Source organism: Prionailurus bengalensis, chromosome C2 (genome assembly GCF_016509475.1).
Source record: "Prionailurus bengalensis isolate Pbe53 chromosome C2, Fcat_Pben_1.1_paternal_pri, whole genome shotgun sequence".
Lineage (NCBI taxonomy): Eukaryota > Metazoa > Chordata > Mammalia > Carnivora > Felidae > Prionailurus > Prionailurus bengalensis.
Window position 1 is genome coordinate 115,020,935 of NC_057350.1, and position 276,345 is coordinate 115,297,279.

The 276,345-nt window shown below is 38.3% G+C and overlaps 3 protein-coding genes, 1 long non-coding RNA gene and 2 pseudogenes across 12 annotated transcripts in view; 4 read left to right on the forward strand and 2 right to left on the reverse strand.

Moving 5' to 3' along the window:
* The first annotated feature begins 15,266 nt into the window (after positions 1-15,266).
* LOC122492403 lies at positions 15,267-16,234 on the forward strand. Its single transcript, XR_006299610.1, has 2 exons — positions 15,267-15,394; positions 15,733-16,234. It is a non-coding gene; the product is annotated as an uncharacterized LOC122492403 (long non-coding RNA).
* Positions 16,235-68,239: 52,005 nt separating this feature from the next.
* PFN2 (profilin 2) lies at positions 68,240-88,484 on the forward strand. Of its 4 annotated transcripts, none has more exons than XM_043595152.1 (4): positions 68,244-68,728; positions 70,933-71,125; positions 76,146-76,187; positions 86,781-88,484. In XM_043595152.1, the coding sequence occupies exons 1-3, from the start codon at positions 68,597-68,599 to the stop codon at positions 76,172-76,174; spliced, it is 354 nt and encodes a 117-aa protein (XP_043451087.1). In that variant the 5' UTR covers positions 68,244-68,596; the 3' UTR covers positions 76,175-76,187; positions 86,781-88,484. The 4 variants fall into 4 exon arrangements, with proteins under 4 accessions (XP_043451084.1, XP_043451087.1, XP_043451086.1 ...); XM_043595151.1 differs by lacking the exon at positions 86,781-88,484 and adding an exon at positions 78,428-78,752; XM_043595149.1 differs by lacking the exons at positions 76,146-76,187; positions 86,781-88,484 and adding an exon at positions 72,898-74,570 and having other exon boundaries at positions 68,240-68,728.
* On the reverse strand, positions 77,335-243,225 carry RNF13 (ring finger protein 13). 6 transcript variants are annotated; one of them, XM_043595140.1, is made up of 10 exons: positions 242,454-243,225; positions 215,690-215,819; positions 203,017-203,097; positions 174,090-174,215; positions 145,918-146,005; positions 138,821-138,911; positions 128,709-128,814; positions 119,651-119,744; positions 79,041-79,121; positions 77,335-78,751 (listed from the first exon to the last, which is right to left on the reverse strand). In XM_043595140.1, the coding sequence occupies exons 2-10, from the start codon at positions 215,801-215,803 to the stop codon at positions 78,387-78,389; spliced, it is 1,146 nt and encodes a 381-aa protein (XP_043451075.1). In that variant the 5' UTR covers positions 215,804-215,819; positions 242,454-243,225; the 3' UTR covers positions 77,335-78,386. The 6 variants fall into 6 exon arrangements, with proteins under 6 accessions (XP_043451075.1, XP_043451076.1, XP_043451077.1 ...); XM_043595141.1 differs by having other exon boundaries at positions 243,069-243,221; XM_043595142.1 differs by lacking the exon at positions 242,454-243,225 and adding an exon at positions 221,500-221,576.
* LOC122492231 lies at positions 146,721-171,488 on the forward strand (annotated as a pseudogene).
* Positions 217,659-220,271, reverse strand: LOC122491862 (annotated as a pseudogene).
* A 19,678-nt stretch (positions 243,226-262,903) lies between the features above and the next one.
* Positions 262,904-276,345, forward strand: part of ANKUB1 (ankyrin repeat and ubiquitin domain containing 1) — a 35,107-nt gene continuing 21,665 nt past the window's right edge. The window contains exons 1-2 of the mRNA XM_043595153.1: positions 262,904-263,701; positions 271,253-271,396. Coding sequence (XP_043451088.1) covers positions 263,612-263,701; positions 271,253-271,396 — 234 coding nt within the window. The 5' untranslated portion in view covers positions 262,904-263,611. The remainder of the gene's footprint in view (positions 263,702-271,252; positions 271,397-276,345) is intronic.

The following is a 276,345-nucleotide window of genomic DNA, read 5'->3' on the forward strand; positions in this document are numbered from 1 at the left end:
ATGAGTCAACTCTATGATTTGAACAGAATATAGATCGAACGCCATATTACTCTTCCTATGATGACAACATTGGAGTCAAATAGAATTCTTACAGATTGCCTGGTTTGATTGTAAGTGTATTGATCTTCAGGAAAGAGTTACCTATAAAACGTACCAGGCCCCACGAAATAGAACACTTACCTAGGATCATCCTTTGAATTAGTTGTGGCCAAAAGATTAGCTGACCACAGACTGGTCATGATGCATGCATGAGCAGGGGAGGGGCAGAGAGAGAGGGGGACAGAGGATTTCAAGTGGGCTCTGCTGACAGCAGAGAGCCTGATGTGAGGTTGGAGGCTACAAACTGAGAGATAATGAGCTGAAGTCAGACCCTCAACCAACTGAGTCACCCAGGAAACTAGTTTAAATTTTTTATTTTAATTTTTCTGTCCTGTGTCTTCTTGACCTTTTTCTCAAACAACTGAGGAGCATGTATCAAGTCACACAACTGGGTTTAGGAAAACTTTCTATTCTTTTTTATTAAAAAAAAAATTTTTTTTAATGTTTTATTTTGTATTTGAGAGAGAGAGAGACAGAGACAGAGACAGCGACACAGTGCAAGCAGGGGAGGGGCAGAGAGATGGAGACAGAATCCGAAGCAGGCCCCAGGCTCTGAGCCACCAGCACAGAGCCTGACACAGGGCCGAATCCATGAGAAGTGAGGTCATGACCTGAGCTGAAGTCAGATGCTTAACCGACTGAGTCACCCAGGCGCCCCCAAAACGTACTCTTCTGTTCAATAGCATTAACTCACACGGAAAACCATCCTGAATAGTCAAAATGCTCTTTGTAAATCTTCATCCTCTGGAATATTAAAACAACTCTGACTGTATTCTGGTTCCAGTCTCTTCTCTAGGTATTTAATATGCAGTTGGTCCGCCACCAGGGTTAAAGTGCATTTAAGAAATGACAAACTATCCACCATCATCACCAGAGACATAGCTGATTTTTTTTTAATTTTTTTTCAACGTTTTTATTTATTTTTGGGGGGACAGAGAGAGACAGAGCATGAACGGGGGGGTGGGGCAGAGAGAGAGGGAGACACAGAATCGGAAACAGGCTCCAGGCTCCGAGCCATCAGCCCAGAGCCTGACGCGGGGCTCGAACTCCCGGACCGCGAGATCGTGACCTGGCCGAAGTCGGACGCTTAACCGACTGCGCCACCCAGGCGCCCCAGAGACATAGCTGATTTAGGGTCCAAAGAAACTTACAACTAAATGAAATTCCAAGCCATCCAGATCAAGAGGGTTAGCACTCATCATGAGGTCATCCTAGTACAACAGATTTACACTAAAACTATCCTGGTCCAATGAGTAACTCTCCTGCTCTTTTGAAAACTTATTTATTTATTTTGAGAGAGAGGCAGAGGGGCACAGCAGGGAGAGGGGCAGAGAGGGAGAGAGAGAATTCCAAGCAAGCTCTATACTCATAGTGCTCAATCTCATGAACCGTGAGATCATGACCTGAGCTAAAATCAAGAGTTGGATGCTTAACCAACAGAGCCATCCATGCACCCCCTATTATCCTGCTTTTAAAGGCATCTGTTTTTCAAGCCCTTGTAACTTCTTTGGCGAACTATTCCAGAACTTAAAAAACAACAACAAAAACTTCCCAAATTCTTCGTTATTCCTCATCTGAAGCTCTTACATCGCTTTTTGAACTATTCCCAATTCTGCCTAAGTGGTACAGAGTAAGCAGGTGGTCTCTCTCCACACAGTAATATTTTAAAACAAATAACAGTACAATAACATAGTGCTTACTAATCTAGATTCTTTACAGATTACTCATTTAATCTTCACTGCAATCCCGTGAGGGAGCTACTATTGTAAACCCCCTTTACAAATAGGAAAACTGAGATACAAAAGCCACCTGAGGCAGAGCTGGGATTCAAACCCAGGCCACCCGACTCCAGGGTTCACACTTCCAGCCACATCACCATTTTGTCTCTCATAATTAAAATATCTAGTCAGGTTGCTATGCACAGATCTACCTGTTTCTTGGTTTAAGTGGTTCCCAAGAGAACCAGAAACAATTTTTCCCTCTCGCTATTTAATAAATAAATGTATTACATTGTCTTCATCCTCAAAATGAAAGCCCAAGGTCGGTGCTTTGTCTACAAACTTTCAGAAATGGTCTTTGATTTATTCATGCTTTGTCATTAATGGAGAAAAAGACTTGCTGAGCCAAACTCAGCTGGTGTTTCCTACTCACCATCTAATTGTTTCAGAAAGCGTGGTCTCGTCCTGGAGTTACAGCAGGAATTCTGACCATGCACTATGACAGCCAGAGGCCACAAGATGAACTGCGCAGTTAAGGCTGCCAAAGTAGATTGGAGACCCTAGGAGATGTATTGTTTAGGTTCATATGGAAACTTTAGGAGTACTCTGGCTTTTTTCCATCATTATAAGAACTGTTCTAGGCAGAGAGGTGGTAGCTCAAGATGTCTGTCTATCTATCCATCTATCTATCCATCCTACACTACACTATTCTACTCTGTACACACACACACACGTGCACACACACACATGCATAAATGCACGCACACTCACATGTGCATTTTCTTTTCATTTTCTTTATTGGAACCAATGTGATAATTTCCTGCTCACCCTCTTGAGCTTTCATCATAGATAGAAAAGAAAAGCCCACTCCCCTAATTATCTATTTCCCCAGCAAATTTCTAAGCTATATATAGAGAGAATGCACATAATTAAAATATATAAAATATTATACTCTATATCTATCATTTATTTATCTATCTGTCATCTATCTATCTTCTATCTGTAATAGACATGTATTTCAGACCATAAATTTAGTGCTCTAAAATATATAACTTCATTTAGTCTCCTAATAACCAATGTTAGTATGTCTTAAATGGAAACAATCTCAATCAAGAAGGGTTTTTTCCTTCCATCTGTCTAAGTTGCTGAGGAAGAACTGAGTGCTTGTCTGAGTGAGAGTAGGCATCTGATCTGGGTCATTGTCCACCCAATAATGGATACCCATCCAATGAATGAGGCATCCTCATTCTTGCCTGGTCGTTCATTATCAATGCAGGGAGGCTTCAAGACTGCCAAGGTTGAACTCTCTCAGAGGTCATTCCAGGCCCCCCTTGTAGCCCAGGGCACAGATAAGTCTGTGAGGCTCCTGGGACCATGAACCCAGAACTCTATCATATACTCAGGTATTCCAGGGGACCCTGGCTCTGGCGCCTCCCTGGCCTTTGGATGGGTTGCAGGGAGGAGGGATTGTGTAAGAGAGTATATAGATGCTCACCAGATTCTAGGATCTTATTTGGTTTTGTTTTGTTTTGTGTTTTTTGTTTTTTTGTTTTTTTACACTTCTCCTCACCTTCTGCTCAGGGCCTCAGCATGGAGGAGGAAGCGGTGCATGGAAACCCCCTCTCAGGCCACACCAGAGTTCAGTTAACTTCCCTTTGCCTCCCCTCCTGTTCTCTTCTTTTCCTTCTCCCCTCACCTGTGGATCTTTGGGGGAATGATGAGTTGATAGGAAGACTCATTCTTTCTCATTAGTTTTTTTAAATGTTTAATTATTTTTGAGAGAAAGAGAACATGAGTCGGGGGTAGGGGGCAGAGAGAGGGCAGAGGATCTGAAGCAGGCTCTGCACTGACAACAGAGAGCCCAATGTGGGGCTCAAACTCATGAGCCTTGAGATCATGACCTGAGCCACCCTAGTACCCCGCAGTAGGTTTTCTCTATGCCCTGAGCCCTTGCACTTTTGAAAACCAAAAGCCTTTTCTCTGCTATAATTAGTTGAGGCAAAGAGGTTCTGTGCCTAACTGATGCAATGGGGCAAAGGGACACAGAATGTGAGAGACATTGGTCTCTTCATCAGTCACATGTACTCATTTAGGACTATCTAATATATGCCTACTCTATGAATCAACATGTATATATTTAATGCACAAGAATGATACTTATAGGCAAGATTCACCCATGTGTTTTTGGTCCATGGATTATAGTTTTTGTGAAAATTTAACCTATGAATAAATAGTATAGCCAATTACTAAATATTTAAGTCATAAATATGTTCAATTTATGTTTCTAATTTAGGGTTTGGGGGATGTTGAGAGAAATGGGGAACCAGAAAAGAAGAGAGAGAGAGAGAGAGAGAGAGAGAGAGAGAGAGACATAGATTTCTCATCACCCACTGAAGCAAGAACTCCTGACTCCAGCACTCTGTAACAGTTGACTTACTGTAACCCCAGTCATGTCATTTAGCTTAATTGACAGCCTCATTTTCATCATTAATAAGAGTTTAAAATACATGGCAAATATAAGATCACAGATTTCAAATAATGAAGTTGATGGTACTTGAGGTTTAAAATATTATCTGATTCATGAAGACATTTTAGGGCACTGATCAGACAATAAAGAATCCCTAGTCCTTGTACCAGATGCTACAATTTAGTATGTTTTTCTTGGTATGAAATTGCCTTCAAGCTAGACTCAGACACGCTTAGGAAAAAGTCAGATCAAGTAAGATCTTTGTATGCAAATTATATGTACAAGGAATTGTTGAAGGAGAAGCAAATCAGTCTTTGATTGGATTGATCACATTTCTAAAAAAAATTTTTTTTAATGTTTATTTTCGAGAGAGAGAGGGAGAGAGACAAAAGGTGAGCAGGGGAGGGGCAGAGAGTGAGGGAGACACAGAATCTGAAGCAGGCTCCAGGCTCTGAGCTGTCAGCACAGAGCCCAACATGGGGCTTGAACTCATGAACCGTGAGATCATGACTTGAGCTGAAATCAGACATTCAACCGACTGAGCCACCCAGGCAGCCCAGGATTGATCACATCTTTAACTTCTTGCTACTAGTCTAAGGCAAGAATTTAATTTTTATATTTCCTTAAACATACAAAGAGAAATATTTCTCCTATAGGTAAGGAGATCCATTGTGGCAGGTTTTGATTACCTGTGTGGAGGGCACAGCTATTTAGAGAAAAGATAACTCCATTTTTCAGACTAGCCTGAATCTTGAGAGGACAATATTCCTCTTCCAGGTTGTTGGGCATGAGTCTGTTTTTGTTCCTGGATGTGTAAACATATTGTCACTGTAAACCCTGAATGATAAGACTGAGGGAAAACATAGTCTCAGGAATTACCTGGAAAAAAGCCAGGATTACCTGGAAGGGTAATCCTAGGTGGAATCCTAGGGGGACAGGATACCCAACTGAAGTTAAATTTCAAAAAAAAATAGTACATATAAGTCCCAAGTATTGCACAGGACACCCCTACAGGGGTGGGATCACGTGAAGACAGGAAGTGGCTACTAGCTAAGAGCTCAGTGGAAATAATAAGTGCTCATCAACCAAAAGAGTAAACAAGCGGCCACAGAGGCCACTTGACCCCTGGCCTTTCCAGCTTCAGAAAGTAGCTCAGAACCAAATTCCCCCTTAGGAGTCCTAAAAATGCAACCGGCAAACTGAAACAATGGTACTAACATGAGCCTACCTTGGAATTAGCCTGAGCAGCTTCGCACAGCATTCAAGGGAGACCAGAGTGGGGCAGAGAAAGGAACGAGAGCCAGTGCACCCAGGTGGCTGTGTCTGTCATGCCAATCTGTGGCTCGTCTTTAAATTATCTTAGCACACAAAATCTGTGTTCCGGAAGCTCATCTGTTTCTGTGCTTTTGTATTTTCCTTTTTTGGTCTTCTTGTGCTTTCCCCTTATTTGTCAATCAACTTTCTTTTTCAAAATTCTAGCTTTTGTGACTGAATAATTAACATCTATGCCTCTTGTCTTGATTACCCTCATCAATCCATCCTCTGTGGCAATCTGACGACTTTCTGTCTATTTTAAAATCGACTTTATTGAGGTACATTTTGCATATACTTCACCAATTTTATGTGTATGCTTCTGTGTTCTGATAAATGTATACAGTTATATAAACACCACCACAATCAAGATAGAACTTTTCCATAACACCAAAAAGCTCCCTTGTACTTCTTTGTAGGTAATGTCTTCCTTCTATACTTGGACCCTGGCAACCACTGATGTGCTTTCTGTTACTACAGTTCTAGAATTTCATATAAATGGAACCATATTGCATATAATCTTTTGCTTACAGCTTTTTTCACTTAGCATAATGCTCTTAAAATGCATCCATATTGTTGTGTATATCAGTTGTTCATTCCTTTAAACAGATCTTCCAATATTTTGTTAGATTTATACCTAGTGTTTCATGATTTTTTGATGCTAAGGCAAATGTTATTTTTATTTCAATTTCTACTTATTTATAGCATATGGAAATGGAATTTATTTTTTCATGTTGACATTGTATCTTGCAAAGTCGCTAAATTACTTTTCAGTTCAAGCAGCTTTTTCATAGATTCTTTGATATTTTTTATGTGGATAATCATGATACCTAAGAATATGTTTGGTTTTTTTTCTTTCCAATATATATGCATGCTGTTTCTTTTTCTTGCCTTACTACACTAGCTAGGACCTCTAGTACAACACTGAATAGAAGTGATGAGATTGAAGGGTGCCTGGGTGGCTCAGTCAGTTAAGTATCTGACTCTTGATTTTGGCTCAGGTCATGATCTCACAGCTTGTGAGTTCCAGCCCCACATTGGGCTCTGAGCTAACGGTGCAGAGCCTGCTTGGGATTCTCTCTCTCCCTCTCTTTGCCCTTCCCCTGCTCGTTCTCTCTCTCTCTCTCAAAATAAATATTTAAAAATATATATACAGTATATATTATTATTACATAAATATATATAATATATAATTATATAAATATATTATCCTTATTATCCTTTTGTTGTCTGCAGGATCTGTAATGATATCTTCTGTTTCATTCTTGATATTTGTAATTTCTTTCTTCTCTCTTTTTTTTTCATGTCAATCTTGCTAGAAGTTAGTCAATTTTATTGATTTTTTTCAAAGAACTGGTTTTTTTGTTGTTTCAGTGATTTTCTCTACTGTTTTTCCATTTTAAATTTCATTAATTTCTGCTTTTCTTATAAATATTTTCTTCTTTCTGCTTACTTTGGGTTTAATGTACTCTTATTTTTCTAGTTTCTTTTTTTCTTAAATTTTTTTAATTTATTTATTTTTGGGAGAGGAGGGGCAGAGAGAGGGAGACAGAGCCTCCAAAGCAGGCTCCGCACTGTGAGGGCAGAACCAATGTGGGGCTCAAACCCAAGAACCATGAGATCATGACCTGAGCCAAAATCAAGAGTCAGCTGCTTAACAAACTGGGCCACCTAGATGCCCCAAATTTCTTAAAGTGAAAGCTTAGAGACATTACTTCTTTCCTAATATTAGTCTAATTCTATAAAATTTCCTCTAAGCACTACTTTAGCTGATATGCTTTGTTTTCATTTGATTCAAACTATTTTGTAATTTACCTCGTGATTTTCTCTTTGATTGGTGAGGTATTTCACTCTGTACTGTTTAATTTCCAAATACTTAGTGACTTTCAGGATATCTTTCTGGTATTGAGTTTTAGTTTAATTCAGTTATGGACAGAGAACATACTTTGTATGATTTCAATACTTTTGTTAAGGTTTGTTTTATGGCCCAGAATATTATTTATATTAGTGAATATTCCATGTGTACTTGATAAGAAAGTATATTCTGCTGTTGTGTGAAATGCTTTATAAATTAATAAGGTATAATTTGTTGATAGTGTTTCCAGACCTTCCACATATTTTTTAATTTATTTTATTTTTTAATTGAAATATAACTTAATACCGCAAAATTCACTCTCTTCATGTATATAATCCAGTGTTCATTAATACATTCACAAAGCTATACAAAATCACAACTATTTAATTCCAGAATATTTTAATCACCCCAAAGAGACCCCATGCTCCAAATAGTGTCACTTCCCATTTGCCATTTCCCAACCCCTGGCAACCACTAATCTACTTTCTGCCTCTATCATTTTGCCTATTCTGGACATTTATACAAGTGAAATCATACAATATGTGGCCTTTTGTGTCCAGTTTCTTTCACTTAGCATAATTTTTTCAGGTTTCATTCATGTTTAGTATTGGAACTTCATTTTTTGATAGCCCAATAATATTCCACTGTATGATATATAGTCAATCCTAATTATTCAGAGTCTACATTTTTTTAATGTTTATTCATTTCTTTTGAGAGAGAGAGAACTGCGGAGGGGCAGAGAGAGAGGGAGAGGGAGAGAATCCCAAGCTGTTTCCACACTCAGTGTGGAGCCTGATGTGGGACTCGATCCCATAACCCTGGGATCATGACTAGAGCCAAAATCAAGAGTTGGAGGCTTAACCGACTGAGCCACACAGGCGCACCTCAGATTCTACATTTGCTAATTCGCCTACCCACAAAAATTTATTTGTAACCCCAAAACCATAATTCACAGTATTTTTGTGGTCATTTGTCACATGCAAAGAGTAGCAAAACATTGGAGTCACCCTATGCACATGTTTCCAGCTGCAGTCAAACAAGATGATGCTCAGGCTTCTTGATTCAGTTCTCTTAGTACCAACAAGTGTTCTTTTTTGAGTCTATTTAGTGCCATGTTTGGGGGATTTTTTTGTGTGCTTTTTGTTGATGATTTTGCTTTTTTTTCTTCCAAGATTTATTTAAATTCAAGTTAGTTAGCATACAATGTAGTATTGGTTTCAGGAGTAGAATTTAGTGATTCATCACTTACATACGACACCCAGTGCTCATCCCAAGTGCCCTCCTTAATGCTCATCACCCATCTAGCCCATCCCTACACCCACCTTCCCTCCAACAACCCTTAGTTTGTTCTCTACAGTTAAGAGTCTCTTACGGTTTGCCTCCCTGTTTTTATCTTATTTTTTCTTCCCATCCCCCCATGTTCCTCTGTTTTGTTTCTTAAATTCCCCATATGAATAAAATCATATGGTATTTGTCTTTCTTTGGCTGACTTATTTCGCTCAGCATAATAAACTCTGGTTCCATTCACGTTGTCGCAAATGGCAAGATTTCATTCTTTTTGGATGATTTTGCTGTTGAAAATGGTCCCCCAAGATAAATGCTGAAGTATTCCTAAGCACAAGAAGGCTATGTGCTTGATAGAGGATAGAGAAAATGCATTTGTTAGGTTAGCTCTGTTCAGACATGAGCTGTGGTGCTGCTGGTGGTGAGTTCAACGTTAACGAATCTGGTGTCTTTAAACAAATAAGGTGTCTCTAAGCAGAACCGAACATAAAAGAAGATTTGTGAACTGATCAATTGGCAAAAATATTGTGACCAGAGACTCATGAGAACCTACCTCTGTATTCCCTCTAAATGTAACAGTTCAATGTTGGCTAATTTAACGTTCATGGTGACTTTATCAACTGTATTGCATTTTGTGGTAAAACCCAGTCATCAGCTGATGGATATCAGAGTTGTTCTACTTTTTGCCACCATCATGTAACTATAAATATTTATGTACAGGTTTTATGATATTCTTTCTGATTTTCTGTCTACTTGTTCTGTTATTTACCGAGAGAGAGATGCTGAAGATTCCAGCTGTAATTGTGGATTTGTCTCTCTCATTTCAGTTCCATCAGTTTTACTTCATGCATTTTTTTTTTATTTATTTTTGAGACAGGGAGAGACAGAGCATGAACAGGGGAGGGTCAGAGAGAGGGATACGCAGAATCTGAAACAGGCTCCAGGCTCTGAGCGGTCAGCACAGAGCCCGATGCGGGGCTCGAACTCACGGACCGTGAGATCATGACCTGAGCCGAAGTTGGCCGCTTAACCAACTGAGCCACCCAGGCGCCCCACTTCATGCATTTTGAAGCCCTCTGCACATTTAGGATTATTGTAGCTTGGCTTAGTGTTATATAATGTCCCTCTTTACTCCTGATAATATTTCGTGTCTTAACTGGGTGCCAGACACCATGAAGATTACGTGCCGCATTTTGTTATATTCCTTTGAATAGTGTTGGATTTTATTCTGGGGCACACATAAGGTACTAGGAACCATTTGGATCCTTTTGAGCTTTTTTCCCCTGCTCTGTTGAAGTGAGTTCATAGCATTCTTTAGCATATGGCTAATTTAGCTCTACTACTAAGATAATACCATTCTGAGGATTATACTCAGTATAGAAGGTCTTTCTACTCTGGCTTCCTGAAATATAAGCAATTCTAGCTCTAGTAATTGTTCTGCCACTAGTTTCCAGAAGCTCTGATACATGTGTAGATATATAATCGGCCAAACATTTGAGGGCATTCCTCAAATGCTCTCCAGAGCATTCTCTCCTTTCTCTCTCTCCCTCCTTCCCTCTTCTCCCCTCCCTATGTCCCTCTCCTTTCTAGCATAACACTCAGAAAATTCTAGCTGCCTTGACTTGCCCCCAATTCTGATCTCTGTCTCCTCAATTCAGTGAGATTGTTGAACTGTATTGGATTCCTCCTTCCTATGTTGCAGCCTAGAAATACCCTGTAGACAATGAGCTGGGACTGCCACAGGGATCACCTCGTCTCTTTCCCTTCTATTACAGATCGCAATCCTGCACTGCCTGTTGTACATCTGAGAACTGCTGTTTCATGCATTTTGTTTGGTTTTCTAGTGGTTTAAGGCAGGAGGATAAATCTGGTCCTGGTTCCTCCATATTGACCGAAAGCTAAATTCCTGAAAGCCTCGGGTGCTCTTCTTAAGACAAATCTAATCCTGTTGCTCCTCTTCTGAAAACATTTCAATGACTTCCTCGGCAATCACTTTTTAGAAGAGTTAATAAATGAAGGAGGAATGAGACCTGTGGGTGTCTCTAAAGATAGAGGAAGCTAAAACATGTTCTTTAGAGAGCCAGAAATAGTAATAGAGTCTGACAATTAAAGGTGCTAACTCATAAGTGGGGGGAGGTTGGGGAGTATCACAAAGGTAATGGAGTAAATGATGGTCCAGGATCCTAGTGTCTTGGACAGAGAATCCCTCTGCCAGAGGCCACAGGTATGACTAAAACAATATTCCACTCTGGACATTCCAGCTATACAGCTTCATGCGCCTCCCCCTCCCCCCAACCTATACATCCTTCATTCCATGGAATTTGTCCAAGAATATAGAGCATGTAAATCATTTTTACTATGTTGCCAGGTTCTGGAAGTAGCGTGGGGATTTTCTGAAAGAATTAGAGAAATAAACTGAAAACATCTTCTTTTGCTTCCAAGATTGAAAACTGAGAAGACAGAAAGACAGGCAATACTTTATTGAGATGGACCTAATCAGTTGGTGAAAAGTTGCATGGGTGGATGAGGTCTCAACCTGTCTGCTATGGACTAAAGTGTGCTCCCTCCCTAGATTCATAGTTGAAGCCCTAATCACCACTGTGACTATATTTGGAGAAAGAGCTTTTAGGAGGTAATTAAATTAAATGAAGTCATGAGGGTGCAGTCCTAAACCAATAGGATTGGTGACTTTATAAGATGCAATAAGATGAGGAAGAAGAGAGAGATGGACTAAGGAAAGGCTATGTGAACACATAGTTAGGTGGTGGCTGTTGGAAGGCCAGGAAGGGAGGTCTCCCTAGAACATGAGCATGCTGACATTCCAGTCTTGGACTTCCTACCTCCAGAACTATGAGAGAATCACTTTCTGTTGTTTAAGCCACCGAGTCTATGATATTTTGTTATGGAAGCCCAAGCTGACTAAGGCACTGTGGAGGAACCATGTAAGTTCAGGATGGGACCACTTGGGAGGGAACTTATCCTTTGCTTTCTTGGGCTGACAGAGCCACATAAGCCACAATCAGAGAAGGAGAAGGGCTCTCTGCTCTGATTGCTTTTTGCTAAAACTGTTTACTTGCCAGGGAAGGACCATTGTACTTCTAATGTTTTTGACTTTCACTCTGGGTTCCGGGGAGATCTGGGGCTGCCTTGGGTACCTAGAACGGTACTGGCTATGATAAGAAAGATACTGACATTTACTGAGGATTACTACATGATGTGATGTGCCGGACCATAGAGAGCTCATCTTATGTAATCTTAACAGCAACCTTCATTTTACGATTTTATTTTTAAGTAATCTCTACACACAATGTGAGGCTCGAACTCACAGCCCTGAGATCAAGAGTCGCATGCTCTACCAACTGAGCCAGCCAGGTGCCTCAACAGCAATCCTCATTTTATAGCTGAGAAAACTGAGGCTCAGAAAGGTTACATGCATGCCCTCAAGTTGGATCTCTGTGCCATAAAATGAAAGAGATTCTCAGATTTTGTGCTGAGAGTGAATGCCAAGTTAGAAGGCTGACCCCAAACTAAGGGAACATACAGAGTGTGACATGTACTTGTACATGTCATAGTGAATTATGGACAGAAGAATCTTCTTTGGAGAACTTACGTACTGTCACAGTATAAATTTCAAAAAGTTGTACAAATATCGCGTGAACAAATGTCAAATGTTTTATTTAAATCATTAATGAGGAAACTACTAAGACAGTAAAGCTGGTGCAGAGAGCATTGGAATTGGGTACTTACAGGCAATAAAAAAAAAAGAGGTTGCTAGATTAGATACAAAACTGGTTATAAAACCATAATTTTTAAGGTTATCTTTTCTGCCAGACAGAAATCATTTGCATCTCTACTAGACAAAAAAAAAAAAAAATCTACAAGTTAACATGTAATTTCACAAAGTTTGGGACCATTAAACATTAGTGACAAAAGGAGTCAAACGAAGACACATTTTTCTAGACAATTAAATACTCATTGGTAGGTTTGTGAAGCAATGCCCCCGTATGCCATCAAAAGGCTGTGTGGGTCTTATTTCTACCATAGACTTATTGGTCCTGTTTCCACATCTGGGTTGATTATTTTTCTTGGTCTTATTTCTAAGTTTGGGTTGATTGTTTTAAAAAAAAAAAAAAACACAGGAAATCTATTATAAGAGTCAAGCAGTGACAAGGAATGGGTACAGGCTTTCTGAGGCTGGTAGCTTATGTAATATTGGGGTCTCTCTTTTAAAATTTTTTTTTTCAACGTTTATTTATTTTTGGGACAGAGAGAGACAGAGCATGAACGGGGTAGGGGCAGAGAGAGAGGGAGACACAGACTCGGAAACAGGCTCCAGGCTCTGAGCCATCAGCCCAGAGCCTGACGCGGGGCTCGAACTCACGGACCGCGAGATCGTGACCTGGCTGAAGTCGGACGCTTAACCGACTGAGCCACCCAGGCGCTCCGGGGTCTCTCTTTTTAAAAAGAATGCAAAAATATTTTACTTTTTCCAATCTTAAAAATAAATGTGAATATGAGAACACGTGGTTTACATTTCTCCAGGGCCTAGGGAGGGGCTATGCACAAAAAGTTCCTTGAGGTTTAAGCTACATTAATTTCATAGTAAATTGCCTCTGTCTTTGACCATAGCATTATTTTGTGTAAGAATAATAAAGCAGTTGGTATAACAGGTATGTATCGCCAACCCAAATACCTATGATTTCTTTGTGTTACCTAATACCGTGTATCATGTTAAGATCATTTGGTTCACTATTCCAAGTTATTAACACGGACAAATCAGTTGAGTAAGTCCTCTACAGCCTTGCAAATTGTCTTTAAAATTTTATATGACGGGGAGCACCTGGGTGGCTCAGTTGGTGGAGCCTCTGACTCATGATTTCAGCTCAGGTCATGATTTCACAGTTCATGAGTTCGAGCCCCACATCAGGTTCTGTGCTGATGGTAGATCCTGCTTGGGATTCTCTTCTTCCCCACCCCCCTCACCCTGCACCTCCCCTCCTCTCAAAATAAATAAATAACTTAAAAAAAATTTTTTTATACCAGGAAACACACCCAGGCATTGAATTTTCACTGGCCAAGAAGACACAGAGGGCTAGTATTAAAAAAAAAGAAGAAGAAAAGAAAAGAATCATTTGTGTTTAGTCCGCGTGTGACAGAAAACTTTCTAAATGAATGTGTGCTCTCATCAGACTCTCTTCTATCCGCATTCACTACAGAGGCTTCTGCCTTTATCAACTCAATTCCTTCTAAACTCTAAGATCCGCCTTTACCAGAATAGTACTTCTACCTTTTGATGGAGACTTGAGGTTGGGGAGTGAGGGGAAGGAAGAGAGAAGGGAGGTTCAAGGAGAGAATGAGAGGCAAGTATGTATACATGTACTGAGCACTTACTATGTGCCAGGCATCATCCTAAGGGTTCTGCATGTATTACCCTACCTGAAGGGGCACTACTATTTATATATATTATTACTACTTACATTACAAAAGAGGAAACAAAATGATTAAATAACTTTCTCTCAGGTATAGCCAAAGCCCACATGTATATATCCCAAAGCAACGTCATGTTCAAAGAAACACAAAAGATTTTGTATTTTTTTCTTTGTAGGGGAGAACCTTGAGTCAAAACCCAGAGTTTGTATCTCCCTTATTAAAATCCATTGGCCTCTCCTAGTGTCTAATTCCCTATGTATTTGGTTGCAAATGACAAAAATTCAACTCAAACTTTCTCAGGCCAAAAGGGTAACTAGAAGTGTCTGCCTTCAGGTATGGTTGGATCTAGCACCTTTAGTGATGCCATCAGAACTGTTTCTCTCTCTACCTCTTGGCTCTATTTTCTTCTCTGTGATGGCTTTCTTTCACCTGCGCTTTCTCCCAGACTGCTGTGGGAAATTGCCGCCGGCAGCTCCAGCCTCACACAATGCCTAGAACTAGAAACCTCAGAAGTAAAATAGAACCTTCTCTTTCTCTCTCTCCACCCCCCCTCCTTCCCTTCCTCTCTCTCTTGATGTCTACACATCACATCACAGGGAAGACCAGTGCCCTGAAGGATTGACACCTCTGACTGGTCACATAAGGGAGGTGGGGAAGGTCTGAGGAGAGTTTAATCCTTCCAGGACCACACGGAGTGGGAGAAGCATAGTGCCCCAAAGGAAAGGAACATACCATTATAAGACAAAGGGGAAACAGCAATCAGGTAAAATCAACAGACTTCCAATATATCCTGAAAAGCTCTGCTCTCCCTCCCTCTGCTGACCCAGAACTCCCTGTCATTCATGCTATTCAGAAATAATCATCCCACACCCCAACAGCCCTACACCCATCTACCCAGAGCTCTCAATAGATTATATTTCTGCTTTGTTACTCCCCGCTTCCATGGCCTCCTTTTAATTTAGAAGTACATGTCAATCATTTACATTTTAATGTGATTTTTTTTTTTTTGCTAATGCACTGTGTCCTGATAACATCTGGTTGTAAAGCCTAAGCACACAATTAAAGCCTTTATTTCCAGCTTAAATTAATTTTTGTATAGGCAACCAGGGAGGAAGGCTCTCTGCGACACGTGAAAAGTCCAGCTGATGTCCATTTTCCCCTGTGCAAGTCATTAGCACACAGAGCCACCAATGTCAAGTCCTTCGACTGACCACACACCAGATCATCAAGGTAGGAAAACAGAATCTGACTGCAGCCTGTACCCCGAGAATTCCTTCCGCAAGCAGTCATAGGATTTCTTTTAGTCCTGGGACACACTGGCAGCCACTTCTCAAGGGGATTTACTAGGACTCAGAATGATCTTGCCTTCTTTTGTTACCCAAACCAAAGAGTTGGCCCGATCACATTTCATGTGACGTCACCATACCTGAGCAGCCCTCTTAAATATTCTTGCACAATTCTCTTTGTATTTGCTCTCTCAGTTGGAGCAAAAACACTTTATAACCCCTCAACTTAGTGATTTTTGACCACTTAATGCTTCTTCTTCTTCTTTTTTTTTATCTGCAAAGTAAATCTTTTGCAAGGCCTGCTACAGCAACAAAGGAAGGGAGAATTATACTGGCAGGGTGATGGCGCAGCATCCCAGATGCTACAAACAGCGGGAGTAAATGGAACACGACATTTCTTCCCCAGCACTGGGCGGAGGAGGCTATTAGTAAATTGACTAAGAGCTCACACACGCCTGGAGCAGCAGCAGTGAGATCTCCACTGCTGGGCCAACCTTTGGTTTTTAAATACATTCTGCCCACAGGTGGCCCAATGTTTTCTCCAAATTGTTTCTTGTCAACAAATGAGCTCACCCCTCACCCCCTACTTTTCACCCCAAAGCATTGCAAATTCTACCTCTACCCTGTGAGCAAAACAAAAGTGGATTTCCAGTGGAAGAAAATGCATTATATATTCTTTTATTTCTTCTACATTCTCCTGGTTGGATTGGCATTGATTCATGTAGCAAACTTATTCCCTAAGGAAAAGGCTTTACTAATATAGAAATGCTAAACAATACACACATCACCAGAGTTTATTTTCTTCATTCTGTTGGGGGGACTGGCCCCTATGGGCCCGTAATCAATAGGAACTTGCTATTTCCTTGCTGTAAAACACTTGGCTGTAAAAGATTGCCTTCCCTTCCTGTCTTCCCTAGGGCAATGTTTCTCTGCCAACCAATTCCATTGTGGCTGAGGTCCCAAAGACAGCTTAGGTTGTGTTTCCAGGAAAATTCAGGCATGTCCAGGTACCTCTGAAACACTGTGGACAAATAACAGAAGCCCACTTCCAGATCTGTTTTTCACGAAGGTCCAAGAAGCTTACTGAAGGAAACTCTTAAAGAAGGAGAATAGAACTGGCGTGTGCGAATGTGAGCGCAGGAGTGATTAGGAGTGAAGAGCTCACCTTGCCCTCTGGACTGGCCTTCCTGCTGTCCTCCCTCTTAGTTTTCCCCTGTACCCCTTCTCCTTCAGGTCTCTGGCTAGAGCTGGGGATGTTGAAACACAAAAACAAAGGAGAGGTGTTTCACTAAAACCTCTGGAGGAATTTGAGAGACGAAAGGCATATTCCCTTGTGGCCTATGTTTCAGGGTGTAACACGAACAGACAAAAGTGTATTTTCCCCATTTCATGGAGGGCAATCTGGAAGCCCAATATTGTCAACCAGAGCAGCAAAGGGCCAGAGCCACCTGGCACAGCCCAGTCTATCTAAATGAAGAAAGCTAGAAGGATGTCACAGGGAACAAGCTCACAACATGGAGGCAGGTTACGATCATGCCTCACTGAGGCTGCCGTGATCCTGCACTATTTGGTAATAATTTCAGGAGGGAAAGGGGACGGGAAGGATGTGTAGCTAGAGTTGCTGTAATTCTGTGATTAGTGGCTGAGTCAGTAAAAAAACTAACGTTATTAGTATTTCTGTGACTATTTTCCCCCAGGTTTCTTGTAGGGAATTATGAGATTCACAGTTATGGTAAAAATGCATTTGCTCAACTGTCTGTGCTCTCCCCCCTCAATATAATTTTGATTCTAAGTTACTCCGTTTTCTAGTTCCTAAATAAGCTGACATTTACGATCAATCTGGTTTTTCTTTAGTCCTGTAATGTACACCATTTCCAAGAGGTCCCTGGAGGTGTGGAAAGTCGAGGCAGGTCTAGAGATTACAATATTGGTTTCAAATAACAAGTACACTTCCAGCAGGAAAAAGAAAGCAGGCCAAATCTTCAGTCAGACTTCTTCTGGGTGTCCCTTTTTTAAGACTGCAATTTGGACGCCTGCAATTATTTGCATTTTTGTTACTAATTGCTCCTGCCATTGGTGCAACCAACCACTTTTGGGTGCAATTACCCCCTTGTGGGAGCAATTACATAGGAAAACAGTTCTGCACGTGCAGCTAATTGTGACAAAACAAAAGGAGGCTGGGGAGGACAATTTGGCTCCTCAAGTTGTAACTCCAACCTCAAACACGTGCCAGCAACAAAAAGGCGGAACAGAAGGACAGGGTAGTAACACCTACTCGGGGCTGTAGGCTGGAGCAGTCCTTCCTCTGTTTACCATATTTGTAGAAGATTAGATTGTGGACTTATTTAATTAGAAAAGAACAACTCATTTTGGCTACTCATTGGCCTAATGCTGAAGTGGGTTCTAGATACCAAATCAAGCTGGAGTCCTGTAATCACCCAGACTCTCAGAGAATGCCAGATTCTAACGAAATTCATTTTTTTTTTAAAACAAAGAACACTGACACATCCATCCCATTGAATTATAACATACACACAGATCTCCCTCCCCTGTCTCTCCTAAACATGCCAACATAACGGTTTCAGCCTTAGGATGGGGAATGATGGTTTAGTGAGCTGACACATGAGGTCTGATGTCTGATTGCCACGGGCAGCGGCCCAAGTTGGCACAAATATTAAGGATTTTACACAAACAAGATCTTAGGGTTTCCAGGCAGCCCACGCAACGGACAATCATCATATTGTATCTCATTGCCTGACTCAAATCGGGGAATGATTCATTTCATAAGAAATGAAAAAAAGCTGCGCATCGAGGTCCACCCTCAACCTGCTTCTACTTCAGTCAAAGTCACGCACACGCGCGCATGCGCGCACACCCTACCGCCCCCTTAGCTATTTTCTCAGGGGAAGCAGTTAAGCACAGAGGGTCAGGAGTCTGACTGCCTCATTTCATCCTCTGCAAAATGCAGCCCACAGTAGCCCTGCCTCACAGCGTGGTGACAGTGACTAGAAGAGCCAATAAATGGAAACAGCGCCCAACATGCCATACGTGCTATTTGTATCATCACTGACGATATTTCACTGCAAATATTTATTTCTAAATGTCTCCTCCCTGAATTGGTAAGAAAAATTACCCCAAACTTCAGATGACCCTAGAGGCTTTCGAGTCATCCTCCAGCATCATTTCACACGCAGGCCTAAGGGGATATTAACTTCATTTGACTTGCTACTTTCTATCGATTAGAGGCCAGATTCTGGAAAAGTTAGATGTTAATTTGTAGACGATTGATACAGTGCAAATGATTTTTAGCCAGTAAAGAGGCAAACCGTTTCTCTTAAATCAAAAAATAAACACAAAGGTTAAGGTTTTTAGGTTCCTGTAGGACATGAACCAGTTTTATTCTGAACTTTGCGATTTCTTTCGTTGACTAAATTTATCCGTTTTTCCCATCTTCTTTTAAACCAGTTTTGCCATTTTGCTGATCCCCTTACTAACGAATTAAATAAATCTTTGAGGGGCACCTGCGTGGTTCAGTCGTTAAGCGTCTGACTTCGGCTCAGGTCATGATCTCACGGTTTGTGGGTTCGAGGCCCGCGTTGGGCTCTGTGCTGACAGCTCAGAGCCTGGAGCCTGCTTCGGATTCTGTGTCTCCCTCTCTCTCTGCCCCTCCCTTGCTCTCAATCTGTATCTCTTTCTCAAAAATAAAGATTTTAAATTTTTTTAAATAAATAAATGAATCTTTGACACAGACTCACTGTATATTTTTCTGAGATCATGTTTTTACCTTTTAAAAAAGAATTTTTAATTTTGCCAGAATCCAGGAACTCCTTGCAGCCAGGACTCTATCTCAGTGACCTCCATGCCCCAGTTCTATGTTTCTCCCTCTAATGTGCATCTGAATCAGCTGAGGATTCAGTGGGTCTGGGGAAGAGCCTGAAATGTGGAATTTCTAGCAGATGCTGCTGGCCTCAGGCCTGAGCACAATGCCTGGACTTGGAAAATGCAGATGCTTGGAAAACGTTTGTGGGTAAGCATCCACCTGTGGGGGCGATGCCATGCCTTACTCCTCGGGCCACTTGCCTCAACAGCTGTCCTTTAGTTTCACAACTTAACCACGGTAACACAGAGGATCTCACGTGCATGGGGACACAATTAGTAAAGCTTGCTTATCACAGGGACCCGGTTAGAAGAGAGGGCAATGAGAGTGTGAGGAGAGATGTCAGAGGGTTCACCATTAACAGAACACAATCGGTTAGGATGTTAAGACTAAGCCCCCTGTGATGGTAAGGGACCTTCCTGCCCCTGCAGATGCCCCATCGCAGGACTCTCAGTGAGGGAGCGACATCAGCAGCATCACCCCCACCTCATTCCCCAAAGCCAGGTGGATCCCCTCTTAGGCTTCAGAGAAGTGAACCATGGCTGGCCTCACAAACACCGTGGGGCCTCTGCACCAAGGCAGTGGACTTAGTGTCCCACTCCTGTTGTCTTGGGGCACCCCACCTTCACATGTCTCCATGTATATACAGTTAACATCAGTAGCCTCTCCACTATTAGAAAAAATAATCAGGAGCTTGCGTATGAATCTAGGAGGCATTATGAGTGTCTACCACAGCGATTCTCCACTCTGGCAGCCCATTAGAACTGGAAGGCACCTGGGTGGCTCAGTCCATTAAGCGTCCGACTTTGGCTCAGGTCATGATCTCACGGCTGGTGGATTCGAGCCCCCACTGGGCTCTGTGCTGACAGCTCCGAGCCTGGAGCCTGCTTCGGATTCTGTGTCTCTCCCTCTCTGTCCCTCCCATGCTCGCTCGCTCTCTCCCTCTCTCTCAAAAATAAACACTAAAAAGAAATTAAAAGAACTGGGAGCTTGAGTGAAAACGTATGCCCAGTGTCACCTCCAGAGAGTGTGCTGTAATCAGTCCGGGAGGGGACCTGAGTATCGCACGAGGTCTTTAGGGAAAATGGCCACATCAGCTGCACCGTCCGAAGAAACTGGGACGTTGTTGCTTATCAATTCCTTCCCTCAGGCCAGCAACACATTAGGTTGAAGTGTCTCTAGCCATCTTAGGAGAATTGCAAATTTTCAAAGAAAGTAGCTTTAATTCTTTGTAGTTTATAATGTGACTGTGTTAAAGTTGCTTTTGAGGGAAAATACTAGATTCTAGAAAAGCTCCAGTGTGGGCAACACGTGAGGCCTGGCCGTGAGGGGCGCCTTCCCCAGGCACCTGAAAATATGGGGAATAATGTTTCAACTGAGGCTGAAACTAATAAAATCCACATATAATGGATATGATTAAGCAGCCATGAAATTGTAAGCATGTGACTATGAAGTTTTCTTTGGTATCGTTGGTAAAATACTTATTGAAAAAATAAAATATTTCCAAAATAAAAGAAGTTACTTTGAAAAGAGTGATATGAGGTAAGAACACAAAGTCTCTCATTTCTATGCCCTCTCTCACTCCCCATCCCTGCTTCTTGTCCTTCACCAGGAGCCACACTGCTGGCCTGGAAAGGAATGAAGGAGTATTCAACCTGAAAGTTGGTCCGAGCTAGTACCTCTGTTAATGAGGAAGATGCTTTTGGATAACACCCATTCTTATTCCGAGAAATAGAACTAATGCTATGGAAAGTGTCATTAAGTACCAACAAAAATAATGTCAAACATACGTACCTATTTGGAAAGGCTGGAGAAAAAAAGGAGGAGAAGAACAGAAGAATAGCTAAAATACGGAAGACAAATGTAAACAAGCAGGGACAAATAGTGGCTTGGTACTGTGTGCCAGGTACTGTAGATGTATTATTTTAAACAATTCTCAAATGAGCCCAACGAGGTGGGGGTCATTACTGACATCTCTCGAACAAGGTCTCTTTTCTGTAGCGGCAGCTGAATCAAGATCTTTCCCCACTCAGGCAATTTAGATCATTTCCAGTTTTGGTGTCAGGAAGAGGAGGGCACACTGGGTGCCCGAATGCTGGATGTTCCTGGGGAAGGAGAGGACCAGGGGTACATCATGGAAGTGGAGCCCCAAGAAGCAAGGAAGCTGGGCCCTGAGTGAGCGCAGGAAAAACCGACGAAAGGCCAGGGACACCCACACTGTGTGAGGAAGCAAGAAACAAACGTTTACTCATTCATTCACTTATTCATTCATTCATCCATTCAGAAACCACTTACAGAGATTTGCTATGTGCCAGGCACTATTCTAAAGGCTTTGTAAATATTAGCTCGTTTAATACGACATGACCCTCATTCTACAGATGAGGAAACTGTCACCCAAACAAGTGTGAAGCTACTGATTAGGAGTTTTATTTATGGCGGCAGTGAGGTAACCCTAATGAACGTAGAGTCACTATGTAGATATTTTCTATTCAGACTTAAAGGACTAACTTTGTCAAGAAGTTGACAAAGCCCAGAATAGTGACTTTAAAACATTAGAAGTGAGGTCCAAAAGACATCTCCCATTCTGCTGTGTCTCAGCTCAGAACATTTATGACAAGGATGAGTTCATTCGGATGGTGTGGAGGAGTGTAATGCGTGGACTGCTAATGATCTTTTTGAAGGTATGTACATAGCTTTATTTATGAAATCTCTTGTGAAAGTCACCGTCTTTTCAGCAAAATGAATAAGTTGATCACTGGGATTCTGGTGCCTGCGTGTTCTCATCTGTCGGATGAAAGACAGGGACTGATGAGCTTGGAAGAGTACCTTCCAGAATCAACATTAAGTGTCAACATTCAACGTCCCGCGTGGAGGCCGTCTCAACACAGGAACTTTAATTTAAACTGAGAGCAATTGCTTTTCATAAACAGCTCACAGACTCATGGCCGAATCCGAGCCTCTGATCCCGGCCTCAGCTCAGAGCATGGAGAAGACATGAAGGGTCTGTGTAGGAACGGGAGCGTAGGTACTGATTCCCCCTAAGGTAAAAAGATTGTAAACTAACTTTAAGTTGGCTGTTGTTTAAAGATCACACGTGCTGTATGATTTTACAATAAATAAAGAGAAATAACACAGTGAATAAATATGTGAGCCATTTTCCTTGGCTGCCAGGCTGCAGCACCGCTGTCTCCTATTTCTAAGAGAAAACATATCAGATCAACCGAGACCGTTTGACTTCCTCTCCCTTCCATCATTTCCTGCTGCCTTTTGTTCTCTGCCCTTTTATTCCTCCTCATTAGAGCCTCTGGCTCTCTAATTTTGCAGTTCCATCATTTGACACTGAGTTCACCTTTCCTTTTGACAGGACCCGCTGCTTTCTATTTTCCCTTCCCACTCTGCAAAGATAAAATCTCATTTCTCAATGAAAACCGAGACTCAGATACAAAGTATACTCAGGAATTGGCTGAACTGGCAAAGAAAAAAAGAAAATTATTGAATGAGCCAGATAGGTGACCCTAGCCCAAACCCAGCTTTAAATCTGGCATAACTATTACCTTTTTTCAAATGCAAAACGGAACCAAAATCACTACTTTGTGAAGGTTTTGTGAAACTTAATCGAGCACTGCAGTGGGGCGGGTGAATGGTGATATCTACAATGAGAATCGATGCGAACAAACTGCGCAGTCACCAGACTGAACCTAAACCAAACTGGAACAGACTGGGGTGCAGCTAGAATCTCAAACCCAAGCATAACATTTTAAGGTTCTGCTCCATGTAGGGCTAAAGCAGCAACTACTAGGAATTTTATTAAGTACACTTAGTAGACTCTGAAAATAAACAGCTTTGAGAATTTGGTTTTACCCTTCAGATTAGTGGGCTCTTATTTAGGCTTCAAGCTAAAGTTGGTTGGGTACCCAATCTTCCAATATTTCTCTCCCTCCTCCTCCTCCCCTTCCCTTCTTCTCCCTCTCCCTCTCTATCCCCCCACTCTTTCCTTCAGTCCTTGCCCCTTCCTCTTTGCCTCTCTTCCTCCCAGGTCCTCTCCCTCTCCCCTCTTGCTCTTTTCGACCTTTGACTAGGGGATGTGTGCGGCAGGGATGACCTCCAAGTCTTAGCCTTCTTACAATTACTTCCTCAAGGGAACCAATCCATTTTCATGAATCCGGCTCCTTATCCCTATGATTTCTATCCTTTCCCCGAAATTCCAGGTCTACAGGACACAGTCACATGGATGTTGTTGTAGCTTGTCCCCAAGAAAGTTGCGTCACATCCTTCCCTTGTTGAAAGGCACAGCCTTTCCCTTCACTCCCTTGAATCTGAGGGGCCTGTGACTGCTTTGACTAAGAGAACAGAGTGGATGGAGTGCTGTGAAACTTCTTGGGGTAGGTTTTAAGAAGCCTTACAACTTCTGCCCGAGTCTCCTGGAACTAGTGTTCCTGGAGAAGCCAACCACTGTGAAAGTATACAACTACCCTAAGATCACCATACTGCAAGGAAGCCCATGCCTGCAACAAGGAGAAGCCGTATGGAGAGAGTGATGCCCAACGAGCCCCCAGCCGGCCCAGACATCACAGCCCAAGCACCAGACACATGAATTAAGAAGCCATAACTTCAGCCTTAGCTGCCATCTGACTGCAATCCAGGTGAGAACTACCAGGTGAGCTTATCAAAACCATAGATCTGAGGTGTCTGGGTGGCTCAGTCGGCTAAGCATCTGACTCTAATTTTGCCTCGGGTCCTGATCTCATGGTTAGTGAGTTCGAGCCCTGCATCAGGCTCTATGAGGGGCCTGCTTGGGATCCTCTCTTTTCCTCTCTCTCTGCCCCTTACCTGCTTTCACACATGAAAGTGCTCTGTCTCTCTTTCTCAAAATAAATAAATTAATTTTAAAAACCCCACCCAGAATGGTGAGAGATACTAATAAGTGGTTGCTTTAAGTCCCCAAATCTCAAGGTGGTTTGTCATGCAGTAATAAATAACTGGAAGAGATGTCTAACTTCTATTCAATTGCTGATTCATTCATTTAACAATTGTTGGTTGAACACTTACTATATGAGCAGCAACTTGCTGGATACTAGGAATGGCAATGGATAAGACAGATCCACTTCTTGCTCCCATGGGGCTGATACTCTTTTGGAAAGAGAGATATTGGACAAAAATTGATCCACCACTTCAAACTTCTAACACCTCCTTCCCTGCTTCATGCTCAGCTAGTAACTTTTCACATGTTTCATTGAGATACTAGAACTAATCAGGGAGGAACTGCTTCACCAACCTAGGACATAGACTTTAATCTGGCAGCATCTATGTAGAAATCTCCACCCACCTTCTCTCAGTCTCTAAATGAAATGTCCCCAGAGGCCACCCCCATCCACTTGAGGTCTGGATCCCATTTCCTTCACAATGACTTCTCCATCACTTCAATCAGAAATCAAACAAGCTCCAGATGATCTCGACCAGGCCCTTGACTTGAAATACCATCTTTAGGTTGAGGACCAGGAATCCATATCTCCAGCCTTGATCCCCACTAAGAACCACAAACTGGTATCTGGCCCCCCAACTTAGATATACACTTACATATATTTTTTTTAATGTTTATTTATTTACTTGGAGAGAGAGAGAGAAAGAGAGAGGAGAGAGAGAGAGAGAGAGAAAGAGAGAGAGAGATTGAGAATCCTAAGTAGGCTCAGTGCTATCAGCGCAGATCCTGACATGGGGGTCAATCCCATGAACTGTGAGATCATGACATGAGCCGAAATCAAGAGTCAGATGCTCAACCAACTGACTCCACCCAGGCGCCCTTAAACTTACATACCTTAATAGGTGTCTCCAACTTGACATGACTCAAACAGAACTCTGGAGGCATCACCTGCTGCCCACCCTCTCTCACATTCTTTTCTGTCCCAATAAATGTCTTCTTCACAATTCCCTTCTGAGATACACAAGTTATCCTTGATTCTTTTCTTTGTCTCCCCCACATCCAATCCAGCAGGCAGCCCTGTTGACCCTAATTCCAAGACGCATCCTGAATCCACTCACTCTTTTTCAGCTTCGGCATCTCTGCCCTGGCGCAAGCCACCATCCTCCCTCTCTAGATTGCTCAAGTTATAGCCTCCTGATTTCCACTCTAAGAGTCCTTCGACCATCCACTTTCCTTACACCGTCTAGACTATCTTTTAGAAACATGAATTATATCATGAGACAACTCCTGTTTAATAGCTTCCTCATGGCTTCCATTGCATTTCGAAAGCTAACATCTTTGTCTCCTTTTTTGTTTTTTTTTAAATTCTGTGCCCCTGTTTCCATGATCCGGCCTCTCACGCTTCATTTCACATGACTCTTGCCCTCATCTACCGCGTTCCAGCGATGAGATCTTCCACTCTTGCCACAAGGCGGGCTCATTCCCACTTCAGGGCCTCCGCACCAGCCATCCACCCTGGTCTTGCTTGGTTGACTCTTGCTATTCAGCCTTTGGCTCCAGCGTCTCCTTCTCAGACTTCCCAACCTAGTATGATGCCACTCTATTTTAATTCCTCACATAATACTGCTCACTCTCTGACCTGGTTCCTATTCCTGTACTTTTTACCTTTTCTGTGTTCCATCACCCTGCACCTAGAAAGTAAGCTTCACGTGTGTAAGGGTTTTGTCCTGTTGACTGCAGCCTCCTCAGCAGCCAGAACAGTGCCTGGCCCACAGTAGGTGCTCAGTAAATATTTATTGGCTGGCAGATTGAAACAGTCACTAATATGATGAGAATTATGAAGAAGAGTGCCAGGTGCTATGGGAGCAGATAATGAGCGGACTACCCTCGTTTCAGGGGTATCAGGATCCATTTCCTTGAGAAGGTAGCACTTCAAGCAAAGACCAAAGAATTAAAAAGAGAAAGTCAGAAAAGCTGGGGGTGGGGAGGTATGCAGAATTTCCTGAGGACAGGAAATTCCTGGTTCTCAGGGAAAGAGGTTAAGCAGGTCAGGTCAGGGCCAGACCTTGTGGAAAGAGCAGGCCCTGAGAAGGGCCGTGGTGCCTTCAGGTCTCTCACTTTCATCTTGCCTACACCTTGCTCCCCTTTTTGCCATTTTGAAATCTTCATGAACATGCCTTTCTCAGGGACTCCCTGAGACTCCCATTTTCCCCACAGGGTTGTGAAACCCTGGGGTCACCTCTATTTCCTCTCATTGGGAATATTATCCAATGGATCACCCCTCTCAAATCTCTCATCTGCTCTATGGTCCCCATTCTCACCATCCATGTGGCAGAGAGGAGCCCCTTTTTCACATGGAGACCCTCGGGCCTCTATCTTAGACCCTCTGACAGCATTTTAGAGACCCACTGACTCTCACTTGCCCCAACCCTTCACCACACACACACACACACACACACACACAAATCCTACCAGCCTGTGGCCCCCACACTTAATCTTCCAGGGCAGTGACCTTCATCACAGCAGTTCTCCAACTGAAGACTTGACTCCTTGGTTCCAACAACATCAGCTCTCAACTCCATCACCAGGCTCCATGCCTCCCATTCCAGCTGATTTCCCAGCACCTCTTCTGAAAGATACTGCTCCATAAGGCAATGAACACACCAAAATCCTTCTCCGCCCCCACACGTTCACACGTGCCCCAGAATTACCTCCTCTCTCCTCTCAACAGCCTGAATCCTCCTCCTTCATAAACACCTGCCCATCACTCAGGATGTGGCCATGGCTAAAAGTTCAGAGTCTAGAACCAGATGGCACCGCTCCACCCTCACTGGCAGTGGGTCCATTATCCACTTCACCTCTCCGTGCCTTGTTCTCCTCATCTGCAAAATGAGAGCAAAAAGAGTACCCAAGTCAGAGGGTTCTTGTGAGGATTACAGGAGTTTACATATGTGAAGTACTTAGGACAGTGTCTGGTATACTGAAAGCACTAAAAAGTGTTTACTATTGTTGTTTTTGTTGTTTTCAATCTATCATTTCTGTTCTAAACTCATAAATCATGCAGGGTAGTCCATATCACACACTTAGAGCTTACTTCTATTCCCAATTGTATTTTTCCCTATTGTTTCCCAAGACCCCCCAATGGGATTCTCATTTCCTTGAAGACAGAGGATCAACAAAGGTTGTGTTCTCTGCTGGCAGCCTCAGATGAGCCAGACAGGGTCCTGGCCTGTAACCATCCTTCAGCACCATGGAGTGTAGAAGTATTGGTAACAACGAGGCCCAGGGTGGGATGTTGGGCAAGGGCTATGGAAGCACCAAGGAGGAGCTTTCTGGAAGCAAGGCTTCCCGAGCTGTAGGCTGAAAGAAAAATGAGAATCAGGTGTATAAAGTAGGGGATGGAGGAGACTGTAACAATTCACCCTGACCCACACAAGCTGAGCTATTCTTCCTAAAGTGGCATTCAACAGCAGCACTAGCTCAACATCCAAATAGCACTGGAAAGGATTTTAAAACTCTCCTGAAGTTTTTAAAATGAGTCCAACGCAAGATACACTCCATGAATCAGAGCAAATTATCCTAAAATCCCTCCTGAGCTACCCTTACCCGTCTCCACAGCAGCCACTCGGAAACCCCTCCTGGCTGCTTTCCCTACCTGTTCTCAAACTCTCCTCCCTGTTCTCCTCCAGCCTCACCACTTCCCTTCCACCTGCCCTTCCCACTTCTGCTCAGCCCTTCATTGAATAGGATGAGTTTTGCTTCTGTAGGCCTCCTTCAATTCATCTTTTGTTCTCAGCAGCAACACAAAGCCAGGCTCCAAGGCCTCGTTTGAAAAGAGGGGGAGGCTGCAAATATTTATTATCCTATACTTTTTCTTTAGCCCCGTCACAAATTCCCCCTAGTGAAAGCTTCATGAATGTGCCTCTGAAGACAGGAAGGACATCACACCATCCAGACCACCCTCCACCCACCCCAGCGTTCCACCCCAACACTTCTCTCCTATCAGGTCGAGCCAGATTCCCCTCTGACATCAGTGAGTGGGGGGGGGGAAGGGGGGATGTGAGGCTGTCTCTGAGGACTGGGCCCTAACAGAGAGTTTCTTCTAGAACAATGACTCTGAATTGCACTGTAAGAAATACATTTTACACTGCAGCCAAATGTGCACTGTGCACACACACACACACACACACACACACAACTGTAATAAAAGTTTAGTAAAAGATGACTTAACCTTCACTTTCTATTATATTCTATATATGTCATTTAAAAATGTGAATAATCATTATCTTTTAGGGATATATACCAAAGTATTTACAGATAAGATGATAGAAGTTTTGGAACTGGCTTCAAAATAAATGGGACAGATGAAATGAAATGTAGATGAAACGAGACTATGAGGTGGTGACTGTTGAAACTGGGCAAGAGGCACATGGCAGGACATGATACTATTCTTCCTAATATTCTATATATTCTATATATGTCTTCCATAATAAAAAATTTAAAATAGGGGCACCTGGGGGGCTCAGTTGGTTAAGCGTCCGACTTTGGCTCAGGTCATGATCTCACGGCTTGTGAGTTCCAGCCCCGCATGGGGCTCTGTGATGACAGCTCAGAGCCTGGAGCCTCTTCAGATTCTATGTCTTTCTCGCTCTCTCTCTTCCCCTCCCCCACTCACACTCTGTCTCTTTCTGTCTGTCTCTGTCTCTCAAAAATAAACATTAAAAAAAATTTTTTTTAAATAAAACAAAAGTATTGGTTGTGGCCTACCAAATTGATTTCACAATCCACTAATAGGCCAAGGATTATAGTTTGTAAAATACCTTCTAGAAAGCCTGGGAAATTTGAAACTAGAAGGCAGGAAAGCATGTCAACATCTAGATAAAATCTAATACACACACATCCCAAACAAGGTCTGTTTCTTCTTCCAGAGTTAGAAGGTGGGGTGTTTGCTGAGTTTTGTTTCGCCTCAGGGTACAGGTCCTTATCAGACATGCCTCTTTGCCAGAATGGAAACCTACAAGCAGTTATCTCCACCCACCAAGATTGGGGTCAATTTCTCATGAACTGAGATTTTCTGGACTTCAGAGGGTTTGTGCCTGAGGCCTACAGCAATCCTGTCTATGATCAACCACGATGTCATGTTACAGTGAAACCAAATTAGGGGACATTGTCTGTAACCAAAGCCCTGCAGGGACTCTGAGAAGGCCCTGGGAGGGGTATGAAACATGCTCATCCTTCCTCTACAACCATCTGGCCGCCGCCGAGGGCTCCTCAGGTGCCCCCTGGTATTCTCTGAGGAATCCTGCTCACTGGATCCTTCTATTCCTTTCTAATTCGTTTATTAAAGTGCAAGTTCAGGAGATCCCGGGTGGCTCAGTTGGTTAAGCATCCGACTTCGGCTCGGGTCATGAGCTCATGGTTCATGAGTTTGAGCCCCGCATCAGGCTCTGTGCTGACAGCTCAGAGCCTGGAGCCTGCTTCAGATTCTCTGTCTCACCTCTCTCTCTGTCCCTCCCTGCTCGCTCATGTTCTCTCTCTCTCTCTCTCTCTCAAAAATAAATAAACATTAAGAAAAAATTTTAAGTGCAAGTTCAGACAGCTTTTTGTTTGTGCAAAGTGTAGGATTGTTCAGCACCTCTTGGTCACGAGGCATTCTGAACTAGCTTCAAAGCTCTTCATCACGCTGTGCCAAGTAGATGCTGCAGCCGACCCTTGTGTCTGAAAGCACACGTGGACCATTTCCCTCTTCCCTCTGCTATGCATTTATTAACTCCACATAGAAACCCCACTTTGGTGGCAAAAATCTTTCCATAGCTGAAGCAATTCTGCCACAAAAAAACAGAGGCTTCTAGGGTTTCAGTTCACAATGTTCACCCTGTGGACCCACCCTTCTCCCCGCTGGAAGCATATCATCTTTATAACTCAAGGCTCTCTTTTCCCATCCTATCCACAGTTTCTGCAGGGTTGTTTTTTTTTTTAATATACCAAATAATCTTTACGAGTGGTTTCCAAACCTCTGTCTCTTGAACCACCACGGGAGCCCACTGCTGTTAGTATGTGTATGGATAAAATCTAATACGGCAGGTGGGGGAAATGACCAAAGAGGTGACATAAACAGCCAAGGCAGTCCTGTATGGTGTCTGTTCCAAGCAGACAAAAAGGGAAGTGATGATTACATCCAATCTAGACAGGACAGTGAGCTTCGCCAGAAAAACTGGCAGTTGTGGTTATCAGTGGGTCCCCCTGGAATGCTTTGCAAAATGTGATGTCAAGTTGCCAGGCACTGGGATATAATCTCCATTTTGGACATTACTGCCTTTATGAAGTAAGGCAAGCTTCTGCTTGAGGAAGGGCAGGTTCCATCTACTGCCTATAATGCAGAAAGTGTGGTCCCATGCCCTTTCTCGACCAGATGGCTACATAGGTTGACTATTATCCCTATTCTCCTGGATGACGTTGTCTGGGCAGTAATAGATCGATCTCAGGAGGGCCTGGTTGTGTGGCTTCTGACCATGTACCTGCAGTATCTGTTGACCTGTTAGATCTGCTTTGTGGGGATGGGCACATAACCTCAGCACCATCATTCCTGGAAGCTATCAGCAAAAAAAGTCTAAGCCCAAGTCCTCCAAACCCTGACCAGGTACCTAGAAACGGAGGGTCCCGAGTACACTATTGAACTATTCTGGGATCATTTAAACAACATTGCAGAATGGTACTTTTGGCTTATAAATGTATATATAGACTACCTCCTGGAAGAAATTAGAAGCCATCCCCACTCCCATAAAGTAGACTATAAAAAGGTTGCTGACAGCCTTTGTAATAACTTACATACAAAGATTGGTGACTCCAGTGGTAACCTTCTCCACCGATAGTGGAGAAACGCGATAGTCTACTGTGAACTCCCTCATTTTGTTTCTTGCAACCTCTGCAGAAACCTGTTCCCTCACTTGCCATTGAGTCATCACCACCAGCTCTCTTGGAGATGCCCCCCAGAGCCCTCACTGAGCGTCAGTTCCTCCAGCTGGCTAAGAGAAGAACTGACGCATCCAGGGTGACTCAGGATTAAGACTCCTCACTCCAGTTAAAAACCATAAAAAATCAAAAATCAAAAAAAAAAAAATCACACGTAGGAAGCCATTTCTCTACAAACTGTGATATGACTGCTACTATTGCTCCAAAAACAGACATTAATCTAGCCTTGCTGGGATCATGTCCTATGGCCTTTGGGGATTCTATACTCCAGAGGCAGGGAACAAGGTCTGGTCTAGGACCAGGTCGTAGTATAGCCTCTTGGCTTCAGGAAACCCTGCTGTCCAGGTCTTCCATCACTGCGGTGGACACTTGGTGAAGTGGCATTACCAGCTGACCCCAGGGAGTGAGATGAGCAGCTCTCTGAGCAGTTGGGCCTGGGGACCCTCCGCCTGTGTATGCTACTCACACTGCCCATCCCCCTGATATCTACCTCTGACTTCCTTTCTTTTCTGTAATGGATTCACACTGCAGAAACTGTGTCCATGGAGGCTCAGACACACAGAACAGAACAAAGCAAAAGAAAACAGAGCAAAGCCGATGAGGGAGTCGACCCTCTCAGTCTTAGCGCAATGTCCAGAGGCCCTGTGCAAGTCAGACTCTGTTAGTGCTGCCAGTCCTGGGTCAGACGTTTCCCCAAAACCTGGCTCCACAGTTTCTAAGTGGGTTCCACCCCTTTCCCAGGATTTCGAGGTGCTGCTCCACAGAGAGAGGCTGCTAGACTGAGTCCACGCCATCTACTTCGCTCTGTAAGACCATCAGCAGGCAGTCTTGGTGAGGGTGTCCTTGAAGCTCCATTCGGGGAGATATTCAACTCAGTGTATTGCTGGGACCAAAAGGACAAGGTCCAGAACACCTTCTCCCTGTTTTGCCGGGTTGGGCACTCAGAGTGACTAGAACCAAGGAGTAAAGCTGGGAAGTGTTAAGAGATTGTAACTTACGTTTTCTCCTTTCCCTTTGCAGCCTATGACAGCGAGTTGAGGGCCTACGAGGCAGGGCCACATTATGACTTTTAAAGTTTATTTCATTTTGAGAGAAAGAGAGAGAGAGAACACGAGCAGGGAGGGACAGAGAGGGAGGGAGAGAGAGAGAATCCCAAGCAGGCTCCATGCTGTCAGCACAGAGCCCCATGCAGGGCTCTAACTCAGGTCATGACCTGAGCTGAAAGGAAGAGTCCAACTCTTAACCGACTGAGCCACCCAGGCGCCCCCCCATTATGACTTTTGAGGGCCCTAGGCAGTTTCACCTTCATGGGCCTCTTCCTCCATAAAAAATATTTAAAACTATATTTTCCTGTTGTATTGCTATAAAGGACAAATATGCTAGCATTATGTATTAAAACACTTTCTTCATAGTTCAAAGTTTATAAAAGTCATATTCAGGAGATGGAGGTTTGCAGACAATCCTTCATTGTGTTTCCTTCCATCTTTCCACACTGGCCCTGAGCTTTCTGCTCTCAGGTGTCATTTCTGAAGCTCTAATTCTCTTTGAAGGGTAGGGGAATGTATGTGAAGGGAGGTATCATTTCCCACACACAAATCACCAGAGCACTGTATTAATAAAGGATTACAGTTTCCAATTTTAAAGGAAATTTTATTTAAGCATACTAGCAGAAATACCAAGAATAAATTTTGTCATTTACTACGAACATCATTGCAGATGTACTAGCATTAGTCATGAGAAAAACTATTTAAAAGATGTTTACAAAGCTACCTTCAGAATCTTGGGCTTCATTATCATAATATTTTCCAGCCGTTGATTAATTGAGTATCCAGTCTTATGATTCACTGAGTCACAAATAGAGAGACAGAAGATTGGCAATGGCTCTTAAAATATTTCACATTGGTCATTTTCAGAATTTATCTGAAAATTTATCACAATTTTCTTTGTCAGTGTGGTGCGGATTCAATTTTTCCTACCTTATTCTACAGGTCAGAATTTAAGATGGAATCTTGAAAATTTTCTGTTCTTTTCAAAAGATATCAGGGGTGCCTGGGTGGCTCAGTTGGTTGAGCGTCTGACTTTTGATTTCGGCTCAGATCATGATCTCACAGTTCATGGGTTTGAGCCCTCTGTCCAGCTCTGCACTGACAGGGCGGAGCCTGCTTAGGATTCTCTCTCCCCTCTCTCTCCCTTCCCTGGCTCGTGCTCTCACGCTCTCTCAAAAATAAACATTTAAAGTATATTTTAATTAACATTAACCTAATACAGGTTAGCAGCACACTGAGCAGCAGATTACATGTGTCCTCGAATGAGGATGGAGTATTACAAAATTAGAGAGATTGAGTACTGCTTTTAATTTCGTCAGAACTAAGTTTAGAACTGAATTATCGGTGGGGAAGGGTAACGAATTTTCCCTCCACCCTTCTAGTTTCTCAGCTGAGACCCCTCCCATGGTAAAGAAAGTAACAGGAGAAAAACAAAATTATGTACCCTTGGGAGCATCACAAAGATATGACCCAAAAGCAGCCAGGCACTTGAGGCTTACATACCTCCTAAGCTAAGGAAAGGGATGGGGCCTGGGGCTTCAAAGGGGAAGAAGACAATTCATAGGAAGGTAAAAAGAGCACATGTTCAGTAAACAAAGGTTGCTCTGACTTGCAGCTAAGTCTTTCAGATGAAAAGGTTATCTCTGGTAATAACTCTTTTCCTGGTGCAGACCCCCATTCTAGTTTCTCTTAGGCAGTTATGGGGGAGTTAAGAAGCTTTTCCTGTGTCTGCTGGGTCTTGAATGCCTTCAGCTCAATATAAGCCGCATGCCAAAGTGGCGCATTCTGGTGTGGTTTGGTCTGAACCCCTCATTATCTTAGAGCAGCAGTATGCAAACTACAACCTGTGGGCCAAATCCAGCCTACCACCTGTTTTTGTATGGTCCAGAAAAATGTTTTTCACATTTTTAAATTGTTTAAAAAGAAAAAAAAGACAAAAGAAGAATATTTAGTGACATTTGAAAATTATGTGAAATTCAAATTCCGATGTCCATAAATGGAGTTTAATTAGAACACGACCATGCAAATTCATTTAGATTGTCTATGGCTGCTTTCTTGCTAAAGGGCAGAGTTGAGTATTCTTGACAGAGACCGTCTGTCCCACAAAACCTGAACTTTTTACTCTCCAGTTCTTACAGAAAATGTTTGTTGATCCCTGAGAGCCTAAGAATTCATACACAGCATTAAAGCCACCAAGTTTCTTCTGGTGATCTCCTAGTGGGGGCTTATATAGTAACATTTTGAGATAAGCAACTCTTATCCATGAATAATATCACCAGTTAACCTCTGTTGACCTCTTATGCGCCAGGCTCTGTGCTAGGTGTTTTTGTTTGTATGTTTGTCTTGCCTTGTTTTGCTTTTGTTTTAAACTTTTTTTTTGAAAAATACACTCTTTGGCTTTCTTGAGGGTTTCATGAAACATGAACCATACAGGAGAGTGTCCCAGCCCGGTTCCCACCTTGGGGGGGGGGGGCGGGGGGGCGGTGCCAGCCAACACTCCTGCACTGCGGCTTCTCTGCTCCCCTGCCACCTAGCCTCCCCTCCGGCCACCTGTCCTGCCTGGGCCGGCTGGGCCTCCACTTAGAGGAGGTCATGAAGCTGTTCTCCACGCAGACGACGCCGACGCCACGCCGAGGGCAGTGAGGGCGTCGTGGCAGCGCGCGGCTTTGAGCTCTGGCAGTCTGCGCGCCGGCAGCTAGGGGGCCTGGCCCGTGGAGACGCGGCCTCGGTCCGACACGTCTCGAAGTAGCTGTCGAGGAGCCGGCCCCCTTGGGGTCTGAGCCGTGCCGCACGCTCTTCTGCGGCCAGGTGAGGGGCTGCAGCACACTTCTGCCGTCGACGGAGAAGACGTGGGCCGGGGCTTCAGCCGGCCCTCGGAGCCGGAGGACAAGGCCTCCCAGCTGGGAAAGAGCACCCGGTCCCCGAGGTTAACGATGGGCACGCGTGCGCTCTGGGCGCGGCGAACCAGGCTGCAGAGGGTCCGCAGGTGCCGCCCAGCCCCGCGCCGCGCGCGCGCCCGCCCGCCGGAAGGAAGCGCTGGAAGTCTGCAGGGCGGATGCCTCGCAGGCCACCTGGCTGCGCGCCTTTGGGCTCAACCAGGTGGAGCACCTGATGGCCGTAGGCGTGGGCGGGCCGCCGGTGGGGCACGCTGGCTGGAAGTAAGAGTGCTGGGCCCTAGGGGAGGGTTGGGGGTCCCGCAGGCAGACAGGGCGGGCCGCGATGTCATCTGCTTTCCAGGGCCGCGCGGTGGAGTGGGGGAGCTGCTCCTGGGCCTATGGGTTGCCCTCGTGCAAGGGTGCCATGGTGCTCCGCGGGGGTGCGAGGCGGCCACTGCGTTGTGCGTCCCTCCTGGGAGCGGTGTCCGCGCCTCCAGCAGGACCTTTTGGAACTTGTTTGGGACCCAGACGTATAGCTCTTCCCCGTCGGCCACAAAGATGAGCCAGCCAGCCCTCCGGCTCCTCCGGCACCCTGTCCTGAGTGATCTGGTACTGGTCCAGGTCCTAACCCCTGAAGAGGTGCCTCTGGCTCCGGGGTGCCCAGGAGGCCCAGGGCGGCTTGGGTGGGCAGGAACACTGATAGTCTACCTGTAAGGACCGGGAAAGGAAAGGGGTCCAGGGTCACGGGCCCGAGAAGGCCCCCCGCGCTCCTTGTGACCCATATCAGGGGTCCCAGAGGTCCAGGTGGGCAAGGCTAGCCCCTGAACTCACTCTCTTGGGACTTGTAATCCCAGGATAGCCTGGAGAGCCAGGGTTGGGAAGCAGGCATCCCTGGACTTGCCCTGTTCGCCCTTCTGCCCGGTGTTCTTCGGTCACCCTTCTCCCCCTTTATTTCAGCCCCCACATGCTAGGTGTTTTTATCCATTGTCTCATTTAATCCCCCCACCAACTCAGTGAGGTAGACAATGTCATGGCCTTCAATTTATAAAGTAATATAAGCTCAGGGCAATTAATTTATCTCCAGTCACTCGTAGCAAATCCCCTGACTGGAATTTAATCCCAAGACCATCTAACGCTATCTAACGGGCATCACTGTCACTCACTCTCCAAGGCTTTCTTGGCATTATGGACGTTTGCCACCTCCATCTCTGGCAAACAGACTTGCATGTTTAAGATTGCATCTTTAAAGATGTGCATAAAACTCCTGTGCAAAGTAAGACTTCTTTTTGTGTATCTGAATTTAGACCTTTTTTAACTTCACAAGGGAACTCTGGATTTGGTACACTCACTCTTGGTACGACTGCTTATCTAGCCATAGCCTCTCTCATTGTAGGTATTTGAGTTCTGTCTGCCTCAGCCTTTTTCGGTAGAAAGGGAGTGTCTCTGATCTCTGTATATGGAAGTCTCCTCCACTTTTTAAAAGTCTGCTATATTTTTGTTTCTTTAAATGCAATGACTAGAACAACATATTCCAGGTTCAATAAACTGGCAGGAGGGTGTTTCTTTTCATTTCCTGTGTCTTTCTTAATGATTTTTAGCATTTCATTATTGGTTTGGTTCATTTCCTTGGGGCCACAAAAGCAAAATAGGGCAATGTTTTCAGCTTACTGTGACCTCTCAGTCACATTCCTGGAACAGAACTTTGTTTGCCCAGAGCTAAGGATCCTATTATATTGCTCACATTAGTTTTCCCTGAATAGTTTGAGTATCATTTTCCTGCATAGTTCAAATTTTTTAGTCCTCATTCTAAAGAGAAAGGCACAGTACAAGCTGTGTGTGTACATATGTGTGTGTGTGTGTGTGTGTGTGTATGCATGTGTGCATGTGTGTGCCTATGTGTGCGTCTGCACTGGGAAGGGCTGCCCAGTGAGGCGGACGGCCTACATTCCTTTACAGGGATTGGAGATTCCAAACATCTTCCCAAGAATACCAGATATGTTCTACTCTCTGAATTGGAAGTCAGCAGACTGTTCCCATTAACTATGACTCTAGATCAATCTTTTAACAATTAGGCCTTCACAGAGACAGAAGTATCTATCACCTAAGCAATGTGGACAAAACGATCTTTTTTAAAAATCTCCCTTTTCTTGCAAAGAGCAAAAACATTATTTTGATTTACTCAAAATAATTGTATTATTTTGTATTTACTCCTGTTGTCTTAAATGTATTTTCCATGTATTTCTGCCAGGTTTATAGGTAAATTTTCATGTAAGCATGATTTCAAATCAAATGCCTTAGCTTACTTGCCAATTGATAGCAGGGGCTTGACACTGACACAGCTCCTAAGATTACATTTTTCGGCTCACTGCGGTCATCAGTTTCCCAGGCTGTGTGATTTGAGATAATATCAGTCATCAAGCTGGATGAGAGAGACTGTGTAATTCCTGCACAGCAGTTTCTCTCCAGAATGAAAGAGTCTTTCTGGACATTCATGCAACTTTTTCAAAGTTTGCATAAGTGTTTTTCATCATTCCACTGTGATAGTCATGCTTATACTGTCTAATCTGCTAGCTCCTTATATACTAACTTCTCTCAGGTCCTTTTTGGAAAACCTAACAAAAATTTCCTCAACCCTCACTGTTGAATACATTTCCTATCTTATAGTTGTTTTGTTAATTTTTTTTTTTTTTTTTTTTTTTAGAAAACCAAGGTGAGAAATGCAAGGAATTGAAATCAAGAAAATGCTTTTGTGATAAGCATCCCTAAGTATGTGGTATCCCTGTCAACTGTGCTCGGCATAATTCCTCATCGAAGGTGAGTACCACCCCTGTCCTGAGTCCTCCTAAGTTCCCGATATCTTAGGGCAGCTAGTTAAGAAGACCATTCCTCTTGGGGCGCCTGGGTGGCACAGTCGGTTAAGCGTCCGACTTCAGCCAGGTCACGATCTCGCGGTCCGTGAGTTCGAGCCCCGCGTCGGGCTCTGGGCTGCTGGCTCAGAGCCTGGAGCCTGTTTCGGATTCTGTGTCTCCCTCTCTCTCTGCCCCTCCCCCGTTCATGCTCTGTCTCTCTCTGTCCCAAAAATAAATAAAAAACGTTGAAAAAAAATTTTTAATAAAAAAAAAAATAAAAAAAATAAAAGAAGACCATTCCTCTTATACCCCCATGTAATAAATGTAAATTGTGCAAAACTAATAATTAAGACATCACTTTAGGGTTTATTTTTATAACAATTATAATAAATGAATATAATAAACTCATGTGTGAAGATAAAATGTAAATAGAACATATTTTATTTGCTTATCAAGAGCCCTATAGAGTAGAATTAGTCTTACCTAGCATAAAGATTCTAAAATCAATGTGTAATTTAAAAAAACCCTATAATTTAATCCAGTATACTCCTGAAAATACATTGTATATTCCATAAAGTACATGTAACTTTGCTTCTACAACTCTTTGCAGTGTGTGCAGGGATATACAGAATATAATAAAGAACCAGTGTGCCAAATATGTTTATAGTATTTTAAATCCATGAGAAGATAGTTGGACTGGACTCACAAAATACACATATATGTGAATCCACTATCTCTTATCTCCTCTAAGTAATAATAATAATAATGTTAAAAATGTACACATGGCCACTGGTAGACACTAAAGTCACTGAGATAATCACAGCCCTGCTCAGATCTCCTACCATGTAGGGTCAAACTTAACCAAGGACAAAATGGTGCCAGCTAAGTTCAAAGGTGTAATTTAAGCATATTTCAAATGTCTCAAGATGATACCCAACCCAAACTTTTGGTACCTCTAGTCCATTTATTTTCCTGCTTTCCATATAATTTTCTAAGATTGACCAGACTTCTCAGCCATCTCCACGTCTCATCAGTGATCTGAGACAGGACTAAGCACAGACTTAGAGAAAGCACTTTTTTTGGCATTTCTTCCTAAAAAGCCTCTGCTTCCCAGCCTACGCTTCCATTGGGGGAATATATTCCTGGGCTGGTTCTCTTTTCCTGCCTTTGGGATTAACGCCACCACCTCAGCCTCCCATGTGCTTTGTGAGTAGGGTTTCCCATCCAGCCCCATCCACAATAGATTAACTGATGTGGGAATTATTAACTCGTATTCCTTATTCTTTATTAGGTAAGACAAAAAAGAAAAATTAAAATTAGGCATTTATATTCATCAGTCACACATAAGTCACCTGGTTTATATGACCTAATAGACACAATTAAAACCTAGACATACTGAGGACCAGCCTGCACGTTTCTCAGTTGGTCAGAATTCCACACAAAGGAGCATGCCTTACCTGACTTTTTTAGAACTGATACAATTTTATCAATAAAATGGCATGTATTCAAGACATGGAAGCATCCTAAGTGTCCATAGTTAGATGAATGGATAAAGAAGATATGGTATATATACACCAAGGAATATTGCTCAGCCATAAAAAAGAATGATATCTTGCCATTTGAGACAACATGGATGGCCCTAGAGGGTATTCTAAGTGAAATAAGTCAGACAGAGAAAGATAAACCGTATGACTTCACCTATATGTGTAAGCTAAAAACCAAAACCTATAAAAACAGAAAACAAACTGGTGGTTGCCAGAGGGTGGGGGGGAATAGGCAAAATGGGTGAAGGGGAGTGGGAGGTACAGGCTTCCAGTTATGGTATAAACAAATCATGGGAATAAAAAGCACAGCATAAGGAATATAGTCAATGGAATCGTAATAGCATTGTGTGGTGACAAAAGTTCTTACACTTTGTGGTGTGCATAGTGTAACGTATAGAGTTGTGCAATCGCTTATGTGTACACCTGAAACTAATGTGACATTGTGTGGCAACTCTGCTCCAATAAAAAATGAAATGGCACATATTGGCAACCAGTTTATTCAAACTTGGTGGAGATACTGTGTCACAGAGCCAGCCAGCAACCTCAGAGGAGACTCCAAAACATCTCTTGATGATCAAAGTCTAGGGACGGTGGATCAAGGTGACTGCCAAACCAGGTTCAACCTAAAGCCCACGAGGTGACTGACAACCCAGATTGAAAAGGGGGCTGCCATTCCCAGGTTCAAAACAGGTCCTACAGGAGATGGCCTAAAATGGGACTAAAGCCTGTGAGAACAAAACCAACCAGCCATGTGTGAACCATGAGTCAGGGTAGAGAGGCCCTAAACCTGGCCAAGCTGGAAAAGACAAATGAATGCTTTTAGCCATGTCAAAATGTAATTACCTATACTGAATAAAATTCTCTGGAATTGGACAAATAATAGTATGTGGTCTTAAGCTTTCTGTGCATACAGAATGTGCAGTAAAAAGTCTGTGAGAGTCAAGAAAGGATAACAGGTTATGAATCCCAGGGTTTTACATTTAAGGAAGACCTTTCTGCCACTTTTAAGAACCATAGAATGTTGAGGTGCCTGGGTGGCTCAGTTGGTTAAGCGTCTGACTTCGGCTCAGGTCATAGTCTCATGGTTCATGGGTTCAAGCCCTGTGTCGGGCTCTGTGCTGACAGCTCAGAGCCTGGAGCCTGCTTCAGGTTCTGTATCTCCCTCTCTCTGCCCCTTCCCTGCTTGTGCTTTGTCTCTGTCTGTCAAAAATAAATAAATGTTAAAAAGATAAATAAAAAAAAAAGAATCATAGTATGTTGCTGTCACTTAGAGAAGATACCACCCTGGATGGGAAGCTTTTAACATACTAAGAATTCAGGTAACCAGAGACAATCTTACATTAGGATAGCAGTTTGCAGATAGCCCTTGAAACAAAGGATTTCTATAGTCAACACTGGTACCTCCCTGTTTTATTAAAATGCAGTGTGCATTTGAATACTTGTTAGTATGAAAAAAATTCTTAACCACAAAATACCACAATAAAAAAGATAGAAGATAGTAAAAATACAGCCCTGTGTTTTGTCACGTAGTCACTCTACAAGCAACGTACATAGTTCATGGGATCCAGCTCCACGCGGGGCTCTGTGCCCTGCTTGGGATTCTCTCTCTCTCCCTCTCTGTCCCTCCCCTGTTCACATGTGTGCTCTCTCTCGCTCTCTCTCAAAATAAATAAACTTTAAAATGTATACATTTAAAAAATGTTTGTTTTTATATCCTCATTTAGCTGATTCTCAAGATCAACCTCATTGTTGACAGGGCTATGGTATACAAACAGGAAAATGTCATAAATATGGGACATTTGTATCTAAATATCTAGTCTGACCCATTATGTTCTTTTCTACCATGTTCATCAAAATATACTATCATATGTCGTAATCAGCCCAGTTTTGGAAAGAAAGCTTTTTAAAATCTATTTATTTTATTTATTTATTTAAGTTTATTTATTTATTTTGAGAGAGAGAGTGAGCAGGGGAGGGGCAGAAGGAGAGAAAGAATTCCAAGTAGACTCTGCTCAGCACGGAGCCCAACAAAGCCTCAATCCCACCACAGTGTTCGATCCCACCGTGAGATCATGACCCGAGCCAATATCAAGGTCAGATGCTTGAGGTGCCTGGGTGGCTAAGTCAGGTAAGCCTCTGACTCTTGATTTTGGCTCAGGTCATGAGCTCATGGTTGCGAGATCAAGCCTCATGTAGGGCTCTGCCCTCATGTCAGGCTCTGTGCCGAGAACAAGGAAACTGCTTGGGGTTCTCTGTCTCCCTCTTTCTCTGCACTTCCCCCACTCACACACTCTCTCAATATAAATAAGTAAACATTAAGCAACAACTCCTTTTTTTCCCCTAGTTGAAATCTTAATTTTAAAATATTTAATATTTAACATATTTTACACAATCTGTTGATTGCTGCATAGGGCACTTCGAGGGCAAACTCAGTATCCAGAGCTTAGTATTGTATAACATAAGCAAAATTTGTTTTTTCCTTAAAAGACAATTTGAATTGAAAAAATAACTTGCTACTTTAATATCAGAAATTGACTCAGAGATATGGCTTCTCTGATTTTTGTTTAATGAAATCCTTTCCAGTATTAATATTGCTAATCCCTCTGTCAACAACTTATTTGAATAATGTCTCATTTGTATATTTATTTTTGCATTTTATTTTATTTCATTGTATTATTTTTTTGAGAGAGAGTGTACAAGCAGAGGAGAGGGGCAGAGGGAGAGAGAGAGAATATCTTAAGCATGGGGCTCAGTCCTACCACCCTGAGATCATGACGTGAACTGAAATCAACAGTCAGATGCTCGACCGACTGAGCCACCCAGGTGCCCCTGGATAATGTCTTAATAAGCTGCAATTTGGAGTTCTGGTCCTGGTAATGGCAGACAAGCTTATATCAGACTAATCTTCCTAAGGATAACAATGGTAAACTTTAGACAAAATATAAAGAACTACTATCATGAGGCGCCAAGAGTCCAAACTCTGAAGAAAATAAGGAAGGAGGAGACCCATATTTACACAGCTTTGCCCCTGAAAGCACACCCTAGTACAAACTATGCAAAGTGGCTAGAATTCAAATGGAAATCTGCGATTTTGTTGGTTTGAAATGTCAAAGAATGGAATTCAAAGCTCCTAAAACATGTAGAAATAAAAGGAGGAAATCTCTGAAAGAGAGACAAAGAGGGGGAGCGCTAAATCTGTATATAAGCTCCCCTCACATCCTTTGCTGATTTCTGACCTGTGCATGCATGGGAGAGACTTCAAGGAGCCCAGTGGAAAGTAACAGCTAGATGGCCATAAAGATAAGTAGGTATTTCAGTTGCTGCATAGCTTGGGGAGGCTAAATTTAAAGTTTGGATCTGCAGAATTAAAAGGGCTTGGTAAATACCTCAAACCTTCAATTGAAATTCCTATGAATTTTACAGGAAAAATTACTATGCCTCAGAACTGGGTATTTGCCCTAGGAGTAAAGGCAAAACTGAAACAAAGCAAAACTGAAACAGACCTGCCCTCACAAAGTATAAAACCAAAGTCTACAGAAATTCAGGGTGATGAGTCCATAATTAATTAAACTGACTAGAACAAAAATCAACACTGTTCAGGGGCATCTGAGTAGTTCAGTCAAGTGTCCAACTTGATTTAGGCTCAGGTCACGATCTTAACATTTCATGAGATCAAGCCCCACATCAGGCTGACAGCATGGAGCCTGCTTGGGATTCTCTCTCCATCTCTCTGCCTCTCCCCTACTCATGCACGCGCGCGCTCTCTCTCTCTCTCTCAAAATAAATAAATAAATAATTAAAAAATCAATACTGTTCAGGGGAAGATAATACAATCCAGGGTCTCTACAACATGTAAATTATAATGTCCAATATATAATTTTAAAAACACTAGATAGGTTGTATCATCCTGAGTCTAACCAGAAAACAGAAACCACATAGAGTAATTTAAACAAGAGAAGTTTAATATAAAGAATTATTAAATTATGATAAAAGAGTGATTATTGAAAGATGTAAAGAGAACTCAAAGTTAAAAAAATTAAAAACATCAACATATACAGAGAACTCAAAATGGCACTCTGGGGCTGAGGGAGAGTAATCAAGGAAGAACAAACTTGGAAGGCGCTTCCCTCTCAAGACTAGGGTTCAGACCTCAATGGAGAAGGTGTGGATATAATGCAGTGCGTGACAGAGAAGTTCACTGGTCACTCAATGTAGAGCTGGTCCACATCAGCAGGCAATAGGAAACAGCTTCCCAGTACCTAGGCAAGCGATACTGGCCAGTGTGTCCAGAGGGAGTCAGGGTGTTAGGAGCCTGCTTGCTGGTGGAGTGGTGCAGCCTGGGGTGGGTAATGTGCATGTTTGGGGGGCCCTAGGAAACAATTCTCTGAGGTGCAGGCAAGGCAAGGCAGAGTTAGAGCACCACTGCCACTGCAAGGTCTGAGGCAGGAGGGCAACAGGAACCAGTTCTCTGGGATGTAGGCAAAATGAGGCTGGTAGGCAGTTGCACAAAAGAAATTTGAGTATCCAGTATAAGGCCTGAAATGTGCTATTGTCCACATCAGATGGCCACTGCGTGGTGGTCATTAGGTCTGGGAAAGGACTGCCAGGTTACCAAAAGACTATGTGCTCTGGGCACAGACTCAGAGCAGTGCACCACTGAATGTTCCCGCCCACACACATACTGATGAACTCTGCAACAGAAGCAAGTGAAAATAATGCAGCATGTCAGAACCAGGAAGAGAAGTGTCCTTCCTCCAGCAGTGTTCCTCCAGGCTTCTCCACTAAGCTCCAATAAAGTAATAACAGGCACACTGCAAAGAAATAAGAAAATGTGATCTAAAACTAAAAGGAGAAGTGATCAGTAGAAATCAACTCTGGAATTAAATATTGGAATTAGCAGACAAAGACTCTGCTTCAGCTATTATAAATATGTTCAAGGACTCAAAGGAAAAGGTGTCATAATGATTGAATAGATGGGAAATACCAGCAAAGAAATTGACACAATAAATAAAGAACCAAATGAGAATTCTAGATCTGGAAATGAAATCAGAAATGAAGAAAATACTTAATAGCATTTTGGAAGTAATAGAAAAAAGGGTCAATAAACTTGAAGACAGATTAATAGAAAAAATCAAATCTGAAGAACAGAAAGAAAAAAAAAAGATAGAAAAAAACAAAAAGAGTTTCAGTGACCTATAGAGCAATATCAAGGGATCTAATATATGTGGGATTGGAGGATTAGAAGGAGACCAGATAGAAAATGCGACAGAAAAATATGTATATATTTAAAGAAATAATGGTGAAAAATGTCAACTTGGATATCTAAGAATCTCCGCAAACTTGAAGCAGACAGATACAAGGGAAACTTCATCTAGTAACATCATAATCACACTGCTGAAAACTAAAGATAAAGAGAACATCTTGAAATCAGCAACCGAAAGAAGACATATTGGAGAAAAACAACACAAATGACAGCTTACTTCTGATCAGGAAAAATAATGGAGGCCAGAAGACAATGCAATAACATCTTTAAAGTGCTAGAAGAAAATAAAAACTGTCAACCCAGACACTTTTAGATTAACAAGAGCTGAGAGAATTTGTCATTAACAGCCTCATTCTACGAGAAATACGAAAGGAAGTTTTTCCGGCTGATGTAAGGCAGCATCAAATAGGAGCTTGAATCGATGGGAACAAAGGGCAAACGCTGGAAATAGTAAATATTTGGATAGCTATAAAAGACTACTTATTCTTCCCTTAATTTATTTAAATGACAACTGATTGTGTAAAACAAAAATGTATAACATTGTATTGTGAGGTTATAGTCTACATAAATGTAAAATATGTAATAATATTAGCACAAGGGTTGGAGTGGCATAAATGGAATGTTACTGTTACAAACCCTAATATTTTGAGGGAAGTGTTACAGTATTAACTCTAAATAGATTGTGATAAATTAAGATGCAGATTGTAATCCTTAGAGCAACCAATAAAAAGTTACCAAAGAGATATGTCTTTTTTATTGAAATATAATTAACATACTGTTATATTAGTTTCAGGTATACAACATAATGATTCAACAGTTCTGTGCATTGCTCAGTGCTCCTTGTAAATGTAGTCACCATCTGTCACCAAACAATGTTACAATCTTACAGTTGTGCAATTACAATCTTACTGACTACATTCCCTATGCTGTGTTTTTCATCTTTGTGACTTATTTATTTTGTAACTGCAAGTTTGTGCCTTTTAATCCCCTTTATCTATTTCACCCATCCCCCCACAACCTCCCCTCTGGCAAACACCAGTTTGTTCTCTGCATTTGTCTTTTTTTGTTTGTTTTCTCTTTGTTTGTTCATTAATTTTGTTTCTTGAATTCCATATATGAATAAAATCATATGGTATTTGTCTTTCTCTGTCTGACTAAATTTCACCTAGCATTATACCCTCTAGCTCCATCCATGTTATTGCAAATGGCCAGATCTCATTCATTTATTTTTATTTTTATTTTTTATTTTAGAGGGGGGGGAGAGAGAGAGAGAGAGAGAGAGAGAGAGAGAGAGAGAGAGCACACAATTAGGGGAGAGGGGCAGAGGGAGAGAGAGAGAGAATATTAACATGCTGAGTGTGGAGCCTGCTGCAAGGCTCAATCCCACAATCCTGGGATCCTGAGCAAAAATCAAGAATCAACAGACTGAGGGCCACCCAGGAGCCCCAGATCTCATTTTTCATGGCTGAGTAATATTCCATTATATTTATGTGTGTGTGTGTATGTATATGTGTATACATATATATATATACACATATATACATATACATATATATATAGTACACCCTTATCCATTCATCTATTGACAAAGACATACATCTTAAAAGTAGAGAAATCTAAATGGAATACTCAGTTATATTTGATTAACTTGTATGAAGAGAGAAAAGGAGAAACAGATGATGGGATAAATAGAAAACAAATAGCAAAATGTAGACCTAAATCCAACCATATCAATAAGTACACTGATTGTAGATGGGTTATATGCTCCAATCAAAAGGCATGGAACTATTGGGCTAGATTTTTTTAAAAGCAAGACCCAACTATATGCTTTCTAAAAGAGAGAAGTTAACATCCAATTAATCACTGAATAGATATTTCCTAATTTGTACATCATAAAATTGGAAATATCCCTGGTTTTAACTAAATATGTTTAAGATACTTGGTAGTTTGATTAAATTATTACAGTTTGCTGTAAGAGTCACAATCCACTGAACAGATGGAATTTAGGGATCTCATGAGACAATTTTGTTTCTGCTGCTGCCAATGGATTATTTGTTCATGTAACTTTCTGCTCCCTCTATAACTGTATGCATTAGTATGTCATATTTAAACTTCAGATATGATCTAATATCTAGAACCACATTTTAGGCAGGTAAAATCATTCTAACAGTCTTTAAGGAAGACAGAAATGATCTGTTAACAAACAAATCGAATGATATGAGATCATATTGACTCAATGAGAATCAAATGTTCAATAGCAGCACTTCTTGCCAATTTAGAGAGACAATGGGGAGTGGTCAGAGACTGGGGGTCACAGGGAGTCCACAGACTTTGCTTTGACCTCTGTCTCCTCCTCTTATAAGTAGCTAACTTTTGGGTTGGTCACCTGTTTCCTCCTCTGAAACAGGAGGATGAGGAGGAGCTAGACTGCTTAGGTTCTAATCAAACCACCTCCTTCTAACTAATTTGGGACAAGTTACTTAGCTTTTTTTTATGTTCACTTCCTCATCTGTGCAATGAATATAATAATAGCACCAACCTTATACAGTGTATGAGGATTGAGTGAGTGAATATTTGTAGAGCTCTTAGAACAAATCCTGACACGTAGCAGCATTGTATTAACTGTTCGCTAAAGAAAATATCTTCTTCGTTGAGTTCTTATAACAATTAAGATGAGTTAAATCACTTACCACTATGTCTGACAAATAGTAAGTACTCAGTCAACAATAGTTGTCGTTACTGGAGGTGCTATGGGTGATCATTGCTAAATATTAGGAAATTGTCGGGGCGCCTGGGTGGCTCAGTCGGTTGAGCGTCCGACTTCAGCTCAGGTCACGATCTCACGGTTTGTGAGCTCGAGCCCCGCGTCAGGCTCTGGGCTGATGGCTCAGAGCCTGGAGCCTGCTTCCGATTCTGTGTCTCCCTCTCTCTGCCCCTCCCCCATTCATGCTCTGTCTCTCTCTGTCTCAAAAATAAATAGGGGCGCCTGGGTGGCGCAGTCGGTTAAGCGTCCGACTTCAGCCAGGTCACGATCTCGCGGTCCGTGAGTTCGAGCCCCGTGTCAGGCTCTGGGCTGATGGCTCAGAGCCTGGAGCCTGTTTCTGATTCTGTGTCTCCCTCTCTCTCTGCCCCTCCCCTGCTCATGCTCTGTCTCTCTCTGTCCCAAAAATAAATAAACGTTGAAAAAAAAATTTTTTTTTAAAAATAAATAAATAAACATTAAAAAATAAATAAATAAATATTAGGAAATTGTCTCACTAGTACACTTCCTATAAGGCACTGGAGAGAAGTCCTTGCTAATTAATAATGAGTTGGTGATCTTTAGGCATTTTTTAATAGGCTATACAATCAAGTATAAAAGTGGTGGTAAGAAAAAATTTGCATGCAAAGAGACTCCCTAAGAAATTAAATAAAAATTGGAGGGGTGATAATGCTGATAAAGTTGTAACTGTCAATACTGTTCAATGCTGGTGAAAATGTTAGTGGAAAACTAAAGCTTTAGGAATTGCTGCCTTTGGAGTGGGTATAATTAATGGAGGAGGAAATCAGGCTTTCAAAGATCCTGTTCTACAGACTGGCAGCATTAGCATCCTCTGAGAGCTTGTTAGAAATGCAGAATCTTGGGCCCTACCAGAATCAGAATTAACAAGATCCCCAGTTGATTCTCATGCAAATTAAAATTTGAGAAGCATTGTTGTAGCGTATTTTCACTTTCCATGTTTTTTTCTGGTGTTTAATACACCTTATTAATAATATTGAGATTTGGGTAATACTATGTCTCTTTAGAGTGACACATTTATCTCTGAAGATGCGACTTTAAAATTTGGCTATATGCATAATTTTATTATATCCTCAGAATAAATTTTTTCTAATCAAAAGCCACTTCTAGTTTTATAATGCAAATCAATGTGAAAGAAGCCACCAAGCAGGCTTTAAGAGTACATGTCACTGGCATTTCTCAATTTTATTGCATGAGGGATGCATATATTTTAAAAATCATCCCTGAATCACTAGAGTTCAGAGTTTCATCACTTTTCACAGTTCACCTTTGCTTGCCTGAAGACGAGAAATGGAAGATAAAACAGATCCCTGATTTGTGCTTTTTCTGTTGTCATGAAGTCACAATTCACTGACTTTTAAAATAGAATGTTTCAAGACCAAATATTTTATTTGGATGTATCTGAACAGCTAAAATATTTCTATTGAAACTCTCTGTGAGAAAACATTCTAGATATGAAACATCTGTTTTTTATCATTTCTGTTAAAGACTGTATTTGCACAGGTCAGAGAGGCCCTTGGTGATATTGTGTTATTCTAAGTACAGTATTTCCATGATGTAGTATTCTTCAAGGGTTGGGTAGCAGTAGTCACCCCATAACATGGTTCAAACATTCCCAACATACTTGGGAATATGTATGTCTGCATCTATATAAAACTAGCTTTGTCATTTCCTCCTTGCTACTTGGGGATAGAGGGTAAGGAGTGTGTGGGTGGAGTTTGAACACAGCTATGGAAACACACTGGAGGCTCAATATCAGGGGCAAAGTGCCTGGGAAGAGTCAATGGCGACAGGAGTATTGGCCTCAGTATTTCTCAGGTTGGGGTCATTACCACCAGTGCCCTTTTCATATGATCCCCTGGCCCAGAGTGAATATGACAGGGGGACTTGCCATTGATTTTAGTGTGGGGCTGGGGACCATCATTCACCACCTTTCGCAGAGTGAGGGATCTGAGAGTTATACCCTCTAGTCCAACTTTCCTTGTGCAGGCTACTGGAGCTTGAGATCTCGTGATCAAACCTTTAGGCTTTCAACCTCGGCTACATGGCTACACTATTAGAATCACCCGGGGTGAGGGAAGCTTTAAGTTACTGAAGCCCAAGTCTTACCCTCAGACATTCTGATTTCATTGTGCTGGGGTATGCCCTCGGCATTGAGATGTTTTATTTTATTTTTATTTATTTTTTAATGTCTTTATTTATTTGAGAGAGAGAGAGAGAGAGAGAGAGAGAGAGAGAGAGACTGACAGCAGGGAAGGGGCAGAGAGAGAGGGAGACACAGAATCCAAAGCAGGCTCCAGGCTCTGAGCTGTCAGCACAGAGCCCAATGCAGGGCTCGAACTAGTGAACCAGGAGATCATGACCTGAGCCAAAGTTGGACGCTTAACGACTGAGCCACCCTGGTGCCCCAGCATTGAGATATTTTATTTTTATTTATTTATTTATTTTTTATTTTTTTTCAACGTTTTTTATTTATTTTGGGGACAGAGAGAGACAGAGCATGAACAGGGGAGGGGCAGAGAGAGAGGGAGACACAGAATCGGAAACAGGCTCCAGGCTCCGAGCCATCAGCCCAGAGCCTGACGCGGGGCTCAAACTCACGGACCGCGAGATCGTGACCTGGCTGAAGTCGGTCGCTTAACCGACTGCGCCACCCAGGTGCCCCAACATTGAGATATTTTAAAGCACCCTGCTGACCAATGTGTAGTGAGCAGGTTTCTGTACCACAACCTTAGGGCTCACTGTTCTCTCACCTTCCTCAAGACCCTATTCAGCTCCTCTGCCCAATTTCAGCTCCTCTATTCAGTTCCTTCTCTCTCTCTCCTTAGAATTGCTACTCAGCAGCTTTCCAAGGCTGGGTCCTTCTGCCTGCAGTGAATGACTCCCCAGATTCTTGGGTCTTAGAAATTGTTATGGACTGAATTATGTTCCTCCCAAATCCATATGTTAAAATACCTCAGATTGTGACTGTATTTGGAGACATGGCCTTTAAAGAGATAATTAATGTAAGATGAGTTCATATGGGTGAACCCTGACCCAGTGTGGTGAGTTTATAAGAGGAGATTAGGCCACAGGCGTATACAGAAAACCACATGAAGGCAGAGAGAAGAGTGTCCACTACAAGCCAAGGAGGGAGCCTTCTGAAGAAATCAACACTGTGGACATCGTGATCTCAGACTTCTAGACTCCAGAACTGTAAGGAAGCAAACTTCTGTTGTTTAAGGCACCCAGTCTGTCTACTTATTATGGCAGCCCGAGCTTACGAAGACAGGAATCTTCCTGGAATACAGGATGCTTTGTGAGTCATGGTCCTTCTGTCTCAAGAGGCTGACTCTGCTGGGCATGTGGATTAGTCTTTAATATATGAGAGGGCTTTATGCACAGACAGGAACACCCACAATGATATGAACTTTACTTAATGTTCAACGGATTGAGCGTTTATGCATTAATAGAAAATTTGATTGAATTCCCTTAACTTTAACTGAAACTGCAAATCCAATATGATTGATTCTTTTGAATATTTCAATACCTTAGATAGCAGACAACATACACAAATATAACAAGACTTATTATATTTAACTTTAAACTATTCTATATATCAAATGCCATATGTTGAGTTTATTTCTTCATTAAAGTTGCTTTATACATTCCTAGCATTATGGATGATCTTACTTTGGCAATTCCTGATGTTCAATAATATTAGTTTGATATGTTCTAGGTCACAATTCTCAGACCCCAAAACTCACTGAGGTTCTGGATTTTTTTTTTTTACCATTTCTTGGAGCACAAAATTCAGTTTTTCCCCAACTAATTAAAATCCAACCATTAATTACAATACTGAGCCCCTTTTTCTTACTGCAAAATTTAGTTGTTAGGTTACTTAGACTTTTTTTTTTAATGTTTTATTTTGAGACAGAGAGAGACACAGTATGAGCAGGGGAGGGGCAGAGAGAGAGGGAGACACAGAATCTGAAGCAGGTTCCAGGCTTTGAGCTGTCAGCACAGAGCCTGATGTGGGGCTCAAACCCATGAGCTGTGAGATCATGACCTGAACTGAAGTTGGACTCTCAACCGACTGAGCCACCCAGGCACCCCATGTTACTTGGACTTTTTAAGTCCACTCTCTTTTCTAGATTTAAGTTTGTCACCAAGACTTGGTGTTTGCCTCTGAAAATAATGTATTTTAAGTGTTGGCCAAGACTATATAATGCAATGCCCTATATTGGGATAGACTGATCTGCTCTATTTAGGGTTACAAACAACATCTGTGTCTTTACTGTTGTTTTATTATCATTAGTGGAACCAACAGGATTTCATTCCCTAGGAGTTGAGTCTATGTTCTCAGCAACCCTCTGCAGGATATTTAGGAAACTTAGTACCTTGGAATGTACTGCAAACCCCCTTTATATTTGTCTTTTGTGACTGACCCTGTTTAACTGCTGGGCCCTTTGTCCATCTAATTATTCTACCCATTCTATTAACTCATTAATTAGCAGCTCATACTCCTCCAAGGACCCCACTTGTTTCAAATGACCTTAATAACTGTACTTTGATACTGAAATCATCGCATCAGGACCAATGCCTGAGCTTGGGTCACAAGAAAAGTATCTTCTAACTAGTTAACCTTGGAAACTGCCTTGTTCAAAGGCTTTAACCATCTAGGCCTTCTTCCCATCCTCACTTCAATGTGGGGAGCAGGGAGAAGGGCAGTCTCATCACACATGCTTGGGATCTTTTGTGATCAGCAGATAAACAGAAAGAGACAACATGATTCTCTTCCCCCCCTTAGCTGATTTAGGATCACTCTGGAGAGTCTAAAAGCAAATACAGGTAGTTAGGACTTTATGAGATCAGACCTGAGCTGAGCTGCTATAGGGGCTCACACAACAAAGCATGGCCCAGAGTTGGGAGAAGGCTCCCCTTGCCTATGGTAATGATGAGGATGATGACAGCAATATTGATTTATTGTCTATTATTTACTTGTGCCAGACCCTGGGATCTTATTTTATGTGTGTGTGTGTGTGTGTGTGTGTGTGTGTGTGTGTGTGTATATATATATATATGCACCATATTCTATCTTACTTAATAGTCCTCAAAACAATCTTTTGAGCTAGGTGTTATTTATCTGTATAGTATAAATAAGGACACTGCAGCTTAGTGAGATTAGGTAAATATCCATCAGTTAGTATGGCAGGAATTTTATCTAATTGCTAAAGTTATTTTTTTAATTTAAACTTCATCATTAAAGTAAAATATACAGACTGAAAAGTGTTATAAGTGTACAGATTGATGAATTATTGCAAAGTGAATAACCCATTATAAGTAACCACTGTGGATGAAGGAAATACAATGATCCCAGTATCCCAGAATATCCCCTCTGGATCTCCAGCCCTCCTCCCCAAAGCTTGACCACTACATTGAATTATAATACCATAGATTAATTTTTGTCTATTTTTTCAACTTTATATAATCACATCATATGGTATATATTCTTTTGTGCCTAGCTTCTTTTATTAAACATTATCTTGTGAGATTTTAGCCCTAATGTTGTATGCAGCGATATTTCATTTATTAAGGTTACTGAATAGTATTCCATTGTTTAAATATAACTATTTATTCTACTATTGATGAGCATTTAAACTATTATAACAATGCTACTGTGGAGACTCTTATAAAGGTCTTTTGGTGCAAAATATGTGAACATGCTTTTGTTGGATCTATACCTATGGATGGAATGGATACATTCTAGGGTATTGGCATGTTCAGCTTTAGGACATTTCATATGCATCACATCATATATATATGATATAAACATAACTTATGGATGATATTAACTTTGACCAGCTTCTAAGGTCCTGTCTTGCCAGTTTTCCCTACTGTGAAGTTACTGTTTTTCCCCTTTCCACTCTATTCAGTAAAAGCAAGTCATGAAGTTTAGCCTCTACTCAAGGGGAGAGAATTAAGCTCCACCTCCTAGAGGAAGAAATATGAAAGACTTTGCAGTCTTATGTTAAAACCATAAGAATTAATAAGTTAATAAATATTGGAGGAAAAATAAATATTTGGGGGAAGATACTTTGAGGCTAGGCAAATACCTTGTTTCTTGTAAAGTTTCATCCACTCTTACTAGTATTCACCAGATCTTGCTTACAGTAGTTATTATTGTGGTTCAATTTTCTATTTCCCTCATTCCTTCTACGTTTAGTACTTGAAATTTTTCTATAAGGAAAATCTGTCCCTCCTTACTTATTTATAGCAGTAGGGAGGCAAGAAAGTTTTATTTTAAGGGTTATAATACAACACTGTTATTATTTAATTTTTTGGGCTCAGATTGTTCCATTGGAACCTCTTTCAAAGGGTTCTTGTACTTTTAACATACCCTGTCCTTTTTTTCTTCTTTTTTTAACACCTTCTTCTTAAACAGCTTTATTGAGGGTATAATTTATATGCCATCAAATTTACCTGTTTTAAGATTAATAATTTAATTTAATAAATATTTATTATTTATTTTAATTTTTTTTAATTTTTTTTAATTTAATTTATTTATAATAAATAAAAATTTAATTTAATAAATTAAATTTAAGATTATTTAATTCTAGGAAATTTCATGCCCATCACATCATATCAGAGTATACGTGATATCAATACAATTTTTAGTGTATTTACAGAATTGTGCAACAATTAGGACAAAGTAACCTTTGAATATTTCCATCACCCCAAAATGAAACCTCATGTACATTTGCAGTCATTTCCCACCACTCTCAGCCTAGGCAATCACTAACCCACTTTTTGTCTCCATAGCCTTGTCTTTCCTGGGTACTTCCTTACTTTTTGGCACTGTAAGATGCTCCAGGCTCATATTGTATTTTCCCTGCTCTACCCCTGGAGCCAACCATTTCAAGGAGCACTGGTTCTTTTGTTGTTGTTCGTTTGTTGGAGAAAGGTATTTAGATGCCAAGATCTGGGTGCTAGGTGTACTTGTAGCTGCCTCCGTGTCACTGCTTCCAGCTTCTCTCAGTGGAAAATGGCGGAAATATGTGTGTGAATACTAACTCATGTATACACACATACCTGTATTTACTTCTAACTGTATACATGTTAATGTAAATATAAGTTCATGTAGTACCTGAACTCTAATCCAGTACCATCGGGTCCATTCTAGCCTTTCCCCCTTGCTTATTTGTAATGACTTTCTTTGACAGTGAGAAACCTGGCTCTCATTATCCACAATACATTTTATTACTTATTCAATTTTTATGTATGTGTGTACTGGGTTGATTGGTGTCCTCATAAAGACATGTCCACGTTCTAACCATTGAAGCTATGGATGTAACCTTATCTGAAAAAAGGGTCTTTGCAGATGTAGTTAAGGATCTCAAGTTTTTTACCCTGGATTGTCTGGGTGGGCCTTACATCCAATGACAAGTGTCCTTATGAGAGACACATAGAGGAAAGGCACAAAGAGGAGAAAGCCATGTGAAGACAGAGGCAGAGATTAGAGTGATATAGCCATAAGCCAAGGAACATCTGTAGTCACCAGAAACTTAAAGAGGCAAGGAAGCATTCTCCTGTAAAGACTTCAGTGAGACCATGGCCCTAAGGATACCTTGATTTTGAACTTCAGGTTTCCAGAACAATGAGAGAATAAATTTCTTTCTTTTTTTTTTTTTTTGGTCTAGCTTCTTCTATTCAGCATAATGATTTTGAGATTCATTGTTGGATATATAAAAAAATGTGTTCTCTTTTATTGCTGAATACTATTCCATTATATGGATATATCACAATTTGCTAATCCATATGCCACTGGTGGACATTCAGGGTTTTTTTTTTTTAGTTTTAGCTATTACAAATAAAGTTGCTAAGAACATTTTAATGCAAATCTTTGTGTAGACATACATTTTTTAATTCTCTTGGATAAATACCTAGGAGTAGACTAGCTGGGTCATGTGGTAGGTACATGTTTAACTTTTTAAGAAACTGGGGTGCCTGGGTGGCTCAATCAGTTAAGCATTGGACTTTGGCTCAGGTCATGATCTCTGAGCCCCACCTCAGACTCTCAGCTGTCAGTGCAGAGCCTACTTCAGATCATCTGTCACCATCTCTCTGTGCCCTTCTCCCGTTCATTCTCTTTCTCAAAAATAAACATTTAATAAACACATACATACATACATACATACATACATACATACAATTTTAAGAAACTGCCAACTTGTTTTCCAAAGTGGTTATACTACTTTGCATTTTCATTATCAGTGTATGTGAGTTCCATTTATAAAGAACAGAAGCTTAAAACTTTGATCAAGTCCAAATTATCGTTTTTTTTTCTTTTATGGCTCATGCCTTTTGTGTTCTGAGAATTCTTTGCCTCATTCAAGGTCACAAAGATTTTTTCTCTTTTTTTTTCTGTTAAGTTTTATACTTTTAACTCTTACGTTCATATTTAGGATCCATTTCAAGTTCATTTTTGCAGTGAGTGAGATGTAAGGGTAGAGGTTCATTTTTGCATTTAGATGTTTAATTGTTCCAGAAATATTTGTCGAAAAGACTATCTCCCCCACCCTGCTCCCTGCTCACTTAATCACCTTGACAACTATGTTGAAAAATCGATTGACCATATTTGGTTGGAGCCTTTATTCTGTTCTATTGACCTTTATGTATATCCTTGTGCCAATATCACATACACTGTAGTCTTCATCACTGATAGTAAATATCCTCCAGTTTTGTTCTTCAAGATTATCTTGATTATTCTTAGTCTTTTGCATTTCCATATAAATCTTAGAATCGGTTTATCAATTCTCTCCCTATTCTCACATACACACACTTACCCCTACTTATTAGGTTAAAAAAAAAAACTTTTTTCTTTTGAAGTATGACAAATATACAGAAGTGTACCAATCATAGGTATATACTTTGATGAATTTTCAGAGTTAACATACCAGATCAAGAAACAAGAACAAAACAGCACTCTGGGGCACTCTTCAAATGATCCACCCCAAAAGGAAATACTTTGGTGTCTTTTGCTTAACTTTTTAAGAAGTTCATCCATATTGTTGAAAATAGCTATAGTTTTGTTCATTCTCATTGCTGTGTAATGCTCCACTATGTGAACATAGCATAATTTGTTCATCCATTCCACTGGTAGGCATTTGGGTAGTTTCCAGTTGGGAGCTATTATTATTGTGCTGTGGACATTCTTGTAGTCTTTTGAGGGGAGACGTGTAAGCATTTTCACCTGGATATATACCTAGGAGTGGAATTGTGGGGTCTCAAGGTTTGTAGTTCAGTTTTAGTAGACACTGCAAACAGCGCCAAGAGGTGATTGTACTATTTTACACTCCTAATTGCAATGTTTGTATGGTTCTTACAATCCTTGGTATTTTCTTTCATTTTTTGGCACTCTGATGGGCATGCAGTGGTATTACATTGTGGGGTTTTTTTTAATAAAGGTAAAATACACAGAACATAAAATTTGCCATCTTAACCTTGTTTCAGTGTACAGGTCAGTGGTATTAAATATGTTCACAGTATTGTGCTATAATCACCAACATCCATCCATAAAACTCTTAAAATTTTACAAAACTGAAACTCTGAAACCCATGAAACAGTAACTCCCCATTTCCCCTCCTCCATCCCCAGTCAACCATTTTCCTGCTTTTTGTCTCTATGAATCTGACTACTCTAGGCACCTCATCTAAGTGGAATCATATATTATTTGTCCTTTAGTAACTGGCTTCTTTCACTTAGTGTAATATCCTCAAGGTTCTTCATTTTGCAAGATATGTTAGCATTTCCTTCCTTTTTAAGGCTGAGTAATATTCCATTGTATGTATATATCACAGTTTGTTTATACATTCATTCATCGGTGGACACTTGAGTTACTTCCACATTTTGGTTATTGGGAATGCTGCTATGCAAATGGGTGTACAAATATCAGTTTCAAGTTCATGGTTGTACAAATATCAGCTTTTAATTTGTTGTGGTATATATCCAGAAGTGAAATTCCTGAATCACATGATGATTATATATATATATATTTTTCAGCTTGTTTATTTATTTTGAGAGAAAGAGAGAGCCCATTAGCGTGAGTGGGGGAGGGGCAAGAGAGAGAGAATATGTGCTAACAGCATGGAACCCAACTTGGGGTTCAGTCTCACAAACCATGAGATCATGACCTGAGTCAAAATCAAGAGTCTGATGTTCCACTGACTGAGCCACCCAGGCACCACTCTATTTTTAATTTTTTGGGGAACTACCACACTGCTTTCTCTAATGGGTGCAACATTTTACCTTCCCACCAACAGTGCACAGGGGTTCCAATTTCTCCACCTTGTCACCAATGCTTCTTTTCTGTTTTTGTTTTGTTTTGTTTTATTTTTTTTTTTTAATTTTTTTTTTCAACGTTTATTTATTTTTGGGACAGAGAGAGACAGAGCATGAACGGGGGAGGGACAGAGAGAGAGGGAGACACAGAATCAGAAACAGGCTCCAGGCTCTGAGCCATCAGCCCAGAGCCTGACGCGGGGCTCGAACTCCCGGACCGCGAGATCGTGACCTGGCTGAAGTCGGACGCTTAACCGACTGCACCACCCAGGCGCCCCAGTTTTGTTTTGTTTTATAATAGTGATCCTAATAGGTGTAAAAAGGTGCATTGTGGTTTTATTTGCCTTTTCCTGGTACTAATGAAGTTAAACACCTTCTTCTGCCATTATTTGGCCTTGGGAACCTCTTTTATAAAATGAATATTCAAGTCTTTGCTCATTTTTCTTACAGGTTGTCACTCTTATTCTTATCGGCTTATAATTTATATATTCTGAATGAATACTTTGATAGATATATGCTTAGCAAATACCTTATTCTCTTGGCTACTATTTCTAGTAGGAGGGGAAATCTATAGCTTATGTTTTGTCCATGTATTTGAAAATCAAACCTCGATCCTCCCCATTTTTTAAGATTTAATAGTAATTGAACGTTTTCTATGAAACACCCTTTTATTACTTTCTTATAACTCTAACCTCCACTAATTTTTTCCATCTCTGCCCTTGTAGAGTGCTTACTGTCTAATTTTGTGATCGAATGGCATGTAATCCTACTCTTACTTGTCTCTTACATGTTCTCCATCCAGTCCATATTGCTAACTTCTTCCTTGCCTAGACTTTAAAAGAGAGGGCAGGAACCTTCTTTTATACTCTTAGCATGTACTGATATGTACAACTATAGCAAGAGCTCAGTACTTGTTACATGATTTGAAAAAGATTAATATTACAAGGAATATGTAGTAATCATTAAGAAGAATTGCTAGCAAATAAATTGTTGAAATTAAATACAATTGTGTTAAAGAGATCTTAAAAACAGAGCCACAGAAGTGTTCACTAAATGAGTCTGTCTCTACAACATAAAGGAATAAATAGTATTGGGAGTGTTCCTCTTTAACTGCCCTAGATGTTATTTGGAATTCCAATCATTAACAGTTCTGAATACTACCTTCATTATCAGTCTTGTTTATTTTTTCACCTCTAAAATCACTCATTTTTCACCTAGAGTTGGTATAATTATCCTAGTCTCCATCTTTTTAATGCTTTTGTTCTGCTGTTGGTCTCTTGATGAAAGTTCACCCTTTCATATCATGAGTCTGGGTAAGCCTGAACTGATAATGCAGGTGGTCCCAGAAACAGTTTTCCCTAAAAGTGGAATCTGAGCTTTATTAGAGGAAACAACAACAAAAAAATGTTTAAGCCTCATTTTAATATATTTTTGGAAGACTACTTTAATTAAATTTCATGCTTGCCTTCTGGGACTGAGATCAAGAAAAATTAGATGTGTTATCTCTTTAGGGGTGTTCTGATGGAATGCCTACATTTCTCTCATATAGGAGATAACAAGACAACCAGTGTTTTTACAGGCTTTGGGCCCTTTCCCTTGGAATTCTACAACAAACCTCTCAAATTCAAGTGTAACTTTCTTGGAATGAAATGCTCCAATATGATGCCAGAATCCTCTTTCTGCATCTGGTAAATCAGAGAAAATGAGTCAAAACTCATAGGGAATTCTCTATCAGCTACTGACACATTTAGGAAGGTATATGAAATTCTTAAAACCCCAAGGCACTATTTAATATATTACTACAACAAAACCAGTGGGGCAATTTTCTGTGATATGGCCAATTCAGTCATTATTACAACAGGGATGCAATAAATATAAAACATTTCCCCACATGTTTAACTCATTATGGAAAAACAACAGTGGGTAAGTCAGAATGCTTGGGGACCTGAGATGGAGTACAATAATAGACGGTTCTAGTTAGTACAGGCTTTGGTTGCACTTAACAGAAGCTGATTATAATAGCTTAACCAAATAAGGAGGTTTTTTATCCACTGTAATAGGAGTCTGGGGTAGGCAGTACAAGGCTGATGAAGCCACTTGAGAAACCAGGTCCCTTCTCCCCACCTGCTCTACCATCCCCAGCACAGTCACAAATGGCTGTTTGTCTCCACAATCTGGATAAAGGGGAGGACAGGTTAAGGGCAGAAAGTTGTGTGTATGTGTGTGTGTTATTTTATATATATGTGTGTATATATGTATATAATTATATATGTGATAAAATATGGGGAAATTATATATATTATATATTATGGGGAAATATATATATATATGTGTGTGTGTGTGTGTGTGTGTGTGTGTGTGTGTGTGTGTATCTCAGAGAAAAAAGTAGCTTTCCATGAAATAACTTCTGTTTCAGCTCATTGGCCAGTGAGTTAGATGATCATCCTAGCTGGAAGGGCATTTTGGAGTTTTTTAAGTTAGATTTGTTACACCCACCCCCAAGCAAATTTATGATTCCGTTAGCAAGGAAGAACAGTAAATAGTGGGTAGGCAAACTGGCAGTGTCTAGCACATTGATTAATTGAGTTAAGTGCCATACTTTATATTTTAAATGTTGCTGTTAGACATTTTTCCAAAATGTATTTATCCATTTCCTTTGAAAGTTCTCCAACACACACAGATCATAACTACAATTTTTTTCATTGTTTCTCACCTTACTTGATTATTTACAATAAGAAAGGACAATTCATGATACACCCACTTGATGGACTACTGTAGAGTCAACACAAACAAATGTATGGCAAAAGATTTGCACAAATGCTACACACACAAAAAAGTGTCCAAATGAGTAACAAACATGAAAAACATGCTCACCTTTGTCATGGGGAGTATGCAAATTAAATCCATAATAAATTACTATCACAAACCCAGCAAAATGTTTATACTTAGAAAGGCCAAAGGGAGCAACTGAAACCCTCATACACTGCTGATGCCAGGATAAAATGGTATCTCTTTGCAATGTTATTTGTTAGTATCTACTAAACCCAAACCTATAAACTAGCAATCCCCTTCCTAAGTATATGCTTATCTCTGCTCACCGAAACACATGTACAAACATGTTTATATTCATAATAGCAAAATCCTAAAACTAACAAAATATGCACCAAGAGTAGAATGGATTAATAAATCATGGTAGCGTCACATGATGGAATACTATACAGCAATGAGAATGAGCAAACTACAATTACAGGCAGGCAACACTATGGATGATTTGGACAAACATGTTTAAGCAAAAGAAGCCAGACAAAGCCATGGGAAAGGACCTACTGCGTGAGTCCACTTACATAAAGTTCAAAAATAGCCAAAATTGTCCTATGACTTCTAAGAAGTCAGAAAAGTAGTTAAAATTCTGACAGGAGAGTAGTGACTTAAAACAGGCAAGAAGAGGACCTGTGGGATACTGATCCTATTTCTTGATCTGGATGCTGGTTAACTGGGCAAGTTTACTTTGTGAAAATTCACCAAGGTATATATGATTAGTTAACTTTTCTGTGTGTGTAGTATACTGCAGTAAAAAGAAGAGAAAGTCACAATCGTATACTGCTGTTAGAGTGAAAGTACCCCATCTTTTGTCAGAGGGCAATTCTATCTAACCATGCTTTAGATTCCAGGTCATTTTTTAAAAACTGTTTCAAAGCCTTGAGGTATTTTTTATCTTCCTTCTCTCATATCTGTAACATCTCCTTCTCTACTAGTGCCATCCCATTAGTATTTTTTCATGTTTCAGACTCTCCAATTAAAACAATAACAACCACCACCCTCTCCTCTACCCATATGTTTCCTTTGGCTAATTCTTTATTTTCTTTCACTACCAAAATTATTGACTGAAGGTCTCAGCTCTCTTGCCTTCCATTTTTTCCTTTACTCATTGCAATTTGGTTCGCTTCCCTATAATTCACCTAAATCTATATTTGTCCATTTCTAAAACAGCCTCTCTGTTGCTACTTCAATGAACACCTTTCAATCCTATTCGCCTTTTTAGTATTATTTGCTATTCTGCAACCATTCCTACCATTTGGGAAAGGTCTCTTCCTTGGGCATTTACGACCTAGCTGGCTCCTGATTCCCCACCCAACTTTTCTAGCCACTAATTCTGTTTTCATTATACACTCCTCTTCTTCTATTCATTTTTGAAGTGTTACCCTAAATTCAGAACTACAGAGCTGTACATGTAACTGCCATGCAACATTGTCACTTAGATGTCTCACAAGTACTGAAAAGTCAACTAAGCTTAACATTTTTCTCCCGTTGTTCATCTTGTTAATGTTACTTGTCTCAGTAAACAGCACCAACCAGTACCCAAGCCTGATACTCATAGTTATTGAATAAAACACAGAAGGTGCAAAATTGTGGTTACGACTTCTGCTTCTGGGTATCATGGTGAACTAGATATCATAGGGGAAATCCTCCTGCAAAACAACTCGATGCTGTATCAAAAACATTTTTTGGGGGCGCCTGGGTGGCGCAGTCGGTTAAGCGTCCGACTTCAGCCAGGTCACGATCTCGCGGTCCATGAGTTCGAGCCCCGCGTCGGGCTCTGGGCTGATGGCTCAGAGCCTGGAGCCTGTTTCCGATTCTGTGTCTCCCTCTCTCTCTGCCCCTCCCCCGTTCATGCTCTGTCTCTCTCTGTCCCCAAAATAAATAAAATTGAAAAAAAAATTTAAAAAAAAAAACAAAAAAAAAAAAACCAAAAAACAAAAAACCATTTTTTGATGTTTTGGTAGGCTCTCAGAAATTAGAAGTCTCTTCAGAGACCCCTCTTCCCACCAAATAAAGAGAAATAAATCTTGTGCAGAAACTAGAGCAAGGGTCTACATGCACACTAGAGAGATGGGGTTGATCTGAGTGCAAATGCCCACAGCAGCTGTGTGTGAGGTGAATCAGATACTCCTGCATTTAGGGGACACCATAGAAAGGGTTAAAGTGGCCCCAGGTTGCTACAACTCCTGAGCACATGGCAGCAGATGCAAATCCTCCTTGAAAGAAAGTGTCCTCAATTTAAGCCATCAGAATTCCCACATGTTAAGATCAAGGAAATATGAATTCACAACCTCTAAAATCACCAAAGATACAGGAGGCAAACCACCACAGGTGAGAGAGATAAAAACATACAACTTATTTAGATATTGGGATTGTTAGATACAGAGAGTATAAAATAACTAGGTAAGAGATGTTTAAAGAAATAAAGTGTGGAACCACAAAGATAGGCAAGCAATTAGAGACCATCAGGAATGAGAAAGATCTGGGTAACAATAAAATGGAACTTCTAAAAATGGCAAATAGATTTTTAGAAACAAAAACCTCAGTGTGTAGGGGTTTAACAACAAATGAAACAGAGCTGAAGTGTGAACTGGAGCATGTGGCTGAAGAAATTACCCAGAATGCAGCACAGAGAGAAGATGGAAGAGATGAAAGAAGCTAAGAGATAACAGAGAACAGAAAAGGAACAGGAAACACTCTGAACCCAAAGATGAGAGAGAACTGAGGAAAAGGAATAATTGAAGAGATAATGACCGAGAATTTTCCGGAAGGGATCATGGACATAAGTCTATCTTACCAAGCAGAGTAAAAGAAACTCAGATATAGATACATTATAGTGAACCTGAAGAACAGCAAAAATATTCCAAAAGTAGCCAGAGAAAGAACAGATCATTCATAAAAGTACAACCAGCAATGGTGAAAGCCAGAATGAATGCCATGTTTTGAAAGTGTCAGTCTTGCATTGTAAATCCAATCTATTTTTTAAGAATGAAAGTGATATAAAGGCATTTGGGGATAAACAAAAAGAATTTACCAAGAAACTTCCATTAAAAGAACTTCTAAAGATTTACTTCAGGAAGAAGGATAATAGAATGATGGTCTGAGACATAAGAAGGAATGGTAAGTTAGGATAGCAAATGTATATGTATACAGTTGACCTTGAACAACACAGGGGTTAGGGGCACATACCCCTCATGCAGTAAAAAATTCATATATAACTTTTGACTCCCCCAAAACTTAACTACTAATAGACTACTGTTGACTGGAATCATTACTGATTCAAATCATAAGGAAGAGAGTACTGTACTATAAAAAAAAACCCCATGTATAAGTAGGTCCATGCAGTTCAAACCCACGTGTTCAAGGGTCAACTGTGAATACGTATGAATAAACAAACATCTGTGTAAAATAACAGCCTGAAAAGGAGTGACCAGATTTAAAGCATTCTAAGGCCCTTAGGTTGCCTGGAGGGAGGGTTTAAGATATTATTTAACTTAAAACTTTGTTCTATTAAATATGCATGGTAACACTAGAAGAATTTTGAGGGTAACACTAGAAGAATAGAAATTGAACATATAAATTGAATGAAAAATTAAAATATTGCCTATTAGACAAAAAGCCAAAATCCAGCTATGTAAAGTTTACAAGAGACATCTAAAATTTAAGGACAGGGAAGGGGGGTGGTGGGGTGTGGGTTGAATAGGGAACGGGAGGTTGGGGGGGTGGTGAGGAAAAGAAAGGGGAGGGGACAGGGAAGGGGGAGGGAGAGAGAAAAGACCAGATAAACATTAATAAAAAGAGAGCAGGAACAGTTACCTTAATATTTGACAAAATAAAAAATTAAGACAAAAAGCATTATTGGTGATAAAGAGGGCCACTACTTAATGCAATGGTTAAATGTATCAGAATGAAAATATAACAATTTTAAGTTGTATGTATCCAATTAAATAACCTCAAGCTATTAAAAGCAAAAATTCATAGAATTTCAAGATAAAATGAAGAAATCTAGAATTGTAGGTACTGTGTTCTTTACTATAAAAATCATAAATAGAACAATGAGTGAATATATTCAAAAGAAAACATGTATTGTGGGATTAAGGGTGGTTTTTCTCCATTTTCTAAGTTTTGTTAATTATTTTATAATTATTTTTACAACTAAAACACTTTTTTCAAAAACTAAATATGGATGTGAAAATTTTAGCTAATTGAGGGCTTGGGGTAGGCTTAGATAATTATGGTTTTACTATATTTGGGGAAATTATATAGTTTTAGCCTACACCAATGTTTAACAGGTTAAGTACATTTTAACACAACTTAACTCCTTGTTTGTGCTTTTGGGAAAATGTCAAATAATTTACTCATGGACTTAAAAATCTCAGACACTCCTTGACTGATACATCAAGGGATCTGATTTATTACATAGTTTCTGTTTTCCTAAATAAGAATTTAAACATTTTGGAAAGAATGCATAACTCACTCTTAATTTAAATATGCTACCACTGTTTGTTAATTCTGGATATCTGTATCAACAAGAGCTAAGATTTTTCTCTGCTTCTGCCCAGACATTGCTATTATCACTGTTACCCTGAAAAAAAAAAAAGTAGAGAATGATACAAATTGTTAATTCATTCTTTGTTTTTTAGATTGATACTCCTATGGACTTAACATATTGCTATTCCTAAAACTCAGTGTTCTTCCTATACTTGTATCTTTTGATATAACGTTGTGGTAAGCAACTTATATGAAATTGTAACAGATCGTGGTGTACAAATAGGAAATAAGGCAACATGCTAGGAAGCTGGTTCTAAAGAAAATAGGTACAAAATTATTTTATTATAGTATAGATCTTCCTCAATTTACAGTGGGTTTATATCCTGATAAACTCATGGCAAACTGGAAATATCTTAAATCAGCAATGCATTTAATATACCTAATATACGTATGATCTTACACATGTCATAGCTCAACCTAGCGACCTTAAATGTGCTCAGAACATTTACATTAACCAACAGTTGGGCAAAATCATCTAACACACAGTCTATTTTATAATGAAGTATTGAATACTTCCTGTAATTTATTGAATACTGAAAGTGAAAAACAGAATGGTTGCAAGTGTATCAGTTGTTTTCTCTTGTGATCACGGGACTGACTGGGAGCTGACTGTTGACTGCCCCAGCATCACAAGTATCACACTGTATACTGCTAACATGGGGAAAGATCAAAATTCAAACTCTGAAGTACAGTTTCTGCTAAATGCCTATGGATTACCTGCCACAATACAGTTGAAAACATTAAGTTGAGCCATAATAAGGACTGTCTGTACTTAAAACAGATAGTAAATAGACTCTCTTTGAACATATTATTTAAAAACCTGAACTGTAAAACCTCAGTCTATTACATAAAATAAGTTTTTCATAGATTTTACTGTATGCAGTTCTGGGAAAGTAATAGCACTATGTTGAAAAAGTAAAACAGTAATTTTAAGGTGTAGTAAATTTTTTAAAATATGGAAAAATAACAGAAATTCTAAATTCTTTTTTTAAAGTTTATTCATTTTGAGACAGAGTGTGCATTGCTTGGGAGAGGGATAAAGAGAGCAGGAGAGAGAATCCCAAGCAGGCCCTGCACTGTCAGTGCAGAGCCCGAAGTGGGGCACAACCCCCTAACTGTGAGATCATGACCTGAGCTGAAACCAAGAGTTGGATGCTTAATCAACTAAGACCAACCAGGGACCCCAGAAATTCTAAATTCTTATGAATGTTTTACCCAATAGATGTGTTTGAGAATCTTTTTAGAATCTTTTGAGATTTGAATATCCAGAAAATTCAGTTGGTCTAATCCCTTTCCTGTTTAAAGACAAGAATAAAAGAATAAAAATGGAATGTAGTTATTTCTAACCCCTTGCTATAATATTCTAGAAATGATATCTCAGAAAAAAGCTTCAGAGTAGAATAAATAACTCAATTTCAATATACTTCAAGTTATTTTATTTTCTCACCTTTACTGTTTAAATTTATTGAATTATAACATGCATACTAAGAGCACAAATCACAACTGTACAGCTTGATGAATTCTCACAAAGTGACCAGATCAGTGCTATCAGCACACTGTATCATTAACTTCTGAGGTGATAAATGGCTAAGATTGAAGTATTAAAACCATCAATAACCACCACAAAGAGGCAAAGTAGTAAAGCAGTAAGTGTAACTAAATCAGGTGGGAGCACACCTGCAAAAATAAAACAATTTGGCACACATTTTAGACCACACAGGTATTCTGTATCATCAGAACATGAGAAGATACAGTGGTCTCAAACTGATACGTTCCTGACGTGGGGATTCTCCTACTGTGCTTCTCAACCCCCATCCCCCACCCCTTCCCTTGCGGTAGGGGATTTCAGCAGTAAAAATACAAAACTTAAGAATCAATTAGATTGCTTAGCAACACTTTTGTCTTCTTTCATGAGCTACAGCTGTGTCCACAAATCGTGCCCTTATGCGTTAACCTTAAATTTGAAAATCAACTTTTCAACGTCTTAAATGAGCTTTCTTCTTTGCCTCGATTGGCAGATCGTTTTTGTTCACCTGAAATTAAAATTATTATAAGGCGTCTCCTAATTCCTCGTTCAGTCAAAGCACCCAGAGGTTACTAAAGAGATGAGAGAATCACTGGGACTCTACCTTGTAAACACAACCTATTCTTAGATCTGGGTGCTGCAATTATTTTACCCTTGGATAGCAAAAATATTACCATATTCATCCAGGGAACCCTTTCTTAGAGTTTTTAAATTCTATTTTCAGCGATTTCTTTGACCCACCAATAACTTTCCCAGTTAACCAATAGTTTACATAGGTCGCTACTTGTTCGGAATTTACGAGCAATTTACCCACACGTGATTAGCAGCCTTAAGGGAGTTCTTACTGTCAAAGAATCCACAGAATGTGAGGCCCTGGTACCCCCAAAGCGGCAACAATGAAAGACTGGCAAAGCTCAGAAATGTTCGTGAAAGCCACAAACGGCAGCTCAGATTTCAGGTTGCCGGGGCGCGCCCGCGCGGCTGCCAGTATGGCCAAAGGGCAGGGGGCTCCAAGGAAGAGGATCCTATTGAGGACGCCCGAGACGAGCGTGGGCGACCTTGCCACTGCCACCCCCAACACGAACAGGAGTAAACACTCCACATCCCATCACCAGGGCAACTCCGCAATCCAACACCGAGCTCAAAATTCCGCATCCCCAGCCACCGGACGCAGAAGACAGGCGCACCGTGGCCCAGCAGCGGGAACTGGAGGCGTCCCAGACGCCCCTGTCCCTGAGGTGCCGAACGCGACGGAGGAGCCGCCCTCTCCGCGGGCCTACGGCATCACCGCCAGCGACCCCACAGCATCCCGACCTCACCGCCGCACGTGGCGGCCGTGATTGTCCCGGAGCGGTATCCCTCCGCGCCCCCGCCTCAGCCTCCCCCTCCCTTCCCGGGACCCTTCGAGTCGGGGCGCCGCGGAAGGATCGCACGCACGAGCGCGCGCACGCCCGCCCCACCGTGGCCGCGGAGGACTGAAAGGTGCCGCGGTGAGGAGCAGCGGCCGCGGACACCGTCGTCGCCGGCACTGCCGCTCCGCAGCCTCCCGCCGCTGGTTAGTCGGCCCCGCGGCTGCGGGCGGGCGGGCAGGCAGGCCGGGCGCGCTCCGCGGCTTGTCCCTCACCGTCGTCCCCGCGTCCTCCCTCCGCAGCTCCTCGGGGAGGGGGGCGGTCGGTGCCTGCGCAGAGCCGCCTCCTCCCCGCCCCCGCCCCGCCTCCCCCCGCGCCGCCGCCGCCGCCCGCTGCCGCCGCCGCTGCGCCTGCTGCTCCTCGCCGTCCCCGCTGCAGTGCGAAGGGCTCGAAGATGGCCGGTTGGCAGAGCTACGTGGATAACCTGATGTGCGATGGCTGCTGCCAGGAGGCCGCCATTGTCGGCTACTGCGACGCCAAATACGTCTGGGCAGCCACGGCCGGGGGCGTCTTCCAGAGCATTACGGTGAGGACCGGTGGCGGTCCGGGTTCCCGTTCCCATTCCCGGACCCGAGCGGGGCCGGCCGGCTGTGGGGCCACGGACGGCCGCGCCGGCAGGTGTGGTGGGCGGCCGGCGCCGAGGATGCGGCTGCCGGGCGGGCGGGGAGGCCGAGGCCCGGGGACGCCCCCTCTCCCGGGGCTGCGCTGACCGGCGGGGGCGGCGGCCTGGCCTCCCGGCTCCCGGGCTCCCTGACTGCTTAGGCGCCCCCTGCGTTCCCAGTGCCTGTCCGTGAAGCTGGGGGAGGGGGCGCGCACCGGTTGGGGCGGGGGGGGGGCGGCTTTTTTCCCCTCGTGCGGCTCTCTTTGGTCCCTTGCAAGCCCTGAGGTTTGCTTTGCACGTTCCGGGGTGGAAGCGGGGGCTGGAGATGCGGGGCCGGAGCGCGCGGGGCCCGGGCGGGGGTCCTCCGGCAGCCGGGCTGCCCCTTGCTCCGCGGACAGCGCTCCGCCCGCGCCGCGGGCTGTGGGAGGCGGCGGCTGCCCGGCCCTCGGGATCCTCGCAGCGACTTTGCGTAGGTTTGCCGGTGTCCAGGCCTCTGGGGCTTGAGAGAAATGTACGCCGACAGCGTAGGTGGATTCGTGAATCTCGACTTCAGCTCTGGTTCCATAGGATTTTTTTTTTTTTTAATTCTCCAAGATGGCGAACTGCCATTGATTTCTCTCCTCCTCCTATGGAGATTCATTGATACACCGTTATCCCCAATTACGCAACATAGCTCTAAAAAAAGGGGGGGGGGCTCTATGGGGCTTTCAATAATCTGTGAACGCCGAGGGGACACTTCACTTCTCCAAGTCCCTCCCTCTTTAGTGAAGGTAGTAAAGGAACTAATGCAGATTATGCTTCACAGTGCCTGGTTTTCTTGTGACTTGATGGCTTTGACTTGGTTGCCACATGTTTGGGAAATGTTACTAAACCTCCAGTGCTGCTTTATTTGTGCTTTCCGCACAAGGGTCTTTTTAAAATTGTGACGGTTGTGACAAATACAGGGGTATTCCCTTAATTTCTTAGCTCCACGCTCCCCTCCCCTCAAACGCCAAAATTCAGGCTCCCTATTATAGGTGCTGCTAATTATTCTGTACTACTTAACATGGTTCAAGATCTGGGTAGAACTCCGTCCTTGATGCTAATACTCTAAGGTCTCCTATAACCGCAGTGGACCACAGTTCTCATGGAGAATTGCCATCTGTCTGGTGATCAACTTTTTTTCTGCAGTCCTCTTGTCTTTGTGTGTGAGTTCCCGCTGCCTGGCTGGGAAGATTGCGGGAGTGTGCTTGGAAATGGCTGGGGCCTGCTATGACTCTGCAGTTCTGATGGGGGCGACGCCTTCCTTCTTATTCATGGAATGTTAGCATGCACGTTTTCTCCTTTCCGGTTCTGGTGGCTACCTCAGTTTCTTTCCCAGTCTCCCTCCATTTTCTCTCTCTTTTTTAAAACCATTACCTACTGCAGTGCTACCAGCAAAATCCTCTTTGCATTTGCCCAGCAAGAAAACTGATTACTGAGGTGGGAGGGGAAGGGAAGTTGCAGAGGAAAAGGAGAGTGGTTAGAAAAATAAAGAGGGAAATATGAATTTGTCAATGCGCTGAGGTCCAAGGTTTGAAGTTCATACTATGGGGGGGGGGGGGGGCGGGGAGCGGGGATATTTCAAGTCATTTAAAGCAGAGTAGGAAGGTCTGTTACGCATGGGCATTTTTTCAAGAGGCTTCCAAGCAACTTTTAAGTTTGATGCAGCATAACTGTAATGTGACTGAATATGATTGACAGGCAGTTGTTAAAAGTTTATAGGTGAATTTTTACCATTACATAACTATTTTAGGTACCATCTGACTTTGAAACAGTTTATAAATCTCAAGTTTACAGTTTATCTGGTGTCAGCTGCCAGTTACATAGATTCTCTTTGCATCGACTGGTCTTTAGTTGGTACGCTGTTAACTGTGAAATTTAACTGTTACAAAACATGTAGTCCTATAGGATTAAGTAATTCTTTAGAAAAGACAAACTTGATTTTACATTAGTGAGATGTGAATGTCTTGTAGTATAGTAGTAGTACAACCTTGGCAAAGTTTTTCCACCAAATGGAGGCCTAAAAGGAATTGATTACAATTTCATGTGTTTTTTTTCTTTTTTTTTTCTTTTTTTTTTTTTTCCTTTTTTCCCATTGGCGGGGGCAGCCAGTAGAAATAGATATGATTGTAGGAAAAGACCGGGAAGGTTTCTTTACCAACGGTTTGACTCTTGGCGCAAAGAAGTGCTCAGTGATCAGAGATAGCCTATACGTCGATGGTGACTGCACAATGGACATCCGGACAAAGAGTCAAGGTGGGGAGCCAACATACAACGTTGCTGTCGGCAGAGCTGGTAGAGGTAAGCACAGTACTCTTTTGGTTAAAATTTGCACGCTACAACTTATTAAGCAGTTTTCTTAACATTTTGAATAAAAGTGTTAGTCCATAATGGCTATTAAGGTGGTTTTTGTGAACTGCCCAGCACTGAAGGGAGGCACTCCCTTGCTTTTAGACTTACCTACTCTACAGCAGCTGCATATACAGCTCAGCCTCTGAGATCCTGACTTTAAAATAGAACATTCACATCAACTCTTCAGTTTCAGCTTTAGTAAACTGAAAATCCAAATTTGCCTTTTAAACTGCTTCACATGTCGAATGATAATCTTACGGCACATCCAGATTGTTAAACTGTTCATATTGTTTGGTTACTTCAGTGCTTTTTAGTCTTTCACCTTTGCATCTCTTTCTTTTCTTGCATTTTAATTATTCACTGCTCAGCATAAAAAAGGAAAAATGAACATTTGCTCATGTTTCTATTTGAAACATTGCTGGGGAAGAGCAAAATAATTAGAATGAGGTTTTGTAGTAAGCTGCCTATTTACTAGAATATTTTCAAAGACAGAGCATGTCTGATTTAAATTTGAAAAGTAGGAAATTATATTTCATTTATACACTTAGTCCAGAAGTTCTGGTGCTTCCTGACTGTTTTCAACGTTGCAGAAATTCTTGTTTCACTATGTCTCACTATGTTTTTGGAAAAAACTTCCAAAATTGAGGTTTACTATGACATGTAGTTGATTTACAAATACATTTAAATGTATTAACCTGTGTAAATATTTTGTAAATTAAGAGGGCTGTGTAGCCTCAGATAGAATTGGCACAGCTGATTTTAAAACCAAATCTACCATGTGAATGAACTTGAAGCTACTCTGAGTAGCTATTATTTGCCCCAGTGGTTCTACCAACTCCTTGTGATTATCCTAAAGGTTACTCTTGTTTTCGTGTGAGTTGACACTTAAAGTATCTTTCTGTAGGAAAATTAGATAACTGAAGTAGTAGACAAATCTCTAAACATTAGTTGACTTCAGATAAATACGTTAAAAAGAAGTATTAACCATGTGACATAAAACCAGAATAAGATTTTTATACTCTACAGCACTACTGACATCTAGTGGTAGCAAGTATAAAATCTGACTTCTGCATGTATTTTGGCGATAGACCTCTGAATTGCATCATAGAAGAACCTGTTGTTGGAAATAGTAAACCTGTTCTAGGATTTTCAACTCAAAAGCAAAGCATAATGAGCATATCAGTAAGCACAAGCTTAAGTATTTTTTACTTGGTCTTTTCTGAATGGCTTTGAAAATGCTATTTAAAATTTGGTTTTGGTTTTCCTCTGGAAGTAATAGACACATTGAGTCTCAGTGGTAAGACTTAATGGTTTGTATTTAATGAAGCCTGTTAAAGTTGGGGAGAATTTTGTAAATAATCACCTGAGTTTTGTAAGTTTACATTTTGGGGGCCGTTCTGATAATTTGCCATACTAACTAGAAGTTTTTTGCCCTAAAATAGAATATAAATGATCACACATTTTTTTTTCTTAGTGTAAAAGTATTTTTATAGAGCACTGGAGCTGCACTGATTGGACTTCCAAGATGCAGTTAACAGTGTTTTTAGCGTATTACTAGTTTGAAAGTTATCCTTTTTGGAGACCTAGATGACTTCAGTGCCTGACAGTTCACGGAAAACTAACTTAATGTTAACTTATTAATCGGGGTTCTGTCTGCTAAAACTTATGTGACTCTCTTGATTAACACTTCTTTTGAAACACTTTTCTTCTTTCTCTTTCAGTCTTGGTCTTTGTAATGGGAAAAGAAGGGGTCCATGGAGGCGGATTGAATAAGAAGGCATACTCAATGGCAAAATACTTGAGAGACTCTGGGTTCTAGCTGCTAGGCAGACTGTTAAGTATTAGGGTAAAATTGCTCTTAAACTTTCCTAGCTGTAAGCTTGAGTCTTAATTCTGGAAATTTTATTAGCAATGCAGGGTGATGGGGTATGAACCTGTGTCTCCTTTGTATCCCTCTGTTGGTGGGGAAAGGTGTCTTTCTTTCTGCCCTCCCCCCCCTTAAATAATTCTGTTCACTTTTGTTTTGTTTCCCTGTGTACTCCAGCATTGGTTATAGTCATGGGAAAGGAAGGTGTCCACGGAGGCACACTTAACAAGAAAGCATATGAACTCGCTTTATACCTGAGGAGGTCTGATGTGTAAGCAGCCTCTCCCCATCTACCTAGCAACTGTCTTCATCACCACCCCAATTATGGTCACAGTGCTACCAGACTGTAGATGGTAGCTAATTTTTCTTTACCTATTTTCTAATGTCGCGATTCCTGTTTACCCAATGGATCATTTGTATGTTAACCACTGTATGTAACCAACCCTTATCTGGCAACATAATTGCAGCACAATAATGATTTGCATGATACCTTGAAATTCGGGGGGAGGGGGCATGCCAAGTTGGGCATCACTTTGTCTTAGCAATTAATGGGATATTGATAACTAAAATAAGTTAATATTAAGCAAGGTGCCGGTTGTACAATCTCTAATTTGATCAATGTCTTTTCAGCACTTTGAGCATTTACTTAGCTCATTTAGTCTTTCTTTTGTAGCGCATGGTTGGGAGGAAAAAGTGCATGCATCTTTCCTTCACTCCTCTTTTCCCACCCTTCTCCCTTTGCACATAGGTATTTGGTTTGCTTCCATCTTTTATGCATTGCCTGGTTTATTTAACCAAGTAATATCCCTTTTGTTGATGAGCTATTGAAAGCTGCAGTAGTTTGCTTTTAGTATTGTTGTTGCACTTGAGTAGAGACAGACCTTTTGTCTACAAGCTATATGAAGAGTGCAACTGCAAAACAAGAGCAAAAGGCACTTCCTCCCACGACCTTACAGTAACCATACAGATCGAATCCCCAGGGACATTCCATCATTGCAATAGCTCAGATTTTTGTTTCTTTTTCTTTGCACACCAGCTCTATTCTTTAGTAAAATTGTAAAAGGCTGCCATTATGGACATTAGGTATCCCAACATAACCATCTGGAGTGTGTCCAGTTTGTTCTTCATAGGACCAATTTTTATTTGCAGCTTGAGTTTTTATATGAAGTTGCATTATTGTGGACTTGGCTGTCTTGTGATAAATTTTTTTCATATGTGTTCTGTGCCATACTATTGTTAAAATGAACTGTTGCTATTGTGAGATGGATTTTAACTGACCTATTAAAGGTTTCTTTCGAATGGCACTACTTTAGGGACATTCTAGTATTTGCTTCTATTGTTTGGGCCTTGTGGATAATGTACAGATTTAAAAACAAATCTTGTTGCTGATTTGTCCATTTCTTTCCCTGCACTTTGTTACATCTGGGATACAGTCTAACTCATCTGATTTAATATGCATTTAAAAAAATGCCATAACTATTAAACACCTTGTTTACAGACAGATGAAATAAATTTATTCCAACCAAATATTCTAGACTCCTGTTGTTTATGTAAATTGTTGTCTTATTGTTACAGTTGATTTTTGACACATTGGAATATACAGAATAGGCCAGGCTCTGTTACAAGCATAAAGTCTTAAAATTGAGCTTATGGCCTAAGCATTCCATATCCTGTACTATTTATTAGAGATAAAATGAGTGCCTGGGAATTTCTTCTTAATGGGCTTTTATCTGTTTTTTTTGTTTTGTTTTTAAAGGCTTTTAGCCATCTTTGGGTTTGTGAGAGGAAAATTGACTTGCCTACTAGAAATTAAATATTTTTTTTTCTTGTTGCTGGTCTCTAGATGTGAAATCTAGTGAGCAATAAGGAGCCCAGTGCCAAGAAGGGTTTCTGCATTGTGGATTCTTCTGTGTTGAACTGTCATGTGACTTATTTAGCTTTGAAAGCTCTATTGGCATTGCTGAAGTCAAGCAGCTGGGACTCCCATAAGACAAGACCTTCCTTAGGCAGCATGTAAGATAATTGGGATATTCCTGCAGTGTCTGGCTTTGGAGTGACCTGTGGTCATGTTTAATTTTATAGGTCATAAGGTCCCTGGGATGTATTCAAGTTTTAGCAAATGTTTAATACTGGTTATGAACTGTCAAGCTCAGAGCAGGAATGCTCAAAAGTTGGGGGGTCTAAGGAAAACTGGGGAGCTGGTTGTAATGCAGATTCTGGGCTCTGGAAGTCCCTTTAGAAATAATTGCCAGGTCAGTCTGATTGATTTTAAATGGCCTGTATGCTACCCTTTGAGAAATGGGTTAGGTAATGGGAATTTCTGCGTTACTTAAAATATACTGTTCATAATTAAAAATTCTTTTGATAGTGTTGGGCATTAGTTCTGAATTAGTATATACAGGGAAATAAAAGTATGGAAGATAAGGAGTTTGGGGCTACTTTGGTAGTTGGGCATGTCTTGAAATTGAAAATAAAAAACTTCAATTTCTTCACCTGTTAAGATCCCAGTTATGAACAAAAGATGGGTCAAAAGAAAATTGGGTGGTTGGGTTGTGATGATTTGATATTTTACAGTAATAATATACTATAAAAGTAATAACACTGTAAAGAACTGTTAGGGTAACTATTTAGAAAGCAGTGACCAAAACTGTGAAACCCTTAATGAACCTATAAGTAGGTTGAAGGGATGTGTGTGTTGGTGTTGGCAGGGGAGTAGAAAATGAGAGAGGGCAGCTGTATCGCTAAAATAGTAAATGATGAAACTAGCCATTGGCCCCTACCCACAAAAAACACTTACGAAAATGTATACATGTATCTTTATACTTCTAGGAACTTAGCCTAAGAAAATGGGGCTATACAAATTTGTATACCAGAATGCCCATCACACCAAATTACTTAAAATAACTAAACTTGGAAAACTGCAAGATTTAACTTTCAGAGTGATGGGTTGAATAAATTATTCTATGTCCAGAGAATAAAACAGTCAGTCATTGAATAACATGAGAAAATGCTCACCGATAAATGTTCAATAATGAGGTAATAAACATGTTGCATACAGTGTAAACACATACAGTGTATAATGTATACATGTATTTTACATAGGTATTTCTGAAGGCAAAATATCAAGATAAATTCATCTCTGGGGTAAGTTTCCATGTAACTATACTTTCATACAATCAGAAAAGTTTTAAATTAGGAAAGTATTTTTTAATAGAAATTAGATTTAATTTTATTTAATGTCTTATTTAAGAAGCTATATAGTTCCACCAAGAAGAAATTATGAGAAGTTTCAGTTAATATTAAGAAAACTAGTAACAATCCTAGACAGTTGTTAATTGACACTTTATAATTTTTTTTTTTTTTTGACCACTAAAAGTAACAGTTGGAGATTTTAAAAAGGAGGGCAATTTTTCCTCAGAAAAACTCCCAAGACTTAAGTTTAAAGGAACCAAGTCTTGGATCTGTAGTTTAAGGACTGAAGGGATACATTTAATAGCACATGTTATAGTCACTTTTAACTTTCCCTTTTAAAAACGGTTTTAGGTATATTTTTATTATTTACCTTAAAAATTATAAAATCTATTTTGTATTCATGTGGCAGATACTGAGTGCAGTGTTCTGTCTTCATACCCTAACTTAGGTTCAACGAAATTGTACAAATGACCAAACAGGTTTGGAAAGGTCTGGACTGTGCAAGTACATCAAATTCCAAAGCTCTGCTTCACTACTATAATAAACCGACGTCTCAGGCCTGTGTGTAAAAGGAGGTTGGGGGTGAGATGACCTGGTGTCGGTGGATACCGAATTCAGCCTTTTATTTTCCTATGTGGAAATGACTATTTTTTAAATTATTTTTTCAAAAAGAAGTTCAGAAAGTAAAATTTCCCCAGTTGTGTTACATTTCTTTTAAACTTAATTTTTTTCTCACATTAGACTCCTATACATTGTATCCTTAGTATTTTCTGATACGTTTTGTTGACTAAAAATTTTTCATGTCAATATAGCTTGATCCAGATATTTATTATTTCAAGGCTGTATAGAAGTCTACTGTAAGGATGTACCATAATTACAATAATGTACCATAATGTACACTATTATTGGAATGAATTTTGGCGGCAGTTTTAACTTTTGGGGGGGTGTCCCCAATTGGTTGTGAGCAGTTACCTTGTATAGAATTCTAAGGTGGTGGTTTTATCTGACCTAAATTACCTTAATTATTATGCCTTTGTAGCACTGTGCATATAAATAAGGCTAATGTGGGTAATATTACAGAACAAATATTTGCCATTTCTTAAAGTGGAAAACGTGTTTATTAACATTCAAACTCCCTTCATACAAGGCCATATAAAAATTCTTAGCATTTTGATTATACTTAAGTCTATATTTTCTACATAGTTACAGTGATGTATAATATAATTTAGCTTTTCATAATACATTATTTAAATACATCATTAGTTCTGTTAAACATAAGCAATTATTTTCAAATCCAATACTTGAACAATTTCCTCTGTACATAGTTTAGCAGGGCTAATTAGCATAAGATGCTCTTTGTTAAGAGGTATGATCTGTATTAACAGAGTATTAACAGTTGCTGAAGTTTGGTATTTTTATACAGCATTTTCTTTTTTGATCATAACACAAAACCCTTAAGGATACTGAAATTCAGTAAGTCAAGTCCAGAGACATGTTACTTTAGCTGATGAATCAAATTCATACATAACACTATAGTATTTAAAACCTTGGCGGGGGGGGGGGGGGAACAAACCTATGAAATCTGCACTAGTACAGACCATTCCTGTCAGGATAAGACTACTTGGGAATAGAAAGAAAAAAAGACAGCATTGAGTTTCTTTGTGGCGCTGATAGAAGGAAAAATACTAAATTGTTACCCCTATGAGTGATGGTAATTTGGGAAAATACAAAAACAAATATATTCCAACTCAACAACTCTAGGTAAACTTTATGCAAGTGGAAGTTGCTTATTAGCTCATGCTAGGTGGCCACAGCATTGACCTTGTGTGTAAAACACGAAACATTTGCATACTGTGATCTAGGTCTTAACCGCAAGCTATACGGAGGAATTTTTTTTTTTTTAAATGTTTTGGCTATAGTTCATTCCAAAAGAAGAGTTGATTTGATGGTTGAGTTACGGCACCAGTCTATTACTAGTTATCAGTGAAATGAAGTATACTCCTGCAGATAAATACCAGATCAAAAAAACCTTCAGTAATCTGATAGAATACTAAAAAATAAGTTATTTCTACAGGAATCTCTGAAGGGAGCAAAAAAATTATATACCTAAATAAACATTTATTAGGAAATAACCCAATCACCCTCTGAAGGTCAAACAGTATTTGCTATGTTGTAATCTCGTTCACCATTAGGCTGCAGCTGGACTACAACACTATGTGCATTAATTTCGTTTTCTGCATCACTGCTGTCGGTATCTTCGTTGTCATCCTCTTCATAGTCTGAAGATTCCGTCATGTTCTGATGTGAGCGGGATTCCGACAAGGCCCCAAATGACTGGGTGCTGACAGATGCCAAAGGTCTAAGTAAAGGGGTACGTTCTGACACTTCATTTTCTTCTTGACTGCTGTCTGTGTCAGAGTCTGAGTCGCCTTGAGAAGGAACAACTTTTTGCTTGCAGACTGGACAGGTTTTTTTGGTTTTAGTTAGCCAGGGGTCTACACACTTGCAGTGATAAGCTGTTAAAGCAAAATACACATCTTTTAGATAGTATACTGTGGTTGAGAACATTACATTTTTAATTTCTTGCCATGTTTATTCACGTTCTTCTGATCTATAAGTATCATGTATGGACAAGAGAAGAAAAGTTTGTGAATTTTTATAAATCTACCTCCATCCTTTAATGACACCACTAATTACTAAAAGACTTGGCCTATAGTGTACCAATAACTCTTTTGTCTCCTCCTCGAATACTGAGCCTAAATACAAATTACGTGTAAACTCAAAGCAGCATATAATTATTCATACCATGGGAACAAGGAAGGATTCTGAGCTTGTCGCCATCTTCATATTCATCCAAACAAATGGCACATACATCATATTCATCTCCTATGACAGACAGTAGTAAATAAAATTAATGAAAAGAGGTAGAGAACTTTCAAATTCTTAAAGTGAGGTCTTCCTCAGTTATTTTAAATGTCTTTTGATTGACCTTTTGATTTGTAAATGATACCTTTGTCTTGTTTCCTGTCAGATCAGGGAGCTGCTTTAAGTTCAGGAACCTGAAGTTTTAATTTAAATAATTAACCTTTTACCTAAAATAAGAAATTAAAAATGGATGTCAAGTTTGTTTACCTTAACTTTGGAAAAGATTATTTTTAAAAGAATCATCATTGTAGTAGTGTTTCACAGGACTATTCAAATGCGAGTTTTGAAATACACAAAGACAACAAAATTTTACTCTTTAGATTTCTTAAAGTCTGGGTAATTTTTAAAGTAAAAATGGAAACAGAACATACTCAAGTGTTTTTTTTAATATGTTAGTGGAAAAACATTTGGAATGAGACACTAAGCTTCAAATCTCCTTTCCAAGATTTACTAGCTTTGTGATGCTTGGCAGGTTAGTCTTTGATATCCAGTTCTTTTATCTGTAAAGAGATTCTGTCTACCTTGCAGGTTTGTGAGTGAGCAAAAGGCCAGGCACATAGGTATTCACTAAATGGTGTTTATTAATACTGCTGCCCTTTTAATTTCTTATTTGAAGTTACTACCTTTAGAAATCACGAAGGTTTATTAATAGCTCTTTTTGGAATTCATGTGTACTTGATTTTAAAGAAATTAGCAGTCTTACATACAGCAGCTTTTGAAGTTGAGTCAGTAGTGGCAGTGACCCCTGTGACTGTTTTCAATTCGGTGTTTTCCATTAAGTGTATACGATAGGTACAAACTTAAAAATCTCAGGGAACAAAAGATAGATTCACCTGCCTTCACCTTGGAAGGCAGATCAGAAATAAAGCCATTGTCTGGATAGTCTGGATGAACATGACCCATAAAGGGAATGATCGTTCGATCAATCCCTTTAACATCCTTTAGTCATTTAAAATTGTACATTCAGGAGGAGTCCTAAAAAGAAAGCTTTAATAACACTATTTTTTGTTCAGTGTTTTGAACTTGGTTACCACAGAATCAAGTATCAAATGCATTTTATAACAAATACAAGCTTCTGTGTTAAAACTTTGTGGAATTCGGTGAGACCGATTATATGCATCTCAAACTAGTAAAACTATTAAGCTCAAAGATCAAACTATTAAAAGAGTAAATAAAGGACTCCACTGTATCTGTAATTATACATTTGATCCATTTACATGGAGGATGGTTTTAATAAGCAATTCAGTCATCACTGATTTCTCATATCAAACTTTAAATTTTAGTGCCCATCAAACGGTTCTAGTTACCATTAGAGAAGGTAATCTGGTGGATAAAGGCCTCAGTCTTCTTCAGAGGGATGATTCTGAAGCACATGGCTCCTCAGAGGGACTCTGGGGGATGGAGACCCTGCCGTCCACAGAGGTAACTAGCTCAGTAAGACCCACTTCATTTATCATTCCCTCACTCTTCCCCACTCCCTCACTCTTGCTTCCTGAGGTTATTTCCCCAAGAAATCCCCTGCATCTTACTCCTTGTCTCAGGTTTTGCTCTCAGAAATTCACACCATTACAACAGTTTTAAACATTGGATTTTTAGTACCAATTTTATGTATATTCTGTCTTCGTGTATCTAATATCCTATTACTTTTTGCTGAAGATCTAATAAATTCCTGTTGGATCTTCAGCAAAAAGTAATAGGATATTCTGCTTGTACTTTATTATCATATGTGAGTCCTCAGATATTTCATTTTTAAAAATAAAGACAACAAGGGCAAAAGTTGTGTAACACATGGCCTAAAATCTAAAGGAAACTCTGCTATCTAGAAAAGTATCATTGGAAACATCTATTACAGAAGCTAAACTACAGGGTTAAAAATATCAGAGGTTAAGTTCTGATATTACTAAATTTATTTATAAGGCCATCATTGTATCTGGAAGAATTATTTGTGCCAAACCTACTGATTTTGTAGAATTGTACTGACATTTAATTGACCATCTCCTTGCTATTATAAACTAAGGAATAACTTCCTATAGCCAATACCTCTTATAAATGACTTTTAAGATGTGATTTGTGTTATTTAATTCACTGTGTTACGGAGATGGAACCAATGATTTAGTATTTATTCTGAAGTGAAACACCTCACAATTTGTTTCCTTATAAAATGCCACACATTTTTCAGAAAATGATACAGTTAATATAACTGAACAGGAATGGACTGGTCCAGAGCTGTGCCCCAAGGCTCTAAGCCTCATTTTCTTAAGATAGGGAGGTTATCCTGCATTAGCCAGGTGGGCCCAGCGTAATTACAGAGGTCCATAAAAGTGCAAGAGGGAGGCAGAAAAGTTCACAGTCAGGAGGATGTGACTGGATGAATGGTCAGGGAGATGCTATGTTACTGGCTTTGGAAGATGGAGGGGGAGATTAAGTCACTAAGTTTATGGTACTTTGTTACCACAGCAATAGGAAATTAATACAGGCAGTATTGGAGTTAGCCCTAAATATACGGACTTGATACTTCAGAGTCACTTAGCTTTCCTATTAGTCCTCTGAATTGTTCCAGGAGATGGAATTATAAGAAGATGATGGGTCAAGACTCAGCAGTATAGTTTGTGATGGTGCACCAGACTGGAGCCCAGTGCTCTGTAAAGAACTAACCCCCCTGGCCTTGGACTTGTGATGAAATGGTAAAGCACACGTGAGAATGCTGGGGGTTTTCATCATAAAAATTTTATTTATTAGCTCTGTAACCTAGTGCAAGATACATCTCCATGTTTCAGTATTCTCAAAACAAAAATATTAACATACCTGTGTCTTAGGATTGTGGATTAAAAGAACACAAGAATATTTACATAGTGTTTGGTACAAATCGCCCCCTGATAAAACTGGCTGGATAGGAATACTACTCATGACCTGGTGTACTGGGAGGAGGCTGCTCTCTAATAGCACCGTGTGCTTCTGTCACACCAGATGAGCTGTGTGCCTAAAGAGAGGTATGAGCAGTGGTCATTGAATCTGTTGTATCACATAGGGTAATTATGCAATTTAATGAAATATTCAGCAGTTCTTGAACTGTGAGTATAAAAGACTGGTTTTATTTGACAAGCTAGGGTGACTATTAAGAACCCTTATAATAAAAGCTGTTGCTCCCCCACCCCCTCGCCAGCCAAAATGAGATTATATGAAGTATGGGTGAGAAATGTAAGAGATTGGACAAATTTATGTATTGATAAAAAGAATGAAAGCAGAATCCAATTTTGCCCCATTTTAAAATGTCTGACACTAAAAATGGTAGGAAATGCATCATGTACCATGACAACCTAGAAATCCAATCAGTGGACTCCTACTCAAGACCGTGGCCCAACAGCAAATAACTGTTCAGTGGCTTTATCTGTAACTTAAAGTTAAATTTGAGGCATTTATTTGTATGGTTTATAACTTTAGCAGGTTTTTAAAAAATAACCAATTTGTCCTCGGTACTGGTAGCATAAAAGGGTTTTACAAGTGGTAATAAATGTTTGTTTTGTTACTGTCCGCACCATGCTATAAAATTTTGCTTAGTGTAAACCACTGGTTTTTAACTGGATAGGATTCTTCCCCCAAAGGGACATTTGGTGACATCTGTAGACATTTATGGGAGATGGTGCTGCTGGCATCTAGCAGGCCAGGGATGCTGCTTAAACATCCCACAATGCTCTGGACAGCCCCTCACAGAAAGGCTTATCCCATATAAATGCCAGTAGCACAGAGGTTGAGAAACCCTAATAGAAAGCCTCTCCAGGTTTTGTCAAATGACAGCGACTTTGCTAATTCGTTAGTGGATAGATGTTAAGTTACAGGAGGGATGAGATTCACGTGTGTTATTTGAAACAGTATGGAAACCTTTCTGTCTAGAATGTTTCTGGCATTATTATTACTTGAATAATGTTTTAGAAAAATTGCATGAATGCTCTTTTAAAATCCCATCAGTCTGGAAGTGTTCTATAAATAGACAGAACTTTGCTTTTCCTCCTGTAAATCTGTTCTTCCTTGTTTCTCTCCAAAACCTTGGATCATCAAATACAGCAAAGGCAATGACCCATCAGAATAGGAATCGCATAGACTTAAAGCAGCCATTGCAGTGGCATGAACTGCCGATCAGGCCTGGCATGCCCTGAATGTCTCTTTTCCTTAGAGCCTATATTCAATCTGTCACTAAGTCCTGTAAATTTTTATCTGTAAAACATGTCCTGAATCTGTCCCCTTCTCCATTTCCACAATTACTCTGGGCCAATAGCTTGGATTACTAGAAGAGCCTCTAGTCTACCTCCTGTTCTGCCGCCTGTGGTTTTTCTCCGGTGCAGCCAGCGTGATTTATTTTATTTTATTTAACACATCATGTCAGTTTCATTTAGATGGTTCCCCATCTCACTTAGAATAAAATCTGAGCTCCTTATCATGACCTTCATAAAACTGTATATTATCTGACCCCCATCTCTCCCATCTCCTCTCACACCAGCCTTACCACCCCTTCACACATGCTTCAACCACACTGGCCTTTCATTCGTGAGCAAACTAACACAAAAGTTAAGTGGTGACCTGCATTTAGCCATGTTGTGACAGAAACATTTGGACATAACATTAGATCTAGAAAGAGGAATCCCCATTTCTAGAGATGACTAAAAAATGAGCTAGTTTGAGATTAGCTATAGCACATACAAATTGATGCAAAACTTAATTGTTCAGTTTAATAACAAAATAGACCAAGGCTTAAGTCAACTAGAATATGTTTCCTTAAGTAAACGATACAAGAGTGAACATTTAGGGCTAAACACATACAGGTTTCATGAGAGATAATAACAAAAACATTTTAAATAACTTGCCCAGGGAAGATGTACCATTGGGTTCATGAGCTTCAAAGCAAAAATTACTGTTGTGGTAGAGAAAATACCTTGCCACTTATTCCCTACTTTACCAGTAAAGAAAAAAATGAACGCTCTTTCTAGCAAGTAAACTGAATTTTATCTTCTGTTCTCTTCTCCTCCGTACCAGTTCCCAAGAATTCTGAACAAAAGAACAGGACAAAATATTTTTAAACCCAGATTTGCTTGAGAATTCTTCCTGATTATTTTTAAGCCCTGGACAAAGGAACTAATATTTTTAAGGTTACAGTAAAGGCAGTTAAATGTAGTCATAAAAATTAAGCATGTCTCAGTTGATAGGTTAAAGAAACAAAAAACTATAAAACTGAGTATTGCTCCACTTTTACACATTCTGCTTTAAAATGCCGTATTGCTTTTTTCCAGTCCCTGAAATAATATCCTTTGCTTTTTACACCTATCTTGGAAAATCTCAATGATGAAGCTATAAGGCACAAGTGTCTGGTAACTTAAAGTTTATGTCTTGGGGATCAGGCTCCTTCACATACTGACTGCAGGGGAGACAGCTAGCATGGAGACTGCTTCAAATGTTTAGTAGAAGGATTAAGTGAAAACATAAGGATTTTTCATCTGCTCTGAAACATGGTGTGTAGTAACCAGTCTTTTGGTTATAGACTTGGGAGAAATACATTAACCGAATGGGCCAGGAAACCACAATTTCAATTGAAGAGCTATTTTTGAGGGCAATAATGAGTAGTAAAGAGCCAAAAGGAAGTTGGCTGCTTCAGAAGCAAGAAAACAACTAAAACACTATTATGTGTGTTAGAAATGGCTAACTTGATATTTAAATCACTTAAGTGTTAATCAGCACAAACACTTCTGAAAGAGCTGCCAAGTGAAGGTCAGTGAGAAAGCAAGGTGATCACATCCCTAAAGTATGGTCAACTATGAGAGTAGTGACTAACCTCACAGATACCGCTAGTGCCACAGCCTCAAGTGTGGTTTCTGTGGGTGGGATTCCAGAATATGCCTATGGAAAACTGGCAAATGCCAAATTTGTTTTGTTTGGCAGATATTTCCAAAATATTATAAAATCCCCTACAGTTAGCATTTCTACTACATTCTAAGCCTACAAGAATTCTCAAGACTTGCATGGTTTGGTGCTGTGACTCACTAGAGTGGTGAGTACCCATAGAAGTGTTCTATGTGTTTTCAGTCATCCATAGTTGTATTTACAACTGTGAGAAAATGGCAACGATTGGGATTTTTTTTTTCTTTCTAACATCTATGTGTACTTTGTCAAAACCATTAGCATATGCTAGAACATGCATGACAAATAGTCCTTTTTTTTTCCTCCCCTTTAAATGTCAAGTCTCGTGGTAACCAAAACATTTTAAAGCAAAAATACAACCAGCTCAAACTTAGGGCTACTTTCGGAAAGAAACTTCATGTGTAATATTTACAAAGTTACATATTTTTAAGCTGCTTCATGATTTTGGCAATCTTTTTTTTTTTCATCATAAAGGAAATGTTTAATCACTGAATTTTTATAACACTAATATTTATGATTTTTACTTAAGGTTTTGTTTTTATAATAATTGCCACCAAGTGCTGTGTGCCAGGCACTGTGTTATAAGCATTTAACATACTGATTTCCATATTGATTTAAATCTTCTCCCACCCCACCCCCCCTTATGAAATATAGGTACTGTCAGTCACATTTACACGTGAAGGAGTATATGGAGAGGTTAAGAAACTTGCACAAGGTCACACAGCCAATAAATGGTGATCCAGAATGCCAGCACAGGTCTGTCAGACTAAAAGTCCATCCATGGTCTTAACCATTAGGCCTGTATTGTCTTCTAGCACATCTACTTAGAATTTCACATTTAAATCCCCTTTGATTCACAATGTAAAAAGAGCAAGCATTTAAGAAATACTCTTAACCTGTCACTTAATTAGAAATAAAAATGTTTCCAATTCATAAGCCAGAGCACTTTTTTCCTTCATATTGGCCCATATGGAAAAGGAGCAAAGATAGTTTATTTCTGTCTCCATGGCTTCATATTTTTACAAACCTTTCTAGGATGCTACAAAAGAGCAGCTATATTCTAAAAGTTTAATTGAAGAACACACATTCTTTATGTGTTCTGATGATGAAATGTGATTGTGCATAGTAAGAAAACAAATGACTCCACTGAAGGAAAGAGCAGGACACTGGCAACTTTGTTTCTGGAAATGTGTTCATGAATTACTTCACTAATTAAGGATAAGAATAAAAAGTGCCTTAGAGGCCATAAATCCATATAACAAGTTTAAAATCCAAATTTAAGCATTGGCCAAATTCCATTTTAAGAGATTTTTTTTTTTCTTTTTTAAATGTTTATTTTGAGGGAGGGGGGAGAGACAGAGGGAGAGGGAGAATCCCAAGCAGGCTCCCCAGTGCAGGGTTTGAGCTCACAAACCTTGAGATAAAACTGACTGAGCTACTCAGGTGCCCCCGAGTGATTTTCTTTTTAAACCTAAGTTTCCCTGTCTTCCCTATCTTACTTGGTTTTAACTTGATTGCATTATGCAGGTAAACTGGAGTTATACCCAAGAACTTTCTGGATACAGGAGCAAGTATATTAAAAGATTTGTCATTATCTTGAAGTTAAAAGGCAAAATTAAAGGGACTTGATAATGATAAATATTGTGCCAGACCTCAAGTACTTACATTAAGTACTAAAGGTATTGTTATTCTTTTTTCATTATTCCTTTTCAGGCCCCTAGAAGATCAAGATTTGCAACACCCTTCCAGAGCCAACATCAACAAACTCAAATTATGTATATCCCTAAGTAGTTGCGTGTTCTAATCCAGTAGTTATTTTTCTTTTCCCTCATATAAAAGAAATAAAACAAAAAACTTGAGCAGCTTCAGGCACCCTTGGAGTTAAAGTGGAGGATGCACTGGGCCTACATTACTTTTACATATAGCAGAATTACTTCTAGATACTTTTTTTTTTTTTAACGATTTTTCATTTTTGAGAGATGGAGAGGGACAGAGCATGAATGGGGGAGGGTCAGAAAGAGAGGGAGACAGAATCTTAAGCAGGCTCCAGGCTGTCAGCACAGAGCCTGATGCAGGGCTCGAACCCAGAGACCATGAGATCGTGACCTGTGCTGAAGTTGGACGCTTAACCGACTGAGCCACCCAGGCACCCCACCTCTAGATACTTTTGCCTATCAACTAGATTGGTCTAATATTTAATTACAACCCTCAGTGCAGCAAAAGTGACTTAAAAAAATCATACATTTAATGTCCTTCTAAAAAGTGCATACAGTTATAAGAACAGAAATATAAATAGGTAATTTACCTGCTTATTGTAGAATATGATAAAGTGAGTATTCTCATATACTGCTGGTAGACCTGAAACTTTGGGAAATTAGTTTCATCTCAAAAAAAAAAAAAATTCTTTCTCTTTGACATAGTAAATTAGGAAGGAGGTTAAGTACAGCTGGGGGTGGGGAGAGGACAAGAAAAGAGGAATGGGAAGGATTAAAGTCAGGAGACAACTTATTTTATTTTGAAATGGTAGTAACTGGAGAGTAAAGATAGGGTAGGTAGTATTTACAAGTACAGTGTCAGAAGTCAAGAATTTGCATTGCAGCCCTGATATATAATGTTTACCTGGCTTTGCACCCTCAGGTATTATACGTAATATGTCTGAGTCTCATTTTCCTTATGAATGGTCATGACAGTACTTTCCTTAGTTGGTTGTTCCGAGAACTAAATGATGCAGAGTACATGATTTGCTTGCTTTTATATAATAGGTGTGATACATGCTCGCAAGATCTAAAATAGAAAATTACCAGATTTTTATTGGGTGCAATATGCCCATCCCAAGTCAGTTTAATTCCAGTTAACTCACTTGGTATAAAGGACACTGACTTCTTCAGTTAGAGATTAATGGACTGAAGGTGTAGTTCTAGTAATCAGAGCTACGAGCCAATGATAAAGATCAAGAGTACTATGATACAAACCAACCTACAGGCTCTCAATCCCCTTCAGTCCACCTCAAAGCTACAATGCAGACCTTGAGATCTCTATTCCTGGACATGAAATAATAAAATAGTTCACCTTCAGGTAACTCAAGAATGCACTGATTTCTCAGAAGCCATAGGCATGACAGTAACTCCTACCCAACTTGGAACCTCATTATTTTACTGCTTTGTGGCCATTATGTAAGTAAGTACTCCGTTAGAGGAACAGAGAAATATTTTCTTTTCTGATTTGGTTTTTAAGAGTAAATTCAGAACAGTTTTCCCCTGAAACAGTTCAACACAGAATATTAACTAGCATTAGTTATAGATTCTTAGCTTTGTGAAGAGATGGACTGTCTTTTACTCACCATTATATCCCCAGTGTTCATATAGTGCTTATTACAGACTGGGCTCCCAATAAATACATGCTAAATAACAAATACCACAAAGCCTTTGTTCATTTCATGATGGCTGGTTAAACGGGCAGCATCTGCCTCTCACCTGGTACATCCCATATGAACTCTCCCTGCTTCATTATCAATCCCTAGTCTGTTCTCCATTCACCAGCATAAAGGATCCTTTGCCACAGTACTTTGAGCAGGTCATTCTAATGCTCAAAGCCCACCCAAGTTACAGCATCACATGATACAATCACAAGTCCTTGTCCTGGCATGATCTAGCTCCCCGTCTATCTCTGACTTCCTCTCTAATCACTCTTCCTCCACCCCACCACCATACTGGCCACAAGCTCTTTACTGTTCCCTGAATATGTCACACTGTTGTCTCAAGACCTATGTAGTTCTCTTCCTCTGGCTGCAGTGTTCTCCCTTTCCCTTCCTGTTTATTCTCTGTTCAAAGTGTCCTCACAGAAGTCTTCCCTGTCTTTTCTAAAATAGTATCCCATCTCCTCTCCCATCACTCATTTGTTTTTCTTTATTGCACTTACTGCTATATTACTTTATTTTTTATTTGTTCATTTGCCCCCACTAAGCTCCACAAAGGCTGGATTTTTTTTTTCTTTTTTATTTATTGCAGCTTCCCTAGCACCTAGAAGAGTGCCTGGCACAGAGTAAAAGTACTCAGTAAATATTTATTGAAGGAATATATGAATAACTACCCAAGTTATTCCCAGGAAATCTTGATTTCTGCCTCCAATTGCTCATCAGAAGACCTAATCACATAAATCTAAGTATAAAAGGCTAAATATTTTTATATAATGTACATAAATTCTGTAGATCCTGACTGATGGAGTAAAGTTGGCCTCAGATTTTACTATCCAGGTCCAATGTTGAATATGCCAGCCAGCTCTAAAGACAACAAAAGTACTATAAAGATTATAATGTTTTGCACAGTGGCAATATCTGATCTTGTGGCTACTGATCATCAGATGGTATACAAGAAGGAAGAGCTCACTGTACTAGGAGATACAGGAGAAGGGTTCTTAGAGAGGGACTAGGGTCAGGCCTTCAAGATAATCTGGATTTAGAAAAACTAAGGAAGAAGATACTAATGGGAGAATAACGGTTGAAAAGCGTTTGCAAAGAAGAAATAAACATAGAATCAGTTATGCAAGGTTAGAGATAAAGAGCAGTGGAAAATAAGGTTGGATGAGTGTGGTGGAGACAAATTATGAAAAGCGGTGAATACTAACAGGACTCTGAAATGACTTCTTAGGCCATAGAGATCAATTGAAAGCTTTCAATCAGAGGAATGACTGATGTATGAAATAGCATCTTAACAACTGTTGATCAGTGTGCTGAAGGGACCCAGGCCTGGGATACTGAGCTCAGTGAGCCTAAAGACAGTAAGACTGACTGGATTGTCACTCCCAAGATTCAAGTAACAAACTGATGAAGGGCTTGCATGATACAGTGGTAACAAGAATGGATAGAGATGCTCTGATCCAATAATCATTTTGAAAGAACAACTCATTGAATCTGGGGACTAGGTGTACGTAATAAAAGAGGGGTTAAATCAAAGATGATGTATGTAATTTTAAATGATGGCTGTTTGCTTAACTTTTAAGTGTTTTATTTGGCATTATTAGGATACAACAGGAGCAGGAGAGGGAATGGAAGCAAATTAATAGGCTGGCAATTTCTTTTTTATTTTTTTTAACGTTTATTTTTTGAGACAGAGAGAGACAGAGCATGAACAGGGGAGGGTCAGAGAGAGAGGGAGACACAGAATCTGAAGTGGGCTCCAGGCTCTGAGCTGTCAGCCCAGAGCCTGACGCGGGGCTCCAACTCACGGACGGCAAGATCATGACCTGAGCCGAAGTTGGATGTTTAACCGACTGAGCCACCCAGGCGCCCCGCAATTTCTTTTTTAAATCAAGAATGGGGCACCTGGGTGGCTCAGTCAGTTAAGCGTCTGACTTCGGCTCAGGTCATGATCTCACAGTCTGTGAGTTCAAGCCCCGCGTTGGGCTCTGTGCTGACAGCTCAGAGCCTGGAGCCCACTTCGGATTCTGTGTCTCCCTCTCTCTCTGACCCTCCCCCGTTCATGCTCTGTTTCTGTCTCAAAAATAAGCAAACGTTTAAAAAAAATTTTTTTAATAAACCAAGAATGGATAAGTTAATTCTAAATAATAAAGAAATGGTTAGTGTTTTGTGATTATATTTTATCCTGAAATAATGTGTAACTGTTACTAAAGATTAATTATAGCCTCAACAACATGTGCAGCTTATTTAGACCACAGTGTGTCAGAACGCACTCTCTCTGCAAAGGTAGAGTATCTAGACTTTCTCACTGGATCACACATTTTATTGTAATATAAGAAATGTTGTATTGTGATAGGAAATCTTACTTTCCATGGAAATATATATAAATTACATTTGCCCTACATTAGAAATTCTTTGAAAATGGGAATCACATTTCTGATCCGTAAGTTTTTTAAAATGTCCATTATAATAACAGACATACAAGGACATTTACATGGCAAATATAGAATAAGTGCCTGCTCGACACCATGAATTATATTAAAGCAGAGGTTAAAGGAAGAATAGGGACTTAGAGGTAAACAAAGCAGGGATGTATGGGTGGCACAGGAAGTAGCCCATGTGGCTAGAATGTAAGATGCAAAGAGAATGGGATGAGGTGAGGGGTAAAAGCCAGGCTCAGACCATAAGACCCTTAGGCTTAAAGTAGAAGTTTGACTTTATTCTTACATATAAATGATTCTCAGAATAAACCATGGAGGTTTTCTTGCTGTATATCATTATGGACAGGGAGTTCTGATCTCCCAACACCAAACACAGTAACTGGTCAAATATATGCTGACTAATGCAGAAGGGAAAACAGTTTGGGACATAATTAAGTGTGAAGATTGTATAGGTTATCTAGGCAGAGATGTCTATTAGCTAACTGGAGATACGGGACTGGCCTGGAGCTTAGAAGAAAGGTCTGGGTAGGACATAAAAGCATGGATGTCATCTGAAACAGCTCACTAGGAAGAGGCAAGAACTAAGGAGAAGATAATCCGATATAAAGCCCACAGATCTGTGCCTAGCACACAAAACTCTCAAATGTTTGCTGTTAAGCAGTGAACCAAAAGATAAATGGCAGCAAAGGAGCCTCCTGTTTTACAGAAGAACAAGACTAAAAGTACTGATGACTGACCAGAAGCAGTGCTACCAAGTGCCTACTCAACCCACGACACGCCAGGACCGAGAAACAGGCATATAAGAGAAGTTACTGATGGCAGTGAATTGCACATGTAAAGTCTATGGCAGCATAAAGCAGACAAAGGTTGAGAATCTCTGGACCACAGCATACCTTTTTTACCCCTGGAGGGCAGAAACTGTAACCTAACTTTGTGAAAGTTTCATTGTTTCTTCCTGATTGTGGCCAACATGGAACCAGTTAAACGTGTGTTTAATTACTAAAATGAGTCACACAAGATGACCAGCCTGTGAAAGTTTGCTGACATAATACTATTGGATGGAGAAAAACATCTTTAAAAAAAATTCATAAAAATAAGTCATGGATTAAGAGGCCAAATGCAGCAATATACATGCAAACATTTCCCATAACAGAGTACTAAACAAATGTGCTTTGTATGGTTAGAAAACAATTCTGAGTACTTGAGAGGAATAACCATCTAATAAGACCTAAAGCAGACACTGTCACATAACAACTTCAGATTTCTTTTTCTTCAGAAGTTAAGACATCCTGAATACAGTTAACAAGAGCCTAGACTTGCTTAGTTCTGGTCTACAATAATCTGCACTTGAAAAGTCATGATTTTGTCATTTGTACTTGAAAAGTCATGATTTTCTTTTATCTTAGAGGTACTTAGTGCAGGTATTATCAGAGGTAGGTTAAGTGGTTAGCTCGAGGTCACACATCTAGTCATAAAACCAAGTCTTTTGGTTCCAAATCTTGTATTTCCACCATACCATTTTGCTGACTTCCTAAAAATTAACTGCTGACTTGCACACCGCTATGGGATTCATAAGAACTACTCCCACCCCTCCAGTTATGGCTGTGATACAAATTGCCAAAGTTTATCTGTGGTAGAAGAAAACCCAGGAACCAGCTATAGGAAAGGAAATAACTTGTGACTTCAGCGGAATTTGGGGGCCCTCTATAATTCCTAAAATGGAACAATTCCTGCAGAAAGAAGAGGTAATATAATGAACATTGTTCACTGATTTCTACTGGATTTCTACTAGATCCAGTAAGAATATGTAGTTCCTTTTTTCTTTTTTAATGAGAGAAGTTTTCAAACATGCACAAAATTATAAGACGACTTCATATTACCATCACTGAGTTTCAGCAATTCTCAATATACTATTTTTGTTAGATCCACCTTCTACTTTTTTCCTTAAGATTTTGTTTTTGCTTTTTTGTTGTTTTTTTTTTTTTTTTTTTTTTTTAGAGAAAGAGAAAGCATGAGTGGGATAGAGGGGAAGAAGGAGAGAATCCTAAGCAGGCTCCACGCTCAGTGCAGAGCCTGATGAAGGGCTCAATCCCATGACCCTAGGATCATAACCTGAGCTGAAATCAAGAATTGGACACTCAGCCATCTGAGCCACCCAGCCCTTAAGTATTTTAAAGCAAACATTGAGACATAACATTTTAGCAACACATACTTTAGTATGTATCTCTAAACGATAAGGACATTAAAAAAACAACCACAGTGCTATTATCACATCTAAAAAAATGAACTATTTTCTTAATATCACCCAGTACCCAAGGCATATTCAGTTGCCTCAGTTGCCTCAAAACAGATAATTTTTTACAGATATTTACTCAAACTAGGATCCAAGCAGCATCCAAACATTGCACCTGGTTGGTAACCTGTCTCTTTTAATCTAAAAATACCGTGCCCCAATTGTGTATCTTATTTGTTAAATAAACTCAGTCCTTTGTCCCATAATGTGTCTGCATTCTGGATTTGGGTGATTGCATGGATGGTTGGTTTTCAAGATGGTTCTAGTGCTACATCAATCATTCTATGTTCAGAAATTCTACTGGCTCAGTTGGCACCTTTATGCACCGTATGCTTTTAAGAAAAAAAGCAGTACTACCTTAAGGCACTTTATTACTCTCTGCCAAAAAATAATTGTTAAAAATAATAAAAATCTGATGGCAAAGAATGAACAATAACCTCCTAGAGCTGTGCAGTGTACAACCTGTGCAATTTTATGTTGCAGCCTGGATTTAGAATTCTTGGTAAGATAATCTACCACAAGAAAAAGTGGGTGGGATTTCTTTTTGACAAACTGGCTTACTTCAGTAAGTACTTACTGACTTAAACTTGAAAGGCATAGGGGCACCTGGGTGGCTCAGTTGGTTCAGTGTCCAACTCTTGATTTTGGCTCAGGTCATGATCTTGCAGTTCATGAGTTCAAGCCCCGTGCTGGGTTCTGTGCTAACAGCATGGAGCCTGCTTGGGATTCTCTGTCTCCCTCTCTGCCCCTCCATCACTCATGCTCAAAAATAAACATTTACAAAACAAAAAACTCAGTTTTCAACATTATCATTAGCCTTTGAAAGTGCAGAACCTGACAGTCTTTTCACACTCTCGACTGTGTAGCCCCAAGCATCTGAACCAAGAAATAAAAATCAAGTTTAAGGTTTTTGGCAAACTTTTTAAAAAAATTAATGTGGTTTCCAATTCTATGTTGATATGGAAGCCATTTTTTTTATCTTAACCTTTTCATTCATAATTATGGGAAAGAAGTATGACTTTTTCACAGACAATAACAACTATTAAAATGTGTTTAGTCTGTCACTTCTAAGAGGAAATTAATCCGTTTACTCATTGGTTCTAAATTTCTCCTAATTTGGCTTAAAACAGGATAATCACAGGTATGTTAAGAACAAAGTTTTACACTCTCCAAATGTGGCTGTGCAAATTAGAAACTATTGTCTCTATTGTGTCAGTGGATACAATAGAGGACACATTAGCAAAGGTTTGGAATTCTGGCAGCTGCTGGTAACTATTTTTAGGGTTAGTGTAACTGAATTTAAATGGCTTGTGATTTAACTATAATTTGGGACAAATATTTAGGTTCCTACTAAGTAAGCCTTGCTAGGTATGAATGTTTCATAGAAATTGAAAATAATACAACACACACAAAAAAATATCTTCAAGGTGTAGGCTAATTTTAAAATGAAAGGCCTGTCTAATTTTATGTATTGGGAAGTTACAAAAAGACGAATTAAATCAAAATGTTTTCTAAACTCTCTATTCGGTAAGGAAAACCAGTGTGAGATATTAATTTTATAAGAAACTTGAAATATGACAGTTCCTTGTTGATTTATGTTTACCATTGCATCCTTAATGTTTAGGTACAACAGTGTGCCTAGATAGAGCACAGCAAGGGCCTAGTATATATTTACTGAATGCATGAATAGATATTTAAATTCAGGATTAACTATAGAAGTTACGTAAGAGGAGTATTTTTTAAAAGCATTTTTCAAAAGTCATCTATAAATCAGTAGTGCTATTAACAAATAGGGGCACTGGGGTGGCTCAGTTAGTTGAGTGACTCTTGATTTCAGCTCAGGTCATGATCTCACAGTATGTAGTATCAAGCCCCATGTGAGCATGGAGCCTAGTTGGGATTCTCTCTCCTCTTTCTCTACCCCTCCCCCTGCTCATGTGATCTCTCTCTCTCAAAATAAATATTAGAAATAACAAATAGCTTTCTTGGTACTAGAGCACAAAATGGAAGATTGGTAGATGTGATCAGACCTAAAACTTTATAAGGATACCGGACTGACCTGGAAATGTGTAAAATAACAGCAATTCTCATAGAACTCTTGTAGGATGGTAAACTGGTATAAACCCCTTGGAGTGTGGCACACTCATTAAATTTGATGACATACATATTTTGTGACTTGGCAGTTTCACTTCTAGGTAAATCAATGATCCAGAGAGACACATTTAACCAAGGTGTGAATTTTCCACTCTGTGGGAACCCATATCAGGACAGAAGAACATAAATTGTAATTGATTAATTGCTGGAGGCTCAGTATGGACAAGTTTGAGAGTTGGAAACTCTGGGGTGGGAGGGGGGGGGGTTCTGGTCCAGCATAGAAGGAGCATAGAAGTCATCATTGTTCTAACAAAAAGCTGAGCAAACTGAAAAACCATTCCTTAGATCAGAGAAGTGAACTCATAGGGCAAACTACTGCACCCAAAATTGGAGTTATAGACAGGTAGATACAGAGATCACAACTAATCAGAGCAGAAACTTCCTAAGCAGAGGCTTCCATGGGAACTACTACTGGGGTAGGGAAACCTAAACTGTAATTAATGAGTTGCCAGAGGCTCAGTCTGTACAAGCCAAAGAGTTAAGAATCCAGGGGAACTGGAACATTTTTGTTTTACCTTGTGAAGCTCTACCAGGTTCTCAGAGCAAATACTGGAGAATAATCCCCTTGGACTTCTGATAGGGGAGGGGGAAAAGTAGCCATTCTGAAATATGCCAGAGCATGCTGTTCTTAACAAATCTGCACCCAAGAAAAACTATTTAACCAGACCATAAACTACTGTGGTTTTCATCAGAGTCTAACATGTTAGAAGGCAAATACCCAGTTCCAACCTCTATAGCCATCAGGTCCCACCAAAGGCTGGGAAAAAACTGAGAAGCATTTGTGAAGTTCATAGCCCAAAGCCACAAGCTTTCTAAAAGACTGAGACCATCAAAGGACTAAAGAACACTTCTCATCCCCCCACACCTTATGACTACACCACCAATGACCTATTTCTGTAGTTCCTTTAACTCAGAACATCATGTTCAGCTTTCAACAAAAAATTACAAGGGACGCTAAATGGCAAAAAACCAGTTTGAAGAGACAGAACCAAACTCAGATATGACAAGGATATTGGAACTATCAGACCATGAATTTAAGACAACTAACATGCTAAGGGCTCTAATAAATAAAGCAGGCAACAAGAAAGAACAGATGGATAATGTAAGCAGAAAAATGAGAAGTCTAAGAATTTTTTTAAAATGCTAGTGATCAGGGGCGCCTGGGTGGTGCAGTCGGTTAAACGTCCGACTTCAGCCAGGTCACGATCTCGCGGTCTGTGAGTTTGAGCCCCGCGTCGGGCTCTGGGCTGATGGCTCAGAGCCTGGAGCCTGTTTCCGATTCTGTGTCTCCCTCTCTCTCTGCCCCTCCCCCATTCATGCTCTGTCTCTCTCTGTCCCAAAAATAAATAAAAGAAACGTTGAAAAAAAAAATGCTAGTGATCAAAAAACACTAACAGAAGAATAACTCTTATGGGCTCATCAACAGACTGGACAAAGTTGAAGATAGACTCTGTGAACGATGCATCAATAGAAACCTCCAAAATTGAAAAGCAAAGGAAAAAAAAAAAACAGAACAAAATACCCAAGAACTGTAGGATAACTAAAAGAAAAAAGAAAAGTGTACCATATACACAATGAGAATATCAGAAGTGAGAAAAGCACAGAAACAGTATTTGAAGCAATGACTGAAAATTCTCCCTTATGTTAACATAAGATCCAAAAAGGAAAAAAAGGGGGGGGGGCAGGAATATCAGAGAACATGGAGCAGAATAAATTCTGAAAATACACTACACCTAGACAGGCATATCATATGCAAATTGCAGAAAAATCAAAGATACAAAAAAAGATTTTGAAAGAAGCCAGAGGGGGAAAAACACTACCTATATGGGCACAAAGATAAGAATTACATCTGATTCTCCTTGGAAACCATGTGAACAAAAAGAGTGAAGTGAATGTTTAAAGTCTTGAAGAAAAAAAACCCCACCAACCTAGAACTCTGTACCCTACAAAATTACCCTTCAAAAGCAAAGGAAAAGAATGATGTCAGCAAGATGACAGAAAAGAAAGCCCTAGATCTGCCTTTGGCCATGGAGACACAGACTTAATGACAGACCAAATGTTCCTGTAAAGAATCTAAAAAACAAAAGGTTTCTGTACCCCAGGCATGGGTGAAGCCAACAGCATCAAAAAGCCCAGTAGAAAATGCATGACACTATCCACTCTGTCATACCAAAGCCCCTCTTTCTTGACACATCATGTTTGGGAGGAAACCCCCAATTCCTGTTTTCTACCTGGGGAGGTAGAATGTATGTCCAAAGTCAGAATTTTAGAGGGACTGCCCAAGGGGAGTTTGTCTTGATGGGTCCACGTACCAACAGTCCCCAGGTTGGGGATCTCTGGGAAAAAAAAATCCAATAGGCCCTAGAGTCTGCAGTACTACAGGCACACACTAGGTAGAGCTCCAGTATCACAATTTACTATACCACAAGAAGCTGCAATATTGTAGATGTACAACAGGGGGAGAGCCTGAGTAGAAACCGGCAAACCTCTCCAACCAGGAGATAACGTGCACAAGCCCAGAGAGGGTGCATACCCAGAAAGGGCTTGAGAGGTCTCCATATCTCTAGTCAGGGAGAAAGTCCTCTCTGTTAGAAACCAGACTGCAAAATCTGGGAGAGTTGGTTGATTATTCAAATGCCCAAATCCCAATAACAAATAAGATACACAAAGAAGCAAGGAAACATAACACATTTAAAAGAACAAAGTATATCTCCAGAAACCAAACTTAAAGAAAGAAATCTAAAAATTGCCAAAGAATTAAAAAGTGTTGTTAAAAGGACCTTAAATGAATTAAAAAGAAGAAAGACAACAAAATAAGGAAATTGATACATGAGAAAAATAATATCCACAAAGCAAAACTATGAAAAACCAAACAAATTCTGGAACTGAAGAATACAAAAACTGAATTGAAAATTTCATAGAGGGTTTCAGCAGGAGACTTGACCAAGCAGAAGAATCTGTGAACTTGAAGATGGTCCTTTTGAAATTTCCAAGGTAGAGAACAAAAATAAAAAAGCAATGAAGAAAAATGAAGACAGCCTAAGGAACATCTGGGACATCATCAAACAGAAACCTATCCATTACTGGTATCCTAGAAGGAAGAAAAGAAAGGGGCAGAGAACCTACCTGAAGAACTGGCCAAAATATCCCAAATTTGGGGAGAGAAATAAACTTACAAATTCAATAATCTCAAATAGTTCCAACAAGAAGTCCAGAGAGATGTACTCCAAAACACATCACAATCAAACTATCAAAAATCACAGATAAAGAATTTTGAAGGTAGCAAGAAAAATGTGACTTGTCACAAAGGAACTCCTTTTAAATTATCAGATTTCTCAGAAGAAACCTTGAAGGCTAGAAGGGAGTGGGATAATATATTTGAAGTACTGAATGAAAATAAATGCCAACAAAGAATACTATAGCTAGCAAAAAAGAACTTCTTCCAAAAACAATGGAGAAACTAAAACTTTGCCTGATTAAAAAAAAAAAAAAAAAAGAAAAACAAAACAGGAAACTCATCACCACTAGACCTTCCCTATGAGACATTCTGGAAAAAGTCCTATAAAATGAAATGAGAGGACAACACAAAGCAACACAAAACCAAATGAAACTATAAAATTCCCTGGTATAAGTAATGACAGATAAATATAGAATACTATAATGCAATTGCAGTGAGCAAATCACAAAAATGTAGAGAATATGTTTTTTAAAAGCATAAAAAGTAATTATAAATCAATGTTAATGGATATATGTAATATAAAAATCTGTATAATTAACAAAATGGGAGAAAGCAGATTTGGAGTAGTTTTTATACATAACTGAAGTCACCAGTTTACAACAGACTGTATAACTTTTAAGATGTTTTGTGTAATTGCAATGATAATCACAAATATTATTGATAGAATATACACAAAGGGAAATGAGAAAGAAATCAGAACATGTCATTATACACATAAAAAGCCAACAAAATATAAATGAAGACAGCAAGAGGGAAAGAGACCAAAAAAGCTACAAGACAGACTGGAAATGAATAAAATGACAATAGTAAGTCCTTCCCAATCAGTAAATACTTTAAATGTAAATGGCTTAAATAACACCAATTAAAGACATAGATCAACTGAATGGATTTTTTAAAAATCCAAGGGGTGCCTGGGTGTTTTACTCGGTTGAGCATCCAATTTTTTATTTGGGCTCAGGTCATGATACCAGGGTCACGGGATCAAGCTCCATGTCAGGCTCCATGCTGTGTGTGAAGCGTATTTAAGATTCTCTCTCTCTCTCTCTCTCTCTCTCTCTCTCTCTCTCTCTCTCTCTCTCCCCCTCTCCCTCTCCCCCTCCCTCTCCCTCTCCCCTGCTTGCACACACTCAAATAAATAAATAAAAGATCCAACTATTTGCTGTCTACAAGAGAATAATTTTATATCTAAAGACACATGGTAGAAGTGAAAAGGTCGAAAAAGATATTCTATGCCAATGAGAGCCTCAAGAGAGAAGTGGCCACACTTAAATCTAAGAAAACAGAATTTAAGATAAAAACTGTCATAAGAGCCAAAGACATTATATAATAATAGAGGGTCAATTCACATTATATAATAATAGAGGGTCAATAATAGAGGGAAAACATAGCAGTTACAAACATATATGCTACCTAACATTAGAGTACCAAATATATGAAGCAAACACTGACTAAAGGAAGAAAGAAAAGCATGACAATAGTAGTAAGAAACTTCAATAACCTGACTTTCAGATATGGACAGAACCATCACACAAGTTCAATAAGGAAACAGAGTATGTGAACAACACTATAGGCCAATTATACCAAACAGTTGTAGTACAGAACACTCCAACCAGTAACAGTGGAATATACATTCTCCTCAAGAGCAACTGGAACATTCTCCAAGGTAGACAACATGTTGGGCCACAAAATAAATGTTAACAAATTTCACAAGATTGAAATCAATAGAGTATCTTCTCCAACACAAAGGAATGAAACTAGAAATCAAGAGAAAGAAAACAGGAAAATCCACAAATAGGTAGAAACTCAGCAATGTGCTCTTAAATGAGTCCAAGAATAAATCACAAAGAAAATTTAGAAAATATCTAGAGACAAATGGAAATGAAGACACAGCATACCAAAACTTATGGGATACAGCAAAAGCTGTACTAAGGAAAGTTTATAGCAGTAAACACTTATATTTAAAGAAGGAAGTTCTTAAATCAACAAACTAACATAATATCTCAAGGAACTAGAAAAGTAAGAATAAACTCAAAGTTAGCAGAGGGAAGGAAATAATGAGGATTAGAGCAGAAATAATGAAATAGAGAATAAAAAATGGGGAAAAATCAGCAAAAGTCTTGGTTTACTGAAAAGAGCAACACAATGGACAAACCATCAGTTAGAATAAGAAAGGGAGAAGATTCATGGCTAAAATTATAAATGAAATATGAGACATTACAACTGAAGTCCCCAAAATTAAAAAGATTAAAAGAGACTATTAGGAATAATTATAGGCCAGCAAAGTGGATAACCAAGAAAATATGGATAAACTCCTAGAATTGTACAACCTATCAAGAGTGAATCATGAAGAAATAAAAAAAAATCTTAACAGACCAATAACTAGTGAAGAAATTAAAGCAGTATTCCAAAATCTCCCAACAAAGAACAGCCCAAAACTATATGCCTGTTAAATTCTACCAGACATTTAAAGAACACCAATCCTCAAACTCTTCCAAAGAATCAAAGAGGAGGAACTATTCCCAAACTCATTGTACGAGGCCAGCATTACCCTAGAACCAAAACCAAAGACATAAAATCACAAACCAAATTCTTGAAGAATATTGATGCAAAAACTCTAAAGAAAATATTCTCAAACCAAATTCAACAGAACATTAAAAGGACCATACACTACAACTGAGTGAAATTAATACATGGAAAGCAAGGATGGTTCAACATATGAAAAATCAATATAATACACCATACTAACAAATGAAGGAGAGAAAACATGATCATCTCAATGCAGACAGGAAATTTGAGAAAGTTCAATACACTTCCATGATTTAAAAACAAAAACACAACAGGGGCGCCTGGGTGGCTAAGTCAGTTAAGCGTCCGACTTTGGCTCAAGTCATGATCTCACAGTCCGTGAGTTCGAGCCCTGCATCAGACTGTGCTGACAGCTCAGATCCTGGAGTCTGCTTCAGATTCTGTGTCTCTCCTCCTCTCTCTGCCCCTCCCCCACTTTACAAATAAACATTTAAAAAATAAACATAAACATCAAAAGATTAAAAAACAAAATACAACAAATGGGAATAGGATAAAATCACCCCAACATAATAAATTAAGCCATATATTAAAGACTCACAGCTAACATCATGTGCAGTGGGGAAAGACTGAAACTTTTCCTCTTAAGATCAAGAATAGGTCAAGGATGCCCACTCGTCCCTCCCAAGAGGAATTACACAAGAAAAATGAAGAAAAGGAATACAAATTTGAAAGGAGAAAAAAAAAATTGTTGGCAGATGACTTGATCTTACATGTGGAGAGCCGTAAGTATTTCCAAGAAAAATTGTTAGAATAAGTAAATATGTTCAGCAAACTTACAGGATACAAAATGAAAAGTCAGTTGCATTCCTATACACTAATAATGATCAATCTAAAATGGAAACTAAGAAAATCCCATTTATTATAGCATAAAAAATATACTTAGGAATAAGTTTAGCCAACTAGGTTAAAAATTTGTACACTGAAAACTACAAAACACTTCTAAAAGAAATCAAAGAAGTTACAAATGAATGGGAAGATATCTTGTGCTCATGGATTGGAAGACTTAATATTCTTAAAATATTTACACTACCTAAAGTGATCTATAGATTCAATGCAATGTCCTTCAAAATCCCAATGACACTTTTTGCAGATACAAGGCAAAAAAAGTCCTGAAATTCAAATGGAATCCCAAAGGACACCAAAGAGCTAAAACAATCTCGAAAAAGAACAACAAAGTCGAATGCCTCAGATTCTCTGATTTCAAAATTTAGTACAAAGCCACCGTAATTTTAGGTAATTAAGACAGTGTAGTCCTGGGACAAAGGCAGATACATAAGCCAAAAGAAAAAAGTAAAGCACCCAGAAATAAGCCCTTGCATGTATGGTCACATGATTTTGGGCTAGGGTGCCAAGTCTATACAATGAGGAAAGGATAGTTTCTTCAATAAAAGGTGATGGGAAAACTAAATTTCCACATCTCAAAAGAGTAAAGTTGGACCTATATACAAAAATGAACACAAAATGGACGAGATACGTAAAAGTAAGACCTAAGCTCTTAGAAGAAAACATAGGGAAAAAGCTTTAGGACACCAGATTTGGCTGTGATTTCTTGGATATGACCCCAAAAGCATAGGCAATGAAAGAATAGACAAATGGAAAAAAAAAAAAATTACATCAAATTAAATAACTTGTGTGTCAAAAGAAACACTCAACAAAGTAAAAAGGCAACATACAGAATGGAAGAAAGTAATTGCAAATCCTATATCTGAAAAATTAGTATCCAAAAATATATATATGGAGCTTCTACAAATAACCCAATGAAAACTTAGGTAAAGGACTTGAATAGACATGTCTCCAAAGATGATATAAAAATGGCTAATCAGCACATAAAAAGATACTCAAAAAATGATATAACTAATCATTAGGGAAATGCAAGTCAAAACCATGAGATAGCCCCTTCACACCAATCAGGATGGCTATTATCAAAAGAACAGAAAATAAATGTTAGCAAGAATGTGGAAAAGTTGGAACCCTTATGTATGTATGGTTGGTGGAAATGTAAAATGGCACAGTAATTATAGAAAACAGTACCTAAATTTTACCAAAAAAAAAAAAAATTAAGAATAGAATTATTACATCATCTGGCAATCCCAACTCTGGATATATACCCAAAAGAATTTAGAATAAGGTCTCAAGTTATTTGCACATCCATGTTCACAACTGCATTATTCACAATCACCAAGAGGTGAAAGCAACCCAAATGTCCATCAACAGACACAAGAATAAAGAAAACTTTAGGTATATGCATACCGTGGAATACTATGCAGGCTTTTAAAAAAAAGGGAATTCTGTCATGTGCTATAACATGGATAAACCTAGAGGACACATTAAGCAAAATAGGTAAGTTAACAGAAGGACAAAAAATTATATGATTTTACTCATATGCAGTACCTACAGTATTCAAAACCATACATGGGGCGCCTGGGTGGCGCAGTCGGTTAAGCGTCCGACTTCAGCCAGGTCACGATCTCGCGGTCCGTGAGTTCGAGCCCCGCGTCAGGCTCTGGGCTGACGGCTTGGAGCCTGGAGCCTGTTTCCGATTCTGTGTCTCCCTCTCTCTCTGCCCCTCCCCCGTTCATGCTCTGTCTCTCTCTGTCCCAAAAATGGATAAACGTTGAAAAAAAAAAAATTAAAAAAAAAAAAAAAAACCATACAAATAGAAGGGAGAAAAGTGATCACCAAAAACTGGGAGGACTGGAAAGGTGAAATAAGTGCTTAATGAATATAGTTTCAGTGTTACAAGATTAAAAAGTTCTAGAAAACTAGGGGTGACTGGGTGACTCAGTCAGTTAAGCATCTGACTCTTGATTTCAGCTCAGGTCATGATCTCACAGTTCATGAGTTTGAGGCCTGTGTCGGGCTCTGTGCTGACAGCATGGATCCTGTTTGGGATTCATTCTCATTCTCTCTCTCTCTCTCTCTCTCTCTCTCAAACAAAAAAAGTTCTAGAAATCTACAATACAACAATATAATATGTTTAACACTGCTGAACCGTGTGTTTAAAAATGATTATGAGAGGGGCGCCTGGGTGGCGCAGTCAGTTAAGCGTCCGACTTCAGCCAGGTCACGATCTCGCGGTCCGGGAGTTCGAGCCCCGCGTCGGGCTCTGGGCTGATGGCTTAGAGCCTGGAGCCTGTTTCCGATTCTGTGTCTCCCTCTCTCTCTGCCCCTCCCCCGTTCAAGCTCTGTCTCTCTCTGTCCCAAAAATAAATAAACGTTGAAAAAAAAATTTTTTTTTTTAAATAATAAATAAAAATGATTATGAGCATGAATTTAACGTTAGGTGTTTTTTACCAAAATTAAGAAAAAAAAAAGATTTAAACACACACACAAAAGTGAAGGTAAAATACTTTCTCAGACAAACAAAACGAAGGAACATGTTGCAAGAGAAGTTAAAATAAGTTCTACAGAGAGAAGAAAAAGGATATAGGTCAGAAATGCAAATATACATAAAGAGAGGGGGAGTACTAGAGAAGGAATAAATTAAGGTAAAATACTTTCATTTTTATGATTCTTAATATAACATAACAGTTCCTTCAAAATAATAGTAGCGACAATGTATTCAGTTATGTATGCTTATCTAAATGTTTATATAGGTGTATGTATATATGAAATGAGCAAAAGCAATGATATAAGCCATGGAAGGCGGGGTGAAGAAATTAGGAATATTTTGTTAGACAGTATTTCACTACCAGTATATTGTTACTTGAAAGTTAGTTGTAAATGTATAGTGCAACTGTGGGGAAATCACTAGAATAAAGAAATATAATTAATATACTAAGGTAGGAGAAAAAGTAGAATCATTTAAATGCTCAACTGAAACCACTAAAGGCAGAAAAACAATGGAAGACAAAAATAGGAACAAAGAATGAAGGCAACAATAATAAAAAGTACACTTACAATATGGTAGATGTTAATACAACTAAATCAACAATCGCTTTAAATGTCAATGGTCTAAATACATCAACTAAAAGATTTTCAGAGTAGATCAAAACACAGGGGAGAGCCAACTATATGTTATCTATAAGAGACCCATTTTAAATAAAGGCACAGATTAAAAATAAAGGACAGGGAAAGGGATACCACGCCACTTTAGGTGAATGTTTGTGTCCCTCTAAAATTCTTATGTTGAAGCCTAATACCCAATGTGAGGAAATTTGGAACTTTGGGATGTGATTAAGTCATAAGGGTGGAGCCCTCACAAATGGTATTAGTGACCTTATAAAAGAGACCCTAGAGGCTCCCTTGCTCCTCCTGCCATATGAGGACACAGTGAGAAGACAGTTGTCTACGAATCAGGAAGTAGGCTCTCAACAGACATCCAATCTGCTGGCATCTCAATCTTGGACTTCCTAGGCCCCATAACTATGTGACATAAATGTTTGTTGTTTACCCACTCTGTGGTATTTTTTGTCACAGTAGCCTGAACAGACGAAGATACATGCTAATAACACTAATAAAAGACAGCAGAGTAACTATGTTAATTTCAGATACAGCAGGCTTCAGAGCAAGGAAAGTTATCAAAGATAAAAAGGGGCATTATATGATGATAAGGGGCTCAATACTCCAAGAAGACATAACAATTCTTAATGTGTATGTGCCTAAAACCAGAGCACAAAATACCTAAAGGCAAACACCGATATAAATGCAAGAAGAAATAGATAAATCCACTATTATAGTTGGAGACTTCAACACCTCTCTAATAGCAATGGATAGATCCAGCAAGCAGAAAATTGGTAAGGATATAGTTGAACTCTAAAGCATCATCAATCAACTGAATATAACTGACATATAGAATATTTCATCCAATTAGAAACAGACTATACATTCTTTTCAAGCTCACATGGGACATTCACCAAGACAGACCATATTCTGAGCCATGAAATGCACCTAAAGAAATTTAAAAGAAATCAGACAATGTCTGCTCTCAAACCACAATTTAATTAAACTAGAAATCAGTATCAGAAAGAGGGTTGGAAAATCCCAAAATACCTGGAGAATACAACTCACTTCTAAACAACACATGCATCAAAGGAGAAACTTCAAGAGAAATTTTTAAATATTTCTAACTAAACGAAAATGATAAATACAACATCAAAATTTGTGGAATGCAGTGACAGCAATTCTTAGAGTGACTTATAGCACTGTGTAGGTGTGTGTGTGTGTGTGTGTGTGTGTGTGTGTGTGTGTGTGTAGGAAAAGAAAGATCTAAAATCAGTAAGCTAAGCTTTCACCTTAGGAAACTAGAACAAGAAGAGCAAATTAAATCCAAAGAAAGCACAAGAAAAGGAATAAAAGCCCTATTTTATTTTATTGTAGAAATCAATGAAATTGCAAATAGGAAATCAACGGAGAAAATCAATAAAACAGAAAGCTAGTTCTTTCAAAATATCAGTAAGCCTCTAGCCAAGCTTATTAAAAAAAAAAGAGAGAGAGAGAAACACAAATTACTAATATCAGAGATGAAAAAGGTGTCATCACTATGGATTCAGTGTATAACAAAAGGCTAATGCAGGAATAATGTGAACATTATCTGTGCCCACAAATTTGATGGCAATAAAATGGACCAATTCCTTGAAAGATAAAACCTAACAAAACTCACATAAGGAGAAATAGATGGTCTGAATAAGCTTATATCTGTTTAAAAAAAAAATGAACCAATAACTAATAACACACCAAAACAGAAAACATTAGACCCAGATGGTACATGGGTGAATTCTACCAAACATTTAAAGAAGAGATACCAATTTTTTACAATCTTCCAGAAAACAGAAGCAGAGGGAATACTTCCTAAGTCATTCTATGAAGCCAGCATTGCCCTAATACAAAAACCAAAGACATTACAAGAAAGGAAAACTACTAACATCTCTCATGAACAAAGGCGATAAATTCTCAACAAAATGTTAGTAAATTGAATCCAACAGTGTATTAAAAAAAATATACACCATGACCAAAGTGGGATTCCCAACTGGACCACAGATTCAATGCAATCCCCAATCCCAGCATTTTTTTTTCCTTCTTGGGTATTGACAAACTGATACAGAAGTTTATATGGAAAGGCATAAGGCGAGAAGAGCCAAACCAATAATCCAGAAGAAAGTTGAACAACTGATACTACTATAAGGCTACAATAATCAATACAGTATGGAATTGGTGCAAGAATATAGATAAATGGGACAGACTACACAATTCAGAAACAGACAAATATAGTCAACTACTCTGACAACAGTGCAAGGGAGAAAGGACAGTCTTTTTAACAAATGGTGCCAAAACAACTGGACATGTCAAAAAAATGAATGTTGATGAAAGAGAACCTTCTCAACATGATAAATGGCATTTTTGAAAATCACACAGCTAACACCATTCTCAATAGTGAAAGGTCAAATCTTCCTTCTCAGAAGAGGAACAGACAAGGATGCATATTTTCACCACTGCTATTCAACATTATCATAGAGCATTACTACAAGAAGGCAAAGGAACCCACATTGAAAACTGTATTTACAGAAGACATAGTCCTATATATAGAAAATCCCAAAGAATCCATAAGAAAACTACTAGAGCTATAAATTCAGCAAAGTTGGAGGTTACAAGATTATATAAAAATCAGTTGGGTTTCTATACACCAGCAGTGAACAATCCAAAAAGGAAATTAAGAGATCAATTTCATTTGCAACAGCAGCTGAAAGAATAAAATACCTAGGAAAAAAATTAACAAAGTGGAACACTTGTACACTAAGAATTATAAGATAGTGGTGAAAGAAATTAAAGACAACCTAAATAAAATGGAAAGATGTTCCATGTTCATCAATTGGAAGGCTTAATATTAAGATGGCAATAATACCCTAAGCAATTTATAAATTCAACACAATCCTTATCAAAATTCCAATATCCTTTTTTGTAGATATGGAAAATGTGGTCCTCCAAATGTAATTGCAAGGGATCCTGAATATCTAAAACACTCTAAAAAAGTTGGAGAAGTCACACTTCCCAGTTCAAAATACACTGCAAATCTAAAGTAATCAAAACAGTGCAGTATGCTTAAGGACAGACAAGCAGAACAATGAAAGAGACTTGAGTGTATAGAAATAAACCCATACATGTATGGCCAAGATTTTTGACAAGGGTGAAAGACCATTCAATGAGGAAAAACGAATCTCCTCAACAAATGGTTCAAACTATTGCCTTTTAATGCTCTATGTATGTATGTGCGTGTATATACACATATATATGTAAATAAACTTGGAGCCTCACATTATATATAAAAAGTAACTTAAAACTGATCAAAGACCTAGTGTGAGCTAAGATCATAAAACTCTTAGAACATGCAAGAAAATCTTCATACCATGGATTTGGCTGTATATTTTTAATTATGACAATAAAAGCATGAACAAAAAAAGAATAGAGACATTGGGACATCATAATTAAAAACTTTGTGTTTCAAAGGACATTGACAAGGATATGGAGAAATAAGAACCTTCTGCACGGATGCTCAGGATGTAAAGTGGTGCAGTGGCTGTAGAAGACAGTATGGGTGGTTCCTCAGAAAGTTAAACAGTGATTACCAAATGACGTGGCAATACCACACTTAAGTATGTACTCAAGAGAACTGAATTCAAGAACTCAAACATATACTTTTACAACAGTTTTTCATTGCAGCATTATTCATAAGAGCCAAAAGGTGGAAGCAACCCATGTATCCACTAGCAGATGACTAGATAAACAAAACATGGTAGAAACACACAATAAAATATTCCTCAGGCACTAAAAGGAATGAGGTTCTGGAACCTGGGAGGAAGATCACAGAATAGGAGGACCCTAAGCTCACCTCATCCCATGGATACAACTAGATAACATGTACATCAGTGTAAATAACCCAGCAAAGGACCCAAAGACTGGCAGAACAGACTCTCCACAACTCAATGTAGAGACAAGGCCACTCTGCAGAGAGCAAGAAGGGTTGAAACATTGTCAAGAGCTCATTGGGACTGTCTAGGGGAGGGAGGGAAACCACAGGTACAGAAAGGGGAGAGGACCAGACCCTCACACCAATCACTTGTGGCATGGGGAAACCTGCATGAAAACCAAAGGGGCATAATTTTATGACTTCTTACAACCAGCTGGGCTTAACATCAGGAACTTTAAAAATCAGCAGGCTCAGCTCTGGGAGACCCAGGTGGGTGAGAGGAAACAGAATCCCCACCCTGAAAGAGACAGCACAACGAACAGCCCCACGAAGATACAGCATAGAAGCATTAGTTTGGGGGGGAAAAAAAGCTTGGGGTATACAGGAAGGGGATATGGTTAATAATCTCAGAATGTGTGTTGGAGGCAAAACTTCTCCAGGAACAAAGGAGCTGGCAGGCCCCATTTTCTTCCCCCACCCCCCAGCCTAGACACATGGACACACCTGCAGGAACCAGCAAAGCAGCAACATTTCCTACCTAATTTGCTAACAGTGTGTCCCACCCTTGCATTCTCCTACAGACCTGCCTCCTCCAATATGCCCTTGCCTGGAGCCCATCCATAGTAGTGCTGCAAGCCTGGCCCAACAGGGTCCAGCACCCCTCCAAAGTGACTCCTGCCCCAGGGAGAAGGAAAGATAACCATACACACCATTCCAACTGCACCCCAGCAGTGGGCTGAGGGCTGATATCTGGTCTGACTGCAGGCCCCTCCCACCAATAAAAGCTTCTCAAGGGACAATACAGGGAAAGTGCCCTGCAGTTATATGCTATTACATCTCTAGAAAATGCCTGGTCTGACTCAACTCAAGCCCAAGGTGGCCTCAGACTGTCCCACTAACAACATAGGGACCAAACCATGCCCACAATGGGCAAAGAGAGCCATTGCAGATGTTGGGCCTGAAAGTAAAAGCAACTCAGCCACAATAGTAGGGCAAACACAACACACATGGGAGACACCCCTGAAGCACCAAGTTCTGATGAACAGGGGACACTGCACTGCAGGACATTACAGGACCTCTTCTTCATACAGCCACTACTTTCAAGAGCAGGAGACAGCTGACTTTCCTAACACATAGGAACAGACACAGTTAAACAAAGCGAAGAGGCATAGGAATGTGTCTCAAATGAAAGAACAGGACAAAGTCATAGCAAGAGACCTAACCAAAACAGATAATTAATATGCCTGACAAAGAACTTAAAGTAATGGTCCTAATGATACTCACTGGACTTGAGAAAAAAGTGAAGGACCTCAGTGAGATGCTTAACAAAGACATAGAAAAAATTTAAAAAGAACCAACCACAGGTGAAGAATTCAATAACTGAAATTAAAAATATACTACAAGGAATAAACAGTAGACTAGAGGAAGCAGAAGAATGGATCAGTGACCTGGAGGACAGAGTAATGGAAAGTGATCAGGCTGAAGAGGAGAGACACAAAATAATAACAAAAACTGAAAACAGACTTAGCGAACTCAGTGACACCATCAAGTGTAATAACATCTGCATTATAGGGATCCTACAGGAAAAAAGAGAGAAAAGGGGGAAGAAAACCTATTTGAAGAAATAATAGCTGAAAACTTTCCAAATATGGGGAAGGAAACAGAAATCCAGATCCAAGAATCAAAGAACTGCCCTATAAAATCAACCTAAGGTGGTCCACACCAAGACACACAGTAATTAAAAAATGGCAGGAGCACCTGAGTGGCTCAATTGGTTAAGTGTCCAACTTTAGCTCAGGTCATGATTTTCTGGTTTGTGAGTTCGAGCCCCGTGTCAGGCTCTGTGCTGACAGCTCGGAGCCTGGAGCCTGCTTCAGATTCTGTGTCTCCCTCTCTTTCTGCCCTTCCCCTGCTCACACACTGTCTCTCTCTCAAAAATAAATAAACATGAAAAAAAATGGCAAAAAGTAGTGATAAAGAGAATTTTAAAAGCAGCAAGAGAAAACAATTACATACAAGGGAAACTCAATAAGCCTATCAACTGATATTTCAGCAGAAACTTTGTAGGCCAGAAGGGAGTGGCATGATATATTCAGAGTGCTGGAAAAAAAAAAACAAAAAACAAACCTGCAGCCAAGAATACTCTATACAGCAAAGCTGTATATACTTTATATAGCAAAGCTATTATTCAGAATAGAAGGAGAGATAAAGAGTTTCTCAGATAAACAGAAGTTAAAGGAATTCATCACCACTAAACTAGCCCTACAAGAAAAGTTAAAGGGGACTCTTTGAGTGGAAAGGAAAGTCCATAAGGAGGAGTAAAAAAAGTAGGAAACATAAAAGCAATAAAATTAAGTATTTCTATAAAATTAGTCAAGAGATTCATAAAATAAAAGGATATAAAGTTTGACACACATAACTAAAAGGTGAAAGGAGGAGTAAAGAATGGGCTCAAATTTAAGCAACCATCAACTTAATATAGACTGCTATATGCAAAAGATGTTATATACAAACCTAATGGGAATGACAAATCAAAACCAGGAACAGATATGCAAAAAATAAAGAAAGGAATCCAAGTATATAACTAAAGAAGACCAGCAAACCATGAGAGAAGAGAACAAGGAACAGAAGAACTATAAAAACAACCATAAAACGGTTAACTAAATGGCAATATGTACATACCTATCAATAATTACTTTGAATGTAAATAGACTAAATGCTCCAATCAAAAGACACAGGGTGACGGAATGGATAAAAAGCAAGACCCTGGGAATGCAAGCTGTTGTGGCCACTCTGGAAAACAGTATGGAGGTTTCTCAAAAAACTAAAACTAGAACTACCCTACGACCCAGCAATTGCACTACTAGGCATTTATCCACAGGATACAGGTGTACTGTTTTGAAGGGACACATGCTCCCCCATGTTTATAGCAGCACTATCAACAATAGCCAAAGTATGGAAAGAGCCCAAATGTCCATCAATGGATGAATGGAGAAAGAAGATGTGTATGTGTGTGTGCGTGTGTGCGTGTGTGTGTGTATAGGATATATATAGAATATATATATACACACATACACGTACACACGCACACACACACAATGGAATATTACTTGGCAATCAAAAAGAATGAAATCTTGCCATTTGCAAGTACGTGGATGGAACTGGAGGGTATTATGCTAACCGAAATCAGAGAAAGACAAAATCATATGACTTCACTCATATGAGGACTTTAAGAGACAAAACAGATGAACATAAGGGAAGGGAAGCAAAAATAATATAAAAACAGGGAGGGGGACAAAACAGAAGAGACTCATAAATATGGAAAACAAACTGAGGGTTACAGGAGGGGTTGTGGGAGGGGGGATGGGGTAAATGGGTAAGGGGCACTAAGGAATCTACTCCTGAAATCATTGTTGCACTGCATGCTAACTAATTTGGATGTAAATTTTAAAAAATAAAAAATAAAATTAAAAAAATAATAAATCTTAAAAAAAAAAAAAACAAAAAACAAGACCCATCCACATGTTGTATACAAGAGACTTCAGACCTAAAGACACATGCAACTTGAAAGTGAAAGGATGGAAAAGCATTTAAAATGCAAATGGAAGTGAAAAAAAAGCCAAGGTAGACAAAATAAATTTTAAAACAAAGAGTGTAATAAGAGACAAAGTCACTGTATATAAAGAGTACAATCCGACAAGAAGATACAACAATTGTAAATAGTTATGCATCCAACATGGAAGCACCCAAATACATAAAGCAGCCAGTAACAAACATGAAGGAACTAATCGATTGTAATACCGTAATAGTAGGTGACTTTACACCTCACTTACATGAATGAATAGATCATCCAAACAGAAAATAAATAAGGAAACAGTGGCTCTGAATGATATATTGGACCAGATGTATCTAACAGGTATATTCAGAAAATCCATCCTAAAACATCAGAATACACATTCTTTTCAAGTGCATATGGAAAATTCTCCAGAAGAGATCACATATTAGGCCAAAAACCAAATTTCAACAAATTAAAAAAGACTGAAGTCATACCTTGCATCTTTTCTGACCACAGCAGTGTAAAACTAGAAAGTAACCACAAGAAAATAATCTGGAAAGAGCACCAATACATGGAAGATAAATAACATTTAACTAAACAATGGATAGGTCAACCAAGAATCAAAGAGGAAATTAAAAAAAAAATACATAGCAACAAATGAAAATGAAAACACAGTGTTCCAAAATCTTTGGGATACAGCAAAGCTTTTATAAGAGTAAGTTTATAGCAACATAGGCCTAACTCAAGAAGCATGCAAACATCTCAAATAACCTAACCTTACACCTAAAGGAGCTAGAAAAAGAACAAAGGAAAGAAATAATCAAGATTAGAGCAGAAATAAAATAGAAACTAAAAAAACCAATAGAACAGATCAATGAAACCAGGAGCTGGTTCTTCGAAAAGATTAACAAAATTGATACCCGTTTAGCCAGACTCATGAGAGAGAGATAACTGAAACAAAATCAGAAATGATAGAGGAGAAATAACATTTGATACTACAGAAATCCAAAGGATTATGAGAGAATATTATGAAAAACTGCCTGAAAATTGGACAACCTGGAAGAAATGGATAAATTCCTAGACATACAACCTTCCAAAACTGAATTAGGAAGAAATAGAAAATTTGAACAGAGTGATTGCGAGCAATGCAATTGAATCACTCATCAAAAAACTCCCAACAAGCAAAAGTCCAGGACCAGATGGCTTCACAAGTAAATACTATCAAACATTTTACAGGAGAGTTAATATCTATTCTTGTCAAACTATTCTAAAAAATAGAAGAGGAAGAAAGGCTTCCAAATTCATTCTATGAGGCCAGCATTAACCTGATACCAAAACCAGATTAAGACACCACAAAATAGAAAGCTACAGGCCAGTATTTCTGATGCACATAGATGTAAAAATCCTCAACAAAAATATTAGCAAACCAAATCCAACTATACACTTAAAAAAAAATCACCAAGATCAAGTGGGATTTACTCCTGGGATGTGAGGCTGGTTTAATATTCACAAACCAATCAACTTGATATATAACATCAATAAAAGGATAAAAACCATAAAATCATTTCAGTAGGTACAGAAAAAACATTTGGCAAAATACAACATTCATTCATGATAAAAACCCTCAATAAAGTAGGTTTAAAGGGAACATACATCAACATAATAAAGGCCATATATGAAAAACCAACAGCTAACATCATACTTGGTCAAGAACAGAACAAGGATGTCCATTCTCACCACTTTTATATAGCATAGTACTAGAAGTCCTAGCCATAGCAATCAGACAACAAAAAGAACTAAAAGGCATCCAAATTGGTAAAGAAGAAGTAAAACTTTCACTATTTTCAGATGACAAGATTCTATTATACAGAAAGCCTTGAGGACGCCACCAAAATCTAGAATTGATAAATGAATTCAGTAAGTTTGCAATATACAAAATCACTATACAGAAATCTGTTGCATTTCTATACACTAATAATGAAGCAGCAGAAAGAGAAATTAAAAATATAATCCCTTTTACAATTGTACCAAAAATAAAATACCTGGGAATAAACTTAATCAAGGAGGCGAAAGACTATACTCTGAAAACTATAAAAAGCTTATGAAAGAAATAGACGATGGCACAAAGCAACGGAAAGATATTCTATGCTTATGGATTGGAAGAATAAATATCGTTAAAATGTCCATACTACTCAAAGCAATCTATAGATTTAATGCAATCCCTATCAAAATACCAACAGCACTTTTCATAGAACTTGAACAATCCTAAAATTGGTATGGAACCACAAAAGACCCCAAATAGCCAAGCAGTCTTGAAAAAGAAGAACAAACATGGAGATATCGCAATCCCAAATTTCAAGATATAATACAAAGCTGTAGTAATCAAAACAGTGCAGTACTGGCACAAAAATAGACACACAGATCAACAGACTGGAATAGAAAGAAACCCAGAAATAAAACCTTGGTTATATGGTCAATTAATCTTTGACAAAGAAAGCAAAACTATGCAATGAGAAAAAGTCTCTTCAACAAATTATGCTGGAAAAACTGGACAGCTATATGCAAAAGAATGAAAGTGGACCACTTTCTTACACCATATACAAAAATAAACTCAAAATGGATTAAGGACCTAAATGTAAGACCTGAAACCATAAAAATCCCAGAAGAGAGCACAGACAGTAATTTCTCTGACATCGGCTATAGAAACGTTTTTCTAGATAGGTCTCCTGAGGCAAGGTAAACAAAAGCAAAAATAAACTGTTGGGACTACATCAAAATAAAAAAGCTTCTGCACAACAGCAAAGGAAACAACAAAACTAAAAGGCAACCTAGTGAATGGAAGAAAATATTTGCAAATTAACCCTCATAAAGGGTTAATACCCAAAATATATAAAGAACTTATAAAACTCAATTCCTGCTAAAACAAACAACAACAACAACAAATCCTCAACGTCCAAAAAAAACAAATAATCCAGTTAAAAATGGGCAGGGGCACCTGAGTGGCTCAGTCAGTTAAGCATCTGACTTTGGGTCAGGTCATGATCTCTCAGTCCATGAGTACGAGCCCCACATCAGGGTCTGTGCTGACAGCTCAAACCCTGGAGCTGCTTTGGATTCTGTTTCCTTTTCCCTCTGCTCCTCCCCAACTCGTGCTCGCTCGCTCTCTCTCTCTCTCTCTCTCTCTCTCTCTCTCCCTCTCTCTCTCAAAAATACACATTTAAAAAAAATGTTTAAAAATGGGCAGGAGACATGAACAGGCATTTTTCTAAAAAAGACACAGAGATGGCCAACAGACACATGAACAGATGCTCATCATCACTCAACATTAGAGAAATGCAAATCAAAACAACAAGGAGATAACACGTCACACCTGTAAGAATAGCTAAAATCAAAAACACAAGAAACAACAGGTGTTGATGAGGATGTGGAGAAAAAGGAACACTCTTACACTGTTGTTGGGAATGTAAACTGGTGCAGTCACTCTGGACAATAGTGCGGACGTTCCTCAAAAAGTTAAAAATAGAACTATGACATGATCCAGCAATGACACTACTGGGTATTTCTCCAAAGAGTACAAAAACACTAATTCAAAGGGATACATGCACCCTGTGTTTACAGCAGCATTATTTACAATAGCCAAGATATGGAAGCAGCTCATGTATCAACTGATGAGTGGATAAAGAAGAGGTGGCATGTACATACAATTGAACACTATTCAACCATAAAAGAGAATGAAACCTTGCCATTTGCAATGACATGGATGGAGTATAATGCTAAGCAATATAAGTTAGCCAGGAAAGATGAATACCATATGATTGGCCAGAGAAAAACAAATAACATATAAATACCATATGATTTCACACGTGTGGAATTTATGAAACAAACAGAGAGAGAGACAGAGGCAGAGAGAGAGAGAGAGAGAGAGAGAGGCAGGGAGAGAGAGAGACAGAAAGACAAACCAAGCAACAGACTCTTAACCATAGAGAACAGACTGATGGTTACCAGAGGAGGGGGTGAGGTGATGGGGATTAAGAAGTAAGAAGTGCACTTGTGATGAGCACCAAGTGATTAAAATAAAAACTTAAAAAAAATGCAATTCAAAAACAGGAAAAATTCAATCATATTGTTTTGGAATGAATACATAGGTGGTAAAACTTAATACAAAGACAACGAAATGATTATCATAATGGATGATCTTCCAATGAGAAGGAAAGGATTATAATCTAGAAGGGTACACAGTCGTTTCTGAGGTGCTAATTATGTTCTATTTCTTGCGTGTTATACTTCACACTAAAAAAAAAAACCAAACAGGATAGTAAGGATAAACACCACTCCAGGGGTGCCTGGGTGGTTCTGTTGGTTAAGAGTCCGACTCTTGATTTTGGCTCAGGTCATGGTTTCATGAGTTCGAGCCCCATGTGGAGCTCTGTGCTGACAATGCAGAGCCTGCTTGAGATTCTCCCCATCTCTTGGCCCTTCAGCCACTTGCACTCTCTCTCTCAAAATAAATAAATGAGAAAAACACCATTATGTTGACTGGTTCATAAGAATGAACCTTAAAGTGAGGTTCAGGCTGCCAGGCAATCATAGTTCATTGCCCTGGTCCATCTGCCCACTTACTCTCCCAGAATATTTCATACCTTTCTGCTTTAAACCTCCAGTATCTCCTCTCCCATCATCATCTACAGTCGATGACTGAAAATGGAAGAAAGCTTCCAGACTTACCACCATACATACCCATGTCCCAGGATTTTGCACCCCCATATTTCTACCTTCCCTTAGCTCAACTCTCCATGTTACCATGTAAGGCCAGTCCACCTACTTGTGCACCAGAGCCCATTCCTCCTTGCCTTCTCAAAGACGGTATTACAGCAGTTCTCCCATCTGTCACCTGTTATCATCAATTTCCTTCAGCAAATGTGCTATTTCTTAACCAGACTTCTCCACCAGCTAGCTGCTACCCCATTTCCCTGCTTCTGTTTGTAGTTAAATTTCTTGAAAAAATTGTCTGTAGTTACTGTCTCTGATCCTTTTCCTTCCATTCTCTCCTAAACCCATCACAACCGGTTTTTTGGCCTGTCAAAACTGCTCACCAAAGATAATCAATAACTTCTAAAGGTCAGCTGTCGGCTCTCATCTTACTTACCTATCAGGAGTATTTGACACAGGTTATCACTCCTTGCTCTTTGATGGACTTGCATATCTTCAGTTTCCAGTAAACCACTCTCTTCTGATGTCCCCCTGACATAACTGTTCACTCCTGTTCTGTCTCTACTGCCTATTCCTCTTCTTTCTTACTTAATGTTGGAATGCCCCAGTATGTCTTTGGTATTCTTCTGTCCACCTATACTTATTCTCTTAGTACTGTCACCCAGACTCATGATTTAAATACATCTTTATACAATACTTACAGTTCAGATCCCTCTCAAACTCCAGACTCATTTATAACATCTACTAGACATCCGAAATTCCATATATCCAAAACGAATTTCCTCAATTTTCACTCAGAACTTGCTCCACCATTCATTAACCATCCTTATTTCTGTTTAGGGCAATGCCATTCTTCCTGTTGCTGACACCAAAAATCTGGCATCATCCATGGTTTTTCTCCCCACGTCTAGTCCACTAATAAATCCAGTGTATTCCATCTTCCAGATATATCCAGAATTTAAGATTTCTTTACCTCTTCCACTGCTACCACTTAATCCAACCCACATTCATATCTCACTTGGATTACTGTAATGGCCTTTTATCTGGTCTCTCTGCATATAACCCTTATCCCTCTATACCCTGTTCTTAACATAGCAGCAGAAAGACCCTTTTAATATTTAACTGACATATTACCTTTCCTCTGCTTAAAATCCTATACTCCTCTTATTCTGATGAAAAACAAACTATGCATGCCCAGGACAGTATCAACTTTTTAAACTTTTTTTCTGGGTTTAGGAAACACACGAATAAGCACAAAATGGAGCTTAAAAAAAGTGATCCCCAAAGCCAGTCCTCAAACTACTTCTGGCCTATGAATAACTTCTACTTTAATCCACACTGAATGATGACAGTGCAGTACATTTTTATAAATGTCTCTTATTTATTCCTCTTAACATGTGGTTTTTCCTTTTTTAATTAAATTTTATATTTTTCATAAAATAATGGTTATTATAAACGGAAGGTTTTAAAAACACTTTATTACTTGGAAAATAAAATTTTGGCAGAACTCAATTTTAATGCCTTCACCGTTTCTCCTCTCTATGCATTTTCTCTGCTGAATTAAAAAACAGAACACTTTTACTGGTATATAGAATTGAAGAGTCTGGGGACTACTAGCCAAAAGGATTTAACAAGCATGTACCTGCACTAAAAGCTCACTAAAGCATAAGCAGTAGAAATTACATTGGCTAGATTATTAGACACACACCCCTCCCCAGCTCTGTCAGTACTGGTTGTGTGGCATTAAAGTTTTTTGCCTCTCTGACCCTCTGTTTCCTCAACCATAATGCCCATTAAAGTACCCAGTTCACAGGAATATGAAAATCAAATCAAACAATATATTTAAAATACATTGACATATAATAGCTACATGTGTGTTTAGTTAATGCAACAGTATTAACTATGTGTTTAGTTAATGCAATGTTAATACAGTGGGTGGTATACGGTAGGAGAGAGAGTGGACCCAGTGTCAAGGAGAGTAGACCATCCTAATGCACAGAAGTATTTTATCCACTTAGGTTCAGAAATGCCGGCACACGATGACAAGAAGAAGCATTCTGGTCAAGTTTCACTACTGTTCATAAATTCTCTGCAGACCGTTTGCCCCCCGTCTTGCCTTCACCAGAGTACCCCACAGCAAAAGACCACCTCCCACATCTGCTCACTGTTAACAGAATATTAGGCACAGGGTATGGCAAAGACACAGAAGGTAGTTCTAGAGTAAGGTCAGAATGTATTCTTAAATAAACTAACGGTGATTATTTAGAAAATAAAAATATCCACTTACCTTTCTTGAATTTATGCACGGGGAGTTTCTTAAGTTGATCTTTACGAAGTCTGTTTCTTCTAGCTCTATGTCTATCCTGGACAAATTTTGTGATCTAAAAATAAAAGAAAAAAAAAGAAATCAGATATTAAACATGCAAATAGAAAATGGCTATTAAAATAATAGACATGTTTTAAGTGTCTGGATAGCTCCTGCAAATCAAATTCAGTTTACTTACACCCTAATCGTATTATTAATTGAAGCACTAATTAAAGCACTAATTACACAGGTGATTAGTTACCCCAAAAATTATGCTTTTGAATTTTTATTCGTTGACCCAAATTATCTTTACTTACTTTAACAGAAACATTATAAATAACATAAAACTAGTTTTGTTATGCAAATAGAAATGGTAGACCATAGATTACAAAGATTCCACTGGACCAAGAAGAAGGCAGAGTTGAAATTCCTGTTAATTATAAACTAATAAAATTTTCAAACATACATTTATTAGTCACCACACTCTCAGTTGTAGCAGCAAACTGAATAGAAGTACTACCTAACACCTGTACTATGAATATTCAGAAGTATTCAGATAAAATCTATAAGACACTTCAACTGTAAGTTACTATGCTTGAAAAAATGAAAAGTAGTCCACAGGGGCAGAGCCAAATGCCAAAATTATATCCATGAAAAGAAAATTTTGACCAATTTGGCTATATCAATATGAAGGACTTCTGTCCTCAGAAGACACTATTAAAAAATAAAAGACAAGACACAGACTGAGAGAAAATAGTTGCAAATTGCATATCTGATAAGGAATTGTATCCAGAATTTATAAAGAACTCAAAACACAATAAACAACAACAAAAAAATAAGCAACCCAATAGACAAAATAAAGGGCAAAATATGTGAATAAACACTTCACCACAGAAGATACAACCATGGTAAATAAGCACTGGAAGAGATACTCAATTCAACATAATTAGTTCAAATCACAAATACCACTATATAGAATAGAATGGCTAAAATTAAAAAGACTGACTATATCGAGTGTTGGCAAGGAGGTGGAGTTACTGGCACTGGGATACACTACTGGTACAACCACTCTGGATGCTGATGATTTCTTAAATTTAAACACACAATTACCCTATACTCAATTACCCCACTCATACTTACAGAAATAAAAGTACACGTCTGTATAACAACTTGTACACAAATGTCCATGTCAGCTTTATTTGTAATATCCAAAACCCAGAAACGACCCAAATGCCTATCGATGGGTAAATAGATTAAAAAAACAAAAACAAAAACAAAACCTGTGATATATTCATACAATCAAATACAACTGGGTTAAAAAAAAAAAAAAAAAAGAATAAATATACTCAAAAACTATATTAACCTCAAAATAATTGTTCTGAGAGAAAGAAGGCAGACACAAAAGAGGACATAATATACAATTCCATGTGTAGAAAACTGAAGAAAATACAAACTAATCTATAGTGACCAAAAGCAGACCTGTAGTTGTCTAGGGATCGGGCGAGGAGGGGGAGGTGGGGGAGGATGAGGACATGACCGGTGAGAGGCAGGGATTATCAAGGAGCATGAGGAAATTTTTTGAGCTGACTGATATTTCAATAGTGATTGTGGTAGTGGTTTCACAGGTGTGTGTGTCAAAACTTACCAAACTGTACAATTTAAATATGTGCAGTTTGTCATGTGTTAATTATACCTCAATAAATGCTTTTTAAAAATTCAATAGTAACCACTAGAAGAACACTATAATCTAAGCTTTTAAACCAGTAGGAGAAAGTGGAGTCATCCAAATCTTCAAAGAAGAAGAAACAAACTAAAAGTAAACAATAGAAATTATTCCAAATGTATGTGTAATTGCAAAAATGTAAGTGGATTAAATTTACCAGGTTTTTTTTTTTCTGAAGAGTGTATCATATTGGATAAGGAAAAAAATCCAACTATATGCTATTTACAAGACACAAGATTAAAATTAATGACACATTAATAAAAATATAAAGGTAAAAAATAAAGGAATAAAGATATGCCATGAAAATATTAAGCAAAAGAAAGCTGATGTATCAAGTAAAATAGAATTTAAGACAAAAATCATTAGGAGGTAACATGACAATAAAAAAAAACAACACTTCATCTAAAAAGGACAAAATTATAGGAGAAATACCCAAATTCCAAGTTCAGTAATTTATAGCTAAAGCAGAGAAAAAATTTAAAGACTACAGACCTATGCTGCCTGATATAGTAGCCACTAGGTACATGTAGCTACTGAACACTCAATATATGGCTAGTCTCATTTGAAATTTGCTGTAAAATTATAAAATATACACCAGATTGTAAATACTTAGAAAAAAAAGAATGTAAAACATATTTCATAATTACTTATATTAATTGAATACTGAAATACATTTTAGATTTAGTATTTAATCTCACCTTTTTCTTTTTATCTTTTTTTTTCTCTAAGTTTACTGATTTATTTTGAGAGAGAGAAAGTACACAAGCAGGTGAGGGGCAGAGAGAGAGAAGGGGGGAGAAAGAATCCCAGGCAGGCTCCACACTCAGCACAGAACCCGCCCACATGGGGCTTTATCTCATGACTATGAGATCATGACCTGAGTAGATCTCGAGAGTTGGACCCTCAGTCGACTGAGCAACCACGTGCCCCTCTTTTTATCTTTTTCATTTGACTACCAGAAAATTTTAAATTACAATAAATTTGGCTTCACAGTATTGTTCTATTGCCTAGCACTGTTTTAGAAAACAGAAAAGTACCAAACAAACATAGAGAATTGTGATGACTGCACAAATTCTATGAATATACTAAAAACCACTGAATTAGACACTTTAGGTGTGTCAATTTTATGTTATGTGAATTCTATGTCAAAATGGTTTTTAAAATAAAAAAAATACACAAAACAAATGCGAAAGCTCAAACTAATGTACATATATAGAACTTTGAACTCCACAATTCTTTTCACATATATGGGGAGTGTTCACAAAATATGGCCACAAAGCAGGTCTTTGGAAATAACCAAAGAATCTATAACATACAATGTCTTCTGACCACAATAAAATTGAATTAGAAATCAATAGAAAAAAAGAAGATACAGAAAAATATATATGCTCTTTGGAAATGTAAAACTTTATTAAAATAGTTTACAAGTCTCAGAAGAAATCATAATGGACATTTGAGTTTCTGAGGGGGCCTTAAAATTAGCATGCCTCTTTGCCACCTGGATTCTAAATAACTTGAGAAATAAGATCATGAACTAGCAAATAGATGCAGGTGGAGTACCTAATGCAGTGGAGAAAGATTTAGAACTTTTTACTGAACCACAGAATGAGACTGCCTTACCCAGCCAGGTACAGACAAAACTCCTCTGGAATGGAACAGGCCTTCCCTTCACTCACCCCCAGAATTGCAGAACTAGTCCTGGAGAAGCTGGAAATAGGTTAATCCCAAGAGACAGGTGGAGCTGAGCGACGCATGCGCTAGGTTTATTCTTCCCAAATACACCACACACATAAGATACTTCATCTCCCCTAAGACCAAATGAGTGAGAGGGTAAGGAAGAGCTAGGAATTAGAGTAACTTGAGTTCTCCCTTCACATGAATGGAAACATCAAGAGTGCTAAAGAAATATTCTATATAACAACAAAAAATATTTTTAAATGTAAACCAAATTGAAATAATATTCCTTATCAAATGCTAGGAATTGAGGCTAACATCACTGTTAAACAGAAATTTATAATCTAAATGCATTTAAATCTAAATCTGGAAAGAAAAAAACTAATAAGCATTCAGCTGAACAAGCTAGAAAAAGAAAAGCAATATATCCAAACAAAACAGAAGAAAAATGATGCTAAGAGCAGAAATTCATGAGAGACATAAAACAGTGAAGACTTTAGAATATAATTTGCAGTGGAATCGAAGCTGCTTTACATCGGAGATTTTTAACAATTTTAAGTACAGTGATGGATCTTCAGATCATAGAGCAGTGCCTAATTCATCATAGATGTGAAATGAATATTTGTTTAGTGAAAGGAAAAAGAAAACCGTGAAGGTCTACTTCTTTGAAAGACAAAACAGATAAATTAATAACACTGTGAAAAGGCACGGGCAGATATGAATAAAGAGAACTCATTTCACATACAGTAGAAATTCTTGAAAGAAAGAAAGAAAGAAAGAAAGAAAGAAAGAAAGAAAGAAAGAAAGAAAGAAAGAAAGAAAGAAAGAAATGCTCTTTAAATTGTTATGTGAAGGGTGCCTGAGTGGCTCAGTCAGCTAAGCGTCTGACTTCAGCTCAGGTCATGATCTCATGGTTCGAGCCCCACATTGAGCTCTGCACTGTCAGTGCTTGGGATTCTCTCTCTCCCTCTTTCTCTCTGCCTGTCCCCCCACTTGCACTCTCTCTCTTTCTCTCAAGATAAACTTAAAATATAGTTATGTGAATATATAAATATTAATCACCTGATCCCCCCTATACTTGAAAACAGATAAAATAGACAATTTCTTAGAAATATAATTTCGTATGAAAAAGTAGACAACCATCTGAATGTCCAGGTAACTATGAACACAGTCAGCAGGTCTAGATGATTTTGTAAACAACCTTCACCAAAAAGTAATACATAACCCCAACTTTATCAAAAACTATGTTAGAAAACAGAAAATAAGGGTAATTAGTTTTATGGGGCTAGTTTAATCTAGTCTAGTTATTTATTTGTAACTGATTAGTGGACCCATGCAGTTCAAACCCATGTTACTCGAGGGTCAACTATATGGTAAAATACACATAACGCTAAATTTACTCTGAACCATTTTTAAGTGTATACCTGGGTGGCACTAACTACATTCACATTACTGTGCTACCATCACCACCATCCATCCATAAAACTCTTTTCATCTTGCAAAACTGAAACTCTGTGCCCATTAAACAATAATTCCCCACCTTCCCCCTCTCCACAGGTCCTGGCAACTACCATTCTACTTTGTGTCTCTGAATCTGACTACTCTAGGTATCATATATAAATAGAATCATACACTATTTGTACTTTTGTAACTGTTTCATTTAGCAAGTCTTATTTCATTTAGCTTATTTCATTTATTTCATTTAGCATGTCTTTTTTCAAATTTTTTTTAATGTTTATTTTTGAGAGAGAGAGAGAGAGAGAGTGAGACAGAGAGTGAGCAGGCGGAGGGGCAGAGAGAGAGGGAGACACAGAACCTGAAGCAGGCTTGAGACTCCGAGCTGTAAGCACAGAGCCTGATGTGGGGCTTGAACCCATGAAACATGAGATCATGACCTGAGCCGACGTGGGACGCTTGACTGACTGAGACACCCAGGTACCCCTCATTTAGCATGTCTTTAAGGTTCACCCATACTGTACCTGTGCCAGAACTGCCTTCCTTTCTAAGGCTAACATTCCATTGTATGTCTATACCACATTTTGTTTCTCTATTCATCCATCGATGGACAATTTGGTTGCTTCCACCTTTCAGTATTGCAAATAATGCAGCTATGAACATAAGTGCACAAATATCTGTACAACTGTTTTCAATTCTTTTGGGTATATACCCAAAGTGGAATTGCTGGATATGATAACTCATTGTTTAATTTTTTGAGGAACTGTCATACTGTTTTCTATAGTAGCTGTTCCATGTGCTTATGGGATTGTCTGCTTTTGATGTTAAGATCATTCTAGCTCCATAATTCCAAAGCTTTCCCTTACCTGGACATTCAGAATGCTAATATTTTATTTAGGATTTTTTGCATCTATGTACAAATGTAGAACTGATCCATATTAGAAATCTGAATAATCCAAAATGAAAGACAAAACTTACACATCATAATCAAATAAAGTGTATTCCAAATACAAGATTTTTATAATGTACAAAATAAATTAATGTAATCCACCATAAAAACAGACTAAAAGAGAAAAAAAACCCAATGATCATTACAACAGATAAAAGACATAATTCTGCGCCCATTCATCATTAAATAAGGAAAAAGAAAAGTTTGATTTCTTTATTTCTAAGCCTTATATGGCTTTTTTCTCTTGATTTATCAGAAAATTTGGCATAATGTTAAATAAGAGGTGCAACAACAGGCATCCTTTTTTGTCGTTTCTGACTTTCAAGGAATGTCTTTTTTTTAACGTTTATTTTTAAGAGAGAAAGAGAGAGAGCACAAGAAGGGAGAGACACTCTTTGAGAGAGAGAGAGAGGGAGACACAGAATCCAAAGCAGGCTCCAGGCTCCGACACGTCAGCACAGAGCCCGACAGAGGGCTCGAACCCACGAACTGTGAGATCATGACCTGAGCCGAAGTCGGATGCCCAGAAACCCCTCAAGGGAAATCTTCTAATAAATTAACCATTTAATGATGTTCATTTTTCAGTTTTTAGTTAATAATCTTTATCAGCTTAAGAGTATTTACATCTACTGCTACTCTGCTTACATTTTTTGTATGTTGTTCTTTCTATTATTCCTTGCTCTATACTGAAAGCCCAAGAGAAAGAACAAATTCAAATTACCATAGAATTCAGCAAGTTTGTAGATACAAGATTGATATATAAAAACAATGTCCAGTGTCCAACTTTCGGTTTCTAAATACAACTCTTCAATAAAAGAAACCAGGGCTCCTTGGAGAAACATCTAATTCTAGGGCCGGGGCAAAAAAAAAATGTAAGAAGATCCTGAAGCTTCTTATAGTACCAGATACAAAAGAAGTGCTTAGAAAAACAAAAAGATGGATCAAATCAAAGGGACACATGACCTAGTCTGACAGAGCTCCTCATGGCCAAAGCTCAAAATTTAAACAACATAAATAATGTGGTATTGGATTCTAACCCAAAGAATAAAATAAATATATAGGAGTATGTAACCAATATAAATAAATGATTGAATAAATAAATAAATGCCAAGAAGAGACAAATCTTTCTTACAAAAGAATTCCAAGTAATATAATATACGTGGCAGATACTCTCTCCTACTCCTCACTTCAGATCTTAATGCCTGCCCCTCCCCACCTATAGGATGGGTTACACTCAGTGCCTCACTTCCAAAGTAAGAACAGAATAGAAAAAGAGAAAAATATTAACTGTGCAGTGGAGAAATCTGGCTTAATCAAGGGATGAGTGTTAATACCATTAGTTATGTTATGCAGATATCATGTACCCCCTGGCAGTTCACCTCTCTTTTTGTTTTTTTTTTTAAATTTTTTTTTTGAACGTTTATTTATTTTTGGGACAGAGAGAGACAGAGCATGAACGGGGGAGGGGCAGAGAGAGAGGGAGACACAGAATCGGAAACAGGCTCCAGTCTCTGAGCCATCAGCCCAGAGCCTGACGCGGGGCTCGAACTCACGGACCGCAAGATTGTGACCTGGCTGAAGTCGGACGTTTAACCGACTGCGCCACCCAGGCGCCCCTCACCTCTGTTTTCAAAAACCTACTCCCTACTCCTCAAAAAAACCCATAACCCAGTCTAATCATAAGAAAAACTGCTATCAGATGAGGGACATTCTACAGGATACCTGGCCAACACTCCCCAAGACTAAGGTTATTAGAAACACGGAGAGACTAACTGAGAGACTGTCACAGAACAGAGGAGGCTGGGAAGACATGCTAACTGTGTGGTGCCCTGTTTTGGATCCTGGAACAGAAAGTGAGCATTAAAGGAAAAAATACTGAAATCTATACAAAGTCTAGAGTTTAGTTACTAGTAAGGTACCAAGGTCACTTTCTTAGTGACAAATGAACCACGGTAACATAAAATGTTAACAATGGGAGAAACTAGAAGAGGAATGTACAAGAATATTCTTCTTTGCGATTTTTGTGTAAATCTTAACATTCCAAAATTAAAAGTTTATTTTAAAAAAATCAATAATATTCTTATATCCTAATAATAACCATTTAGAAAATGCAATTTCAAAAGTCAAACAAAAGATATGCAAAATGTTTACAGAAAAAAATGATTAAACTGGTGGATATAAAAGTTCTAAACAAATGAGAAATACCACAGCATCACAGAAAGACTGAACATTTCAAAGATGGCATTTAATCTCTAAGTTAAACTATAATGCCCATATAAATAATAAACTCATTGGACATTAATATAAATATTATTTATTAAAAAATTAAAAAGTGAGTATACTGGGGTTATTTTATGTCATTGCAATTCTCTTTAGTATCTATCTTAATACAGTGGTTTTATCTGCTTCTGCCTTCAATTTGTTTTGATATCACAAACCACGTAGTTTCTAGAAACTTCCGCCTTAAACCGTGAAGGAATGAGAGTGACAAAGGCAAATAATATCTTAATATTATCATGAAAATAATTTTGACCTCACAGACCCATTAAGAGTCCTGGGAGCATACTTTGGTAACCACTGTTTTGGAGAAGTAACGTGTCATTGCCCTTACCCTCAAGCCCTCATACCATTCTTTATTTACATTTTAATATGAAAAATTTCAAAAATGGAGAAGAGTTGAAAGAATTTTATAATACCCATATATCCATTACCTAGATTCTATAACTAACTTTGAACTGCACTTTGTATCACCTATCTACCCAACCATCTATGTACCCATCAATACACCTCTTTTTCTAGTTTGTTTTTTTTTTTACAGTGTACTTCAAAGTAAGTTGCAGACAATCAGTATATGTCCCCCAAAATACTTTAGCATATAAATCATTGCTCAGAGTTTAGTATTTTTTTCCCCTTAGGTAAAATTTATATACAATGAAATGCACAAAATTTAAGTGATATGTATGCAACCTAAACCTCTCTCAAGATACAGAACATGACTTACCCTGAAAAGTTCCCTCATACCCTTGTCAGTAAATCCCTCACCCTTCTCTAGCCCCCCAGAAGCAATCACTGCTCTGATTTTCCCTGCCCCCAGATTATCTTCACCTTTTCCAGACCCAATCATATAAACGGATTCATACGATAGGTACTCGTTTATGGAAGGCTCCTCTCACTCAATACAATGTTTTTAGAATCATCCCTACTATGTTTAAAAATATACTTAGCATTGATTTACCTACCATGAAAATGACGATTAAGATGAGACAGATCCCCACTATGATAAGGAAGGGGATTAGATAGTATTCCAGAGGAAGACTAAATTCTGGAACTAAGACAATGTGGCCCCTACAAGAAAACAAAAAGTAATAATTGAGAAATATTAAGGAGTGCCAAGTTATAATGTTAATTAAAAACAAAGAAAAACATTTTAAAAGGCAATTAGACATTACGATTCAGTCCACTAGACACATTTTCTAAAATATGATTTCTAATAATTTAAGAGATACTTTCTCCATCTTTCAGTTTATTTTCATATTTGCCAAAATAACTTGCCTGTATAATTAAAGAAGCTTTTAGACTGGGTAGAGGAAATCAGCCAATCAATACTTACTGTGTTCATCCCGGAAACATGTTATTTACTGAATTTAGTAACCTGGACAAAATTCTGCATGTTTTACATGCAACATCACATTAAAACAATGGTAGTACCTTGGGTGGTATGTCAACAAAAACCTCCACCCCAACCAAATTACTACTCAGCAGTCCCTCCTATGGTAAAACCCTGAAGCCACTATTAATAAAAATATACTCCCTCTTCTCTCATATATGCTTTCCACGAACTTCTTATACCAGGTACAATGGACACAGCCCCTGTACTCTATGTTCCCCTATGAGATGTGGTATAAAACACTGGCAAAGGAATTTACAGGAGCTGTACCTTCCTCTCTATTCTCCACCTTCTCCATTGCTTGACTGGAAAAAGCTACAAAAATACGTATGTTGTGGGTGGAGGGATGGAGAATGCTACATGCCTTACTCCCTTTTGTCATTAACCATGTTATTACTTTCTGTGGTATTACTATTCCAAAAGTTGACAGGGACTCATAGAATGAAACTATGATCAGAATAGGAATAGTATTTTTGTTGTGTGAGCAAATTTGACACGGCTGCAAAATTCTGCATTGTAAAATACCTTCAGTCTAGGGAAGGGCCTATATAACGGTCAGTAATAGGACTGACTTCCCCGTTGTAGTCCTGTGCTGCCAGTATAGTGCCAGTAACACTACATGGTAATCCGCTGCTGGATGATGTTTTAGGCAGTGAAGCCTGGCACTTCATAACACAAGGGTCCAATGCCACACAAAAAATCTCAATAAAAGGGAAATAAAACCAGGTCAAGTCCTCCCTTCATAGATGTTCAGGACACCATAGTACTTAAGAAAAAAAAACAAAAACATGAAATCAAATTATATCTATCCCCAAGCAATTTTTTTTATTTTTTTTAATTTTTATTAAAAAAAAATTTTTTTTTAACGTTTATTTATTTTTGAGACAGAGAAAGACAGAGCATGAACGGGGGAGGGTCAGAGAGAGGGAGACACAGAATCCTAAACAGGCTCCAGGCTCTGAGCTGTCAGCACAGAGCCCGACGCGGGGCTTGAACTCATGGACCACAAGATCATGACCTGAGCCGAAGTCGGCCGCTTAACCGACTGAGCCACCCAGGCGCCCCCACCCCCCAAGCAATTTTTAAGTTTTAAGGCTATTGTTATATTCAAGCTTCACCAAATACAAAAACAAACAAAAATGATAACACAAGAAGTTTGCCCCCAATAATTGAAATATCTTCTGAAAATATTTACAGATTGCTAAGAATACTAGAATAAAAATAGCTTTTTATTTCAACTACTTTCCAGCAGAATCGGGGATGACAAAAGATTCACATGCATTTTTGTAGCTTTACATAAAACACTAAAATGATCTATCAGTATAAAAAGAGCAAAGCAGCAGACCTGGGCCGCTATATTTGGTACCATCTCTTCCAGCATGGAGCCAGCTCTGCAAATAACGTCTCTATGCTCCCACAAACCTTCTGAAACTGTGTGAGCTAAGGCTGAGATGCAGTCACAGGGGTGCCCTAAGATGTTGATCTGCAATCTCCCTACCCTGCCCCTACCAACTTGCTATAAATTAACACTGTGAGGGAATAGAAGCCATACCTAAATTCATACCCATTCATGCTGCATATCTAAATTCAACCCATTATAGGATCTAAATATCTCAGCAATAGCAAACTTTACATCTTGTACATTGTTTTTTCTTCTTCTCCTGTTACGTTAACAACTTCTTATCTAATAGACTTTATTGAAAACTTCCTATATATGTGTAACCATACAAATGGAATCAATCCCAGAATTTTCTAGTAAGCACCGTGTTAGGATTCACAGACCTGGGTTCTAAATCTAGTGTTCTTCTATATGCCCTATTAATGCTTGCCTGCTGTACCTCAAACCATTTTAGTTTACTGTCAAGATGTACTAGAATTTTTAAAGGGTCTACAAATGATAGAAGGTTTTAAGCATCTTAAAGCAAGATGCTAAATGAATGTTCAAGACGCTGCTTTTTCTTTTTTTTTTTAAATTTTTAAAAAATGTTTTATTTATTTTTGAGAAAGAGACAGACAGAGTGCGAATAAGGGAAGGGCGGAGAGAGGGGTAGACACAGATTCTGAAGCAGGCTCCAGGCTCTGAGCTGTCAGCACAGGGCCCGATGCAGGGCTTGAACCCACGAAAAGTGAGATCACGACCTGAGCTGAAGTTGGATGCTTAACTGACTGAGCCATCCAGGTGCCCCAAGACACTGCTTTTTCTTAACCAAATTGCTGATGGTGGAGGGTGGTAACAGTGATGGTACAGGGCAGGGAACTACAACAATCAGTCCTCTAGCTCTATTTCTATTTCTTCTGTCTAGGCTCTCACAGCTGAGTCTGCAGACTCATCCCTCATGTCCTAATCCCAGATGAATTTGTATTTGAAGGAGATACTTAAACAGCGTTAATAAGTATTTTTACACTGCCTCTACATCCACCCCTAAATATAGTACACTCTATGAGCTCTGCAGCTAAGATTTGAGTCCTAAGCAACCCAGGAAATCATGTGTTATTCTCCTTTGCATGAATTCCCAGGCTAATTTCAAACCAGGTGTCTAGGCCTAAACTTTATAACAATAATACTCTAACTTCCCAATCCCTCTGGGAAATTAAAATGTGATGATGGCTGCACAAGTGTAATACACTAAAATCACTGAATTGTATACTTTAAAATTGGCAAATTTTATAGTGTATAAAATATGACTCAGTAAAGCCATACAGATGTTTGTTTGAAAGAACAAATAAGCAAGAATTCCTATAAAAAACCTGAAAGAGGGGGGTGGGAGTGGGGAAGGGCTAGCCTTTCAGATACCAGTTATTATAAACCCTATAGCAAAAAACAGAGTGGTACTGGTAGGCCAAAGATAAAGAATAGAAAATTCAGTTATGTATGGAAATACAGCAACATTTCAAATGGGGTGAGGGGACACACATTTTCAGGAGTAGTGCTGGAGTAACTGGTCATTTGACAAAAGATATAACTGGTTCCATTCCTCAAGGTTTATATAGGATAAATTACAAATAAGCCAGAGATTTAATGTTAAAAGAGGAATCATAAAGTATAAATGTGGGTCAATTCTTTGACCCAGAAGCAGGGGACATTTTCCTAAGACCAGCAGCCCATTGGAAAAGATTAATATATCTGATTGCATTTAAAAAATAGCATCATAAATGAAATTAAAATTTCAAAGTATTAAAAAACACTTGTAATATATCACAAACAAATGGTTAACATACCTAATAAATAAAGAGCTTCTAAAAACAGAAAAGAAAATTGCCAGCAAGCTACCAGGAAAAATGAGCTAAACAGTTCATAGAAAATGACATGCCAACAGGCCTTATGCCTAAGAAAACATGCTCAGTTTGCTCATGGAAAGAAAATACATACTAAATCTACAACAGGAAACCATTTTTTACCTAACTGGTAAAAATGGAAAAATCTGACAACATTCTTTGTTGGTGAGGCTGTGGGGAAAGAGACATCATATATTGCTGGTACAACCTGGAGCGTGGAGCCTGCTTGGGATATTCATTCATTCCTTCATTCTCTCTCTCTCTCTCTCTCTCTCTCTGCCCCTCCCATGCTCATATTCTCTCTCAAAATAAATAACATTTTAAAAATAAATAAATGAAATTGTTACTTTCAAAGGTAAGGATGGGAACAAGATGGACAGGGTGGATGACACTTTAGAAGCTGACCTTCTCTGAATACACATTGTGTTTTGTTGATTTTGACTTTAAGTTTATACATAATTATAAAAATCACAATGGGAGTAAAAAGCAGTCCCTAAAATCTAAAAGCAACATGAATCAAATAGACCTGTGTTTCCAGTTGCTATAATCAGCACACAGAATTATTTCACAGATTTTAAAACATGGTAATTTGATTTTAGATCCTTATTATGATAGAACTTAAAGAACTTAAACAAAGGCAATAGTGTTGGTATTGTTCTGAGTCTGTGTGTGTGTATTGTGCAATTAAAAAAGAAAATAATTATTTGGTATCTCTGAGCACAGAAAAATAAAATATAGATGTAAGATCAGCAAAATACAGTAAAAACGTACGGTCCGGAACTTAAGTTGGAAACAACAATATGTGCTCATGATTTATTGTATCTTTAAAAACATATTATTCTACCTGAAAGCCGTACCCTGTAAAACAAAAGCCAAAACCAAAAAATAAAAAGCAAAAAGCATATATATTTCTTAGCTGTGTCCACTAAAAAGCCCTAGAAATAATGACAAACCAAGGAGCAATGATCACCCCTCAGTCTCTAAATACCGTATTCAATTAAAAGGAACCAGAGCTTCTTGAAAAAATGACTGGTTCCAAGTCAGGGGGAGGAAAAGAACGAGATGGGCCTGGAACAATTGTTGTGCAGAAAACAAGAAGCAATCCAAAGCCCCAGATTTACATCCAAAGAAATTAGGATTAAACTTCAAGAAGTTTGAAATGGGAAAATGTGAATGAATGTCAATAAAGATCATAACTGCAATGCACTGAAGCATACTAAATGAGTTTTAACTCATGAGTTCATTATGATACTTTGAAGATATATATAAAAGCATCTTTGGAAGATGATAGTGAACCAAGTCATTTAAAAATAGTAAATGAAGGCAAAGAACTGTTTATCCTAGATTTCTTTCTTTTTTAAAAAATTTTATTTTTAAATGTTTATTTATTTTGAGAGACAGAGAGAGCATGCATGGATGCAGGGAGGGGCACAGAGAGAGGGAGAGAGAGAATCCCAAGCAGGTTCTGCACTGTCAGCGGGGCTGGATCCCACAAACTGTGAGATCACAACCTGAGCAAAAATCAAGAGTCAAGACGCTTAACCGAGTGAGCCAGCCAGGCACCTTTATCCTACAGCTTTCTTAAACAGACTGTGTATCAGGGTAATCAAATAATTGATATGAATTAATCAAATAACTTGTATGTAATCAAATAACTTGTATGAAGGTGCATGCTCTCTTCATACAAGTATTTTAGCCAATAAATTAAAAGAAACTTAAGACATAAGAACCACTGCAATGTATGGACATTATTTGGATTCTCTCTCAAACAAATACTTTAAAAAAAAAAAAAGAAGAAGAAGAAAATCTGACAGTTGGGAAAATCTGAAGACTAAAACGTGTTGATATTAATGTTTACCTTTTTTCAAAAAAACAATAATGATAATATATTTTTATTTCTTTCTTTCTTGAGAGGTGGGGGGACAGCATGTGAGTGGGGGAGAGGAACAGAAGGGGGGGGAGGGAGGGAGAGAGAGAGAGAGAGAGAGAGAGAGAGAGAGAGAGAGAGAGAATATATCTTAATCAGGCTCTATGCCCAGCACAGAGCCAGACGCAGGGACTCAATCCCACAACCCTGGGATCATGATCTGAGCTAAAATCAAGAGCTGAATGCTCAACTGAGTGAGCCACTCAGGTGCCCTGATATTTTTATATGTAAAAATATCTTCTAGTGATATATTCTGAGATGTTTACAGTTGAGATGACAAGATGTCTGGAACTTGCTTCAAAAGAATCACGGTGTGGGGAAGAAAGATTGAAGGGGTGGGGTTGGAGGGTGGATAGTCAAAAAAAATTGACCACAGGTTGACAACTTTGAAACTGAACAATCAGATTCATTATACTCATCTCTCCACTTTTAAATACTCTTGGAAGTTTTCATAATAAAAAACAGAATAAATAACAAGTGTTGGCAAGGATATGGAGAAAGGGGAACTCCCATGCACTGCTGGTGGGAATGTAAATTGGTACAATGACTGTGGAAAACAGTATGGAGTTTCCTTGAGGAATTAAAACTAGAGGGATGCCTGAGTGGCTCAGTCGGTTAAGCATCCGACTTCAGCTCAGGTCATGATCTGGCAGTCAGTGAGTTCGGGTCCCGCATGAGGCTCTGTGCTGACAGCTCGGAACCTGGAGCCTGCTTCAGATTCTGTGTCTCCCTCTCTCTGCTCTTCCTCCACTCACGCTCTGTCTCTCTCTCTCAAAGATGAATAAATGTTAAAAAAAAAAAAAAGAAAAATAGAAATGCCATACGATCCAGTGATCCACTACTGGATATTTACCCAAAGAAAACAAAAATACTAATTCAAAAAGAAACATGCACCCCTATGCTTATTGCAGCATTATTTATAATCCCTAAGATACGGAACCAGCCCAAGTGTCCATCAATAGGTGAATGGATAAAAAATATGTGGTATGTATGTGTGTATGTGTACATACACAGAAACACACAAACATACACACACACAATGGAATGTTACTCAACTATTAAAAAAGAATAAAATCTTGCCATGTAACAACATGGATGGACCTAGAGGGTATTATGCTAAGTGGAGTCAGACAAAGAAAGACAAATACCAAAATGTTTCACTTATATGTGGAATCTAAAAAACAAAACAAGCAAAAACACAGATTCTTAAATACAGAAACTGGTGGTTGCCAGAGGGGAGGTATGGAGGGGGATGGGTGAAAGAGGCAAAGGGGATTAAGACGACAAACTCCTAGTTATAAAACAAGTCATGGAGATAAAGTACAGCACAGGGAATATGGTCAATAATACTGTAATAGCACTGGACAGTCACAAATGGGGACTACACTTACCGTGCTGAGCAGTGAGCAATGAACAGAATTATTGAATCACTATGTTGTACCCCTGAAACTATTATAACATTATGTATGTTACACAACATACAACAGTATGTCAACTATGCTTCAATAATAATTCTCTTAAAGTAGAATAAGTTAATGGGTGGGTGGGTAGGCAGGTAGGTGAGCAGGCAGACTGACAGGCCAGCTCACAGATGGATAAGGGAGATGTGTACGTACTTGTTTACAGTCCCTTCTGCACAACTCTGAAACCTAAAAAGTTTTAAAAAATCATGTTGCCTGGGGGTGTCTGAGTGGCCCAGTTAGTTAAGTGTCCAACTCTCTCTGCCCCTCCCTTGCTCATGTTCTTTCTCTCTCAAGATAAATAAATACTTAAAAAAAATCATGTTGGCAATTCATCTGACAGTCAACATGAGCTGAGGTGATAAAATACTCATGCATTCATTGTAGATGTATGTATATAATTTGTTTCATTATGGGAGGCTGCCTCAAACTCTATTTGGAACGGTACTTAACTTCTAAAAATCCCCCACAAGACATCTGTCCCACAAGTTAAGTTAAGGGATTCTGTGGACTTATGATACCATGGAAGGGTCGAAATATTATGTAAATAAAGCATGCTATAAAATACTATGTAGGGGCACCGGGGTGGCTCAGTCAGTTGAGCGTCTGACTTTAGCTCAGGTCATGATCTCACAGCTTGTGGGTTCGAGCCCCACGTCGGGCTCTGTGATGACAGCTCGGAGCCTGGAGCCTGCTTCAGATTCTGTGCCTCCCTCTCGCTCTGCCCTAACCCACTCGCATTCTGTCTCTGTCTCTCCCAAAAAATAAATAAATAAATAAATAAAATATAATAAAAAATTTAAAAAAAATACTATGTATTGTATGTTCTATTTTATAAGCCCATCATCATGTAACAATGTGAGTATTCAAATACAGGAAAAGTTTAACACTTTTTAAACAGTAGCTGCTGTTGTTAGAGAATAGCATCATCGGACTTTCATTTTGATGCTTTATATTTCTGAATTTTTCTATGCTTTACTAGCATGTATATATTACTTTTTAATTTAAAAAGTCATGATTTTATAATTAAAACTAAAAAAGACTTTATAATACATATTAAAGTATACGGAATTTTTCTAAATGAGGAACAATATTGAGGTAAAAGTATTAGTTCTCCCCTCTACTAACTTAACAAACACAGCTGACAAAATAGCATCTTGCATAACTTTTTTTTAAAAGTTACTTATTTTGGGAGAGAGTGAGTGGGGGGAGGGCAAAGAAAGAGGGAGAAAGAGAGAATCCCAAACAGGCTCTGCACTGACAGTGTAGCACTTGAACTGCAGGACTTGAACTCATGAACCATGAGGTCATGACCTGAAACAAAGTCGGACGCTTAACAGACCAAGCCATCCAGGCACGCCTTGTATAACTATTTTTAATACAACATCCAAAATTATGTTCTTGACCTTAAAATAGATGTTCTGAGACTATAATATGTGAACAATATTTTAAATATCAAAACTGCATGGGGAAAATGCCAAAAACAGCAATAGAAAAACTTTCCCTCTTCTTTTTATGTATTTTCTAACTCAAATGTTGGTGGATTTTCCCACCTAAATAATCAGGATTGGATTTTATTTTGCCAGTTTTCTCTTTTGGAAAATGCAGAGAATAAGAGATAATAACAACCTCTAGAGGGTTGCTGTAAAGATTAAATGGATAACAAATGTAAAAGTCTTGCTTTCATGAGTGCTGGCACTTGCTAAGTACTCAATAAACATTACTGCTTTTATTACTAATATTGTTATTATTGTTCTTCGTCAAAAACCTGTTCCTGCCCATTATATGTTCCACAGAAGCAGCTCTGAAGTGCTAACTGCAATGTTTTCTATATTAGATGAAATACCTGTGCCTTAGTTTCAAAAGGTTGTGTTACTGGACATGCAAGCTGATGCAGCCATTCTGGGAAACAGTATGGAGGTTCCTCAAAAAATTAAAAATAGAACCACCCTACAACCCAGCAATTGCACTACTAGGCATTTATCCAAGGGATACAGGTGTGTGGTTTCGAAGGGATACGTGCACCCCAGTGTTTATACCAGCACTATCCACAATAGCCAAAGTATGGAAAGAGCCCAATGTCCATAGACAGATGAATGGAGAAGGAAGATGTGGTATATATATATACAATGGAATATTTCTCAGCAATCAAAAAGAATGAAATCTTGCCATTTGCAATTACGTGGATGGAACTGGAGGGTATTATGCAAAGTGAAATTAGTCAGTCCAAGAAAGACAAAAATCATATGACTTCACTCATATGAGGACTTTAAGAGACAAAACAGATGAACATAAGGGAAGCAAAAGTAATATAAAAACAGGGAGGGGGACAAAACAGAAGAGACTCATAAATATGGAGAACAAGCTGAGGGTTACGGGAGGGGCTGTGGGAGGGGGGATGGGCTAAATGGATCAGGGGCACTAAGGATCTACTCCTGAAATCATTGTTGCACTGTATGCTAACTAATTTGGATGTAAATTTAAAAAAATAAAAAATTAAATTAAAAAAGAATTTGGGAAGGAAAAAAAAAAGGTTGTGTTACCCTCATAATGTGATTTGTGTTAGAAATTCCATACAGAAGGTTTTATTCCAAATGAAACCTTTTAAACTTGAAAACAAACTTTATGCCTTTATAAAAACCAAGTCAATAACACACTGTTTTGGACTGTGTTTATAAAATAGCAAATCTCTTTTTAATAAAATACAAATGTCTAATGATAAATATAAATCACATTGTTTCTAAATACCAATGGTTTGATTAAATGATAAAAGGGAAAGTTTTATCTTTTTAGCAACATGAGTACCTTAGGCTCTCTAGAGTGAGCATATTTTCAATATGTAATAATGCACAGAGAAATTATTATAATAAAGTCTTATAATCATTATGACTTAAGAGAGAACTTAATTTAGCACAATAGAGTTCATTTTAAAACACAACCTTGGTTATAACTAACATAGTTCTACCCTAATATAAAGGAGAATTTTAAGCTACATGATTATTTTTCATATCCATTACTTACCCTTTTTCATATGTGAATTCATCTTTCAGGGAATTAGCTGATGATTCCCCAATAAAGACAGATGGAATGTCAATTTTCTTTAGCACATCAACTGTATAAAATAATAATAAAATTATTCTTAAAAGCCCATACTCAGTGTACAATCAACTTTACTTTCTTCATAATAGCAGCAAACATAACTGGAAACAATTACAATAAATTCAAATTGGTTGATTTTCCTGATTGCAGATTTATACCATCATCAATCTCAGTGGTTGAGAAATACTGTTACATTTGCAATAACAAAAGCTAACATTCTGCATACGTACATTACCTACTACCTCAATAGTCCCATGATGATTGGGGTAATCATTTTTAATATTTCCTTTCAATTTATTCCTCTTTAGACACAATTAACTCTTAGAAAAGGAAGAAAATATTTTAAGTTTTCTTTCCACAAATAACTTAATTCCTAAATGAAAAAGTAAAAAAGCTTTTTTTACATACCCATTCCCAGGAGAGGTATAGGCCAAAAAATGTAAGAAAAGACCACTTTACAAAAGTCTCAAAAATGACACCACACATCTATGACTTTCCAGAGTGAAGGGCTGACAGGAGTTGAGAAAGGGCATAAAATAGGAAAGCTGGGTAAATTTCTACTTCCTCCTAAGCCTGGAGTTCATTGGAAAGCTTTGTTTTGTTTGGTGTCTTAACAAACTGGACTCATACCTATATTGCAAAACCAAAATCAAATGCCAACAGAAGAGAAGTTTGAAAAATTACCCATTACTCAGGAAGATCCTCTTAAAGTTACAATAGAAAAAGAAGTCTTATTTTTAGCTGTGAGTTAATTTAACAAATATGGCTTAGAGAAAGTCCATTTGTTTCCATTACATTTTCACAATAACTTTGTTCTACATTTCCTTTAAAAAAACACACACACATTTGTTATTTATTTTCAAAGGGGGGGGGGGGGAGGACACCAGAAGAAAACCAAAACCAACTATAATCCTTCCCACCTGAAGACAAAGGTTCTATTTGAAGTAATAAACAGTTCTATAAGTTTCAACAAGTACATTTTTCACTCCTAGATTATTGTTTTATGCAAATATAGTCATTCACTCCACACATTCCCATTCTCTCCCTCCCTCTCTCTCTCTCTTTCACATACACATACCCATATAAGCCCCAGGAGGGTAGGAACCTAAATGGTTGATAAAGGAATATTTAATCACTATTTTTATATAAGTGGGATCAATAAAAATTTTATTTTTTTGTATCAATGGGATCATATAATAATGGAAAAAAGTATAAGCTTTTTTTCACTCAATGATACACCTCAGATATCCCGTCATGTCAATAATTATTAGAAGTGATATAACTTCTTTGGGTTATCATATCTAAAGAGATGTAAAAAGTTCCTCCTTTTAGTCAGAAGAAGAGGGGAAATGTATGCAAATATGAATAGCCATCTTGGAGACTTTGCAACATTATTTATCTACAGAAAACAAAACCAAACATATTCTAGTTCACAAAATACTTTTAAAAACACTAAATTTTAATTCTAATCCACAAAACAATCCTGAAGTATACATTGCAGATAGTATTATCATGGTATCATAGACAAATGATAATTTAAATGGCCAGCCCCAACCTCTCCAGATTCATATATCCAATTGCCTGTTCAATATCTCCACTTGATTAGCTAATAGGTGTTTCAAACAATGTTTCTCAAACAGAACTCTCAAAGTCTCTTTCCTTTCAATCAGCTCTACTCCTACCTAGTCCTTTTCATCTGGGTAAACAACATTTGGTATTCACCTAGTTTCTCAGGCTGAGCATTTTGGAATCATTCTTGACTCCTCCCTTTCCTTATTCCTTCTATCAAATCCTATCAACTTCAAAATATATCCATAATTCTATCACCTCTTATCAGTCACTTCTAATACTCCAGATCACCATCACCTCTGGCAACATTCTGACTGGTCTCTTCCTAGGCACTCCTGCCCACCTTTCACCTTCAATCTGTTCTCCAAAGAGACCCAGAGTGATCCTTTTAACATAAAAGATCAGGGGCTGAATGGCTCAGTGTCTGACTTAGGCTTACCTCATGATCTCCGGGCTGGTAGCTGGTGAGCCTGCATCAGGCTCTGTGCTGACAACTCAGTCTGGAGTCTGCTTCAGATTCTGTCTGTGTCTTTCTGTGCCCCTCCCCTGCTCACGCACTGTCTCTGTCTCTGTCTCTCTCCCCTGACTCTCTAATGCAAGTAAACACACATACACACATAAATAATTTTTTAAATTCCTTATAAAGTAAAAGATCACTTCAAACCTCTATTTAAAAGGTACACAGAACAAATTCCGAAGTTCTATAAATACCCCCTCTCTAACCTCATCCTCTGCCACTCTCTCTGCCTTGTTCACTCTACTCCAGCCAAGGTGGCTTTCTGCCACATCTTGAAAACACCAAAGATGCTTTATCTTTGAAGCTTTGCATTTTCTTGCTGTTCCCTTTCCTTGGAACACTGCTTCAGAAATCTGCATGGCTCAGCCTCTCACGGTAGACCTAATTCAAATGTCAAAGCCTCATAGAAGCCTTCTCTGACCACCCTATCTAAAACGGCCACTCTCCTCTAGTCCTTGCCGTGCTACATCCCTTCAGCCTGACAGGATTTTCTTTAAAGCACTTATCACTACTTGACATGCAGCATATCTCTTTGATTTTGTGTTCATTTCCTCTCTCCCACCCTAGAATGTAATAACAGCAGTAATGATAACAGCTGAATAACCATTAAAGGATTATTATTTTGCTATTATATAATTTATAATGAAGATACAATAATATAATTATTAGGTAATAGCTAAGTAACCACTACATGATTGCTAAAAAGCAGGAGTCTTCTAGATAGTTTATACATCTGAATTCATTCAATCTTCAACAACAACCCAATGAGTGAAGTACCGTTATCATTCCCATTTTACAGATCAAAGAAGTGAGGGACAGAGATGTAAAGTAACATACGCAAGATTGCATAGCTAGAAGGCAGTCCAGCTGCAATTCAAACCCTGGCAGGCAGTACCCAGAAGCCACACTGTTAAATGCTGCATTCTGCTACATCAATGAAAGATATGAGAGCAGAGCCTTCAACTGAATTATTCCCTGCTGTAGTCACAGTGCCTAAAACAATACCTGAGGAGTACACTGTCAAAAACGACTTGTTGAAGGAAGACAGCAAGGAAAAGAGGAGAAGAAACAAACTCGGACATATTGATATCTTGCCCTGGTAAAATAATTAGGAATTTGCATAGCCAAGACTCAAACTTGGGGCTCTACCTCCTAACCTAGGCTCTTGCAACTCTGCCATGGCATGGGTTTTCTCATACGCCTGCTTTTATATGATCTTCACTACCTTGTCAGGTCAAATAAGAATTAAAATTATTCACACTTTTACAGAGGAAAGTAAAGGGCTTAAAAGGTTAAGTTAACTTTCCCAAAGGCACAGGCTAGTTCACGTATCAACTAACCCAGAAGAATAAATCCCGCTTCTGTGATTGGGTGTTTTCCCCATCACATTCTGCCTCCTCCTAACAGTGACAAATGTATTGGCTCCACTGAGCGAACCCATCCTATGTTCTAGCTGAAATAAAAACAAATTCTTTGTGTGAAATGTCTGTATCGAGGGGCTTTTAAAACTTCCTTTTGTTTTTAGATACTAGAATGTCTGCTCTTAGGAGAACACGTGCAATATTCTTTGTGGCTACAGACTAAGCCTTTAAAAGGGGGGACAGATACATATCCTCTTTTTTTTTGGTAGCATTTATTTATTTTTGAGAGACAGAGCACAAGTTGGGGAGGGGCAGAAAGAGAGAGGGAGACACGGAATCCGAAGCAGGCTCCAGGCTCTGAACTGTCAGCACAGAACCCGATGTGGGGCTCAAACCCATGAACCACAAGATCGTGACCTGAGCCCAAGCTGGATGCTTAACCACCTGAGCCACCCAGGCGCCCTGATACATGTCCCTTTTAATGAATCCGTGCTTTCCTTTCCTCTACTAAGTAATAGCAAAGATGAAAGTGGTAAAGGTCTTTTTTACAACATTTGTTTTTGGATATATGAAATGTCCAAAACACACATTCCCAAGGATGGAGCAAAATAAATTCAAGCAATAAAGTCAAGAACCAAAATTCTGACCAATCTCTGATATATAATAGCTCAGGTGGAACATTCCCATGGCAACAGCAAGATTACTTGGTTATGTGCTACTTTTAACATTTAGCACATTTTTCCCTAGGAACTGGCATGATTACCACAAAAAAGTTTATGGTAGTACAAAGGGAAAAACAGGTGTTATCAGTTAAGCATCCAACTTCGGCTCAGGTCATGATCTCACAGTTCCTGAGTTGGAGCCCCGAGACGGCCTCTGTGCTGACAGCTCAGAGCCTGGAGCCTGTTTTGGATTCTGTGTCTCCCTCTCTCTCTTTCTCTGCCCCTCCCTGTCTCACAATATCTCTTTCTCAAAAATAAATAAATATTTTTAAAAAATTAATAAAAAAAAAAGAAAACCTGTAAAAAGACTAAATAGTTTACAGATATTAATCTGTTTAACCCAAACAAGACCTTAAGCAGGTCTTCAGGACTCATAAACACTAGGCTCAGGACTTTAGCAAAACACACAAAGAGTAAGTCCCTTGCTCAAAGCTATACAGCTAATACAAATGGAAGCTTCATGATGTGAATTTAAATTCATACCTATTTCTGGAGTATTTATGCTTTACATTTTGCTAGCAAAATACACAGGTAACAAAAGCTACTGACCTGGTTTTTGTTTTTTGTTTTGTTTTGTTTAAGGAGAAGAAAGTTGTGTCAAATCTGCAGTGCCAACAGTTTATTTGGTAAGTAAAATACCTTCACAATTCCTTTAATTCTCAAGCAGTGACTATCAAATGTTTTGTGAAATGCTAGAACCTCTTAAGAGTTCTTCATGCATTATAATGATTTAATCAGCTAGGATATTAAATAATAATTTTAGGGGCGCCTGGGTGGCGCAGTCGGTTAAGCGTCCGACTTCAGCCAGGTCACGATCTCGCGGTCCGTGAGTTCGAGCCCTGCATCAGGCTCTGGGCTGATGGCTCAGAGCCTGGAGCCTGTTTCCGATTCTGTGTCTCCCTCTCTCTCTGCCCCTCCCCCGTTCATGCTCTGTCTCTCTCTGTCCCAAAAATAAATAAACGTTGAAAAAAAAATTTTTAAATAATAATTTTAAATATATATGGAAATACCAAAATATATACCAAGTTTTACTTTTTTTCCTAATGTTTACTTATTTTTGAGACAGAGATTGACAGAGCATTAGTAGTGGAGGCACAGGGAGAGAGGTAGACACAGAATCCGAAGTAGGCTCCAGGCTCTGAGCTATCAGCACAGAGCCCAACGCAAGGCTCAAACTCATGAACCATGAGATCCTAACCTGAGCCGAAGTTGGACGCTCAACTGACTGAGCTACCCACATGCCCCACCAAGTTTTACTTTCTAGAAATTGTAGCTTTTGCCTCAGATTACCAGGGGTAAGAAGGAAGAGGGTTCTACTCAAACAATAACAACAAATACTATCTTAAGCTATAAAAATACTTTTTAGTCAAGGACTCCAAAATACTTCCTATTAAGGATGTAATTATTTAAAGTCTTAAAGATATTCCAACGTAGGATATCAGTCCATAGCTTTATGTTTGCTCTTTGCTCCAAGCTCTTTCATGCATATGAGACTCAATGGCACTTAGTAGCCAGAGGTATTATGGTTATGTGCTAGAAGAAAAACAAAAATAAAATACTTAATCATGAATGTTGGCAGTGTGTTTTGGGTTTTGAACCCAATTTCCAATGTGTATGTGGGGGCTCTTCCCCACACCATCAAACAACTCAACTCAATTCTGACATTATCTACCTGGAGATAGCATCTGATTCCACAGGTTAAAGATTTAGTCTCACAAAAAGCCCCCACCCATTCAGACACCAGTTAAGTCCAGATTATCATCTGTGCTTTTGATCTACCAATTAGAGGTTCCAGTGACAACCCCTCCTTGGGTCTAATGAATTTGTTAGAGTGCCTCATGGAGCCCAGAGAAATTATCTACTTACTAGATAGCAGTTTATTATGAAAGAATGTAATTCAGGAAGAGCCACATGGAAGAAATGCACAGGGCAAGGTTTGTGAGAAGGGTACACTCTTCCAGGCATGGAACTCTCCCCAAATCTCCACATGTTTACCAACCTAGATGCTCTCTGAACCCTGTCGTTTTGGGTTTTATGGAGGCCTCATTACACAGACATGACTGATTAAACCATTGGCCACTGGAGATCTATTCAACCTCCAGTCCCTTGCCTCTCCCCAGAGGTCAGAGAGATGGGACTGAGAGCTCCAATTCTCTCATCAAATGGTTGGTTTTCCAGCCTACCAGGCACCTTCCTTAGGTGGAGTCCAAAAGTCATGTCATTAACATAACAAAAGATAACTTTATCACTCTCACCAAATTAAGTGAAAGCATACAGCTTAAAAATCTCAGATTAAAGCCAGTTATTTGGTTAAAATTGGCTCATTTTCCCTACAAGATAATATTTAGTCGAGAATAAGGGAAAACATTCCTATTTTGAATAAAAAACTATAGGCATGTCACTGTATATTAAGAAACTAATAACCAACTGGTGTAAGAAAGCTCAAGTATGTAGCTTTGAAATTTTGTAAGAATGTAGCAGCTACTTAGTATATCCACTTAATATTGTGAATCTCTAAATAAATCACAAAAATTCTTCTATGGAAGCCTTAACTCAGCATGTTTATCTCTATTTAAAGCTTTGGTTTTCCTTTGGTTTTTGCCAAAATATCAACACATCTTCTACAATGAAACACAAAGGTAAAAGAAAAAGAAACAACTATTTGGAAAAGAACAAGTCAAGTTCACTTCAATATGAATAAAATTGTCCCAACAGGGTTAAGATGAGAGTTACCTTTCTGATAGAAAAGAAATTTGCTTTTTAAACAGAAAATGTGAAGAAAAAAATCTTAAGTTTTAGTTTCAAAAGATCTGTCAAACAGGAGAGAAGAAAAGTGATACCTGTACTTACTGTCGTTGGATCCCATGCTAATGAGGTCATCAGAGTCAACATTGTGAACTATGGCTGCTTTGTATCCTGCTCTCTGTGCATTTAAAACCTGCAGGTCAGAAAAACAATCATGATATGAGGAAGAGAGTGCATTGTCATACAGTCACTCAACTTCAACATAAATTAGCAAGTCTGTACCATGTGTCTAGGACTAGATTATGTATATATGTAAGAATGGATCTCAAATATGTTCTTGAAATAGAACATGTTTTACAATTGATTATCAATGACTTTAGACATCTTCTTGACTTCGTTAATGGCACTAAATGAATGAGAAACAAATAAAAAACAGAGATACAAGCTCAAATGCTAGAAAGATCCAAAGCAATAAACATGTCTAGTGCTAATACGTAGAGACTTGCTATGCTCAGGCTCAAGAGTCATCAGCCCTTGAGCATTGAAATTGACCTCTGCTGCTTACTAGTGGGATAAACTTGGACAAATTATTTTTCCTCATGTGGATTAATCAGAATAATTTTATCCTACCACTGAAAAAAAAAAATCCAACCAATCTTCAGGAGATAAGATTGCCTTGAGGAACCAATATTTTATTCATCTTTACAGCCTCTATAGCACCTACAAAATAGCCTCACAGAATAGGCACTCACTAAACATTACTTGAATGAGTAAATGTATAAAATATACGCTCTAATTAATAGCCCACATTATAACATTACAAACACAAGAGAGGAAATTAGGCAGAGCTCTTTTTTTTAAGCTTATTTATTTATTTTGAGAGAGAGAGAGGGAGGGAGGGCGGGAGAATGCGCACTCGTGAGCAGACGAAGAGCAGAGAGGCAGAGAGAGAATCCCAAGCAGACACCATGCTGTCAGCACAGAGCCTAAAGCAGGGGTTCAATCCCAAGAACCATGAGATCATGACCTGACCTAACTCGAGAGTCTGAGCCATCTTAGTACCCCAAGCAGAGACAGTTTAAGAAACTAATTAAAATAGCATAAATAGTTCACCAACACAGGTAGTACTGCTCTAACATTAGGAATACAGCAAGAAAATTAACCAGCCAACAAAACTGTTACAAGGAATGTTCTGTAGTCCTGCAAGAAAATGTCAATAATAAGAAAGGTTTTTTTTTTTGTTTATGTGTCCATTTTTAAGCAGATTTTGTTACCCAGCTAAAATTGAGAAAATGCTAGCTTTAAAGCTTCTTCCCCATAGATACTGCCGCTGTTTCAAGGGGAAAGAAAAATACTCTTAAGAAAGATTATTAGTTTCTAAATCTTATTTCTTATTTGCTACTTATATATTAATCTATTATTCATTCATTATATTACCATAGCAGGCAAGACTTCATGTAGATTTCACTTAAACAAAAGTAGAGTTGGCTGGGGTTACTATTAGTTTATTTGATGCTTTAATGACCATTTTAACTGTTCCCCAAAAGCTAACCAAGTAACCGAGGAGAAATGTTTCTTGCACACATCCAAGAACAACTGTTCCCAGAGATACAATTTAAGAAATATAAAATTCATATCAAAAGCTGTTCTTTTCTAATAAAAAAACAAGTTTGGCTTTCTTTTTAAAGCCAATTAATGCACACAGTCATTGAAATTACATGTATTAGCTTGTTTCTCTGCAAAATATATATTTGTGAGCAAAGAAACAACATGATAGGACACACAGAAAAGAGGTCTCAGGAGCCATAATAAAGAGTAAAAAAGGGGGCGCCTGGGTGGCTTAGTCGGTTGAGCATCTGACTTCGGTTCAGGTTATGATCTCCCTGTTCATGCATGGGTTTGAGCCCTGCATCGGGTTCTGCACTGGCAGCGTGGAGCCTCCTTGGGATTTTCTCTCTCTCTCTCTCTCTCTCTCTCTCTCTCTCTCTCTCTCTCTCCCCCTCTCTCTCTGCCCCTCCCTCCTCAATAAATAAATAAACATTAAAAAAAATAAAGCTTCTCTGTTAAAAAAAAAAAGAGTAAAAAAAGTTCAACTCAGTAAGTATTTGAGTTCACATAATAAAACTACATTAAGGTACTGTGCGACACAATGCAGAACTCAAAAGGTGAATCAGAAATCATCACTATCTTCAAAGAGATCTCAATACTCACAGATATCCAAACAGGTCAAGTACTTTCTTGCCTCTCTATCTGCTCACACTATTATCTCTGCGAGGAATAAGGTTTTGTCTTCTGAATCAGGCCTTAAAATTCCGTGATCTCCATGAAGCCTGCCTGTTCAATGCCCAATTCTGCATGGTTTTTTTCAAGCACCCACATAATTCCTCCCCGCTTAGAGTATTTATATAAATTTTTTTACATTTTTCTTAAAGATCTTATATAGTGCCTTACATTATATTTACATATACATGTACTATCCCATTTTGAAAAAAAACCCTTCATGGGGTCCTTAAATTTCCCGCAGTTCTCTGTGTGAACTTTTGTGGTAAGAAGGGACAAAGCAATCATCAATTTTACAAAAGGTTTTCTGAATTGTTAAGAACCACCAAAATAAATTATTGGATTTACAACAATCTGCTACATGTATAACTAAATCTAGTCATTAGGTTCTTAAAATTGCATGGAGCAAATGAGGAGAAATGTTTCCTTCACACATTCAAAATGCAATTGTTTCCATAAATACAGTATTATATCAATATCAAAAGCTGTTCTCTGCTAACAAAATAATAAAATTCCTGAAACAGAAAACTTAGAAAACCACTAAAATACAGAGGAATTTTGAACGTACAAGTGTGAATTCCAAAAAATAGAAACATGTTCCCCCAAGGCTTTTGTTATTGTTTTTATTTATCTCTAAAATAAAGTATTAAAATTAAATCAAGAAACATATTACATATGGAACCAACAGACTTATGAATACAAACAAGGAAAATACATCCATGTTTATGAACCTCAAAACTCATGCGTCAGTCAAATTAAATTACATTTTTAACTAAGCAGCAGCTGGTATTTTTAAGAACACAAGGCAAAAATAAAACCTAAATCATTTAGTAAACATGTGCAAAGTTTCACATTCATAAAATGCAACCTCAAACACATGGTGTCAGATGGAGGCAAAGAACTCAAACATTCATGAATAAAAAGCATGCACGGTGAACAAACCTAAATTCCAAGAGACATCAAAACTGAGAATTTCAGTCAAAAGCCTTCTGAATTGTATTGCCAATCTGCCTTTTTAAGAAGACTGATTGATCAGAGCTATTAAGCTGAAATTGTGGTGAATACTGTAAATATTTTACATCCAATCAACAAACTAGCTGCAACTAAATTATGATGGCCAGGTGGCACCTACCCAAGAGTTTTGAAGAAATATGGACTGCTGACTTGTTATTATAAGTAGCCAGTATGTCAGAAGACAGCAGACTGCCAATGGAAGAGCCTTCAATAAGACAGGTTCTAAAAAAGGAACCCTGGAGGGGCCCCTGGGTGGCTCGGTTGGTTAAGCGTCCATCTTTTGATTTCAGTTCAGGTTATGGTCTCACAGCTCATGAGAGTGAGCTGCATGTCAGGCTCTGCACTGACAGCGTGGAACCTGCTAGGAATTCTCTCTCTCCCTCCCTCTCTGCCCCCCAACCCCACTCGCAAAATAAATAAATAAGAGGAACCCTGGAAATGACACAACAGTCCATCTTATTTCCAGACTGGACAAATTCGTAATCCTGACACTAATAAAATAAGCCTTGTAAGAAGAATTGATTGAGCTGTCAAGATTGTAAGTAGAGATCTTTTATGGGACACAAAGGCATGAGAAGTTGGGGGAAACTGTTGATGGAATACACAGAACAAGCTGCAGAGCAAAAGCTATAATGAATAAAGGAAACCTCTATATGCTAGTGCTTTATATATACTATCTCTAATACCTAACACAACTCTACATAGTATTTTGGAAATGAGGAAAAATAGGTAAATGCAACTGCCCTAAGATCACATTTAGGCAGAGCTGAGATGTGAATATACTTTTATCTGATTACACAGAGAAGCATGGGATTTCCAATGATTCAGGAGGAGAAACAGAACAATTAATCTCACTTAACATTTTACAAATGTCTGGGAAGAGGAAGTAAACTGAGAAAGCATCAAGACTCAGACACCATGATTGTAAAATCTTGTGGGCCAAATAAAAAAGTGCTAAAATATTGTAACAGAGTTTGTGGAAACATAGAGGGGAAAAAGGTGTAGGCTGAAACACGTATGGCAGATTTTATGGGACTGTATGACACTTTAATAAAGAGAGAAGATTTGAGCTAACAGTAGAAAAGAGTTGGGGTAAATTTCTCATATGAAAGAAAAGAAAAATAACAGAAGTCAGGATCTAGCAAAGCCTGTTAAAAACAAAACAAAATAAAACACAAAGTTGACATTACTAAACAAAGAAGAATGTCACTGAAAGGAAGAGCAGCAGAGGAGTTAAAATTATAAACTCTTGGAATGAGATTACCAGGCTTCAAATTCTGACTCTGTCATATGCAAGCTGTACAAACTTAGACAACCAAGCACTTAAATAGTGCTTAAACAGCACCTGGCACATATTAAATAAGTGCTGGCTATGATTATTGTCATTGCTATTGATTTTTACTGTTGCTCTAGGAGACTCAGAGGTGAGGAGAGAGAGAAAAAAAGGGGACAGATTGTGTAGTACCTTAAAGACCATTCAGAAAAACAGATAAGGGGTCTACTCTGTCAAGGGTTTACATAAGGCAAGTGAATAAGGGGTTGACATGGCTAAGGCAGTATTTTAGAACAATTTGGTATACGGAGATTGATCTGGAAAGGAAAAACTGAAGACTCAGGGCTGCTATGACAAGGCAGAATAATAGAATGATGGAAATGATATGAAAGAAAATAGAACGATGGCAATGATATGAAAGAATGCTATCTTTTATTCTTCTTCATAAACTAATTTTTGAACCTAGGAAACTTGGGGGATGCACTTAACCAAAAATGGGAAAGCTGAGAAGTGCAGGTTGTTTTCATAAGGACAAAGAAAGGAATGACTCTGAGCACACTAAATCTGAGAGGTAGCAAGGTTTCTATATATAGAATTTTTTCTAGGTAGATAAAACAGATTAAGATGAGATAAAAACTTAAAGATTTTCAACATTAATTCACTCATTCATTCAACAAATATTTGAAATAAATCTACCCACCTGGTGTTAAAAATAATTACCCTATCAAAATAACACCAGCATTCTTCACAAAGCTACAACAAATAATCCTAAAATTTGTATGGAACCAGATAAGACTCTGAATAGCCAGAGCAATCTTGAAAAATAAACCCAAAGCAGGAGGCATCACAATCCCGGACTTCAAGCTGTAATCATCAAGACAGTATGGTACTGGCATAAGAACAGACACTCAGATCAATGGAACAGAATAGAGAACCCAGAAATGGACCCACAAACCTATGGCCAACTAATCTTTGACAAAGCAGGAAGGAATATCCAATGGAATAAAGACAGTCTCTTCAGCAAGTGGTGATGGGAAAACTGGACAGCGATATGCAGAAGAATGAACCTGGACCACTTTCTTAACCGTACACAAAAATAAACTCAAAATGGATGAAAGACCTAAATGTAAGACAGGAAGCCATCAAAATCCTCAAGGAGAAAGCAGGCAAAAACCTCTTTGATCTTGGCCGCAGGAACTTCTTACTCAACACGTCTCTGGAGGCAAGGGAAACAAAAGCAAAAATGAACTACTGGGACCTCATCAAAATAAAAAGCTTCTGCATAGCAAAGGAAACAATCAGCAAAACTAAAAGGCAACCAGCAGAATGGGAGAAGATATTTGCACGACATATCAGATCAAGGGTTAGTAGCCAAAATCTATAAAGAACTTACCAAACTCAACACCCAAAAAACAAATAATCCAGTGAAGAAATGGGCAAAAGGCATGAAAAGACACTTCTCCACAGAAGACATCCAGTTGGCCAACCGACACATGAAAAAATGCTCAACATCACTCATCATCAGGAAAATACAAATCAAAACCACAATGAGATACCACCTCACACCTGTCAGAATGGCTAACATTAACAATTCAGGCAACAACAGATGTTGGCTAGGATGCGGAGAAAGAGGATCTCTTTTGCCCTGCTGGTGGGAATGCAAGCTGGTACAGCCACTCTGGAAAACAGTATGGAGGTTCCTCAAAAAATTAAAACTAGAACTACCCTACGACCCAGCAATTGCACTACTGGGTATTTATCCAAGGGATACAGGTGTGCTGTTCCGAAGGGACATGTGCACCCCAATATTTATAGCAGCACTATCAACAATAGTCAAAGTATAGGAAGAGCCCAAATGTCCATCAATGGATGAATGGATAAAGAACATGTGGTACATATATACAATGGAGTATTACTTAGCAATCAAAAAGAATGAAATCTTGGCATTTGCAACTATGTGGATGGAACTGGAGGGTATTATGCTAAGTGAAATTAGTCAGAGAAAGACAAATATCATATGACTTCATTCATATGAGACAAAACAGATGAACATAAGGGAAGGGAAGCAAAAATAATATAAAAACAGGAAGGGGGACAAAACATAAGAGACTCTTAAATATGGAGAAAAACCAGAGGGTTACTGGAGAGGTTGTGGGAGGGGGATGGGCTAAATGGGTAGGGGGCATTAGGGAAATCTACTCCTAAAATCATTGTTGCACTATATGCTAACTAATTTGGATGTAAATTAAAATAGTAAAATTAAAAAATTAAAAAATTAAATAAACTTGTAATAAAACGTAACCCATTCATAGTTTTACATTTCCTACAGTCTTCAAACCCCTTTAACATCTATACGTGAACTAAGTGTACTTTGTTTTTCCTCTTAGAGGAGATACTACAAAGAAGCAGACCTGTGTATATCTCTAAGCTATATACCTGCAAGAATTGTAAAAATTCAACAGAGCTGACTTTCCTTCATGGGAAAGGATCTTGAAAAGAACTCAATTATTGTATCAGACAGCAGTCCAGATGGTCAAGTAAAATAAGAGACACTTGTAACAACAGTATTTTTTTATCTGCAATGCATTTCAAATAAAAGACTCAAGTCTTTATCTGAATTATAGTATTCTTTTTGCATGAAGAATAATTTGTAACACTTGAACAACAGGGAAAAGGTGAGCTCAAAACCAAGATTACTTCAGAAAGACAGGTAATATTCCATGAACACCATACACTTACCTCATTGTAGCTGCCCAGTGTTTCTGAGAACATCTGCCTTCAAGTGATGGGCAAAAGATATTTGATTCAAAATGGTAGTCAATTTTAAATATATTCTCTAATTTTTGTGATAAAACCTTAAGTTTAGTTGATTATTTCCACATTTTATTCTAAGTGTAAAAAGGTGATTTATTTTAACTAGGAAGCTGAAAGAATGTGCTGAAATATGTCAGAGTGAGTAATTCATTCAGAATAAAAATATGGTTTAGAGGGAAATTTCCGGGATGTTACAATTTTATTTACTAAAACAAGCAAAGTGATAATAGAAATTTTAAAAGATGCAATAAATATAGGGAAAATTCTACTCTCCTGGCTTGGGTATAAATATAAAAAATATATCTATCTCGAGATGCATTGTAAGTGCTTGACTACTAGGAAGAGAATGCCTAAATTTTCTTGAACTTCCATTTAATCATGTGGTACCTTCAGTGACTTTAAAGCATCTTTTATTTTCCTTTGGCTCTCAATTTACTTTCCTGCCCAAGAATGAACTTGAGTTCACATTTTAAATAGATACTTTAAAATATTTCTACATTGATAGTGTTGTCTACAAAAAAAATAATTAACATCATATTTTCTGGCGAAACACTAAATGTCTTCTGAGTAACAGCAGCAAGGGAAAGATATTCACTCACACCACATCTATTCAGCATTGTACTGAAAGTCTGGCCAATGATATAAGGAAGGTGGAGGGCACAGGGCAGAGTGGGGGTGGAGAAGAGAGAAGAAAAGTGATTACAAAGATCACAAAGGAAGGTGCTCTTAATTTGCAAATTGATATAATCAACCTGATGAATTAATAAAAGGCTACAAGAGGAAACAACTGAGTTTAGAATTCTATATCCAGCTTAAACTCTTCCTTCAAAAATAAAGATGAAATTAAGATATTTCCAGATCAACAAAAACAGAGAATTTGTGTCAGTAGACCTACAAGAAATATTTTAAAAACTCCTTCAGGCTGAGATGAATGAAGAGTAGTCAATAATTTGAATCTACAGGGGCACCTGGGTGGCTCAGTTGGTTAAGCATCCGACTTTGGCTCAGGTCATGATCTCACAGCTTGTGAGTTTGAGCCCCGCATCAGGCTCTGTGCTGACAGCTCAGAGCCTGGAGCCTGATTTGGATTCTGTGTCTCCCTCTCTCTCTGTCCCTCCCCTGCTCACATGCTGTCTCTCTCTCAAAAATAAATAAATATTTAAAAAAAAATTTTTTTAATAAAAAAAATAATTTGAATCTACACAAAATAAACAGCATCAGTAAATGTAACTACGTAGGTAATATGAAAGCAGTATAAAGACATTTTTATTTGTAACTCTTTTCTTCTCCTATTTGCTTTAGAAGACAGCTGCTAAGAAAAATAATGTCTTAATGGACTTATATAAAGATACAATTTATATGACAATAATAGTACAATAGCATGATAGAGGAGGTAGGGAATAAAGGTATATTGGACCAAAATTTTTATATACTATTTAAACTTAGTATTAATCTGAACTACATTGTTTTAATTTAAAATGTTAACTGCAATACCAGGACAATCACTATGAAAATAATTTAAAAATATATAGAAGAAACAATAAGGAACTTAATAAGGTATGCTAGAAAATACCCATTTAACACAAAAGAAGGCAGGAATTGAAAAAATAAAAAAGACATGAGTGAGAGAAAACAAATAAAGTGGCAGAGGTAAATCCTATTTTATAAGTAGTTACATTAAAGGTAAACAGACTGAATATTCCAATAAAACACCAGAGAATGACAGAATGGATTAAAAAACATGTTCCATCTATGTGCTTTCTATAAGAAAATCAAACTTTAAACAATTCAAGGACACATATAGGTTGAAAATGAAAGGAAAAAGATATATCGTGCAAACAGTACAAAACTTAAAGATAAAAATTCTTATTAAGACAAAGACATTTTATAATGTTTTCCATCAGGAAGATACAGGCACTATAAAAGTATATGCACCTAAATACAGAGTTCCAAAATATACGAAGCAGAAACAGAGAAAAGTGAAGGGAGAAACACACAATTCAACAATAATAGTTGGAGACGTCAGTGCCCCACTCTTTCTAATGGATAGAAGAACTAGTCAGAAGATAACAAAGAAATGGAAGACTTGAACAAAACTATAAACCAGCTACACCTTACAGACCTCTATAAAACATTCTACTCAACAATAAACATTCTTCTCAAGTGCATATTCTCCAGGGTAGACCAGATGTTAGGCCATTAAATAATCTTCAATAACTTTAAAAGTACTAAAATCATACAAAGTTCTCCAAACACAATGAAGTTAGAAATCAATATTAGATGGAAATTTGAGAAATTCCCAAATATGTCAAAATTAGACAACACAGCCTGAATAACCCATGAGTCAAAAAAGAAATCACCAGGGAAATTGTAAAATACTTTGAGATGATGAAAACAAAACATATCAAAACTTATGCAATGCAGCTAACACTGTGCATTTGACAAAATCAACACACTTTCATGATAAAAACCCTCAATAAATATCAAAACAGTATGGTACTGGCACAAAAATAGACACAGATCAATGGAAAAAAATAGAAAGCCCAGAAATAAACCCCACACTTAGATGGCCAATTAATCTACAACAAAGGAGGCAAGAATATACAATGGGAAAAAGATGGTCTCTTTAACAAATGGTGTTGGGAAAATGGTCAACTACATGCAAAAGAATGAATATGGACTACTTCTTATACCATCCACAAAAATAAACTCAAAATGGATTAAAAATCTAAATGTGAGACCTGAAACCACAGAACTCCTAGAAACAAACATAGGCAGTCATCTCTGACATTGGCCTTAGTGACATTTTCCTAGATATGTCTCCTCAGACAAGGGAAACAAAAGCAAAAATAAACTACTGGGACTACACCAAAATAAAAAGCTTTTGCAGAGTAAAACAAATCATTAACAAAACAAAAAGGCAACCTACTGAGGGGGAGAAGATATTTGCAAATGATTTATCTGGTAAGAGGTTAATATCCAAAATATACAAAGTATACAACTCAACACCAAAATATCTGTTGATGAGGATGTGGAGAAAAAGGAACCCTAGGTTACCACTGGTGGGAATATAAATTAGTGCAGCCACTGTGGAAAGCAGTATAGAGGTTCCTCAAAAATTAAAAATAGAAATACCCCATAACCCAGTAATTCTACTACCGGTATTTACCTAAACAAAACAAAAACACTAATTCAAAAAGATATATGCACCCCCATGTTTACTGCTGCATTATTTACAATACCCAAGACACAGAAGCAACTTAAGCTTCAACTGATAGAAGAATGGATAAAGAAAATGTGGTGGATGTGCGTGCGCGCACACACACACACACACACACACACACACACACACACACACAAGGTAGGATTACTCAGTCATAAAAAAGAATGAGATCTTGCCATCTGTGGGACAATATGGATGGACCTAGAGGTATTATGCTAAGGGAAATAAGTCAGACAAAGGCAAATACCAAAAGATTTCATTTATGTGTGAAATCTAAAAACCAAAACAAAGCAGAAACGGCACAAGTACAGACAGCAAACTGGGGTTGCCAGAGGGGAAGAGGATGAGGGCAAAAAGGGATGAAGGGGAGTGGCTGGTACCAGCTTCCAGTTACGGAAAAAAAAAAGTCACAGGGATGAAAAGTAGAGCATAGGGAATACAGTCGATGGTATTGTAATACCGTTGTATGGTGACAGACGGTAGCTATGCTTGTGGTGAGTATAGTGTAACACATAGAGTTGTTAAATCACCATGTTGTACACCTGAAACTAATGTAACATTATGTGTTAACTACACTTCAATTAAAGAAAATGGAAGAAAAAGGATAATCTTCAACAAATGGTGCTGGAACAATTAAACATCCATATGCAAAAAAAATGAAATAAAAAACAATTTTGATGTATCCCTTGTACCAAATTCAAATGACAACTAAAAATGAACCACTTAGACCTAAATCTAAAACATTAAAACTACAAAATTCCTAGAAGAAAATATAAGGGGAAACCTTTGTGACCTTAGGAAGGCAAATTTTTTTTTTATATATAACACCAAAAGTAGATTCATAAAAAGAGAATTAGGTTTCATCAATATTAAGAATTTCTTCTCTTCAAAAGGCATGTCAGGAAAAAAACAAGCCATAGGCTAGAAGAAAATGTTTGTACTATGCATATCTGATAAAAACAAAAAACTTGATTAACTTTTTAGAATTCATTTTGATGATTATTCTAGTAATGACAGCAAAAGACTAAAGAGACTCTCTACCAAGAAGGCACACTGGTGGCAAATACACATGTGAAAAGTGCTCAGAAAAAAACTGATGAATGCATGAATGAATGAATGAATGAATGAATGAGTGAATGATGGGGTCTGGCTTTCCTGAAGGCATCTGCTACTTGATTAACTGTTTAGAATCCATTTTGATGATTACTCTAGTGATGACAGCAAGTGAAAGAATTCTAGTGCAAACATACATACGAAAGCAAGATAAAAATAAGTTGTAAATATCTCTATCTTAGGACCCTTCTAGTAGGACAAATCACTTTTAAAGTGTTGGCTACATTAGGATAAACACAGTAAAGTAGGGCTGCTTCTTATGGTATTTCTTAATAAAAGATGATGGTATCATGCCAAGTTCATCTGAGTCAAACAATTTGGGGGGGAACCGATTTTATTTGGTCCGTATCCTCAGCTTTCTAAAGATCTGCCCTGATGCAGGGGTGGATTTTAGACTATTCAGTTAAGACTGCAAAAATGACAAATTCCATAAAAAGCTCTTATCTCAATTAGGCCTTTGATAGGTACTCAGGGAGTTCAAGATACTACTACTAGACAAAGAGAGTGCAGATGGACATCCATCAACGACTAACAAGAACATATGTCTCCACCTCACCACCTTGGCTATAGTAAGAGTTCCTGCTTTGTTTCAAGGCTAACAATTTATTTCCTCAGCTCTCCTCATTTGCAGAAAGTATCTAAGAATTAAAAGTTGCTATTATCTTCTTTTCATAAAGACTTTATTAGATGATCTTTGGAGGCCTCCGAGATTTTATGCTTCTCCCTTCATCTCTATTATTTCATATTTTAAATTTTGATTTGCAACCCATCTTATGGCAGAATAAAAATCTTCACCAGTCTCATTCAGACATTTTTTTCCTCTACTTGTTTTTTTACTTTCTCCTGAAGTAGAGTAGAGGCTACTGACCTGTTCCTCAGCCAGTTCCAAAGCATATCAGTTTGTTTTAAACTGTTTAGGGAATTTAAACGGTGGTCAGACCCTTTGTATTTACTCATATGCTCTCAGTATTATCATGAGAGCATACTAAATAAAGTTCCAGGAGATGATCTGGCTACTGAATACAGCTTAGACTACGAGATGATAAAATTACATATACTCAGCGGAAGTTCATTCAGCAAGTTCCACAGCTAGGTAGTACTTGCTAGAGAGTTTGGAGGTGGGGTCCTTACCACTGCTGCTCTTGGGAGAGCAGGTTAAGTCCAAAGTTGCATGGTAAAAGAGGCCATCCTCCAAAGATGGGATCCTTAATGACTACTAGGTATCGAAGTTCAATAATTTAGTGACTTTGGTTCACTAGGAAGGATATAAGTTGTTGCACGACGAATTCTAGCTATTGGTGCACTGCCTATCAAAGCTGTGGACCTTAAAGTAAAGAGCAGGTGTGCACAAATTCCACTGGAAGCATCACCACACTTCATTCAGTTTCACTACAGGGAGGATGATCAGGTTAGGACATATGAATTAAAGGACATATCTTTTTAAGTACAATAAATGGAGAAAAATGTAAAGGAGCTAAATTTGGCTTCTGCTATTGGTAATAAGAAATAAGTTTCTTGGCCACACACATGCTAGCTAACCTTATCTCATGCTCTCACATATAGAAGTTTCCTGGAAGTGAATTCCTAGTTCGCTGATTTGCAGCAATTAGAATTCAGCAGGCCCCACGGGCACTAGTTCACGTAGGATTTCTTCACTGCTGGTACGATGTTCAGCTCCCCTATCAGAAATGTGGAGATAATGCTAGAATCTATGAAACACCAATTCCTACTGTAGCCATTATGCTTAATATATGATAGCTGGAATTAAGTCTCCTGATTTTTTTTGTAAACACTTCAGTGCTGGCATGAGGGCAGGCCTTGAAAAAGTAATGATCTCATCTTTTCATGATATTGTTCATATAAATGATACCACTGAATTAAAAAAAAAAATTGACATAGAAGAACTTCCCCATCCTGATAAAGAACTTCTTGGTAAAAACTTTAATTATCAGAAAACTAAACCTGGTATCATCTAGAAAAACAGAGATCTGATAAAATAAACTGACATTTAGGATATTTTGAATGTAAGATTGTATGTTCCTTAAGGAAAGGAACTACCTTATTTGTATATATTTCAAGCCTAGAAGAAGCTCTCTCACATAAATATTTGTTTAATCAAACTAAATCACAACCAAGGTAAAGGTCTATCCAGCCCTACCCAGCAAGACATACGCCACAAAAATAAAAGTTCCTTATCTCTGTGCTTAAACTTAGTTCCCCTGGAAATATATGCCAAAAATTTTACTTCAGTCATCATGGATAAAAATGTTCCTAAAATATTTTGCATTTTCCCAACTTTCTCAGTAAAAGGTACCCAATATGATTTGACCTTTTCCAGTGACCTGGGGATCATTATGAAATATGCTTTCTCAAACCCCAGCTGGTTTTTCTCCTTAATGTTAAGTGTCAAATGTCACTTCCTCTCTCTCTGTACTCACTAGTAGTAGGCTACTAGTAGCCATTCCAGCCTTTCCCCACCCTTAATTCTTTTCGGTGGTACAGAAACAAAAAGGTAACCCTGATAAGTATTCAATTCTTAAAAAAAATAAAAAATAAATAAATAAATCAAGTACATACAAGTTCCAAGAAAAATTGTCAAGAAAAGCACGTGGTTTTAATGCTGAAACGTTGTGACATATATTATGGTGATGCAAAGGCACGCTTCCTCTCTTATTTAAGGTTATATTTTAAGAGTGTTGACCTTTTGACAAATGGTAAATGTTTAGGCTTGGGGATAAGTTGAATTTATTTGTTTCGTTAGAAAATATTTTTGGTAGGGCTGGTAAAATCTGTGTCCGCATGCAAAGCCATACTTGTTTCAAGTATAGCAGAAAACAGAAGCTACAATCCTTGGGAACTTTAAAAATTAAAGATTTTATGTTACATTCCAGTAGCAGCATTTTATTTTAAACAAAATTTTTAATGTTTTTTTTAATTTTTTAACATAATTTACTTTATTTTTTAATTTTTTTTTTAACATTTACCTATTTTTGAGAGACAGAGAGAGACAGAGCACAAGCAGGGGAGGGGCAGAGAGAGAGGGAGACACAGAAACTGAAGCAGGCTCCAGGCTCTGCTGATAGCACAGAGCCCGACGCGGGGCTTGAGCCCCTTGAACTGTGAGGTCATGACCTGAGCTGAAGTCAGACACTTAACTGACTGAGCCACGCCGGTGCCTCTTTAATATAATTTATTGTCAAGTTAGCTAACTACAGTGTATACAGTGGGCTCTTTGATTCAGGAGTAGATTCCCGTAATTTATCACTTACATACAACACCCAGTGCTCATCCCAATAAGCGCCCTCCTCAATGCCCATCTCCCATTTTCCCTTGCCTTCTACTCCCCATCAACCTTCAGGTTGTTTTCTGTATTTAAGAGTCTCTTATGTTTTTGCCTCCCTCTCTGTAACTATATTTTTCTCCTTCCCTTCCCCCATGGTCTTCTGTTAAGTTACTCAAATTCCATATGTGAGTGAAAACATGTATCAGTCTTTCTCTGACTGACTTATTTCACTTAGCGTAATACCCTCCAGTTCTATCCATGTTGCTGCAAATGGTAGGATTTCATTCTTTTTTCATTGCTTAATAGTATTCCAGCGTGTGTGGGGGGGTACACACCACATCTTCTTTATCCATTCATCAATCGACGGACAGTTGGTCTCTTTCCATAATTTGGCTGTTACTAGCACTGCTATAAACATTGGGGTACCTGTGCCCCTATGAATCAGCACTCTTGTATCCTCTGGATAAATTCCTAATAGTGCTATTGTTGGGTCGTAGGGTAATTGTATTTTTTTTCTTAAATGTTTATTTTTGAGAGAGAGAGCGAGAGAGAGGGAGAAGGGGAGGGAGAGAGAGAGAGAGAGAGAGAGAGAGAGAGAGAGAGAGAGAGGCAGGCAGTGTGAGCGGGGAAGGGACAGAAAGAGAGGGAAACACAGAATCTGAAGCAGGCTCCAGACTCTGAGCTGTCAGCACAGAGCCTGATGTGGGGCTTGAACCCGTGAACCGTGAGATCATGACCCGAGCTGAAACTGGACACTTAACCGACAGCCACCCAGGCACCCCTAGGGTAATTCTATTTTTAATTTTGAGGAACCTCCACACTGTTTTCCAGAGTGGCTGTACCAGTTTGCATTCCCACCAACAGTGCAAGAGGGTTCCCCTTTGTCCACATCCTTGCCAACATCTGTTGTTTCCTGAGTTGTTAATTTTAGCCCCACTGGCAGCATTTTAAAGTCAATCTTTGTTTTGGTACATGCAAAAGCAATTTTTCAATATTGAGGGGAGTAAAAATTGTGGGTAGTAAAATAATTTAGCAGACTTAGGTGAATTTTTTTTTAATAAAAAGAAATTTCATATACCTGAGTATTATAGGCAGTATAGGTGAATACTATTTCATCAAACTTTACTATAGGATATGTGTTGTTTATGTATCAGGGCATAAGCAAAAATAAATTTCTTATTGTGGATTTGGCTGTAATTTCTTATAGTCAAAATTTGAAACTGGGGTGCCTGGGTGGCCCAGTGGGTTAAATGATAGACTCTTGATTTCAGCTCAGGTCATGATCTCATGGTCCTGAGATCCAGGCCCCACCTGCGTAGGGGCTCTGTGCTGAGTGTGATACATGCTTAAGATTCTCTCACCCTCTCCCTCTGCCCCTCCCCAACTCCCTTCATATGCATGTACTCCCTCTCTCAAAATAAAGTTTGAAACCTACTTATTATAATGAGTTCTTCATGTTCTGTACAATATCTGCAACAGAAAAGAAATTTGTGCTTTTCATTACAATATTATTCTGCAACACACCATCACCAAATGAAAGTCATTAGCTCATAGGTCTCTAAATTGTACTGCTTCCAATGAAGTTTTAATATTGTATCTGGGAAATGATTAGTACAATAAATTAAAACTAAAAAGAATCCTTTTTTTCTTAGAGACATTAAGAAAACCCAAAATAAACCATTATGTGCAGCTATTTCTAATGTTGCTACTAATTTAAAGATGCTTTTTCAAAAAAAAAACTTCTAGGGAGGTGCCTGGGTGGCTCAGTCAGTTAAGCATCCAACTCTTGATTTGGGCTCAGGTCATGATCTCACAATCGGTGAGATCGAGCCCTGCACTGGGCTCTGCACTGTCAGTGGAAGCCTACTTGGGATCCTCTCTCCTTCCCTCTCTCTCTGCCCCTCCCCTGCTCTCTCTCACTCTCTCTCAAAATAAATAAATAAAATTAAAAAAAAAACTTTTAGGGGTGCCTGGGTGGCTTAGTTGGTTGAGCGTCCAACTCTTGATTTCAGCTCAAGTTGTGATCTCAAGGTCCATGGGTTTGAGCCCCACATGGGGCTCTGCAGTGGCAGTGTGGAGCCTGCTTGGGAGTCTCTCTCTCTGCCTCTACCCCACTCATGGGCATGTGCTCTCTCTCAAAATAAGTGAATATTTTAAAAATATAATAAAAATAAAATTAAAAATTAAAGATGTTACTTTGTAACAAACTTTACCAGTTAAAATTAACTACATCATTTAAAAGTTGCCTAATAAATTTTCAGAAGTGCAATTTAATAGAGGTATCCCATAAGTTTATGGATAACTATTCTCTAGTTACATATGCATATTAAAATGCATGTTAAAATGAAAAATCTGATCATAATTCATATTTTTTGGATACTGCTGGGATTCATATTCTAATCAAATCTTAATTATTTCTCATCCTAACGAGAAGCTCCCATTCAACCCACCCACCACTGTAAATAAAGCTTGTTAAAAGAACTTTTTGTTTTATAAAAAAAACAACTCTCTGAACTTGCTATCAGCCAACTAGGAATTCCCAAGTAGTGACAGACTTGTACTACAATTGAAATGTAACTGAGGGAACAGTTTTACAGTGAGCATTTTGGTGCTTAGCGCCACCCAGTGGCAGACCTCTGAGTATATGCCCTCCTTTACTGCTTGCTCATTTTGGTGTTCCAGGTATTGTAACAAAAAGCTCAGTACACAGAACTGCATAAAACACAGGGTCTCCTCCCAAGAAGCTGAAGTGAGAAAGTATCCAGGGTTTCTTTAGGCTAGAATCAAGCTAGGGAGAAATAATAATATATAGAAGAAAAAAAAAAGAATCTACAGTAAAGAAAAAAGAAACGCACAGTACTTTGGGGGTTTGGTCTGGCCTTAGCAAAGAACTGTTTTCATCACAAGCTTTTTCAAATACAAAACAGAAAATGAGCAGCTTTAACGAGCAATCACTTTGTGGTACACTTAACATCACTTTATTAAAACATTTGAAATTACTATAAAAAATATTCCAAACAGGAAGCTCCCTCATGAAGATCAGATATCAATATGAGTTAATACGATCAGGAGATGAAATAAAACCTAAAAAACAAAAAATTTACCATGGAGGCTTTAATGAAGTTTGATTAATTAACATTAATTAACATCAGTAAGTAACATTTCTCTCTCAAACTTGAGTAGGGAGTACTCAGATATTCATTATCATAGCACACTATGTATGCATACATACGTTATGAATTCTTTTTCTGTGTATGCTACTTTCAGAACACAAAAAGGTAAAAAGTCAAAACAAAAAAAGAAAACAATTTCTAACACACATCCTCGGTGGTTCTGGAACCTGGCCTCTTCTGACCATGCGGGCTAGACCCAGGGTGTTGGCAATTCTAGCGTAATCTGAAGCAATTCGAGCTTCACTTTATGATCCAACCTCCATGAGTCCTCTAAGGAAAATGTAGAAAATGCAGAAAACGTAGTCTAACTCTGCTTCCAAGTGCCAACTGAAAAAATTCTCTGGAAAACTCGTTTTCTTTTCTTTTAGAATTGCCAACACAAAGCAACAATAACTCAACCATCAGCCTGGTACAAACTACTCTTTCTCTCAACTTAGATGTCTAACACAGGAGAAAAAATTCTCTTCTCTAAAAGGGAAAGAGATGAAGTAAAGAAATTAATGGGAGACATAGAGAATAGAGATAGTTCTAGAAACTCGACCATGACCTTCCTTTTTCATCTAAAGAAGTAAGAAGAAATTAAGAAGCAGAATCTCCTTCTCAAATGATCAAAGCAATGCAGATGAGAATGGAGCAGCACAAGTGGCTCCAGATGAGAATGTAAAAACTTAATTCTACCTATAGAATAAAAATGCCTAGAGATGTTACAGCAGGGAACGATCAATAGTTGAAATAAGATCCAGAACCGTAGCAAGCAATCCCGCCAAGATCAAGTCCCATTCCAACCCCATTTTTTCCCACACGTTATTTTAGGATCACTACACCGTCATGTTGGGAAAAGCTATTCCACAGAAGGCGGTGCTAGGGCTCTGATGACGTTTCACTCTCATTAAGAGGAGTTCATGGATATAATCCATCTTGCTCTCTTCCTCTAGATCCCAGCTTTCCTCCCTATCTAGACAGACTTGTGTATCTGAATAATCTGATTATCTTGATTTGGAAGCAAAAGAATGTGTGGGGAAGAGATTTGTAAATAAAGTAATGGGCATTACATGTTTCATTAGGTTAGGGTAAAGTAAATGTAATTTGCTATTTTTCAGTTTTCTTTCACTGAATATTACTTCCCTGGTAAAAGAAGAATATTTTATTGTTTTAATATTGTGTAAATGTTATAAAGGAAATATAAATGTATATAAAGGAAACTAATTATTAAAATGCAGATATTTTTATCAATTAAAGGGTAGAGGAAATGAATAATTTAATGAACACACAAAGCTGTTTGAACCATATATAGGTAAAAATGTTTCCATACCCCAAATATCCTTGAAAACATTCCTTTTGTAGAGTCTGTTAAACATGATTCTGAAGTACATTAATAACAAATGCTATAAGTTACTTTGTAGGAAAATAGAAAAGAGTAGGAAAAAATTAAATAATAATATGAAGCAACTTGGAGATAATTTTGTTTAATTTCTACTCAAGGTCATATCTACTCGCTTGGTACTACAGAAATAAAAGTGAAATTGTGGGGGTGCCTGGGTAGCTCAGCCGGTTAAGCATCGGACTTTGGCTCAGGACATGATCTGCCGGTTTGTGAGTTGGAGCCCCGCGTCAGGCTCTGTGCTGACAGCTCGGAGCCTGGAGCCTGCTTCTGATTCTGTCTCCCTCTCTCACTGCCCCTCCCCCACTTGTGCTCTGTCTCTGTCTCTCAGAAATGAATAAACGTTAAATTTTTTTTTTTCTTTTAAGTGAAATTGTGGGAATCCCATGTAATATATCAGCCTGGAGTCCTGAAAAAGGTAATGAAAGGTAAACCTAGAAAGGAAGACTAGGGGATTATTTTATAACAAAATTTCTTCCAAAAAATGGTATGTCTGTTTATTACAAGATCATCCAAATAACCTAAAAATGTTAGTGGTAATTTTTTTTTTAATTTTTCAGAAAACATGGGGATCTCGAGAAAAATGTTTATGGGATAAATGAGTATCTAGATTTAGAAATATTTCCAAGAACATTAAGTGAAGTGAACATGGAGCCAATAGAAGGTTCCAATAATACTGTTTATTCTTTAATCCATTTAAAATATAAGCCCTTAAAGTGTTCTAAATTAGTTCATTCAGCAAATACTACTGAGCATCCACCTAGTGCCATACAATGTAGTAGACACTAAAACTACAGAACCTAAAACATTATCTTTTCCCTCACAAAGATTAAATCTATAAAAGAAACAGTGATTAAATGGGATTAAGTAATATATTGAAGAAGAAGTGATCTATTCAACCTTAGAGAAAATTGGGAAAGGTTTCAGGTTACTTCATATCTTAGAGCTAAAATAAAGTCAGGCTGTCCAGACAGACAAACAGAGAGAAGGTAATCCAGATAAAGGACACGGTAAAAACCAGACAGAAAGGGAGAGACTGCTCAACACATATACGGACTTGTGAACTATTGAAGAGTAAGGTAATAGGGCAGGCAAAGTACAGATGTGACTTGAGAGAAAGGCAGGAGTCAGGTCAAGGGGGTTTGCATGACACCTAAGTTTTATACAAGTCACATTCCAACAGAAGATGAGTACCAACGTATCCTTATCATCTACAACCCTAACGCAACTTGATCCATGTCAGGAAAAAAACCAAAAAAACAAAACATAGAGGGAGTAACTAAGTTCTTTCAGTTTCATGAAAACTGGCCTATATGGCTTTGTAGCTGCATTGTTCAAAAATAATCATTAGTTGGCACAAAAACAGACACATAGACCAATGGAATAGAATAGAAACCCCAGAACTAGACCCACAAACGTATGGCCAACTCATCTTTGACAAAGCAGGAAAGAACATCCAATGGAAAAAAGACAGTCTCTTTAACAAATGGTGCTGGGAGAACTGGACAGCAACATGCAGAAGGTTGAAACTAGACCACTTTCTCACACCATTCACAAAAATAAATTCAAAATGGATAAAATACCTGAATGTGAGACAGGAAACCATCAAAACCCTAGAGGAGAAAGCAGGAAAAGACCTCTCTGACCTCAGCCGTAGCAATCTCTTACTCGACACATCCCCAAAGGCAAGGGAATTAAAAGCAAAAATGAATTACTGGGACCTTATGAAGATAAAAAGCTTCTGCACAGCAAAGGAAACAACCAACAAAACTAAAAGGCAACCAACGGAATGAGAAAAGATATTTGCAAACGACATATCGGACAAAGGGCTAGTATCCAAAATCTATAAAGAGCTCACCAAACTCACACCCGAAAAACAAATAACCCAGTGAAGAAATGGGCAGAAAACATGAATAGACACTTCTCTAAAGAAGACATCCGGATGGCCAACAGGCACATGAAAAGATGTTCAACGTCGCTCTTTATCAGGGAAATACAAATCAAAACCACACTCAGATATCACCTCACGCCAGTCAGAGTGGCCAAAATGAACAAATCAGGAGACTCTAGATGCTGGAGAGGATGTGGAGAAACGGGAACCCTCTTGCACTGTTGGTGGGAATGCAAATTGGTGCAGCCGCTCTGGAAAGCAGTGTGGAGGTTCCTCAGAAAATTAAAAATAGACCTACCCTATGACCCAGCAATAGCACTGCTAGGAATTTATCCAAGGGATACAGGAGTACTGATGCATAGGGGCACTTGTACCCCAATGTTTATAGCAGCACTCTCAACAACAGCCAAATTGTGGAAAGAGCCTAAATGTCCATCAACTGATGAACGGATAAAGAAATTGTGGTTTATATACACAATGGAGTACTACGTGGCAATGAGAAAGAATGAAATATGGCCCTTTGTAGCAACGTGGATGGAACTGGAGAGTGTGATGCTAAGTGAAATAAGCCATACAGAGAAAGACAGATACCATATGGTTTCACTCTTATGTGGATCCTGAGAAACTTAACAGAAACCCATGGGGGAGGGGAAGGAAAAAAAAAAAAGAGGTTAGAGTGGGAGAGAGCCAAAGTATAAGAGACTCTTAAAAACTAAGAACAAACTGAGGGTTGATGGGGGGTGGGAGGGAGGAGAGGGTAGGTGATGAGCATTGAAGGGAGCATCTTTTGGGATGAGCACTGGGTGTTGTATGGAAACTAATTTGACAATAAATTTCATATAATAAAAAAAATTAAATAAAATAACTATTTGAAGAAATTGCTGACTTAGTATTAAAACCACATGATGAAAATATCTAGGACCTCCAGGACAATGAACAGACTTCTGATAACTAATCTTTATTTGGCTATATACACAGAAATTTGTGTCATTCTGAAAATTTCTGTTTTATGTGATTATTTTAATGTTCTTGAAATAACCAGATATTTTTACAAATTAAAAAAAAGTCATATTTTCTTTTTTTTTTTTTTTTTTTAAGTCATATTTTCCACTGGGATGCCAATTCAAGTCTTCTGAGAACTCTCTGCCTCGGGACGTTACAAAGTCATTTTTCTAATTAAACGATTTAATAACGCCTTAATTTATTTACCAGAGCCATCAATGTTTTTTAACTTCAAATACTCAACAAAAAACTAGCATTTCCAAACAATTACATTTTGTCACAGTAAAGAACAGCATTGTACAAAGATAAACAAAATAACATTGTTTTGCTTTTCCTCTAAAGAGCTGTATCTTTCAGAGCATACAGTTTTTGTCAGTGTGAGTAAAAGTGATTGTTTTCAGAATAAGCAGCTGGCGGGTAATCAACCGTTGTTACTAGCACTCTGGATATTTCACATATCCAAATACTAATTCTGAGTACAGGTTTTGCTTCATTTCTTTAGAGCAAGACAAATTTAAAGGCTCGGATGTGCTTCTCTCAACAGAAGACAAAAAATTAAAACAGTGCTCTCTTTAATTTAGAATGTGACAAATAATGTAATTTGCTACCTTCCAAAAATTGTTAACTGCATTTCTGCATTCTTATCGGCTATCTCTGAGTCACAAAGCACTGGGGATCGTTTGTATAGAAAAAAACCTGCCTTTTTTTTTTTAATTGTAGTTTTGTTTTTTTAATTGTAATTTTTTTTAAATTTTTAATTCACTTTATCATTGACTTCTAAGGAAGAAGTAAATCTAGGTTTCTTATAGTACAATACTCATCTTCAAAAAAAATCTGAAGAATTCCAAAACGTAAACCCTAGTGTACCCACAGTACCACGATTACCACCACCACAATTACTAAAAGATCCTGATGAAATTTTACTTCTTCTTTCACTTCTGCTATCTACAAAAGAAAGGGTTCCTCTGAGGAAAGCTTTGTAAGATATAGCTCATTCTCATTTGTCTGTGATAATCTGGGTATCATTTCTGATAAGTGGCGTGACAAAAAATATAACCTTGCAGCTACTATCAATTCCAGCATTCTGTATGGGGCTGAATGAAGCACTTCCACTACTTGGTTCCAGAATGCTACATCAGGAATAAGGAGGTGAGTTATTTTTCTATTTTCTTAAGTCAATGTATTCATACAAAATTGTGGATATATATGAATGAACCCCTATTTTATACAAAGAGCTATTTATTTTCAATTCAGAAAAGTACTAGAACATACATTCTAAGTGATTAGGCTCTATAACATACCTAATAAAAAACGATATATAACCATCAAGTGGGAAGCCTAGAAAATACAGGCAAAGATTTTTGATCAGAAGATTATAGCTAATAGAGCTAATAGCCTATCAACCAATGACCACCCTTAGAAAGGAAATGCTCTTTGGGATCACATTCCAGTTATTTTTCCAGTAAGTGTGATGGCTTTATCCTTATCTATTTAACACTACCTTGACAGGTGATGCATATTTCTTATGAAACTTATATTTTATACATTACATGCTGGCATGACTAAACTGTCCTTTATAAACCATATTAGAAGTTTCACAATCAACTGTCACTGAGTTACTGCATCACAGTGTAACTTATCAGCTAATAATTTAGTTTCTGAAAGGTCAGTGTGATGTTTAGTTTTATGTGTCAACTAGATGGGGCTAAGACTTGCCAGAGAGCTCGTAAAACAGTATTTTGGAGTATGTCTGTGCAGGGGTTTCTGAAAGAGATTAGCGTTTGATTCAGTAGACTAAGTAAAAAAAGATCCACCACTCTTGTCAACGTGTGTGGGCATTATCCAATTTGTTGAGTGCCCAAACAGATGAAAAGGTAAAGGGAAGGCAAATCCTCTCTCTCTTCCTGATATCCACCTTCTCCAGCCCTCAGACATCAGAGCTCTTGGTTCTTGGACCTTTTGATTCCAGGACGTTACACCATTGGCTCCCTTGGTTCTGAGGCCTTGGGACTCACACTGAATTATACCACTGGTTGTCCTAGTTCTCCAGCTTGCAAACAGCAAGCTGTGAAAAACTTCGAGGCCTAATACAGTTAGCATCTTTGACATCTTTATCCTTATTCTGTTTTACACCAATGGTAAAAAGTGTAAAACATCAATGGCTAATTCCTGTTGCTTATTTACTCTGTGCAAGGCACTAACTGATAAGCATTTCACATTGATTATTTCATTTGATCTTCATAACAATCCTATGATGTAGGGAACATTATAATTCCTATTTTACAGATAAAGGAATTGAGGCACACAGAAGTAAAACAGTTGCCCAAGATCACACCACTAATGAGCAATAAAAAATAGCATCCAGGTCAGATGGGCTGGAGACGCTTCTGGAAGTAATAGCACAACGGCTGCCCAAGAAGAATTCCAAGTCCAGTCCAAACTTGAATTGGCTGGTGATGGTGGCAAAGGAAAAATGATGCTCGTGAAACATCATCTGATGGGCGAATGTGAGCAGTACATAGCCACCTTGGGTGTTGAGGTCCATCCCCTCACGTTCCATACCAACAGAGGACCTATTAAGTTCAAGGTATGAGATATGGCTAGTCAGGAGAAATTTGGTAGGCTGAGAGATGGCTATTACATCCAACCTCGGTGTGCCATCACAATGTCTGATGTAACATCAAGGGTTATTTACAAGAATGTGCTTAACTGGCATAGAGGTCTGGTACAAGTATGTGAAAACATCCCCATTGGATTATGTGGCAACAAAGTGGACATTATGGACAGGAAAGTTAAGGCAAAATCTATTGTCTTCCACTGAAAGAAGAACCTTCAGCACTGTGACATTTCTGCCAAAAGGTAACTACAACTTTGAAAAGCCCTTCCTCTGGGTTTCTAGAAAACTAATCAGAGACCCTAACTTGGAGTTTGTCAAACTTCTCTCCCAGGTGAGGATGATGACGTATGAGAAAGTGCAGCTGGACCCCAGCATCGGAAGTCTGGTTTCATAGGCACCTGCCCTGTGACGTCAGTGGTGCAGGGTGTTGCCACTTTATTGTACAGCTGAGCAGAACATATGCTTCATCTCTGGGATGCTGAAGAAAATGAATGGAATGAATGTGGCAGTTTAAAAAACACCTTCATATTTTGAACCTGCATATTTACCTGTCTTGGAATGCAGTTGTTTCCTGAATTTCAAATAAAAGACTGCTGTAGTCACATCACAGTATCCAGTGGTGAAATCTCATTTGTCACTGTCATTCCCATTCCTTTTTGTTTAAAATCAGAATAAAGTTATTTCAAATGAGAAAAAAAAGGTGGGGGGTGTGTTCAAATGTATGCAGTCTGTTTCCAGACTTTAATTAAAATCAATGTGTCTATCCTGTAAACTGAGGTCTCATATTTTTTGTTGTTGTTGTTAAGTTTATTTATTTATTTATTTGGGGAGGGAGAGAGAGAATCCCAAGCTGGTTCCACACTGTGAGCACAGAGCCCAATGTGGGGCTCGGATTCACGAATCTTGAGATCATAACCTGAGCCAAAGTCAGACACACTTAACTGACTGAGTCACCCAGGCACCCCCGAGGCCTCATATTTTTCATAACTAAGACAAGACAGAAACCATTAGGAACAACATGAATAAGGAGTCATTAGCTTTAAATGGCTATAATAAATACTCTGTTGTTTACTTGTGAAGAAAAGATAACAGAGTTAAAAAAAAAAAAAACTTGTACAATAAACTAGGACCTTATTCATTAAAACTATGTCTACATGGTGAGGTATAATGCAAAAATTTTTAACATTTTTCTAAGATGAGAATCAATTTAAACATTTTTACATGTACGTGTTTTTAAAAAATGCATTATACACCTAAGCAGAAGCCTTACCACTACACTACACAGTTTAACAAAACTTTATTGCTCATCCACTATGCACTCCAATACAAACTAGGTAACTATACATGAACTCTAAACATGGTAAGCTCATATAAATGAAATATATATAATAAAAAATAATAATGTGAATAAAGAGTAAGGGAGCTATTTACAAAGTGGAAGAGTGGCACATTGGGCTGGAATGATTCATTCTACCAGAGAGGGCACAAAGAAAAGTAAGCCTTCCAGAAAAGATAACATCCTCAGCTAGCACTTAAACATCATCTTGGCCAGAGATCTTGAACCGAGAAAATAGTATGTATAAATAGGCACAAAGGTGTAGTTAGCATTGTATGACAAGTCAAGAGACTTCAAGGAGGTGGTATGGTTGCAGAATAAAATTCAAGGCAGGAAGCAGGAAGAGAGGAGCTGAAATTCAGCTAATCCTAAAACTCCATTAGCAGCATTCAGACTCATGATGAGGATCTGCTAAAGGGGCAAGAGGACTAATAACCCTACCACATATGCATCCCTGAGTTGTGTTTCTACCATCAAAAATAAACATCCAATGACAGTATTTTCCTAAATTTTGCAGTGAACCACTTCCCATCCCGAACTAAAAATGTTCTTAAAAAAAAAAGTATTATAGTTTCTAGTTAATAAAGACTGGACTGAACCAAAAATTACATAGCATAATAATGCAATAAACCTTAGAATCAGCAAATGTTGGTTTACTTTTAATTTACTGGCAAGAAATTAATGAAATATTATAATAATATTTCCTTTTTGTTGGAACAGTCTGCAATTATTACGATTTAGTTCTGGGTCAAATCTTAAAATGGCTTAAATTCAAACTATTATAAAAAAAAGATATAACTCTGAAGAGAAAGAAATCATTTGACTTCAACTCTAATTTATTTCCCATCTAAAGGCAATTAAGAGTTTCGGTTTGGAACCGATATACAATAGTAACAACACCTATCATTTCCAATGTGCTCTACATTTCCAAACCCTTCTGGAGTTATTGTGTTATTCCTTTAATAAGTTTATTATAGAGGTGTCATTTCTTTCATGAAATGCAAGAAGCAGAGACAAAATTCAGGCACATCAGGAGTCTGTTCCCGCTGAATAAATCATCTAAGATCAAGCTATGTCAAATACATGAAGTAATATCCCATGTCTATTCTCTAAGATACACGCAAGAAACTACATGACACTCAGGTCTGAGGTAGATCAGTAAAAGTAACATCAAGGCTTATTTTATACAGGCCTCAATGTGGCTCTTTTGCCAAGGCCATCCCAAACCAGATTTGTAAAGACAGTATTAAAAGCATTAAAAAACCACACCTTTAGAGCAGCACTGACGATAGTGAGGGATGTCCTATGGCAAACTTTGTTTTACTTATCTGACTTAACCTGCTCCAGGGAGACAAACTGCGTACAGGTGACGGAATCAGCTTGTTACAGAAGAGAAATCCAGATGTCAACATAAATGTAAATATACATGTAATATTGATAATGGAAGAGTAAAGGCATAAAACTGAAGGTTAACGTTTCCATTCCTAGATTAGACCAAGCAAGATTCCACTATTAAACCACAGTTCAAGATTCCCAACTTCTACCTGCAAACTCTTAGAACCAATAACAATCACTTTTATCCTAGTCAATTTTGTTTACAACCTTATTAAAACTGTGAATCGTGAAACCGACGCTGTCTCCCTCTCTGTACTGGCTGTTAAAAGCTTAAAGGTCAATTCTGTAGTAGATGAATGAGACTTAACCTGCTCCTCTCTTGCTTGCCTTCACCAACTTCACCTTCATTTTGCTTTTGTCCTCACTTTTTTTAAGCTGGATGACTTGTGTCAACTCTCTTAAAGCCTTTCTGAAACAAGGGAGAATTTAAGGTAGATAAACTAAAAAAACAGTAACAAAAAAATGAAAAAAGCAAACATTACCTTTACATCAAAATTACAATCAAGTCTTCTAATTAACACGATGAAAGTGCCAGATGAATTATCTTTTAATGGTGGAGGCACTATGGGTTCACAGGCATTCTCTGGTTTTGAATTAATCAAAAAACCCTGTAAAAGAATTGGCAAGAAGTTTTTTCTTTGTTAAACTCTAGAATTCAATACAACTTAACTTCTACAAATATCTTTTAAATATGTTTCATGTATTTTGCATTATGCTAGATGAGTTATCTGGGAGCTGTGACAATTTCTACCCTCCAAATATTCACAATCCAAGGACTTCTAAAGTAGTATTTGATTTCATAAGCATTTAGTTTTTTAAAGTAAGTTCCATTTCTACTATTAAATTTCTCTTTTTGATCACACATAAGCCCATCATCCCAAAGACAACCACTGTTATCATGTTGGTGTATTTTCCAATGATGACTGACATTTCTAAACCAAGTAAATACTTTTTTAAAATTAACTTTTACACTTCTTCCATGTTATCAAGCAATGAAAATGCACAGCATTTCTGGCAATTTTGTTCTATAGAAATACTAGCCTGAGTATATAAAGGTGTATGTAGAAAGATGCTCCATGCTATGCCGTGTTTAATAGTAAAAGCTGGAAATCATGCACGTCAATAAGGTAGCCATTTAAAAACATATATACAATAGAAAAATAATGCAGCCATTAAAAAGAATGAGGTAAATCTACACACACTAAATTGAGAAGGTATCCACAAGATAACTATTAATTTAAAAAGAAAATAGCAAGTTGCTTTCCCAGAAATACAGGATGGTTTGACATCAGAAAATAACATGAAATGTTACATTAACAGATTAGAACATAAAAATCAAATGGCTATCTCAATGGATGTAATAACTGAATAAACACATAAACAGATAACAGAATTCAGTGAATTTATAAAAAAGTAAGCAGTTAAAGCTATGACACAGTTTCTTTAACAATAGTCCAAATGGTATGTGAAGGGCTCACACCAACCACCTATTCCACAGGACATGGCAATTTCTCCGGCCAAAAGTTGCGTGGACTGGCTTGTAAAAGGGAATGTTTTTGCAATTTTTGCAACATTTTGCAAATGTTTCAGGAATAAAATGCAGCATACCTTCATGTATTCATAAAATAGTTTCCCTTCTGGATTCCATAGAGCACTTGGTTTTTACTTTGCAGGGAAATAGAACTGCGGTTATCCTTCTAGCAATGAGTATTTGCTTCAATCATGTTAAATTTACACCCTGCTGCTTTTCTGTGCCTGTCTGCACAAACAGTAACTTCTTGCTTTAATGAAAAATCACATAATGCAATTCTTTTCAAGACACTTAGAACTGCAATTAAACTCAACCCATGTAGTACGAGCAAGGCATATAACTCAATTAAAGTGAAGACAGTATGAACAGTTAAGGCCAAATTTCCGGTGTCTGGTGATGTCAATTCCATCATGATTGCCACCTAGTGGACAGCAATTGAAAGACACATTCCAATTTCAGAGATGTTAAAACAAGGGGTTAATAAAATAAATGCATCTTAGAATCAATGAATTTATGGTATGTACAGATACACACACAAAAAAAAGATCTACAAGTGAAACTAGAAAAGGGTTTTTGTTTTTTATAACTTCTATATTGTTATATCTGTTATGGCAAATGTATTATTTTTAAACATAAGAAAATTTATAAAAATCAAATACACATAAGCCAAAAGCCCAAAAAACAATCTAGTTGCATTAACAGAAAATTGAGTAAAGCCTTAAAAAATAGGTTTTTTCCTTAAATTATTAAACATTATCTTTCCTGTGGACTATGCTAAAAGAATAACTTGCTATTAATTCCTATTCTTCCCTGAGATATGAGTCACTTAAAACTAAACGCAAACTGGGGCGCCTGGGTGGCGCAGTCGGTTAAGCGTCCGACTTCAGCTCAGGTCACGATCTCGCGGTCCGTGAGTTCGAGCCCCGCGTCGGGCTCTGGGCTGATGGCTCGGAGCCTGGAGCCTGTTTCCGATTCTGTGTCTCCCTCTCTCTCTGCCCCGCCCCCGTTCATGCTCTGTCTCTCTCTGTCTCAAAAATAAATAAAACGTTAAAAAAAAAATTAAAAAAAAAAAAAAAAAAACTAAACGCAAACTTAGTTTGTTTCATCCACAAAGTATACAAGGTAGTATAATGGGCTTTGTCAATTGATTTGGCACAACTCTCTAGGCTCTTGAATAAGAATATCAAACAAGGTGTTGCTTTAAGCCAGGTCCACATGCCTAGTGTCACCTCCCTGGGCCAATCTTTTCTTATTAAAAAGATACTTGCGGGGTACCTAGGTGGTTCAGACCGTTAAGCATCCAAGTTCAGCTCAGGTCATGATCTCACAGTTCATGGGTTCAAGCCCTGCATCAGGCTCTGTGCTGACAGCTCATAGCCTGGAGCCTTCTTCGGATTCTGTGTCTTCTCTCCGCCCCTCCCCTGCTTGTGCTCACTCTTTCTCTCTCTGTCTCAAATATAAATAAACGTTAAAATAAAAGGGGAGGGGGCGCCTGGGTGGCTCAGTCAGTTAAGCCTCCAAGTTTGGCTCAGGTCATGATCTCGCGGTCTGTGAGTTCAAGCCCTGCATGAGGCTCTGTGCTGACAGCTCAGAGCCTGGAGCCTAATTCAGAGTCTCTCTGCCCCTCCCCCACTCATGCTCTGTCACTCTCTGTCAAAAATAAACATTAAAAAAAAACCAAAAACTGATGCTTGCTCTGTAATTAAAGATCCTCCTCATTTCTACCTTCTGACAGTGGCACTTTATGCAATATGTAGGATATTCAAGAAAACTACCAGTGCCTACAAGACTTAGGAACTAGATGTCCATCTATTCTCTCTTTGTTGTAATTGCCTGATGTTTAAACAATGCTGGACAAAAATTGTGCATGCAGACTGGCACCTCAGTATCATCAAATGTATAATGCAGTAGGCTCATTACATATAAATATGCTGATTTCTTTTGAAATCTTTTATGACTATACATAAAGCAAAGTGCACCAAATATAATTTTCCAGTTTGATGAATTTTCACTAACCGAACACACACATGTATCAGGAAATAGAACTCCAAAAGTTCCCTTCATCCTCCCTGCCAGTCACTAGTCCTCAAACCCCATTCCTAATGTCACCACATAGTCTTCTAACAGCTTGATTTTTTGCCTAATTTTATACTGGAGATAAACAGAACCATACAGTATAGTAAGTGGTCTTTTAGACTTCTTTCTCTCAATGCTGTACTTGTGAGATTCATCCCTACTGCTGAGCAACCACACTGTTGAGACACTTGGCAGATCTTTCGCTGCCATTTCTATACAATGTTACATTGTGTGACAATGCCAACATCTATTCTACTGCTGATGAGCATTCGGGGAATTTCCAGTTAGGAGCTGTTATAAACATTCCACGGACACTAATACAGGTGCACATCTGTTAAGTATGTACATAAAAGTAGAACCATAGGCTATCAAGCTGGATCAGAGCGTATCAAGCTTTGGTAAATCCTGCCAAGCAGTTTTCCAAAGTAGTTTGGGTTACCACTTTTTAACTAGAATATTCAAAATCATCTAAACATAAAAATTATACCGAATGTAATTTTGCTTGAATGCTTCAGGAGGTATTTAGAATTACAGTATTTCAGGATAAAAATTATGAAAACATCACTTTTGTTGATAAATTATACTGATTAATAAAATCATAGAGAATTTGATAAAGTGGTTTTGTTTAAAAGATTGCATCAGGCTGAAAACAGCCTTAACTTTCCTTCCCTTCAGCTTGCACTGATGTTAGGCTACATAAATAGTAAAATTAAGAAGAGCATATGTAGTTATAATGTCAACAGAAATGTTGAAAGCAAGGCAGAAGTACATCCTTCTCTTTGCAAGAGTAAAAAATAAAAGAAGGAGAAAGTCAGAGAAGGGTGAGTTGTTTTGTTAGTATCTGAAGTTGTAAATTAACTAATTAATTGCAGTAACAGCAAGCAGTTAACATTTGTTGAGCCTTAGCACTCAACACTGTCAGGCACTATGCCCTTTCAGTATTCTAAATCAGTTAATCTATGCAATGACCCAAGGAGGTAGCTACTATTATTATTATTATCCTTATTTTAAAGATGAGGAAACTAAGTCTCAAAAAGGTTAGGTAACTTGCTCAAGGTTACATAGCAGGCATGCAGTCCCAGAAAATTCTCAACCACTAAGCTATACTCCTCCCGTAAAAAGTCAAAACAAACCAGAACAAAACAACCTCGACTAGGTGAAAAACAAAATGGGCAACAAAAAGAAGAATGAACATTTACAAAAATGAACAAGCCAAAATGTTAGTATAAAAGGCAATTAAGGCTGATTCCAAAATCTGATGTAAATACTTTAAACAGCGAAGATGTCAGGGGTGCCTAGGTGGCTCCGTTAGTTGAGCGTCCGACATCGGCTCAGGTCATGATCTCACGGCTCATGGGTTCAAGCCCCACATCAGGTTCTGTGCTGACAGCTCAGAGCCTGAAACCTGCTTCAGATTCTGTGTCTCCCCCTCTCTCTGCCCTTTCCCTACTCAAGCTCTGTCTCTCTCTGTCTCTCAAAGATAAGTAAACACTGAAAAAAATTTTTTTGAAACAATGCAGATGTCAAAGGAAACTGCCATAATTTTGACATTCAAACACAGACCAGAGTTACACCGATCAGACTTTATTAGCTAATGTTTTCCTAATGTGAGTGAGAGAGATGGATTTATTCCTATCAACAACTTTCGACAATGTTCAAAATATCCACTGTTCTTTTCTCTAATTCTATATTAGATCATTCTTCCAAAATTTATCCATAATTTTCACATACAGGATACATTTAATGTCTTTGTCACAAACGGTTAGAGATTATGCTCTTCGTATACAGTAAAATATCCTTTAACCACTCCTCTTATCATATTACTTTAAATTCCTTTAACACTACTCTGAATACAGTGGTCACATTTCATTGTAAATAAGAGGATGGATAAGACTGAGTCCCTACCCAAGTAATTAATATCTGGAAAGAACTAACAGATCCAATAAGAAGAAACAGAATATAAACAACATACAGTATAACTGCATAGAACAGAGAAAGCCATTCTAACTATGGGAGGCAGTAGCAGAAAAAGTGGCATTTGACTTGGTTCTTAAACTTTAATTTGAGGTCAAACACTGAATATACTACTATATGCAGAAGGTATATAGTAGGGTCTTAGTGGAAAAACCAGTGAAATCTTAAAGAAGTCGGTACTTTATTTAATATATTGTAAAAATATTAATTTCTTAGATTTGATAAATGTACCACAGTTATATAAAACGTTAACATTAAAAGAAACTGAGTAAACAGTATATGAGAACTCTCTGTACTATTTTTCTATAATAGTTTTTTTATATAGCCTTTCTATAAGCCTAAATGTATTTTAAAAATTTGTTTTGAATAAATCAAACACATCAACAACAGTAACAACAAGAAAGTAACAACAGGAACTACCACTCTTCAGCCTGTTCTAGACAGTACACTTACAGTGATACACTGTAATTGACGTATTGATGTTTCTGGCAAACAAATCAGTTTTGTCAACAAATTTTTGACATATGTTGCTACTAAGCTATTTTTCTCCTTTTTTCAGCATGTTTCTTTTAAGACTCCAGGGCGAAACGTTAGTATTTTAACCATTCCAAGCTTCATGCCATTTGCAAATTTGATAGCCATACCTTCCATGTCTTTCTGCACATCATTGAGGAAAGCACTGAATAAGACAGAAATTTGAGGGTTATATACTAATTAAAAGTTAATCCCTTAACTGAATTATAAGAAAAGGTTGTTTAAAAACCTCACAAATTAAGTATTACATTTGTAGCATTTTTCAAATCAGTACCTGGATATCTTTCATCTCAAAGTTACATCTCATATACTGTTAGAATCCTCCCCAATAGCTTTTTTTGGTTATATATTTTATCAGTGAGTTAGATTTTAGAGCTTAATATCTGACTAAAAGATGTCACAAAAATAAAATAAGCCCATAAATAACTTAAAAATGCTATCAGCAAATACTATTTAGACCAACTATATAATTTTTCACACATTATTTCTGAAAAAGTTCAAAAGCATTGGTAACAAAATTTGGCTCACGTTAATATTCTAGGACTGTCAAAGCTTAAAAAACAAAAAAAGTCCCAGACTACTATATATGTTTATTAATTGCACTGAGATTAAGAATAAGCAGGGGCGCCTGGGTGGCGCAGTCGGTTAAGTGTCCGACTTCAGCCAGGTCACGATCTCGCGGTCCGGGAGTTCGAGCCCCACGTCAGGCTCTGGGCTGATGGCTCGGAGCCTGGAGCCTGTTTCCGATTCTGTGTCTCCCTCTCTCTCTGACCCTCCCCGTTCATGCTCTGTCTTTCTCTATCCCAAAAATAAATAAACGTTGAAAAAAAAATTAAAAAAAAAAAAGAATAAGGAAAAAAGGCATAAAATTTATACAATGTCAATATGCAATTATAAAATCACCCATCTTGATAATGTACTCCAATAAGAATTTTTGAGTGATTTGTTTAGATTTGATAATTAGCATTCACTAACTACCTAGTAGATGCTAAGATGAACTTCCATTTCCCAGCCATGACAGAATAACAGGGGCTAGTTTTATCCTCTTGCTTTAAATAACTAGCAAATTAAACAAAAGGTGTGAAATATCAACTTTCAAAGAATGGACCACAGCACAAGACAGCAACTGCTGAGAAGAAAGAAATAAGTGCAATGAGCCCTACAAACAGCTCAACTCAGTATCTAGAGATTCTAGGCCTCAGAATAGGGCAGGGGAACCCAACAGTTGAGTGGTCTCAATGAGTTGAGGAAACAGAGCTCAGGGTTTGGAGTGGCAAAGGCAGCTAAAGTTTTGTGAAGCACCATACTGGGAATAAGGGAGCTGCAAAGACAGAGGGCTCCAGATACATGCAGAGATGTCCACTCAAGTCCTTGGATGAGTAGTAATCTGCATATGTGTGGGAGGAAGCTACCAAAACTGAGAAAGAAAGGAGTAAACAGAACAATCCCTGGAGCCCACACAGAGCTGAGAAGAACTGTATTCTTATCAGCTGCAGAGGAAAATCTTCCTAATACAGAGCACCAAATAGAGTCCTCAGAAGACTGTTGCCTCAGAAGTGGGCCAAATTGGCCCTAAACATTTGAAATGAATGAAAATAAAAACAAAGTTTACGAAAATTTGTTGGACACAACTAACATAGTACTTAGAGGGAACTTCAAATATTTGTATTGAGTAAAGGTCTCAAATCAATGGCCTTAACATTCATCTAAAGAAACGAGGAGGAAAAAAAAAAAAAGCAAATGAAACCCAATATAAGAGAAAGAAAGAAACAATAAATAGCCACTTTCCTTACACTGATCCTTTGGTATGTATTACTATAGACAAGTGGACAAACTTAAAGAAGCTGAATAATTTGCCCAGTGATAGAACCATAATTTGAAGCCCAGTAATGCTGACCCCAAAGCCAATGTCCTTCCTATCTTAGCACAGTATTCATTTTCACAGACAGGAGGATTAAACCAGGACTACATTCCAGTTTTCCCTATTCTCAGCCTAGCACTCGAATAATTTTGCCATTGTGCTAATATAATCATCACTTGTACGGCAAAAGTTCACAAGTGCTTATTAAAAGGATTAGCATTCTAAATCACCTTTTTTCTTCTTCTTGTACCTTTCTATTTTCCCACCTATCCCCAAATCTTTCATTGTATTATGTAAAAATTTGATAAGTGGCTTACCAGACAACTGGTTTTTCAAGTTATTTGCTGCTGTTGAAGCTAACTATCATAACTGATGTGAAGTCCTAGAGGATAGCTTTACGCTCACAAAGGCATTATCATCCGTTTTAGAGAAGAAAAAACTTAAGCTTCAAGGAAGACAACACACCTAAGAATCAGCTGCTAACTCATGGTGCTATGAGTCAAACTGATTCAAATAATGTATCCTTTCTTCAAGAACACATTGTCTTTCAAATTTAATATAAACACAAAATGATTTCCGTAAGATTGGTGAGACTAAAGATTATTCTTTAATGCTATTTCTGGTTTTTGTTTGGTTTTGTTTTTTAAGTAGGCTCCACACACAGCACTTGAACTGGGCTTGAACTCACAACCTTCAGATCAAGACCTGAGCTGAGAACAAGAGTCAGATACTTAACAGGCTAAGCCACCCAGGCGCCCCATTTCCATTTTTTAAATTAATTTTTTTTACTTTAATTCCCGTAAAGTTAACATACAGTGTTAGTTTCAGGTGTACGATATAGTGATTCAACAATTCTACACATTACTCAATGCTCATCGTGTTAAGTTAGTCTTCAAAACCCATCATCTATTCCACCCATCCCCCCACCCACCTCCCCTCTGGTAACCCACAGTTCGTTCTCTATAGTTAAGAGTCTGTTCCTTGGTTTGTCTCTCTCTCTCTTTTTTTTTCCTTGATTGTTTTATTTCTTAAATTCCACATGAGGGAAATCAGATGGTATTTGTCTTTCTCTGACTTATTTTGCTTAGCATTATACTGTACGTCATCCATATTGTTGCAAATGGCAAGATTTCAATCTTTTTATGGCTGAATAATATTCCATTGTATATACATACCACATCTTCTTTATCCATTCATCTATGGATGGACACTTCGGTTGCTGCCATAGTTTGGCTACTGTAAATAATGCTACAATAAACATAGGGGGTACATGTATCCTTTTGAATTACTATTTTTATATTTGGGAAGTAAATTACTAGAAGTAATGTGATTACTGGATCATAGTTCTATTTTTATTACTTCTGTTATTATGATAATATTTGTACTAAACAAATATACTTGGAAAGAGAAAAACTCACAACTTAGAATGAATTACAAGGTGTCAAGAAGGAAATTGGAAGCATCCAATACCAAAGATAGTTCTATTTGTATAGAATCAGTCAGTAAAATGTTTACTTTATTTCAATACAGTTATCCTAACATATAATAATTATTTAAGAAAACATTTCTTGCTTTATACAAGGATTCATTTTCAGATTCCATTACAAAGCAAATTCTCTTAGCATGTGCAGTATTATTATATCATTATGCCAAAAGTTACAAGCAAAATATGCTTGCTTTGGGAGAGGAAAGATTAGGGAATAGCGGTCAGGCCAAACCTATATACTGAATAAAAAGAAAGGAAGAATCATGAGCAGTAGTGAGTTCCAGTTATGCTCCCTGTGATGCCAGGTCACTGTTGACAGTTTTGCATCTCTGATCCATACAAAGTACTAAATATGAACAATACTCCTAAATGAGACATATAAAATAAGATGAGCTAGTCATCAAGGTGTGAGGGTGAGCACAAGAGGTTGGTTTATCTCCTATATACTTCCTAGTGTCAGATAGCAAAGTAAATCCTGAAGTTGGGAGTTTTTAATCCTCAAGTGTTTTTTTCCACAGAGCTCCTGAGGGCAAGTAGAAAACAGATGGCAAAAATTACCCTAAAAACAGCAAACATCAGGCTACCAGATTCATAAATATGGCTTTTCATGCTCACTGAAGAACACTGTTGAACCCCTGAGATGGCAAACTGCTCAATATATTTACAGACAGGGGCACCTGGGTGGCTCAGTCGGTTGAGCATCCGACTTCAGCTCAGGTCATGATCTCACGGTTCGTGAGTTCGAGCCCCGTGTCAGGCTCTGGGCTGATGGCTCAGAGCCTGGAGCCTGCTTCCGATTCTGTGTCTCCCTCTCTCTGCCCCTCCCCCATTCATGCTCTGTCTCTCTCTGTCTCAAAAATAAACATTAAAAAAAAAGAAAAAGAAATATATTTACAGACATTTTGGTCATTTCCTACTTCATAATCTATTCCCAACAGGTCAACCTGAAGCATTAATTGTCGTTTTAATTCTTTATTCTACTGATACACCGGTTCACTGAACAAATTTGCTGAATCCCTACTGTAATTCAGGAACTGTCAGAGAGAAAGATTCTGCCTTCAAGAAATTTACATTGTATGCCAGACACCATATTACAACAGAAATGAGCATGATAAAGTACTTGTTGTGAATACCTCTATGGTAACATTCTCCTTCCTGGTTTTACATCGATCAGCTTTTCAATTTTTAAATGCTGAATATAGCTTTTATACCTACTCATATTGGTAAAATTGCTCAGGGCTGAGAAAATACTGCCACAAAATTGCGATAATTTTCAATGCACATACTTCCTTAACATTTGATATAAAAATTGGATAATTACCAAGTATAAGACAAATCATATAAGTAAGTCTCAAAATAGAAAATCCTCTTAATAATCTGGGGCATCTGGGTGGCTCAGTCAGTTAAGTGACCAACTCTTGATTTTGGTTTAGGTCATGATCTCACAAATCCTGAGACTGAGTCCCATGTCAGGCTCTGTGCTGATAGCACGAAGCCTATTTGGGATTGTTTCTTCCTCTCTCTCTGCCCCTCCCCTTGTGTGTGTGTGTGTGTGTGTGTGCGTGGCCACACACACACACACACGTATGCACTTTCTCAAAATAAATAAATAAATAAATAAATAAATAAATAAATAAATCCTCGTAATATTACCTTTCCAAAAGCAGAGGATATAGAAGAATGTTTTTACTATCAAAGAGATTATCTATTTCAAAAGACTAGGAGAATCTGTTCCTTCAAAATAGCTAGGTTAAGCCAAGAATGGTAGTTAGTAGGTTGATGAGAAATTTATGCTGAAGGAGAGCTGAGGTAAGAAAATCCAAAGTTTGTGGCATTTCAGGGGCCCCTGAGTGGCTCAGTCAGTTGAGTGTCTAACTTCAGCTCAGGTCATGATCTCACAGTTCATGGGTTCAAGCTCCACTTCGGGCATGCTGCTGTCAGCACAGAGCCCACTTGAGATCCTCGACCTCCTCTCTCTCTGCCCTGCCCCACTCGTGCTCTCTCAAAAGTAAATAAAAACATTATCAAAAAAGAAACAGTTTGTGGCTTCTGAGCCACAGCTCACTCCCCTGCCACTAGCTCAGTGAGATGGAAGCTCCACTCTGTGGCAAAGGCCACAAGGCTCCTTCTCCCCTCAGCATCCAGTTAAGGACTATGGTACCTCAGAAGGAGGGGAAGATCACCACCATTTCTCACCTCTCCAGCTCCAAATTGCAAAGGTTAAATTCCTGGTGAATGTGGCAGAGTACACAGGGCCAAGAACACTGGGGCCCGGGTCACCTTCCTCCTAACTCACCTGCAGGACAAAGGATCCATGCTGGGAGAGGCAAATAGAGTAGACCAGAGATAACTACCCACAACCAGCACACTGCACATAAAGCAGAGTGTCAATGAAAAATGAAAACATTAATTTTATGCTAGGCAATCATCCGGGAGATACAGCAATATTCGTAATAACGGAATAAGCATAGGAAACCATAAGTGCACAAGCATTTCCTAGACTAGAAAAAAAAACCAGTGAGACTGATGCATTTTGAATGGAGCCAATTCCCTATCAGTGGCTCAGAAAGTTTGCCCACTAAGAGAAGCAGTCTGTAAGAAAAAAGATCTCCAAAGCTCTTCCTAAGGAAACTCACTTTATTTGAAACAGAATGTGGCAAAGTTCATTTAAAAAATAATGAAGAGGTCAAAGAAGAACTAGCAGGGGAAATTAGAAAATGTCTGGAGACAAATGTAAATGAAAACACAACATACCAAAATTTAGGTGATGTAGCAAAAACAGTGTCAGGAAAGAAATTTATAGCTGTAATTACTTACATTGAAAAATAAGAAATACTGCAAATCAACAACCTAACTTTATACCTGAAGAAACAAGAATAAGAAGAACTAAACCCAGGGACACCTGGGTGGCTCGGTCAGTTGAGCTCCGACTTCGGCTCAGGTCATGATCCTGCGGTTCGTGAGTTCAAGCCCCACATCAGGCTTACTGCTGTCAGTGCAGAGCCCACTTCAGATCCTTTCCTCCTCTCTCTGCCCCTCCCCCGCATGCATGCCCTCTTTTTCTCAAAAATAAACATAAAAAAAAAAAAGAACTAAACCCAGAGCTATCAGGAAAAGGGAAATAATTACTAAAGCAGAGTTAAAGTCAGAATTATTTAAAAAAAAAAAGAGAGAGAGAAAATCAGTGACAGCTAGAGTTGATTCTTCAAAAAGTTCAACAAAAATGACAGCTCAAGAGGACTCAAATAATGAAAATCACAAAACAAAGAACATTACTACCTGGGTACCTGGTGGGTAAATTGGTTAAAATCCCAATGATGTTTTTTTGCAGAAATACAAAACTCCACCCTATAATGTATATGGGATCTCAAGAGACCTCTAACAGTCAAAACAATATTGAAAAAGAACAAACTCAGAGCTCTCATACTTCCTGATTTTAAAACTTACTACAGATCTCCAGTAATCAAAACAGTCTGGGGCTGGCATAAACACAGACACATAAACACCAATGAAATAGCAAAGATATCTCAGAAATAAGCCCTCACATATAAGTCAAATCACTTTGACATGGATACCAAGACCACTGAATTGAGAAAAGATGGTTCTGTCAACAAATGGTATTAGGAAAACTGGATATCCACATGCTAAAGAATAAAATTGTACCCTTATCTTATGCTAAATAAAAAATTAATTCAAAATGGATCAACGACCTAAATGTAAGAGCTAATATATAAAACTCTTATATGAAAACATAAGGGAAAAACATCATGACATTGGATTTGACAATGATGTCTTGGACATTAAAAGCATAGGCAACAAAAAATAGATGATTTGGATTTCATCAAAATGAAAAATTTTTGCATTAAAGGGCAAAAGACACGAAAGACAACCCATGGAATGAGGGACAACATTTTTAAATCATACATGTAGTAATGTATTGACATTGAGAATATATAAAGAGCTCCTAGAACTCAATAAAAACAAGTTAACCTGAATTAAGAATACAGGACTTGGACAATCATTTCTCTAAAGAAGATAAACAATGGCCAAAAAGCTCATGAAAAGATCCTCAGCATCTCCACTCATTAGGGAAATGAAAATCAAAACCATACTTCCTATCTGTTAGGATGACTGTAATCAAATAAAATAACAAATATGGACACAAATGTGAAGAAATTGGAACTCTTGTGCACTGCTGTGGGAACTTAAAATGAAGGAGCATGAATTTCCCTCCTCACATGCACGTACAGAATATACAGCTACACGTGGAGCAACCCCGCCCCTCCCGCAAGATATCTAGAAATTAGCTACGTGATGCCTACACATCAAGCAACTAAGAAAATACTAACATAGTTAACAGGAAAGGCTGAGACATACTCTTGCTACAAACCCCATCCTCGGTACAATGCCATACAATCAAGAGGGAACATCTAATTCCCAGCTTCTCTCTGAAAAGCAAAGGGTTGGGACCACACATCTAGCACTCCGATTTTTAAGGCTGCCATCCAAGGGACTGGCCCCCAAATCACCTAGCTCTGAAAGCCAAGAGGGCTTGTGTCCATGAGTCCCACAGGCTGTAGCAAAGAAACAGTTTGTAGCGAATGCAGGTGCACCCAGCATGGCTGTCATCTAGGGCTCAATACAGAAGAAGGAGGCAAAAACACCCATCTCCCAGTCTTTTCCTGGAAAAGGTTTGACTACATAATGTACAAGCTGCTCCCTGAGAATTTAACTTCTAATCAGCACACATCTAGTTACTGACTTCAATCATCCCCAAGGCCTAAAAAGCTGGTGGGCACTTCCATTCTCCTTCTGGCTCACTCCAACAATCAAATCAAGTCTCCAGCTTCTCTCTAGAAGTGTGTCCACATGTCTAGCATCCCACCTCTTATGGCTGCCACATGAGGGACAGGCCATCAAATTGCCTAGCTTTGATAGCCAATAGGGCTTGGCATTCTCAAGTCCCATAGGACCATATTAAACAAAAAAAAAAGCAGTTTTTAACAGGTGTGGAAGCCCTCACTATCTACTACTCCCCCTCAGGGCTCAGTACAGAGGATGCAAGCAAAAATACCCATCCCTGAGGCGCCTGGGTGGCGCAGTCGGTTAAGCGTCCGACTTCAGCCAGGTCACGATCTCGCGGTCCGTGAGTTCCAGCCCCGCGTCAGGCTCTGGGCTGATGGCTCAGAGCCTGGAGCCTGTTTCCGATTCTGTGTCTCCCTCTCTCTCTGCCCCTCGCCCGTTCATGCTCTGTCTCTCTCTGTCCCAAAAATAAATAAACGTTAAAAAAAATTTTTTTTTTAAATACCCATCCCTGTCTTTACCCAGAAGGGCTATGACTACATACTCCACCAGCTGCTGCCTGAGGTACTGGCTTATAATCAGCCTGCATGTGGGAACTGACTGAGATCCTCCCAGAAGCCTGACTGATCTGGTGAGCACATCCCCTCCTGTCTACCTGCAGCTCACTCAAACAAACAAACAAAAAAACAAGCTTCCAGCTTCTCCCTGAAAGGAGCTGGTCCACACATCTAGCACTCCAACTGCTACAGTTGCCACCCAAGTTGACTTCCAAATCACCTAACTCTGAGATCTGATGTGGCTTGGTATTTCATGAGTACCCCAAAACATATAAAACTATGAAATGATTCCACTTGGGAACACAAGCATTTCCAGTGACTACTCCCTCTAGCTCACCACAGAGTAAGCAACCAAAAACCCCTACCTTCTAGTTTCTCCCTGACAGGGGCTAGACTGCATATATAATATCCTGACTTTCTAGCTGTTGCCTCAAAGTTGAGCTTCCAATTAGTATGCATTGGAGAGCCATATTAAAGTAAGGAGATGGTAGGGGCACCTGGGTGGCTCAGTTGGCTAAGTGTCTAACTCTTGATATTGGCTCAGATCATGATCTCACAGTTCATGGGATCAAGCGCTGTGTCGGGCTCTGCTCTGACAGCACAGGGCCTACTTGGGATTCTCTCTCTCTCTCTCTCTCTCTCTCTCTCTCTGCCCCTCCCCTGCTCACACTCACACTTTCTTTCTCTCAAAATAAATAAACTTAAAAAAAATAAAAGAGATGGCACTAGGTGGTAATTCAAATCCACAAGCATAAAGAGAACCAGAATAATAAATGAGGTTAATATAACTACATTATGAATATATACTTATTCTCCTCTCTTTTCTCAGGGTTCATTAGTAAATACAAAATTATATAAATTAATAATTAAAACAAAGTACCAACCAACTACAAATAGAAGGATAGAAGGGAATTTTTCAACTTAATAAAGGACATCTATAAAACTATGTAGCTAACATCATATTTAATGATGAAAGACTATATTCTTTGCCCCTACTGAACAAGATAAGAATGTCCGCTCTTGACACTTCTATGCAAAAAGGTACTAAATAGGATTATTTAGGAATTTCAAGGATTATTTGCCTTGTCCTATTTTAGACATTCATTGCTTTCCTGTCAAAGAAACATTTCAAATTTCAAAATAATGAAAAATGTTCTCCAATTTAAAAAATGTACTGGCAGGTCTAGCCAGGGCAATTAGGGAAAAAAAAAAAAAAAAGGAATGAAGGAAAGGAAGGAAGGAAGGAAGGAAGGAAAAGCACTCAGATTGGAAAGGAATCTGCAGAAGGCATGAGTTTACACAGTTGACCCTTGAACAACATGGGATTGAACTGCACAGGCCACTTACAGATGGATTTTTTTTATATATACTATGGCACTATAAACGGATTTTCCCTTTCTTCTGATTTTCCTAATAATATTTTCTTTTCTCTAACTTTACTGTATATTTTATATATTATTTTATGTATATAAATGTAATACATATATAAAATATGTGTTGACTGTTTATATCATCAGCAAGACTTCTGGTCAACAGTATTAGTAATTAAGTTCTGGGGGAGTCAAAAGTTATACACAGTTTTTTGACCACGTAGGGGTCAGTGCCTCTAAATCCACATTGTTTATAGATTGTATCTAGAAATACAATAGTCAATTGTATATAGAAAATCCTAAGGAATCCACTGAAACACAATTAGCAACAAACAAGTTCAGCAAGGTTGCAGAATACAAAATCAATGTAAAAAATCAACCGTTTCTACACACTTGCAATGAGCCATCTGAAAAGCAAACTAGGAAAACAATACAATTTTTTGATACAACAGTATCAAAAACAAAATATGCAAGAATGAATTTAATAATAGTCGTATAAGACTTGTACACTAAAAGCCATAAACCTTTGTTAAAAGAAATTTAAAAAGACCTAAATAAATGGAAAGACAGTCTAATTTTATAGATAAGAAGACGTAATAGTGTTAAGATGGCAATACTCCCTAAATTAATCTACAATTTTGACTGAATCTATGTCAATATCCTAGATGGATTTTTTTTTTTCCCCAGACATTGACATCCTAAAGTTCAAATGGAAATTCGAGGTATCCAAAATAGCCAAAATAATCTTAAAGACAAAAACAAAGTTGGAAGACCCACACTTCCCAAATTTAAAACTTACTACATAGTTGTAGTAATCCAGACAGTATGGTACTGGCATACAGATACACAGATCAATGGAGTAAGATATAAATTCTAGAAATAAACTTCCATATTTGTGGTTGACTTTTAAAAAAAAAAAAGAAAACAAGGGTGTCATGACAATGTAATCTAGAAAGAATAGCTTTTTAAACAACTGGTGGTGAGAAAACTGGATTATCCACATGCAAAAGAATTATGTTGAACCTCTACCTCACATTAAGTAGAAAAATAAACTCAAAGACCGAAATCTAAAAACTAAGACAAAATAGTCCAGGAAGAAAACATACATAAATCTTCATGACCTTGGATTAGATATCGATTTATTATATAAGATACCAAAAACATAAACAACAGGAGAAACCATAGATAGACTGGACTTAATCAAAATTAAACAGGAGGCATCATCAAAAAAATGAAAAGACAAGCCAGAGAATAGGAAGAAGTACTTACAAATCATACATCTAACAAGGGACTTTTACCCAGAATACATAAAGAAATCTTACAACTCAAAAATAAAAAGGCATAGAACCCAATTTAATTTTTTTTTTAACATTTATTCATTTTTGAGAGACAGAGTGTGATTGAGGGAGGGGCAGACAGAGAGGGAGACACAGAATCCGAAGCAGGCTCCAGGCTCCGAGCTGTCAGCCCAGAGCCCGATGCAGGGCTCGAACTCACACCCCGCGAGATCATGACCTGAGCCGAAATTGGACACTTAACCGAATGAGCCAGAACCCAATTTTAAAATAAGCAAAGGATTTGAATAGACATTTCTTCAAAGGACATATATGACTGGCTAAGAAGCCCATGAAAAGATGCTCAACATCACTAATGATTAGGGAAATGCAAATCACAACCACAATGATAAAGCACTTCACACCCACTAGAAAATCTATAAACTATAGATAGATAGATAGATAGATAGATAGATAGATAGATATTAAAAACAAGTCTTGACAAGGAAATGGCGAACTTGGAAACCACACACACTGCTGGTGAAGCTGAAAATGGTGAACCCACTTTGGAGCAGTCTGGCTGTTCCCTACAAGACTAAACAGAGTTACAATATGACCCAAAAATTCTACTCTTAAGTATATACTCAAGAGAAATGAAAACATAGGTAGACATTAAAACATATACACTGATGTTCACAGCAGCATTATCCATAATAACCAAAAAGCAAAAATGCCCAAATGTCCACTAACTGATGAAGAGATAAACAAAATGTGGTATAACCATACATTGGAATATTAGCTGCCATCAAAAGGAACTAGGTAATGATACATGCTATGATATAGATGAACTTTGAAGACATGCTAAGTGAAAGAAGCCAGAAACAGAAGGCTACATATTATAGATCCCATTTATAAATGAAATGTCAAGAATGGGCAACTCTTTAGAGAGTTTGGAGAAAACAAATTAATAATTGCCTAGGGCTGCAACTGGAGGGGTTCAAGAGAAACAGAGAATGACTGCTAAATGGGTATGGAGTTTCTCTTGGGGGTGAGGAGAATGTTCTAAAATTCATTGTAGTGATAACTGCATAACTCTGAATATACTAAAAGCCACTGAAAGATACACTTCAAATGGGTGAATTGTATGGTATGTGAATTGTATCTCAATAAACTTGTTATTAAAAAAATATGGGGCAGTGGGCTGGCTCAGTCTGAAGAGCATGACTCTTGATTGCAGGGCCATGAGTTTGAGCACCATCATGGGTGTAGAAATTACTTAAAAATAAATTAAGTAAACAAAAATGAACTATTGGGACCTCATCAAGATAAAAAGCTTCTGCACAGCGAAGGAAACAATCAGCAAAACTAAAAGGCAACCAATGGAATGTGAGAAGATACTTGCAAATGACATATCATATAAAGGGTTAGTATCCAAAATCTACAAAGAACTTATCAAACTCAACACCCAAAAAACAAATAATCCAGTGAAGAAATGGGCAAAAGACAGGAATAGACACTTCTCAAAGGAGACATCCAGACGGCCAACCGACACATGAAAAAATGCTCAACATCAGTCATCATCAGGGAAGTACAAATCAAAACCACAATGAGATACCACCTCACACCTGTCAGAATAGCTAACATTAACAACTCAGGCAATCACAGATGTTGATGAGGATGCGGAGAAAGAGGATCTCTTTCGCCTTGCTGATAGGAAGGCAAACTGGTGCAGCCACTCTGGAAAACAGTATGGAGCTTCCTCAAAAAATTAAAACTAGAACTACCCTATGACCCGGCAATTGCACTACTAGGAATTTATCCAAGGGATACAAGTATGCTGTTTCAAAGGGGCACATGCACCCCAATGTTTAGAGCAGCACTATCAACAATAGCCAAAGTATAGGAAGAGCCCAAATGTCCATCGATGGATAAATGGATAAAGAAGATGTGGTGTATATACACATATACACACATGTGTAAACCTGTTTACACATATATGTAGTGTATATACAAGGGAGTATTACTCAGCAATCAAAAAGCATGAAATCTTGTCATTTGCAATTACGTGGATGGAACTTGAGGGTATTATGCTAATCAAAATTAGAGAAAGACAAATATCATATGACTTCACTCATATGAGTAATTTAAGATACAAAACAGATGAACATAAGGGAAAGGAAGCAAAAATAATATGAAAACAGGGAGAGGGACAAAACATAAGAGACTTTTAAATATACAGAACAGAGGGTTGCTGGAGGGGTTGTGGTTGACGGGATGGGCTACATGAGTAAGGGGCATTAAGGAATCTACTTCTGAAATCATTGTTGCACTACATGCTAACTAACTTGAATGTAAATTTAAAAATACATTAATTAATTAAAAAAACTTTTAAAAACTGAGGACATAAAGCTAGTCAATGAACTAGATGGTTTTTAGTAGGACTTAAGGTTGTATCTTAAATATTCCTGTTTTTACTATTAGTGTTGTTTATTAAATTCTTACCAAAAAAAGTAGTATCTGTATTGCCTAAGGTCATCTAGAAACACATGTTTCATGAATGCTCTTGAAGGGGATCACCTCTCTGCACAGGCTCCAGCCCACTGTGACTAGTAAGTACTATTTTTACAGACAACAAGAAAACATGTTTTTATCTTATGGAGATGCTTTTTTGTTTTTCTTTTTCTCTTTGTTTCCTAGATCACATTGGGTAAGTGGAAATATATTCCAAATTCCTATACGATCACCTCTTGATTTTAGAATATTGACTGTTCCAACTAAATATAATTTATCTTGTTAAACATCTGTACCTTTCTCTACATGATCAAAATAAGATTTGATTGCAGACAGAATTTCACTTTTGTAGGTAAATTAACAAGTACCTTCTCCCTAAATTCACTACTTCAAACTAATCTGCAGGCATAATAGCTTACTAATGACCTTGTCATTAAAAGGGGGAGCGGGGGGGGGGGGGGGGGCTGGGGAAGGGCAATAAACCATGGTGTCTAGGACAAAGCTAGGAAATGAGATCAACAATTCCCTTTTCACTCAAATTGATGTTGAAAGAGTTAAATAAAGAGATATTGTAACAGATCTATTTATAATCCTTTGGTTTTTCTATATCAAATCTAATTCCTAAAAATAACATAACTGATAAAAATTTAAAGATTGTTGCCTTGAGTTTTACTTAACACAGAAGTAGTTGTTTGTCAGGATTTTTTATTTTCTGATATCCAAGCTCTATGAAGAAAGGCCATCTGTTATGTGTTTCCCATTCAGCACACTTAAAATGCTTCACTCCATAGACCATATCTTGACATTTTAAAAAACAAAATGACTGTGCCCTCTGGTGGACAAGGCCTTTTAGTAAATATGTTACACACCACACCACCATTATAATCACATCATTGTCATGCTTAAGAAAAAAATCCAGTCACACATTATCACTCCACTCTAAACACCAAACCAACAGAGTAGAAAATCAAAAGCTCAGTCTGTGGTATACTTGTAGGATTTGTTACATCCAACAAGATTGTTGCTCTAAAAACAAAAGGAATTCTAAGTGGACTGAGCTCACGTTGGGAACACATATCCTCTAAAATCACCTCCTAAGCTGACAAATGGTCAACACAAGCCAGTAAGGAATATTTATTCACATTTTATACTCTGTAGTACTTGACAGATCCTCTAAAAACATAAGGGCTTTAAACATGTTAATCACTTACATAACTCTTAACAAAATCTTTAACAGCAAAAGAGTTCAGAAACAAATACAGAAAGTAAATCTGTGAAAACTTAAGAGGCAGCAGAGAAATTCTTTAGTTTTGTGAACAAAAGTGAATCCTGACTAAAAAGAATTCTTTGGTAATGAAGCAAAAAACATATTGTTTTCTGTTTTTGTTTTTTGAAACCAACAGACCTTCAAGCATTCATTACTCATCACATCATTTGCCATTTGCAATTTGTCATAACTCAGTCACAGTTGAGCATAATCTGGTTAACTGAAGTTGAATACAAACTAGTTATCAATCTAATTAAGAGGGCCAGAACTTAAAATTGCTGATGGAAATGGTCAGATCCTAGCTACAGAAATTATTTCAGTATTAAGTATTCAAAGAGAATGACGACTGGCAAAAAGGGATAATGCAGGTAAACATAAAATAGAACAGTACAAAGTAATAAGGGTATTAGTACTAGTAATTAGTTTTTCTGTTAATTTCAAAGACAATGATTACAGATTCATTTATAAAAGAAATGAGAAATATATTGAATGTGGAAAAAATTAATTATTTCACTATGGCAAATTATCATTGAGATAAGAAGTGGAATATTACCAAATTCCCCAGAGTGGTCAGACATTCTTGTATACCAGCAGTATATAAGATTACCTGTTTCTCAAATCCTTGCTGGCCATTGATATTGTTACACTCTTTATTTTCACTAATCTCATGAGTGTGAAATGGCATCTAGTTGTAATATACACAAGGAGGGATTTTTAGAGATATAATAGCAAGAAAAAAAATAGACATTTTATGAATCTACCAATAAAATAATGAAAAAATTGTGGCATATTCATAAAATAAAGTATTACGCAACAGTTAAAATGAATGCAGACAGTATAATACAGATAAATTGCAAATATAGTGTTGGGTGAAAAAAAAATCAAGTTTAAAAGCCAGAGCAGGGGAGCCTGGGTGGCGCAGTCAGTTAAGCGTCCGACTTCAGCCAGGTCACGATCTCGCGCTCTGTGAGTTCGAGTCCCGCGTCAGGCTCTGGGCTGATGGCTCAGAGCCTGGAGCCTGTTTCCGATTCTGTGTCTCCCTCTCTCTCTGCCCCTCCCCCGTTCATGCTCTGTCTCTCTCTATCCCAAAAATAAATAAACGTTGAAAAAAAAATAAAAAAAATAATAAATAAATAAATAAATAAAAGCCAGAGCAAACAAACTTTAAAACCAGGTGCAACAATGTTTATAGATTCATATAGAAGGTGAAAAATGTTTTATAACATAAATGGGAAAGATATAAATTTCAGGATAATGATTATCTGTGAGGAGGAAGATGAGGGAATGAAATTTGAAAGGATAAAAAATGCTTTGGGCGCCTAGATGGCTCAGTCAGTTAAGCATCCGACTCAGTTTTGGCTCAGGTCATATCTCATGGTTCATGAGTTTGAGCCCCGCATAGGGGCTCTGTGCTGACAGTGAGGAACCTGCTTGGGATCCTATCTCTCCCTCTCTCTCTGCCCCTCCCCCACTCATATTCTCTCTCTCTCTCTCTCTCTCTCTCTTTCACTCTCTCTCTCTCTAAGTAAATAAACATTTTTTAAAAATGTTTCAATGGCACTGGTAACATTTTATTGCTTCTTAAAAACGCAAATTATTAACATCTAGGTGGTAGGTATATAGGATGTTCTATTATTCCCCTACTCTATCCTCTGTTTGAAATATTTCATAATTTTGGGGAGCCTGGGTGGCTCAGTTGGTTAAGTGCCGACTTCGGCTCATGCGATGAACTTCCGGTTCGTGGGTTTGAGCCCCGCGTTGGGCTCTGTGCTGACAGCTCAGAGCCTGGAGCCTGCTTCCCATTCTGTGTCTCCCTCTCTCTGTGCCCCTTCCCCGTTCATGCGCTCTCTCTCAAAAATAAATACGTTTAAAAATTTTTTTAAATAAAAGAAATATTTCATAATTTTTAATAAGTGAAAGCAACCTAAACACAATGACAGCCAATGATAGAGGATCGGTTACATTATGGTATAATTCAAGTATTGTAAAAAAAAAAACAAAAAACAAAAAAAAAACTGTGATGACATGAATGCATATATATTTACATGAAAAGATATCCATGATACTGGATATGCCATGATATTGCCAAATTTTAAGAAGACACAAAATAGCATATACAAACACATTTTTAAAATGGAGGAATAAGAGTGTCTATAGGAAATTCACACAGTTATACCCAAGTCTACCACTGCAATCTCTTCGTTGTAGAATTATATGATTTTCATATTCTTCTTTATACATGTCCTATGGTCTCTCAATTTTTATGGTGAGCATATATTGCTTATAATCAGAAAACTATTTTTTCATGGGAAGAAGAATAAAAATTTACTGTTACCATTTCAAATTGAGAACACTAGCAAGGAAATCTAGTGAAAACTACTAAGTGAACAAATAACACAGAAATCCAGTAATGAAAACAGGGAAGTTTGGGGAAGTGTGCTGAGTTAGGAGACCAGACATCTTAGCCTTCTTTGACTTATAAAGTGGTAGGAAACTAAACAGGTCAGTGTGGATGGGCCCAAGGATGACAGAAGAGACTAGGGCCCAAACTGCAGAAGAAAAAGAGCCATGGTCTGATTTGGGGTATTCTACACAAGATGGGAGGGATATGTGTAAACTTTCCATGCTTTTCTTCAGGCTCTCCTCCCCTTTACTCTCTTCCACACTTCTTTTCCAAGTGATAAAGTGTCATGATGAAATAATTCTTCACTATTTTCCACATCTTAATGAGATGCTCTGTTCCCTGATAAAGTTAATAAATGAATGAGCAATCATTACCTCAGAAATTAATAGGAAAAGTTTTATTTTAAAAGCTCAAAATTCACTGAAGAAGTGCTCTTTTTGTACATTTGTGCATTTGAGAAATGTCTTTAGATTTTACAATTCCTATTTTGTGTATAAACTGGTATGGTTTTACTTCTTATTTTAATGTGTCATTTCCTTATTTATCCTTTGAAAAGAGAACTCTGACCTTTGTTTCAGTCTACAAATTGAAGGTGATATTGTGACAGTTAACAAGTTCCTGGGAGCTAGGAAGCCACGTATATTCAGCCTTAGCAAGACTTCTTCATATCACAAAACTAGCCAGTGTTCTGGGAGGGAAAATAGAGTAAGTAGCTATTAAGCATCTTCCCTACAAAGAAAGCAAAGGAGGGATCACAAACAAGGCATCCAAGCAACCACATTTCCTTGCAATGTTTGCATTTTCCTTCACTAGAGAAAAAACAAAATCTCTCTTCTAATCTCAAGCCTTTGTATTAAACAAAATCATTTCTTACAAAAGAATCTCGAAGTTAACCAGTAAATTTTCTAACAGTCTAGTTTGTGGGAAATTAACTAGTGATAACATAGGGTGCCAATTTAAGAATAATTATCAGGAGAAATAAATCATAGGTCATATAAGGAAAACCCTTTATTTTGTACCTTTGTTCCCAATACCAGGAATGATACAGTCAAGGACAAATTTGCATTCCAAGACCTTCATCATCTAGGTCTTCTCCTCATAACACGAAGAACATACACTAAGTACTAGATTATAATACTGTATACAATGATCATAGTATATCTAGCCCAAAAGGTAATTTGCTGAAATTAAGATTTGCCATTGATAGCTATACTCAAAAACTCAGATGCTAGGCTTACTGATTAAGGCTTCCTTAAAGATAAATCTTGTTTTGAATTTTTTAGTAATCGTCATTATCTCCTCTACTTATCAAGTCACTTCTTAAAAGTATAGCAGTAAGAAACCTAGAAAAGTTTGATCCTTCTGAGACTGGCCTTCAATATGTAACTAAATTATTCCAACTGTATTGATAATAAACTGGAGTCTAGCAAGACAGCTTGCTAGCATGACAAATCAATACATAAAACCTTGACTATTCAACAATGCTCTAATAGTTGGTTATTCATATTCAAAAGATAAAAATAGAGGCCTATCTTACAGTACACCACCAAATAATTCTGGGTAAAGACCTCATGAGCATGGAGTGGAGAGCATGGGGAAACTTTATAAATTTTTGGAGTAATAGAAGAAGCCTAATGGGAACTATCAGTAATGAATTCTTAGTGAATGTCTAACTCTGGACAATGACCACGCCATACAGTATTTCATTGCCAGGTCTCCTACAAGATATTTAGATTTAAGGGAACATATTGATGCCATATATCTTCTCCTCAGATCTGAGGCACAGCCACAGGATCTTTAAAAATTTTTTTTAAAAAGTTAAAAAAATTTAAAAAGTACCTGCCAAAACAGCCAATCAAACTCTGTAACTGAAAACACGGAGCTTCCCCCAGGGAAAAATATCAAACCCTTTTTTAAAACTACAATACTAACACACCATATTTTAATCCAAGATTCTCATTTTTACATTAAAACTCAAATTTCTTTGGATTTCTGATTTTTATATACTTGAATATTTTTTTGAATGTCAGAGGGGGATAGAAAAGCCTGTAAACACCATTTGCTTACTATTGACATATATAGCAATGGAATGTAAACATACAATTTCGACTGACATGTGTTACATTGTAAATATCTGATCTCTTATAAATAATAGAATCCAAGAATATCATAAAACCTACAGAATATAGAATATATGCCCACCAAAACTATCCCACCTAAACTCTCTGAGAAAAGTTTAAAAGTAAAATATTTCTCAGCCACATCTCTTAATAACCATATTGTGCTTTTAAATTAACTTGCTTATACTTTTAACACATTTGATTGGTTTTACAGACATTTCACTACAGCGAGCTATCCCCATTTCATCATCATCATGTCCTCCTTGTAAACAATAATAGCCTATTATTTGTGAATTCTGATTCTGAGCAATGTCAAGCCAGCCATGCAAATATAAAAGATGTCCATAATGATCCAACAATTTGTTAGAACATTCTCTCTTTATTGCCACTTCCTGGGCTTGCCCTATATTGTCACAATGCAAAAAGTAGGCAGATATTTAACACTACTCTTTCTTTGACAGTGAATATGCAATTTTGTCAAAGTATCTTTTAAATGTAAACTGAATTTACAATAGCAGAGTAATAGAGGAGCACCAAAAAGACTATGGTTATCAAGAGTTAATGGAACTCTATAAACAAGCTTACTAAGAAGAAAGACTCTTCAGTAAAAGGATCGCCCGACTCCTTAGGCTGAATGAAAGAAAGGATGCCAGCTCATAATCATTGGTAAGCATAGACATGCAAATTACAACAAAATAATACTTTTTGCCCATCAGATTGGAAAGGTTAAAAAGACTGGTAATATCCAGTGTGGAAAAGGGTTTAGAAAAATGGATATTCTCTGGGGCACTTGGGTGGCTCAGTTGGTTAAGCATCCAACTCTTGGTTTTGGCTCAGGTCATGATCTCACAGTTTGTGAGATCAAGGCCCTTAGTCAGGCTCTGAAGCGACAGCGCAAAGCCCTGCTTGGGATTCTCTCTCTCTCTCTCTCTGCCCCTCCTCCTTCCCCGCCTGGCCACCACCACAGGCACACACTCTCTCTCTCTCTCTCAAAATAAATAAATAAACTTTTAAAAAATTGAGTATTCTCATGCAGTGTTAATAGGAATAAATTAGTACAGCCTTTTGGAAACAAAATTTATTTTATCTATGAAAATTTCAGATGAACACACCCAGGGACTCCTCAATTATACTTCTAAACCTCTATCCTAGAGAAATAATTTAATTTTGGATAAGAAACCAAAATATCTGTCCATGGGAAATGGCTAATAAATTATGGTCCTTCATATTACAGAATACCATGCAGTGCTTACTAGGAACATGCTAGATCTATAGGTAAAGCTGTGAAAAGATCTGTTAGACATCAAATGCCAAGCGTGGGGAGGTGGGGGAAATCAAATTTCAGAGTTAACACTGTAGGGGAGATCTGTCATTCATAGTGCCCCAAATTTTCTGAAACCACTTTCTCCACACAATGAATTCTACCTTCCCAAAGTAGACTAAAACAACAAAAATAAAAATAATAACAAACACTATAAACCGTATTACCCAGCATCCATCATCGCTAGTATTTCACTTAAAGTACATGGCTAGTAACTATGTGGCCTACAGGCAAACAGAACAATCAAGGTGTAAGATTTGAGAAAGAGCCTGGCAAAGGATATTTCTTTAGCTTGGGTGGCATGGCAGTGGAGGCAGGATGTTTTGAGGTAAGACCACAGAGGCTCACTGATGGGAGAAAAGGTGATGTGCTTTGGGGGTCAGTGGCGGCATCAATCCTTTATCAAGCCATTTTTACAACGAGCTTCTGTGTTTTGTTCCTGACAATTTGGAAACTGCTTCTCCAGAATATGATACTCTGGACATCTTTAGCTAGAGTTGATTCCATTATAAAAATTAAGAAACCTTTCATATACACAAATGGTCATCACTTAAGAACTTCTTGAGTTCATAAATTTTGAACTAAAAAGCACCACATATTCAGAAAAAGATCTGAAGGTCTGTAAGATCACATAACACCCTGATGTTAACACTGAAGAGGGAAATGGGATTGATATGTATAGATGAGGAAGGGGTGATGGCAGGCTTTTCCTGTTTCCTCAATATACTTCTTTTCTGTTTAAATATTTTTACAGTAAGAAATAGTCCTACAATGCTGGGAGTTTGTTTTAATAACTTAAAATCTTCAAAAAATTAAAAACTAATATGCCCCTCCTAAAGGTGTCTGTCATCCTAAATGACAATAATCGTTTTATAGTACTTAAAAGTGGAATTTTAAGAGAGAACAACCTGAAAACATTCTGTGGTACATATATACACAATTTCATGTATTCTAACTTATATAACATAAAAGCCTCATATTATCTTGTAATGGGGAAGGACTTTCTAACCATAACCCCAGAGGTAGAAGGAAAGCATAGCAATTTTTAACTACATAAACAAAACTACTGAAACCTTAAAGTTAAAAGATGAAGGACAAACGAGAAAAAAATGACCTAAAACACATATAGCAAATAATAGATTAATATTTCCAGTATATAAAGAATTCTTAGAAATCAGTAAGAATAGACATTTTGTTTGTTTGTTTTGAGAGAGAAAGAGAGAAAGGGGGAAGGGGCAGAGAGAGAAAGAGAATCCCAAGCAGGCTCCATAGTGCTGTCAGCACCGTCTGATGCAGGGCTCAATCTCACAACTATGAGATCATGATCTGATCCGAAATCAAGAGTCAGATGCTTAACCAACTGAGCCATCCAGGCGCCCCAGTAAGGATAGACATTTTAGTTTAAAAATGGGCAAAGAGCATTAACAGGGAATTCACTCTTATTCACACGCACGCATTCACACACACACATGCATACATACACCACACACACACACACACACACACACACACACACACAGGGCAAAAGACATTAATATGTTCAATCTCATTAGATTTTTTTGTCAATTAACTAAAATTTGATAATATTTAGTATTGAAGAGGGTATGGGGATAAAACACAGTATCAAACACTATTGGTGGGATTCTAAACTGTCCCAAACTTTCAAAAGGCAATCTGGAATATACAACAAAATTTTAAATGTGTTCCATAACAGAGCAATTCTACATTTGGAAATGTATCTTATGCAAATAAATAGACAAATACAAAAAAATGAAGACATTCACTATAGCACTGTTTATAATAACAAAAACTGGACAACTTAAAAATCCACATGAAAAATTAAACAAATAAATGTTCAAAAATTCATAGTATTTCCTGATAATGCAAAACCTTCCAGCCACTGCAAATAAAAACATAGATCCTTCCCTAATACCATGAAATGATGTTCTAGATAGCAAATTAAGTCAAAAAGCCTGGAAACCAAGTAGCATGTTTCTATCAATGTTAAATACAGATTCATTATATAAGCAAACATTTACACAAATATATACATACACTTATATCTATAAACACACACACCCACCCACACTGGGCATATATCTTAGAAAACAGTTTAGAAATACATACCAAAATGTTAACAGTGGCTAGTTCAGAATGATTAAATTATCCAAAAAAGTGAATAGTCTGAACCCTTTACAATGAATATGTATGGGTTTTATGATAATAGTAAGAATATTTTCATTCTTTAAACAAATAATGAGCAACAAAAATCACCTTACTAAACACCTTGTGCTTTTACCATATATTACTATTTTCTTACCTTTAAACCTTCAGCTGGAAGTCTATAACCAAATCTTGCTGGAAGGTCATCAAATGTCTGAGATGCATTTTCAAAATTATACTAAATATAAAATTAAAAACAAGTTACAACCAAGTTACACATAACACTAAAAACAAAAAGGTTATTTAAGTTGTCATTTCCACAATTTGATCCACTAACGCAGCTTAACACAATTAAATCAATTTTGGAAATATACATTCACTAAAATAGCAAGGAATATATACAATTTACTACATATACAACTGCATAAATTAGATTCTAATTTCACATAATTATTAAACAGCAGCAATTCTGTAACATTAAACCACTTACTACCTCCTGAGTTTTTCCCACAATTTCCTAGCAAGGAATTTTCTTTATTTCTTTTTTTAATGTTTTTTTATTTTTGACAGAGAGAGCAGGAGTGAAGGAGATGCAGAGAGAGAGGAGGACAGAGGATCTGAAGCTGTCTTTCCCCTGACAGCAGAGCCCGATGTGGGGTTTGAACTCACAAACCATGAGATCATGACCTGAGCCAAAGTCAGACACTCAACTGACTGAGCTACCCGGGAGCCCCCACTCCCAGCAAGGAATTTTCTAAACAGATTATTTTCCTGCAAGAGTTCCATCTGACTTTCTCTAAAGGGTCTGATTTAATAGGAGAGATATACAGGATATCTGGCTCTAGCTTACAAAAGATGCCTTTTCCCCAGAGAAAAAAGAAGCACCAAATCATTTTTAAGAAATTATCATTTCGGAGGAGTTAGAATGGCAGAGAAGTATAGGGACCTGGATTTCCCTCATCCCTCAAACACTGCTGTTTTGAGGTCAGAACACTTGGAGCACCCATGAAATCAGCTTGCAAAGGGACACAAAAACCTCCACAGGTGGAGGGAGACAGCTTAGCTGAACTGAGATGCATGTATGTGAATTGGGGGAGATAAAACGGTGGTATAGACACAGAGTGGGGGAAACCCTTCTGTGGAGAGACAAAAGGGAAAGAAAAAGAGGCTGTGGAAGTCCGGTACTGGAAGTCCCTCTCCAGACCACAGACCAGGGAACAAGAAATAGAGAGAGTGCCAGTTTGTACTTCATAAACAGTCTTAGGAGCTGAAGGCTGGAATTTTCAAAAGTGTGGGACTTTCTCTGGACTGGAGCCACTGCCATATGTGGGCACCAGGGGAGGAGGGGAGCCAGCCCCAGGCATGGTAGGATCTCAGGGGGCACTGGGAGAGAACAGTCCCCTTCCTCGAGTACTGTGGGAAGAGGATATGTTGCCCCTCCAAGGACAACAACCCTGCAGGTGCCAGCCAGAGGCCCTTTGTTGACTGGGCAGAGTGGCACTACCCCAGAACCAGGTTTGCACAGAGTGGGATCCTTTAAAACATCTGGTTTTGAATCCTGGCAGAGTGCCTAGGAGACACAGGGGGACTGTGGTGCAGGGCAAGCTGACTGCTGACACTGCTCTGTGAGCATGGCCTGAACAGCGTGGTTTGAGATACACAGTGCAGGGATGAGAGACTGGGGTGTCGGCATTTTTCTCCCCATCACCAACACAGTGGGGCCTCAGAGAACAGGACAGCCACCCCCTGTGAAGGTGGGAGCGCTTACACCAAACCCCGCCCCTCCATGCCAGGCAACAGCTTATCTACTTGAGCAGGACTGACACCGAGTGAACCAGACTGCCTCTCCTCCAGATCAGCACAGCCACCAGTCCCAGGCACCAACAGACAACTGTCCTGCTGTTTTATGTGTTCTGGTCTTCTTTTTCCTCTTTTCTTTCCTTCTCTTCTTTTTTCCCTTCTTTTTCTTTCTACCCTCTTTTTTTTTCCCCCTTTGGAATCAGGCTCATAGTTTCTGATTTGATTTTTGGTCAATTCTTATTATACATATTTCTTTCTTTCATTCTTTCTTCTTTCTCTGTTCTGGTTTTTTGTTGTTGTTGTTGTTGTTGTTTAATCAAGCAGTTTTACTCTACTCTCTTTACATCTTTTCTGTATCTCCTTTATTTTCCTCTCTCTCTGGATTGAGCCTTATAGTTAGTTTCTTTGATTCTCTGACTGGTCTTTTTTTTTTTTTAACCCACCCCTTTCATTTTCCTCTTTGTTTGGGATAAGGTTCACCAACCCCCCCCCCCCACCTTTCCTTTTTTTCAAGGTTACTTCAATGAACAAAGCAAAGCACACCTGGTAGAAGGTCCAAATGATCCACTACTAAGAGCAGTGGGATAGAGCAGCCAAATACACAACAACACAGGGCTACCTGAAGTGCCAGGCCCTGGACAGGGTATGACTTCTTTTTAATATAGTAGTACTTGCAGGTGCAGGTCATACAACAAGCTATCAAAATGTAAAAGACAAAATGACGAACCAGAAGAATTCTCCTCAAAAGAAATTTCAGGAAGAAATGACAGCCAGAGAATTGCTCAAAACAGATATAAACAATATATCTGAACAAGAATTTAGAATAACAGTCATAAGACTAATAGTTAGCTGGGCTTGAAGAAAGCATAGAGGACAGCTTAGAATCTATTGCTGCAGAGATCAAAGACCTAATAGTCATGATGAATTAAGAAATGCTGTAAATGAGATGCAAATAAACTAGATGCAGTAACAACAGGGATGGAAGAAGCAGAGGAAAGAATAGGTGAAAGAGAAGATAAAATTCTAGATAATGATGAAGCTGAAAAAAAGAGGGAAAGGAAATTACTAGACCATGAAGGGAGAATTAGAGCTCTAAGTGATTCAATGAAACAAAATAATATCCTCATCATAGGAGTTCCAGAAAAAGAGAGAGAGAAAGGGGCAGAAGTTTATCTGAACAAATTACAACTGAGAAATTCCCTAATCTGGGAAAGGAAACAGGCATCTAAGTCCAAGAGGCACAGAGAACTTCCTTCAAAATCAACAAAAACATGTCAAACCATGACATAGCAGAGTGAAACTAACAAAATACAAAGAGAATTCTGAAAGCAGCTAGGGACAAACAGGTCTTAACCTACAAGGTAGACACATAAGGGTAGTAGCAGAGATGTCCACTGAAACTTGGCAGGCCAGAAGGGAGTGGCAGGAAATATTCAATGTGCTGAAGAGGAGAAATATGCAGCCAAGAATCCTTTATCCAGCAAAGCTGTCATTCAGAATAGGAGAGATAAAGCCTTTCCCAGACAAACAAAAACTGAAGGAGTTCATGACCACTGAACCAGCCCTGCAGGAAATCCTAAGGGGGACTCTGTGAGTGGAAAGCAGCAAAAACTACAAAGGACCAGAGACATCACCATATGCACAAAACCTATAGATAACACAATGACACTAAATTCATGATAACACAATGACACTAAATTCATATCTTTCAATAATCACTTGAATGTAGATGGAATAAATAAATGACCCAGTCTAAAGACACAGGGTTTCAGAATGGATTAAAAAAACAAAAACAAAAACAAAAAATAAGATTCATCTATATGCTGCCTACAAGACTACAAGAGACTTATTTTACACCTGAGGACACCTGCAGATTGAAAGTGAGGGGATGGAGAACCATCTATCATGCTATTGGATGGTGAAAGAAAGCCAGAGTAGCCATACTTATGTCAAACAAACTACATTTTATGACAAAGACTATAAAAAGAGATGAAGAAGGGCATTATATCATAATTAAGGGATCTATCCATCAAGAAGAGCTAACGATTGTAAACGTTCATACCCACAATGCGAGAGCAACCAAATATATAAATCAATTAATCACAAACATAAATAAGTATATAGATAATAATATCATTATTATAAGGGACTTTAATATTTCACTTACAACAATGGACAGATCATCTAGGCAGAAAATCAATAAGGAAACAACAGCTCTGAATGATACATTGGACCAGATGGACTTAACAGATACATTCAGAATTCTATAACCAAAACAGAATACACATTCTTCTTGAATGCACATGGAACATTCTCCAAAAGAGATCACATACTGGGTCACAAAACAGCCCTCAACAAATAAAAAAAGGACTGAGATCATACCATGCATATTTTCAGATCACAACGCTATGAAACTTGAAATAAACCACAAGAAAAAATTTGGAAAGCTCCCATATATAGGGAGGTTAAAGAACATCCTACTAAAGAATAAATGGGTCAACCAGGAAATTAAAGAAGAAATTTAAAAATATATGGAAGCAAATGAAAATGAAAACACGACAGTCTAAATCCTTTGGGATGCAACAAAGGCAGTCCTAAGAGGAAAATATATTGCAATTCAGGCCTATCTCAAGAAGCAAGAAAGGTCCCAAATACATAACCTAACCTCAAATCTAAAGAAACTAGAAAGCCAACAGCAAAGAAAGCCCAAAGCCAGCAGAAGAAGAGAAATAATAAAGATTAGAGCAGAAATAAACAATATAGAATCAAAAAAAAAAACCAAAAAAAACAAAAAAACAAACCAGGAGAACAGATCAATGAATCTAAGAGCTGGTATTCTGAAAGAATAAACAAAATTGATAAGCCCCTCGCCAGACTTCTCAAAAAGGAGACAGAGGACCAAAACAGATAAAATCATGAATGAAAGAGAAGAGATCACAACGAACACCACAGAAATACAATTATTACAGAATACTACGAAAAATTATATGCCAACAAACTGGACAATCTGGAAGAAATGGACAAATTCCTAGACACCCATACCCTACCAAAACTCAAAAGGGAATAGTAAATTTGAACAGATGCATAACCAGTGAAGAAATTGAATTGCTTATCAAAAATCTCCCAACAAATAAGAGTCCTGGGCCAGATGGCTTCCCAGGGGAATTCTACCAGAAATTTAAAGCAGAGTTAATACATATTCTTCTCAAGCTTTTCCAAAAAATAGAAATGGAAGGAAAGCTTCCAGACACGTTCTATGAAGCCAGCATTACCTTGATTCCCAAACCAGACAAAGACCCCACTAAAAAACAGAATTACAGGCCAATATCCCTGACAAACATAGATGCAAAAATTCTCAACAAGATACTAGCAAATCAAATTCAACACTGTATTAAAAGAATTATTCACCACAATCAAGTGGGATTCATTCCTGGGCTGTGGGGCTCGTTCAGTATTCACATATCAATCCACATGATACATCACATTAATACAAGAAAGGACAAGAACCACATGATCCTGTCAATATATGTAGAAAAAGCATTTGACAAAATACAGCATCCTTCCTTAACAAAAACCCCCAAGAAAGTCAGGATAGAAGGAACATACCTTAACATCATAAAAGCCATATATGAAAGGCCCATAGCTAATATCATCCTCAGTGGGGAAAAACTGAGAGCTACCCCCTTAGATCAAGAACATGACAGGGATGTCCACTCTCACCACTGCTGTTTAACAGTGTTGGAAGTCCCACCTCAGCAATCAGACAGTAAAATGAAATAAAAGGCATCCAAATTGGCAAAGAAGTCAAACTTTTACTCTTCGCAGATGACATGATACTCTACATGGAAAACCCAAGACTCCACCAAAAAAACTGTTAGAACTAATACATGAATTCAGCAAAGTCACAGGATATAAAATCAACATACAGAAATCAATTGTATTTCTATACACCAAGAATGAAACAACAGAAAAAGATATCAAGGAATCGATCCCTTTTACAGTTGCACCAAGAACCATAAAATACCTAGGAATAAACCTAATCAAAGAGGTAAAAGATCTGTAAAAGATCCACATATGTTTTCACTCATATGTGGAATTTGAGAAACTTAACAGAAGACCATAGGGGAAGGGAAGGAAAAGTAAGACACAAACAGAGAGGGAGGCAAACTATAAGAGACTTTTAAATACAGAGAACTAAGGATTGATGGGGGTGGGGGGTGGGGGTTTGGGGGACTGGGAAAATGGGTTTTGGGCATTGAGGAGGGCACTTGTCGGGATGAGCACTGGGTGCTGTACGTAAGTGATGAATCATGGGAATCTACTCCTGAAGCCAAGACTACACTATATGTTAGCTAATTTGACAAAAAAAAAAAAAAAAAAAAATTTGCCTGCCCTTATAGGTATAGATTCCTACGCTACAATATTTATTAGTGCCCTACCACAACAGAGAAAAAACAAAACAAGGTTTCTCTATAATTGTAGAAGATAATAGTAATGATGATTGTTAAATGAGTTTGTTGTATTATTTAAGAATGTTTAATCTGCTATAGAGAAAACCAGAAAAACAAGGAAGATAGATGAAACTAGGCAAAGATAGTAAACAAGTAACTTTTGAAACACAGGCAATGCTTACCTGATGTATTAGAAGTTAAGACAGCTTTCTGTAAACAGTAGGCCAAAAATAGAAAAAAAAAACAAAACCAGAACACATTGTTTTGAATATAGGTAAAAAAGATGGAACAAAGTGAGATTGTTATGTATAGACAGCAAAGAACAGTGCGAAAGGATCAAGCAAAACTTTATTGTGAATTTATTTATTTACTTATTTATTTATTTATTGAGAGAGCGTGCACACACTCGCAAGCAGGCGAGGAGGCAGAGGAAGGGGGGGGAGGGAGAGGGAGACAGGGGGAGAGACAGAGAGAGAGAGAGAGAGAGAGAGAGAGAGAGAGAAGCAGGATCCATGCTCAGAGTGCCGAGGCCAATGCAGGGTTTGATCACACAACTCTGGGATCATAATCTGAGACGAAATCCAGAGTCAGATGCTTAAACTGACTGAGCCACCTAGGCGCCCCAGATCAAGCCAACTTTAAATGTTCACAAAGCATGGATTAGGTCACAAATGTAGACTGAGAGCTTTGCTCAATCAGTCATTGGTGATCCCCATTCTAGCCTAATGTGTCGTCTGCCAGAGACATGCAGAAAAACAGTTCTGTGGGTAAGAACAAGTTATAGCTACGTTCAGATGTAAATATCTCAAGTGTCTTCAATAAAGCAAACAAATTTTGGATCTGAACACCTTCCATCTGTCAATTCCCCTTGCTCACCCTCAACTCAGGTCCTGGTAACCACACCGTCACCAGAGAAAGTTGATGGAGCATAGAGACAGACTGGGTATGCTAATAACAGTTAATACAGGATTTGAGCTGTGTGGTTCTCGCATTTTGCTTGAATCTTATCCTGAGGGGCTTAACGTACCCATCTTCTACCTGTACTTCTCGTTATATGTTTGTAATTAATTCAATAAAATGTGTGATTCAAACATCTGTATTTGGTCACTGAACCTATCCATTACCGCTGGGATAGTCAGCCTGGCAGTATACTTGGAAGCCAACACTGTTTTAGGGTAATTTCCTACTGTAACAAGAATTCATATTTGCAGAGTGCTCTATGGTTCACAAAGCGCTTTACAGTCACAAAGGGCTTTTATATCCATTACCACCATGTATCTTTTAATCTCTTAAGTAAGAAACCTCTCTTCAATTGATTTAAGTGTTGAACTTGAGAAAGTCACTTAACTCTTCCAAGACCAAAGACTCTACTGTAAAATAAAGAAATTGATCTACATCAATATAGATAGACCAAAGAAAAGACACAAATGTGTGCAAGTAGTACTGTTTTGAAAAATGTACTTTTAAATTCAGGAAAGGAAAATCTACAACTGCAGTAAGCTTTTTATCTTATCACTTCCTATTATTAAGGAGTTTCACTCTTTTGGCTAAAATTTCAGAAACAAAATGTCTAGCTTGAGCAACAATACTTGTAACAATGGGACTTGGAGTAAGTTTGGTCACTGAGTGAGATCCGTTTTGAAATTGATTTGACTTTCCTTAACAGCAAAATAAGGATTGTCTCACACTGCTTCTTATACTCACATTGTTTAAAAAGAAAACAATATTTCTATCATGAACAAAACATCTTTAGCACAAAAGTGCTTTACTTTAGTATTGGACTGCTGCTCATGAAATTAAAAAATGCTCACTGTTGGGGTGCCTGGGTGTGGCTCAGTCAGTTAAGTGTCTGACACTTCATTTTGGCTCAGGTCATGATCTTGTGGTTCATGAGATCAAGGCTCTGAGCTAACACTGCAGAGCCTGCTTCAGATTCTCTCTCTCCCTCTTTCTCTGCCCCTCCCCTCCTTGTGTGCATGCATGCGCACTCGCATACTCTCTTTCTCTCTCTCTCCCTCCCTCTCACAATATAAATGAATAAACATTAAAAAAAAAAAAAAAAGAACGCTCACTGTTAAAATTTCTGAAGTAGACAATAAAGTTACTCCTCTCTGGAATTCCATCTCCAGTTACTGCCATATATTAGTTTTAATCCACTTCTTTCAAAAAAATCTTAACCAATTCTTTCCTTCAACAGCAGGCTTAACAGATTTAATTCAATTTAAAAAGTTACAAATGTTGGGGCGCCTGGGTGGCGCAGTCGGTTAAGCGTCCGACTTCAGCCAGGTCACGATCTCGCGGTCCGTGAGTTCGAGCCCCGCGTCGGGCTCTGGGCTGATGGCTCAGAGCCTGGAGCCTGTTTCCGATTCTGTGTCTCCCTCTCTCTCTGACCCTCCCCCGTTCATGCTCTGTCTCTCTCTGTCCCAAAAATAAATAAACATTGAAAAAAAAAAAAATTAAAAAAAAAAAAAAAAGTTACAAATGTTAACAATTATTGAGCATTTAGGAGATCATGTTAAACACCTAACAGGTGTTCATTTACTTAATCCTTAAAAAATCCTTATAAAGTAGGCCACTATTTTACCATCCTCATTTTACAGATTGGCCACAAAATGTTAACAAAAATTTGTTCTAGGGACACCTGGGTGGCTTAGTTGGTTGCGTGTCTGACTCTTGATTTGAGCTGGGGCTATGATCCCAGGGTCATGGGATCAAGCATGCCACTGAGCGTGCAGCCTATTTTAGATTCTTTCTCTCTCTCCCTCTGATTCTCTCTCCCGCTCGTGCTTTCTCTCTCTCTAAAAAAAAATAATATTTAATTTAAACAAAAGAAAAGAAAAGAACTTGCTCTAGTAAATTAGAAGAACCAGGATGCTCACCCAGGCAGTCAGGTCCCAAAGTGCTGGCTCTTAACTCAGTGCTCCACACTGTCTCTCATACAGTCTCATTTCATATGTAAATGGAGACTTAAGAGATATGAAGCTATTTGTCCAAGGTCATGCGACTACAGAGTGGCAGAACTGGATTTCAATTCAGTTTTCAAATCTGTTGCAGGAGCTATATAATCTGATCCATTCAGACCACTAACCACTGGATGCTTCTCTCTTACTCTGCCCACTGACCCTCACAACTACCTACCAAGAAATAAATTCTGACAAATAAATCCCTACAACAGAATCAAAAGGCAGACTGGGAGTAAACCAAAATCGGCTTGTTTGACTCTCTCTGAAACCACATTAAGATAGGTACTACTTTTCAGTAAGATCATGGCACAGCTCAAAGCTAACAAGTCACTTGTAGCCTATATACCTGAGAATAGTCCACATCGATCTGGTTATCTCTAAAGTGTAATGCTTCTGCCAAATCTAAAGCTCCATGTTTCTAGACACAAGCCTACATAATTCATAATGTCACATTTCATTTTGGGTCAAAGAAGAGAGATATGATAAAAGATGATGAAGATGAATTACTAACAGAAATAATAATCATTTAAAGTATCAGGGTGCCTAGGTGGCTCAGTCGATTACGTGTCTGACTCCTGATTTTGGCTCAGGTCATGATATCACGGTTCATGAGATGGAGTCCCACATCAGGCTCTGCCCTGTTAGTGCAGAGCCTGCTTGGGATTCTCTCTCTCTCTCTCTCTCTCTCGCTCTCGCTCTCGCTCTCTCTCTCTCTCTTTCTCCCCCTTCCCCACCCACAGGTGCACACCCACTCTCTCTCAAATAAACTTTAAAAAATCAAGTACCAAGGAATAAATGTTATTAAAAGAAAATATGAAAAAATTAAATCTCCAAGGAAAGTTAGTAATCAGTTCAAACATTTATTGAATTCCTACTACATGTAACTCTCACTCGGCACCAGAAACAAAGTATAGTAAGACACAGTTCTGCCTTCCAGGTACTCACAATCTAGGGGACTTACTGAGTAGTCAGCAACACACTATAGTAGCATCTCCATATTCTCTTAGAACTCTAACCAGCTGGACAAATACTGTTGTCGGGGAATTAACAAATGGTAGAATTCAACCGCCAAAAATAAAATCATCTGAATTTTATCTTTTCAAAAGGAGCATACTAATACCAGCCCAAAATGGACCAATCTGATGTCCAACTTCTTTAAATCTCCGCTCAGATTTCACGATGCTCTTATTCACTTAAAAGGAAAAGCTAACATTTTCTTGCTCTTGACTCATTTCCTTTCGATGCTTGTGTTACTGATCTAGTTCCTCTGCCTTGATATTTAGTTCCTCTTTTTACTAGTTACTGCCTTCACAATCTACTCCCCTCCAGCTATTTCTGCATGGTCAGCCTTCTATCCTTTGGTGTCAGCATAATGACCAGATTTAAGTCCCATTCTGATGGTTCCTTCCCTAGATGATATCAACATACATTCCACATTTACCTGCCTGAAACACACGGAATACTGCTGGCAAGCACTGATTGTTCTATACCTAATACTTTATTTTGTCTCTCCATTAACAAAAAAGCAAACACCTTGGGCCGTCTCATATACTGCTCGAGGAAGTGAGTGAAGGATGAGGAGAATGATTATATAATGAAGATAAAAAAGATAAAGCATTTACTGTGTGTCTGATACTGTTCTAAGTAGTTTACCTTATCTAATCATCATTACAACATACCAGTTTACAAATAAAGAAACAGAAGCACTTACAGTGGCTAAATAATTTGATTAAGATCACACAGCTGGTTAAGTTCCCAGAGCAGTCCACTGAAGCTCCTTTAACCCATCACATAGCTAAACCATAAAATAACAATCCACTTCAGGTAAAAAGGAAAGAAGGAAGTTAAAGGAGTGGCAGATATTACAAAAAAGAGGAAGAGGAGGGGAGAATATAAAAGAAATCAAAGGAGAAAAGCCAGACATGGAGAACTTCATTCCCTATCAGTCCATAAATCTTTACTTCACTTCAAAAGTCATCCCAAGACTATTCCAAGGACTCTGGGGACCAAGTTAGAGGGAAATTTGCATATCAATGGACTCCTAGTCCTTCAGGGTTCCACTTCTACTCCATCTAGACTATTCCAGAAAAATCTAATCAACCAGTTCCTTACTAAAGAGGGTAACAGTGAGAAATCTCATAGGGATTTGAGTTGCTATGCTTCAAAAGTTGGGATATAGAAACCAGTCTGGCTCTCCCAAATTCCACAATGATCCTCAACACTTCCACAAGTACCACAGTATACAGAAACATGGCTGAGCACCACATCAAGCTTCGGTCAGCAACAATTCTGGCCCTTCTGTTTCTAGAGTGACCTAATGTCATTAAGCAAATCACTTGCACCTAGAAATTTAAAATAATAAATCTTTAGCATAGCACCTAGAGTATAGATGTGTAGACACACATATGTACATACACACACAGTTAGTTGTTTTTCTGGCTTCAAAGAAATGAGAAACGGGAAATATATACACTTCCCAGTGCAGAGGACAGTAAAACAACCTAGAAAGAAATACTAAGGTTTTGAAGAGCAATCTTCTTTTCTAAAAACTTTCTATCTACCATCAAAGATCAGATCATTCTGCTTCCCTTCTCATTAATATTAATCTGAGGTTGAAATTTCCTATAAGCATCTTATATAATTTTTAAAAATATCAAGGGGTGCCTGGGTGGCTCAGTCGGTTAAGTAAGTGTCCGACTTTGACTCAGGTCATGAACTCACGGTTCGTAAGTTCGAGCCCTGTGTCGGGCTCTGTGCTGACAGCTCAAAGCCTGGAGGCTGCTTCAGATTGTGTGTCCATCTCTCTCTGTCCTCCCTCGCTCACATTCTCTCTCAAAAATAAACAAACATTTAAAAAAATGCTTTTTAATATTGGGGCACCAGGGTGGCTCGGTTGGTTAAGCATCTGACTTTGGCTCAGGTCATGATTTCATGGTCCTTGAGTTCAAGCCCCGCATCAGGCTCAGTGCTGACAGCTCGGGGCCTGGAGCCTGCTTCAGATACCGTGTCTCTGTCTCTCTCTGCCCCTCCCGACTCAGGCTCTGTCTCTCAAAAATAAATAAACATTAAAAAAAGTGATGTTATCAGGGGCGCCTGGGTGGCTCTGTCGGCTAAGCATCTGACTCTTGATTTTGGCTCAGGTCGATCTCACAGTTTGTGAGTTTCAGCCCCATGCTGGGCTCTGCACTCACACTGTAGAGCCTGCTTGGGATTCTCTCACCCTATCTCAAAAATAAATAAATAAACATTTCATTTTAAAAAATTAAAAAATAATTTAAAAATTAAAAAAATATTGTTATCAAAGTCATTAGAGCTATGCTAATTACCAAGAAAAACAGTAAGATTCTATACAAATACACAACATGTAGATTCATGTGTGCAAGAGCACTCTTGAAAATGCACACAGTCTCAAGAGCAACATTTATCAAGTACTTACTGTATGTGAGATTTTGTTAGATATTAAGCAATAAAAACATGAGTAAAGCCCTCCACTTCCAAGTAAAAACCATGTGTACGTGCCTGTATGGTCATAGGTAAACGTCTTACCATTTAGGACTTCTTAAAAGCTCTTCTTTAAGGGATGTTTTTAAACATGAATAAATCTTACTGTACTTACTGCTAAAATGTCTGCTTCTACAGGTAGTAGGTTTAAGAATGCAAAGAGCTGGACAGTCAAAATGGTATAGACTTGTGTGGCTGACAGCATGAGCATCCCGATGGAGAGCAGCATCTTGCTGTAAAATCACCTGGAAGATAAGCAAATAAGTAACGATGAGCTCTGGTACTTGGTCCCTGAAAACAAATCACTTAATATGTTAATTCCTGATGTCCAAAAAAATCTTACAAGTGTGTTAACATTAACATTAAACATATTTCAAAAGCATAAGAATTTAGACAGATTTGGACATTTAAGTACACACCCAAAGTTAGTCAATAACCACATAACTCATGGTAACTAAGTTCTGTGTTTTAACCACTAAACAAATATCCTTCCATGGTTCTCAGTATGTAGTACGGCTTGTCTACTAATTCAGTTAGGAAGGGAACTAGATTTCAATGAATATAATGACTAAAAAATACCAAAAAATCCCTTTGCTTTACAATTTTTACAATTTTATTTTTTTAATGTCTATTAAAAAAATGTGCAGGAGAGGAACAGAGAAAGAAGGAGAGAGAGAGAATCCCAAGCAGGCTCCACCCTGTAAGCACAGAGCCCAACATGGGACCCAAACCCAGGAACCATGAGACTATGACTGGAGCCAAAACCAAGAGTCAGACACTCAACTGACTGAGCCACCCAGGCACACCTACAATTTTAAAGAATTTTTATAATTCTTTAAATATAACTAATAATTTCACGTCCAAATTAACTTTTTATTCATTCTTGCATATTGCACCCACTTTAGAGTATATAAGAGAAAAACCAGCCATATGTTATAAATATGCTTTGCTCTGTCCCTCCTAACGATGTATGTCCTTTTTCCCTCTACATCCTAATGGCAATAGTGCATCTACCTTTTCCAACTTCACCCAATTTTCTATGAGTCCTTAGCTATCTTGCAGCAAAAAGATACCATTAAAGGACTGAACAATAACCAAGTAGTAAGATTAAAATTCTCTTGGTAGGCCTCAACGGTCAGTATAACATATTTTTTTAAAGGTGAGAACAAAGTTTGCAAAGACAAGGGCCTTTATTTTTATTTTATTTGGGACAGAGAGAGAGAAAGAGAGAGGCAGAGAGACAGAATCTTAAGCAGGCTCCGCACTCAGCACGGAGCCTCATGAGGGACTCAATCCCCTGACCCTGAGATCATGACCTGAGCCGAAACCAAGAATCAGATGCTCAACTGACTGAGCACCCCAGAGACAAGGGCCTTAATAATGAACTATTTCAGTAAATGCCACTAACTCAAGTAATACTAATTTTGATGATTACTGTTGATAAGGCTCTATATCAACAATGTGACTCTTTGACACACACTGAAAGAGAAATGCCTCTGAACAATTTTTGAACTACCTTCTTACAAAACCATTAAGATCAAAGAAGAAATGAAGTTGGAAACATGTCAAATGTATAGATCTGTTCCACAGAGACAAAGTGGATTAGGGATTGCCTGGGGGGCTGCAGGTAGGAGCCAAGGGAACTTGGTGGGCAGCTAGGAATGGGGAATGACTGCCCATGGGTATGGGGTTTCTTTTAGGGGTGAAGAAAATTTTCTAAAATTAGATTATGGTGATTGTTACACAACTCCATAAATATACTAAAAATCACTGTGCTGTTCACTTTATTTTGTGTGTGCTGTTCACTTTAAATGGGTAAATCTTATGGTATGTTAATTATATGTCAATAAAGCTTTTTTAAAAATGTATAGATTTGGGGGTGCTGGGGTGGCTCAGTCGGTTGAGCATCCGACTCTTGATTTTGACTCAGTTCGTGATCCCAGGCTCATGGGATCGGGCCCCAAGTTGGGCTTTGTCCCTATGCTCCTCTCCCCTGCTTGTGTGTTTTCTCTCTCTCTCTCTCTCTCTGTCTCTCTCGCTCTCTCTCAAAAAAAAAAAAAAAAAAAAAAAAAAGGATAGATTTGTTGCTATTAGTTTCTTAGGAAATACATGTTATAATATACCTTTGTGCAGAAAAGAGTTAACATAGCAGGCCTGAGGCTGCTATCATTAGAAAGACCTGCTTGCAGAATCGGCCCTTCTTATTTCAGGAAGGTTCCCATCATTCCCTGATAAGAATGTCTCATTGTGTCTGAGCTCTGCAAATAATGTGGTTATGCTGAAAACACATTTTCTTTCTGATAATCTGAAATTTTGAATGCTAGGTAGAGGGTACTTACAAGCACAGTCCCCAATAGAAACCCTGAGCACTGAATCACTGAACAGTGCCCAATATAAACCCTGGGTACTGAGCATTTCACATGTGTTGTCATAACTTAGTGCTGAGGAATTAAGTATATCCTGCGTGACTCCATCGATAAAGGACTCTTAAAAGCTTATATCTAGTTTTCTCTGGACTTTACCCTACGAAAAATATCTTTAAACATTTGGAAACTAAACAACACAATTCTAAATAATCCATGAACTAAAGAAAAAGTCTCAAGAAAAATGTAAAAAAATGCATTGAACTGAATGAAAATGAAAATACAACATATTAAAGTTCGTGGGACACAGCTGAAGCAGTGCTGAGAGAAAATTTATAGCATTGAATGCATACATTCGTAAAAGAGGAAAGGATTCATTTTGATAATCTAAGCTTCCATCTCAAGAACTTCAGAGAAGAACAAAATATACTCAAAAGAAGCAAAAAGAAATAAATAATAAAGATAAATCCACACTGTAAAGGCGAACTGAAAGTAACACCGATATTCAAGTTGATGTTCAAAAGGTTAACCCTATGCCTAACACAGGTACTCAAGGACTTCAAACCAATGCTCAAGGCACAATAGCCACCGGACTGTTCCTTCTTTTACTCTGGATATGAGACAGCAGGGACAGAGGGGAGGGGGAACATGTACGTGTGTATTTAACAACAGGCAGTGGGTTTGGTTACACTTCTTTTTGCTTTTATTATGTTTTGAAAAATAACACGTTCTGGAGTTTTTATTGTCTCTCTTTACAAAACTAGTCCTTATTGACTGTTGAAAATGTGCAAAAAATTTAAATCACTCATAATCACCGAATTAAGGAATAACTAGCATCCATATTTTGGTGTGTAAACTTCCATTCTTTTAGTGATATGTACATTCAAATATATATTTAGCAAAACTGGGAATATACTATATGTGCACATTGTTTTGTTAACTGTAATCTTTTCACTTCATATATTGTGAATATTTTCCTAATTCGTTAACTGTACTTGAAAAAATTAAAAATTTCAAACCCTGTACCATAGCATCCCCTGCAGAACCAAGCAGCTAGCAGTCCAGGAAACCCTCTGGGGCTTCCACACTTTTCAAACATTTTTTCCAAGATCAAATGACTATTTAAAAAGCAGCCACACTGTATACAAATCAACATTCTCTCCCATTACTCCGTGCATCTGGGACTATAGAAATGTCACTGTTGGGGGGCCTGGGTGGCTCAGTTGGTTAAGCATCCAACTTCGGCTCAGGTCATGATCTCACGGCTCGTGAGTTTAAGCCCGGCATCAGGCTCTGTGCTGACAGTTCAGAGCCTGGAGCCTGCTTCATGTTCTGTGTCTCCCTCTCTCTTTGCCCCTCTCCTGCTCATGCTGTCTCTCTCTGTCTCTCAAAAATAAAAAATAAACATTAAAAAAAAAAGTCCCTTAAAAAAAAAAAGAAAGAAAGAAATGTCACTGTCCCTGCCCCACATCTTCAAATTAACATTCTCAGGTCACAACAATAAGTCTTCCTACAGGGGACCATCCGGAAAAAACAAGCTATTTCCTCAGCTCATATTTCTGTCTTTTTGTAGCATTACCAGCACTCTATCCAAGACGTATATATTGGGGAGTAGGAAGGGGACCCACCAGCTGGCGCACAGTTGTTGACAGCCACAAGATTAAAGACAAGCACAGAGGGATAGGTCAATATACTGGCAAAAAAATCCTGTGACAGCTTGGGAATAACTCTTCATTTCACTCCTGGTGGAAACTGCACTGTCCAATGCATAGGTATTGATGAGGTAGGCCAGTGAGTTACAGAGTAACAAATAAGTGATATCACCTAGGAGACAAGGAAGAAGACCTGCAAAAGTCCTAGGATGCCCTCTTTGCAATAGATGGTTACTATGGAGTCACAAAGTCCATAGTACTTGGATTTTCTGCCAATGAATTGTTCCATAGATCCCAGACTAATCGTGTGGAAGGTGTGACGAGGGTAGCAGCAGAATGAGCCACCATCTTTCGAGTCGTCTCCTTGATAAATTGGCCGAAGGAGGGTGTGACTTCTTTCTGTACATTTACAGGGCCTAAATAGTCAACCTTGTCACACTCCTGGTAACGCTGTAAAATTTTACCATGGACCACAGTTCCAAGGACTCCTGAATAGTCTTGGAGTTAAGCCTGTGAAAAACCTACACTTCCATGGATCTTTGCAATGTGCTGAGCATAACAAAACAGACCAGGAAGCTGACTTACTTGCCAACCAAAAATATTTCATCCTACTATTGGAGGAAGAGGTTCATATCCTACATGAGCAACTGGGACAAGATGGTGAGGCCAGAGCCCAGGAGCACCTGACTGGCCCCCATCCGCCATCATGGTACCTGAGGACATTTTTTTTTTAATTATATTTTCATACACTGGGTTTCCTGAGGACATTTCATACACTGGGTTTCCTGAGGGTAACTGAGGGCATTTTTTTTTAATTGTATTTCATACACTGGGTTTCCACACATGACTTTGTTTATACAAAATGAAAACTACTGGTTTAAAACAATATATAATGACCACATGACATTCCATGTGAATGCACTATAATGGATTTAATGGAATGCACTCTAATGGATCAAACAGAATCTCTACTGTTAGAAAATTTTTTGACTATTATAAACTCTACAATAAATACTCTTGTAGTTAAACTCCATAGGCACACTCTTATTTTTTTTAGATTAAAGTCACAGAAGTGAGTAGTAGTATTATAAGAATACTACTTGTGGTAAGAAATAGGAGATCCAGTATTTGATAGACGTAGGTTTATGTTGCAGCACTGACACATACGAACAGTGTGATTTTGAGACAAAATGATTAAGGTGCTTTATCTGTAAAAGGAGAATTATTTAGGACTTAAAAGGGCAACTCTGTGGAATAAATACAAAAATGCATATAAGGACTTAACAGCAGTGGAATACAGGAGGAAGAGAGTTTTTGGGTGGTGCTGCCAATAGAGAAAACAGGAAATACCAAAGGAGAACTACAGTTAGTGGAGGTGAGCACAATTGGGGCTGTTTTTTTTTTTTTTTTCATTGTTTGTGAAATATTCTGGTGGGCATGTAAACAGAATGCAATATATAGAAGTCAGGTGCTCTACCCAAGGCACAGAGAGATGTAGTATCATCAACAAATATGTGATAGCTAAAGTGATTTTAACGCAAAAGTGAAAATCAAGAAGAGGGCTAAAGAAAACTCTAAAGAGTATATAAATTTAAGGGTCAAGAGAAAGGGAAAACAAAGAAAGAGACTGATTTCACAAAAGTTAAGAAAGAAAAGAATTTTGAAGTGAATGTGGGAGGAAGGAAGGCAATCAACAGAAGTAAATGTTGAAGAAGTGGCAAACAGTCTAAAATTTTCAGAGTCTGTCCAACTAAACATTTTTATTTCCCCATAGTCCAACAGGTCCCCTTGCTCTGATCAACTCACAATTTCAAAAAATGCACTCTGCTGTTACCAGCTCTATATCTTGTGATATATATATCATCTATAACAATCATGTGTTAGCCAGAAATTAAAATACAATCATCTACCTTCAAAGGAAAATTCAGGAGAAAATGATGAATCCTATGATATTATATGCAAATTTTTGTTTAAATATATGCAGTTTCTGTGAAAAAAAGATCCATAGTTATTAACACACATTTTCAAAAAAAAAAAAATCACACACACACAAAAATAATCACAAAAATCTCCAAGAAATCTTCTGGAGAGAAAGGTTAATAAGTTTAAATCCTTCAATACTATCTTGTAGCACCTAAACTACTGGGTTAAGTCAAATTGTATTACTAGACAACATTACTTACTGTAAAAATGACTTCCTAACTGATGAAAAGAATGAAAAGTGGAAAGACTGTTAATTATAAAAGCTTGTCACAAAAACAAAAACGTTCCCCAAGGGGTAATCTCTCTTGAAATCAAGTATGACCCTTAAAGAAACCTGGAAGCTACTCACGGACTGTTACGAAAAGGGGTTCCTTTCCTATAGGAGACTCTCCTATGCTGCTCTGATAGCCACCCACATACGCTTGTCTGTCACAATTCAGTATACTCTTGGTTGAGTATAAAAGCTGTACCTGAATGAACATAAGGCTTCTCAGTTAAGATATATCTTATGCTGATAAGCCATGTTCCCAGCCTGTATCCTTCCACAAAGCTAGTGAAACCTGATGTCAGGTTACACCCATGTAGAGTGTTATTATCAACCAGAACCCCTGACTCATCATGCAGAGTGGGTGTTATACCTTTCTTCCCCATTACAATTCTCATCAGTCTCCGATCTTCGAATTTATTCAATTACTGCAGCCTCTATAACAGAATTCAATAAAGTATTATTTGTTGTGACTCTTATCACTCTCAAATAGAATGCATTCTATTGAGGACATTCTTTTTTCATGATTTTATTTAAATTCTAGTCCATTAACATACAGGATATTAGTTTCAGGAGTAGAATTCAGTGATTCATCACTTACATATAACACCCAGTGCTCATCATAACAAATGCCCTCCTTAATACCCATCATCCATTTAAGCCCATCGTCCACCCACCTCCCTCCATCAACCCTCAGTTGTTCTCTATATTTAAGGATCTCTTATGGTTTGTTTCCCTCTCTCTTCCCCACTCCCATATGTTCATCTGTTTTGTTTCTTAAATTCTATATATGAGTGAAATCATATGGCATTTGTTTTTCTCAGACTTTTTTTGCTTAGCATAATATACTGTAGCTCCATCTACATTGCTGCCAATGGCAAGACTTCATTTCTTTTTGATGGCTGAGTAATATTCCATTGTGTATGTGTATATATATATATATATATATACCACATCTTTTTTTTTTTAATTTTTTTTTCAACGTTTATTTATTTTTGGGACAGAGAGAGACAGAGCATGAATGGAGGAGGGGCAGAGAGAGAGGGAGACACAGAATCGGAAACAGGCTCCAGGCTCTGAGCCATCAGCCCAGAGCCTGACGTGGGGCTCGAACTCACGGACCGCGAGATCGTGACCTGGCTGAAGTCGGACGCTTAACCGACTGCGCCACCCAGGCGCCCCATACCACATCTTCTTTATCCATTCATCAGTCGATGGACATTTGGGTTCTCTCCATAGTTTGGCTATTGTTGATAATGCTGCTATAAACATTAGGGTGCATGTACCCTCTTTGAATCTGTATTTTTATATGCTTGGGTAAATGTCTAGTTCTATTTTTAACTTTTTGAGGAACCTCCATACTGTTCTCCAGAGTGTCTGCACCAGTTTGCATTCGCACCAACAGTTGCAAGAGGTTCCCCTTTCTCCAAAGAGGATGTTTCTTTAGAACGTTTTTGAAAAAGCACACAGAAAAGCCTTCTAATAAAATTGAAGCCACCAATTCAGCCCCTCTGGCCAACCTAATGGTCTAAATTTTAGCAAGCACCTTTAACCTGACTGATTAACTAAACCTTTCTTTGTGGTTTTACAGATCATGCATTGTTTGCTAATAAGACTCAGAACCAAACCCTGTTGTACAACCTCCCCCCTCCCCCGCCACACCTCAGTACACAACCTCTGAGCACTGCAATGATAACATCTGAAAGCTGACACCACTGAGTCTGCACATAATTAAGAATTGCTACAGACCACTATGCTCCCCTTTTACTGATTAACTGCCCTAATGTTCCTTTAAAACTCTTTGGGCCTGGCACAAACCTTGGAGTTTGTTTTTGGACAAGAATCTACCCTCTCCCCAGGTGGCGTTCCTCCTAAATAAAGCTCATATTCCTTTCCTTTTTTCTTTTTCTTTTTTTTGGGCCAAGTTTTAACTTAAATTCCAGCTAATTAATATACACATTACTAATTAACATAAACATTAGTTTCAGGTGTAGAATTTAATGATTCGCCACTTATATACGATACTTGGTGTTCATCACAATCATACTACTTTCCAAACAAAAACAATCTCTTGAGTACTGGCCTTCCAAGCAATGAGCAGCTGAACTTGGGTTTTTTGGTAACAAAATCTTGCTAGTTACAAATATCTACCTCTTTTCCTCCATCCCACCTTCTCTCTCTCTCTTCACTCTCTTTCTCTTTCCGTCTTTCTCCATAATTAACAAAAATAGGAGTACTCACTCTAAGTATTCACTCTAAGTATTCCTAAAATCAGAAGTCTACATTTCTTCAAAGGAAGTATTTAGTAGAGAAAATGCAAAAAAAATCCTTGAAAACTACCAAGCAGGTTTCTTAGAGGTATAGCCATCCTCACAATCTCTGATCATATCGAACTGTGCCTACTACTTGACAGAACTTCACCCATTATTAACAGACATTTTACCTGAAATTAGCTTCCTGACTGTCTAAAGTTTTCCAACTGGCAAATTCTCATTCTACTTTCTGTTCAGTTTATGTCGCCTAAAATGTATTCTTGTCAAAACTATTTTAACCCAATTCTAACAAGACTTCAGAGCTAACTTCAAGCTTACAGGAAATACATAGAACAGAAAAAAAAAAAAAAAAAAGCTCTAAGACAAGGTGGGTGTTATCTGAGAGCACTGCACCAATTCCTGTAAAATTAAATGGAATAAACAAAATAGTGTAGTGAGATGAAATGGGAAAACAGCATGAAATATGAAACATTAAATCCAAAAGCAAAAGTTTCGAGCAAACCAATGATAAAAATACAGTTAAGGAACAAGAGGGGCAATGTGAATGTGCTCTAGATATTAGATACATTTTTTTTTTTTTTAAGTAACTGTTCATTTTCTTGAGTATGATTGGAGTATTGTGGTCAAATGAGAAAGTCCTTATTTTTGGAGATGCATAGTGAAATACTTAGGAACGAAATGTCATGATACCTGTAATTTACTTTAAAATACACAAGTCAAAAAAATTAAACCAGAAGACTAGTGAATGTTAAATCTAGGTGAAGATTATATTGAGATTCATTATACTATTTCTCTGTTTATTATACAAATTGTCAAACACAGAAAAGTTTTTTTAATGTACCGAATAAATCATTTTAACTCTTCAAGGATCTTCTTAGAAGGCCTTCAGCCTTATTTTTAAATGTTGATATAATATACATAAAATTGTTTAAAATGGTAAATTTTGTTCAGTGTTAAGTTCAGGAACGGTAACTACATTTACACTGTTGTATAACCAACATCACCATTCATTTCCAGAACTTTTCATCTCCCCAAACTGAAACTCTGTAACCATTAAACATGAATTTCCCATTCCCCACTCCTGCTATCCCCAGCAACAATTTTACATTCTGCCTCTATAAATTTGACTATCCCACATACCTGATATAAGCAAAATCACTTTTTGTCCATTTTTATCTGGCTTATTTCACTTAGCATAATGTCGTCAAGATTTATCCATGTTGTAGCATATGTCAGAATTTCCTTTTTAAAGGCTAAATAATATCCCATTATATGTATATGCCACATTTTGTGTATCCATTCATCTACTGATGACACTTTGGTTGTTTCCATCTTTTGGCTATTGTGAATAAAGCTGCTACGAACTGGGTGTACAAAAAACTGAGTCCCTGCTTTCACTCATTTGGGGTATATGCCCAGAAGTGGAATTGCTGAGTCATTATGGTAATTCTGTTTAATTTTTTGAGGAACTGCTGTATCGTTTTCCACATCAGCTGCACCATTTTACATTCCTACTTGCAATGCACAGGGTTCCAATTTCTTTGCATCCTCACCAACATTTACTATTTTGTCTGCTTGACAATAGTCATCCTACTGGGTGTAAAGTGATATCTCATTTGGTTTTGATTTTTATTTCCCTAATTATTAGTCATGTTGAGCATCTTTTCATATGCTTATTAGCTATTTGTGTGTCTCCTGGAAGGAATAATTATTTAAGTCCTTTGCCCATTTTTAATCTGGGTGTGGATGTTGTTGTTGAGTTATAAAAGTTCTTTATAGGGGCGCCTGGGTGGCGCAGTCGGTTAAGCGTCCGACTTCAGCCAGGTCACGATCTTGCGGTCCGTGAGTTCGAGCCCCGCGTCAGGCTCTGGGCTGATGGCTCGGAGCCTGGAGCCTGTTTCCGATTCTGTGTCTCCCTCTCTCTCTGCCCCTCCCCCGTTCATGCTCTGTCTCTCTCTGTCCCAAAAATAAATAAACGTTGAAAAAAAAAAAAATTAAAAAAAAAAAAGTTCTTTATATAGTCTGTATTTATTTCCCTTATCAGATATATGGTTGAAAACTGTTTTCTCCCATTCCATGGGTTTTCTTTTCACTCTGTACAGTGTCCTTCAGTGCACAAGTCCAACTCACCTATTTTTTCTTTTGTTGCCTGTGCTTTCAATGTTATATCCAAGATATCACTGCCAAATCCAATGTCATGAAGTTTCTCCCCTATGCTTTCATCTAAGAGTTTTACGTATTAGTTCTACATTTATGTTTTTGATCATTTTGAGTTGTTTTTGTATATAAGATGGGTCCAACTGTATTCTTTTGCAGGAGGATATCCAGTTTTCCCAATACTATTTGTTGAAAGGACTGTCCCCCTCCTCCACTCAAAGGTCTTGACACCCTTGTCAAAATTCACTTAACTATATATGTAAGGATTTATTTCTAGGCTATCATATTCCAGTGGTCTGTATGTTTGTCCTTATGCCAGAACCATACTGCTTTAATCACTGTAGCTTTGTAGTAGATTTTGAAATCAGAAAGTATGAGACTTCCAACTTTGTTTTTTGTCAATATTGACTAGTTGAGTTCCCTTGAGATTCCATATGAATTTTAGGACATGTTTTTTTTTCTACTTCAGTAAAAAATAAAATAAAATAAAAAAATCCATTGGTATTCTAATAGGGATTGCACTAAATCCACAGATCACTTTGAATAGTACTGACATCTTAATAATACTAAGTCTGTCAATCCATGAACATGGGATGTCTATCCATCTATTTATGTCTAATTTCTCTCAGCAATGTTTTGTAGTTTTCAACATATAAGTCTTTTGCAATCTTGGTAAGTTTATTCCTCAGTATTTTATTCTTTCTGACGCTATTGTAAATGGAATTGTTTCATTAATTTCCTTTTGTGATAGTTCACTGATTTTTGCATATTGATTATATATCCTTCAACTTTGCTGAATTTGTTAGTTCTAATAAGGTTTTTTTTGTGGAACCTTTATGGTTTTATACATGTAAAATCATGTTATCTGTAAACAGAGATAATTTCACTTCTTCCTAATTTGGTTGCCTTTTATTTCTCTTTCTTGCCTGATTGCTCGGGCTAGGACTTCCAGCACTCTAATAAGGACTAGAAGTGGTAAAAGCAGGCATCCTGGTCTTATTCCTGATCTTAAAGGAAGAACTTCCATTTTCAGTCTTTTACCACTGCATATGATATTAAGTGTGGGATCTTCATATACAACCTTTACTATGTTGAAGTAATTCCCTTCTTATTCAATGCTTTTTATCATGATTTTTATCAAATGCTTTTTTCTCCATTAAGACGGCCATGTGTTTTTTTCTTTACACTGTTAGTATGATGTATTACTGATTATTTTTCATATGCTGAACCATTCCTGAATTCTAGGAATGCACTTGATCATGGTGTTGTTGAATTTGGTTTGCTAGTACTTTGTTGAGGATTTTGCATTAATACTCATAAGAAATACTGGTCTGTAGTTTTCTTATAGTATCTATCAGTGTCTGGCTTTCATATCAGAATAATGCTGGTCTTACATAATGAGCTAGGAAGTATTCCCTCCTCTTCAACTTTTTGGAAGAGCTTAAGGACTGGTATAATTCTTTTTTAAGATATTTGGTAGACTTCACCAGGGAAGCTATCTGGTCCTGAGCTTTTCTTGCTAGGGAGGTTTTTGATTATTGATTCAACCTCCTTACTAGTCATAAAATCTTTACAGATATTCTATTTCTTCATGACCTAGTCTTGGTAAGTTGTCTGTTCCATTTCAACTAGGTAATCCAATTTCTTGTTCTACAATTATTCACAGTACTCTTTCATACTTCTTTTTATTTCTGTAAAATTGGCAGTAATATGTCCCTCTTTCAGGTTTGATTTTAGTGGAGCCTCCCTTTTTTTTCCTTAAAGCTATCGAAAGGTTTATTAATTCTGTTGATCTTTTCAAAGAACCAACTCTTGATTTTGTTAATTTTCCCTTGGCCTTGTTTTGGAGAACTTGAGCACCCTGGCTGCCACACATAATTATCTGTACAGCTGAAGAGCACAGATGCCAGTTACTCATCTAATGCTGGTCTGGTATTTGCAAAATTTTAAAACTTCCCCAAGCATCACAGTAAATCCTAAGCTCACTTTAAATCTATGACAATACCATACAACTCATCTACACAAAAATACAGACTAAAACTTCATTTTACAAATGGGGCTGCATTTAATGAATGTTTAGGACCAATATTACTTTCAGGAAATTCCTTTCCAAACAATGTTTAATTCTGAAGATAACTCACATCCTGACATCAACTAGTTTAGTGCCAAATAACACTCATGAAACAGCTAATCAGCTCCATAGGAAAGCCTCTGAGTAAGCTCTTATTCTACTGATTCCCAAGAGACATTCCTGAGCATCACTAGCATTCCAAAAATGGACCAAAATACTCCACTGCTAAAATAATGGTAATCTCTTCCTAGTTTGCCAAAAGATTTAAAGGATAGTAATTTCAATTTGGTTTTCTCCATAAATGTATCTTATACTACACTAAGCATCAAAAGCAAGCATTAACAGAAAATACATGTGAACAGCTAGTTAATGACTTTAGTGTAAAATTTATAATAGCCAAATCACATTTCATAAAATAGGTTTTTTAATAAATGTGCTAATGGTCATGTATGTATATTGGATACATGTGGTACTATGTTTCCTCCAAAATAGTGTTCTCAATTCATACAAAAATTGATTATATCAATAACTTCATAGTGTTCCTTAAAAAGCATCATGACTTCCAAGAGTTTTAACAACTGGGAACTACTAATATACTGTAGTTAAAAAAAAAACCCAAAAAACTATGCTGTATGGGAATTTAAGAAATGGTTTAGGAGGTTGTCATGAGCAAAAGTGTTAGAACAGAAAAAACAACAAGGCTTAACTTTTTAAGCAAAAATAAGATACCTAGTAGTTCTTTGCAAAAAAACCGAAGGTTGATCCAAACTGAAAGCAAGCCTCACCTAAGATTTTTAACTATTGCTATCAACCAAAGCAAAATTTTTTTAGATTCCATGAAAATGCTTTACAATTTTATTTTTCCAGCAAATGAAACAAAATGAACACATTTTTAATTTCAAAAGGTTAGCAAATAGCAAAACATCAATTCTTTCCAAACTCAGGGCTTCATACAAACTATTCCCAATGTTTTGTATGTAATCATTTCAACTTTTCTCCCCATAGAAACAATACTGTTTTTATTTTCTTTACATATTACCTGCATGTTTTAAAACTTTTGTAAAGCCTATTTATATATTGTATACCAAACAAAAATCTAGAAGAAAATGCACAGAAATCTTTTTTAAAAATTTTTTTTTCAACGTTTTTTATTTATTTTTGGGACAGAGAGAGACAGAGCATGAACGGGGGAGGGGCAGAGAGAGAGGGAGACACAGAATCGGAAACAGGCTCCAGGCTCTGAGCCATCAGCCCAGAGCCTGACGCGGGGCTCGAACTCACGGACCGCGAGATCGTGACCTGGCTGAAGTCGGACGCTTAACCGACTGCGCCACCCAGGCGCCCCAAAATGCACAGAAATCTTAACAGAAATCCATTACACTTCAAGTTTTCTAAGTGTGCATTACTTTTATGCAAAAAAAAAAAAAAATTTATGAGCAAGCAATAAGGTCTTATAATTCACAAGTCTATTCACAATTTAAAGATCTGAAGTGTGCAATCAAAAGAAGTGTAAAAAAAAAAAAAAAGGCGGATCTTGAGCTGAGAGTTAAGAAATCCAGCTGTCGTTTTCTCTCTGTAAGCACTGCATAATACTCAAAAGGTTCCTTCCCACACTACAGTTCTTATAGTTAGTTGCCATAAAGGTCAACTGTAGCAGCTATTTGGGCTCTGAGGAATGTGCATCAGTTGGCAATAAGTCACGATGAACCACAGATGATATCAACTGTGATGCCATAGATTACCAGCACCCCACTTCCACTGGCAAAGAGCTCAGCACTGTGCTCACACCCAAAGACATGACCAAACCAATACCAAAACTTCAAATTTTTAGGTCTGTCTCCTGGAACCACTCCAGGGATTAAGTCTGTATTAGCAGAAATTCAATTAGGAGACAGAAACTATAAAGTAAATTAAATACAGAATGTTTAACAGAAGTAATTAGTAAACTAAGATGTAGTAAGGGATGGCAAGGAGCGAGAGAGAAGGATTCTATACTTTAAATATATACAGTTTATAGTATGCAATTATAAGTCAATAAAGCAGTTTTTAATTTTTTTAAGAAAATTATTAAACTATGATTTTAGTTTTTCCTGATTTTTTCTTCTGTATTTGGGGCACATGGCTGAGGCAGACCATCACCAGATGTCCTCAACCATATGTACTGCCGACAGACCACGCAGCAAGAACAGGAAAAGGAAAACACAAGTCACAGGAACTAGGAAGGAAAAAACCCTTTCTCTAGTAAATTCCCTCTAGGACCCTGTCTCCTCCAGCATCCTGTCCCCTCTAGGACCCAATAAAGCTTAATATCATGCTCTTTGTAAAGAACTTCTTAGAGTCTGGTCCTTTATCATGGAGCAGGTGAGTTTGGAGTAGAAAGATAACAAATTGATAATTGACATGGTTATCTTTCTATTCATGACAGTATTTAAATAAGGCAGTGCTTCTCTCATTTAACAATAGGAAAAAGAGGAAAATGAATATATGGTCATTAGCCTGTTATTAAGGCACAGACTCTCTTTCCAGTTCTGAAAGAGCACCCACAGTCTCATTGAAGTAGCATTTATTTTTAAAAGCCACACAAATTTCATATTCTATTCTAGGCTATTATCCATGTATGTTTAAAATAATAAGTATTTACAATTACACAACAATTGATTATTATGTTTATAAGTTTCTAGAAGCTGCCCATATTCCTTGGCTGGTAGGCCCCTTTATCCACCTCCAAAACCAACATTGGCAGATACCTTTCACATCACATTATTCTAAACTCCTCTTCTGCTTCCTTCTTCTAAAGACCCTGCCTGGAGAATATAGGATAATCTTCCTACCCCAAATTTCTTACCATATCTGCAAAGTTCCTTTTATCACATGAGGTAACATATTCACAGGTTCCAGGTGTTAGGATGTGGACATCTTTGGGGTCTACGTTCTACCACAGTAATTATCCCATTTCTCATCAAATTTTCAACTTATTCATTTAGATCAGTATGGGATTATACTGATTTCATTCAATGGGTTATAATCTGCCATAGTAATTATTTTTTGATGCTTAATTGTTCCGACTTGGCTCAAACAGCTTGTGTCTTTTTTTTAAATGTTTATTCATTTTTGAGACAGAGAGAGAGAAAGAGAGAGACTGAGCGAGGGAGGGGAAGAAGGGACAGAGGATCCGAAGCAAGCTCAGAGCTGACAGTAGCAAGCCTAATGTGGGGCTCGAACTCACGACCATGAGATCGTGACATGAGCTGAAGTGAGATGCTCAACCGACTGAGCCACCCAGGCTCCCCAGGCTTGTGTCTTTTTTATATGTCTCCATCATTCTTGAGCCCCTCTTTGTTGTCTGACAAGATTTTCAAGTCTCATCTTGTAGTTTTCCTGCCTCAGCCCTAAAACTAAGCCCTTTCTCCAAGGAGAATATCCTTGTTTGTAGGAATTTTACATTAAATATTTAGAGCATCAGGTCAACAACTTACTCCCAAATGACTGAGGAAGACAAAAAAAAAAGGTCGCTATACTGTTCTTACAACTTTTCTGGAACTTTGTGATTACTTCAAAATAAAAAAATCATACATTGTTTTATATTAATCATGCCTTCCGAAGTTCAAAATAAATTATTTGAGGTTTGTGTAAATATTAGTGCAGATGACTGAAAATTTACCAACTACAAAAAATCTGGAATTCACTAGTATAATCAGAAGATCACTTAACATTATGCTGGAAGGACACCTCAAACTTCATATTTAGGATAATCTCACATCATAAAAATAAAAATTATTTAGTGTTCCACTTTCCAACTTCATATTTATCTATATGATCCTATTCATTTGGGAAAAAAGTAAAGGACTATTAAAACCAATAAATGTTACAAAAATCAGTCATGTCTCCACACAGCAGCAATGAATAATTAAAAAATGAAATTAAGAAATAATTCTATTTATAAAAGGTATCCAGAGGAATAAAATACCCAGGAGTAAATTTAATCAAGGAGGTAAAAGACTTGTACACTAAAAACTATAAAACATGGCTGAACAAAATCAAAGGCCTAAATAATGGAAAGATACCCCATGTATTAGAAGACTTAATGTTGTTAAGATGGCGATACTACCAAAAGAAATCCGCAGATTCAGGGGCGCCTGGGTGGCTCAGTCAGTTAAGCATCTGACTCTTGGTTTCAGCTCAGGTCAAGATCTCAGTGTGTAGGGTCGAGTCCCACGTTGGGCTCTGCACTGACAGTGTGCAGCCAGTTTGGGATTCTCTCTCTCCCTCTCACTCTGCCCCTCCTCCCCCTGCACTCTCTCCCTTTCAAAATAACTAAACTTTAAAAAAAAAAATCCACAGATTCAATCCATTCCGTGTCAAAATTCCAATATCCTTTTATTCAGGAATGGAAGTCATTCCTCCAATTCTAACAGAATTACAAGTCCCCAGTAGTCAATATAATTCTGGGAAAAAGAGAACAACGCTAAAGGACTCATACTTCCTGATTTCAAAATCTTACTGTAAAGCTACAGTAACCAAAACGGTGTGGAATGGGCCTGAGGATAGACATGTCAACCAATGGAATTAAGGCCCCAAAACAAACCCATACATCTATGCCCAATTGGTTTTTGACAGAGGTGCCATGACCATTCAAAGGGAAAACAATAGTCCCTTCAACTGTACACCAAACTCAACATATAATATGTGAAAATTAACTCAAAATGGTTCAGTGACCCATGAAATATGAACTAAAATGATAAAGCTCTTATAAGAAAACATAGGAGCAAGTCTTCATGACCTCAGATTCAGCAATGCAATCTTTGCTAGCACATCAAGAGCCAACAGCAAGAAAAAAAATTGGGCTTCATCAAAAGTAAAAACTTTTATGCATCAAAGGACATTATCAGGAAGTGAAAAGACAACCCACAGAATGGGAGAATACTTGTAAATCATATCTTCTAGGGGTCTAGAATCCAGGATATATAAAAACATTTACAACTCAATAATAAAAAGACAAACATCCCAGTTAAAATATGGGTAAAGAACTTGAATAGACATTTCCCCAAAGATATACAAAGGGCCAACACGCACATGAAAAGATGTTCAACGTTATTCGCCATTAGGGAAATGCAAATCAAAACCATAGTGAGGGGCTCCTAGGTGGCTGTCAGTTAAGCGTCTGACTTGGGCTCAGATCATGATCTCACGGTTTTTGAGTTTGAGCCCCACATCGGGCTCTATACTGACGGTTCAGAGACTGGAGCCTGCTTCAGATTCTGTGTCTCCCTCTCTCTCTGCCCCTCCCCTGCTCACAGTCTGTCTCTCAAAAATAAATAAATGTTAAAAAAAAATTATTTTTTAAGCTATAGCAAGATACCACTTCATACCCACAAGGATGGCAACAATATTAATTTATAAATGGAAAAGAACAAATGTTGTGGCAATGTAAAAACTGGAACCCTCATACATTACCAGTGAGTTGTAAAATAGTTCAGCCACTGTGAAAACAGTTTGGTGAGTCCTCAAAAAGCTAAACATAGGACTACCATATGACCCAACAATTCCACTCCTGGCATATACCCAAAAGAAATGAAAACTGGTACTCAAAACAAATCCTTATATATGAATGTTGCCAGCAACAATACTCACAATAGCCAAAGGGTAGAAAGAACTCAAGTGTCCATCAACAGATGAATGGATAAAGTGTGGTATCTACAGGGGCACCTGGGTGGCTCAGTCGGTTAAGCATCTGACTTCAGCTCAGGTCATGATCTCAGGGCTTGTGAGTTCCAGCCCCGCATCAGGCCTTGTGCTCACAGCTCAGAGCCGGAGCCTGCTTTGAATTCTGTGTCTCCGTCTGTCTCTGCCCCTTCCCTGCTCAAGGTCTGTGTCTGTTTCTCTCCCTGAGAAGTAAATGATTTAAAAAAAAAAATTTTTTTTAAAGTGTGGTATATACATACAACAATTACTTAGCTGTAAAAAGGAAAGAAGTAGCGACACCCACACCGGTGTTGCTGTAACAAGGCAGAACCTTGAAAACAGTATGCTAAGTGAAAGGCCCAGACACAAAGGTCACACGTTATATGATTCCATTTCTAGGAGACTTCCATAATAAATAGGAGATATCTATTAAACCTAGCGAAACAGAAAGCATATTTGTGGCTGCCAGGGGTTTGGGGCAGCAGTAAATGGGGAGTAACTGCTTAATGGGTATAGGGTTTCATTTTGGAGTGATAAAAATGTTATGGAACTAGACAGAAGTGGTAGTTGCACAACAATGTAACTGTATGAAATGCCACTCAATCGTGCACTTTAAAATGGTTAGTTTTAGGATATATGAATTCCACCTCAAAAAAATTTTAATTAATGTTTATAATAAATGTTGGACAAATGTGTAAATTACAAGCACAGTTCTTTTTTGAAAGTTGAACATGTAAATTCAAGCACAGTAACTAGGCAGATAAAGTACTCTTCAACATTCAATGAGGTATTTTACATCTAAGCAAAGTAAGAGTTCAATTCCCACTCTCTCTCTCATGACTTGATTTAGAAATATTCATCCAGCTTGTGGTATTTCTCCCTAGAAATTCATTTCCTCTATAAAAGTTTAACTGAATATCTCAATTATTAGAAACTGAGCCTGAACTAGAGCCATATTCATTCAAACTTCAACAAGTTTCTAGCCCTTTAGAGCGGATTCTAAATCAAATTCTTATAACTGACCAGTTCTCTTACTTCAATAAGTAGACTACCCCAAAATTTCAGTTGTCTCTTCAACTTATATTAATGTGGTTATGAACATTTAAATGTCTTAATGTTCAAATATTTCATAGTTCTGATATCCTAAAACCACAAAATTAACATTTGTCCTCAGAGTTAAGACTGATTTCCTCAAGCAGGGCTATATCATTGAAATAACATATCTTTCTTGTGTACAATTCTCTTAAGAGGAATGTAAAGGTAGATATACAAATGCCTAATCATATTACTTCCTGCATAAAATTTGTTAACAGGTTAAACAACTTTCAGAATAAAGTTCAAAACTAAACTGTAGCTTAGCAGAGAAAGTTTTCCATAACGTCTCCAGCTTTGTCCCTTGCCGTTCACTCTTCCTCAGGCTTTCTTCTCTAACCAGATGAACTTTCTCTTCTCACAGCCTCTCATTATGTAATGTGCCTTCTCTATGCCACCACAATGTAGCAAAACTAAATTGTTCATGACTCCCATTATTCTTTAAACTCCTTGAAGTTAGAGATTATAGCCTTTTCTCATTTGTATACTCAGCACCTGGCACAAAATCAAAGGCTGTTAGAAAATTGAAGTACGGAAATACGGATAACTATTAAGATCCATTATTAGAGTCTAAAATACTATGGTTTGTGACCATTCCAGAGGAGTTGGGGAGTGTAGTTCTAAAATACTATGGCTTCTGGGGCATCTGAGTGGCTCAGTTAGTTAAGCGTCTGACTTCGGCTCAGATCATGATCTCAAGGTTTGTGAGTTTAGCCCCACGTCGCACTCTGTGCTGATAGCTCAGAGCCTGGAGTCTGCTTCAGATTCTGGGTCTCCCTCTCTCTCTGCCCCTCCCCCACTCATGCTCTGTCTCTCTCTCTCTCTCTCAAAAATAAATAAACATTAAAAAAAAAATTTTTAATACTATGGCTTCTTTTTCCTACATAATGGCAAAAAGGGAAACTATACATTAGGTTTTGTTTGGCTTCATTTTTTTAAATTATAATGCAGCCTTATTAGTAACTAACATCAAATAGATAACATTAATTTTGTAGACATGTTTTTTAAATATCTACCTCATGAATTCAGAGTATAAATTTAGTCTGACTACCATCCAATGGAAGCTCTTTTATCTGCATTAGTAAAATGAAACATTACTACAATCGACATTTTTTAAGTCTTAAAAGTAGAAATTCTTTGACTAAAAAAGTTCCAACATCATTTTATAAATGAGGAAATGAACTGAGAGGTGCAGTTATATAGTCACTCAACTAATTAGTGGGCAAGTTGGGTCCACCCAGATTCCCTTAATGTTGATGCTTTCAGCTCCAATATAACTTTATTTCCATTTCAACCTCATAGACAAGTAGGCAATGCAATTTACAACATCCTTCATTTTTTCCCAATCATCAATCTAATGAGTACTTGGATCCTTAATACTTACTACATTTAACTGATTCCTTTATCTTTAAGATTTGTTCCCTTTAACATAATTCCTTCTCCCTATCGTGGATGTTTAATGAATACCTACATTTGCTGAGTATAAATACATCAAAGTCATCCCACTGGGAAGACGAGGAAATCGGTAGACACACATGAGTAAGAATAACATAGCCCCTTATTTCAAACTGCTCTACAATATTAGTTACAATCTGGTATCGTACTCTTATTATCTTTTTAAAATTATGACCTTATACATACATAGTATAAGAAAGATCTAATTGGGGTGCCTGGGTGGCTCAGTTGGTGAAGCGTCTGACTTCGGCTCAGGTCATTATGTCACAGTTTGTGAGTTCGAGCCCCAAGTCGGGCTCTGTGCTGACAGCTCAGAGCTGGAGCCTGCTTTGGATTCTGTGTTTCCCTCTCTCTCTCTGCTCTTCCCCTGCTGATGCTCTGTCTCTCTCCTTCAAAAATAAACATTAAAAAAAAGATCTAATTACTTTTCATTAGTAAAATATACATTATTTCTCCCTCTAGAAGATAAGGCCCATGAGAGCCAAAGATTTGTCTCTTTGGCTCACTGATACACTCTGAGTGCCTAGAACAGGGCCTTCCATCAAAAGTACTTAAATATTTGTTGAGTGCATGAATGCTATAAGTATTAGGATCCAAATAGTAGGATGGAAGTACTATTTCCAGTAATGATGTGACAAAACATGTAAACCTTTCCTTACCCTAATGTGTGTGCCTAACCTCCAATTTTTTATTTGATTGGTCAATTACTCAGACCTTATATTAAACAGAACTAAAATTAGTTCACAGATGGATAAACTATACTGTTTAACATCATGCCCTACCCAACTGCATCAAACCCTAGTACATCTGCCAAGAAACCTATAAGCCCTTCTACTACTTAGACCTGAGCCCTTTTTCAAGTATAAAAGGTCTCCAGATGTTTTCCTTCTTTCCTGTAGCAGCTCAGAATTGGGATTATCATTCTCATCATTTTACAGAATGAAAAACTGAAGCCAGAGAATGGTTAGCAGAAAGTTAGATTCGTTCACAGAATCTCTATTCTTCCTACCACATCATGCAGCCTTCTCCTGCTTTCCTTTGAGACTCTTCTCTCACATTCCTGGCTATAAATACAATCTCTCTGGGTCCCCTCTTCTTTGCTGTCCCCATAATAAGCACACAGGCTCTCTGATTGTAAAGGTTTTGCTATTAATAATTCAGGGTAACAAAGACAGGGCAAAAATAACAAATCTGGAGATGTTACAACAATTCAATGCTCAACATGTGTGTGTATAAATGCCTGGTACTATATAAAAATCATAGCATCTTTCCAAGTTCTTACTGTGAGAATCCCAAGCCTCCAAATTTACTGGTTCTCTTCTGAAATAATGAATATGAGCACCGCTAGGTTTCCAAAATTTTCCCTCTCTACTACTTTCCCTCCCTTCCTCCCAGGACACAAAATATATTACAGGGAGAAATAGTGGGTACATCTCTATCAAGTGAGAAATCTGCATTTCTAAGGACCTTCAGGAGTCACATCACTCCTATAAAATTCTGACCCACAGGAGGATGACTGCCTTAGACCATCTCCTCACAGTGTGAAAAATTGGCATTTTCTCTTTTTATGGAATACACAGAGCTCCCAGCTCCCACTGTACATTTCCAAACATTTGAACAACTCCTCAGTATCAAAATTAAAATCCCTATCATAAGTTCTCCTCCTAGGGGCACCTGTGTGGCTCAGTTACGCATCTGACTCTTGATTTCCGCTCAGGTCATGATCTACAGTTTATGAGATTAAGCCCTGCATCAGTAGGGCTCACAATGACAGTGTGCAGCTTGCTTGGGATTCTCTCTCCACCCTTCCCCTGAATGCACGCATGCTCTCTCTCTCAATTAATTGATTAATTAATTAATTCTCCTCCAACATTTGCTTCTACCAGGACTTGTTCTTCATCATAATATCTTTTTTTTTTTTTAATAACATCACTATCTTAGGCCCATACTCAGGTCAGTTTCCAATGTTGATGTCAACATTTCTCAAATCTATACCCTTCATTATAATCCCACCATCACCTTTTCTTGTCTCAACTACTCTAATTAAACTCCAGGTATTCCTACCTCCAGGCTTAAGCTCCTTCACTGTATTTCTGCTCCATTTTCATATCCATAAAGAGGGCTTCTTCTCAACTAAGAATAGTGTACAAAATCTTTATCTGGCATTTAAAGATCTCCATACTTTGCATCGATCTACCTTTACCAGCCTGTACCTTAAACATACAACCTCAGCAAATGTTCTCTGCTTTCCTACCTCTATTTATTTGCTTGGGTAGCATCCTTATGAAGAACTCTTTCCTCTCCCATCCTCCTCCAACTGCTAATAACCTTTCAAATGATCACATCCTCAACATAAAAGGAAAAAGGCTGAGGCACGTATCATTCACTAAACACATTCTGTTCAGTGTTTTACAAATGATCTTAATCCCCACAAAAACATAATGGCTTAAGAGTATATTTTTGAGGAAGGAATTGAGGAAATGGAGGGCCAAAGGAGCTTACCCAATCTAAACAAGCGAGAATCCAAAATAACCTCATAGTATTTTGTATTTTTCAATAAAACATGGCACAAGATGGACAAGCTTGATAGTCAGGATGCCTCGGTTCAAATTCCAGTTGCTCCACTAGCAATCTGTATGAACTCAGCAAGTTATATACTTGTAAGGTCTTTATTTCCCCATCTATAAAAAGGGAATAATTGTACTACTTACCACATCAGTAACAGAATTACATGACATAATGTAAAGTGCTTAGAATTGTTTTTGGCCCATAGTAAAAAAATCAATGTTAACTGATATTAGTGTTGTTATTTTATCTATAGGCTATAATATGTGAACTGACAATACCAATTATATGTTCTTATTGTTCCCAAATCAACTTTTGGGCAAAAACTGTATAAAGCTTGGGCGCCTGGGTGGCTCAGTCGGTTAAGGGTCCGACTTCAGCTCAGGTCATGATATCGCAGTTTGTGAGTTTGAGCCCTGCGTCAGGCTCTGTGCTGACAGCTCAGAGCCTGGAGCCTGTTTCAGATTCTGAGTCCCTCCATCTCTTGGTCCCTCCCCTGCTCATGCTCTGTGTCTCTCAATAGTAAATAAATGTTAAAAAAAAATTTTTTTTTTTAAAGCTGTATACAAGCTTAACAATATATTTTTTTTATTTTTTTTTAATGTTTATTTATTTTTGAGAGAGAGACAGAGAATGAGTGGGGAAGGAGGAAAGACAGAGGGAGACACAGAATCTGAAGCAAGCTCCAGGCTCTGGGCTGTCAGCACAGAGCCCGATGCGAGGCTCGAACTCACGAACAGTGAGATCATGACCTGAGCTGAAGTCAGACTATTACCGACTGAGCCACCCACGTGCCCCAACAATATATTTTATTATTGCTCAATAAATATTTGCATAACACAGGAATTTTTAAACAATGATTAAACTGCCATGCTTTATTAAAAGAGATTCATTTGTCTATTAGTTCTGTTTCCTCTTTTGGAGAAACTAACAATACTTCCTAACTTTCTTCTCTTTTTTAGGCCACATGAAACTACCATATGCAATGCCACATGGTAGTAATATGTCAAATGGCACAAAACCATTATTGAGACTCAAACTTGTCTTCTGCTATATGTTACTAACTCCCAGGTTTTAAAATGTCCAAAATGACACTTTTTATTTACACACCAATCATTTCTAGGTCATAGTAACATGAAGCAAGTATACCATGATATCTGTCCAGGCCATTTCATTTTATACATCTTTATGGCAAGAACTGTAAGGCATAAAATATTTTAATTCAAAGATATACACTTATCATACCCTTAGTCCTACCTTAACTTTGCTAAAATGAGTGCCTGAAAAGCTTCTGATAAGTGTGTTACCCTGGAATGCAGAAAAATATCAAGGAAGGGTGTTGAATGCTATTAACAGTGTAAGCCCCTCCAAAATGCTTGAGAGAAAGAACTTTGAACAAGGATAGATGAGAACTTATTCCAAACCCTTCAATATTAAACCTCACAAACCAAGATTATGTCCATACAATTTACTATTACATATGGTGATACCACGCTGGCTGGCTTCAGATAAAGACAAAGTTAAAAATACACATATTAATAAAACACTTGTCATTCCTGACTTGGAAATAACTGAGCTCCTACCCAATCGTTTCAAAGACGAAACAAGCAAACAAAAACAGACCCCCAAAAACTTTGAAGGTTAACTATGTAACAGACATTTTATTTCAACAAATTCCTACAATTCTTCCCTTACTCACAGGTAAAGTCACAGAATCAGCAAGGAGCAGAGCTGAAAGCTAGACCCAACCATATTTGGGATCCAGTGTTTTCCATAATCCACAATGACATGGTATACATTTGCATCGCTCTCTTCATATACACATATTTTATTAAAAAACTGAAAGAAAAGCTTCAAAAGAATAGTCTTACTCCATAGAATGTCCTCTGATATTTTTTCTCTTTCTAATGTTAATGTCAATGTGCTAAATTGATTCCAAAACCCATTAATAAGTCTCCATGGGCCCCAAACTACAACACTGCACTACAATAAAAAAAAAAAAATTTTTTTTTTAATGTTTACTGGGGGGGGGGGGGGTGCGGTGAATAGGGGAGAGGCATAATGAGAGGGAGACAGAGAATCCGAAGCAGGAGGCTCTGGGATGTCAGCGCAAAAGCCCTATGTGGGGCACGGAACCTACCAACCATGAGATCATGACCTGGGAAGAAGTCAGATGCTCAAGGACTGAGTCACCCAGGCGCCCCTGCACTACACTTTTTACCTCCCGTTTAAAATTCCTTTTAACTGCTACAACAAGTCTAGTTGTGTTTCTCTGAAATGGAACTAATCTTCCCAACCCATTAAAAGCTGTCCTTAAAAAGATAAAACCCTTGAAAGCCCTTTAAATCTTGAATTGATCTATTTCTCTACTACAACCCTTTGGAGGCACACCCATCTTAGTTATTTATATTGTATCAAAAACTGCAGATGTTCTCCTTAGAGAACAACAGATCATTGTTGAAAGGAATGCGTTAGTTTTCACGGTTCCTGCTGCATCACTGAGGAACATTTCACACTCAGGGCAAGTTTGGGGCAACAGAAACGAACCTGAGCAGCTGCCCACGGTGCTGAAACGGAGGATGAAACAATAGTTTTGGAAATTTACTCCTGCCAGATTAGGACAAAATAAAGGAATTCACCAAAAACTAGCAGAGAACACTCAGTGGCTGCCACTTAAGTTGCTTGAATGCTTCTGGGATAGCTTGGCTTTTGTGTCTGCCCACTCCCTCACTGGGACAGAGTTCTTACATCAGTGCAGGTCAACTCCGTAAGTACCCTGGTAGAGCTGCTGGATTTTAAGAGGACTGGGACATGGAATCTGTCCCTAGTAGAGTCGCCTCCCACCTTCAATCTGAGCTTCCAGTCGGGGGTGGAGGAAGGTTACAAAGAAGGGAGGTGACTGCCCTCCTTTTTTCAAAGGCTACATAGTCCCCGCAACTGTAGTCAAGCGATATCGCCCGGGGACTTTGCGGCAGGTGACTGACCAAGAGAAGCCTTCCAAACATCTTCCCAGGCTCCTGCCACCGCAGGATGGGAATGTGAGAAGCCAAACAGATAATGCAACAACTTTATACACAAATTCAAAGGGTGGGGGTGGGGGAGAGCGGGAATCTGCCGTCAGAGGGCAGAGGGTTTTTGTTTTTGTTTTTGTTTTACCTTTTGCAAAAAGCCTATTTCCTCCGCACCCAGCCTGGGGAGGAGCAGCAAAGACCTCAGCAGCCGGGCCGCCACGGAGGGCCGGTGAGGGGGTGTGTTCCCCCCGCCAGGCCCCAAAGGAATCAATCCCCTGCCCGGCCGACGAGAGGCCAGAGAGGCTCTTACCTGGAAGCCTGGCCCCGCAATACAAATAGGCTCGCCCACCGCGTCGCTGCGGGAGAAGTCCCTACCCTGACTTCATGACTGAATATCCGCACCGACCCCCACAGCCGGAATCGAAGTGGGGACGACAACACCAAGGCTAGACGGAAGTCCCGCCTCGCGGGCCTCATTGGCCGGCACGCGAAGACGAAGAAAAACCATTGGGCCACAGAGCTGTTTGCTAAGGCCCTTCCCACTCTCACACAGCGTCTCGCTGCTTGCTCCAGCTGGCAGGGAGAAAAGCCCAGTTCGTGGAGTGGCGTCTTGGCCGCGTGATCGGTCTTCCCGGGAAAGGAAGGGGGGTGGGGGGGTGCTTCTGCAGCGCAGCTGAAGGATCCGCTTTTTGGCAGGGGAAGGGGCAGGCTGGCGGAGGGGATTGGCTGTGAAAGCCTACCACCCACTGTTCGTCCCCAGGCGTGGAGGCTGTGGGGTCAGCAGGGGACCATACGGAGCGGCCAGGGCCAGCCGGCTTGGTCCGCTCTGGCTTTGGGACGAAGCAGCCCGAGACCCAGCTGGCGGGCTGCCCCTGGGCGGGGCTGGCTCTGGCACTGTTAAGTCTCTTCCCTGCACCACACTCACCCGACTGGCTGAAGGGGCGAGGACGAAACCTCATCCCCACTGCATGGAGTCCAGGCTGAGATCCGATGGATGGGATCAAGTCCCACCAACGCCTTAGATAAGAGTCCGGGTCGCGTTGTTAGAGATGCGAGCAGACTGAAGGCTGAAAGCGAGTACCCGGACGCCTGGCTCGGAGCCGTGCTGACGTCAGCACTCCGGGCCTGACACGCGCCATCCCCGGGACTCAGCAAAAGTCAAACCGTGTGATTAAGCCCTAGGTCAGCCTTTTAAAACCCGAGCCTCCTTTTGGCGAGCCAAAAACAAAACAAAACAAAAAAACTCTTCCTACCGCCCTTCTGATTAACCTTCGGACCCGAGTATTCCAATCTTAAACCAAGCTACTTTGAAATTTAAATTACCTGGATTGGAACATCCTCACTGATTAACCAGTTACCAACTAGCTACTTTAAAGAGGCACTGTGCTTACGGCAAAGAATGCCAGGAAACCTAAATTTTGGTCCTGCTTCTGCTTCAAAATAATGTCCCTTTAAAAATCCATTACAGGCTTCTCATTCTTTAACCTCATCTTTTCAACAAAGGAGGGACTAAAGGGGGTTATCACCAAAAGAACCACCTGTAGAACACCACTGATGTAACTTGTAACCTTGATTGCCCTCGGGATACCTGCGTGGCTGGGACAAAAGAATGGGAGGAAAACTTTCCCTACTGTGTATGCCTTTTGAATTTTGAACCTTGTGAATATTATGTACTCAAAATTTAAACACAAAAAATTTTAAAAATAGAATTCAACAACGGCCATCAAAGGTACTTTGCTCTCTTATGTATTATGGGTACATATTCTATACATTCTTTGATTTTCATTAGTTATGAAGACATTCAATACTTAATACACAGATCTACCTCTAAGAAAGTCATAAATAAAGGGGCACGTGGGTGGCTCAGTTGGTTGAATGTCTGACTTTGGCTCAGGTCATGATCTCACTGGTTTGTGGGTTCAGACCACCTGCTGTCAGCACAGAGCCTGGAGCCTGCTTCTGATTCTGTATCTCTCTCTCTGCCCCTCCCCTTCCTGTGCTCTGTCCCTCAGGAATGAATAAACATTAAAAAATATATATTTTATTTTAAAGAAAGTCATAAATAAAAATCGGAATTGGGAAGGAAAGGGGGGGGAACAAACAGAAAATCAGAATTGGAAATATTACATAAAGGCTAGTGTAATAAATGCAAACATAGCCACAATATCTATAAGCATTTTATTAAATTATCTCAAATTGGTTTTATGTTAAATCAGATTTCTTGAACGACATCAAAAAAAAGCAAAAAATAATATTGTCCACATTTTACATGTTAAAAAAAATAGCTTTATTTCTTAAATAAAAGCACCTTTAGTATAGATCATTTTAATCTGACTTTATTCTCCTCTTCAGATCACAACAGGTATAGTTCTTCTAGTTATGAACAAGGTAATGTGCGAGCTGTACTGCATTTATGCAGAATTATGCAGTTATTGTCTGCAGAAGCAATTATTCTCCCCATTGTGCTGACTGAAGATAAATTGGAAGAAAATAGATTGGGAAAACGTACCAATTTGTTTAAAAGTAGGTTAGACGGCAAGATGGATAGATATCTTAGTTACATAGTTTTCAAGAACATGAAGTGTTAATAGGACACATGATACTAATAGTTACTAATTATCTCTGTATATTAAAAAACAAAGGAAAATTAGCTTTTAGGACTTCTTATCTCACAGTTTGTTTGGGTTTTTTTACATCCTCCTAAAAGTAGAAACAGATAGCATGTGAAATTGTAGTATTTCCTACCTCCAAATATTATAAGACTGCAACAACAACTAAAAAGACAAGATACCCAAATGCCTAATTGTCTAAAATGGCTTAGAAGTAGTTCTCTCTAGTGCAAAGAATGCAGGCAGTGTCTTTAAGCGCTGATATCAACTAGAAACGTTAAGATGATTCTCAACCTTATTATATTTAGAGTCAGAAAACAAATGGTAATTTTACAATCAGAATAAAACCTATTTTCATTTTGAAAAGAAAATAAAATTATTACTGTGATAAGGAATGGAATCCATAAAAAATCCATAGGAGTTCATATATGTAGGAGTAGGCACATTTGAAAAAGTACAAAACATAACTAAAACTGTTCTAGGGAGTTTTGGGCCAACATTTAGAAAAGACTCCCAATTCTTTTTTTTTTTAAGATTCCCAAATCTTTACTAGATTCCAAACTAATGAATAAGTTCATCTTGTAAGATATATAGTGAAAAGTTCAGAACACGAAAAGACAAGTATCAGTCAGAAAGGTTTTTCAACAATGCTTATTTTATTTATTTTCAAGGGAATTGAAAAAGGTCAGACCAAAAAAAAAAAAAAGTCTGTTTCAAGTTAAATGCCTTATTGGTGTGTCTGGGTGGCTCAGTAGGTTGGGTGTCCGACTTCAGCTCAGGTCATGATCTCACGGTTCGTGAGTTCGAGCCTCGCGTTGGGCTCTGTGCTGACAGCTCAGAGCCTGGAGCCTGCTTCGGATTCTGTGTCTCCCTCTCTCTCTCTCTCTGCCCTTCTCCCACTCATGCTTTGTCTCTCTCAAAAATAAATAAACATCAAGTTAAATGCCTTATAAATGATCTGGTGGCTGTTTCCCTTGGGGTGAGTTGCCTGCCCCTCTCCCTCCCTCTCTCTCTCTCTCTCTCTCTCTCTCTCTCTCTCTCTCTTTACCTAAGATGAATGACATACAATTTCAACTTTTCCTTTCTTATTTGGGACACTGAGAAGCAGTCTTCCTCTATTTGCTAACAAAGTTATTACAAAATAAGCAAGCAAAAATTTGTGTGACATAAAGTTAATAAAGATGGAAGAACTCAGGAGTGTGCTTTGAGACAGTCATTTTGGGAAACAATTTGGCATTATCTGGAAAGGCTGAAAAAGAACATTTTCTAAGACACAGCAATTCCAACCCAGGGACTATACCCTAAAGAAACACATACACACACACACACACACACACACACACACACACACACAAGAAACAAAATAAATTCACATGCAGGTACGTTGTAGTGAAATTTAAAGAAGATAAAAGAAAAACAGCAGTTCTGAAATAACAACAAAACAACAACAACAACAAAGGAGGGCAGCTGACTTTCTCAATAGCAACAACAACAACAACAAAAACCCTGAAGTCAATGAAATAATATCTTCAAATACTTAAATAAAATAATTACAATCGTCAACCTAGAATTGTATGCTGATTGCATCATTTAAATGTGAGGGCAAAGTAAAGGCATTTTCAGAGGAAAAACAGCATTTACTTCTAAGAGACTTTTATTGATAGAACTTCTAAAGGATGTCTTCAAGAAGTCAAAAACTGAACCGAAAAGAAAATGGCAAGATACAAGAACATATGGAAAGCCAAGAAATTGAGTATAATTTTCAAACCAGTAGGTGTCAAAAGGGAATAAAGCATACGTAATTACTCCACTGGCAGGAAAGATGAGGTGGGAAAGGCGCATATTGTAGGTATTATAAATGGACAATACAACACAAGGCACAAGAAATACATTAATCACCCTCTAAAAGAGGTAAATGGGGAGGCAGGGGAGGCAGCACCTGGGTGACTCAGTTGGCTAAGTGTCTGACTCTTGTTTTCTGCTCAGGTCACAGTCTCGAGATCCGTGGGTTCAAGCCCCTTATCGGGCTCCGCTCTGATGGTGTGGAACCTGCTTGGGAATTCTCTCTCTTTCCCTCTCTCTTTGCCCTTCCCTCTATCGCTCTCTCTGTCTCTCAACATAAATAATAAACTTCAAGAAAAAAATTTTTAAAGAGGTAAATGGGGCAAACTTCTCAGTTAAAAGACAGATTGTCAGCTATATTCTTTTTTAACAAGATATAGTAACTAAAACTTAAAGGACACCAAAGGGTTGATAATAAAAGGAAGGGGAAGATATGCAAAGCCATTAACAAGCAAAAGAAAGTTAATATAGCTGTATTACTGTCAAGAGGCGAAAAAACAGGCCTAAAGTCAAATGCATTATTATCAGGATAAATAGAACTATTTAATAATAAGGACAAAAAGAAAAATTTGCAAAGAAGTTATTACCATTATGAACCAATATGCATCTAGAAACATCTCAAAATGTTCAAAGCAAGAATTGACAAACTTAGAAGGACAGGTTGGCAAATCCATAATCAGAATAGAATTTTATACAGCATTTTAAGTAAATGATGAATATTTAGACAACATGTGAAACATACAGAGAGCCCTATAAATATTCTTTTCAAGCACACATGGGATCTTTTCCCAAATAGCAGCATACTTATTGTAATGCAAATATCAACAAATATCAAAGAATCAGTGGCCTATAACCCATGTTTTATGACTAGAATATAATATTAGGTTCCAACTATAGACAGAGTTGGTAATTTTTCAAACTTTAAGAGAATACTATAAAGAACTTTAGAATAATAAATATGAAAAAATAATGGACAATTTCTAGAAAAAAGCTTTAACTTCTGAAACACATGAGATGTAGAAAACCAAAGAAGACTAAGAAAATTGAAACTGTTAAAAAAATCTACAGCCCTCTCCCATAAAAATCAACTCCAGAAAGTTTTAAAGATGAGTTTACCATACCTTCAAAAAATAGGTAATAAAATTTTCACGCAGTTTCATGGAATCAAAAGGGAAAGCTATTCAATTAATTCCATGAGGATAATATAACCTTGATATCAAAACGGAACAAAGACAGTACAAGAAAAATAATAGGCCAATCTCACTTTGAATTCATACGAAAAAATCCCAAATAAAACAGTGATAAACTAAAACTAGCAAAGCTTTAAAACAAACAAAAAACGATGACAAAATAGTATTTATTCCTGAAGATAACATTATAAAATTTATTAACAAGATTCACCACATTAATATATTAAAAGTAAAAAGCTATAAGATTACCTTAATATATGCAGAAAAAACATTTGAGAATTAAAGGAGGGACCCATACTGTACAAGACTGTCAAAGAAACCTCTCTGAAAAGACAACATGAGATGAGATTTAAAGAATGAGGATTCCTACATTGAAAACCACAGGAGCCAACTCTGGTCAATTTAAGTTTAAAAAGGCAATTTATTTAAAGGCTATGGGGATACTCACAGGATTAAAAGGATGCCTGAAGTACGCTCTCGTAAAGATCGATAACCAATAGCTCTAATTGTCCCGTAGAATTAACATTCTCATCCTGGCAGTACTACTCCAGCCATTTTTTATCACTCTGCTTTCAGTTCAAATCCCAGGAAAGGAGCTTTCCACTGGCTTACCTTGTGACACAGATTCATCCCTGATCAGGGTGCCTTAATTAACTGTCCCATCAGATCATACACCAAAAGAGAAAAGTAAGTAATTGCGGTGATATTATCAAAAGAAAATAGAATAAAGGCAGAGTAAGAGCACTCAGAAAGAATTGAACAGCATGTTCAAAGGTCCTGAGGCTAGAACAAGTGGAGCACATTTGTGGCTAAGGAAGCCAGTGGGGCTGGGATGTAGTGAGGGAGGGGAAGAGTGGTAGACTAGGTTGCAGTTGGGCATTACTATTCAAGGTATGGCCCTTGACTGGCCGAACCAGACCTATCTGGGAGTTTGTTGGAAATTCATATTCTCAGGCCCAGACTGAGAATCAGGCCAAGAATTCTCCAAGTGATTCTTAAATTTGAAAGTCACTGATACAAAGGTTTGTAGACCATAGTAAAAGTTCCAATTCCATCCTAAAGTTAACTAGGAATTTCAAGCAGAGAACCACCCCTGCAATTACATAAGAAACAGATTGAAGAAAGACATGAGTGAAAACAAGGAAACCAGTTAGGAGATTGTTGCAATAATCCAAGAAGAAAATAATGGCCAGAATCAAAGTGATAGCAGAAGAGACAAAAAGAAATGGTCGGAATGAAGATATATTTTGGAGTTCAAATTATGAAGATTCACTGATGGATGTGACAGATGAAGGTTTTTAGTTTGAGCAACTGGGTGGATGGCGGTACCATTTATGACCTAGAGAAACCTGGGTTGATGAAGGAAAACAAAATTTGGGGAGCAAAAAGCACAAGCTCGCTTTTGTACATGTTAAGATTATGATATCCAAGTGGAGATGTCCAGTAGGCATCTGAATAAAAGTAAGAGTGGTACCACAGGAGGTATAAATTTAGAAAACACAGTTGTAAAAGTAGCATTAAATACATGAGAATGTTTGAGATCATTTATAGTGAGCAGCCTCCTCTGCAGCATTTTAATAAAACTACTAAACTAAATAAAACACATTTAGAGCTAACCTGTAGCATAAGTCGAGCAGTTGGTCACCTACATATCATGTTTTGAGTAATGCTTGGTTTCGGCCCCCAATCTTTCCCACATGGAAACCTTACAATGGTATCTTAAATTCCTAAATTAATTATTTTCTTTGGAATCAAAAAGATTTAACTGTCAGCCAATGATACCTCACATTTGATAAGTCCTCTCCCTCAATACTTTCTTGCAGATTGCAAAATCAAATACATTTTTCAGGAAGAGAAGGAAAGTCCACAGAATGGGAAGCACTGAGCAGAAAAGATGAGGATACAGGAGATCTGAGATGGCACTGTCCCAATATGCAGGGCTTTGATGCAAATGTAAGTGTTCTTCACAATTTAGCCACTACAGGGGACAAGACAACAGCATGTGCTAGCAGAAGGGAAGGGACAAGGACGATGTGTTTGATTTTACTAAAAAGGGCAGTGGTTAAAGTTAGAATTTAACTTAAAAGTTCTGTATTGATATAAAACATTCCAACAAACAAATGATACGTAATTAGCCTACTGTTTGTTCTGTTTCAGTTATGTTGACAATAAACTGTGTTTTAGAACTGCTATTTCTCCCAGTACTGCTTATTTTCCTCATAATAGTTTTCTTTTCTGTTCATTGATTATTTCCTGTATCAAGCATGAATTTATGCTGGCTATTAAGTCCACAATTTTACTTCCTTGAAAGAGACTTTGCATCTGGTGACTAGCCCCATAGTCTGGAAATTCTCCTGGATTCTATCCTGATTGTAGTTAAATCTTATCAATCTTGGCAATTTCATGAAATGCATCTGCTCCTAGCATGTTCATTTCCCAAACTAAAGAGTGGGAGAACTGCTTACTTACTCTTGCCATGTGTTCAAATGATCCAATTAAAGCACTAGGTATGTTAGATAGTCATAATAACCAGACACAGTAAAATCTTGGATTGCGAGTAACTTGTTCTGTGAGTGTTCTGCAAGACAAACAAACATTTCTAATAAATTTTAACTTTAGATAAACAAGCGATGTCTTTCTTTTTTTTTTTTAATTTTTTTTTCAACGTTTATTTATTTTTGGGACAGAGAGAGACACAGCATGAATGGGGGAGGGTCAGAGAGAGAGGGAGACACAGAATCAGAAACAGGCTCCAGGCTCCGAGCCATCAGCCCAGAGCCTGACACGGGGCTCGAACTCACGGACCGCGAGATCATGACCTGGCTGAAGTCGGACGCTTAACCGACTGCGCCACCCAGGCGCCCCAGAAGCAATGTCTTTCAATACACGTAGTACGTGATGCTGAACGTCACCGGGTCACAAATGAGCCAATGGTTCTTCTCTCTCTCTCATTGTGGGATTGTGGGTGGTCATCGCCCATATTCAGATGCTCAGTCTCAGGCCACAGTGTTTGGCAGATATCAGTGATTTTTCAGAACATTGGAAGGTGCCCACAACTGGCACTAGTGTATTTTTTGTCACTTCAAAGCACATACGGACAGTTCTTTGCTTTTCCATACAAGAGTAAGCTTAGTAAGCTTTGCTTCATTCTAGGTCAGGCTGCCTGAGGATAGACCATTTCCTCTGCTGCCTTATTGCCAGTTACATTAAATACAATATATGATAAGAGTTTATTAATACTGCGTATACGATGGCCCCCATGCAGAAAAAGATTCCATTGAGCTAATAGAGAGCAGTGATTCCATTAGTGATAGTGAAAGTCATCCTAGAGTGCCTGGTAGCTCAGTCGGTTAAGCTTCTGACTTTGGCTCAGGTTTGACCTCATAGTTCATGGGTTCGAGCCCTGTGTCAGGCTCTGTGCTGAGAGCTCAGAGCCTGGAGCCTACCAGATTCTGTGTCTCCCTCTCTCTCTGCCCCTCTCCTGCTCATGCTCTATCTCTCAAAAATAAATAAATGTTAAAAAAATTTTAATAAATAAAAAGAAAGTCGTCTTACACAGTAACCCTCCTCTCTCTTGCCTCCCTCACTCCAGACACTTTTCAAAGGTAAGTGTAGGTTAATTTGTTTATTTTTCTTTATATTTTGTACGTTCTTCATTTTTTTGTATTATAGCATTATAATCATTTTTATATGAATATTTTTAGGTTGTGGAATGAATCATCTGAGTTTCCATTATTTCTTATGGGGAAATTCGCTTTGATATACAAGTGCTTTGGATTAAAGCATGTTTCCAGAACGAATTATGTTCGCAAACCAAGGTTTTACTGTAATGTAAAAAAGATATATATCATATGAGAATTGCTAGAATTGATTGCCATTTTTAGCCTTTCCTTCTTTTACTTAGTCTTCCTTCTCTGTTACTTTGTAATGATTTTTTTGATTATTCATTGGTCTCTTCATGTTCAGGACCAAGTAAAATGTCTAATTAGGCAACTTTAGTCTCAAGACTTTCAAATCATTCCTTTCAATATTGCTATTTCCCATGTCTAGCTCTTGATTCCCAGGTGATTCGTGCTCTCAAAATATTCCCAGACTTTTCCTTGTTCCCCTGCACCCCTAAATAATAATAATAACAATGGTAGCAGCAACACTGTACTAAGTTTTTTATACATTATTTGATTAATCCTCATGACAACCGTAGATTCTACTAATGTGTTTATTTTTACAGATCAGGAAACTGTGGTTCAAAGAAATTAAATAACTCATCCAAACTCAGGCAGCTAGTGAGAAATGGAATAGACCTCTCAGGCTCTGGAACTGGGATTCGAATGAAGTCCATCCATATCAGAGCCTGAGTTCTGAACTGAAATGATGAACCAGAAGTAGCCAGCATAACATGAGAAAGAGGACTCTAGGTTGGACGCAGATAACTCTCCTGGGGGATCTTGGGCAAGTAATGCAGTCTCTTGTTCCTTGACTTTATCATATTCTATCTCTGCATAAAGTACTCCTTATCTGAGCCTGTCCTTCACTCTCCAACACCTGAAATTTACCTGTCTTTGATCTCCAAAGCTGTTTCCAGCTGTCGTTGAGAAAATGTTTAAATAAATGATACAAGAGTATTAGCTTTCTTAAAGGTATATATTTTATGTTAGCTTCCAAAACTAGCATACCTTAAGTGAAACTGAAATTTTAGATACTATAATGAATGAGAGGAAAAACTTGGCAGGAGAAATCTTCCTAGTATTCCTCCACTATGATGTCACGTAAGCCAGTGCTTCTCAACGCCAGTGCTTATGTATTATTATACATAAGAACACCTGGGAGTTTGTGGAACTGCAGATTCTGATTCAGTAGGTCTGTGGTGGGGCCCAAGATTCTAAAGTTCCAGCAAGTAGCCAGGCAATGCTGGAAATCCCCAGACCAAACTTCTAAAGCATCTGTTCCTTTTACAGGTTGAGTCCATTCTCTTTAATCTATCGTTTCTTTTCATGTTTTTCTTTGCTAAATAGCAAATTCAAGAAACTGTAAAGTCTGATTTTTAGTTCCCTCTTTGGTTGACCCAGGAGGGTATCCCTTACTTTCTTGCAAACTCTGCTGTGCACTTACAAAGATGCACTATATTTAACTCAATGCATCTAGGTGTTTTAGGATTGCTTAAACCTGCATGATTGCTTTTTCAGTTAAAATTAAAATAATAATATATTACTTTTTAAAAAAAAAACCTGGGGCACCCAGGTGGATCAGTCAGTTGAGTGTCAGACTCTTAATCTCAGCTCAGGTCTTGATCTTAAATAAAAACAGAAACAAACTGAGTAAAACTATACCTTAAATGAATCAGGAATAATATGAGGATAGGAAGAATACTGAGAATTAAGAATTCTACTTCCTTTTTTCAAACTTGATTTTATTCTCAAAAAACTTGTCTATTGAAGCACAAGGTCCAACCTAGAACTACAACAAATCCTTTCTTTTTTTTTTTTTTAATGTTTATTTATTTTTGAGACAGAGAGAGACAGAGCATGAACGGGGGAAGGGCAGAGAGAGAGGGAGACGGGCTCCAGGCTCTGAGCCATCAGCCCAGAGCCCGACGCGGGGCTTGAACTCACGGACCACGAGATCATGACCTGAGCTGAAGTCTGACGCTTAACCAACTAAGCCACCCAGGCGCCCCAAATCCTTTCTATGAAAAGCTTTTCCGATTATAAAGAACTACTTAGAAGAGGGAGTCAACACAGTAAATCATCACGCCTAATTCAAAGTACAGACTACTAGTTCTTAAACTTTTGGTAGGTTGACAAGGGTGAAGCAAGCTTTGTGGTCAAAATAAGCTTGCATATTTTCACTTGCAAAAAAAATAAATATTTTCTAATAAATATAATTTCTAAAATTTCATGAATTTTAGGGGCTCCTGGGTGGCTCATGGTTAAGCGTCTGATTTCGGCTCAGGTGATGATCTCAAGATTGGTGGGTTTGAACCCCACGTTGGGCTCTGTGCTGACAGCTTGGAGCCTGGAACCTGCTTCAGATTCTGTGTCTCCCTCTCTCTCTGCCCCTCCCCTGCTCATGCTCTGTCTCTCTCTGTCTCTCAATAATAAATAAACATTAAAAAAAAAGAGGCTCATCAGGTGATTCAATTGCATATTTATGCTTTCTTAGATGAAAACAACAGAACTTAGTGACAAAAATTTAAAGTTACAAAATAAAAGCATAATTATATATTAAAAATAGATGCTCCAATGAGACACCACTCCGCACCAGTCAGAATGGCTAGCATCAAAAAGACAAGCAATCACAAGTGCTGGCAAGGACGTGGAGAAAAGCGAACCCTTAGGCGCTGTTGGTTATTACTAAATTGGTGCAGCCACTGTGGAAAATACTATGGAGGGGCCTCAAAAAAATAAAAACAGAATTATCATATGATCCAGCGATTCCACTACTGGGTATTTACCCAAAGAAAATGAAATCACTAATTCAAAAAGATATACGCATTTACTGCAGCATTATTTACAATAACCAAGTATGGAAACAGTCCAAGTGTCCGTTGACAGATGAATGGATAAAGAAGATGTGGTATACGTATATGGTGTGGTGTGTGGGTATGCGTGGGTGTGTGGGGGTGTGTATGTGTGTGTGGGGGTATGCATGGGTATACACACATACACACCCATGCATACCCACACACACATGCACACACACACACACACACACACACACACATACATACAATGAAATATTACTCAGCCATAGAAAAGAATGAAATCTTGACATTTGTGACAACATGGAAAGAACTAGAGGGTATTATAATAAGTCAAACCAGACAAAGAAAAACAAATACCATGTGATTTCATTTATATATGGAATCCAAAAAACAAAACAAAACAAAACAAACGAACAAACAAATAAACCAAACAGACTCAAATACAGAGAACAAACTGATGGTTGCCAGAAGGTGGGTGGGGGATGGGCAAAATAGGTAAAAGGGGATTAAGTGGTACAAACTTCCAATTACCAAATAAGTAAGCCCCAGAGATGAAAATTGTAGCATAAGAAATATACTCAATAATATTGTAATAACATTGTAGGGTAACAGATGGTGTCTACACATTGCAGTGAGCGCTGAGTAATGTATAGAATTGTCAAATCACTATGTCATACACCTGAAACCAATATAATATTGTATGTCAACTAACCTTCAATAGAAAGAAAAAAGATGCCATCAGTTCTCCCAACACATCAGCATTCAGCATTTTTCATGCCAAATCATATATTCCCAAGGTAATTACTATTTTAAAGGACCACCAATCATTCAGTATTTCTTTATAATATCATTTACCACATGACATAAAGTTCTATTTCTTGTTGTTTTGTATATATCATATAACATGTATGACATGTATCAATATATCATAAATCAGAAAATATTTTAAAATCAATTTAAACATGTAATTATTTCAGGTGCACCTGGGAGGCTCAGTCAGTTAAGTGTCTGACTCTTGGTTTTGGCTCAGGTCATGATTTCACGGTTTGTGGGCTAGCAGCATGGAGCCTGCTTGGGATTCTATCTCTCCCTCTCTCTGCCCCTTCCCAATGCTCTCTCTCTCTCTCACTAAACAAACAAACAAACAAACAAACAAACAAACATTAAACATATAATTATTTCCAGAGTTTTTAAAAGGAAACTGAAGTAAGGGGTTAAACTGTAATAGGGAGAATGCCCTGACTCTAAGTGCAGAAATAAGAATCAAGTAATGATTCTTGACAGATTTCCATCCTTGATAGATATTCTTCATAGATATCCATCTATGAAATATATGAGAGATCAGAGAACTAAAATATTAGTCACTGATTATGACACAGTTGTTTCTTTTTTTTAGCTCAGTACAGATCTTGTAAGATTACTTTTTTTCTTACTCTTTCTCCCTAGGTATGTGTCATTTTCCTATTTGCTTGTGTCTCCTGTATTTAACCTAATTCTTTCCTACCATTATTCCCACTACGTACTTGCTTTCCTATTTCCCTAGATTTGTCTTACTTTTTCCATGCTTATCACTATTATCTGACCATTCTCTTTAAACAAAGCTTACTTATTGCTTATTATTTATTGTCTTTGTCCCTCCCCACAATTCCTTACCTACCCTTTAAACTTTCCTCCATTCCTAACACACATACTCATCCACATTAAACTAGAAACTCTGGTGGTGCCTGAGTGGCTCAGTTGGTTAAGCGTCTGGCTCTGATTTAGGCTCAGGTCATGATCTCACAGTTTGTGGGTTCGAGCCCTGTATCGGGCTCTGCACTGATAGTGTAGAGCCTGCTTAGGGTCCTCTTCCTTTCTCTCTGCTCCTTCCCCTACCCTCAAAATAAATAAATAACCTAAAAACAACAACAACAACAACAGAAAACACACTGTCTTATTCACTGCAACGATCCCTCACAGAATAATGCCAGATACATATCAAAGGCTCAGTGTACATGCACTGAATGACTAAAATGAATGAACAGTATATCTTCATGTCAAACCAAATGTCTCTTCACTTCTATACCATCTTTTTTGTTTGTATATTTCTGATCATACTTCATCCTTTAATACAGTTCCTAGTCCAGGTGTGTTGGACAACCACCATTTTCCGTACTCATGGAAAATCCCTTAAGGTCACATTCATCACCAAATCTTTCAAGGACCTAGCATATTCTATTGCATTAGAAAGCACCCAGTAGGCTAACTAAATTAATTAAAAACTCCTCGGAAAAAAAAAAAAAACAACTCAAAAAAACGCCTCTAGATGCTAAAGCAAGCTATTCCTAGATTGCAAGTAAGAAAATTTTCATCATTGCAAGCTGTCCCTAGATTGCTAAGAGAGTTTTAAGTCTACTTATCATTTAATTATTACAAGGTAACTTTTAATGATATCAATCTACAATAACTAGCTTGTTTATTCACACTGCAAGGCACTGGCCACTGGACATACAAAGGTGATTAAGACATTGCCCCTCCATGGAGGAGCTCACAGTCTAATGGACAGGCTGACACTGACATAATAAATGGAATGCAGTATAAAACATCCCACAATTTAGACATGTATGATGCAGGGGTGCCTGGGTGGCTCAGCTGGTTAAGCATCCGACTCTTGATTTCAACTCAGGTCACGATCTCATGGTTCATTAGTTTGAGCCTTGTGTTGGGCTCTGTGTTGTCAGTGTGGAGTTCCTTGGGATTCTCTCTTTCTTCCTCTCTCTCTACCTCTCCCTCGTGCTCTCACGGGCACTCTCTCTATATATACAAATAAATAAACTTCAAAAAATTTTTAAAAATTTATGATGCAGTGAGGGAATAGAGAGAGGGAGGCCAACTTTTCTGGGGAGATCAAGAAGGACTCTTGAAAGGACTGAGTTGGGTTTTGTTTTAGTTTTTGTTTCATATTACTGTATTTTACCTAATTTAATTTTTTTAATTTTTTTTAACGTTTTATTTATTTTTGAGACAGAGAGAGACAGAGCATGAGCGGGGGAGGGGCAGAGAGAGAGGGAGACACAGAATCCAAAGCAGACTCCAGGCTCTGAGCCATCAGCCCAGAGCCCGACGCGGGGCTCGAACTCACGGACCGCAAGATCGTGACCTGAGCTGAAGTCGGCCGCTTAACCGACTGAGCCACCCAGGCGCCCCCCTAATTTAATTTTTTGACTAGTCATTGAGTTCACATGGTTCAAAACTTGAAAGATATAAAGAGAGAATACAAACACAACAACAAATGCTGGTGAGGATATGGAGCAATAGGAACTCTCGTGCTTTGCAGGTACGAATGCAAAATGGTACAGCTACTCCAAAAGACAGTTTGGTGGTTTCTTACAAAACTAAACATACTCTTACCATACCATCTAGCAATCGTGCTCCAGGATATTTACCCAAATGAATTGCAAACTTACATCCACACAAAAACCCTCACACAGATGTTTATAGCAACTTTATTCATAATTGCGAAAACTTGGAAGTAGCCAAGATGTCCTTCAGTAAGTGAATGAATAAATAAAGTGTGGTACATCCAACAATAGATTATCCCACACTAAAAAATGAGCTATCGAGTCAGGAAAAAGACACAGAAGAACCTTAAATGCATATTACTAACTGAACAAAGTGTATCTGAAAAGGACGCATATTGTATGATTCCAACCATATGACATTCTGGAAAAGGCAAACCCATGGAGACAGCAAAAAGATAAGTGGTTACCAGGGGTAAGGGAGAAAAAGGGGTAAATAGGCAGAGAACGGAAGATTTTAGGGAAACAAAACTATTCTGGATGATACTAAACTGATGGATACATGTCATTATACATTTGTCAAAAACCATGAAATGTACAAGACCAAGAGCATACCCTAATGTAAAGTATGGATTTGGGGTAATGATGATGGGTCAGTGTAGATTCATCAGTTGCAACAAACGTACCATTCAGTTTGGGATTTTGATGTGGGAGGCTATAATGTGTAGGGGCAGGAGGTATAAGGGTATAGGAGAACTCTATGTACTTTCTGCTTAATTTTGCTATAAACCTAAAAGTTCTTTAAAAAAACAATGTCGGGGCACCTGGGTGGCTCAGTCGGTTGAGCATCCGACTTCGGCTCAAGTCATGATCTCACAGTCTGTGAGTTTGAGCCCCACGTTAGGCTGTACACTGACAGCTTGGAGCCTGTTTCAGATTCTGGGTCTCCCCTCTGTCTGCCCCTCTCCTACTCGTGCCTCTGTCCCTCTCTCTCTCAAAAGTAAATAAATACTTTAAAAAATTTTTTAAAAAGCCCACTGTCTATTAAAAAAGAGAGAGAGAATACAGTGAAAAGTATTGTTCTCACCCTTGACCCTTGGCTGCTCAAGTCTCCTCTCTACAGGCACCAATGGTTGTAGTTTCCTACATATAATCCCAAGAACTTTGAGGTATATGCAAACCTTCCATATTGTATATCATATCTATAGACATGATTTCCCTCTTTCTTCCTCAAATAGTAGTATACAACATGTTCTGTTTTGCACCTTACTTTTTTCACCTAATGATATACCTTGGAGATTTCTCCATATTGGTACAGAAAGAACATCCTTATTCTTTTTTATTGCTGTGTATCATTGTATGAATGAAAAATAATTTATTTAATCAGTCCCCTATTGATGGACATGGAAGATGTTTCTAATCTTTTGGTATTACATACAATTCTGCAATAAATAATGTTGTACCTATGTCATTTTGCAAATAGGCATATATATTTGCAAGGACAAAGTTCTATAAATAACGCTGGTATGTCAAAAACATGTGCATTTATACTTTAAAATATATTTCCAAATTTTCCTTTATTTGGAATTATACCAAAATATACTCCCTATAGCAAAATATGACTACAGACTTAGCAAGAGTAGGTAATCAACCTTTTGGATCTTTTACAATTTCCTGGTAAAAAATAGCATCGTGTTATAGTTTAATTTACACTTCCTCCTACTATGAGTTAAGCATATATAATATTTGAAAGCCATTTGTATTTTCTTTTCTGTAAACTGTTCATATCATCTATTCATTTTTCTACTGATTTTTTTTTGTCATTTCCTTATTGATGTGTAGGTATTCTTTTTTTTAATGTTTTATTTATTTTTGAGAGAGCGCAAGCAGGGTAGCAGTAGAGAGAGGGGGACGAGGATCTGAAGGGGGCTCTGCACGGACAGCTGTGAGCCCAATGTAGGGCTTGAACTCACAAACCAAGATCATGACCTGAGCCAAAGTTGGGCACCAACCAACTGAGCCACCCAGGTGCCCTAGGTACTCTTTATATATTAAGGAAATTAACCTTTATCTGTAATAGTTGCAAATATCTCCTCACTTTGTCCTTGGCTTTATATCAAGTGGGTTTTTCCATGCAGATTTTTTAAACTATAGTTGAATTTATCAGTGTTTTCTTTAATGGATTCAGTATTTTTTGTCATAGAAAGATCTTATCACTGAAGGTGATTTTTAAAACTTCTTACAGGGGCGCCTGGGTAGCTCAGCTGGTTGAGCATCCGATTTCGACTCAGGTCATGATCTAGCGGTTCATGAGTTTGAGCCCCTTGTCGGGCTCTGCGCTGACAGCCTGGAGCCTGCTTAGGATTCTGTCTCCCTCTCTCTGTGCCCCTCCCTGCTCATAATCTGTCTCTCTCTCAAAATAATAATAATAATGATAATAATAAAAAATATAATTCTTATAAGCATATAAGACTAATGTTTTCATAGTTCTATTTTTACATTTAAATTTTTGATTAATTTTTAATTTCTCATGATGCAAGGTAAAAAGTATAGTTCCTTTTTTTCCAGGTTAATCAAATACTATCTTATCTCCCCACACCATCCCCACTGGTGCAAGATGCCACTTTAATCATACACTAAACTCTTATGAGTCAACTTTTATGCTTTCCATTTTTCCACCGATTTTACTGACTGTTCATGTGCCAGTGCTACACTGTTTTAATTATTATACCTTGTAATATGTTTTAAATCTGGTAGGTGAGTGTCTTTCATTACTCTTCCTTTCCAGAGTTCTTCTAGCTATACTGACAGCTTATTTTTCTATATTAATTTTAAAACCATCTTGTACAGTTCAGAAAAAATCCTGTTCATTCACAATACTGTATTGCATACTTGAAAGTTGCTAAAAGTAGATATTAAATGTTCTCACCACTCACACACACACAAAATGGTAATTGTGTGAGGTGATAGATGTATTAATTAACACTGCTATGGTAACCACTTTACAATATATACATATATCAAATCATCACATTGTATATCTTAAACTTACACAATATTATATATCAATTATAGATCAATAAAGCTGGAAAAATCCTGTTGGTATTTTTATTGGGATAATATTGGTTTATAAATTAATTTAGGAAGAATTGATGACTTTAATGGTTTTGAACCTTCCTTCCAACGTAATGGTATGTTGGTTTACTTGTTCAAGTCTTTTATGTTTGTTGATTATGTTTTTACATTTATGTTATATATCTCTTATGTGTTTCTTGCTCAGTTTACTCCTGAGATATTTTTTCTTTTATAAATGGAGTATTTTCTTCCATTATGTCTTTTATATCTGTCATTTGTTTCTTGAGAGCTACTAATTTTTATATATTAATTTCAAACACAGCCACCTAGCTGAATTATCTCATTATTTGTCATAGTGTCAAAAATTGATTGTTATGATTTTTTTGGTTTACAAAAAAATGTCTTAGAAATGCCTTCTATGATAGGGATAATTTTACTTTTTTCCAATTATTATTTCTCTTACTGAAACATTTTGGCTAATGTTTTGGCAATAACACTAAGCAACAATTGTGGTGATTGTGAATATTCTTACCTTGTTCCAAATGAAACTGAATCTTAAAGGATGACTATAAATTCGAACTCTTTTAATTTGGGGGCACCTGGGTGGCTCAGTTGGTTGAGTATCTGACTTCAGCTCAGGTCATGATCTCATGGTCCATGAGTTCGAGCCCCACATCAGACTCTGTGCTGACAACTCAGAGTCTGGAGCCTGCTTTGGATTCTGTGTGTGTGTGTGTCTGTGTGTGTGTGTGTGTGTGTGTCTGTGCCCCTCCTCTACTCATGCTCTGTCTCTCTCTCTCAAAAATAAATAAACATTTAAAAAAAAAAGAAGAAGAACTCATATAATTTTAAGTGACAGAAACCAATTAGAGCATGCTTAAGCAAAATAGGTGGAATGTATTATATAAATACAGAGTGTCTCACAATTCAAGGGCAGCAGAAACCATGGGAGTGCTCTCTATGTCCTGTGTTCGTCTTCATATGTCTGTTTCATTCTTTCTTCTTAGATTTCTCTGCCACTCAGTCACATTGGAGGAAGAAGATGATTTACCCACAGTGACTAAGTTGCATGTTACAGATCAAACCACAAGTTCTTATTTTCCTTCAGCCAAAAAGAAAGGATTCTGACAGTTCCATTCTGGTCCAAATAACTGATGATGAGAAAAGGGTCACATTACAAACATCACTGCTGGCGACAGAGGTAAGGAGTAAGTACTTAATGACGTAATTTTGAGCGGGGCATTTACTCCAAAGGCAAGACTACTATAACATACAAAAATACACATGTATTTCAGGAAGCTACAAAGCACTTGGTTGTGATTTCTTAAAGTACATATGCTTCTTTAAGATCCTATGTCTTAGGTTGGTTTCTCTGGAAGCAGAGCCTGAGACAGGGATTGGGATGCATATCAATTACTGAGGGAGTGCACAAGAAAAACTAGCAAGGGAGAGAATTCAGCAGAGTTGGGAAGAAGAAAAAGTGAGAAAGAATGTAGTCTCAGGTAAAGTCCAGCCATAGTCTGGTCTACAAGAATCTTTTGCAGAGTTTTCACTCCCTAAGATGAGAAGGCAGGCCTTTTGTAGTCCCTTAGCCATCTGTTATTAAGGTGGGGTGCCTAGTTGTTTGGCAAGGCAGCTCCCATCAACTTAGGGCAATTCTTTAGAGAGGGGGGTGTAGCTATGAGCCTTCGCCAGTCAACAGACACAGCAGCTTGGGGGGAGACACTGAAACAGCATGAACTACAGCCTATGTTAATAAACTTCTTATCAAAATGTTGACAACATAAGAAAATATCATGATGTTGCAACACTTGAAAAATATGAGGCAAAAAGAGTTAGTTTTGCAATTAAATCCTTTGCCCTTTTTATGTTTTCCATTTTCTCAAATTTCTTATGGTTGGAATTCAGGTTGGAAATCACAATGGAATCAACTAACAGGTTAATATTTATGGAGCATCTATCATGTGACTCACATTGTGCTAAATGCTGTTAAGAATACAAAGCAATGCAAGATGAGGATTCTGCTGTGGATGAGGAGGAAATGGAGGAAGAAGACAAGATTTATATACACAAATAATCAGACATAACAGCAGTAAACCAAGTTTATCATACTGGGAGAGCCTTAGAATTAAGTTCCAGTACAAGGCTTACTCTATAAACTTGAGAAATGGTGCTTAATATCTTTTCTCATTTATTGAATAGAGTTTGAAATATTTTCCACCAATGCTAAGGGAAGTTGAAGAAAATAACAACGGTAAATTGTTCTAAATAACATGAAGGCAAGGACTAAAAGACATACAACTATATCGTGTTGCTATTGGAAAGATTCCATTACACAGAGATGCAAAGGGAAAACCACAGTCATTTGCCTCTGCATTCATCTCCCTGGTGCAAGTGGGCATTGTTCTGTACCCCATGGCGGGATTAGAAATACTGCCAGGGAACAAGTACACAAAGTTGTTAAGGAAACCAGAATGCATCAGCTCAGAGTTATTTACAGAGAACTTTCAGGATTATCACATTCAATAAAATCAACTCTGTTTAAACATGCTTCACTGCTTGCCAGTACATCCCAATCACGTATCTATTTTGAAGGGTCCTTCAATCAGCTGCACTTGAGTAAAAATTCAAGAGTCAGTGAATGATGGTCACATCACAAAAGTGTAATTTATGTGTGGCATTTCTGTATTACATGTTTGATCTTGTTCACACTTGCCCCAACCATTGTCAAGTTCGTTGGCTTCTGTAATATCGGAACAAGGTGGCTGTTGACTGCCATTGATAGAGAGACATTTCCTCCAATGCAGCTGTTGGCTGTGTTACCCAATACTGATACAGCAGGACTTGTCTCTTCACATTCTCTCCACTCAGTTTTCAAGCTAGATAGTAACAGCTGCCTCTGGCCATCGTTTTCATCCTTAATTGTGAATTGGAATTTTTCCAGCTATCCAATTCTTTGAAAAAAGTTGCAGGGTTGTTTGTTTGTTGAGAGAATGAGGATTTTCATAGCCTTTGAGGGATCTTTTGAACCATTTGATGTTTCAGCAGATGAAACTGTGGAGGCTGTCAAGCTGATGATAAAGGTATGTGCTTTGTCCCTAAGCCACTAAGATGTATACTAATTTTAACTATGCAATAAATTTAAACTGTACATGGGGCAGAGATACTATTAGGTACGTTTCCAGCAAACAGGGAACTAAAACTATTTGAAAATATCATTATTTGCTTACCTAACAGTTTGATAAGGATATAGTAACCATGGAGTTGTTAGACAGGAAGCAAACTGAGTCAGTAAATTCTCAGGAAAAAAAAAAAAGTTTGACTTCTCTTTATGAAATGTGTGGGTTGTGCACTGGCCAGGCAGTATTATTGCAATTCTTCATAAAAGGACAAAAACAGGGCATTAACTCTAAACTATATAAGTAGAGCATGCCAATTGTCAGATAGATGGCCCATTTGGTGAACAAGTAACTAGAAAGATCCAAAAGATTTTTGAGGTGGAGAGGACTATAGACAACTTCTGAGCTATAGCCTCATTTTGCAACCAGGGAAACTGAAGCTCAGAGAGGCTGACCATCTTACTTATGATTACAGAACCAGGATAAGAAATAATTTGGATTCAGTATCTCTTATAAATTTTTAGAAATATCCCCTCTAAAATGGGAACTTAAGACAAATGTTTAGGTCCTGACCATCAGATAGTAGTTAACTTCGAGACGATCATTTCTATTTGCTGAGGAGCATTTACTGAATCGCAGTCACATGATATTTAATAGATTACTATGATTACTGAAATCTTGATCTTCTAACACAGAGGGTCTTAATCTTTCTATGTCATGAATCCTTTGGCAGTCTGATGAAGCCTATGGATTCCTCAGAATGTCTTTTTTTTTTAAATTTTTTAACGTTTATTTATTTTTGAGACAGAGAGAGGCAGAGCATGAACGGGGGAGGGGCAGAGAGAAAGGGAGACGGAGAATCCGAAGCAGGCTCCAGGCTCTGAGCTGTCAGCACAGAGCCCGATGCAGGGCTCGAACTCAGGGACCGTGAGATCATGACCTGAGCTGAAGTCGGACACTCAGCCGACTGAGCCACCCAGGCGCCCCCCTCAGAATGTCTTTAAATGCATACAATAAAATACATACAAAGAAAAGGAAACAAGCAATATTGAAATATGGTTTTCAAACATTACAAAACAAATTTGTGGGGTGCCTGGGTGGCTCAGTTGGTTCAGTGTCCAACTCTTGATTTCAGCTCAAGTCATGATCTCGGGGTTGTGGGATCGAGCCCTGTGTCAGGCTTCATGCTGAGCATGCAGTCTGCTTAAGATTCTCTCTCTCTCCCTCTGTCCCTTCCCTGTTCACATGCATGCACGCTCTCTCTCTCAAAATAAATAAATAAATAAATAAATAAATAAATAAATAAATAAATAAATAAATATTTTTTTAAAAACCAAATTTGTGATATGGTGGACTTAACATATTGACAAATTTTAGCAATGCATCTAATAACTTGTAATTTCAAAGTAGTGATCAGTATAATATTTTGAGATTTCTGCAACAACTATAGCATGATATGAAAATAGCTATGACTTCTACTGGTGACAAAGTCACAGATATAGCCAACCACTGTTTCTTTAGTTTGTTGCCTATATACACAGTAGTTTTTTGCCTATATATATAATCTCAGTTTAACTTAGAGTTAGTAAAAATAAAACATAGTTTTTCCGAACTAAATTCTATCCGTAAACTTTTGTGGAGGTCTCTAGACTCCAAGTTAAGAGCTCCTGTCTAATACCTCTTCCTTTGTCCAAAATAATTTTATAATTCTCAGTGGGGGAAAAAAACGTAAAAGAAAAGAGATTATATTGTGGGTCTAGTAACGTGGAGATACACTGCTTTGATAATGTGCTATTGAATTTTTTTTAATATATTTTATTTATTTATTTATTTATTTATTTATTTATTTTTTTAAATCTTTTTATTTTACTTTTTTTTTTTATGAAATTTATTGATAAATTGGTTTCCATACAACACCCAGTGCTCATCCCAAAAGGTGCCTTCCTCAATACCCATCACCCACCCTCTCCTCCCTCCCACCCCCCATCAACCCTCAGTTTGTTCTCAGTTTTTAACAGTCTCTTATGCTTTGGCTCTCTCCCACTCTAACCTCTTTTTTCTTTCTTTTTCCTTCCCCTCCCCCATGGGTTCCCGTTAAGTTTCTCAGGATCCACCTAAGAGTGAAAACATATGGTATCTGTCTTTCTCTGTATGGCTTATTTCACTTAGCATCACACTCTCCAGTTCCATCCACGTTGCTACAAAAGGCCATATTTCATTCTTTCTCATTGCCACATAATATTCCATTGTGTATATAAACCACAATTTCTTTATCCATTCATCAGTTGATGGACATTTAGGCTCTTTCCATAATTTGGCTATTGTTGAGAGTGCTGCTATGAACATTGGGGTACAAGTGGCCCTATGCATCAGTACTCCTGTATCCCTTGGATAAATTCCTAGCAGTGCTATTGCTGGGTCATAGGGTAGGTCTATTTTTAATTTTCTGAGGAACCTCCACACTGCTTTCCAGAGCGGCTGCACCAATTTGCATTCCCACCAACAGTGCAAGAGGGTTCCCGTTTCTCCACATCCTCTCCAGCATCTATAGTCTCCTGATTTGTTCATTTTGGCCACTCTGACTGGCGTGAGGTGATACCTGAGTGTGGTTTTGATTTGTATTTCCCTGATGAGGAGCGACGCTGAACATCTTTTCATGTGCCTGTTGGCCATCCGGATGTCTTCTTTAGAGAAGTGTCTATTCATGTTTTCTGCCCATTTCTTCACTGGGTTATTTGTTTTTCGGGTGTGGAGTTTGGTGAGCTCTTTATAGATTTTGGATACTAGCCCTTTGTCCGATATGTCATTTGCGAATATCTTTTCCCATTCCGTTGGTTGCCTTTTAGTTTTGTTGGTTGTTTCCTTTGCTGTGCAGAAGCTTTTTATCTTCATAAGGTCCCAGTAATTCACTTTTGCTTTTAATTCCCTTGCCTTTGGGGATGTGTCGAGTAAGAGATTGCTACGGCTGAGGTCAGAGAGGTCTTTTCCTGCTTTCTCCTCTAAGGTTTTGATGGTTTCCTGTCTCACATTTAGGTCCTTTATCCATTTTGAGTTTATTTTTGTGAATGGTGTGAGAAAGTGGTCTAGTTTCAACCTTCTGCATGTTGCTGTCCAGTTCTCCCAGCACCATTTGTTAAAGAGGCTGTCTTTTTTCCATTGGATGTTCTTTCCTGCTTTGTCAAAGATGAGTTGGCCATACGTTTGTGGGTCTAGTTCTGGGGTTTCTATTCTATTCCATTGGTCTATGTGTCTGTTTTGGTGCCAATACCATGCTGTCTTGATGATGACAGCTTTGTAGTAGAGGCTAAAGTCTGGGATTGTGATGCCTCCTGCTTTGGTCTTCTTCTTCAAAATTCCTTTGGCTATTCGGGGCCTTTTGTGGTTCCATATGAATTTTAGGATTGCTTGTTCTAGTTTCGAGAAGAATGCTGGTGCAATTTTGATTGGGATTGCATTGAATGTGTAGATAGCTTTGGGTAGTATTGACATTTTGACAATATTTATTTTTCCAATCCATGAGCAGGGAATGTCTTTCCATTTCTTTAAATCTTCTTCAATTTCCTTCCTAAGCTTTCTATAGTTTTCAGCATACAGATCCTTTACATCTTTGGTTAGATTTATTCCTAGGTATTTTATGCTTCTTGGTGCAATTGTGAATGGGATCAGTTTCTTTATTTGTCTTTCTGTTGCTTCATTGTTAGTGTATAAGAATGCAACTGATTTCTGTACATTGATTTTGTATCCTGCAACTTTGCTGAATTCCTGTATCAGTTCTAGCAGACTTTTGGTGGAGTCTATCGGATTTTCCATGTATAATATCATGTCATCTGCAAAAAGCGAAAGCTTGACTTCATCTTTGCCAATTTTGATGCCTTTGATTTCCTTTTGTTGTCTGATTGCTGATGCTAGAACTTCCAGCACTATGTTAAACAGCAGCGGTGAGAGTGGGCATCCTTGTCGTGTTCCTGATCTCAGGGAAAAAGCTCTCAGTTTTTCCCCGTTGAGGATGATGTTAGCTGTGGGCTTTTCATAAATGGCTTTTATGATCTTTAAGTATGTTCCTTCTATCCCGACTTTCTCAAGGGTTTTTATTAAGAAAGGGTGCTGGATTTTGTCAAAGGCCTTTTCTGCATCGATTGACAGGATCATATGGTTCTTCTCTTTTTTTTTGTTAATGTGATGTATCACGTTGATTGATTTGCGAATGTTGAACCAGCCCTGCATCCCAGGAATGAATCCCACTTGATCATGGTGAATAATTCTTTTTATATGCCGTTGAATTCGATTTGCTAGTATCTTATTGAGAATTTTTGCATCCATATTCATCAGGGATATTGGCCTGTAGTTCTCTTTTTTTACTGGGTCTCTGTCTGGTTTAGGAATCAAAGTAATACTGGCTTCATAGAATGAGTCTGGAAGTTTTCCTTCCCTTTCTATTTCTTGGAATAGCTTGAGAAGGATAGGTATTATCTCTGCTTTAAACGTCTGGTAGAACTCCCCTGGGAAGCCATCTGGTCCTGGACTCTTATTTGTTGGGAGATTTTTGATAACCGATTCAATTTCTTTGCTGGTTATGGGTCTGTTCAAGCTTTCTATTTCCTCCTGATTGAGTTTTGGAAGAGTGTGGGTGTTCAGGAATTTGTCCATTTCTTCCAGGTTGTCCAATTTGTTGGCATATAATTTTTCATAGTATTCCCTGATAATTGTTTGTATCTCTGAGGGATTGGTTGTAATAATTCCATTTTCATTCATGATTTTATCTATTTGGGTCATCTCCCTTTTCTTTTTGAGAAGCCTGGCTAGAGGTTTGTCAATTTTGTTTATTTTTTCAAAAAACCAACTCTTGGTTTCGTTGATCTGCTCTACAGTTTTTTTAGATTCTATATTGTTTATTTCTGCTCTGATCTTTATTATTTCTCTTCTTCTGCTGGGTTTAGGCTGCCTTTGCTGTTCTGCTTCTAGTTCCTTTAGGTGTGCTGTTAGATTTTGTATTTGGGATTTTTCTTGTTTCTTGAGATAGGCCTGGATTGCAATGTATTTTCCTCTCAGGACTGCCTTTGCTGCGTCCCAAAGCGTTTGGATTGTTGTATTTTCATTTTCGTTTGTTTCCATATATTTTTTAATTTCTTCTCTAATTGCCTGGTTGACCCACTCATTCGTTAGTAGGGTGTTCTTTAACCTCCATGCTTTTGGAGGTTTTCCAGACTGTTTCCTGTGGTTGATTTCAAGCTTCATAGCATTGTGGTCTGAAAGTAAGCATGGTATAATTTCAATTCTTGTAAACTTATGAAGGGCTGTTTTGTGACCCAGTATATGATCTATCTTGGAGAATGTTCCATGTGCACTCGAGAAGAAAGTATATTCTGTTGCTTTGGGATGCAGAGTTCTAAATATATCTGTCAAGTCCATCTGATCCAATGTCTCATTCAGGGCCCTTGTTTCTTTATTGACCATGTGTCTAGATGATCTATCCATTTCTGTAAGTGGGGTGTTAAAGTCCCCTGCAATTACCACATTCTTATCAATAAGGTTGCTTATGTTTATGAGTAATTGTTTTATATATTTGGGGGCTCTGGTATTCGGTGCATAGACATTTATAATTGTTAGCTCTTCCTGATGGATAGACCCTGTAACTATTATATAATGTCCTTCTTCATCTCTTGTTACAGCCTTTAATTTAAAGTCTAGTTTGTCTGATATAAGTATGGCTACTCCAGCTTTCTTTTGGCTTCCAGTCGCATGATAAATAGTTCTCCATCCCCTCACTCTCAATCTAAAGGTGTCCTCAGGTCTAAAATGAGTCTCTTGTAGACAGCAAATCGATGGGTCTTGTTTTTTTATCCATTCTGATACCCTATGTCTTTTGGTTGGCGCATTTAATCCATTTACATTCAGTGTTATTATAGAAAGATACGGGTTTAGAGTCATTGTGATGTCTGTATGTTTTATGCTTGTAGTGATGTCTCTGGGACTTTGTCTCACAGGGTCCCCCTTAGGATCTCTTGTAGGGCTGGTTTAGTGGTGACAAATTCCTTCAGTTTTTGTTTGTTTGGGAAGACCTTTATCTCTCCTTCTATTCTAAATGACAGACTTGCTGGATAAAGGATTCTTGGCTGCATATTTTTTCTGTCTAGCACCCTGAAAATCTCGTGCCAATTCTTTCTGGCCTGCCAAGTTTCAAAAGAGAGATCAGTCACGAGTCTTATAGGTCTCCCTTTATATGTGAGGGCACGTTTACCCCTTGCTGCTTTCAGAATTTTCTCTTTATCCTTGTATTTTGCCAGTTTCACTATGATATGTCGTGCAGAAGATCGATTCAAGTTACATCTGAAGGGAGTTCTCTGTGCCTCTTGGATTTCAATGCCTTTTTCCTTCCCCAGTTCAGGGAAGTTCTCAGCTATGATTTCTTCAAGTACCCCTTCAGCACCTTTCCCTCTCTCTTCCTCCTCTGGGATACCAATTATGCGTATATTATTTCTTTTTAGTGTATCACTTAGTTCTCTAATTTTCCCCTCATACTCCTGGATTTTTTTATCTCTCTTTTTCTCAGCTTCCTCTTTTTCCATAACTTTATCTTCTAGTTCACCTATTCTCTCCTCTGCCTCTTCAAGCCGAGCTGTGGTGGTTTCCATTTTGTTATGCATTTCGTTTAAAGTGTTTTTCAGCTCCTCGTGACTGTTCCTTAGTCCCTTGATCTCTGTAGCAAGAGATTCTCTGCTGTCCTGTATACTGTTTTCAAGTCCAGCGATTAATTTTATGACTATTATTCTAAATTCACTTTCTGTTATATTATTTAAATCCTTTTTGATCAGCTCATTAGCTGTTGTTATTTCCTGGAGATTCTTCTGAGGGGAATTCTTCCGCTTGGTCATTTTGGATAGTCCCTGGAGTGGTGAGGACCTGCAGGGCACTTCCCCTGTGCTGTAGTGTATAACTGGAGTTGGTGGGCGGGGCCGCAGTCAGACCTGATGTCTGCCCCCAGCCCACCGCTGGGGCCACAGTCGGACTGGTGTGTGCCTTCTCTTCCCCTCTCCTAGGGGCGGGATTCACTGTGGGGTGGTGTGGCTCGTCTGGGCTACTTGCACCCTGCCAGGCTTGTGATACTGGGGATCTGGCGTATTAGCTGGGGTGGGTAGGCAAGGTGCACGGGGGCAGGAGGGGCAGGCTTAGATCACTTCTCCTTAGGTGATCCACTTCAGGAGGGGCCCTGTGGCAGCGGGAGGGAGTCAGATCTGCTGCCGGAGGTTTGGCTCCGCAGAAGCGCAGAGTTGGGTGTTTGCGCGGAGTGAGCAAGTTCCCTGGCCGGAACTGGTTCTCTTTGGGATTTTGGCTGGGGGATGGGCGGGGGAGATGGTGCTGGCGAGCGCCTTTGTTCCCCACCAAACTGAGCTCTGTCGTCCGGGGGCTCAGCAGCTCTCCCTCCCTTTGTCCTCCAGCCTTCCCGCTTTCCGAGCAGATCTGTTAACTTATGACCTCCCAGACGCTAAGTCGCGCTTTGTGCTATTGATTTTTAAGGATTATTTCCACATTCCTCTCTCTGAAGATGAACAAGGAAGGCGGTATCTGGAGCTGATGTATGCTGGAGCAGCCCTAAAGGACAGCTGGAGTCTTGCGGATGTTGGAATATCTTTTTGTTCAACTCTCAAATGCTTTGTTAAGGTATGGTGATCAGAATAACATTTTTTTTTAACGTTTACTTATTTTTGAGAGATAGAGAGAAACATAGCATCAGTGGGGAAGGGCAGAGAGAGAGGGAGACACAGAATCTGAAGCAGGCTCCAGGTTCTGAGCTGTTAGCACAGAGCCCGAGGCGGGACTCGAACTCACGGACTGCGAGATCATGACCTGAGCTACAGTCAGAAGCTTAACCGACTGAGTCACCCAGGTGCCCCCAGTATAGCATTTCTCCAAGATACCTACTTCATTTTGAGTAAAGTGTGGATAATTCAACAAAAGTAATTTCATAACTTAGGAAGAACTTTTCTTGCCTTCTCCTGTCTTTCATTTGTCTAACTGGTCTTATTTCTGCTGTAAGGGGAAATAAGGTGTGGAGTCTGGATAGAGTTCCCCTTGTTTACTCCTTTTCTCCCTTCCCTCCTCTATCCCCTTTGTTGCTGCTCCAAACAGTCACCCCAGAACAACCCACTTACAAATATCAGAATAAGGCCAAGGCGTAGATCTGGAATATTGATGTGGAAGGAAAATTCAATCACTTCCATGGGTCCACAATGGATTAGGGGCAGTGGAGTGAGGAAAGGAAGAAATCCTCAGTAACTGTAAGAATGAAGGGGGGGGGATGGGCACCTGGATGGCTCAGTCAAGTGTCCAACTTCAGCTCAGTTCATGATCTCACAGTTCGTGGGTTCGAGCCCCACGTCAGGCTCTGTGCTGACAGCTCAGAGCCTGGCACCTGCTTCAGATTCTGTGTCTCCCTCTCTCTCTCTGCCTCTCCTCCACTTGCACTGTCTGTCTCTCTTTCTCTCAGAAATAAACATTAAAAATTAAAAAAAAAATTTTTTTAAATGAAGGGGCAGTTTCTACATCCAAATCCAGCAAGAGTAGCCCTTCGTTAATTATGTGTACATACCCCAGAGACAGCCTTTTCCATTTATAGTGCCCTTAATTAGTGGTGCTTAATTGGGGGTCCTTAAGCACTTTACAAAACCCTAAAATTGCAAAATAAGCAAAATTATGTGCCTGGAGATTTTCTGGGTGGAGGATCCTTAACTTCTGACAATTTCTTAGAGACAGGTGGCCTAAAGAGTTTAAGAGCTGATCTCTAGGGAAGAAATATGATTCAATAATAGTTCTTTACCCCAAATGAAAACATGATCCTCAAGAAACTAAGCAAATAAGTACACATTCTCTGCTAAATGGGGCACTAATTTTCTCATATTTAGCACTTAAAAAATGTTTATGATAGCCAAAGCTAATTCTTTTTGTTTTTTAATATGTTTTATTGATTGACTAAGTGGAGAGTCTATGTTTAAAAAAAAATACTCTAGAATATTTACTACTGGGGCGCCTGGGTGGCTCAGTTGGTTAAGTATCCAACTTCGGCTCAGGTCATGATCTCACTGTTCCATGTCGGGCTCTGTGCTGACAGCTCAAGGCCCGGAGCCTGCTTCAGATTCTGTGTCTCCTCTCTCTCTGCTCCTCCCCTGCTTGCACTCTGTCTCTCTCTCTTTCTCAAAAATAAATTAACATTAAAAACTTAAAAAAAAAATAAAAATAAAAATAAAAAATAAAATATTTACTACTAAGTAGTAAAAACAGGTCACAGAAAAATAAACATTGTATGATCTCATTTATGTAAATAAAAATAATATATTTGTATATGTGTTTTTTTTTTTCAACGTTTATTTATTTTTGGGACAGAGAGAGACAGAGCATGAATGGGGGAGGGGCAGAGAAAGAGGGAGACACAGAATTGGAAACAGGCTCCAGGCTCTGAGCCATCAGCCCAGAGCCCGACGCGGGGCTCGAACTCACGGAGTGCGAGATCGTGACCTGGCTGAAGTCGGACGCTTAACCGACTGCGCCACCCAGGCGCCCCTGTATATGTGTTTTTAATGTTTTATGAGCATTTATTCATGTGTTATTGTTATATTCTTGAAGACTGTTTAATTACCAAAAAGATAAATAAAAATAACTCTGACTTCTTTTCTCCCTCTGCACTAAAATAATTATAGTATAATACTCTTTTGGGTAGACTAAATTCCATCTCATTTCTTTTTTTTCCCCAATCTCATTTCTTAAATGTCTTTCCTCATGTCTTTAAATATGCTCATATACTATGTTTTTGGTAATGTACAGGATAAACTCTTTAAAATGTCCTGGAATTTTCCAGTGCCAAGAATGATGTTTGAGATATGTTGTTTGTTTACCTGGAGATAGTGGTATAAGTTTATTACTAATATTTGAGCTGGCTGGAAGAGATGGATTGAGCCACAGCTGTTTAGGGACGTAGACAATGTGTGTTAAGAGTATGAATAAAATACTATTATTTAACTTGGCACTGGCTTTATTTTCCTTATTTAAAAAATTCTTCCTTTTATGTATTTTTGACCAGGTAGTACACTCACATAGATAAAAGATACAAAAAGTATATATACAGTAAAAAGTCTTCCTCCTACCTTTGGCCCCTCAGTTTCCCTCCCTCGATGCAATCCATTTCATAGTTTTACTTACAAAAAATATTTTATAAATTCTGGCAATAAAGCATCATCTATCACAGTGATGCAAGCTGTCTTCACACTGAACTCAAACCTTTCTCTGGAGTTTAAACTCCTAATGGAAAAAAAAAAAAAAGAGTAGAGAGGTAAAATGGGTTTACCCAAGAGAGGCAGAAGCTAATTATGCATCACAGGACTGGCCAGCACATAGGGTTTAATTAAAAACTCTCAAGTTCAATGGAAATCTTACTGATCTTAATCTTCACTTTCTCCAGTAGAATCACATTTAGAGAAGTTCGTATCACTGGTTTTAGGAGAAAAACAGTATCTTGAATCTGAAAGAAGAGATTTATCTGCAAAAGCCATAAATATTGGTTTTTATCCTGCCTTAGTTCCTGTTTAGATTAGATGATAAAACAGGCCTATTTCAAAAGTCCACACCATTTACTGTGTATGAATAATAACAGTCCAAATGGGTTTACAACAACAAAAATACATGATGAAAATATCCCATGCCTCAGAGAATGCAGTCAGACCAGTTCTGTGCTGTTTAATCTATCTTAAGTAACTAACACAAGGCTGCATTCTAAGTCATGTTGTTGCTTTATTGCATAATTAGATGTATACAATTTTAAGTAGTACCTTTCCTATTTAACTATGGTACTTCACACAATTAGTTTTACCTTCTGAGAATCTCGAAAAGCTAGAGGCTCTTCATTTATTTTGGTACAACTTAGACATACCAAGATGAGAAACAAATGCTTTTGCAAAGTTTAAAAACTTGCCAAGTAAACAACTTTCTTTTTCAAAAAACTACAAGTAGATATTATGAAACAAATCCAAAACATTTGGTTTCTTTATCGTGCTTATATTTTTGTGTGAATTACAAGGCTTGCTTGTGTGAAAAGAGGAAAAGACTTCTGATAAATTAAGAGGTGATCTGCTCTTAAATACATTTTTTAAATAGTCAATATATTTCCCAGCTTCCTTGTGTATTACACCTTCTCCTTTAATGGTAATGTAGACCCATTTGGAAAAGTGAATGAGGAGGTGATATGAGAATAGTGGGGAAGGAACATTGTATTAGTTTTTTCTTCTTTGGGAAAAAAACTACAGAAACCATAGATGTTACCTTCTATAGCACATATATCCAAGTTCTATTAACACAGGAGTCAGTCCTGCCCATTCATTGCTGCCCATTCACCCGGTAAACTGTGGCATGATGCAGTGGAAAGGCCTAGGTTGTCAGACATGCAGAAATGCTATCGCACTTGCCCCCTTCACTCCACCCAGTGTTATTGTGGAAACTATTGCTTGAGTTTTGTTGGCACCCACTGCCTGGAATAGCACCTGGCATATGAGGCTCTCTGTAAATAGGTGTTGAATAAATAAGTTGACAAAGGCCTTGAGAGGTAGAGTGTGAAAATTAACAAGACAGTATATGATTGTTATCAGAAATGTTATAGCAAGGTATTGAGATGCATTTCAGGGTTTGGATTCCCTCCCTTACTGTGGCATCTCTCTCCCTCTCTACCCTCACGGCAAGGTGCTCCTGCATCCTTGCCCTATATTTTCTTATCTAGCATCAGGGTTCTTAGCTGCAAGCAGCAGAAACAAACCCTGGACAATTGAAGCAGAAAATAAACATATTGAAAGGCTACTGGGTAGTTCACAGTCTTGACAGGAAGACTGAAGAATCAGGCTCAGAGATTATGGAGCCAAAAACAATGTCTTAATCAGGCCCTAGGACTAGTCCAGGAAAGCTACCACTTCGGCTACCTCTAAGCCCTTGAAGCAGGTCCTGGACACAGCAGCAATGCCTCAGATCTGCCACTGCCACAGAGGATTCCCTGTATCTCCTCCTGCTCTGCCTTACTGGCCCCTAATTCAAAGTAGGGCTGGATGGGTAGGCCTGAGTAGGAGCATCCTGGTCACGTGTCCAGGACCTACTGCAAAGGGGGCTAACAAGCAAATCTTTGACAGGTCATACCTTCTACCATGTGAGGTGGGCTCAGCCTCCCTGACACTCCTTCTGGGTTCCCTGCCTCCTTCTCTCACCATATTTCTACTCACCAAGGGATGGCGTTAAAGCTTAGTTATTCCTTTCGGGCATCCTTGGAATGTTATTTTATGGTAAGAGATCAGATTAATTGTGGTAGTATTGAGTAAATGTCTATTAGACAAGTTGGAGAAGCTTAAAATATATTACAAGTCCTAAAATTGATTCAAGTTACTATACCTTTAGCTGTTGAAAGGCACTCAACATATAAACACCAAAATCCAGGAGACACATAATATGTGACTTTAGATTTTAAATATACTTGACACACACAAAAAATGTATAAATATGCTTCTTAAAAATGTAGAATTTACAAATGAGAGGTGGCTGGCTGGCTCAGTTGGAGAAGCAAGTGACTCTTGATCTTGGGGTCA

What these genes read in the sequence shown, in the direction of transcription:
- RNF13 (XM_043595140.1), bottom strand. Translation starts at nt 215,803, where the DNA reads ATGCTGCTCTCCATCGGGATGCTCATGCTGTCAGCCACACAAGTCTAT. An exon ending in GAATTCACATATGAAAAAGG is followed by an intron (nt 128,815 to 138,820) that starts GTAAGTAATGGA and finishes GTTTTCTTGTAG; the next exon opens with GGGCCACATTGTCTTAGTTC. An exon ending in AATCCTTCCTTGTTCCCATG is followed by an intron (nt 78,752 to 79,040) that starts GTATGAATAATT and finishes TTGCTTTAACAG; the next exon opens with CTTATCACTGCAAGTGTGTA.
- PFN2 (XM_043595149.1), top strand. Translation starts at nt 68,597, where the DNA reads ATGGCCGGTTGGCAGAGCTACGTGGATAACCTGATGTGCGATGGCTGC. An exon ending in GCGTCTTCCAGAGCATTACG is followed by an intron (nt 68,729 to 70,932) that starts GTGAGGACCGGT and finishes TGGCGGGGGCAG; the next exon opens with CCAGTAGAAATAGATATGAT. An exon ending in TGTCGGCAGAGCTGGTAGAG is followed by an intron (nt 71,126 to 72,897) that starts GTAAGCACAGTA and finishes TTTCTCTTTCAG; the next exon opens with TCTTGGTCTTTGTAATGGGA.